The sequence below is a fragment of the Coloeus monedula genome, assembly GCF_965178545.1.
Source record: "Coloeus monedula genome assembly, chromosome: 5".
NCBI lineage: Eukaryota > Metazoa > Chordata > Aves > Passeriformes > Corvidae > Coloeus > Coloeus monedula.
Window position 1 is genome coordinate 45235659 of NC_138785.1, and position 288358 is coordinate 45524016.

Genomic DNA, 288358 nt, shown 5'->3' on the forward strand with positions numbered 1-288358 from the left:
CTCTGAATAATGGAGTATAGCAGCAGGGAACTTAAATATTGTAACTATGAACAATAAATACAAGAAATTAATGCAAAGATTGCAATAGAAGGATTCTTGAGTACAATGAGAATATAAAGAGACATTCTAATTTGTACAAAAACCATCCCAACTCTGTATACAATCTCTTCTATAAATACAACCAGATAAGATGAAATGCTTATTTGCAAATAATAGTTATTAAAAAGTGTGCTTTATTGGGTTTTTCATTCGTTCTCTTGCCAGGTGTAGTTTGCAGGAAATCTGTAAAGACAAATTTCCATAATTAGATATCTTAATTTCTCCAGAAGTTATGTTTTAAATACAAGTAACAACAGATGCAGGACATACTTGATTTCCACAGAAAGTGTTATTAGAACACTAAGCACTGTAACAAATCCATTTGCAGTTACCAAGTGTGTAACAATAACGTAAATTGTTTAAAAAACGAAGTGTACCTATAGCGGAGCATGAAATTGGCTGTGCATTGCTATTGCCTGTTGAAGTTTTTCCTCTTTGGCTCGTCTGCAGTGGCAGAGCTATGAAACAAGACACACAAGACTGAATTCTAAATGCAATTTTTTATAATGCATACAGCAGTTTCTCCTTAATGATTTAGCTACTTTACAGGCTATTTAAAAAAAGAAAACCCGCCTGGCCTACCTCCCTTCCAAGCTTCGGGCTGAGAAACAGTCTATATTGATAACATTATTCCATCCAAAAGTGCTTACAAGAGGATTGTTTCCAATGTTATAAAATGCATTTATTGGACATCTTTAAAGAAAGGCAGACTACTCGGCAAGTTTTGTCACAGCATGAGCAAGAATGGTGGGTTTTGAACCTCAGTTACTTATTTGATGATAGCCATCAACAGAATTTGTTTAAGAAGTTTCATAAATAAACACTGTTTTAATGTAGGAAGGTTGTTTAATGCAACATGTCAGTTTATGTCAACATTCCAAATTTGAAATTTAGCATGTGGCTATCTTCCCCTGTATCTATCCAAGATAGAGAAGAAACTGGCACAAAAATATCTGCAACAACACATGAATAAGGTCTAACATAGGAGACCTTTGCACTCCTGTCTTAAAAATATGTGCCTTTAGCATACAGATTATAGTCTAAATAGACCGAAGCCATTTAAGGATATTTTTTCCTTCTGTCAAAGCTCACTAAAGCACTGTTCTGAATTACAGGACTGCTCAAACTCTTAAAAAAAAAGGCCTAACTTATTCCCTGTGTGTTGTACATGTCTTGGATTAGAACTATTTGTATATTACATACCGTTCTCTTTTCCATGAAACTACTAAGAAAGTCATCTATCTCTGTTTTGCCTTCCAAGAAGTCTTCTGCAATAGTGTCAGACTCCTCTTCGGCTTCATGAGCAGCTACTTTAAGTCTGGCCTGCAGAGCACTTGGACTGCAACTCTAAAAAAATAAGAAGCCCAACGTAATATTAATCTGTCCATTAAAACTTACATTTCCAAGAAGATAAATGACTATATAAATATGGAACGTGTGTATAGAGCACTATTTACTACGTAAAAGCCTAAGTAACCAGATGAAGCTCCATCTCCAAGAAACAGCATAGCTTGTTAAACTAGAAAAGCTTCAGTGTGAGAGAAGTGTTGCTAGTTTAGGTCTTGATACACAGTCATTCACACAAATGAATAAAGTTTTTCAACTTTTACCCTACACTGTAGAAAACATCCAGCCTGGAAATCTGACAAGTTCTCAAGTGCATGATTTCTGAGTAGAACTAACATTTCAAGTGTCTTCAATAAATAGGATCTACTTTTGAAAATCAGTTGTGAACCTGAAAAGTATAAAAAGGTAAAAAAGCACTTACTGTTCAGCTTTTAAATACCCTTGAAATGATTGTGGAGAAGAAGACAGGAAAGCAAAAGGCACCTACTGAAGAAGCAGATGGGCTGCTAATCTAAACCAGTATACTAATTTTTCTGTTCTTACAAACCTCAAACCTTCCTTCTGTTTATTGCATACAATGTCATTAATTTTTCTCTAATATGTCTGGGCAGTTAATCAGGACATGATTCACATCCAGTAGGAGTCTGTACAGAGCCAGAACTGCAAAATTAAGGTATTTATAGATTTTAGATGCTTGGCCTAACCTTCATCTACTCTATGAAAAATATTTTACTTATGTACTGTAAAATGTAATCAGAATGTAATCAAAAATTTCCTGTTAAATTAATCTTGTCCAAAATATGGAGAGTTTGCTCTAATAAAAGATGACTAAAATTCACTCATGGTACAAGTAAAAATACTGGAAAATTGAAGGAAAGAGAGCAGGAGATACCACATAGTGCACAGCAAACATCAATACATGAAGCTATAGCATATATGGGAAAAAAAGCAGAAAAATTCAGCCGCTACTCCTCAACTCTCAGCCTCCTATCCATCATTAAATTGAATCAGCAAATCTAACTTAGAAAAAAGAATACAGCAGTGGGATATTATGTCCTGTTCTTAAGTGGTTTCTTCCAAAAATAGAAGGTTTATCAATGTCAACTACCTCTGCCCACTTTAAAGTCTAAGGAGGCATTCGAGTCCGACTGTTCTGATTTTCAAGTGAGGAAACCTCTAATACATGTAGATCATCTATGAAATCATTTGGTTTGCTGTCATGAAACTTTTTGGGGGTTTTTTTTGTTATTTTGTGGGCATTCTGAAATTCAGGTGCTATGCATGCTAATTTAATAGACTGTTGCATTCTCAGGTGATGAGTCTTGCAAATTATGAAGATTTTAGTGCAGAAAGTGGTTTATTATAAGTTACATCTTCTAATAAATACCCTGGTAAACATACCAAGAAATTATTCTCCCCCAATACTTTCTGAAGTAATAGCTTTACCCTATTTGTGCTGTAGAATGTGCAAGGTTTGACAGTACATACAACATATTGCCCGAAGTAAGTATGCCCAGTGAAGTGCAGAATTTATGTTTCTGAAGTTACTGAGCACTTTCATCTGGTACAGTTTTACAAGCTCATTATGTTAAATGAGTAGCATTAATTGAACAAGTCTTCTTTAAAAATTATCCTATTCTTAAAACTGGTTTGGACCAGATTGTACTAAACAGCTCTAGATGAACATCACTCTTTTCTTCCAACTTTGCTTCTATTGTAACAGTAAAAAAAACAACAACCCAGCCAAAAAAATCCATTGTTTTGCTTTCAACTTTTTGGTACATCATCACACTTTTTTCATACTGCATGAAATACTTATATCTACTTCATATTAAATCAGTTTAACCAAAAGAATATTCTTAATGGTTAAAGATGCAAATCAAAAGTTCAGATTTACCGAAATATTCTTAAAGGTTGACATATAGGAATTATACCTCACTAAGTTCATGCTGTCTTTGCATCTTTTTTTCAAAGGCTGCTTTCATTTGCGTGAGTTGCTCATACTGGAAGGAAGAAGAAAAAGAACACTGTCACCTTGAAAAAGCCCTAGATATTACCACTAATATATCTGAAGATGACTTTATTGTTCACTTACTTTATCCAACACCGTCTGTCTTTTTGCCTCGAGACTAGGCTCCAGCAACAAGTTTTTTTCTGGAAAATAAAATCACCATTACTACTTTTTTTTAAAGGATTTAGTTCACAGAACACAGTCACACATGTTAACATTTTGACAGCTTACTTGCCAACTCTTCAATGCTTTTCACTAACTCATCTCTATCAGTAATGACTTGCTTCAGTTGTGGAAGAGTCACAAACTGTTCCAGTAACACCTCCTCTTGCTCATTCATACTGGTCAGCTGTGATATACTGTATTCAAACAGAAAGAAAGTAGATTTAAATCTAACAGAAAACACCACATGTAAAATAATTAATTTCTACCAAAGTTTAAGGGGTTTTTTTTGACTTTACGAATACGACACTTGACCACAACTTATTTCTCCCATTTCTCCTGGACTGTGGGCTCTACTATGTGCAGCAGCGAATTTAAAAAGCAGCATGTTAGAAAGTATCTCCCATTTCAAGCCTTACTTCCCATAATGCTACTATAGTGGGTTGACTGTGTCCAGCTGCCAGATGCCCACCCAGCTGCTCTCCCAGTCCCCCTCCTCAAAAGGCTATGGAGGAAAATTTCAGGGGTTGAGATAAAAACAGTGAGGTCACTTACCAATTACAATCACACACAAAACACACTTGGAAAAATTTAACTGAATTTATTGTCAATTACAGTAAGAGTTGGATGGTGAGCAAGAAAGGCAAAAACTACAACCCTTTGCTCAGTTTTTCCTCAGGCTCAAGTTCATTCCTTCATTCCCAACACTACCTCCCCCTGCCTCCTGCTCCTTGGGGCAAGGGGGAATTGCAGGTCTAGCAGTCAGTCCCTAACAGTTCATCTCTGCTTCTCCTTCCTTCTCACTTTACCCCTGCTCCACAGATTGCAATCAGTTCCGGGCAGGAGAGACTACTCCAGTCTGGGTAATACCTGGCTGCAGTTTCCTTCAGGATGTATCTGCCTGCTCCAGTATGGGGTCTTTCCTGGACTGCAGTGTGGATAACTGCTCCAGCAACATCAGCAACATCCTCTCACAGCTACAGGGTACATTTTTAAAATACCTGTTCTACTGTGGTCTTTTCCAAAACTTCTGTGGGCTGCAGAAAAGTAACTGCTCTGGCACTTGGAGCACCTCCTTCTCCCCCTTCTTCTCTGACCTTGGTATTTGCAGATTATCACGCTTTTCCATTCCTCCCCTCAATCCTCACTGCCTCTGCTCTTTCTAAGATGTTTTCAGAGGCAGTACCTGCTTCACTAACAGACAGCTATCCTGCAGTGTGTTTGCTGCCAAACCAGCTGTGCCTGGCACAGGGGCAGCTCCCGACGCTTTCTCACAGAGGCCACTCAAAAAGCCCCCCAGCTACCAAAACCTCACCACGTATACAAACAGAACTATTCAGAACAGCTTCAATATCATTGTCATTCAACTCAGCTACCAACAGAAGAATTACGGCATTTCAATCCAGTCTTCATGAAAGGACCAGGCCTGATTAAAATGTTTTGTTTAAACAAATTACACTTCCCTGCAAAAATCTTAACTTGCTGTTATGTAATAAGGATGCTGCTAGAATTACAGCTCAGTCCAGCTAAACTAAACAGGCTCTTTGGAAGGTGTCAAAAGAAAAGAAAAAAACCACCCCAGTTGAGAGGACAGAGTTTTCAATTGCTTAACTATGACACCACCAGAAAGATGTGAGATCTGAAGGAGTTAATAGTGAATTGTAACCTATTCTACCCCACATAACTGACCTAGGAAGCTGTCTCATTAGATCCGAGCAAGCTGCTGGGAATAATACCTAATACAGTTTGTTTGAATAATGACAAGGTGATGAAAGTATTTGTGTAGTATGTGTAAAAAGTATTTAGATGTAGCAGTGATTTGCATTGGCACAGCTGGCACACTTACCACCTGGATTTGTCTCACCCAGGCCCCCCTGAACATGCTGAGCTGCCCACAAAACAGTTCACCGTTTACCTTGCACTACGGTCCTTTGGAGTTTAAGAGAATGTACTTTGTGAACCAGCCTCAAGTTGTCCTATTTTCTCCTTCAAAAGTTAAGCTCATTGAATTACTAGAAACTAAGCCCCTGGCAAGGCCTCAGAAAACAGCAAAACACCGATAGCTAGAAAACAAAAAAAATAAATACTCTTTTTCCTGGTGTTGAATCAAGTACTGTTCCCGCCAACAAAACCCTAAACCAGCACATTTGTATACAAGGCTGGATTATTTTCTGACTCCAATATTTTGGTATATGGTAGTTCCCCTGTTCATCATTTCTACAAAACCCTTTCAGTGATGTGTACAGACTTCTGACAAAAATCAGATACAGACCAGCAATAATTGCCTTTTAGTAACTATGTAAAGTTCAGCTACCTTCTGAAAATTTACCTTAGTTCTGAGAGCTCTGGAAAGGTATCAGGGACATCAGGCATCTTGTATGTAAATCCGTTCTGGCCAACCTGAATCAAAGTTTAGAAATGCTTAGTAAGCTTTTGAAGAGCAATTTCTTTATATTTAACTCGACTAATCAAGAACTGAAGATGAATATTTGCCAGCAACAAGAAAAGCAGGAAAAGCAGTAAGAAGCAGTAGCACTTGTCTCTGAACAGAAGACAACTCAACCAATGCAACAAAATGCTTGAAGATGTTTGGGGTGGCATGTCGTAAAAGACGAGTCAGTTTTGGAGGAAAATAATTCTGTTCTGCCATGTCCTTCATTTGAAAACAGCTGGATGACTGAGGAAATACACAGGAATCGTAAAACTCAAGGAAGTGAGAACACAGAAGGAGATTGACATTTTGATCTCTTTCATGTGGTTTTTAAAACTATAATCCCTCAGAAAAGAAATGTTTTAGACAAGGAAAAAACAGTTGTCTACATAGAATGTAGAAAACTTAAACTCTACAAAGCCAGAAAAGTGCCTTCCAAGCCTAAGAAAACTTGTTTCTATAAACATGATTTGATTAAAGACTAAACATTTAGATACAAAGTTTTATTAAAAATAGAATTCCTTCCAGAGTTCATCAGCAATAGGGAGCTTGAATATAAACATGCAAGATAAAACTCTACATATAAAGGCTTGAGATTGCACATTGCCCTCACCTAATAGGCTCTGAGCAGGAAAGAGAGAAAAAAACATTTTCTGTGGTTGGAGATACAGCTACAGCTGCACTACGAGGGAGTGCAGCTCCAAGACAAAACCCCCTAAGAATCAAAGATCTTTAGCATAACACTAGTTTCACTGAAACTCAGACAAACTTGTTGCTCTTGACTTCAAGTTCTAAAAAACTTTTCATCAAAGCCAAAATGACAGTTATGTTTTCCTAGCACCAGCAAAACAGTGAAGTGCAGTCACTCACGTGCTTCCTTGAGTTTTACAGCAATGCCCTATGTGTCCTCAAGGGAACTTATACCCAGTGTCTGACAGCTTAAGCAGCAAAACTCAGCACACAGACCTGAAGCACCGCTTCTGCTGTCGGAACAGGCAGTGGCAGATCAGCAATCAAGCCATAGGAGGGAGCAGCAGGCTTGTCTGTAGTGTAGCTTGAAGAAACTGATTCAGAAACAGGCATGGCTGCCATTGTTCTGCTTGTTTCTTGAGGTGGATATGGAGGGAGAAATGGAAACCCCTGAGGAGCAAAAGGAGGCATTCCAGCTGGTTTGTTGAAAAGGCTGAAAATAAACAAAACCACGACCATGAGCAACCAACTGCTTAAAGCACGTTTCTTATCATTTGAGTTATAATTACCAGACCCCATATAAGACGTAAGAATGAATCTTCAAATGACCATAAACTAACTTTGTATTTTCTGTTCTCATTTACTTCCAACATAGTCTTTCTGTCTTATACTGCAATATAGTATAGAACTCCATTAATCCACACTCTTGTAGAGCAGCCAAATACACACTTACACTCTTAATTATGAGAAAACTACTTCTCAAAAATTTATGAGAGCATAATTTTAAATTGCTTCCATCCTAAAGTTGTGAGAAAAGCATCTATGTCATATATTAGTTCTTATTTACGGTATAGCATTTAACAGCTTGGGCAACACACATGTAATTATTTCTAAATAACATGAATGATTCTTTTTAAATTCACAACCACAGCTGCATCTAAACTGTGTATCACTGTAAACCATGAGAACTACCATTGTCCTGATGCAGTTCGAACACCTCAGGTCACTTTTGTGTATTTAATACAATTCTTTAAATCACACAATTTCTGCTGCATATGGTGCAACAGAAACTGCCCTAAGCCTGGGAGATTACGAACACAATATGAAAAACCACAGCTGCTCAGATCATGAGGTACGGCAAATTCCAGATTTCATATGAAAATGTAAAAGTTTCTTTTTCAAGAAAACAGATATAAAGTTACATCAGGCATGTTGATACAGTAAGTCTGATGAAATCTAGTGTCCCTTCTCAAAACAATCAGGTCATCAAGCATGCACATGAAATTTTGCAAGGACAGGGAATCTAATTCTTCCAATATATCCATTACATTACTCCTGTCCCTGCACTCCTTATAATTGGTTTAGTCTCTTAAAAAAATTAATAGACATAGTTCCGTTTATTATGTTTATAGATAACTTACTATGGAAATGATGTTGAGCTAGGAGCTAGAACTGGAGGATTCTTCCAAAACTCATCCAGTAAACTTTGAATAATTTTTCCAAGATCTGAATGCATTGTAAACTGGTAAAAACACAAAACAAAACCCAATGAAGAAGAAAAATTATGTGTGGAATCCAAGAGTTCCAAAATGTGCTGAACTTCATTGTTTATTATACCCATGTGACAGTGCTGAAAAGCTATTTCAGACATACCAGTTAATGCTAATTGTGTATATACAGGCTCCAAATAAAGTGATAAAGCCACCAGAATTGAACAGAAACTAAAATTCTTTTGTATGTTCCATTATCAGTGGAGAATCAATGAAGTACCACATTTCTATTGAACAACCGAAAAACCCCACTTTAGTTACCACGTTACATTTGTGAAAATAAGAGAAGAGGAAAAAAAAAAATATATATGAAGACAAAGGCATTAACTGCATTCTGACAGAGTCAGAACCTCGATTCACTCCAAAAAACTAGCACATTCTTGTTGACAAAAAGAACAGCATATTAAAATCCTGAATATTTGAGCTAAAACCTTGATGCCATTCTAATAGGATTAGGCCAGAAAGAACTACGTTACAAAACCATCTTAAAGCATCCCTCTCCTTTATTTGGAATACACTGGAAAGTAGTTGGAGGAACTGTGCAATTAATAATAATAACAACAACAAAAAAGTGTTGGTAACTTTCTAAGCCTTCATAACTTAAAACAGTTTTAGATATATGGAATAGTCAAGTCAGTAATGATATCAGTAAGAGTAACTAGGAGTATACTGAACACTTCTGAATTTCTGTTTTCAGGCCCCCTAAATACAGTTTCAAAGAGATTAGGATCTATACTAATCTTTTTTACCAGGAGGATTAACAATAATCTAGTGTGACATTTATTAAAATTGCTATTAACAGTAGATCTGTGTGAAGCTACAAATTATACATACATTACTTATTAATGGACCGGTCACATACACTCCCTGCTTGTCCATTAAATGATGTCTCACAGGTGGGAAAACACTGATGACTGGCTTTTCCTGAGGAAATTGAGGTGGAAGCAAACTGCAAATACAAGAATAATTATTACTACCGTGACATCCCATGATAAAGTTTGCATAAGAAGGCTTCTTATGAAAAGAAAAAGTACTTCAATTACATAAACTTTCCTATGAGAACAGTTATGGAGAAGTTCACAATGAATGAAGCACACAAAAGCATTATTCAGTTACAAAATTAGAAGTCCAACAGACTGGAATACCAGACTTCCACAAAACTGAAGAGAGCATTTACTGGGTAAAATTGTAGTACAACAAAGGAGCAATTATCACAGAATATTCTGAGTTGAAAGGGACCCACAAGGATCACTGAGTCCAGCTCTTAAGTGCATGGCCCATACAGGCACCATGCACTTAAGAGCACCATGCTCTGACCGACTGAGGTACAACAAAGAAGCTGTAGCATAACAAGAACATTTTTCACTACAAATGTTATTACTACAAATACAGTGCAGCATAACCTGTAAGAATATCAGGCCAACTCAGCAGGCCAAAGTAATAAAAGACTTGCAAACAGAATACTATCAATATTTGCCAGACCAAAAGCATCCCCGCAAAGGAAATTCACAGGAAATATTCCAATAAATCACTGAAGTTATAATCCAGACGCTTCACCAGGGTAAGAGTCTGGAGTTACAGCAGACCAGTAAGTTACCAATCCAGTTTATTTTCAGTGGTAGGGAATCAAAGTTATCAGAAACCCTCAAGCATTTTCCCCTAGCTACCTTCAACTGAAATCACACAGCTATCTTAGGAACTGAGCACAGCAAAATATGATTTTGCTCTCAGGTGAACATCTGTATCTTGTACAGAACCAGTTTCACTCAGATCACTATAACCACTAATACAAATCCAGGTTATGGTTCCTGAAATTAATTATGTGCGGGGAGCCATTTATATTCTATTACTGCTTTTTTTTCTTTTAGAACAATTTCAATTTTCAAGATGTGCATAGACACAGCTCACTCTACTTACATGTTAATATTAATTGTCAAGTTGTTTACAGTGAATGGCAGTCGATACTCCACATCTTTCTGGATTTCTGCAATGCTGTCAAAGAAGAAATTGTTAGCATCCATTTCATGGTCAACATAACAGCTAAAAGTCTAAAAGAAACAAGCATGACCTCAGACATTTGTACACAGTTAGGTTTTGAAAAGCCCTGTAAGAACAAAATTGAAAATGCTGGAATAAGTTAACAGTCTTCAGTATTCTATATTGAATATTAAGATTAAAGCACAAAAATAGTAGATTTAACTTTTAAACCTCATACATGGTCACAAGCAAAGGAACTATAGTAGAAGAAATCACACTACTCACTCTTCTGACAACAATCTCTATCTTTTATCTTTCTCCCCTTACTGGCTTAATTTGACACATCAGTGTTTTTAATATTCTTAATTTTATCTGATTAAACATTTACTTTGCCAAGGCATTATATGAGGTTCACAACTAAGTATTGCTCTGCAACACTGCCTTCAGACCAATATGTAGCACGTTTATTAGACTAGGCATTCTTCCTTAATACTTTAGCCTAGTATTTAACAGTAGTTTTCACTATGTGCACCAAGCTCAATGCACTTGCACAAGTACTCTCAAGAATTATCTGGAGGAGAGCTACTTGCAACAATGTAAAGCTCCAATGACACTCAAGACCCAGACCCCCTGAAAGTACCAATGCACCTTACAAGATCTGGTAAGGCCGAATCCAAATTTGTTTTTTCTGCAAGAGGTTAAATTACTGCGAAAAACCTTGAAATTAGCTGCATTAATAGGGAGTTGATTTCAATACTCAAAGCATTCTACAATTTCTATGCACAGGAAGACTGTTTTGAAAGACAGCATCCCAGAGAATGTGGAGGAGGTGGAGAAGACTTAGAAGCAGAATTTCTAGACAGGACGAACATATCTAAGCTGAGAGTAAGAGAGATAGAAGGGCAGAAAATTAGCTTCATCTTGTAATGCCTGAATCAAAGCAAACTGTAAAAGCAGACTAATTGCTCTTCCATGTATTTTTCCTGCTTGTACCTGGTTAATAATATTCTTCTCTGTCACCTAAGGCTCACTTAATACAAGGAAGGGAACACAGCTCCAGTGGCAAATAATGGCAGATGGTGTTCCCAGAAAGCATCTTTTGATCCAACTTCAGAAATGCTCCTCCATCCACTGCCAGAGTGTACTCCATACACTCCATAGAAGTCCTTTCTCAAAAAACCCAAAACACATTACCTGCAAAGATGTGTTAAGAGTAGTGCTAGGAGTGTTTTGTGTTCTTCCAAAGCACTACTGGGGCATAGAATTTAAAACTACATCTTTAAGAGCTTGGGGAACAAAAGGGAGTAAGACACTAACTTGGCTATGAACCTTGCTTTCTGCAGCCTGATCTTATTCCTCTCATAGAGAACTCGGTATGTGCTCTTTCCCTGTGAAATCACATGCTTTTTGAAGAAAATATCAAATATCTTCAGCACAGAATTCAAATCAAGGGTTCTACTCTGTTATACCACACACCAGTATCTGCACCTTCTCATTCTTAACTGAAGGATTCTCCCTGGAATCTCTCACGCACATTCCTGCCCTGTAATCATCTGTCAGACTTTTCATTAGCCTCCTGCAAAATCCTTTTGAGAAGGGTATATAATTATGCTCCACTCATGTGCACAACCTATGGAAACAGGGAGGAAGACCAAGAAAGCCAGAACCTCACTGAACTGTTCAAATTGTTATAACTCTGCCTAGGAAAAACCTTCAACTAATAACCTTAGTTGCCCCTTCCCCAAGTGGGATGAGTACACTGGAAAAATGATGCATTCTTAACTTTGTCTAGAACAACAGCAAATATAAGAAAACTCTTTTTCAAATACAAAGGTTTTATTTCAAGCTCCAAACCTGCGAGGGACTGTGTTAAGGAAAGCTAGCTGGTTTACTGAAATTAAGACCACACATGCCTGAGTTTTTATGACCTAAGACAACACAAACCAAACTTGACTAACTTAGTTAACTACACCATACCAAGAACTTTGAGCATTTTGGTGAGGAGCAACAAGGATACTCATAAATGAATGATGTTCAGGCAGCTACCATGTCCCTACCCCCCACCTCAATTCCTGGCTACAGCATCCATTCCCTCTCTGCCTGTGCTTGAGATGGTGCCTGCACAAACAGTAGCAAACCAGTTCAGCAAGCAGACTGACAAAAACTGATCACCTTTTTGGGGAACTTAATTCAGGATGAGCTCATCTCACTGCCAGATTAAAAAAAAGCGGTATAAACAAAAAGCCAAGTAAGGCCAGCCCAACAAAAACTTGTAAGTTAACTAAGCTCCTGCATGTCCACAGGGGCAGTTCCTTAGAAAAGTGAACTGTCTCAAAAATATTTGTGAAATTGGCTCTGAAGAGACTTAAGTTTATACAAGCAAGAATACTTCAAATACTGTCATATTTATGCCTCCTGTGTGGTAATTCAAAAACTGATCTACACTTACTGAACTTGGAAATGTAGTATCTTCTGCACTCCTAGAGACAGTCTGATGTGACAGGAAACATTCTCTGTCCTTTTCCTGAATTATTTTGGAGGCATCTACCATTCCAGTTCTACAGAAATCCTAGGAAGATGCATGTCTGTAGAATGCTTACTTCACTGTAAATATAACTTCAAATGTATGAAATGCACACCTCCTTTTAAAATGTAAGGAGTTTTAAAAGACTAGGCAAAACAGGGCAGCATACTGCCAAGACGGAGAACCTCAGGACAAAGTAAAGCATTTTGCTTTAAAAATTGTGGATGTTGAACAGGAATAAAAACAACTGGCCTTTTCTGACCATCTAAACAAAACCAGTTCTTAAAGGGCAGCCAATTTTTAGCAAGTAGCACTCAAGACCAGAAAAAATAGTTTGTAAAGTCAGCAGGATTGCTGCGCCACTACTGGCAGGCCACTGTGAGACACAACTCCTTGTTGCTCTGTGTTTTAGTCTCAACTTTTAATGAATTACACTATTACAAGCAGCTTCCAGAGAGGTTTTATCCCAACACGTAGTCGCATCTCTTTGAAGGCATTACAACCCATTAGCAGGCTTTCCGGTGAAATCAGGCACGGCGACCTGCGCCCGATCACCCGGCCAGGCGACACCAAAGCCAGCGGGGACGCCTCCCCGACAGCCTATTTGACTTTCAGTTTCCAAATTCTTCTTCCCAGACGGGGGCCCACATCCCACTGTCCTCCGGCGAGGACCCCGCGGCACCGCATTCCCGCCCTGCGGGACCCTTCGGCCCCGGGACAGCGCGGGGTTGGGCCGGTCCGGGCTGCAGCGCCGCCGGCTCGGGTGCCCTGTTTACCCACACGGCCGCGAGGACACAGCCAGGCCTCAGGGGCAGGGGACGGGGCGCAGCCGGGTCCCCGTGTGTGCGCACAGGGACACACGACACCCTCCCGACACAGCGCGGCCCCACCGCGGCCCCGGGACGGGCGGCACAGTGCGGCCCTCCCGCCCCCGCCCCCGCGCCCGCCGCGGCCACTCACGAGGCGTGCGCGGCGCGCAGGGACTCGACCTGGCGCTGCCGCTGCTGCTGGAGGCCGGTGCGCGCGGGCGGCGCGGCGGGGGCGGCGCCGCCCTTGGCGAGCGGGAACAGCCAGTTCATCGCGCGCGCGGCGGCACCGGAGGGGCGCGAGGGCACCCGCGGCACCGCGCGCACCTAACCGAGCGCCCGCGCGCGCCTGCGCGCGACGGCGGCCCCGCCACCGCCCCTGCCCCGCCCCGGAGCCGCCGCCGGCGGGGCCGCGTCAGCGCCGCGCGCCCGCGACCCGAGGGGCGGAGGGGCGGGGCGGAGGGAGCGGCGGCGCGGCCGGCGATTGGCCAGGCGGGAGGGGGGAAAGGCCGCGGCGCGCGGCGATGATGTAATGGCTTTGTGCGCGCGGCGGCGGCGCCGGGGGCAGCAGTGCTTCCTGCGGCTCGCGGGGGCCGCGCGGGGCCTCCCAGACCCGCCGCGGCCCGGCCGGAGCGCGAGGGGTGAGCGGGGCGGGGCCGCGGGGAGCGGGCGGGGGCACCGGCACGGAGCCCTTCCGAACCCCCGGGCTCTGCAGCTCCTCCGGGCGCTCCCGGGGCCTTTTACGCGCGCGGGGACCCGGCCGATCGTGTGTCGGTGTCCGCGCGCCGCTCGCTGGTTTAGCGCGGCCCTTGGGAGCTGGAGGAGCTGCTCCCGCCTCGGGAGGCCGGCGGCGGTGCCCCTGGGTTTGGCGTAACGCTGGTTTGCCGCTTCGTTCCCTGCTGCACGCAGCCCAGGGATCCGCAGGAACGCGCCCTTCCGAGCCGCGGGGCAGGAGCGCCCGGGGACCCGGGTGTCTCCGGTATCTGTCACTCGTGCGCCTCGCCGGCGTGCCGCCCTTGTGCGAGAAACAGTCGCTAACGAAACTGTAGGGTTTTAGTTTCTGGTGGTACTCTGAGCTCATGGAGCCGGAATTCTTGTGGTTTTCTTGGCTATGTTGCCCTGCTTTTATGAAATCTACAAGGATAAAACGTGGTTGTGGTGCTTAAGCCTTTTTTTTCAGATACCCGAAGAGTAAAAACTTAAACTTTCATGCTTTTCTTTCTTTCTCTCTTAGGCTAAAAAAATAAACAGCTGAAGTCCTCTTTATGAAACCGATCCTTAGTCAAGTATAACTTTTGATATATGGTCTCTAAAGCCCCCCACTATGCCAGCAGCTACTGTAGACCATAGCCAAAGAATCTGTGAAGTTTGGGCTTGTAACTTGGATGAAGAGATGAAGAAAATTCGTCAAGTTATACGGAAGTATAACTATGTAGCTATGGTAAGTGGATGCTTGATGTCTGTCTAGCAAATTACTGCAAAAATCGTGACTTCAGTTGAAGTCAGTGAACTTGTTCGTCCTTTTAGATTGAAAGCATAAGGAAGTCTTAATGATGAATTAATGCTGTATGAACATCTGGATCCTAATCTTTTTTACCTGTTTAAAAGTTGAGTTTACACACAGTACTCTTCAGCTATGAAGTGGTTAGATAATATGTTTTATTGCAGATGAGTAGTGTAAATCTAAATGGTTGTCATGTGTTCAAGTTATAATTCTGCTCTTGCAGGACACAGAATTTCCAGGAGTAGTTGCAAGGCCTATTGGAGAATTCAGAAGCAACGCAGACTATCAGTACCAACTCTTACGCTGCAATGTCGACTTGCTAAAAATAATTCAGCTCGGACTGACGTTTATGAATGAGCAAGGCGAATACCCTCCAGGAACTTCAACTTGGCAATTTAATTTTAAATTTAACTTGACGTAAGTGTTCAATTTCTGTGCTGCTAAACATATGTTTCTGGTCTACTGAAAATGTTTAAATACAATAGCAACTTTGTTATCTATCTGATGGGAATATTGGAATACCATAAATACTCACATAAGGAAAACTTTTATTGGCCAAATATGCTTTCTTTCCTCATTTCTGTGTAGTCTGTCTTGCTGTTGGTAATTTGGTCAAAAATGCTAAGCAGTTTTTAAAAAAAATTGTGAAAGGCATTTTTACTTAGTGCAAGAGTCAGCTCTGTGTTTTCATGTTTGGGGTTTCAGTGTGCTTGAGCCTTAACAGTTTAACTCTTCCTAGTTGTTATAGAAATTACATATTGTTTCTTTACATATTTTAAATGGAAAATACCAACACTTGAAGAAAAAAAAAAGTAAAGTTACCGAAGTGATTAAAAAAGTATGTCAAACGTTACAATTCTGGATTATTTTGTCTCCAGTGTTGGTTAAAAAGCAAGCTGATTTTGACTATATTGGAATAATACCATGAACTTTATTTCATAATGTGATTTTTATCAGTGATAAAACTTTTTAACCATAAACCTCACTTTTTTAGGGGGATTAAACACTTACCTGGTCTCTAATTATATCTTTAGCTGCTGGTTGACAAAGTTACTAGTATCTTGATTTTAATTTTTTTTCCCCTGAAGTAACCATAATTGGTCTGATAGATTTTCATATGTTGAGTATTGAGTATCAGTGCAAACACTTCTCACACACATAAGTGTGTTCAAGCCTTGGGGTTTTTGGCAGTTGTGTTACAAGTTGATAACTGGACAACTTTATATGCATGAGTTGAAACCACAGCCTACAAAGGAGGTTTAGAGAACAGACCTTTGTTTTTTCTGCAGATAAAATGACTCGTTTTCAGAGTAGTTGGGGTTGTTAAGAGGAAAACTGCTGCTCCCTCCCTCTCTGTGCTCTTTTAAACAAGCAGTGCTGTGGATTGTCACAAAAGAGATTGGTCTGAGCAATGACATGCTCTGTCTAGTCTTGTGTAAATTGTCTCTTGAAAGAAAGTAAGTGCAGATTTAATGTTTTGGTATCTCTGATCTTACCTGGCCATATGAATGCTGAGTGGAAGTTACCCATTTTCTTAAATAGAAGAATATATTAATCCTACTAATTATGGGAGAAAGAGGAGTGAATTAATAACTTCCAAACTGTGATCTATAAAGAAGAGTCTGTGCTACACTTTATTTATTTTCTGAGCTTCAAAGGTCTATTTAATATCAAACAACTTAAACCAAAAGTAGTTTTCCATCCATTTGTGCCAGATGCTGTAGAGATAAGGCAGCTTAGTAAAGCAAGATACAGGTAATCACCAAATTACCTTGTTACTAGTTGATGGATGGGGCGGGGGTGATTATACAGAAATATAAGCTTGGTAAGTATTGTGTGAAAAATGAATATTTTTTTTTTTTTTACATGGATGGACAACTTACTTATTTTTGTCTGTTTCTAAACATCCTTTTGGGAAGTGGCACTGTGCCAAGGGTTCTCCTCCTAAAGCAAAACAGCTGTTGGTTGTTCCTAGAAGGTAAATTTTTGTGTGTGTGGTTCCAGCCAGGTCTTGTTTTTAGTGTGCTTTTGAAGAGCATAAATATTTCTCTAATCACACTATGCACCTGATAAGTGCAGAGCAGCAACTAGAATGAAACCACCTTTTTGTTAAATGGTGTGTTAGTTTTGGATGGGTTCTTTATGGAGATAGACAGGTGTTGAGAAGCTGATGGCCTCAAAGCTGGAGAAGTAATGAGCAGCTGTGGGGGGAGGGAGGGAAAAAGATATAACACATCTTGAGGATGTATCTCTATGTTCTAAAGAATGACGACTTGCTATTAGGAATAGGGAATATAGGTCTATGAATGTAATAGTCAAGTTTGATATATTGGTTGTCTTGTCTGGGGTTTTTTATGTTTGTTTGTTTTTTGTTTTGATTATTTTTATTAAAATTTAGGACTGTACACTGAAGAGACTTTGTGGAGTAGCATGTTGTGGATAGCAAAATGAATGTCATTTTCTAAGTAGATTTATGCTTGAATTATTTTATTTTTCTTTATTTAACCATTCTGTGTTTTTGTAATGATGATACAGATGAAACTTTAGGGGGATGATAAACTCCAAAACATGAATTTCAGCAGGAAATCCTTAAGACATCACAAAAAAAAAAAAAGTTGGTGTTAAAGGGAATAAACACAGAGGAAGGAGGGGATCAAACAAATCATAGAGAAATATTTATTTCATCCTGTTAAATTTGAGGTCCAAAATAGGTTTTTAAAGTTGAAACAGGTTGTTTAGAAAGAAAAAGTTAGGTTACCTGAATTCTAAGGATTGACTAGATGGAGGAAGTACTCCATTTCTAATTTTATTGAGAAAGAAATTTTGATGAACGTATGTCTAAACATTTATGTAAGCTGAAATCACAAAAAGCTTTTGGGAAATGTTATCCACAGGACTAACTCAGTACTGGGATCTGGAGTGTGTTGTTCATAGTTCTGTAATGTAATGTGTTAGTGCTTCAGCTGTTACATTTAATTTGTCACAATTCATTTAATTAATACAGATATTTTACCCAATAAGTTCCATAGATCCACTTTAGTCTGTAGGTTGCAAAAGAGTAGTTATAGGTAACTGGAAGGAGGAGGAGGAACTAATTTTTTAATGAAGGTGGTAAGAAGGGAGGTGTTTGGAATGGTGAAATGATAATGAAAGTTTTAAAAAAAAACTTTGAAAAATGGTTGGTTTTGTAATTAACCTGGAACAAAGTCAAATTGCTCCTGCTCTGTGCTAATGAAGTCTGTGGAACGAATAACAAAAAAGAAATGTTACCTCATTGAAGCTTGTAGATCTTGGAAATTTACTTTTCCTCTCTGTTTTTAGAGAAGATATGTATGCTCAGGACTCTATTGAACTGTTGACGACATCTGGTATCCAGTTTAAAAAGCATGAAGAAGAAGGAATTGAGACACAATACTTTGCAGAACTGCTTATGACATCAGGAGTTGTATTGTGTGAAGGAGTCAAGTGGCTTTCCTTTCATAGGTAAATTCTGCATGTTAAGTATTTGAGGTTTCAACCTCAGATTGGTGATTGAATTCTAGAGCTTGGATTTCACTTGTCCTGAGTTTAAGTGCTGTGTATGTAGCCTGTATCTTCGTCAGTAAAACTTAAAAAGTATTTCTGCTGTAATACCTCTAACACCATTTTTTTATTGGAAGAATAGAGGAGACAGGGGTTTTTACTAGTGTTTTTAGCTTTGGTGTTTACACAGTGACCAGAAAACTGAAGCTGAAAAACACGAAACTGTTAAGCCAGCAGGTGGCACTGTACACGTGCAAGTAATAACAGAAACAATGCTAAAAGCAAACTATTCCTAAGCAATCCTTGAGGAAATATTGTTTGTTTCATGAAAGAGAATTATCAGTGAAGAGTTTTTTAATGCACTTTTAAATTTGTTGTAAATCTCCTGCTAATCTGGGCAGATGAAAATTACTCAGTTTGGAAGAAGATCCCTGATAATCCTTATGCATATATTTTTCTGCTTATTCCATCAATGGAATCAATCTCTCAAGTAGAAATAAGAAATGTGAGTGCTAAATCTCTATGAATCTGCCATGATATGAAAGATTTTTGAGTGTTAATACGATTTAACACTTTAAAACATATGCAGTAGTCATTGTTTAGCCAACTATATGCCAGAACTTTTGCAAGCAACAGTGGCTTTAAAGGCTTATTGCTATGTAATGCCCTTGACTTGATGTCTTAAATGCTGGCTTCTAAGGAAGTCAGCAAGGTAAAGCGAATAAACAAGGCTGTAAGCAAACTAGTGTCAGCTAGAACACGCTTATCTTTTATGTTGTGTTGGTGGGTGGTATGTAAATAATGAAATTATAAAAAAATTCTTCATCTGTAAGTATTGGTAGTTAGAGAAGACAAAATCACATGGAATTAGAGAAGTATTTATGCAATAAATGATCAGAAAAATAAGAATTGTTTTGGCAAGGAGTGTGTAACAGTAAGTAGAAGGGTGCATATAAAGTTGTTGCAGAAATCATGGTTTTGATTTGCTTTGTAGAAGGAAGTGTTAGGCTGAGTTTCCAAAGGAGAGAGGTTTAAATGAAAAGGTAGTAAACAAAGAGGGATCCTCTGAGCACAGTTGTCACTTCCATCTTCCACTTACAGCTGTTTCAACTCACAATATGACTCTAATCCTACTCTTGCTATCTTGCTTCTACAGTAACACCTTGGGGAAGAATACTGTAACAAGAATGCCATAAACTTGGTCAAAATAACTACAAAAGCCAAATTAGTAAAATAAGGTTTTTTCAGCTTCTTAAACACAGTATTAGAGCTCTTATGTGTATATTTGTGATTTACACTTGACTACAGTAATATAACTTGGGTGGCTCAAGAGGAGGGGAGGCAGGTTATACATGTAACTGGTGCCTCAGCAGAGAATGCCATGTAGAAACAGCTTCAGCCTCAAACTGGTGTTTTTCCAATATTGCCTGATGACTAAGCACCCTGTATAAGGTATACCTGAGCAATTTCTACGCTAGGAATTCTTTTTAGAGCGTAATTATACTTAGTGTGTGTGATTCCTGACTAATAGGCTGGTTGAAGTGTAGTGCAAGCCATGTGCAGTAATGCCATTTTTCACTGGTGCGACTTATGAAGGGTTTTTGAAATGGCTTTATTGATAGAAGTCCAGTTTCATCTGTGCTAAAATGAGTTTCTGCTGTGGATTTCACTGAAAGTGGCTTTAGAAATCCTCTTAGGACAGCTGTTCAGCAAATGTTCATCAAACACAATTGTGAGTGTTTAAAAGCTTCTGTGCTTTTCCAGACCTTGTTGATATTATACTGAGCACAAAACCCTGGAGTAAGTGGGTTAAGTTCTGAGGAAACCAAAATTGCACAAAGTTATAGAAGAGTATGGGTCATATAAAATGTGCCACAAAGAATAGTGAACAGCTGTTTCTAAATACATCTTTGATTGTGATTATGTTCTGTCAGTGGGAACTTAAGCAGCAGGGCAGTCAGTTGAAAATTTGTTCCATTTAGGCTCTCCACGCAGTAGGTCTTTGACTACTGATGAAGTTGGGCTTGGTAGTTGCTGACTCTGCTATTGCCTCTTTCCTTAAAATGCTTAAATTACCACTAACTCTTACAATTTGAGTCCCATAGTAAGTGGGCAGAAGGAATTACTCCTTTCTCAGAGTGTGATGTTATGGTTTGGTTTTCATTTTCCAGTCTTTGATTTCCTTGAACTTTTATGCAGTTTATTTCTAAGCTCTTCACTTCTCAAATAGTTCTCTTTGCGTGCTTTTTATCTCCGCATTTGATGTAGCTGCCTTGGCATCCTGACATGTTGGCAAATCTGTGTGGACCTGCAGTTCTGTCAGATAGGAGTGAAGAAATATTTTTACTGTCACCAGTTCTTGTGTATTGCAATTTCATAGACAACTTCATCAAATCTTGTGTGTGTGCATGTTAAAATGCATTTGAGTCAATGAGAGAGGAGGGGGAAGCCCTGAATTTATGATTTGTATCACAGTTAAAAGAGCTGTGAGTGCTTGTCACTCTAGCAGGGTAGGAAGGAACAGCTCAAATGCTGATTTTGTGGATGTTCAGCTGACTGCTCTGCTGAAGCTTTGAGTGTCCACTTGTGTACAGCCTCCTTTGTCTACCTATGGAGGGTCTGTGAAAACATGCTTTTTTGAAAACAAAAACCCAGATGCTGGAAAATTCCAAGCTAATGTGTTTCAATGATCATTTGTGTCTAACTGATTTTAGTAAGATTTAATCTGTTGGCTCTTTTCTGTTAGTGTTATAAAATGAACTAAAGCTTTCTCAGCTCTTGCAAGTTTTCATTTATTTCAGGGGCTTGGTGCTTGTGTAGAATTCATTGTTAATTTGCTATCTGAATTGTTTCTTGATAGTAAGGGAAAGAAACAGAGGCATGTTTCATCTTTACTCTTGTATTGTTGCCTAGAGCTGTCCATATTCAGTGAAAAAACAAAACAAATGTCTGTAAGAGTGCTTGTGTTGTATAGCTCTACAGATTGTGTCTCACTTTGCTGAGCAATTTCAGATGATTATATTAGAAATGGTGCAAGATTTTTAAGGCAAGGAAGCCTATGTGCTTCAGGGTATAAACCAACCACTAATCACTGTTAGAGGATTAGAATAAAACTTCTTTAATTAGCAGGTAATTACATAATTGCTCACCGTGGACTTTGTTAGCCTTCTCTTAGCACTCAGCAGTGGCCACTCAAAATTTGTTTTACTATCTTAGTCTTGAATTGGAGTGACAGGTTTTATGTCTGTAACCTTGGATCTGCTACAATCTCCAAGTGAAAAAAGTATGTAATTCTCAATCAAAATTTCTATTTGTAATCACCTGCTCCCTCTCAATATGAATAGTAAAAGCATGTTGGCTTTTCTTTTCTTGAAGTACTTCCTTCTTTAAAGAAATTAGTTTCTTCTTTAAAGAAAAAACATTTTTTTTGAAGACAAGTCAAAAAACCTTTTTTTTGAAGAGGAGTAGTACAAACATGGTTTTTTTCACTTTAAAAGTTTTGATATGTCTGTTACATTTGAGCCTTCAGGATGATCAGTGTTGGGAATTCAGTGAGTTAATAAACTCTAGAGGAGTAAGTCTCCTTAATCCTGAACAGTGATTTTTTTGCATCTTTTTGAACAGCCTTTTTTGCTAATGTGGCTTTTTCTTTTCTTGTTCTGTAGAGGGCTTTATGCTGATGCAGACTTTCCCACCACTTCCCTCCCCCTTCAAATGGTCTAATAAAATTAGACTTCCAAGCTACTGTTTTGCCAAGTTTGCTACAGTTTTTAGTTTGTAAGAGTCAACTTGAAATCTTTCTTTATATTTGGCTCCTTTGCTCCCTGGCCAGTGGCTGTTGCTGTGGAGATTGGAGGGTGGCCAGCACAACTTCAAAGCACCAGATGCAGTGCAGCATTTGTTCAACATGAAATTTCTGCTTAGAGCACTGGAAACCCCCATGGGAGATCTGTAATAGTCTATAGCTATTGTATATCTTGTATTAATGGACTTGTAGAAAACAGTCCATTTACTCCCAATATGTTCCAGGTTTTTCTACCCTCTGTCTAGAAATTAATAGTATAAAGATGGCAGAGATAACCTTATTGTATACAAAAGGTTCAAAAAGTAAACTTATTTGCATTGAGTGTGCAAGTTGAATCCTTGAGCCTACATCAGAAGTCACTGCTCTTCTTCATGGATTCTGAATATCTGCAGGAGCAGTGGTATAGTGCTCTTAACTGATTTGTCTTTTCTATTGCTTATCTCACAATTAAAGATCCTTGTCAGTATTTACCAAATTGCAAAATTCTTGGTTTTGGGCCTGATCCTTGTGTAATCGAGAATGAACACAAAGTCTTAAACTGGAAATTCGGAGTGTGTAGTGGCCACCTGCTCACTTGAATCATCTCTCAGCTCTATGCTAAGGTTCCTTAAATAGAAGAACTGATCGAGCCTTTAGTAGAGGCAGCCTTGCTGTGTGTTTTCATCTTCTTTGTTAGTACAGGCATTTTTTAAATTGTATGTCAGTAAAATCTAGGAACTGATTTGATTCAATGAAAACTTAATAACATGGAAGGGAAAGTATCACTCCTCTGTTTAGTGCATACGTGCATGAGCAGTGCTGCAAGTACAAGGGATCAGAACAGATGAGATTCATGATCAAGTCACGAATAATCTGGTTTGTAATCACTGCCATCCTAGGGAAAAGCATAACTAGTCATCACTGCTTTTTGTTTTGATGTTCAGTCCTGCTTTAATACCTGACATCTGTCTTTCCTGTACTTAACCTTCTTGTTTCCTCTCATAACTCTTTGTAAAAGTACGCTGTTTCCCTCATTCTTATTTCCTCTTCATTCAGTTGAGCTATGGAGGAGGAAGCCTTTCCAAACTCTTCTCTCTACCATGTACCCACTACAATACCTCAGTTTCTTCTAACAAATAAGTACTGCTCAGTTATCTTGCTGCCGCCTGCAGACTTACATGAACACACAAAAAATTTTCCAGCTTACTCTCTCATGGCCTCCAGAAAGAGTAATAGTCTACAAGCTATTAAAGTTTTTAGTTGTCTCTGTGCTGATTTAATTGGAAAAGTTGAAAGACACATCCTCTTCTTTGTTGCTGAGGGTTAAACTTTCCTCCAGGCATAAACATGCATTGGCTCTAGAAACTCATTAATCTTTTGGATTTCAAGAACTGTAGAAGTCTCTCTCTTTCTCAGTTTGTAGTGAGAAACTCCAGTCTATGTGAAAGAAACCAGCTTAGGAGTCTTTCTGATGGAAGTTCTTGTTATCAGATGAAGACTTGGCAGCCCTGCGTTATTTCGAGTTTTAGAGAAACTCCTGTAGGATCTTTTTGCGTCTTCACTTGGCCTTATTCAAACTAAATTAATATGTTTTCTCTGGAGTCTGCAATGGGGCCATTTCCATTGAAGTTTAGTTTTTTTCATAAAAGCTGGTCTTAATGGCACTGAATTCAAGCAGAATATCCTGTCAATGTGCAATGAAGTTTTGATATTAGAAGTGAGAAGGATGCTTGTAAATTACTTGCTTATTTGTTTTTGTTATTAATTTGCAGCGGCTATGACTTTGGCTATCTAATCAAAATCCTGACAAACTCCAATTTACCTGAGGAAGAGCTGGACTTCTTTGAGATACTGCGGTTGTTTTTCCCTGTCATCTATGATGTAAAATATCTCATGAAGAGTTGCAAAAATCTGAAGGTAAGTAATCTGTTAATGGTTTGGAACAAATTTAGAGACAGAGTACCTCATGCTTAAAAATACTTTCTCTATTTTTATTGTCTGGTTTTGCTTTGATGGTACATATTAAGCATTGCTGTCTCAAGCTTTACATATTTAATATTAAAGGCATTGTTAGAAGCAGGCAGGACAACAAACCAATTTTTATAATTCCTTACCAGTTAAAAATATCATGTTGGAACTGTATTTACATTACTTTAATGATAGATGATAAACCCATGTTTGGAATTAATTCTTCATTTCCTTAGCCATGAGAATTGATGGGTCTCATATACTCTTATTTCCTCATTGTGCAGTCCACTAAAGGACTTCAGATACCTAGGCAAAGGTATTTGCAAGGAGATGATGTGTAAGTGTCTTGGGAAGAGAAATGAAGTGAAGAATGTTTCAGATGGCCCCATAAGCAAAGATAAACAACAGCATATGTTCAGGGGCAACATGTGACTTCTAGGAAAAAAAAAAAGAAATAGAAACCGGTGTCTCATGTCAGGCCAGTGGGGCTGCTAATTGGCTTACTCTTTTAGTCATAAAGTTTGGATACCTTATTGGACTGGAGAATGAGTGAGAACTGGAGCTAAGTGTATGAAGGGGGAGACAGCAAGCGAAAGAAATATACTAAAGGCAGTGTTAACAGCTTTACTTGCCAAAGAGCTGTTAATAGTGTGGAGTGCTGCTGGAGTGAGGTGCATCACTCATCTGAGGCAATTGATGATTTGTTGGTTTTACGGAAAGTAATTTAACTCTAGGCTTTCTTAATGAAAACCTGCAGGAAGAAGAGAACACTCACCTTAGTAAAACCAAATCCTAACTAAGGAATGGCTTTCCACTTCATCGTGCTGAACTACTGATCTGTGTGCTGTTATTAGTCCTCTGTTTTTTTCTGAGATGAACTAGCAGAGTGTGTCACTTTGAGCAGTAGCCTGCTTTTGTGGGAAGTAAATCGTGTGAATCCTTTGTTAATCAAATTAATGTTGAAAATGTAGATGACCCTTCCAATTAGTAAGAAAAATGTACTTATTTGTGTTCATATACAGTTGTTATTGGTATAATCATCTGGGCAATTGGCTGTGTATTAGAGGACATCTTAAAAATACTTCTTCTCCACAGAGGCCAGGAGCAAAAATTAAATGCTCCTAAACTTTAGGAAGCTTAAATTGGGGGTGGGGGAGCCCTTCTCAAAATGTCCTCACTTTCTCCCTCCCAGTGAAGCGAAGTAGAGCATCTGGTGCCTATCTGGTGACACAACGCAAGAACAGAATGTATGTTCCAAATTGAGTGACATAGAAAAAGTGACAAATTGATGTTCCATGTCACCATTCAGAGGTGACATTGCCAGTGGGCTTGGGAAAGAGGGTATTGTAGTTTCTGACATAATTAAGGCATAGTTGTGTGTAACCTGCATTGTTTAGAGACCCTAAGATTTTTTTGGAAGACAAGAAGAACCTTCACAGGTCTTATTTTGGCAAGCCATAAGAACAAGGGTGATTTTTTTTTTTTTCAGAGCTGAATATGTAGGTCAGCTTTCCTGCAGTAAATTTTGATCCACTCACCTAACCTGCAGACTGATAGTGACAACAGGGGAAGGGAAATGGACTATCTTACCCCTCCATACTTACCAGTGATGAAATTATGGTGGACTTGAACTGTACTGAGAGAAGCTGCCTGAAACAAATTACTAAACATTCAGTGTTGTAACTCTAAAAATGCATATGCTGTCTCCTAATGTGTGTCACTTTCAATCTTTATTAAATTGCAGTGAACTGAACAGCTGTGCAGGTGTCTTTTATTGACTTGTCTAAGTTATTTTTTGTATGATAGTCACTGATCTGCTGTAGGTCCACCACTCTCTGCCCCTACACACCCAAGAAAGATTCTTGGCATTGGAAAGAGAAATAGGCTTCAGAATTGGAAACTGTTTGATGCCTTTTTTGTGGAGTTAAGTACACTGTGAATGTGCAGTATGTTATTATGACTTTACTGGTATGCAGATTGAGAGTTGAGATATTAATGTACTATAGGTTAAACTCTTGCTTATTGTCTAAAAATCTTTTTATGTAGACAATTCTAAACCTTTTGATAGTAGTGGCAATCCTAAGTAATGTAGATTGGTAGACCTTGTTGGAAACTTGATTTTAATTTTAATTTGTACAGAACAATAAGCTCTGGGACTGCCGTGAAGTGAGAGTTTGAAGTAGATTTGCTGTTGACCGTGGCTGTGTGATTCTGTAAATTATTCTGTGGCCTTTTTCTTGGAAGGTTGATACTCTGAAAATTTGGAAAGAATTCATCCTTCTCCGAGAGAGAAGCATACCTATCTGGAGTGCAAAAGGCTTACCTGAAAGAGAATCTCAATAACCTATTTTTTTTCTTTTCTGTCCAGCCAGGACAGGGTGAGTTTTTGCAGTAGCCAGGATGGGGCATAGCTAGGACATGGAGGTCCTTCTGTGACATCTCACATCATTTTCTGGGTATGGGGGTAGCGCTGGCTTCTGGGTTAGGGTAGTGTGGTAGAGGGAGTGATCAGGTATTGTCAGGGGTTTCTGTGGGTGAGCAATAATGTTTATTTTCTTGCACACTCTATCATTAGTATTGTTGCTATTTCTGTTTGTTTTCTTATCTCGCTGCTGTTTTCCAGTAAATTGTTCATATCTCAACCCATGATCTTCCCTTTTTGTGCCTCCAGTTCTCTCCAGTCTGCCACAGGAGAGGGGCAGGGAGAGGGGGGGAGTAAGTGAGCGGCACAGTGTAGTTTGAAGTGGTTTCAGTGGGAACACTAAATTCGAGAATACCATTCCTAAACCATGACAGCCTTACTTGGCACCCAGTGTGGGGCATGAAGGGTTGAGATCTGACCAGAGAAGGTTGGAAACAAATTTCATCTGAGCATTAGATCTATTGGATTCAGAGCCAGTGGTTGCAATGTTGCTTGGTCTGTTTGTGTGAGTGTGCTACCTAACCCTGTATATGTTTCTATATATGTACTATGTGCCCATCAGGGTGCTCTTTTTCAGATCAAGATTGCTTTGTTGATGTATTGTGGGTTATTAGTTTATGACATGATAACATCAAGGGCAATGATGTTATGTTGGGATGTGTATTCAGTGCTATTCTCCTACCCTTACCTTGGGTGCTACCTCTGGGAGTCCATTACTAATTTTATCTAGTCTTAGAGGAGGACAGGAGAGGATAGCTTTCCCCAGCTTTTCACTACCTTTTTCTCCTTCAGGCCTGTTAGAATAACTTTTGAGAATTTGGAATTTCCTTTGGATGTTACGGAAAACATGCTCTTGTTGCTATGTCAGCTGTGTCTCTTCAATGTGGTCTAAACCATGTACTGACCATGTCTATTTAGGACACCATGTCTATTTAGGACAGAGATTTCTAGGAAGGTCAATCAGAGATCTGTCCTGAGGGAGGATAGTCATGAGTAGCATGGAATGTGGAATAAAATGGGCCATTTTTTGGGAAAATTCTCTCCTCCAATGGTTTGAGAGTATGACTACAGGACCCTGATAAAGTGACAGAATATTTGCAAGAAGAATGCCATGGCAACTCCATAAAGAATCAACTTGTTCAAGTGTGCTGGCCTCTAGCTGCTCTTTACTGGACATAGTTCAATGCTAGACAGGGAGGAGGAGGAAAGCAAATCAACAGGCACTGTGACCACTCAAACTTCAGCTGAACTAGAAGAACAATTTGTGCTGGTAACAGTCACACCTACACAGAAAAAGAAATTCAGGACCAAATCAGTTTGCATAGTGAGGGATAAATAGGAAGTCAAACTCTCACAACAGGAGGAAGAGGCAGGGCCAGAGATAGTCACTCAATTCTTATCCCTGGGTGAGCTAAGTGAAAAGATTTCAGCCGCCAGTCATGAAAGTTCCTGGTGAGCTGGCTGCTCTGACACTGGAATATCATGGCCCATGATATGAAACTAGATGGTAGTGAAGCCAAGCAACTGGTCTCCCTATCCTGGTGGGGATTTGGGAAGAGGACAGAAGCTCTCAGCATCTGGAGGAGACTTCTGTCAAGTGTGAGAGAAAGGTATTCTCTCATGGATGATCTAGTGGTGTGCCCAAGCAGGTGCAATGGCATGGAGAAAGATATCCCGTACCTGAGAGAATTAGTTGTGCTGGAGGTGATCTGTAAGGATTCAAATAAGGAGTCCCCTGTAGATCCAGATAAGGTCCATTGTACACAATCCATGTGGCAGAAGTTTGTACGGAGCACTCCGTTGTCATTCGCCAACTCATTGGCATTGATGTCAATGAAAGAAGAAAAAGCAGTGCTTCAGGTGACTATCTGCCGCCAGTAATATGAAGATCATCTCTTTTCCCCCTTACCAACCTGCTCCTTGGCTGTGGAAAGACAGATTCAAAAGACTTGAGCAAACTGGAGAGATGTCCCATGCCCCGCCAGTATGGACCAGAGTATCTGCTATTGGGAGCAAGTGCCCTCCTGCTCAAGAGAGAGGGGTACACATCACAAGGTAACCTGTGGTTTTACCTGCGTGACCACGGAGAGGACATGAGGAAGTGGGATGAAAAACCCACCTCTGCCCTAGCAGCATGGGTACATGAGTTGAGAGGAAGAACAGCCACCACAGGAAATTCTTCAAGGATAAATGCTGCTCCAGTTTCCAGTGGGCAAGTCCTGAGAATTAGAAGGGCTGATGTTAGTTCTGATCCTCTCAAAGAGACCTCCAGTTCATATTGACAAGTAACCCACATGTACTATGACCACAACCAGTGAGGTGGAGAAAAGAGACAACTGGATCTATTGGACTGTGTGCATCCGATAGCCTGGTGCATCAGACTCGGGAGATTATATAAGGCTTTAGTTGATGCCAGCACCAAATATACCCTGGTGGCATCGAGATAGTAAGGGCAGAATCCGTTTCTATTTCTGGGGTAACAGGTGGATCCCAACAGCTGACTGTACTGGAAGCTGAAGTGAGCCTGACTGGGAGTGGTGGTGACAAAAATGCCCCATTGTGACTGGGCCAGATGCTCTGTGCATCCTTGGCATAGATTACCTCAGGACCCAGAAGGGCATTGTTGGGCTTTTGGGATAGCAGCTGTGGAGACAGAGGAAATTAAGCAGCTGAATACCTTGCCTAGTTTCTCAGAGGACTCTTCTGCTTTGGGACTGCTGAGGGTCAAAAAACAACAGGTACCAATCACACAGTGATGCACAGCAGTGCACCGTCAACAATTCTGCACTGACCGGGACTCCGTGACCTCCATCCATGAGATAATTCGTGAACTGGAGAGCCGAGGAGTGGTCAGCAAGACTCGCTCACCCTTTAATAATCCTATATGGCCTATTGAGAGTGGACTATCATTGCCTGAATAAAGTCACATCACCAGTAAGTGCCACTGTGCCGGATATGCTGAAACTTCAGTATGAACTGGAGTCGAAGGCAGCAAAGTGATACCACCATTGATATTGCTAATGCATTTTTTCCCATTCCTTTGGCAGCAGAGTGCAGGCCCCAGTTTGCTTTCACCTGGAGAAGCATCCAGTACACCTGGGTCTGACTGGCCCAGGAGTGAAAACAAAGCCCCCACCATTTGTCATGGACCAATCCAGACTGCACTGGAAAAGAGCAAGGCTCCAAGAACACTTGAAGTACATCGATGACATCGTTGTATGGGGGAACATGGTAGAGGAGGTTTTTGATAAAGGGGAGAAAATAAACCAGATCGTTGTGAAGGCTGGTTTTGCCATAAAGCAAAGTCAGGTCAAGGGATCTGCCCAGGAAATTCAGTTTTTAGGAGGAAAATGGTGAGATGGATGTCATTAGATTCCAGTGGATATGGTCAACATAGCAGGTAGATCCCCACCAACCAGCAAGAAAGAAACACAGGCTTTCCTAGGTGCTGTGGGTTTTTGGTGAATGCATATTTCAGATTACCGTCAGATTATAAATCCTCTGTATCAAGTGACCCAGGAGAAGAATGATTTCAAGTTGGGTCCTGAACAACAACAAGCTTTTGAACAAATTAAATGGGAGATTGTTCATCCAGTAGCCCTTAGGCCAGTCTGGTGTTTCACACTGGACAAGGTATGAAATACGTGCTTTACACTGCAGCTGAGGAGAATGGTCCTCCCTGGAGCCTCTGGCAGAAGGGACCTGGAGAAACTTGAGGCTGACCTCTGGGTTCTGGGGTTGGGGATACCAAGGATTGGAGGCCTGCTACACCCCAATTGAAAAAGAAATCCTGGTATCTTACGGAGGCGTTTGAGCTGCCGCAGAAGCGATTGGCACCAAAGCGCAGCTCCTTTTGTCACCCCAGCTACCAGTGCTGGTCTGGATGTTCAAAGGGAAAGTCCCTTCCACGCATCATGCGACTGATATCATGTGCAGTAAGTGGATTGCGCTGATTTCAAAAATAGCCTCATAGACACCTGGGCCAGAGAGCATGGTACGGAGTAGGTGTATCATATTTCCTATCATGCACCAGCCTCTGGGAAAATTAAATGGTACAGTGGACTGTTAAAAACATTGAAAGCAATGGGTGGTGGAACTTTCTAACAGTGGACTCTACATTAAGCAGAGGCCACCTGGTTAGTTAACACCCAAGGTTCCACCAGTTGAGCTGGCCTTGCCCAATCAAAACCTCCACATACCACAGAAGGGGATAAATCTCCATTGTGCATATGAGCAACATGTTAGGGAGGACAGTTTGGATTAGTCCTGCCTCAAGCAAAGGCAAACCCATCCATGAGATTGTTTTTACTCAAGGACCTGGGTGCACATTCCCCACAGAGGGATGGGGAAATGTGATATGTACCTCAAAGGGATTTGATTTTTAGGTAAGAACAGTTTGTAATGTTGCATTGTATAATATTGGTTGCTGAATGCCACTGCCACTGTATGCCATAACTGCTGTGGCCAGTGAGTACGGAGTGGTCCAGATACACTGCTTCTGAGCTTCTGATGCAGTTTGCAATGAGCTGACAGCACACCAGCCCTCCTACCCTGGAAGGCATCTAGGATAGATAAAACCCACAATAACGGACTAAATTAACAGGCGTCTCAGAGGGAAGGCCATTGACTATGGAAATTACACCTGTGTTTGTGTGCACGTATATGTGTATATAGTTGGAAGTTATAAGATTTGAACATGACATAGATAATATAGAACAGGGGATGGACAATGTCCTGGTTCCAGCCAGGACAGGGTGAATTTTTGTAGTAGCCAGGATGGGGCATGGCTAGGACCTGGAGATGCTTCTGTGACACCTCACATCATTTTCTGGGTATGGGGGAAGGGCTGGCTTCCAGGTCAGGGTAGTGAGGTGGCAGGAGTGATCAGGTATTGTTGGGTGTTTTTCTGCTGCTCAAGACAGACTAAAACTAGCTATAGCAGTACTAGGTTTTCATGTTAGTTTGTAGGTGTTACTTGGGAATGTAATTATTGAAGCTTCTATCTTTTTAAACAAAAACCTGGACCCAAATCTGTTGCTGTAAGATTCACAGGAATTTTCATAATGTATGATCTGATTTTCAGTTTGGACTCCTTTATAGCTCTGTGAGTTTTAATTTTGACTGTTATGCTTTTGCCTCTTATTGCTTCCCTTCCTGTACTTGAAACAGGTTAAGAGTGCAAGGGAAGGTGAACTCTAGGCATACTTTATTTAAAAGCATTGCTTCTGTGCAACATTTTTGCCTTGCAAAGCTTATGGCTGCGCTAAGGATTCTATCTTTTTTTTTTTTTCTTTTTAATCTTTCTAGATCTTTAAGAATGTGCATGTGCTTTAGTCTTGCTAGTAGCTTTATAGCTTAATGAATTAAAAAAGGCATTTTTTTACTATCATGTGCTCACAGCATTAAAAGATTGTGGTTACAGTATTACATGTCTGTCCTTCTCCTGATCAGTGTTACCTATGTAAAACCAAACCAAATTCTGACAGCTTTGCTCTCACACGTAGAAGCAATTACTATTTTGGAGAGGACACTAAAGTGATGTTTATTTAGTCACTTTGCAGTTAAGGGGATAGTTTTTCACATAAGCTTATTGAGAAGAAAATTTCTTTCAAAACTGGAGAAATTTACCTTTTAGAGAAGATGGATTTGCGGCTTTGGTGTGTTCTCTACAGGTTCATAGTCTGTCCTTTTAAAGCATTGTGTCAACAGTCATCTTGAAGGAATTGTTAAGTAATGACATCTGGTTACTGGAAAAGCTGGAACATAAGGAGTACTAGTTTTTGGTTGCAGATTCTGCTTTATTTAGTCAATACTGACACAGAATATTGATACTGTTTGATACCGAAGGTTTTATTCTCCCGGTATGCATTTATCTAGTATAATGACTGTTTCAACTACTGTGCAGATACTAAAATATGCCTGTATAGCCTGTGTAAAAGACTTTCCCAAATATAGCTGTTTAGTTTTCTAATTTAAATTTTTTCAGCATTCAACAAAAATGTTTTCTTTTTCAGGGTGGATTACAAGAAGTGGCTGAGCAGTTAGAGCTGGAAAGGATAGGACCACAGCATCAGGCAGGATCCGATTCTTTACTCACAGGAATGGCCTTTTTCAAAATGAGAGAAGTAAGTGAATATACTGTTTTTATTGCCATGATAGTAATGTGCTGTGATAGTCTCATGGAATTGCTGATTCTGGTAAGTCTCTGGTATTTTAAGGAGGTCTCTGAGGGGTCTCAGGGGTCAATCTTTTCTTCACAAAAATAAGACCATCTGTATTTTCACCCAAGTAAGTGTGAACCAGCCTTACTGATTCCCTGCTTTGCTGCTTTGAGTGAGTATTTCTTCCCAATTCCAGCCTAGGCCCGACTTTTGGATTTTTTTGTGAAGTTTTGGGGTGTTTTTTTCTTCACCTGTTTTGCAGAGTGCCTTTTTTTAGGTGGCTGCTGCAGTGAGTTAAGAACTGCTGAAGCCAGACTCTTTTCTGGGCGACTGTACTCAAGCCAATGGGTTTTTTTTGGGTTTTTTTGAGCTTTTGCTCAGTGTAATATCTAGCTGATATGTACTGCTGCTTGTGGCAGGCTGGGAGGTGGAGAAGGAGTGTTAACTAACCACTTCTAGCTAAACTTTCAGGCTAGAGGTATATGAAATAATGACTTACAGGCTGCTTTGGAGATTTTCCATGCATTTGTTTTTCCTCACCATTGAGTGAAACACAGTTTAACTAAGGTTCTAAAAGATTATATACTGGTCAGTTAATTCAAAGTTTACAGCAAGTACAGTCAGGTCTTACAAGTTTCATATTTCCTTGCTACTTGTCTGCATACAACAGGAAAATATTAGGATATTTTGCATTAGCAGAACAATCAAATGTCAAACAGGCCTTTTCTGGAAAGCAGTTGCACTGAACAAATGCTAGTGCATCAGAGCATGGCATTCTTCCAGCCATTCAGTGTCATTTACCATGTCAAAATAGATGACAATATCAAACCTTATCTTTTAATCATGGTAAGTACTATCTGCTGAAGTCCACCTTCTGGAATCCAGCCTTTTGTATGAAGGAGCAAATGGCCACAAGATTGTGACAAATATTAGTGACACAGCAGGTGAATAATAAAGAATGATGGTTTAAGCTGGTTTGCTCATCCTAACACTCTGTTCTGCCTCTGCTGGAACTGTTACAGTTGTCAAGCAGGTCATGGGCTACAGATGCAATAAAAAGGATTACAATTCTGGTATGACCCAAACCCAGACAGCTACCTGCTGTCTGCCCTGTATTGTTAAACTTTCACTCTTGAATTTGAAGCAAAATCCAAAGCAAAGAAAGGGAATCATATGATAATCATGCTTAAGATACAGCCTTTCTAGCTAGTTTTCTAGAGTAAAGGTTCAATCAAACCTATGATAGTTTTTTTAATGAGATGCAGTTTGTGTTAAGTGGCAAACTGGTTGAATTTACTTAATAAAAGCTTTTACCAGAAGTAGAAATCACTGAGGGTTTTTCAGTGCAATGCACTTGCGTAATTAAGTCAACAGACATGGACTGAGAATGATTTTTTTTTTTTCCTCAGTACTTATAAATACTCTGCAAATACAGCACTTCTAAATAAGAACACAGTAGTAAGCAGAGAGAAATACATTTAATGTAGATTTTTAAAGCCTTTTCAGCAGAATTCAGTGTTTAAAAATATATTTCTGAGTAAAAAGACTTTATGGTGCTTTTAGAGGTGCAGCATCTTGTTACTAATTGCTGTGAAGGAGATGGAACTTGGTTGCTGGGTCTTGGAGTGCCAGCCAAAAAAGTTACTGATCCTCTTCTTTCCATCAGGAATACTTAAATAACAATACTACAGGAGTAGAGTTGTTGTTTTGGGCTTTTCCTACCTGTTTTATTTCATTAAGAATTGCTGGGGACTGTAAAACTTTTAATTAAAGTTTCTGTTTCCTAGAGTACAGAACTTTCCATCCTGACTGTGCTGCTAAAAGCAAAGCTTGAAGGGAGAAGTTTTGAGCTGTGTGGTATATACAGGCTTCCATGTTTAGATGGTGTATTGCACCCATTTTGTTCCTGCATACTTCTGCTTGTCTTAGATTTCTGATATTGGTGATGACTCAGAATGTGGACCACTGGGGTGTCCAGGATTGCTGTGAAGGTTTTAGGGGAAACAATGTTCGTTTGCGTGTGTCTTCTTAGTTTTGGAAGACAATTTGTGATTTTGTGCTTGAAAACCTAAGTCTGAAAGGCTGAGTATCAGAATATCATAGTGTTTGTCTTCCACTGAAAGGTTCCATTTGCAATTTAGACTTGTAATGTGTAAATGCAGTCTTGGTACAAAATTTTGCTGTTCCTCATTAAATGACATCCTGCTCTGTGAGGAGCTGAAAATGCGTCTTTCTGCATTTCTCTAAACTCTATAATGGGTTTTATGGTCATCTTCCCTACCCCCAAACCTATATAATATAAATCAGGACATATCTCTATTTCAAGACAGAGTGTGGTGAAAACTTCACACTGAGGAGAGGTAAGGGAACGGGCACTAATGATGGAAGATAAGCATATGCCTGTTGTAAGAAGCACCACAGAAATCAGGTGGAGAAATACATTTGTTGCACTTGCATATGAGTGATGACTAATAATACAAAATTGTGAAAACATTGCATTTGGCCATTTAATTGGGAGAGGTGCACAGGAAGACTAATTGTATTTCTTGACAGATTTAAATAATTGTGTCAAATAGCACATTGGGATAATGTGTTGAGATTGTGTGTTATTACACTAATTATATCATTTTTTGCACCTTGGGATTTGATATCTTATTTTAAAAGAAAGTAATTTTAAAGCCTTTCTAAAGTTCTGTTGAAACCAAACCTTTTCTTTTGCAATAATTCATGTCTCTCTTTTAACTTTTTAGATGTTCTTTGAAGATCACATTGACGATGCCAAATACTGTGGCCACTTATACGGTCTTGGTTCGGGGTCATCTTATGTACAAAATGGCACAGGAAACGCTTATGAAGAAGAAGCCAACAAACAGTCATGACATGAAATGAAAGGCTGTCTTTTTGACCTCCACATGCTTGTATATAGGTTTTATCTCTGGTTGAACCCCTTGGACAATTAAGGCTTGCCCCCCCCCCTCCCCCCTTTCTCAGCACACTTTCTTTTCTGCCTTTCTATGTACTAAACTTGACTGTTCCTATCACAGGTTTTGATCTTAATATTGATACATACAATTTTCTGGGTTACATTTTGGCCTCTTAAAAAGCCTGTTTGTAAAGAAGCATGTATAGGATCAGTGTGGCAGAGAGAAGGGGAAAGTTGAATCATAATGAGTATTCTGGTAAACCTACCTACATTGTTATTCCAGTTGTCTTTCCCGTCCCTTCTCTAAATTAATTGGCTCTGATTATAACTAACTTCCCCCTTTATGTCTGTTCCTTCCAGTATGCAGGCGTTTTAGCTATTCAAGATTGTGGACCATCAAATTTGCACTTTAGAGAGCGACTCTGACTCAGATCCTCTGTTTTATTTGAAGTTTGTTTTGGTTTTTTCTTTTGCCCTCAGCTAGAAAGCAATCACCTGCCAAGTTCAGCAGCTTCAAGCTGTATTTCTTTGGTATCTCAACCCACACAACGGGACTTATTTGCTGCATAATCTCCATTTATTCAAGCAAAACAAACTACTGAAATCATAGTAATTGCTCTTACTTTCCTAGTGCTCGGTCATCTTCCAACACATCCTGCACATGTCAACTGCTGGTTGGCCTGCTGCTTTAAAACCGCTCTGTGATGGGGGAAAGAGGCTTGAAAAAACAGCTTTACACCCTTCAGGAAAAGAACAGCTATGAGTTTAGCCTTTTTGCCATTAAGCTGAGAGTTGAAGGATATTGGAAAAGTGGGAGTCTTGTAATGGCACACTTCCCTTGATTAACCTCGTGGCTTTTATTCTAGTAATGTACACCTCAGATATTTTTTATGGAAGTCATATTTATTATGTACTTGATTTCATGATTTTTGTAAGTCAGTTTAGTTGAAGATAAACCCCAAAGATCTGATAAAATAGTATTTAATTGAATTATTGAATTTGAAGGACAATTGAATCATGCTTTTTTGTAGTTGTTACAAAGACAGATGTTACAGATATTTGTTGTAAGACAACAAAATATAAATAACTTACAGCTAATAAAGTTACCTGAGGAGTGTAATGCTAGTTTATTTTTGAGTATATCTTACAATATATTTTAGATATATTGTTTTAAAGGACCCTAAAGTATGTTCTTAACTCTGCATAGCATATATACAGAGCAGTTGTGCAGGAAGGATTTTTGGTATTGAATAGCTAAATACTAGCCTGAAATGATGGAATGCGTGACATTGTGTGTCTGTGCGTGTGCGCGCGTACGTGTGTTTGACACGGAAATCAATGGCAGGAAAATCTCCAAATGTTCACCAATTACTCTGTTTTATCTTGTACTTAAAAGCAAAAAATCAAACACCTTTTTCTCATTGAATTATGATGATGTAACTGGGCGGTCCTTTTTAAACAAGTAATTTGCATAACAGAGGGTATTTGTTTTTAAAGCTTTTGTAAATAAAGGCCTAAGAAATGTTTTCTTACATAACAACAGACTGGTGGTTTTGTTGCAAAATTTTTCCTGGGATGTGATTATTTAGTCAGTTCAGCTCTGTTTTGTTAGGCATGATAGTTCTCTTCTACGTGCTTTTAAAGGGATCTTAACTTGGTGCTCCCTGACTGATTCCACATTCAGAGCAGAATTGTGTTCATGTGTTTCCAGTCATTTAATTCTTAACTGTCCTGAATTGCAAGAGTGGTGATTGCAATTTACTTCTGAGGCGTCCTAATCCCATTAGTAATTTTATATCATTATGCATTAGATGATGGTGACTTGTTTTAACTTCAGTTGTCTTTAGCTTTAAGGCAGTGATAGTGAAAGCAGGATGAATTCTTACTGTGGCCTCCAGGGAAGGTCTGCATACACATGTAATGAAGAACCCCTGAAGTTTGATGCATTTGCTTTAAAGTAGTAGCTTTGCCTAAAGCATGTGGATACAGCAATCTCGTTAACTTGAGCAGAATGACTCTTCGAAGGACTTTAATGGGTTTTCGTTTTGAAGTAACTTTTTAATCGAGGATCAAAGGAAGTTTTTAGAGCCTTCTGAATGTGTGCCTACAGTAAAAGTTCCAGTGCCGATGGGGATGTGCTTTTGAAGTGACTGCTGAACATCCCGTATACTGTGCTGTGTTTTTCTTTTCTTTGCTTCCTGTCATAGAATCATAGAATGGTTTGGGTTGGAAGGAACCTTAAAGATCATCTAGCTCCAACCCCCCTGCCATGGACAGGGACACCTTCCCACTAGACCAGTTTGTTCCTCTAGACCAGTGTTTGACTTCAAAGAATTCTACTCTTGAGTTTTTTTCCAGTAACAAAAGCTTTTCTCAAAAGCCACTGGTCAGCATGAAACAGATTATGCTTTATTCTGTGAGAGAACTCTTGGTCTGATCACTGTGGTATGTTGAGAGTTGATTGCAGCTTGGGAGACATCTGTGCATCATTCATTTTCTTAGCAAAATTAGGTTTAGTTTCCATTAAGGAGTGATTTAAATTGTGAATTGTAGAGATTATGAAAGAAGTAATTTCTTATGTGTAGGGCCATTATGTGTAAACTTCAGAGCCTGAAATCTGTTTCCAAAGTGGCCAGCTTTAATTGCTTTTGCAAAAATTTATCTGCAGGCACAGTTCCAGCTGTCTAGGCATGCACCTTTTTGTTCAGAGACAAGAATTCTCTTTCTAGCCTCTGCTTCTCCCAGTCCATTTAAAATACATGGTTGTTGAGTAGTTTGTCAGAAGAAATGCAGTATCAAAACCTGTTATATTTGATCTTTCTATTTTTAATCCACTTGTATTTTTGGCTTCTGGAGTCAGATGAGTGTTCCAGGAACCTTATGTTCTCTGTCACTATTTTTTTTAATGTATATAATTTTTATTTTAAGCATTTAGTTCCTTTCCTCATTGAAAATAGGCAAGAAGCATCCTTGAGGTGGAGGAAAATAGGTCTGGAACACATTGAGATTATTTAAGGCTTTTTCCCATATGAATTTGTTGATGACCTGTAACCTCTGACATTCAAGAAATTTCTCTTACCTTATCTGACTGGTTACTCCATGCTCAAGAATGGTTCATTCCCTTATTCAGAAAATCCAAGGAAAGTAGCAGGAAGCCTGCAGTCTTGAACAAGGTGCTTCTGATTCAACTCAAAACACAGGAAGGTAGAAGCAGGACATATGAAATTGTCTGAAGTGAAGTCTGTGCAAGGGTTGGTTTAAAAAAAGCAAGGTCCATCTGAAGTTGATTTCAGTGAGGGACAAGAAAAGCTTGTACAGGGACATCAGGAGGAATGTGACACTACTGCTAAATGGGGGCAGGAGACTTACTTATAAAGGACATGGAAAAGGCCAAGGTGTACTCAATGCCTTCTTTGCTTTGGTTTTTACTCTTGGGGACCTGCCCTTAGGAATCCCAGGTCCCTAGATGCCTAGCAAAGCTGGAATAAGGAAGAGTTATCCTTGGTGGAGGAAGATCAGATTAGGAATGTGAAAACAAACTGGACATAAAGAAGTTCTGTTTTAAACTCCCAATTGGTTTTTCAACCTTGAACTAACTAATAACTCACTTTAATGTGCGTTGAAAGAAAACACTTCTGTACTGAAGCAGTTTTTAGAACTTCCCTGGTAATTTAATATTCACATGTCAAAGATTTAGGGTGGTGTGGGTTCATTGCAGTTTATTAACCTGTAAAATAATTAACTGAAATTTTAAATAAAACAGACTTCCCAAGATTTTTATTTACCACCACCCTGTCAGTGATGGCAAAGAAAGCCAAAAGCCTCCAGTAGAATTGTGGGTATTTGTCTAACTAAATTGTTGAGTTTGAACAAAATCTCAAAAAGAATAAATCCCAATTTTTACATAGAGTAAAATCAGTTCTCTCTGTGTACTTTTCTATTCCTACCATGAAGTTATTTTTCTGGTACATCTGATGTTTAGTACACCTTGGTTGGTTCATGGGAGATTGTTTTATTTCCCTCTTGAATGAGGGTGCTTATTTGGTGTTTGTTTCCCTCTTGCACCACCCTCACACAGGTAGTGAAATGAGGATGATTCTCCTGCATTATTTTAGCAGTCTTGGGTTGGGAATAAATCTGCCCATTGATGCCAACTGTGACAATCTGATTTCTGCAGAGGCTGGTGGTGTCCTGCCAGCACAGATGAGATATTTTCTGCCTCTTGAAGTAGAATTGTCTTGCCCAAGTGTGCTCTATCCTGTGCTCGTAAGACACTTGCCTCAGTTAACTGTGTTGGATAATGTGAGGGAGAGCTGGAGAAAGGGGATGGGAAGCCTTTTCCTGTCTCTGTGTATCAGGTAGAAGTTTGCAACAGATGAACTTTTTTAAGCTGCATTACAGAAAATGTGCTTTATCTTTTGTAGGGCAGCAAAGCAGAGCTGGGGTTGCATTGGCAATACCCTTTCTTTACTTTTCATCCTATAGTAGCTGAGCTTGGCAAGCACCTTGTTTCCTTCATTCCTGTCCCTCTGCATGCTCTGGAGAGTAGCTGTAGTATCTATGATAGCGTTTCATATGAAGCTACTGATTTTTACTGTTCTATCTGTTCGAAATACCAGCCAGTTAACTCTCTTGATGTGATGGAGAAAATAACTGGGAACAAGTTCCTGTTGTTCAGGCTGTAACAGTTGGTGTGTGTTGTCTATTTTTGCCTTTATAACAGGAGCTCTTTCTTAAGTGAACTAAGAATTCTTCTATTTTCAGAAAAAAAAAAAAAAAGGAAAGTGACTTCATAAAGTGATGACTGTCAGGAAGTGTTGGGTGTGTTCCAGTTATGCCAATCAGTTAAACTGTGAGCATGCAGAGGGGGAGAAAGGGGAGATGGCTCATGGCACACTCTTTCAACTGCTGCACTCAAACTATTGGGACCATCTGCTTGAGATTACACTGATCTAGGATGAAGGGTGTGATCAATGCCTCAAATACTGGATTTCAGGATGACTGAGTTACTATATTTCAGTGATGAGTGACAACTTGGAGAAATGAAGGAATTACCTATCTAGAATCAACTTTGGGAGGGAGAAGAATAAAGAGAACGTAGGTGCTGATTGTACATTTCACATTAAACAGTTTTAATCTGGAATTCTCTGGAAGGGAAGAGAGAAAGAAAGATGATGAAAAATTTAAAGAGGGAACAATTAAAAAACTGCTGAGGGAATAGGGAAGGCTTTCCATAGGTTATGTTAGATGTCACTTGCTCAGAGTTTCATCCCAGAAGGCTGCTGCTTTTCCCATCCTACTACAAGGTCACTGATCAGCAGCTGCTAGATGCAAGTGAAGTAGCAATAGAGACATGCCACCACCCCCACTGCCTAGCAGCACATTCTTTTTTTAATCTTGTTTTGGATGAGGATGTTTGTGTATGGTTCAATACCAATATTTATGGAAGGGTTTTAAAAACAGGATGAGCTTGGACCATATAGTGCAGGTTATGTCTGAACTGGAACAGGTAAAAGCTGCTTTCATCTTTATGTAACTTTGGCAGTTTTAGAAGTCCCTGAGCAGACAGTCTCGCTCCTCTCTGCACTGGAGGTGGATCCAGCACTTTCTGAAAGACTCTTAGGAAGGGGAAAGTCAGGCAGCTCTGAAGAATCTGGCATGGCAGGGAGTGGAGAGCCCTCATGAAGCAAAGCTGCTGTGGGTGACAATACTGGTTAGTAACTACCTTTCTTTCACCTTCTCACTTCTATAAAGTATAGGGGGTTTAAGACACACTGCCCACCCACCCCTTTTTTGGGGGACAAAATTCCACCTTTTTGACCATCAACAGTACTCAAAGGAGTGCAGCTCTGTTTGCTCTGCCAGCACAAAAGCATGGAATGTTTTGCCCATGAATGATGATAAAAGAATTGGTTCCTTCTCAACCTCTTTCAGTGTCAGTGTGTTGTGAGGTGCACCCTGGAGAAGGGAAATACACCTATAAAAGTCCAAGACTCTGCTGCAGGGATGAGGGGGGACCTTTACAGCAACTATGGTGTTAATGAAGCCCTAGGAGAGATGTTCTGCTCTTCAGGTACACCACCAGTAAAACTGATGGTAGTGTGTCAATGACTACCACGTACATGACATGCTGAACATGAAGCATTTATTTATGTGAGCAATACATTAACAACTGGCAAAGTTATACACTAAATTTATGTAGAAATATATTTCCCCCCACCCCTCCACACACCAGTCAACTGAATCAGGGGAAGAACGCTCAGTCCAAATAATGATGAAAACCAGCTACAGCATTCCATGCACTAAAACAAACTTGTTTCCTTTCTGGAGTGTCCCTCACAAGAGATACTCAATAACCATTTAATACTGTGCAATGTGCTCTAGGATGACCCTGTTCGAGCAGGGACCAGATAACCCCAGTGGTAGTCCCTTCCAAACTTAGCCACTCTGTGATTCTGTTTCATTCATTACCTGCCCAGTCATAGTCTACTAAAGAACTTTCAGTCTGTAACCTAAACTGGACAGTGGTTTTTTCTCTCCAGTTAAAGAATTAAAGTGCCTAACAGCAGCTGTGTCTTAACTTCTTAACTGCTCACCAAGATTGTGTTCCATTTTCTTAACAAAAATAGTTCTCTGTGAAGACTGAGCACTCCATCACTGGTATATCAACTGACATAGAGTATGTGTGTACTATTTCTGGTGATGTTTTGGGTTTGTTCTAACCAACAAATAAAAGAAACTTGTTGCACATGTAGGAGCTATGGTTAATATGAATGTTTACATATATACAAAATAAATTTAACTCTGTTGTCATTTGGGACTCAGGCCCTTCTGAGGAGTCTGCAGAACTTGTCCAGTTTCCACTAAAGCTTGAAAAGCAGTCATACCTCTAGACAAGTATCAGGGATAGTATTTTCTTTTTAGCAAAAAAGTAGATTAGTAACTGTACAGTAGGTAAAAAGCACTTGTTAAAAAAAATACAGAAATTACACAAAAGGCTGTAGTAAAGTGCCTAGCAAGAATATAAAGGACAGGAGAATCAGTGTAAGCAGACAAACAACCTTGCATCCTTGCTACCTTGACTTCTTCACAAATTCTCCTGCATGCATTGTAACACTGACAATGGTCAGTATGTCAGAGAATTTTCACTTTGTTATAGAAAGTATTAGAGAGTTTAAAGCCAAGAATATAGTCATACCATCAGAAATTATACTTTGGAGCATGATTAGCTCACTTTTGTCCATACTCTACACAGAGAACTGCCAGGAAGCCTCAAAGCCTGCCTGACAGTGCTCTTCATGGAGACACAGCTCATGCCCATCCAGGGAGCAGATGTAGCTACAGCCCTCTGGCTCAGACCTGCTCAATGTTTACCTCTGAGCTACCATCCTTTCTTTCCCTTTCTCCTCCCTTCATCAGTGTCTGTTTCCCATGCCTCCATCAGTTTTCTGTGAGGGGGACAGCCTCTGGCTGCAGCAAAGCTGCAGATTATTTAGGGCTATTGTGCTTTCCAAGTGTGACTTCTGAGACATGGAGAAGTCAGGCATTTCTTGATCCCTTATCTCTGTCCTTTCTCTACACTAATCCCCAGCCTTACTGAGAGATCTCAGAGCCCTGGACACAGAGAGGCTGACATCTGTATTAGAGAGATCCATTTCCATGACGTGTTTTGCTGGGGAAGAAATCTTTTGTCTTTACATAAAAATATGGAGCAAGATACACTGAAGCTGAATTTCAACTTTCTACTCAGTATTTTTAAATGCATGCTCCATGACAAACCACCCTGTGACTAACTGCATAAAAAACAAGACTCTACAGATAGAGAACCTGAAGTGTTAAAAAATATATTTTCCCTCTCCCCCTTATCCCTTGACAAGTTCGCCTTTAAACAAACACGAATACGAGGTAAGCTGACAGAACAACACTGAATAAAGAGCTGCAAAAAATCTTTTGGTAACTAGATCTCTGCAGGCATCATGTAAACTGTATGCTACCTTCATGCTAGTTTAAAAAAGGTGTCCTACATCAAGGGATCCACACTCCGGCACTTCTGGCAATAAACAGATGTTTTCAGGCTGGTAAAATTTTGAGATTTAAAAAAAATAAAATAAATACATTTTCCCTTACTAGAGGAAAAAACAAAGCCACATTTTGCTACACCAGCAAGAATTAAAGTTGCAAACCCAAGAAAGACAAATTTTAAAGTTACCTGCTGGCAGAAAAGTTAATTATAGCATCTTCTGCTTTCAGAATTATATCATTTAGTCCTGCTGCCAGTTTCCTGAACAAATGACTGGCATCTTTACACTGTAAACCAAACTACTAAATAACTCAGGTTTGACAACAGAAGCACTTTTTGAACTGAATTCAGCATAGTCTGAGAGGTTTTCACTTTTTTTTGGACTATTTTTATCTAGCCCCCTAGAAAGCATAACTAAGTTCCTCCTAAAGTTGTTTTCAGAATAGAAATTTGCATTTAAATGTAAACACTGATACCATAAATGTAGTGTATACAAAAGGCACAAGACAATTAGATTTGTGTTGCTGGAACTTCCTTGACTTTAAGAGCCAAAAATGCCTCTTTTATTCTGGTAAGTAAACTCTAATCCTAAGAAAGCTACCAGGTCCTAACTTAATTGAATGGGATTTCCTATGTACAGCAGCTTGGCTTTTTGGTATTGCAATCAAAAGTCCATTGTCCTGTAAATGCAAATATCACAAACTATAACAGTAAGTCTCCTTGACTGTATATGGTATTCATTAAGTTATGCAATAAGAAAGGCAGTGTCTTGAAGAAAAAGTGAAAAAAGAAATCTGAGACAAATATCAATTAATAAGAAATTAGTAAGTGGCCCTCAGTAACTAACACAGTTGGTAAAAAGCCTTTTAGATCAAAGTTCAGGGCCAACATTTGCTTCCCAAAGGGGTTAAGAGCTCCAAATGGGACAATAAAATTCCCATTTCATAGGACTATTCTGTGCAGCTCCCATCAAAATCCCCATACGTTTAGTTTACGTATTTCCCATCTGAACACAGGCTTTTTATCGCATCACTGAGCAGTGACCCACTGTAGCATTCAATTAACCAAAGGATTTTTTTCCCTCTCAGCAACTTTTCAAACTATTGGTAGTACATATCTGAGGGAAAACAGAGCTCTTACAATAATGTTTTCCAAAAAATGGTCCAAAAACAGTCAGACACTTCACTTAGGTCTTCTCATCTTCAAAAATTGCCTATCAAGGGCTCGAAAGAAAATACAGTGCACCAAGCCACTAAACTATTCCTAATCAACACTGGCTGTTCTCCCAATCCATAAAGCCAGTAGTGCAAAAATTTGATTTTAAAGTCAACTACTTGCAATAACTTCAATTAAAAGGTGAATTTTCAAAACCAAGCCAAGAACATGAACTTATAGTAAGGAGATCACATTTTTCTTGTGCTGAATATCAAAGTAAAACCAGCCATTGAATTTTTACAATTGTAAACACAGACTCTTCTTTTTTTCTACTTTCTAGTACTCAGTCATCCTTCACCATTCAAACCCAGTAATTTTAAGTTGAAACATCCTTTATATGGTTCAGAAGTAGTATGTTTAGTTTCGTGTTTCAAGCAGTGACATGGAGACAGCTAATCATCTGTCAGTTTGTTTTCTGAGCACATCCATAGAGGAGCAGACAGGAGCAGCTGGCCAACAGGGCTGATATTTGGAAGAATGCATCTTCCTTCCAACAACAGCTTGTTCTTAAACTGGAACAGAACATTAATCACAAAACACAGTATTATAATCAAAGAATACTTAAAAATTATGTTATTGTAACACATCTCATCAACTTGAAGGGGAAGGTGACCAACAGCAGAATAAAACTTCCACCCTGAAGAGGAACCCAGTAAGACTGTTCACAGTTATGTTATTAATCTACTTCAGGATGACAGTGATAAGTACTGACTACACAGCAAGCAGGCCACCAGTTTATAAAATGACATGAGCTATTTTTAAAATACTTCCAGGTACCAACATAATTAAAAAATAATTCTCTATTTCATTAGTGTAAACCACATCTGGCACTTTCAGTAATTTGTCCTCTGCTGAAATATGAAGGATTATAGGATACAGGATATTGAACAGATCTTTCATTGGGACAGAAATTCAAATTCTAACACATTGGCAGGGACTGCAGGCTGTATTTTTCATATCTAAGATGAAATTACATGGTTTTGTTGTGGCGACTTCAGCAGCTCTACTATAAGTATTCTATTCAATCCCTAGGAATAAATATAACTCAAATATTGTCACTAAAGAAATGAAGTTAAATGCAAAGTAGCTAAAAGAAGTTTTTGTATAAGGGCTCTTATTCCAGCCCCCATTCCAGTATGTCACATATATGTAGACAGTAATCTATCTTTTTTGTTAATTCTCCAGAAAGTTTTAACTGCCATAAAGAAATATCTCAGATCTAAGGGTACAACCAATCTGGTGCTTATGCTCATGCCAAAGAATTACCAGTCCTTACTACCCTTCTGAAAGTGTATGACTCCACCTGAGGCAAAACCAGCTTCCAGGACCCCCTTCCTGTGGCTCTTACTTTTTGGAACATAACCGCCTCTGAAAGTAATCTCTCTTTAAAAAGCCATGTTTCAAAATGGAGGCTTACAAAAAGAAAAAACAACACCAAACAAAGCCCCCAACCCCCAGGGAGTGAAGTAATCACACTGCAAACACAAATCTTTCTCAGACTGGACTAAAAGAAAAAAATCAACTTAAAAAGACCACAAGATGTTTATCAAGCTAAACAGCTGGGAAAACCCACCCACTTTTAACATCTTTAAAACAGTCACAGACCATGTCTGGTAATCAGAGCAATCTGAATGACAGAGTTCCAATACAATGTACACACTCTTGAAAGAAAGATTAAAATTTAAAAACTATTGCTTAAGTAAATAAAGTGTTAGTAAGTTGCAATTAATGATATTTCTGTAACAATCCAAAAATCTGTTGCTTTAAAGTCTGTCTCCAATGTTTTATGCTTGATTAGTGATGACATGTAAGATATTAAACTAACTGAAGGTAAGTAATTTAGTCTTTTCCAGAAGCTGTTGTTTTGTTGAAAGAACTGATGGATTAAACAAGGCAGAAATGCAGCATTTTACATTTTGAACAAAGGGTTAGAAATGAGGGGTTTATATTCTATTAAAATAACATACACAGAGCAGTGAGAACTGAAGACACCGTCTGAGTTGCCTTCGCTCATCTCTTTAACTCTGTTCATCTGACACCCACATTTTCAACACCTCTTACACTTCATACCATCAAGTTTGCAGATGTACCTATATCTGGAACTGTGTCTTCATCACTGAACACAAAACCAGAATATAAGGGCCAAGAGGTTTTTAAATTTCTTTTGTGAACCAAACTGAACTTTTGGGAACTTTCTGGTACAAGCTATGGGCCCATCTGTCGGTATCTGCACACCTGCTAGTTTTACAATCTGCCTTGACAGTGCAGTACCATTCCTAATGGGTCTAGTAACAATCACTGCAGTTCCCTGATGACTTTCCATGCCTTTCACTTCCTCCATGAGGGACCATGAGCAACCTCACAGCTACGACAGCATGTCCAAGAGTCGTATCACACATAAATGAAGGACATCCACTTGAGACACTTTTTTGGGATGACTGAAAAGGTGCTTCCAACAGCAGAGAAAAAAATGACCTTGCTGGAACAACTCCTCCATACCAATTACTTGGTATGCAGATATTCTTAGGGTTGGAGTCAAAATTTTTATACAGTTTTAAATATGAAATAGTTTAATTCTGTAAGCTTCGGTGGAGTTAGCAATATTCAAGTACTAGAGTAAATATGATGATTGTGTTCATTCTCCACAACACAGGGTAAAGGTCAACTCCTGCTATGTACCTAACAGAATTTACTAGCTGCTTCTCAAACACACTTTTTGAGAAATCTGTGTTGCAAGATATTAATGCAAGAGATCAAGAAAATCTCAGCTGTTTTTGACAACAGGTGATTAAATGCTCAGGAAGTCATATGGGCACCTTTTGTCTTCAGTAGGCAGCACGTTTTTACTATTAAACAGGATGCAGTTCAGTACCCAACTCAGAGCAAGACACTGATAGCTTATATATTAGACTAAATCCTTTTTGCTTCATCATTTGCTAGACTTTCATCTGTTTTAGCAGACAAAGCTACGACCTTTGCATTCAGTATTAAGAACCAGCCTAATTTTCAAACTTAGCACTACAAATATTGGCTGAACAGCTTGAATACTCACAATCTCAGTATCTTTCAAAAGAAAGGGAATAATAAAATAACAATAATAATAATAATATATTGGACTATTACCTAAATGAGTATAAAGATCAAACTAATTTACAAACATGACACATCAAGAAATAGGAGGTTTAGTTTAAAACTATGAATTCATGTACTTGCTACAACACGTGGTAAAAAAATTAACTGAAGGAACAAAAACAGGAAGTGTTTTAATAGTTTTCTTTTGTGCTTTCTTCAATGGTAAGGAATCAGTGAATAAAATATTAAGTACCGAGAATATTACCATACCTTTCCTTATATATTCAGATGTTTCCTTTAAGGGAAATTAGGTTTCATTTTCCATGGTTAATGCAGGATTGCTCATACCTTAAAAGACAAAAAATAGTATTTCCACAGGAAAAGGTCTCATGTCAATTTCAGCAAATAATACAACCTTGAATTAACAATCATTTTAATGTCACTACACTATTATCAAGTCTATTCCTGTCCTGTGTCTATTACACAGCTTTTCACTAGCTGCAAATAGGTGTTACTTCTTTTGTAAGCAATTTGTTGTCAAAAGTGCTATCAAGCCTAGCTTAAAAAAATAATTAGCACCTACTGGTTTCAGTGTTCTCAGTATTCCTTGGTCAGGTTTGGGAAAGGCACAGCAGCTTGATACATGGAACTTCCCACAAGCATGTATTTAAAATAAGCTTCATGAATTTCGGTTCATGAATACCAACCACGTGACCATGGTCATTGTTACACTATATCCTCCAAAACTAGTTTATACAACATAAATCATTGCAGCATAAGTCAACTCCTTACCAACTTTGCCCTTTTCAGCCTTTGCAGTAGTTTCTGACCAAGATGGTGTATCCGTAAGTAGGTGGCTCTGGGAATCACGCAATGGCTTTGCAGGAAACAGATGGTTCTCACTGTAGTGCCGATAAAAAGAACATTACTGAACTGCAGTAATTTTTCATCATCTTACCACACATTACAAACAGTATGTCATACGCAGTAATTTCCTTACCTCACCTTGCCTCTTGTCTGATGAATCACTACTTTTTTATCATTCCATACATTACACTGTAGTTGTCACAAATGCAAGCACAATCTAAAAAGCAACTCCCTAGCATAGGGATTTTTAATTTGACAGCTATTGTGTATTAATAGATGTACTTCAGCTCCAAATGCACTCTTGACATGATACACAGTGGAGAGAACATCTCCAGAATCTCTTTCCTAATGTAAGCTACGGAATGCTGGGGTAAGATAAAACATCAGTAAGCAGCTAGCTGAAATATCGTATGTCTTTTATGAACAAAAGATTGTCAATATGATTCCATTATCATTTCTTAGCCACACATTCAAGTCTACTATACTTATCACAGTTTTCATTACATAAATGTTTCGAAAAAGATGCAGTATGACTTTATTTAAAGGAGCATATGCATATTTTTCACACTTTAAAGACGTCATGTCCATTAAGGATAAGAATTAATAAAATATGTTCTATTATCAGCAGAAAGAACACTGAATATTCAGCTTCCTGTGCTCTGGTACAGGTGCCATTAGGGATTCCCTTATATGAAGCAGGTTTCACCAGACAAGAAGAAGCAGGGGTCCCCCAAAAGCCATGCAAGGTAATGCATTTGTATCGCAGGCAGACTGACTAACCATCTCCGATGTATGCAGAACAGAATGCTGCTGATACTGATTGTTAGGCAGGTGTGGAAAATTCAGTTCCTGGGATGCCACTGAACTGAGACAAAGCACATCGGGAGAAAAACCCACCCCATCTCATTTCCATAAATTTATATATAAATCTGAGGATTACCTGATTTACAGCTTAACTGTTTAAAATCAGAGTTGGATTTATTAAAAGGATACTCTTCATTTCCCTACCACTTTTATTATATATCATTTTGTTTATGTGTGCACAGGAAAAATAAAATCAACTATTTGAAATGAGTAACAAAAAGCAGATTACTTTTTGGATGACGAATTAAGTCCACCAGGTGTGGAAGCTTGCTCAGGATCCTGACTAACAAGGCAAGTTGGAAAGGAGCAACCATCCCCTAAACTGAAAAATTCAGAATTAGTGTCATACATACAAAAAACTCTCAACTTTGAAGAACTTTTTTTATTAAAGTATTATTACATCTTATTTCAAAAAACGAACCATCCCCCAAAACTCTCTGGATCCTGATTATTCAACAGTTTAAACAAATGAAGCATTAGGAACAGTATACCTCGAAAACACAGGCAGCAACCAGTATTTCTTCTCATCACCAAACACCTGCCTTAGGTTTTTGCTGAAGCCCAAGCTAAAGCCATTCTTATCTGTTCTGTGACGAAATATGGGAGCTCTGAATACCTCTGAAAAGAAAAAGATTATTTAGACCTCTTTGCAAGTTTGCATGTTTCAGTCTCCCACCAGTATTTAGGCAATTGCCCTGCAGGTACCGTCATCCAAGAAGAAAGGCTGTACCACCCAAACGACTGAGAGAGAGTGAGTGCACTCTTAGAAGACAAAGTCAGTGCTACACAGGCACTGTGCATATGGAGCAAGTCCAGTGGCTGAGGAAGGGTGCAAGTCTCCTTTACTCTCCTCCCTCATCAAGGCAAGAATAGTGAGGAACTCACTTTTCAAGAAGGCATGGTATGTTTATATGAAGATCTCAGCATGTGACTATACCACAGAGTGTGTTCAATAAAGAAAAACCTAAATGAAGGGTTTATTCCAGAAAAAGTAATGGAAAAGAAGAAAAAGTTAACCCACTTTAGTAGTAAGACTAGCTTTTAACACCCTGGGGTATGAAAATACTATGTGTTTTTTTACCACTGCATAAAGAAATGTCTTTGCTTGTAAACTCAGATTATTCCCCCTGGATATCCAACCTAAATTTCTGGAGAAGAGAGCTAAATATAGCTTCAAGTGTTGCAAAGTGCCTGAAGCACAATATTCATTCACTTTCCACCAAGTGACTGATAGCCATTTAATTGCCCTAACTGGCTATACATAGCAGGCAAGCTGTGTCCTGATGTCCTGACAGCACAGCTCCCACAAACCATGTCAGAACCATGCTGAGACTGTCCTTCTGCAGTCAAACCTTAGCTAGGAACTGCTGGAAATGATCTTCCACATGCAGTATGTATTACTTACAATGGGTTTTAAAGAAGGGGGAAGGGAAAACGGGGGCACCCTTTTAGATGCCCATGTTAGGCTAGGAAAAGAACTCCAAGGATGATTTAAGCACAGTCACACTTAAAGCTATCATGGCTTCATTACCAAAACTGCATTTTTAAGGCTTAATGTATTGAGCAATTTCCCAAAGTAAAATGGGAAGTGACACCCAGATCTTCCCGAGTAACTTAAGTATGCAGGAAACATGTTATATTACCAGTATGGGATTCCATTTGTTTTGAAAACATGAAATGTTGTATTAGAAGTGTAATATATTATGGATCCCTCTGAAAAAAATTTTTTGCACTAAAATTATGAGTTTATAAACAGAACACTAATTCATTTCCATTCAAATAAGCATCTTTAATAAAACTTTTCTTTACTTACACCTAGATAGAAATTAATGCCAGTAAAAAATTGTTCAAAGTCAATGATTTGTTAGAATACTGAAGAAACTCAAAAATCCTAGAGGAAATCTTAAAGTAAACAAACTTTCTTCCATTGATACAGATATCTATTCTCAAAGTTTTCCATTAATCACCGAAATCATAACTAATCATCATTAGCAAGTCCAAAGAGAACTGGAAAATACAGGTCAATTCACTGGCCTACTTTAATTCAGCTTACGCCAACAGGAAAGCACTTAAGAGATTTAGAAATTTTAATGACTAGATTCCAAATTGGCATTTTTACAGTCCAGCATACAGTAGAGAAGAGGCACTTCAATCTTCTACACTTTCTTTTATTTATTAAGATTTGTCATCAGACACGTGTGCACTCAAGTGGAGGGAAATCGTGCTCTAGCACTGCTCTTTGATGCAGTTGTATTTGCTCTGCCACATAGCAGAGGCACAGCACACCTCTGAGGTTTTTAAAATTAATTCATAACACAGAGGCCTTTCTATGCATCTGTGGGAGACAGTTCTCACAATTGTGAAACTGCCTTTGGGATCTCCATTGTTCACTTACTACTAAATACAGAAGCACTGCCTGTTCCTCTGTCACAAGTCAGCTCTGACAGAACTTTGGTTCTGCAGGGGACAAGGGTGGGAACAAAGAGCTGGAGCCACCGCCCTGACTGAGACACCATACAGGAGGACTCTGACCTGGGGCTGGGAATGCCGAATGAGAATCACGTGTGTGAGCATGCAGTAATCCATCTAACATTTATTAGAAATTTATCTCGATTTTATTTTCATTTTTTTAGTTTATCCGGTTTCTGTTAACGAACTGTGGGTGGAAAGCAGTGAGAGGAAGAACGTACGTTCGTTAATAACTTGGCCCTTTGGGGCAAGAGAGAAAGAGTCAGAATTTCCAGGGAGCAGCAGAACTCTAGAGTCTTCTAACCAAGGTCCAAGGAACCTGTAAAGAATTGCCCACTTCTTCCATTACCCCCATGCATCTAAGATACATTTATTATTTATTTTTTGCTGTCAAACACAGAAGCATTAAATCTACTTACCTAATGTAGATTTATTCTTGCTGACAAGCCAACAGTGATACCCAAAGAGAGAAGACAAACTGACAGAAAACATAGCTGCAGCAAAGAATAAAAACATGATGTGGAACTTGGCCTGAGTATCAGGAAGGCCATTCTAAAAATTAAAAAAAATATGCCATTAGAATTGGGGAAATAGCTGTTTGATTATTAATAATCTTCTATTCAGCCAAATCAAATTCAGCACACAGACAAATACACCACACAACAAGAATATAAATAAATGGATTATACACCTTCTATGTACAGAGAGCCATGCAATTAGGTTCATGACAGCATCTAGGTTAAAGAAACAGATCCTTTCTTGGGAAACTTTAAATACTGAAAGCAAGAACCTGAAATTTAGATCTGAACTTTGAAGTGTCTTTTAGAGAGGAATAATTTGTCTTTACAAAAATTGTGTAATTTAATTAGCCTTTTCAAAATAATGAAGCAGTAAGTGAAATTTCATTAAAATATGGTAAAGAGAAAAACATGAAGGCTATGATTTATTAAATATGTTGTACTTTTGTACATGATATTAGGAGATACTAGTTTACAATGTAATGCCTTGGAATCACAGAATGCCTTGGCTTGAAAGGGACCTTAAAGATCATCTAGTTCCCAACCCCCCCCACCATGGGCAGGGACGCCTTCTACTAGACCAGGTTGCTCAAAGTCCTATCCAACCTGGTCCAGAACACTTACAGGAATAGGGAAGTGGTAACTTCTCTGAGCAACCCCTTCGAATGCCTCACCAGCAAAGAATTTCTTCCTAATACCTAATCATTACCTGCCCTCTTTCAGCTTAAAGCCATTTTCCCTTGTACTATCTAAAAATGTCCATCTCTAGCTTTTTTGTAGGCCCCCTTAGACTTCTTGTACATCAGTAACTTCACACACTCAAAGACAGTATGTAGTTTGGGGTACTTACTGTCCAAAACTTGATAAAGTACTGCAAATCTGTTGCAGCAATGAAAAGGCAATACAGTAGCGAGTAAGCCAAGAAGAGAAGAAAAAATTTGTAATTGGAGAATCCTACACAGTTGTTCACCCTGATAAAAACAACAACAAAAAAACCCTCATAATAATGAAATGTCATGAATTTTTTCTTTGCTTTCATCTATTTTAAATTAAACTTATTTACTCTAAAAATGTTTATACCAGCATGCAAATCAAGTTTTGCTTCCTATCTCTGCTGCCTCAAGCTACTGGAATGGATTTAGCTTCAATTCTCAAATTAGTGTAGTAACCCAAACCAAAACACCACCACAAAAAAGCCCGAAGAACTTTACCAGGTAACACCGCTTTCAACAGCTTACTGAAATGAAATTTTCACATATGGTACGAAATTTGTTCTCCACACATCTGATGTGAATGTGATTGCAGTTAGCTGTATTTTTAGTTTGCAGGTAAGTATCCATATCATACCATTAGGGCACACTGCATGTCAGCTGGGACAGTAACAAGCCAAGAACTGAAACTTGACTGAATTTTGCGAGAATAAAAGCCATCTCATTTAATCCAGATCCTCCTTTATTAATCATACTATATACTTAAAACTTCTCATACTACAAAACTTCTTAGTAAGATTCTCAAATATAAGAGCATTCATAGGAGATTCCGAAAAATACCCATATTTACATAAAATAATGAGAGAAATGCTACTCTTGAACAGAAAACATTCCATATCAGTGAAAAAATGACAGGAAATAAGACGTTAGATACACATCTAAATGTTAAAATAAATCTCATCATTTTCACTTATGGGCTTTAAGATCACCTGTCTCCCATTTGTACAGATTTTATACATGATAATGAGCAACTAGTATACACTATGATGATGAGGGTGCATTTAGTACCACAAGCTTCACATTAGAGACAACATATTAAGTATTACGAATTTTAGAGCTCTATTAAACATATATTACACCCACCAAATGAAAAAATATTGGAGTACTCCTCATGGGCAGTTTATTGGTAAACTGCTTCCTCTTTTATTTGGTTGCATTTGCGAAGCTAACCAAAGTTATCTTTGCACTAACTTTGACAGAGCTCTTCATGTGAGTTTAAAAAAACCTAACTGATACTGCTGTCAGAAAGATCAGCCAATTAACAGAAGACTACATCCATAAAGATACTTGTATATTGATAAATAATTCCCAGAAAAAAAAGAAAAACAAGAAAAAAAAGAATGTGTGGTGAGGCTCAACTTTAGTTTCCAGAAGCGCAGGACAAGCTACCGCAACTATTCTCTTCTTTAGGGAGATGGTGATGCTAATGGCAGGAGACATGCTAATCAGATAAGGGTAAAATCTTAAAATAGCAAAGAAATTTTCACTGTACATTACTGTTACCCATTCTCAGGGTGTGTATTGAGTTGGGTCACTTTGTTTTAAGTTTTGTTTAGACAAAACATAACACCCTGGCTGAATATTAAACTTAGCATTGTCATTTAAACATGGAGCAATAGCTAAGCATTTGTTTAACTACAGTTAACAGCTCACAACAGATTGCTCTAACTAAAGAAAAAAAAGATATATTTGTAAGGTCATCGTTATTCTTATTGAAAAGTAAATACAAAATTCTCCACGGTGAAGTGGGTTTTTTCATTAAATATGTCGAAGTAAGCAATTCCATGATAGACTGCAAGCAATTCAGGTTCAAGTTTTCTATGATAATCCTACTATCCTTTCATGATACTTAATTTTTGGACTGTTCTTACTTAAGCCACTGTTTGATGTGAGAAAAGAAATACCAAGTGAAATGTTATTCCCCGAAGATGAAGTTTCTTGAATCAAAGATTTATTTCTAACTGTTCTTTTGCACTATGGCATGTGGTACACATGTCAAAATGAACTTGCATAAATTATTATGCTCCCTTCAATTTTGACAAGGCCCCACATTGCAGAGGTCTTACTGGAAAAGAATAGTTCAGCAGAAGATTGAAGAGAAAGTAAGCACCAAGGTTTTGTAATTGTACTGTTTGAGCATGTAGCACCAAATCTTAAGCCCCAAGAATGGTGGTTAGATTTGAAGTGTAACGTTTCTGAGAAAGAGTAAAACTGATAAATATACCAACAACTGACTAAATAATGGTATGTTATTGCAGTGAAACATTCATACAACCAGAACAGTCCAGAATAACAATTTGGATTACAGCTAACATTTTAAACGCTTCATTTTCAAGCACAAAAAGAATATATATTATTACTGTCTGAAGGGTTAGTCTACTGAAAATGCCAGGCAAAGAAATAATTTACAAGGCACTGAAGGTGATGCAACTCAGTTAACAAAAAGCATCACAGAATCCAGGAGATGCTAAGTATTTGGATTACTCAAAAGATAAAGGAGAGATGTTTCAAATTATTCCTAAGGTGCTCCTAAATGCACCTTGTTAGTACTAAGAGCGTTTTATACAAATGGTATTTTTGGTGATGTCTCAAGCCACTGGATTCCCACCTGCAGCTCCATCTGTATACAGTGAGTAGCACTAGAAATCACTAATGCATCACTTAAACCTTTTAGAGTAGTTAGTGGGCAGTTAGCATTAAATATTTCCGTTTATCACAGCACTTCCATTAGCGCAGGAGTGACAGCCAAAATAAAGCCTCCCAGAGAGCAGAAGACAGCTGACTTGGGGCTAGGACATGAGAACATCTTATTACCTCTGCCTTCCAAATGCTTCATCTTACTTTCCATAGGTTATTTTTACCCATCCTTTATCCAGAAATCCTTCTCCTAGCAGAACATTAAATTATAGATAACTCTCATTGCTGTTTCCCTGCTCTTCCTAAGCATCATGTGAGCTCTTTTCCCCTTCCTTCCTCCCCAACTTGTTCCCACCAAAAAATCCCAACATGAAAAGCAAAGCAGAACCTAACGATGTTCAGAGGGGCTAAAACCCATCCATTATACTGAATTGCACCCTTACTTTTGCTGGCAAGACAGCCATATATTTCCCTAAGAACCTTTGAATATGTGTCTCTACAGAAAACTATAAAGCTTGTTTAGCACCTCTGCAGTATTTCAAGACTCTTTCATCTCTTCCACATAGCTCTTTTTTTTAGGGTGAGCAAGAAACTGTGAACATCTGCTCAAACTAGGAAAAAACGCACAATACCTCTTTTTCTAGTGCATTTCTGTTACTTGGAGTACAAAAGGAACATCTATCAATCAAGAAGCATTACACATTTTTCAATTATCTTCTCCATTTGTATTTTTGGTTTTTGCACCCATTGCTTTTCATTAGATGAAAAGCAATGAACAATGTAAATACTCTCAAACTGGGTATGTTTATGTTATTAGATTGAGTATAAACATGTACAGTAAGCAAATGCTACTGAGAGGGAAACAGTTTGTTTTTCTAGGAGCGAAATAACACTTCACTATCCCTTTACACAAAACCTAAGTGCTGCTTATGATTTCTTATTTGATATAATGGATTTTTTCTGAAATTGAAGCTTACATGAAGAACATTTTCATGTAAATGTCTTAAGACAGAAAAACTCAAAAAAATCCCAAAGAGACCATAAAGCTTATAAGGAGTGTTTATAATACTGAATATAAATAGTCATGTTGAGACTTTTCACTGATATTTTGCCAAGAATAGCCTGGCAGCTGTTTTTCTTAGAGCTTTTGATAAGGCAGCTATTAGAAAGCTGAAAAAACCACCTTTTTTGTTACAAGAAATTTGTTTCACATTCAATGGTTTTACCTGTTTGCTTTGTTGTGGGTCTGTTTGTTGCTGTTCGTGGTTTTTTTTTAAGCACACTACTAAGAGTGAACATCATCAATTTTCACATGCTGATTATCTCTACAGCAAAAAAAGCTCTATCCTACATGGGGAACTATTTCTTTCAATTGTATCTACCATGTAGATGCAAAATAAGACAGGATTTCTAAAATCAAATTGCATTATGGCAGATACTGTCGTCAGGACAAAGAGAAACAAGGGGAGCCCAGCACCCCTGCCTGCCCCAGGACAGAGCCCCCTCTGTCCTCGAATTTGATGTAAGAAAGTGTCAAAACAACTGCTTAGAACCATCTACCATTCAGTTTGTCCAACACAGAAGATTCTTCTTTTCTGATCATTTTATATGGTGAAGAACTGCCACTCAATCCTCTAAACTTGGACCTTACTAAGCAATTATCTTTAATTATTTCTGTGAGATACACCTGCCAAACTGACATAAAATAATTATACATCCTGTCTATCCACTGGTTCCAAGAGCTGCTAAGAAAAGAGAGGAGAACAAAACCACTGTGCGGGCTGACACAGCAGCAAAAGGAGGGAGGGTGGAAAAGAGAGGGGAGAGAGAACGAAGGAAAACAAAGAATAGGTTTTATGGGAATAAAACTAAAAATGCTAACTTGGTGTTTCCAGCAAGCCCACTCCAGCTGTTCTGGGAGCTTCAGTAAAAGGAACTATGCACAGCCTTGCCCTTTCATTTTAAACCCCCGGTAGCATTTCATCCTTCAATGCAACTAAGACACAGTAATACTCCAATGCTATGAAGAAAAGACGCAATTCTTAAAAGAAGTTCTCACTGATCAGAAGTGTACTTCATCCATACTTGTAAAAACATAAAGAGGTATCTAACTCAAAGGTCCAAGGAAAATGATATTTAAATTTCTTTTCATATGTCACAACTAGGAAAAGAGGAAGTACAGTAAACAACTCCAACAATTCTGCAAGACCAGTAACCTCCCACACACATCTAACTCTAGGAAAACTGAAGCATCATCTTCATGGCAGGCCCCACAAAGTGTATTTTACCAATCCAGAATGTAAGAAAAGAAAACCAATAGTACACTCACCAAGGGCAGTGATGATCCATTTTCAAAATGCATCTTTAAAAAGCCCCAGCAGAATTCCAAGCATCGCAAAAGACAGAAGAAAGGATAATAGTCAAAAGCACAGTTACACGCCAGATTTAAATTATTTACAAACAGATTAAAAAATGACCCATATTTACTGTGTATTATATAATCTGTTTAATAAACACATCTATTTAAATTGACATAATACAGCTTACCTACAAGGGAACTGGAGAAACTGCAGATAAGCCAAACTCAAAGCATTTGGTATGTCAAGAACTTAGTGATTTAAGAAAATGCAATTTATAGGACTTGGTCAACTTTAGCATTTGGTCCTCAATCTGAATAGGTTTTTCAGCTACTGTTTTATCTTCTGGCAGAGCCTTAGAAACTGGGCTAATTCAATTACTATGTACTTGGTCATACAACTAAATATATTTCCAAGAACATGGTCTGTTTTTATAGAAATATATACATCTTTCTATGCATATAGACAAGGATTTAAGAGCTTACCTTGTATGAAAAATCCCAAACACTTTTGCAACTAATCACTCTCCATTAATAAAATGTTCACAAGAATATCAGATATGATTGAAACAAGCAAATTTTGGTAAGGTAAGGACAAAATAAACATATTCTACAAAATATGTTAACTAATTGCATTCTGAAAATTTCACTCACATTTTGTAGGATAACAAGTCACCCTTTTTCTACACTAGAAACACACATGACTATGTTCCTATCTGACACTGAAACCACCATTCCATACAACACAACCAAGATGCTCTTCCTGCCTCAAACCTGCTTCTCTTTCAGTGCCTCTGCTGCTTTGCTGGACAAAACAGAATGTCTTCTCTACCTCACAATTGTGTTGGAAGGTTTGGTCAGCTGAAGAGTATCTGGAACAGCCTTAAAGCTAAGAATAAATGACCCTCTGAAGAAGTATCTTCTCTCAAAGTTAGAAATTTAAAGCACTGGGGGCCAGAGTGAAGAAACACATCCGAGCTAATTGGAGAAAGGGCAGAGAGAACAGCCAAAAGAAAGATTAAATTAGAAAGCAATCAGACTTCTGGAGAGTATGAACTTCCTTTTGAGTCAGACAAACAAAAACTTAAGTTTTATGGCTTCAGTTAGAAATGGGAGAATGCTTGGCTGTTTCTTTCTCTAAACAAAAGTAACCTGCAAGCTATCCGGTAAAAAAATAGGATATTAAGTTTATTACCTCAGGTAATATGTGACATCATGATTACATTGAGATGGGTGGTGATGTTTATTCAGATTCTAACAAAAGTAGCAAATTTTTATTTACCAAGTATTTTTGGTTACATTCTTAAGGAAAATTCTTCATTAATATTTATAATTTTTAACCATTATGTAAAGAATGCATAAGACCATGTAATCCATGCTGGCATCAAGGAAGTCATCAAATGAATTAGACTAAGTTATAGACTTCCTCAGAAATAAGTAAATGAAAACTAAATCTCAAAAAAAGAAACCCTAAGGGTGAAAAAGTGTATCTGCCAAAGTATTAAGCCTGGAAAATCTACTCATAAAAAAATAAAAGCTTCCGTGCCAAGAAAGGAAAATTGATTAAGTCAGAAAACCACTTATTTTAAAAATATTCTTACTTGTCGCATACTGAACAGTGATGGCAACGATCTGGTTTTACAAGATGGCATCTGTCACAGTATCTGATTGCTAAAGAAAAAGTTCCAAGATTAGATTTCAATGTACAGTTACACATTTTGATTTCTGAAGTCTGTGCAAAAGTAAATATCAGCTCAGCCCAGCAGAACCCCCAGGAAAACATATCAGCATGATCAGAAGCAGATGCAAATACCAAAGCATTCTTCAACTACTTGCAATGCTGAATCTATCAGAGTGAACCCAAAAAGCTCAGTTTTTGCAATCTCTGCTAATCATACTAATCAGGTTTTTTTTTTCCCCAAGCCCTTCAGCTCTGCAAAACAACCAATCAACCAACAAAACCCACAAAACCCTCACTAGACTGGAAAAACTGTAAAGACTGTTCAACAATATAGCTATTTTAAGCTATTATTCTAACAGCTTTAACTTATTATGTGAGATTATCTCTTGGATTTGCTTAGGTAGCCAGCATTCAAAAACTGACAATATGACTAGGGTTAGATTAACTCTTCGTTTGGAAGACCTTTTGCTCTTGCAACTGAACAACCAACAAGTAAAACAGTAACAACTTCTTACTGTGATCTATCTAGCTATACATGATATGCAGATAGAAATTCTAGTTTTATTATTATTTTTTTAACTTATGGTAAAAGAAATCTATGCAGTTCATGACTGCTACAGCCTCTTCTGCAGCTTGTTAGTATTACAAGCTATTTGTTGGTATCAATTTGAAAACAACCAGCAAGGCATTGTCAATCCACTTTAAAATCCTGAATTCATGCTGCAATTTACTTCCCAACAATCTTTAGACACTGAATAAATGTAGCTGCACAAAGCTAAATTAAAAATAAGTTCTTGAGTCATTTTGCTACTTTATGAAGTATGAAAAACTCTTCTTCCCTTCAATCCAAACCCTTGAAAACTTTTAAAAATTTGTTTAGGTAGTACATCAAGACACCTGCCTTTTTTAGTCTCCTGAACACCTACCTACCTCCAGACATTGTCCGTGTATAGATAGGAAGATCCTTGGCTGCCCGTCTTAAGACTTCTTGCTGGGATTCACCTCTAGGCTCCCTCTCTAGGGACTCCTTGTCTGAATATGATAGATGAAACTGGAATGATTTTTAAAATCAAAGAAATATTAGCAAATTCCAAGTTAAATACATAACTGTAGATGTGTAAAGAGGAGTAAGTATTCATTATATAAAGATGGATTAGCAACATGTACAGGGTATTACAGCAAATAACTCAGTGTTCCCACAACAACTGATTTATTTTACGGCAACTGAAGGCAGAATTACAAATACTTCTGATTTGGTACTGATGCAATGCTGACTGCTTCCAGAGGTATTAAGCAACATTCTTCAAGAGAAGGATCAAGAGCTTATCATTCCCCTGAAAGGCCAGTTAATTTTCTTCTGTAATGGCCAGATATTGACTAGTGAATATAACCGAGGGGTGTCAGTGTTTAACTGAAAGAAAATACACTACTAGTAACAGCAGAAAAGACAGCTTTATTTCTCTTCTGGTGTCTGGCATTTTCCCTTTTATCTTTTGTCACTGCTGTTCTCTTCATACAGGTGTTAGGATGTATTTTTACTTTAGAAAATGGCCAAAAGAAGGAAGAGATGGGTGTCCTGTATGGCAAAATAACCATATCTTGATTATCTTCCTGAGTAAAATGCCAGCTTCTGTCACTGCCCAAAACAGTAACAAACATGGTTCTAGCAAGTGCTGAAAAGGTAAAAGTTACTTAAAGAGATGCTTAGTATACATGAAGAAGTACAAATTTCTTAAAACTCTAAAGTCCTCTGCAACACAACAACATACCCAGTTTTGTCACTGTAGCTTCTAGAAACATGCAGAAGTCTTTGGTATCTCCATCAGAGAAAGACAATACAAAATCACCTTTGAAAAGAAGTCCACATTTGGAAGGAAGAGCTGTCTCTAACCTGTGCCAGAAACAGAAGCCCTCTGCACAGCATTTACGTTTTACAGGAAGGCTAGTCATTACAATAATATTGATTTTTTTTCTAAAAGAAATCGATGCATGTAAAAATAAAAAAGCAGACAGAAACATGCAGTTAGAAGCCTATTCTCACTTCCACAGAGAAGGCACCACTCCACCCTTCCTGACAAAGCTCAGAGTCTTCCGGCTGAAGCTGGATATTCACTGTTTAGCCTGAGTTTCTCAGGTCACCATTCTTTTTCTCTTGCAAGAACACACTCTTACCAACATCTGAGTTAATTTATATTGGGATACATATGATTTCTCACTGCAGAAACTTAGTTCAGATTACTTTTATTTTAAACGCTTGTTTGATGTAAACAGAGCTACTGTTCCATCTTTTTTTACTGTTCCTCAGAGTAGTCCTATATCTAAACCCTTCATTCCTGGGAAACCATTTTCACTCCCATCTTCATGCAGTGCTTGTATAAAGCTGTTATGCACAAGTACAGAATGGCACACTCTACAGTAAAGTCCCTCAAAATCTACTTCACGTGTAAAAGTTTGAAATAAGCTTAAAAAGAAAGCTGTGTGGTTTGCACCAGCTGCAGTATCCATGAAAACAAAATGCAAAAGTTTTAACTGTTTTTCAGTCTTCAAACGAGTAATTGCTAGTTCAGTTCACTTGAACATAGATCTTTTTCTATTTACAGACTTCATCTATAAAATGGAAGCCAAGCAGTAATTTAACATTACAAAATACCTTAATTAAATTTTTAAAATACTGCTCTAGTAAAATAGGAAAAACACATGGAACAACGAAGATGTCACTCACTGCCAGCAACACTGTGTAAATTCAAAGAACACAGGAACACCAGACATTGCTTTCTATTACTCAACTTCAATACTTTTCCTACCCCATTTGAAGTTCTCCAGTAGCATTATATGATGGCTTTGGAACTGTACTATAATCAGCAGGATTTTTCAAAATGCTTCTATTGGCATCAGCCCAATGATTTGAAAGACCTTCTAATTATCACTACAGTCACCATATACATACATACATTTTGCTATGTAATTACCAAATGAAATAGGCTTTTAATTTATTTTGCAGGCTGTAGTAAAGACTGCAGTGTGAACTCCAGTGAAGATGGCAATTAGAGTTTGAATTATCTACTTGCTTTCACAATTACGTATCTTAATGGTGAATGAAAACTATTCGGAAAGAACCTCTGCACAACAGACAGCAGAAATCACAAGCTATTCATTTTAGGTTGACATGGTACTCAGAGCAGCTAGAGTTGATTCCATGCCAAAGTAGTGTTTACTTTGTGGGTATTTCCAACTACAGAGCAGCCATAGCATGATTCCTTCCGACCTCAGAGGTTGTGTGACACTGCACCTACTGAGGACTCAGTACGAAGACAGAATGGAAGAGGCCAAAAAGTTGTGCTAGCTGTAAACAGCTGCATGGGCAGAATTTCCACCAAGGCCATTGATGGAAAACCTCTGCAGACCTCTTTTTTTCATGTGGCTGTTCTTCACTAGCTCCCTTCATGCTTAGCCAGCTGTGGCTTCCCACCATCAACTTAACTAACGTGCACTCCCACCATCATCCACAAGTCCCTTCATACCAAAACAGATGGGGAAGAAGCTTTAATTCAGAGGACAACAGACAGATGCTGACAGGAAATATAAGTCTTAAACACAGGGAAATAAATTTTTGCCCACACAGAAGTCTGATATTCCCATGGCAAAGATTTAGGCTGCTAGTTCAAATAACTCATGTTTTTCAAGTGGACAGGAATTTTTCTCATTTTAAAATATCTATTAAAAAAACCCTTTAAAACTTAGAGAAAGTGTTATTTTTTTTTTGTCTTGGTCACTCCACTGATTGCAATCTGATTCCTACTAAGAAGCTGTAACTGCCATGTATTCTTCTACACAGTGTAAAAACTACATGAGATCAGAGACTGAATTATTCAACCACTACAGAATCAGGCATTTGGCTAAGCTATTTCATAAACAAAAGTTAAGTTTATCTTACTTCTTTTGAAGGATTCATTGGTAGCGTAAAGATTGTTTTCCAATATGACCAGACGAACAGCATGAAAAATATGTGGTAAGCAACCAGGCACACAACTAAAATCAGAAGGGAACAGAATTAATACAAACAGAGCAGTGATACTGGAGTAGTTACAAACAGTGCCTGTAAGCATCACAGATAGTTCTCTAACAGATGTAAATACAGAGGCTCTGGAAAAGCTCTGCAACAAAAATACTGCACTGCAACTTTACATAAGACAAATACAAACTGTGTGGGGAAAGTCATGATACAGTCTACATAGACTACAAAAGTTTGAGGAAAATGATTAATAGCCTATTAAAGCCCCATAATTATTTAGCGAACAGTCTGCTTTACACATTTGATAAATCCTAACTAACTGATGCATCTCTGCCTTTTAGCTTTAAAAACCATGCAGGGAGACTGCTAGCCATGCAAACCCCCACTTTGCCTCCCCCCAGCAAAAGCCCCTACCCCCAAAGGAAGTAAAGGCACCTAAACAATGACAAGGGTGAAGGGAGCCTTGGGGTGAACATGCACATGATACCTGAGCAGTAACCATATCCAGTTAATTTGTTTTCCTAGACTTTAGGAGGGAGGAAGTTGGGTCATTTTTAAAACCTGCAGTCCTTTAAATTCAGATGTCCATTCACTACTTTATATTCTTCACAGCCAGTCAACATTTATTCTTGTTATTTTTAATATATGAGAACTAACATTTGCCATGCTGAGTTGTTTTACTAGAGTACAGAAGGCAACAGTAACTTTTCCAAAGAGTCTGCCGTAGGTTGATAGGTATTTCCATTTAAAAGCTCTCACTCTAGTGAACAATTCACTACAGTAAATATCATAAACTCATATCCCCTGATTAACTTACTCTAATGACAAGAAAAGAGTATTCTTTTACAAATTTGTAAGATCATCAAAAAACATCATAATGGGAAACCTATGTACTTTCATTACACTGTCCAAAATATTGCCCTTGTATGGTTAGCTCCTGGGGTCTTTCTATATGTAATATAATTCAGTGCTAGAGAATTCTTTATAACACACGCATGACGATGCACATAAATGCAGGAACAGTTGTCCAGTATGTTCTTACTTTTGGCAATTTTGCCTCAGAAGTAATACTGAATAAATATTTTTGGTGTTGAGGTTTGTTCATTCAAAAAGCAGCAACGTTGCAAATATTTACTCTTACTCATGAAGCAGTTAAAAATAACAAACAAAAGCTAACAATCTGAGGAGCGACTCTGTACAAAGCTTTTGGAATGATAGGGGCAAAGAGTCATACGCCATGTCTATAAATTGAAAGAAAAATCTCATCAGCATAAATAAGTGATAGAACTGGACTCCACACAAAGCACAATACTCTAAATCACCATCTTGTTATTGCACAAGCATCTGGACAGGAACACTCCACACTTTTATCAGAACATTTCTATTAACTCTAAAAAAACTTGATTTACTCAAACAAAATCAGTATTTTTTCAAACAACAGTGTATTCATGGCATATAGTGAGAGCAAAGTAGGAAAAGTCACCTCAGTTCTGTATATGATGCACTTACTGATCTGCATTAAGTATTTTATTGTTGCAAAAAAACCCCAGTAACTGATTGACAAGAAAATTGTTCATATATTAAAAAAACCCCAAAAACTAATGCCTAAAGACATTATCCAAAGTTTTTCCTTTGAAGTGTGAACAAGACTTGAGCTCATCTTGTTTGATCTTGAACCTCAGTTCTGCAGCCTGGCCCAGGTCCTGACTGGTCACTCCTCCCAGGTTATCTACCCACCAGTTTCCCTGCACTGTGATGGAGACCCCGGGCTACACAGCTGCTCCACTGGGCCTGTGGGTGTTGAAAGTCCAACCTAAGAACTTTGTTTCCCTTGAGACAGTTAAAGAAGAGCTGTCTGCTGCTCCCTGGCAGAAATCCTTCTATTTTGCACGTTTTCTGAAAAAAACCCCAGAACTAACCAACTAAAAAAACCGTAACTCAACCAAACAAAACAAATCCCAACCCAAATGGTGTATCACTTGCTTGAAGGCAACCCATTTACAGCTAGCTGGCACAGCTACAGTTGCCTGGAAATCTGAGGCAACCTGTAGTACGGCTGAGCCCCATTTGTCCAGTTTTCACTCCTGAAAATTCTTAGGGCAGAAGTACAGCCAGGGTAAGTTTCTTATGACTGGCTGAAGCCCACCAAGTGAGTGAAAATAAGGAAATTTAACGTTCCCCAATACATTTTGCTGATAATTTTAAAGTGGTTTGTGAGTAATGCCTATCAACTCACTTTTTTTCCCTCTCACAGACTATGGAGCAACAAGAAACAAAATCGAAGTCTGCAGATAACACTTACACACTCATATGGGGGATGAGATCACTGAACTGAAGGTTTTCAAGCAGATGTTTCTTAATTGACAAACAAGTTTTCTAAGTGAGGGAGTTGCCAATGGTTTAATAAAATCTGCTGGAATTACACAAACATAAAAAGCTCTTCCTCCAGAAGCTTTGCAGCCCCACACTTTACACTTCCATGTTGTGCTGTAGTATTAAAATTGCATCTGGACAATCTAAATGTGCTACAGCCTCAGGGAAGGAACTGTAGCGACTGCTTACTAGGCAGTTTTATTATATTCTGACGAGGCTACATATCTGAAGGATTCTGTTGCTTTAAATACATTAAAAAGAAATGCAGGATAAAATCACCTCCCATTTAAGTATGTTGCATCTGCACAAATACACGGCTCATCTCTAGAAGTCCTGCATTTACAACAGCTTTCTGCATTATGAATAAATCTTTTAAAAACCACAATATAAAGATTGTTTTAGTTGACACATCGGAAAGCCAGTGAGAAGAGTAAAAAAATTCTAATTTTTCTCATCTCTATCTGTAATGGCTAAAGCAGTATTCAGGAATACCAGGATAATAAAAGGAGCTGAGGAACAGAACAAATACAAATCCAACAGCTCTAAGTTAGTGTTTCTCAATTCTACTGGTAAACTACTGTTCTACTCTTATATATGAATTACATCTATAAACATCTAATAAAAATCTTACCTTTTTCTCCAATATTTGTCATTGTCACTGAAAAAAAGAAAAAAGGGAATAATAAAAATTAAAGTTTAAATAGAAAATAATGTAACTCAGTATTTAAAATTGTTTTTTCAATCAAAGATGGAAGAGTAATCATCAAACAATACACGTTTAAGGTCACACACGATCAAGCTTTTATGCTGCCTACATTTATCACAAGAATAGGTACACAGTATCAATTGCTTATAAGGTTTTTTGGCTCCTCTTCCCAGGCTCATTTCCTGAGAAGTAGGATCTCCATCTATCTGAAGCTGCCAAAGTTTAATCCAAGAAAAGCCATCTCTAAAGAGCAGTTATTTCTTTTAACTGTGGTTGTACAGGTTTCACTCTTTATGTTCTGTTCTTGAAGAGGAGGTATCAGACTCCAGAACTGGTTTTGCCAGCAATACTTGGTGATACCTTAGATTTCCAAAGCATAAAATCTGGAAGTAGACTAAAGTTGCATTTCCTTTAAGAAATTGCCTGTTGATTACAAGATTTGGGGATAAGAGAGTGAGAAAGGGCAAGTATGTCAGGCATGGAGGGGAGCACACAGATCCCTGACTGCATTTTCCACTCTTGGTCACATTATTTAAAAGTAGCCATCCCACAACAGGTATCTCAGAGAGATCAGTAACTCCCAAGTGATCAAAATCTCTTTTCACCCAAACCACTCCACCATAGATTTATCCATCCCAGTTAAGCATTCTACAAGCTGTGATACACTGGTGCCTACAATAGGAGAGTAGATACATAGAACTCTCATCCACTCTTGTTTTCCTAATAAAAATGATTGCACAAGGCTGGTCTTCAAGCAGCAGGCACAAGGTGACTCCTATGGAAAAGCCCAACAGCCATGCCATCTGACTGATGGATTAAACTTAGGCTTGGTGATTGAGTTGAAGTCAGTATTTAAATATCTTCCACATTGCAAGGGTGTACCACAGGACCAGTGCTGCTCAACACCTTAACTAATCCTCTGGAAGAGTGAACACTTATCAAGTTTGCAGGTGACACCACCCTGGGGACAGCAGCTGGTATGTACAGGACTTCCATCCACAGGGATGACGACAGGCTGGGGGAATGAACCAATGGGGCCCTTATGAAATTCAGTGAGGGCAAAGTCCTGCATCCGTAAAGAAGCCACCCCCTGCAGTGACACAGCCTGGGGACTGCTGGCCTGGAACAGCTCTCTGGAAGAAGCCATGGAGTTGCTGGTGGGCAGCAGAAAGGGCCACCAGCCATATGGGCTCCATCAACAGGGGCATTGCTGGTCAGTCAAAGGAAGGGTTTATCCCCCTCTCAGCAGCATTCATCAGACCACATCCAGAACACTGCAGAGCTTTGAGCCCTCCAGTACAACAAAGAGACAAGTCCAGCAGGGAGTGATGAAGCTGGCAGGGACTCATCCTCTAAAGAGAGGCTGCACAGCCAGGGCTTGTCAGCCTTGAGAAGACATAGTTTTGGGAGGGCCTCACAGGACCTCTGGGGAGGCACTGAGGAGCTGGGCTCTTCATACTGGTGCAGGGTGGGATGATGAGAGCCAGTAGGTGTAAGTTGAAATGAAAGGATCAGAATCGATACAAGGAAAAACACTTCCACCATGAGAATCATCCACCAATGGAGGAAGCTGTCCAGACATGCTGCACAGCCTCCACCACTGAAGTTTTTCAAGACTCAAGCCTGGTGTGACCTCACACCTTGCCCTGCTTTGATTAGGAGGTTGGGCTAGATGAGCTGAGGTCCTCTCAAACATGAATTATTTCACAATTCTGTAATTATAAAATACGTCTATTAAAATGGAGGTTTGACTACAGCTCTACCAAAACAAGCACCTACCTTACCTGAGGGAAAACAGTAAGCAACCATGTTTATAAAGCTCCTCAAAAAAATCAGAAAGACACCACAGAAGTTGCATAAGCCACTAAAAAGTAAACTATATTATGCCCTCAGTTTTCTGAAATCTTTAGAATTTGATGAGCTGAATATCCATCTAGAATATCCAACTGCTAGAGAAGTGGAGGGAACATATATACACATTTGACTCTGAGGAGCAGACATGCTCCCCTACAGTAATGTACAAGAACTGTAAAATTGTAAGAAAATAGTCACCCACCAGGTGATTGTTTACGAAACAAAAGATATCTTCAGAGCTGATGTGTAATTTAAAAGTGACGGAGTTCTCAGATTAAGACAAATTAGCTACTATTCATATTCTGATTTTCTTTCTCCACTTGGAATGGTCAGCAAAGTGTGCAAAAATTTTGCCAGTCTTCTTGAAATAACTACTCTCTGCTAATTAAAAAGTCACAGCCAAGCATATATTGCAGAATCACCAGTTTCAAAACAAAATCTACTTCACCAGCTTTCACAATGATTTGTGGTATTTTTCTCTCCTTACAAGGAAATGGCATAGAACATTGCTGTGAAAGCAATTGTAATCTTTTTTCTACCCCTTATCTTTGGATAAAATGCATTTACTAATGTGTCTGAGACTTCTAAATTTTCCACAATGCCTATAACTAAAGGACAGACAAATCCAAATGTAGTAATTTCTACCAGACAGCAAACCTAAAGCTTTTCAAAATTTCTGTCCACCTCCAGAAAGAAATGCACTCCTCAGAGTCTACCTCTGGTCAGAGGACTGTCTTCTCAGCTTTTCCAGTATCTAGCTTGGGAGTCAAATGCTCCTGACAGTCAGGACCACGAAGGCTAAAGCATAAGTGCCCAGACATGTCCAGTTAATCCCAGGAGGGTGAGAACATGTTTTTGGGGTTTTATTATATATATCTTGTCATTTTAATTTCTTTTACCAAGGAATATAGACCAAAAGTTATTTCATACACTCCTGAGTTGCAACCACTGTAAGAGACTAAAGCAGAGGGAGGTGGACAAGGCTGAAAAGAGACGCCAGTACTTTCAATTTTACCATCATTTTTCTTCACACATATTGCAACTGGTGTTTACAAGGAGCCTGGCTGCGCTGCCCAGCAAGCACTCCCGCACACAGTGACACAAAGGAACATGCAAGATATCCAATAAACCTCATGAAGCGAAGTACCAGTCCTTCTGCTTACACCTTTTTAAATCACCTCTGACAAAGGCTCCCTGGAGGAGGTATAGTGTGTGGGAAAGTAATGGACAAGCATCTACACTACAATACAACAGCACCAGAGAGGAAATGAAGGTGTGGGGGGCTTTTTTGGTTGGTTGGGATTTTTTTTTGTTTGGTTGCTGCCTTTTTTTTTTTTTTGGGGGGGGGGGTGGGGGTGGGGGAAGTGTTTGTTTTGCACCAACGTGGCAGAACTGACCAACAGGAAAAAAAATGGCTCTTACAAATCAAACTCTCTCTTAAGATTTCTCCTAAAGATTTAAACTTTCTCTATTTGTTGAAGGGCCACAATACAAAGACTTCTTAAGGTAACTACAAGACATTTACCCTAAGATCACACTAAAATCATATTATTTAAGAGAATGGAAAATAATTTTCTAATATGAAAAACCCCTCTAATTTTTGATTTGAGCAAGGAAATGTTTGCTATTTTCCCTGCCTTCTGAATAGCACATGATATGTTTATTTAAACCAAATTTTTTATTCTTCAGTAGATTCAGTGATACAACTTTACTATATTATTCAATAGTACTTGATCTATGCCAAGCCTACAGGGCATGTATTAATTCTGCCCCTAAACTGTGATGAATTAAAAGACTATAGTCTTTTCTGAATAATTTTTATCAGTATTTCTGGCAGTTTTCTCATTTCTCTTTCAAGGGGTTACACTCACTGTGGTGAAAACTAGGTCAGACTGTGTGTTCTGTCATTAATAAATATCAGCTGAAATGCTGCAAATACACTTACTGATAGTCAAATAGCACAGAAATAATAAGGGCAAAAAGCATTTATGTCTATGATGACTAAAATAAACACAAAGGACATGGCAATCCCAACTGCTAAGCAATTTCTGGGAGCAAATGGTAAATCCCTTTGGGACCAAAATGGAATGATATTCCTGTACATTCAGAGATGGAAATAATTATAAAAACATGACCAGTCTTCAGGAAATCATTAAAAAGTTACAGCTTTGTTTGCCTGAGATACTGCAGGGGCCAATTTCATTAAGAGTCACCCTTCCACTGCTAAAGCATCAGGATGCCATTTACAGTTCAGTACTAGCAGACTGTCACATCATTAGAGCCTCTCTGGCTCATTACACAGCCTGCAGATGGTGCTCATCAGAATTAGGGACCAGGCTGGGACAGACGCAGGGTTTCAGCCAATGTAGATGCCAATTTCCTGAGCCAGAAACATTGCTCCCTGCTTGCCCCAAGCCACAGGCAGCCAGAAACAGGAACAGCACATTCAATAGTCAATGCCACTAAGCAGCCTGCTATGCAGAGAACAACTGCAATGATGACAGAATGCTATGTTTCAAAAGATTGTAAAAAGTCCAGGATGGTTTCCATCACCAAATTAGTCTGCTAGGAAGAGAAGCTGCATCACTAGGCACCTTGCACACTGGGTCAGACCAAGTGGATTTCCCACTTCTTCAGCTTCCACTCATTTTCTCTAGAAATCCTTATTCTCACTCACCCATGTAAAAACTAGGTAGACATCCATCTCCACATAGTTAAGACACATGGTAAGACACATTGCTATCACAAACCCTAAAAGATTTTGAAAGATAAAATTCCTATCAAAATGTGCATTGGTTTTGTAAGGTTACATTTTGCTTGACTTCTAAACCCAAGGCTTCTGAACTGTAAACATAATGGCTAGATTTACAAAAAAGGAAAAAAAAAGAAAATGGAAGAAAACAATTAATTTTTTAAAGCTGTGATGAAAGTGGATATACAAACTTTTGCTTTCATATTTTATGTATATTTTTAAAATATTTAAATCTTTGGGATGGGAAAGCAAGATACATCTGATTCAGAGACACTGCAGCCACATCTATAAATAGCTGGTTCTCTCAAACTTTGATGAAGTTTAACATCTTGGATCTGATTCACAAAACTAAGTACATATTTTATCTTCATAGTATATTTGAAGCTGTAAAACACGGATCTATAGATGCAGTTTAACCCAGCTCTGTGCACACATAAAAGTGTTTTATAGTTGTGACAAGTGTTCTGTCACTGCCTGCAATAGTCCTTTAGTAAAAGTATCAGTGCTTGCAATAAAATCCTACCTCTCTGCTAGACAGATCAGTGATTTGCATTGATTCAGAGTGACAAGGTGCCACCAGTGCTTTGCTTCAGAACAAAAGTAATGGAAATATTTCTGGGATGTTTAATGTTAGCATAGGTAGTCATCAATTACCCCCTACATTTGCATTTGATGGTATTTGCAAATGTTTCAGAAGATTCATTTTAACCCTGTGCCCATCAAAGTGCATCACTGTCCACCTGCCCAGCAGGAAGCTGCTATTTGGATCCTTTGTAGATAAGGTCACAAAACCACTGTTTTTGTATAGGGTATGACCAAGAATTTACTTAAACTTTCTTCTTTACAAACTTCCCATTTACCTTCCAAGTCACATAGACAGACTGAAGAATGAAAACTCCTTCTACCAAAGTTGTAGAGCCAGACACTTTTCAGCAAAGAGTACACCCTGACAAAAACATCTCCTAAAGTTGTGTATCAAGCAGTGTTAAACCTTTACCTGAAAACATAATCTTGTCTAGTAACTGTAGCTTCACCACAGACCTTACATTTTCAACTTCAAGTCACGGTTTAATTTCAAGGCACAAATCCTACACGTATACACTGGGCACTACATGGAGAGATAACCAGCCATGCTTAACACAGACTTCAACTCTGTTTCAGAATTGTAGAATGGCAGCTGCCTCTGGAAGTCTGAGAAAGCATCTGAACGAAATTTGGGAAATGCACAGGAGCACTGCTGGCTCAGAAGCCAATTCTACTTCAGTCACCAGTTTTGAAACTTTTCTAAAAGTAACCATAGATCTCAGAAGAGGGGGAAAAAAAAAAGGCAGTATTTCCAAAATATGAAATAAAAATGCAAACGTTCTTTGACCAAAGTACTTTTGTACCTTAGCAGCTAATGTGCAGACAGGGTATTTAACCAGTTCTTTGACAACAGCCAACTGCAATGTTACAATGTACTTCTATAGCCAAACCTAAGCTCTAGATGGTTACACGACATAAACTGCAAGTACCATAAATCCTGTAATCCATCTGGAGAACATACTGAGCAAAGAGCTCAAATCCAGATGACCAAATCCTGGGTCGAACTCCTTATTTCTAGTTTCCCTGCCCCCCCACCCCCCCCCATCAGCTTCTATCGCCGTACTTTCTGCCACTTCTGATGCCCTGATGACACTATGCCAAGCCTACAGGGCATGTATTACTTCTGCCTCTAAACTGTGATAAATTAAGCAGCTTTATATTCTGTTATAATTCCAGTCCACTGATGGTTCACAGGGTCAAAAACCTCAATTCAGCACTAACCAATCTGATCTTCCAGCAAAAATCTTTCATGATCATTAACATCTTTAGCAACTGGATGTCATTCCATGCTGTCTGTTCCATTCTGAATGTAGCTGTGGAGAGATACCAGTCACACATTCTACAAAAAATACCAAAGATGTGACTTATGAGCATTCCTGACAGTACTCTGAATGTCATCTTGTACCCCCTCTTCAGCTATGCTGAAGTAATTTATTCTTTTCTAAATCAGGCAAATCACTCACCAGGTGGCAATATTTCCTCCCTTTCCCTTCACTGGAGTAGTCACAAAATGCTTATTGCTCATTTGTTCCACAGTAAATCTATTTTCCTTCTTCAAAATTACAAATTCAAGCTGCATTTTCTGACAGGATTCCCTCAGCAAGAGCACTATCCTTTGAATTAAAATTAGTGACATATAAAAATGGATCAAAACTGAACATAAAATCCATTTTCTATTGGATACAGGATATCTACAGGATAACCCTTTCATCAGCTAAGCTGTTATTTTTACTAAAAACATCTGTCACAACACTGTCAAGTTTTTACGTTTTCTTTCTAATATGCACCTCCAAATCATGAACTGGTAGGAAAACAAAACAAAAGGATTTCAGTATCCACATTTGTCAAGAACATTTCTGACAAACAGCTGTCAGAAACTGCAAGTAACTACTGGTTCTGCCTTACCTAAATCATGGAGTGGATAACTCCTCCAAGCTCCTTATGGTTCTGCTAACCTGAATTAGAGAGGTAACTAAGAAGGGAAATATAAGAATAATTTTTTTTTCTTTGCATATGAAGTATGCAAAGATTTTAATAAACACTGAATGTTCGTTTTCAGGTTTTCATAAACACTGAATCCAATGTGCATTTTCTAAGTATAGACACATGGATACAGGTGCTGGGGTAAAGTATTTCATTTGTACTTTATGCTACTGTTGTTCCGTGTGTCTTAGGTTGAAATTTCAGTAGCTTGAGCTATCAAAGTTCACTGTACTCACTGTGTGTCGCCTGGATTTCCCCATCTTTTTTAGAAAAAGGGCAACAAATCTGTACCCCTCAGGTTCTCACGCACACACTCAAGTTTTTAAGGGAGGGAATACTTAAAGGCCCAATAATTTTAAACAAGAAGGAAGCTATTCAGAAAAAAGAAGTACTACTGCTAGACAGGGGTTGTGAGATGACGATACTGGCAAAATCAAGAGAATGGCACTGGACTAGGGGTAAGCAATTTTTAGTTGGGTGTTTTAAGACCAACTCAAATACACATTTAATTCCAGTATTCATTCTATATCCAGTAGAAAGAACTGTTTGCTAGCGTTCAACACCTTTCCCCTTGTTAAAGGCTAAAGCTGCATGAGCACTTACCTGAATCCCCGAATAAAAGAGACAGAACTCTAGACATGGCAATACCAGCGTTAAAAACAGTGCATTCATTTTTCTATTTCTAAAACCATTTTTTGTTTCTAAAATGCTACTCAATACTGTAGCTACTCAGCTTTTGGTATATAAGGAATCAGCTTAGTAGATTTCTTTAAAAAAAAAAAATTGTCTCTCCTATAATGCTCAGACGAAATCACAAAAAACCCCCCCAGCAAATAAACCCCAACAAAAAAAACCCCACAAACCCATTCAAAATACTATGTGAAACACTTTCTCATTACTAGAGGCTCAAATAGACCACTTACATTACAACAGTGCAAAGTCCTTGCTAAGTCCTATTGCACAATGGTTAACACTGTTCCCTGTATGTTGTCAGCCTCAACGACAGAAAGCTGCAGAAGAAACCCCGGCTATATACGTCCTCTTTAGCATTCAGTGCTGCAGGAATAAAAGATGCACTGAATAGACAGGCTGGCTTCAAAGCAATGAAATGCTTACAGTCTATTCCTGCCGTTGGCTTTCATTCCCAGAGTTGTTAGTTATTCCTTCTGTTGTTTACACTAAATATTCATTAGTAAGACAAGACATAAGCTTATTGTATTTTAGTATGCCAAAAATGAGGGAAAACACCCAGATATAGATAAAAGATGGAATTAGTGGACGTCGTGGATGACTATTATGCTGAATTTAAAAACTGGTGAGCCAGCTCCCACTGGAAGGTGTGGGGGTGGGTGGGAAACAAAACAAACAAATAAAAACATCACCCTTGAAATTCCATAGAAAGGAATTCAGTAAAAGATGCTTTAGCTGAGCCCTAGGATTCCACTTCCTCCCCCTCCCATTGCAGGCCTTTTGCTTTGAGGAGCTCTTAAGGAACACTGAACCCCAGTTTATAGTTCGAAGCAAGTTTCAAGCATGTCATTTCCTTAAGAGGTACCTGCTTTCAGGTAAGCTAAAATCCCATCTTCCTCTGTTATACAGTTATGCAGAATAAAAAATATAGTCGATCACTGAAAGAGTAGGGCTCAAAACAAGCCTACTGTACCTACCACAAGGCTGCATACATTAGGACATTAACTACAGAGTGGCTTTTCCCTGGAAGATCCCTGCCCTCCTCGTGTCAGCTTACAGCTCTCCTTTCCAGGCTTGCTCAGTCAACTCCCAGAACCCTGCAGATAATTTACTTCCTTGTGCTGGAGGCAGACACTTCACTCCTCCTCACATGAGGGCACAGCCACTTCATTGAAGAGTGATGTTTAAAACTAACAGATCTGAATGCTGTTAGTGAGGAAAAGAAAAATGCAAAAAGCCTAACCTCCAGTACAGGAACTACACCAAGTCTTGACACTGCCCTCAAAAAACAGAGGAGGTAGGCTTGGCAATCACTTTTTGCTTAATCTCTCAACTATTCAGCCAAGCACCTGTAGGACAAAAATCCTATCAGTTTTCTGTATACAATTCTAAAAAAATCAAAAATAAGGTACTAGACTGCTGAGATTTTCACCCTGAACAGCTGAAGAGTAAGTACAGCTAACTTATATTCCTCTGCGCCTTATTATGACATTGTTACAGAAACATCAGTATGCCACACATTAGCCTCTAAAATTCAGATTCAATGGTTTCATACAAAATACACCATAACAGAAACCAAAATCAGGAAAAAATCCTCCAAATCAAGGGAGGCTGATGAGCTGGTCATTTAATAAATCCTTCTGGCTCGGCTACTCTAATTCACACAACGATTCATATCACACCCGGTCTCCGGTATGTAATGAACGATCCGCCTGACGCTAAGGATCAGGTGCCAAGGTGAGCGGTCAGGATGATTCCAATGTAATGCAGGCTGCCGATGACAAAGAAGAGATCAAGAAGTTGTGACAGCCGGGCATTTTCTAGACGACTGAAGAGTGGCACAGCGAGACTCGCGGATTTCCTGCTACCTATTCCTGCTTCCACTCGGCCCCCAAACAGCTCTGAACGTGTGTGTGTGTGCGCCCAGCCACCTGCACGCTCGGTCCCGCTTCCAGTGTCCGGGGCTGGGACCGGCCACACTCTGCGCACTCCACGGAGGGAAACTCACGCCTCTGAAAAACCCTGTGCGCCCGGCTCCCTCCTCGCGTGGAAGTGGAAACCAGGCGTCCCCGTTTTGCGGGGGAGATCCGGTACCGCGGATGTCCCTCGCCCGCCCAGGGGGCCGGGGCGCGGAGGGGCCCGGTCCAGCCCAGCCCAACCCAGCCCCGGCCCCGGTCCGGGCGTGGCGACGGCGGCAGCAGCAGAGCCGGGGGCGGCCCCGGCGCCGACAAACAACAGAGCCGCCCGTGCCCGTGCCCGTGCCCGTGCCCGTGCCCGTGCCCGTCCCGCCCGGCTGCGCTCCCCCGGCAGGAGCGGCGGCGCCCACCCGCGTCCCCCGCCGCCGCGGCAGCACTCACGCAGGCAGAGCTGGGTGACATAGGCGTAGTAGGACCAGCAGAGGATGCTGGAGATGAAGAGCACCGGCACCCAGTAGAGCAGCCGCTGGCAGCGCCGCCGCACGCCACCCCAAGCGCCCGGCGCCCCGGCTGCCGGCGGCGGTGCCGCCATCTTCCCGCACCGCATCCCGGCCGCCCGCTCCGGGGGCCCGGGCCCCGGCCGCGCTCCCCGCCGGAGCCCGCCTCGGCCCCACCCTCCCGGCACGGCCGCTCCTCCCACCGCCCGCCCGCCGCTCCCCCCGGACTGGGCAGGGCAGGGCGGTGGGGGAAGAGGCGTCCGAGAGCCCCTAGCGTCTTCTCGGGGACCCGCCGGCTCTGCCGGGCGCGGGGCACGGCCGCGAAGTTCGGGCCCGAGCGGCGGAGCGGCCCCTCTGGCGCAAGTCGCGGCTCCGGCCTCGGGCGGCCGCCACGTGCCGGGGCGCTGGGGCGGGGAGCGCCCGGTGCTCGACGCTGCATCCCCGGCTCACCCGCCTCTGAAACGGCGGTGGCGACGCTTAACACCGCCCTGCAAGTGCTTTAAAACACCCGGTGACAAAAAGCGCTGCCTCGTTTGCAAATAAGATTCGGAGTACCATGAACAACAAGTGTTGCGGGCGGCGGTGCCTTGGCGGGCAAGAGGCGGTGGGAGGCCACGGTGGCCAGGCGTGGCTGGCTTGTGGCTTTTGGTGGCCGTTCGTGCAGGGGAAGGTGGCAGAGGGTTATGCTGACTCACCCTTCCCCGAAAGACTTTACGTTATACTCATCATAACGAAACGCTTGTGAAGATCACAGTAAACCCAGCCTGCGTTACAGTATGTGCACCCAAATCGTTGCTGAATTACCATTGCGAAATCGGAAATGTCGAGCACGGCCTGTAGTATTTCTGCAATCTGCTAGAATCTCTCAGAGCATCGGTGGTGCAGTAGGTGGGAAGGAGCTGGTTGATTAAAATGGGTTTGGACTTTGAAATAAACCTTGTCTAATATCTCACGCAGGAGAGTAGGCATGAAGATAAGTAATCCCTACCTGGAAGGCATACAATTGGCATTGATTGAGAAAAAGGCTGCAAGAGAGGAAAATAATATTGGAGAAAAGGCAGAACCAATCGTAGGTGTGCTGGCAGGTTCCAGACTAGGAAATGGAGCAGCTATAGTATGTTTGTTGAAGAGACACAAAAAAAGAAGTTGACCATATGGCTGCAGTGTTTTTATGTGATACAAAATCATGCACCCCTTTTTTTTTGTAAGATCAAGCTGTGACCAACACAGGATGATGTATCAAGAGGAATAAGATATATCCCATGGCAGTAAATCGTCTTTGCCTATTCAGGAAAAAGACTCATATGTCATTCTGAAGGGCTCAGCAAAACCATCTCCTCAATGTATGGTTATTACAGTAGAGAAATGAATGAAATAGGCCCCCAAAGGATTGGAACATAGTAATTTCAGAAAAGATTCTGCATAATGGGGAATTATGTATTATACTTTAAAAGGTAAAGATACAGTGAACGGTGCTGAAAAACTAGATTTGATATTCCTGCGTACTGTATTTCTCGAAACAAGAGTAAAGGGACCAAAACCAACATGATGTAGACAATAAAAGCATTTTATTTTACCTTAATTAATTGTGGAAGTCATTGCTGAGGCCAGCATTTTAATAGAACATTTAAAGGATTTGACTTTACTATGTTTTAATGAAAACATCTGTGATTATTCAACACAGATTTTAAAAGCATAAGGAATAAAATTACCACTGCCTGAAGGTATATAAATAAACTGCTCTACAGGCAAAAGTTAAAAGAAATGAAGGCAATTTAATTCATTTGATGGCTTTTCACACTTATTTGGAAATATGTGACAGTGACCTCTCTCAGGTACCACGGACAGTGCATCTATTGTGTTCTGTGTTTCCAGGGAGACATGTTTGTACCATGCGAAATTTGCAACTGCATGCTGTGTATGTATGGATGAAGTAAGTTTTGCATCCTCTTAGGGTCTATGAAAAGATTTCTCCTGTAAACCATTTTAAAATGCTCTGTGTGAGACAGGGCTTATTAACAACACATGCCAGGGAAAACTTTGTAATATAGTAATTTATTCTTTGGAATCATAGTTATTATAAAATATTATGCATATAGAGAGGTGGCAGTTTGCCAGGTGTGGGAATAAAAAGATGATGTATTACAAAGACCTTAAATTTTATCCTACAATTTCTGTTCAGAAGCTTTTCATTATCCCTTCATGAAAGTGGGCTTTCTACCTTTTCCATGGTCACTACCACCCTCTGCTCACTGCTCAGCTTTCACAGTAATCAGAATTCTCTTATTTCATAAGCTAGTAATTACATGAATAATTACTATAACGCATGCTTTACTGTAGCTCCAAAATCATGGTCATTCTGGTTCAAAATTAGTGAAATAAACAGGCAAACTTCACTTTAATTTAGATGGAACAAAAAAGCTTGCCCTGACTAATACTCAATTACCTTGGAGCATCCTTTGGTCAGAGAACTGTAAAGAATCCCTCTCTCCTGTCCTTGTGTCTTCTCCCCATGGACATGGGCTCTCTAGCTCTCCTTCATGTCCATAGTTATTTTCTATTTCTTCCATGACTTAACACTCTCCAGCTGGGTCACAAGAGACCCTTTCTTCTGTGCCTTTCCTCCTCTTCTTCCCTCTGTGGTATGACCTGCAGAAATTTTAGGTAACAGCAGAAAAACTCAAGAGCAAGCATATTCAAAGGAGCATTGTGTTATGGCAGAAGTAAATCCTGGGATAACCTAAACCATTAGGTATTAATGGACAGGTTTCCCAAATCAGTGTACTTGGGCTGTCTCTCGACAGTGAGAGAGATTACTTGGGGCACAGTTTATTGCTGTTTGTATGAAATGTTCATAAGAAAAAGATAGAGGAAATGAAGGTAATTTTCTCACCAGGAGCTGGGCTGAAGGAAGATGGGGTTTGAGGAGGCAGCTTGAGTGTTTGGCAAATCGAAACGAAACGTTCTTGTCTTAAGCGGTTCCACTCCGTCTTTCCCCTCAGGCAAGGTATATGCAAGTTATTGCTGGTAGGTTTTTAAAAATGTGTCTGTCCTGGCATACATTTGGGTATTTCTAACATGACCACTTCTGACTATTCTCTGTACCCAGTTGTGCAAAGGGATGTTAAAGGGAGGGGTTGCCACCCATAGCTCTGGGGCTGGGCATCCTCCTCCCTGCTGGAGCCCAGCATGGAGACCTGGTGTCTCTGTCCCAGGGCTCACACAAGTACCAACAGCCAAGTCCCTTTCTCCTCTTTGGCTGACAGGGCTGAGGGTCACTAGTGAAAACACACGCACCTCTCTCCCCCCTCTACCCTCACGAGCACATGCATTGTTGCAGATCCCCAAGTACAGGTGTGGCTTCCCTGGTTGTCTGATACCCCTGCAGATCCCAGACCTTCTTACCTGCTCCATGGTCCCCAAATCACCAGCTGTCCAGCTTGGTGCTCATTGCATTTTGACAAGGTTCTTGTGCAGCTGGTCTTCTGAAACAAGCATCCTCCTGCTCCACATATCTTTGCCAAGCACTCTGGCTGACGGGGGCTGTCCCTGCTGTTGCCTCTGTGAGTGTTCTTCGGGTGCATTGTACATCTGTATGTCTGGCTTCCTCCCTTTGTCGTCCCACTTGGTCCTTCATCAGATTACATTAACAAAGCAGGCGCTCTCTCCTTCCACATGCTCTGACAGGTAGATTCCAGCTGCATTCAGATACAGAATGGGGAGTGGAAACTGTGCCTCTTTCTGAAGGAAGGCATCTTGACACCCTTAGCATGCAGTCCTAATTAAAAACTACTCCTTTGCAAGTCTGGGAGGGTCTGCTCTTCTCTGCAAACAATCTGATGCGGTGGAATACTTCCTCCCCCACTACGTCCCATGTATCCAGTGGAGTGGCAAGAGGAGGAGGGAGGGTAGGACAGGAAAACACGTATTTGCTTTCACACAAGTGCAATACACAGAGCAGCAGCTAGAAGCAGGAAGACACACAGGCAGACTGACAGGCACACAGCACTCATTAGGTGAACCAGCCAGCTCTGCAGGGATGCTCTTGGGCCTTCCTGACAGTGACTGTGCTGCTTGCTTCTCTCCAGAATGTTTGGGTGTTGGACCACACTTACCACACACAGGAAAAGAAATCTCTCTGCAACATCTCTGGCATATCACCTAGAAAATGTATGTTGCATCCCAGCTGGAGTTAGGGACCATCTGTGTGTAATTCGTGGCTCCCAACTACATGAAAACAAGTAGTTAAGTAGCCTTCCTAGTCTCATAGCTGTTAAATGCATTTTAATTGAAGGGCTGGCCCAGATGTATTCAACTTCTTGCTCTCCCTCTCATCCTGGCTTGGTACTTAATTATTTGCAACTGTTTGGATACCCAAACCTAACTGTTGTCATTTGATTTTTTTTCTTTAATTTTTGTGGCAATTTGTCTGGTTCTCCACAGGAGGCACATTTAACTCTTCTCCAATTCCTTCCTCAAATTTCTTGATTCCTACCTCTGTATTGATACAATACTGTATTTGTCAGAGTCTGCCTTCAAGGAAGTTTTTTCAAACCTTATTTGGGCTTATTATCCACCCACTCTTCTGTCCCTTTCAGCAGTAATTTTTTCCTGGCATTGTTTTTTTCCCAGACGCATTCATCTGGGAATTTTCATTCCCTTGCTGCTTTTCCCTTTGTCACATAAGGTGGGAAACATGGGAAAAAGCTAAACCAGTTCCAATCAGTACTAGTTCTTGTGCAATGGAGATCTGTACAGTGCCCTAAGGTGGGAAACATGGGAAAAAGCTAAACCAGTTCCAGTCAGCACTAGTTCTTGTGCAATGGAGACCTGTACAGTGCCCTAAGGCAAGTCTCTGCTTAGGCAAAAATCAAAACCCCTAGAGTAGAAAACCCTTCAAGAGCTGTATATGAGAAACCTTATTCCATGCTGTGTGCACCATTCCAGTGCTTTCTGCCCTTTGGAGTAGAAGTTACATGATTTAATGATTGATTCCAAAAGCAGACATCTAAATTTAAAATTATCAATCTGATAACTTCCCCCCCCGCCCCCCCAGATGGCATAATTTAAACTTACTTTTACAGCTAATGCCCTGAAATGCCTTGACAGACTTGAGCCACTCCATGCCTTGGTTATACATCTAGGTTTGGCAGTTGTCCAGGGATGAAATACCTGCCTATGTTAGTGCTTTTTGTTGCTGGGGATCCTCATAGTATGTCTGCACAAAATGTAGCAACAGCCACATTTTCTTTCTTTCCACTTCCCATGGAAATGTTTTAACTGCCACTCTGTAAGCCAGTTTGGTAATTTGTCCTCTGTCTTCATGAAATGATACAAAAAGGCCGCAGGGTTCACAGCACCACAAAAAGTAAATGCTTCAGCAGGCTCTTAGGGCGTCTGCCCAAAACAGCACAGATATGGATACAAAGATGCTGCTAGCAAGGATTTTCTTGCTATTTTCTAAGTCCGTGAGAGACTTTTCTCTCTCACAGAAGAAGTAGCAGAGTTATGTAAACAATGAAACACCTGCAGCCTTTAAAAGTCTTGTTTATGGTATAGTAGAAAAATATTTCGATAATGGATGTTTTAGGATTTTAGCCAATCACCCCCAAGGGGTGGCTGGTCCTTTGTCCAATTAGACTATGAAGAAAAAAGTCTATAAAAGAGTTTGTAAAATGGTTAAGTAAATCAATCTTGCTGCACAATTCCTGCCTGCTGGATCTTCTCTCCTCCTCCTCCCTACGGCTGTGGGACACGGTGATAGGGCCTAGGACTGTGGTAATACACAGACTTCTGGATTCCTGTCTCTGCTCCTATACTGGGTTTTGTCACATGGTTTCCAAGTGCAAGGGCATTTTTTGTAAAGCCTAGGTAACTAACTTCAGACTCAGTATTTTATTGCAGAGATTTGAATAACTGAAAGTTTATTTTTACAGGGTCATACTCTTTCAAATCTAGGTTGTAGCTTCTGAATAGGGTTAGAGTTAAAAAATCCCAGGTGTAATATATTGCTTTTTCTATGAATATTTATATGTACAAAATTATGTATTTTAATAAAAAAATTTCAGGTGGGTACTAGTATTTTTATGTAATGCTACTACCTAATTATAATATTCATCTGTGGGAGGAATTTGTAAGTCAAACTAGTGGTGAAAATTAACAGTACCCATTCAAGATTAAAGCACATCCTCATGTATTAAATTTTAAGAAAAAAAATGCAATATATCCAAGGGCATTATCTGCTGACAGGTTCAGGGTGCCAAATGCCTTCATGGATTCTCAGATATAGGGAAAAATATTGTACGTTCAGACCTCACACAAATTAGAAAATATTCATATAAATTTTGGCTTGATTTTAAGGGTATTTCAAACTTGGTATTGCTACAAATTAGTTCCAGATTCATTTTTGAACAGTGAGTTTTTGGTCTGATTCTTTTCCTTCTGCAAGTATTCTACAGTTCTTTTACTAGAAACTGTCTTGAAAATATCCTCAGTGGGACAAGAGAGCAAGACACATCATTAGGTAATGATCATTGTATCACACTGTCAAATCAAAATGAAAAATTACTGTATAATTTTTTCCCCTTTATTTCAATGCATTTGTATCCTGATATTTAGGTGGAGAAGAAGAGATCGAATAACTACAGAAACCAGGCAGTGTGACTAACAAAATGCTGAAAGTCGCTGTTCAGTAGTTTTTTTTTTTCCTTCAGGTTGATAACATTCTATGTCATACAAAGCAAGAATCTACAGTGGAAGGAGTTTGTATCCACTTACTGCTAAAATGTGCAAGGAGGGAAACTGCCACTGTGATCTTAAACATCAGCAGATTATCAGGGAGCAGCCTGCTCTCCAGGACATTCTACGAGGAACTAGGAGCTCATCACAGCTCAGACAAAAGTTGGTTAGTATCACAAGGCTACCCAAAGCTGAAGGTTTGCTAGTTCTCATTTTATCCCAGCTGGTCTAGGCATCTGTGGGCAGTTCCTAAGCATCCTCTGAATATTTACTTTTATCATTACTGTTTTCCCAACTTACAGAGGAGAACAAGAGCTGGTTTTAAGCAAAGCCTTAATTTGTGCAACTTTTTACATAATGTAGTTGCAGCATACACATTTTCTGTGCTGCCAGGAATTTTGCAGATTTTGAATAAGGTTTTATTGAGCCCAGTGACTGTTGCTTATCCGAGGGGTGCCTCTACAGCAGATGGCATGTGCCATTACCCTGCCTTGTTTTCACCTGTCCTTGCATTTTCAGGTCTTTTATGCAGAATTCTGTGGCTGAAAAGCAAAGCTATCTAAAGAGATGACTAAAAGAAGGAAACAAGTTATTTTTTTGTGATGGTGAGATGCTCTAATTCAAAGTGCTTATACATTCATGTTACCAAAAAAAAAAGAAAATTATTTTGACAAAAGAATCTTAATTATATACACTGCAAAGAATATTAGTTTCAAGTGCATTTATTTTGAAATAAACAAGAATATTATATGTATATATTCATATTTATATTAAATAACATTATTAAACATGAAGAAAAAATAGTCTTAAAAACTAATGTGACACTTTCACATTCTATTTTATATTAAGTAACTATAGATAGGAAATATATAGAAAAATGCTAAAATTGCCTCAAGCCAGCCATAAAAGCAAAGTGCACTATTGCCTAGGGCAGTGGAAGAGCAAAATGGTGATGGTACTGCTGCTTCCTCCAAGGGGAGGATCACTGTGAGTGGGAAGTCATGAATGAAAAGGACAGGAACCCCTTCAGTGACTCCCAACGTTTTCTTCCCTTTTTTTTGTCCTTCATCTCTGAAGTAGTAAACTGGGTTTTGCATATGCTGACAAGAAGCAGTGAGACAGTTCTGCGTACCGAGACGATACATTGAATACAGTTGATTCCCTAAATGATTACACAGGGATTGCACCTTATCTGTGTTCTGCTGTGTCAATTCAAGAACCTTTATCTCAATTCATTTTTTTCTTGTTGTCAGTAGTTTAAGGACACCAAGGTGGAAATTTTGAATTTATTTATCATGAAATATTGACTGAACTATCATCCTTTGATAGTTTTCTGAACTGGCTTGGGTTTTGGGTTTTTTTTTCAGATAAAAGCCACACTTAGCACATATTTTTTCTACAGTTCCCAGTGTGGAATTTCTTAAAAAAAGCTTCCTTCTCATTTTGATTTAATTTTTCTGTGAGAGATAAATCTGAATATAAATTAAGCATTTCTAAACTTAGGTGCACTGTTACACAGATACCATACATCTATTCACATTACATATAAGATGGTAACTGAACAACATGTGCACTGAATAAATTTTTTAAAAGTTTTCTTTCATGTATTTGGAATAGTAAGATATTTAAAAGCATTATTTTAGTTCTGTTTTGATTGTCTGACTACTAAATATTTGTGTTTCTGATGACAATTTTTTGACATTAGTTTAAGTGTGTGTGTATTCAGCTAAAACTACTTCAAGGCACAGTCTGTTCCTAAACAGATACAGATTTATTCAATGTCCAGTGAACCTTTTCAAGAAGGGTGTAAAAAATACGTGTTATTGTTTGTGTGGATTTAATTCCTACTACCTAACAATAATCTTAATAGGGAGTAAGGAAAAATGCTGTTGCTGAATATCAAACAAGTAATACTCAAGTAATATTACTTAGTGTTGTTCTGTACTGCCGCATGCATTCACGTTTTGTTGGTTTTCTGTTTGACACAAACACAAGCTATTTATCTAGTTTTCAGATACTGCATTCCGGAGTAGCAAATTAGACAACTATAACTTCTACTCAGTGCCACTTCATATAAAAGTGCACTATTCACAAGAAACACATGAATTTGTACTCTACCAGAAACATATCAGTGTATGGCAATAAAATTTATAATAAATATTACAAAGTGTGTGTTACATGAATTTGAACATTTTGACTTTTCTTTGACATACTGCTTGTAAGACATCTTAAAATCTGTACTATTTTTTAAAGGATAAATTCATAAACATAATAATAAGACTTGGAGAATTTGAACATTATAGTCCATACAGTACTTTTCTTAGGTAAATACCTATCATTCACATTATCATTGTAACAGCTTTACTCTCTTTGTAAAATAACAGCTTCTAAGAGTTTAATTTGTCCATTCAACTCATATATAATGCTATGATGCTTGAAGTAGTCTCATTTTCAGTTTAGCACAAACTTTAAATAGTGCTCTTCTGAAAGCAAATTCACAGTCTAAGCTGATGCAGGCAGTTTCTCTTCGCTGCCAAACATCTTCCTGCCCAGGTGTAAGACTTATTTTTGTTTTCTTTTAAATGACAAATTTATCTCAAAATAATAAAAAATAATATTCAAAAGGTGTTCTTACAAAAAAAGGCTTCTGCCACTCATGTGGCATAGTTAGTTCATCAATTAAATAAAATATATACTGAAAAGCAGTTTTAGGAGTTGATGATCACTACACTAAATGGAAAAGAAGTTCTGTGTTTTGTACTGCAGCTGGAAGATTCACAATTCACCTGGGTTAATTTGTTCTTCATTAAGAATTCATGGGAATAAATAATTCTAGCCAGTGCAGATAATCCTGATTTCTTCCTTTATCTCAGCATATCTCGTCTCCGAAATTGCTTCCATAGATCTCTGAGATGTTCACTGGTTACAGTCATCACACAAGAGTAATATTCTTTCCAACCATACTTTGGAGTCTCCTGTGAAAAACATGTAATTGGAAAAAAGATATCATTCACTAAATTCCTTAATTCTACCTTAAATTTTTTTCAGACTCATACACACTAGATAGATGTTTGAATATTAAAATAACGAGAGATCAAATTTACTTCAGTAAAATGAGGGTCATAAATCCATACAAAGGTTAAGTATTCAAAAGGCATCCTCACCTCACAGCACACAGTTAGCATTCAACAAATAGCCTATTTATATTAAAAGATGCAAGAAAGTATTTCTTCTTTATTCAGGTATGTCCAGCTCCCTCTCTAGTTTTGCTCCTTGTTTCTTTGTATTGACACTGTACTAAAAAGTTCACCTATGACACCAAACAAAAAGCATAGAAAATTATTGATGTTCATTAAGCTGAGGTACCAGCAAAAGCCAAATACCATATAGGCAGATGACATGAAAACTTCTTTATACTAGATTACCTTAATCCTAAAGTGCATTGTAGTTCAGCAACATGAATAATTGTCAATTGAATGGAGAGGAAATTTGGCCAAGGGCTGGCCTGGGAGATTCACTGCTCTATGCTCCATACTATCTGTAGTTGTCACTGGATCTCATTAATTCTTCCTCTGTTCCTAACTCCACAAGTCTATTTTCATAGTAAGTGTAGAAAGATGGAGAGATACTAAGAATTAGAATAACTGGGGAAAGAAGCCACTTTGCTCCTAGTTTATATGCTGAGCATATGTCACATGGTGTGGAACATCCCTTGGGCCACTTGGGGTCCTGGCTGTGTCCCCTCTCAACTCCATATGCACACCCAGCCTCCTCACAGGTGGGGTGGGGTGAAAAGCTGAAAAGTCCTTGACTCTGTGTAAGTCCTGCTCATAACAACCAGTACATCAGTGTGTCATCAACAGTATTCTCATCCTATATTTAAAACACAGCACTGTAGCAGGTACTAGGAAGAAAATTAACTTGCTCTTTGCTAAAACCAGGACACATGGTGAGAGACTGTCCAATATATTGTTTTGGTTGAACTGAGTGAAGGTGTTAAAGAGATTGCCACACTGCAGTACATTAAAACCCACCATTAGACAGTGAAGCCTACATCTATTTATTCTTATCCCTCATCTTGTTTAATTAGAAAGCATAGAATTTTACAGAGAAGTTGTAAATATGCAGAAAACAATCTAATCCACAGTAGTATATGATACAGATGTTAAATGAAATATTAGAAATATTAGATGAATGCATAATTTACTTGAGATTTATAGTCAATCTCATGAAAAAATGCATTACTTGCAAATTGCACTGCATTATTTAACAAAAGCATATTGTTTATTAACCTGTGCTTTAAGATATGAATTTATTATTTTATGAAACAAGTTCAGAGGAATGTTCATGAAAGTCATTAAAAGAAATGCTGAAATACACTGACTGTTCATCTACTTATTTCTAATGTACTTATTTCTAATGTATGCACTGTTGTACCTACTCTCAGTGCACCAAATCCACAGAAGGGACAGTCTGTCCACTCATTCTGCAGTGCTTTTGCCTTTCACTGGAACAATCTCCTCCCACTGTATCCAGGTATGTTTTTAAGTTTCTTGTCAGGTTTAGGATCAAAAGTGCAAGTTCTGCAATTTCCAGTTACTTTTGTAAGATGAGTCAGGAAGGTGTGCCTAATCACACACTTCTCACCTCTCTGCTTTAGAGAAGAGGTAAGCAAAAGTCTCTTCAAACAGTAAGCAACAGCCACTTTTGTTTTTTTTAAAGCTATCTTTTACAATAGATGTATTCAATTGCTGTGTACTAGGAAAGTATATAAATTTAAAGCTTTAAAAAGATTAGCTACATGACAAATTTAATCTCACTTGACAGAATGAAGTGTTTACAAAAGACAGCAGTGTATATGGCTGGAAATGAGGTTCTGAATCCATGCTTCAGTTTTTCATGTCTTTTTCAAAAGAAATTTCCTTCCTCAGTCAGTCTCAAGGTACTCTTTTCAGCTATTAACCATTACCTCCTAAAAGCTTCTAATGAGAAATTTTGAAACTTCACAATATTCAGACCATCTAGAAATCAGTTATTTTAATACAAAAAATCTTAAGATGCTCAGAAAATTACTAGTACATAGAAATTAATTTCTAGATTTACATTTGTGATGTAATAGTTACTTTCAATACTTCAGTAGTCAATAAAACCACAGTTATGGCCTAAGTATCTATTACAGTTACTGAGCACACAAATAGTTTAGCGAACAGTACTTTAAATGGACTGTAATCCCTTTGTAAGTTGGTCTCTAGCATCCCTTTTTGGAAATTAACTTTGAAAGGGCTTTGTTAGAAACTTCCTAGATAATCCTTCCACACGACATTCAAAGCAGAGCTTTGCTCCATGCTCTGTTAGGCAGTTCTCTACAAACATGTTTTTCAGTTCTCCCTGCAATGCGTGCAAAGGAGTACCTGCCAATTCGAGTCAGGCTGTGCGCCCTGCAGGGGCCACACACAGCTTGTACAGTTATTCCCCAAGGAGAAATTTTCATTATTTATTATACAGGTACAACATTCTTTACACTGTGGAATAATGGCATTAGTGCATTTTGGAGATACGTGACATACAGCACAATGTGCTGTTTACCACTTTTCAGAGTGCAGATTCAAAGCAGGGTATAATCTGTGGTAAGCGTGCCAAGTATCTTAATCTCCTTCACCAGAGTTCTACATTTACCATAGAAAAGCACAATGTTTCAAAGCACAATGAACTGTACATTTATATTTGGAAAAATTAATAGTAGTTGACCTGAACCTAACTTTGGGATGAAGCTGCAGCTGATTTTTGTATTTCATGTACATTTATGTGCTTCTTTGGACATCTGACTAAAATTTAATTACCCATTGAAATTGTTCAATTTCAAATCAAATTATTCCATTTTTATTATCTTTTCAATTTACACACTAAATAGAAAATAATGATTTTTAGAATTATATAAATCCACTTTCACTCCACGATGTATGGCAAAGACAGAACTATCTCTGTTCTGCTCCACACTATTTTCACCAAATCACTTCACATGCCTTCGCTAAAGTTTCTGTTTCCATTAACTGGCACTTGCAATGAACCTTGGTAGAAGCTTACAACAAATCTGAAGAAATATTATGAGTTATGCAATGTTTTGCACAAAATGGAACTCTTAACAACTGGTTCTGTCACTGTAATGCCTGGGCTTGATCTCAGAGGTCTTTCCTGACCTTAACAATTCTGTGATCCTGACTCGTGTTAAGAGACAAGAAGCACTTGCTCAAGGGAAGAGCAGTAGCGAACTAATGTGTCAGCAGGGAAGAGGGAATTTTATACATACAAGGCTTACATTGTATTCTTCAGTGCACAAGCAACAGCTATTTGTTACAGACCTACTCAAGCAAGCTTGTGTACAAGAGTAATTTTGGTACTAGCATCCAGGAGCTCCAGGTGGGAAGCACAACAGGATAAATAACCAGCAGCCTCTACATTAACTCAGTGAGGCTGCCTGTAGCCAAGTCCATGCCCTGACATCTAACCTGGTTTCCTGTCTCCAAATGGGTAGTGTAGACATACTATAATTCAATTTTTTTTTGGAAAATGACTTTATACAGAATGAAACATCACCCTTTATAAATCTCCATGGTACATTTTTTCCCAGTTTACATCATCTCAGTATATGAATTAATTAATTTAGTGCCTGAATTTAGATCTGACAAGGTGGAGATTGATGTATATACACTTGATGCTTTTACCACGGTCTCTCTTTTTGTCACCAAGATAATTCTATTGATTAGGTACTGGATTCCTTTGTGTCACTGCATTTTCTTGTACTTGGTCACATACCCTTCACTGAAATGATTAGGGAAGCATCATGACTGTGTAGCATTTTGCCAGTTTCCTGCAAGAGCTGTTCCACATCTTGGAAAGTTTACAGTTTAAACAATGCAACTATAATGTGGGTTCTGACAAAAAGACAAAGTACTCCTAATGATTGTTTTTAAAATTACACGAGAAAAGAAGAAAGGAAGCTTTGAAAGTCAGAAGATTAAGCTAAAGCCATGACTTTCCTCTCACGTGACTAGTGACTTGGATTACTAAAATGTTGTTTAAACTACTTTATTAGTCATTTACACTTCCCATTAGTAAGGTGGAGAAACCAGACGCTTTGTTAAGATCAAATTTCCTGTTCTGTCCCTCACATATTAGTACAATGCTTCAGTATTAGGTTTATAATACTAAAAAGGAAGCATAATTTTAGAAGTGTTAATAGTTAATCAAAATAATAAAGACATAATCCTATGGGTGCTAAATGTTACACATACAGGAGGAAGAGCATATGCAGATCAAACAGAACTCATCTTTCTAGTAGGACAAACCAGCTGTGTACCCCTGGCCATGCCCCAAACCATCTCTACTGCTGAATTTCAAAGGACCAGCCTGCTCAAAAGATGTGACACTTCACTGGAAAAAAAAAAAAAAGGTCTGAGAAGTTCCAAAGAACATGGTTTGTGCTAGATGACATGCTGTGACACAGGAAGATGTCAATACTTCAGATACATTCCCTCTCCCTTGCCTATCTTGCGCAGGTGTCTACAAAAGAAAACACTAGTGGGACTGGAGAGCTGATGGGCTACCAGTCTGGGTAAAGAGACCCCATCTCTAATCCTTACAGACTCAGATTTTACACTGCTGATGGAAGCCAGATATCCCCCGAGATGAAGAGGTTCCAAGGTGCTTCGCTTTGCTTTCCTGACATGCTATTTCAGAGTTAGGAAGGAAGGGTTAATCAGATACAAGTGCTCAGAGAGGCATATGACAGAACAGAGGAGGACTCAGAAGGCCAATATGACAATGTATGGAGCCATCTGAAGATGGTTATTGAACAAAAAAATCTCAGCTTAATATTGTGCCTCAGAATTAAAAACAGCAGGGGAATGACAGTCAAACCCTCCTGGATCAGGAGCATGAGATGTGCTGTACCCCTCACAGGGTCACTCAGAGCAGACCACTGGCCATGGGGCCTTGTTTGTCATGGCGTACATCTCTTTGCTCCTCCCCTCTGTAAAAAATACATCTGGGAGCCAACAGCCTTCATAGCAACTCCTGCAAAGTCTTTACATGGAAACAGGAAAAACCCTTGAATTGCAAAGGAACAAACTCTTGCTTCATGTAAGAGGAGAAATGTCTACTAACACAGTGTCTGCTGTGTCCACTGTGTGACAGTTTCACAATATGGCTACAGAATACGTGCACCTCAGTATTTACCAAAACCCACAGTACAACTGAATTGCACAAATGGACATTCATGTAGTGAATATGTGAAAACAGCCATGGTGATCACGTGTGGACACAGTGCTGATTTTTCAAAATTGCTGGTACAGCATTAATTTAACCAATAATACATTATTGCTTTCAAGAATGTAACAGTATAAATCAAAATAGAATCCAGTCACTAAAAGTCAGAAAAATCTGCCTCTACAATCTTCCTTGGTAACTACTTATTAGCTATAAGTACCTGAGAAATTACTTAAGAAGGGGTAACAGGACAGACAGAAAACAGCAACAAAAACTATGAAAGAATACTTTTCCTAATTCCAAACACAGTACAAAATCGCAGCTGGCTTACAAAACAGTGACAGTGTGAGTCAGTTATTACCAGCTCCAGGATAAAATTCTACTGCTTCAGTCAATCACACAATGTGATGCCTTGAGCTACTACATTGCTTGCAGTCATATAACCTATTCCTGAGTTTTGGAACAGGAAACAAAGCAGTGACAGCTCAACACTCAGCCATTCCTGCAGGCATGCCAGCACACTCAGACTGGTGGCTAACACATACCGTCATTTATCTGCTATAGAGCTCCTTCCTCACGCAGGATTTGAAAGTAGTATACCTCTGTATAGGTTTGTAGCCCTGTGGAGCAGAAGTGCGCAGATGCAGACAACATGTGGAGGCAGCCAGGGGTAAGCGTAAGACAACGGTATCATGAAAATACAAAAAAATGGCTTTAATTGACAAATAGCTAGGAGATACAGTACAGTATGTGTTATGCAAAATGTTTACCATTTAGTCATTAAGTTCCAAGTCTTTCAGTTTAAAAATAGAATTTGTAAAGGAAAGGGAATCTTATATATTTTTAAATTTGGGGAAAAGAAAGGGAAATAATTATTTTAACTAAACAGTAAGCAAAACTAAAGCTTTTCATGTCTGAATATTTTTAATAAATTTTTGGCAATATTCTGACTGACCACTTGATGGCAGCTTAACATATGAGATTATTTCAAACTACTAAGACAAAAACAAGGTTTCAAGTTAAGCTACTAAACTGCAGAAAAAGAGAAATTTCATTTGGTAAAGTCTTTTCCAAAAACGTATCTAAAATCTGTATTAAAATGAACATTTATCATCTTCTTATAAGAGGTAGTACCTGACCCTCCTGAAGTTTGTAAGTTCAAAGCTAAGCTTTTAAATAGGACAAACCTGGTACATACTGACTGATGTTTCAGAACTGCATTTTCATTGCACTTGTGTAACTCTTTGCTCTTAAATAGGTTTACTTTAGTCTGGCTATATAACCACAAAATGCCCTTTTCTAAAATACAGGGTCCCAGTACCAAGTTCTAATGCCCTCAAGATTCTGGGCAAACATTTTAGTGAAACAACTTTTAAAAAGGTTGAATTGCTAAGTCCAAGACGTAAAATCGTACTTCAAATCATAGGCCTAATTGAAATTTTTATTTTGGGATGTTTTTGGAAAGATAATCAGACACTACATTAATTGTCAGACATTAATTGTGGGACACTTAACATTAAAATCAGGCATTTGTACTTCATAAACGGGTTCAGATTTCTCATGGCCAAGATTTCTATGTTGCTACAAAATACTGAATAAGCCAAAGCTGTTACGATCTTTTATCTGTATAATGGAACTGACTGAATCTTTGAATATGGATTCAAAATACAGTTATTGATAAAGAAAAGATTATTGATAAGTTATTGATAAAGAAAAGGTTAGTGATTTGTTAGTTTTGATTTAGCGCAAGATGACATTTGAGCCCTCCACATTGTAGGAGCAAGAGGGCAAAGTTTTACTTGTTTTGGACACACTAAATACTCTGTAACTTTTAATGTACAAACAATAGGAAGCAATTAATGACAGTTTCCACCATCTGGAAAAAAGGTTCTTAGGCATTTTCTACTTTTCATTCTAAACCAAGACTGCAGTGGGTGGGAGATGTTTTTATTAAGGCAAAATTTTTACAGATTTTTTTTTTTTTTTTTTTTTTTATGAAAGCAAATTTTTGCAGAATTTTTACTATTATCCACTTGTGGAAAAACTTGGTGTGACACTTAGGAAAACTTAGTGGAAATTTTAATTCCTCAGTTTAATACTGTAATTGTCTTGGAATACTACTGATTAGCGAAGAGAATGCATTTAACTGAATTACAGGACCAAATCACAATTATCTCCTATGTAATTCAGGAGATTTCTAGTATTTTACTTAAATCAGAATTATAATTTATGAAAGACTATTATTCTTCTGAATATTGGCTATTCTTTATAGTTTTTTTGCAGGCCACTGGAATATTTTATAGTGGCCCAGGCAAAAGCAAGATACACACAGAAGACTGAATAGTGCTGGATGATATAGATTTTTAAGAATTATATGTGATTTCTGTCATGCATTTTGTGAAATAGAAACATGTAATACAATTACAAGAATTACTTAGTAAGCAGACTGTTTTCTGGTTAAATTCACATACACTGCACATTTACAATTAGTAAACAATTAAAACATATAGCTGAACAGCTTGAAACAATTGTGAAACAATCATCATTACCACACCATAATAAAAGGAATTGAGGACCAACGAGGAAATAAGTTTTTTACAAATGGAGTGGTTGTTATCCACGTTTTATGTTTGATCATAATATTACAGAAATAACAAGTAAACTATTAGACTCAACACCACTTCACAGAAAGTTCTAAAATTACATTTGGGAAGCTAACTAAAATTAACTAAAATTACAGAAATAACATATTGAAATGTGACTTTAGGAACCATAATACAGTTTAAGATTTATGTCTAAGCAGTAAAGCAATAAGGTTGTTAGTTAGAACACCATTTTACATTTAGTTAAAAATGTTATCACCTGTCATATGAAGAAAAAAAATGACTGCAAGTAATTTCTTGCCCTCTAGCTTATTATACTTGAATATATTAGGTACAGGGTTTAATTATTAAAATCACCTCTGGACTAGAACATAGCATTGTTCAACACCACTTCACTAATTCTTTATTTGAAAATTAAAACTACCTTCTGCTGCAACTCTTTCCAACTTGGTATTTTATATAATGTTTTAGAAGAGCATTTAGAGTTGACCTTTAACTAAACTTCCCGAGCTTGAGAGAGACAAATTCTCTTTTCTCTGAAAGCAATACAGAGATAATTGCGGCCCTTGTTAAAATTCTTAATGCTAATCTATGAATCACACAATACAGAAGGAATGACAGTGTACAGGGATTTCTCATCTCCTATTTGGTTTGCCCACTATAAAGGTACATCATGTCCTCTAAGTATTGCTTTCTAACAAAAAAAAAAAAAAAAATCAAGAATTTACGAAGGATTTTATCTTACAGGTTGCTTCAGTGTTTCTATAAAATGTATGTCTTTAAACATATGCACTGCTGGTTTGAAATCTACAGATGCTAAAGTAGTGGTAAGTAGCAAAGTCAACTAAGATAAGTATAAAAATTAGAATCCTTACCCTAAACCCTCGATTGAGTCTGTCTTTCATAATGCCAATAAATTCTTTGTAACTCAACTGGTCATCTCTGTCGACATCAAAAATCTTGAACACTGTGTTCACCAAATGTGCTGAAAGCTTCACACCTGTGGCTACATACACAGCACGCTTGAATTCATCTGCATAAGGAGAGCACCAGAAAAAAAATTAAAGAAGTTAATTTAATGGTACTTTGTGAACAGCCTATTATGAAATACAAGTAAACTTTTAACCTGAGTTTTCACATTTAAATACTCAAAAAAACAAGAAGTGAAAATTAGGACTGAATTTCACAGTTCTAAACTAAGTAGTTCTTAACTGATATAAAATGACACTGCTTAATTGGTGCCAATTGTTTTCCACAGAAGATAACAATCCATATATTATACTATGTGCAATAATAAAATTAGAAAAACATATTATAATTAAACCTATGCCACATATATGGCATTTACTTATTTGACACAACATTGAACCCAAGAAATAGAGCAGGAGAAAATGACACAATCCCTTGGTAAGGGCACATGAGGTAGGACCATCCTGGTGTTACTCGGTCACACCCATGAAGAGGCTACTTGAGGAGATCATGCAAGTGGCGACTTTGCATATTGCTCACCTTGTACTCCCCAAGCATCACAACTGTTTTATTAAGGGTTTTAGTAGGTCTTACATGCCTAGTTCTTTCAGTACCCACTTACTGATTTGTTAAAAATCTGTCTGATCTGTCTTTGGACCTTGTGACACTGTTTTCTTCTACAGCCTTTGTAGAAGGCCAAGTTTCAGATGCTCACTGTGTAAAGAAACGCTTTTGTTTGCTTTAATCTGATCTCTCACTGGTGTCATCAAGTGCCTCTTAACTCCTGCATTGTAGGATTTGATGGACAACTATTCTGCATTCAGCTTGTCCCCCACTTACATGACTTTGCACAGTATCTCTCATGATATGACCAAGCCTTCTCCTCTGAAAGCTGGAGTCCTAGCATTTTTAGCCTTTTACTGGAAATATTAAAACTAGGAAATACAAAACATATTTGCATTTTTGTCAACAGTTCTATATGGACATCAATGTATTTTTGTAAAAATACAGATATTTACCTTGACCTATGGAACGACTTGCAAAATTATACATTTGCATTGCAATTGTAAAGTCTTCTAGATTGTTCAAGAATTGAAAAAATGATCTAAATTCTTCAAATGTGATACCCTAAAAAGCAGGAGAACAATATGCACTGTAAGAATTACCAGTAGTAACAACAACTGAACAAACAAACCTTGCAATTATATATTTCTACTTCATTTAAGAACAGATACCACACCCATTAAAAAAAAAAAAGGGGGATTTGTAGTAAAAGTCAGTAAAGCAGAGAACTGGAGTTTCTTGAGGAATGCAGTATGTCCTTCCTCTGTGCGACTGCAACAAGACTGCAATTCTCATCAGAGCAAATCAAAAATACTGTTCCATTGCTGAGGGCAATTTTTAAGAATTCCAGGATTATTACAATACAGTAGTCAATATTAAGAATAAAAAATGTAGGTTTGGAAGAACACTGGAGTGTGTTTACTACTGAAAACCTGCAAACCACTATGTGAGTGTGTCTGCTCATATAAATACATTGAATGAATCCATAAATGTGTTATGATCTACCTTAAGCCTGTATTATTATTTTGCATATCCAGATTTAGACACCCAAGTCTCTTCAGCTGATACTCCAAGTATCAAGTACTGGAAGGTTTGTTCAGCTTTTAAAAAAATCTATTGCATTTTGACCAGACTTTAGAGTATCTTCTGTGAAAGTTTCACTGAAAGTTTATTGTTAAAAGAGTTTACTTTATCTTCATTCCTTGTGATATTTTTTCTGCTCTTCTCTTGTCTTAATTAGAGATCCAAAGATCTGATAAACTATCTCTAAATCAATTTTGAAAGAGACCTGAAAATGAGACTTTGAATTAAGCCAGGACCATTACCTATATCAAATTCCCATTGGTCTCAGCCATTCTGAACATGGAATGGCATTCTTTGTCAAACCTTGATTTCCCTAGACTCATTTAACTATAATTCCTGGCTATTTTTCTGTTTGCTTTTATCCTTTTATCCTGTTTAAGTACTTGTCTCTGAAAATATACTTGAAGGCAATAATAAGACCTGTGAGCCTTTCTGTTCAAACTAAAACATTGATCTATGTCTGTCCTCAAACATATACATAGTCTTTATGGTATGTTGGAACACAGAAAACATACAAATGTAAGTTTGTGCCAGAGGAGAAGATGGCAGAGGTTGGATGCAAACCAATATGAAACAGCAAGGACTGTGGAAAATGTGGACAGCAGCGTAATACTGTTATAATAGAAGAATTTAATAGGTCTCCACACACTTGAGATGTAAACCCCTGCTTAAATGATCCTACATAAGTGCTAGCTAAGATTTATAAACTCTTTGGTGAGCTTGGCCTATCTCCATCATGAACTGCTTTTCTCAACAAGCAGATCCTTCACAATTGGGAGGAAACTTTCATACATGCAAGTAGAACAACCTCCTTATTTAAATTTTTATCCTAAAAACTTAGTATTTTTGTTTCATTGCATTTGACACTAATAGTTTATATGTCCAAGTTCTAGTTCTCGCACTGTGTTTAGACTGAAAACTCTATCGGACTGGAATAATTCTGTCATGCATTTGCGAAATTCCCAGATCAGTGAAACTTTGTGGCAAAATAGCCATCGTAAAAAACATCCACTGAAGTCTTGAGCTGACATTTTCAGGTTCACAAATCCTTCATGTGCACCTATTTGTCCGTAAAAATTCTTACACAAAATAAGTGTAAGAGGTCAGGCTACTGCAAAAATCGCGTTTGCGTGCATGACTTTTGCTTTTCCTAATAAACTGTCTCTTTCTCATCCCTCAAGTTTCTGGCTTTTACCCTTCCAATTCTCTCTCTGATCCTGCTGGTGGGGGAGTGAGTGAACGGCTTTGTGGGGCTTGGTCAATGGCTGGGGTTAAACCACGACAAAAAAAAGAAGCTAACTTTTTTATTTATGTGGACAGATTAGATTTTACTACATCAAAGAAAATTCAGATTAATGTACCAATGCTGCTAAAAATGCACTTTCTTCAGAGCTGATATCCATAGCAATTCATGATGCCAGCTTAAATGAATCACTGCTTGGCATCTAGTTAGTAAAAGGAGGAAGACATCCTGTGAGCAGGCAGCATGCCAGCTGAACATTTTAATGTAACTAAAATATTACAAAAGATCATCATGTTGCTTTAGGGGCTTCTTCGTACAGTGCCGTGAAAGATTAACATCGCCAGCTGTGAGAGTAGGGGCTTATTACTTTATAAACTCAACTAATTTTTCTTCTAAATGGAATCCTCTGCTTAGTATTAGTATTGCAGCATATCACTGTCATGGAGTAGAGAGCACATTTTAAAATTTTCCAATTATAGTGTTATGGCAAGTGTAAAAAACGTGACAACATTTGAACAACATATGAACAACACCTCCATGGCAGTAAGAGGCAAAGTCTCATTCTCAAAAGCCTGTGGCCAGCATTAAGAGATGTCACAGGGATTTACTTTTTCCACTTTACTGACAGGACATTTACCAAGCCAATGATACAAGGTTATGAAGAACAGCAATGTCTTCTTTCACTTAATGGAGGTATAGCATATGGCATACAGATACATGGCACCGGTCCAGTGCCAGGACATTCCCAGAACACAGCATAAAAGTATATTTGTAAACAAGTGACAAAGCTTTCTACATGTAAGTTTTCCTTCACTGATGGTCCCACCAGAGACCAAGAAGAGGAAATTACAGTGGAATACTTGCTATGACATTGGAAGACCTAGAGATGAACTTCAAAGAATACTTTCTTGTGTTCAAAAAAAAAGTCTGTATTTATATTAACTTCACCTTTGACATTCAAAGTATTTCTCTATACCTACAACTGTCATTATTTTTCAGTTTCTCAGGTGATACTTACATGTGGATACTAAAAAGCTAGATGCAGAGGAATTTTCCAGCTTTCTGCAGCATCCTGGGAAGTTTTCCTTCCTCACGCAAGCTAGCAGAAAACAGTTTGAGTTTTTGTAAACCAAGACTGTATCTAAAACCTGCTAACTTGTTTTCTAGTTTTTGTTATGGTACATTGGAAGGTTGTTTTAAAATGGGTGTTGTGGAGTCTCAGCCAATCATTCTGAGGGTGGTTGATCAAGGGACCAATAATGTCATGCCACTCTGGCGACCTAAGGTATATAACCGGATTTATAATTAATTAAATGCCCCACTTTCTCCTGAACTTGAATCCTGTGTCATTCTTGCCATCCTCGGTACAACAGCTACACTTACATCATTGTTTTTATGCAAGACCCAAAGTGAGTGGCTTTGTTTTTTTAGATTTCCATCTGGAACCATGCAGTTATAGCAGTTCTGTTGCACTGTCTTGGCTCTGAATATTGAAAGCTGCACAGACCTTTTATGGCAGTTTGATCTGAGCACCTCAGCAGCTAGACCAGGAACTTGGAAAGGGTGACTGAGCAGGAACTCTGATCCCAATCTTACTTCTTCATCTTACACCTAATCTGGTCAAAGAGACAGCCCTGCTTTCCCAGCTATATTTAACTCTCAGTGGCCCTAACTGCTGTAAAACCACAGGAAGAACCAGATAATCCAAATATCTGAACACAAAACTGTTGATTTTTTGGAGTGTGCTTCTATCAGGTCAGTTGACTGATCTTACTTACTGTGAAGACTGAAATGACAATGTCATTTCTCAAATAAAGAAACCCCAAACAAACTGTTCAAACTGATTTATTACTTTTCTTTGCAAGCTCTGCTGTAAATGTTATTAAAGGATATAGCTATTGAAAGAGTTAGAGTTCTAGGCCAGATTAATCTGATTTCCTTCTGTAAACACAAACAGAAGAAGTATATCCAAAACATCCTTTGTTTGAAGGGCTGCTTTTAAAGTTATCCTCTAGATTATCATTGATGCATAGTTGCTACTACATTTCTCTCAGATACACTTCTGACAACATATTTGTTGTTAAACAAATCAAGAACTATCTACCTCATGACCTTTACTGTTTATAGTATATCTGTCTCTTCAGTCATTAAAAAACCCACACTTCCAACAATAATTACAATCGATCTACTATTAAGACTATGAAACAATGAGATAAAATGTGATGTTATTTCTGAAGAGATGCTACTCCAGTGGCAGTGCAAAGAAGGAGAGGAGAGGAGAGGAGAGGAGAGGAGAGGAGAGGAGAGGAGAGGAGAGGAGAGGAGAGGAGAGGAGAGGAGGAGGAGAGGAGGAGGAGAGGAGGAGGAGAGGAGGAGGAGAGGAGGAGGAGAGGAGGAGGAGAGGAGGAGGAGAGGAGGAGGAGAGGAGGAGGAGAGGAGGAGGAGAGGAGGAGGAGAGGAGGAGGAGAGGAGGAGGAGAGGAGGAGGAGAGGAGGAGGAGAGGAGGAGGAGAGGAGGAGAGGAGAGGAGGAGAGGAGGAGAGGAGGAGAGGAGAGGAGAAAGGGTTTTTTTAATAATTCAATGCTAGAATATTGTTCTTTTTAACGTCTTATGGTTTTTGCAATTTAACCTGTATTTTTATCTTCTATCTGAACTTCAACAATATTACTAGGTAAATCCTATGGAACATAATTCTATGCTATTTATTCTTCTACTTTTTATTCAGCAAGTAATCTGAAAAACCAGGGACACAGTTTATGATCAGAATAAAATCCTGGTGCTAAGTAATTCAGTCCAAGAAAGCTATGTTTTCATCTTAATGACACGGGGACTGCATGCTGTGGTCCACTGCTAAACAATTACCTTTTCTTCAGGAATACTGCAGCGCATGTTCTCCAGGTAACTTGATGTATTTTCCACATTTGTATACCTCAAGAGAATATGGGCAAAGTCTTCCTCACTGATGGTGTTCATCCCATTAGAGTAGGAAAGGAATTCTATCTCTAGTACCTCAGTTTGCAGGTTATCCATAAATCTAAAGCACAAACACAAACATGAAGAAATTGTCATACTTTATATTTCTACTATTCATGTCCTTAAAAGACTCATAGAATATGAGCCAAAAAATGTTACACAAATTAGTTCTCTTTTTGCAGCACTGATGGTAAATTTGGTAAATCCCTTATCTATATTGACATATTATCTAGTCAATATAACAATCTTAACACAATAATGAAATGTGTCAGTATGGATTAAAATTATTTGACAGTTACATTTCTAATCTAATTCTAGTTTGTGTTTGCCCAGTTTTCTTCTTCAGTGGGCCACGGATCTTTATTTGTATATGCTAAACTCAAAATTCCATCATGGTACTACATTTATTCCCAGAATTTATTCCCCATGTAGTTAGAGTTTGCAATTTAAGCTCATCTTTGTAAGAAGCCGAATATGATGAGTGCTTGCAGTCTTTCAATCTAACCCTTTTTTAAAAATACTTCACTGTTCTTATGACATTTCTATAAACTCTTCCCAACTTAACAACCCACTTAGTATATTCTGGACACCAAATATAAAAACAGCTACCTGTAAAAAGGAAATGTAACTTCCCTGATTCTGTGTGATGTCCTAGTCCTCCAACCAAGGGTGAAATTAGCTCCCTGGTCACAGTAGTGCACTGGGAGCTCAAGTTCAGCTGATTGTCAACTACAACCCGTAGCATTCTAACTAGATGCCGTTTGAAAAACTACCTTCTTTGCTGCTTCCTACTTTGAACTTACATCATGATTTCACTTAATGATACTGTTGTTTATATTATGTATAATACTGAATACTTTTCAGGACTCTTCATTTAAGCCAAATTATTTTGCAAACTTCTGACTGATTGGAATACACAGCTAAGTGATAATGATAAAGACAATAGGTATTGGGAGTATTTACTGAGGAAGCAATAACTAAACGTATCTCTTTCAATTATACAGAAGCATACAGTTTAATGGTTCTGTTTTTATGGCACTCCCCCTGTATTTTAAAATTCTGTATTTACTGGCACAATAACTAAGCTAATAGCCAAATGTTTTTTAAAGCACTGACAAACAGTCATAAAAGATACAGATAATTCAAAATCAAGAAAGAAGTTCCTACCTACCAATGAGGACAGGGCTGGGGCATAACCTTTCCACCCCAAACTAACTAAACACACAAGTGCTAACAAAATTTGCAAAAGCAGCAGCATTGGAAGAGGACTTTTTACTGTCGGGCCACTTACTGTTTTATTTTGCTCTTTGTGTATGTAACGCACACAAAGGGAATATAAACTATATAAACATACCTGCACAACCTATGTGTATAGTAATATAATACATATTAATTAGAACAGCTATACAAATATTTTTGAAAAGGAATTAATAAAGTTGAGACTGACCTATAAAAATCTTCGAAGTTCAGTTCAGCTTTTCCTTTCTTGCCAAAAAAGTGTACAAGCAGTGTAGTATCAGACAGTGAACTTGAAATATCATCAGCACGCTTAAATATTAGAATAAAAAAAGTTAAAGGCCACAATTGGATCAGATACAGAAGTATAATCTGAGAATGCCTATCATCATAATAGACTCTTCTATTAAAAGTTTGTGGTTTATGTTCATAGTTGTAAAAAAAGATTTTAGTGTTAAAATCCATTACATTAATTTTAGCATGCATTTTTCACACAAAAATAGCACTAGCTGTTAATTGCATTTAGTAGAAAATAGTTAAACCAACAAAATGATGTAATGGAAGCTGCAATGAAGGGGGAAAAGGCATGAAAAATAAAATAGAAATTTGTGAGAAAAAAAAATCCTTGTCAGTTAAGGTAAACCATAAACATAACTCCCTTTGTACACAATATCCTTTCCCTTCTACTATGAAGCTACAAAGAAATTAAAGGACATCAGTTCATATAATCTTATATTTCAAAAAGTAAGTATGGGATTGTGTTCCAAAACCACATTAGTTAAGTGTACTTTACATGATTCTTTTCTGTAAGTGGCAGATAACTACAGTTTAAATGTTATTGCCCAAACACATTTAAAACACCAGAATTGTGAAAGATTTTGAAATAATGAAGCAATATTTGGATTACTTCTCTCAAGAATGTTCCTCATCTACTGGGTTGTGGTCTCTGCACAGGACTGGAATCTCTGAATATGCATTAATACTTTTTCCTTAAAAAATAACAAAAGACTTTGAAGGCCAGAATTAGAAGAGAAAGCCAACTAATTTTGACCATTTGTAATAGCAAAAGTTGCAAACAGGAGTCCAAACAGAAGTAACTATTGTCTGTGTATAGTGACTGCATAACATTCCACTCTTTTTACTACATATCCATTGCCCTTAACTATTCTGTATATGCATTGATTTCACTTCTTTTAAAAAGAAGCTCTTGATTCACTGAAGAATTAGAAGAATAATTCAGTAATATAAGGCTCTTGAATAAGCCACGGCAGTCCAACATGACACTGTCCTCCTGGCATTAACATGCTTCTGCTAACATTGAAATTTAAAAAGTAATATATTTTAGTCTTCTTACTGTACCTGCTTAGGGATTACCCCCTGTCTGAGCTCTCATTTTTCTTACAAAGACAAGACCTTATGAAAAGCAAAGAGTAGGAGAGCAGTCTCTGCTCTTCCTAGGCAAGCTACCACCCATTAGGATGTTTGCCTGCTGACTCTAGTGTTGCAGTACAAAACAAGGCACAGTACAGAAACCTAGCAAATATTTGGGAGATGTAACTACTAATTTATCAACATAATGATAGATTATAAACCTGTGGGATCTACCATAAGTATAGAAAACTGTTTATACAGCTCTGTAAATATCTACATGTATAAACCCGCAAGCCACACTCAGAGTCCTTTAAATCTGACTCTGCTTCTTCACTGAAGAGGCTATAAATTTGTAACAGATAGAGAAACTCTAAGTGAAGAAACCAGGAAAAAATTTTGAACAATATGCAATAGTTCAACATTATGATAAACTGTGTACCATGTAAAAGCATTTCATATCTACATTCTCTAAAATATATTATATTATTTTCAAATTAACATACTGATTCGTGAAAAATGTAAAATGCAATATTCATCAAGAGTATTTGTGTATCAACAACAAGGGAAAACACAAGGCAGTAACAACACAAATGCCTTTCTTTCAACATCCAATCTAAAGAAATGAGAGAGACTTTCCTGTTCTTTAGTATAATCAGTTTAGGACTCTCAAGATTGTATTTCATGTACTCTAGCTTCCTCTTTATTCTCATATTCTTCTCCAGGGAGAAGTAAGATGACATAGTGTATATAGAGGTAGAGATATTTCATGCCCTTCAATTAAGACAGCTCTGCTCTTCAAGTGAGCAAACTAATTCAGAAAAGTAATCACTATTTGTCTTTTAATATTGTTATCCTCCTCTACAGGACACAATATACTGAAACGCAGATACCCTGATTTCTTATGTCTTTTAAGCAATTAAATCCCTAAGCACATTCATACAATTTCCCTCAAGTACACTGAAAAGATATCAAATGTTAAATTACAGCCTTTCATCTTGCAAAAACATTTCAAAACCTTAGACTTAGGTTGCATTCACCCATATCTAAAGAACCGTTTTAAAAAAAAACACAATCTGTAAGTCTTTTCACAATTCCCACTTGGTTGGCCTCACTAAATGAAAAAACCCTAAACAAAAACCTTACTACAGAAACTCAACCCAATATGCTTCTCTGCAGAACTGCAGGCAACTGAAAATGATTCCCATGCTCCTTCTGCACTGATAGCATTAAATAAATTCTCTCTCTCATGCGGTAAAGGATAAAACCAGAAGCCTTAATCATTTAATGCTATAATTTATTTTTCATAACAAAATTAATTTTATTTATTATTTATTTTAGATCAGTGAAAATTAAATGACCTCACCTATTTCCATGTATACAAATATAAGCCTCAATTTTGATCTAATATATTCAAACAAGAATAAAATCCTGCTCATTTCTCTTTACCTTTACACTAACTGGAATACAAATGCAAGTGAAGAGACAAACTGAAGACAAGTGTTTCAATCACCTTATTGCCTTGCTGCATAATGGCAACAGCTTTTCTTTTCAATTTTCTAACCTGAAGTGCACAAACTCTATTTATTTTGTATTGTGCAAAATTAATTTCAAGTTCTTGATTAACAAGGGTTGACTAAAAGTAGGTAATACTTATGAGCATTGATTCCACTTTTATCAACATGTTCCAATTATGATTTGATTTAGTAAGAGCTTTCTTACTGCTAATTCTTGATTTTTCCAACAGTGATAACTAACCTACTGATTTCCAGTTTCACTTAGTAATTTAAGAATAAACCCAAAAACTGAATTTAGTGATAACTGCCATATTCCAACAGTCCAACAGGACAGTGTAATGGCTAAATTAGTAAGAACAGAAACAGTATTATACACTGTCTGAGAAAGAAACTAGTAGTGATAAGTAACTTTTCTCTTCAAAGAGACCTTTTGATTCCCATAGCAACAAACCTTATTTACTCTCCTTTTCAACTTACATATAGGCTTCTCAAAAGCCTATAAAACAGCACAGACCCCAGTGTCACCTTGCTTTATGCCACTTTCTTACTACAAATAGCTATAGTATTATTCAGATGCAAGAGTACCTGGGAGAGATAAGAATAGGGATGAAAGCCAGCTGGCCCAAACCAAGCAAGATAAAAATAATTATGGTGAGAAGTGGGAAATTGAGAGGAGAAAATACAGAACATGACTCTTCTTCATGAAATGATTTAAAAGTGAGCAGACAGACTTTTTATACACTTTACAGAGAATTTAAATCGCTGCTGAGTATAGCTGCTATTAAGCTTCCATTACATTGTAGTTACAGATATTAGTCGGAGGCATCAGATATTAGAAAACCTCTCTCTCTTCAAATTAAACACATGTAGAGAGATTACCAAACTTAAGTCCATCTATATTTGGGACTGAATTCATGCCAGCTAACAGTACACTAAGATGATATTTCATTCAGAAAACTCAAATGCCCCAAGCTTCTTAAATAATCAATGAAACGAGAAGCCTTCTCTCCCCTCTATGTCTCCTTACCTGACTAGACAAGAGCACTGATATTCTGGGTTTTAAAATTCAGTGGAATAAAATAGGATTAATAACTGGATTAACAATTCAGAAGCTCATCAATGTAGAAGCAAGGGAAGATAGGCTGGGTGTACTGCTTTATTGCAAGATTACTATGTATATGTTATTACTATTGCTGTAAATATTGTTATAAAACTCAGTTCTGCAACACTACATTTTGTTTTGTTCAAGGGCAAATGAACACAAGCTCAGAGAAATACAGAAAATGTCTATTTAATACCTGGGAAATGTAGGTTCTACCTTAAGAGAAAAATCAAATACCTTATTTCGTTTTTTTAATTTTTAATTAAAATTTTTAAAAATTAATTTTTAATTAAAATTTAAAAAACCTAAAACTGAAGGCTATGACTGCATTTATAAACACAACCATGAGTAAGAAGATTAACACTAAAGAAGAAAAAGCCCTATGAAAATTAAGGAACAACAGACTGGTATAAAGAGACTAGGAGTAAATTTAGCCTGTAAATTAGAAATAAGTCCATCAAAGTCCTCAGGTTATTCAATAGCTTCTGCAGAGGAACAGCAGGGACAAAACACTAATTAATTTTAATATGAAGCACACATTGCTTACAAACCAAGGAAAAAGACTGTTTTACTCTGGAGGCCAGTTTTGGTTCCTTGTTCTTTTCTCATTATGATCCTGCTTAGGAAACATGGAACTCTGAGACCAGAGTGGGCAGTTGCTGTATGTCCTTTAATGCCACAACCAGCAGAGCAATCACTCTCAGTGTATGGAGCACAGAAAAGCCTAAATGACCTAGTTTTCTGACCCTCTGAAATGATCAATACAAAGAAATGTATGACTCAATTATCTAGAAGCAGATCATGAAACATTAATTATTAGAACTTAAAGAACTATGGAAATTAATTTGACAGCTCAGTGGTATTTCTAGACTTCCATAACGGTCGTGTAATATTAAAAAAGACTGACCAATGTTTTGGTTACCTTAAAACATTCCTGTTTTTCTCCAATAATTAAAACAATCTTTGCATTATACTTTTTGTGAAGATAGGCTCTGATAATATACATAAAAAGCACATCAGGAATATAAAGATTAAAAGATAAAGGGCTACAACTCTCATTCAAGTTGTCATATCACTGGACCAAGCCTAAATGACAAAGGTTTCCTGGATTACTTCTCTTACTGTGAAATGCCATCACTATTAGTGTTAGAAAATGCTTCCTATAGTGAGGACTGAAGAGGACTGCATCTCCCACATCTTTCAGAAGGTAACTTTGGTTTTTCTTGAAATTGACAACCTTCAATTATTGCACTGCACAGAACCAAATGCATCTGATCTGAGAACTTTCAGGTTTAAAACAAGAGTAATTAAAAGGAAAAGAAGAAACAAGGTTCATAAAACAGGAAAACAATCAGAACAGAATAAATAAAATACCAGTCTGTTTATGGACCAGAGAGGTTATTTTATACCTCTGCAAGGTCTGAAAAGAGGGCTTGGCTTGTGCTACGTCTCAAAGTATCCCAATAGCTTCTGGGGACAAGGTCCTCTCCTTCTGTTTTAAGAACCTGCAGTTTCAAGAAGCACAATTGTTTGAAAAGCAAAGAACAACAGAACAACCATTTATAGACTTTAAAATCTTTTCTAACTGATCTTTAAAAGCAGGGCTTGGTTCTCTTGCTTCTAAACAGTGAAATTTTAACCAGTTACATGACACTTTGTCAATGAAAGGAACGCTGGTCTATTACAGGTATTTGCTTAATGCTCTTGGCTGCACCAAAAGTATCACCACACTCCACCTTCCGAAACAAAATCAATTTGCGAAAGTGTAAAGTGAAAATATTTACTAAAAGTACATATCAAAATAACCATTTAAACTCAGCATTTTGACACTGTTATTTCTATCAATTCTGTTTTGCCCAAAAAAAAAGTAATTTATATACTTATGCAATTAATTTTTTCATTTGTCAAAGCATAAATATCACCATACAATTAGTTACATAAATTTAATTTCATCTAATGTTTATGATGACATCATTGCACCAAAAAAAAAGGCAGAAAACAAGTCTAGGAAGTTCAACTTCAACTGTAACATACTTATCAGGAAAACAACATGCACGTCTGATGATCAAATTTACCTTGTCATGTGAATGAACACTTCATTCTTTCATGCATACAATTCTGTAATTATCTATTTTAAGTATTCACTGAATTTGTTTTCTTACTGGAGTTACTTTAGTGACTTGAATTAGTACTTCTGGCACACACATTTTATTTTCATTACATGCATCACATCATAGTTACCACGTTCTGGTTGGCATTTGGCCAGTGAAAGTACTCATGCAGTCCATGCCAAAGCAGTCTTAGACACAAATGCAATATGCACCAGAACATGACTTGAAAGAATTAACCTATGCAAGTGAAAATACCTAAAATATTTAACACATTTTAAAAACATCACCATATGCTTTCTATGCCCTGTGGACCTCAACACTTCTAAAAAAATTAGAACTGATTTGTAAGATGAAGTGAGAAGGGCCTCATGCATAAACAGCATGTTGGACTATCCCAGACATTTTAGGGTTGCATCTCCTTGGCCTTGGAAGCTGGGTATCTTCAACTCCTCAGGACATCAAGGGAAACAAAAGGCTGTTACACTTCTTATTTCAGTAGGAGAAATAGAACTCCAAAGCATCATATTTCGGGAAAGAGGGATTTTTTAATTCCTATACACCTGAGTTTCCTTTGCATGGAGATCTCCATTCAGATAGTAGGAAGGCAAAAAATATGGCACACACCTGGGCATTATCTTGATAAAGTGCTTGAACATGGCTGGAGTCCAGAAGATTTTTTCACTAAAGCTGAAAATTACATGAGTAGAATACCTAACTAGTTTGGTTTCAGTTTGAAATAGGAGGCAGCATATGAATATGGCAATCACTGTCCAGCAAGTTTTGCTGCAGTAAAGCCTGATCTGAAATCTATTGAATCTTAAGGCCTTGCATATTCTACTACATTTTTCTCACAACATTGCAGCATGCAAATCGTGTCAATTGCACATTTTAATTCAACAGACTTCCTTCCTGCATATTGCTCAAATTATAGATGCCAACTTCACAAGAAATACATCTGTGCATTTTTGTGAATAATTATATAAAGAAACAAATTTTAAAATTGGAATTTCACTAGTCATCTAATTCTCCTGGATTCCATCCCCTCACTTTGAGTATCACAATAATGCCACAACTAGATTAATTCTTTGATTTAAACATCAAATCAGTCTGTTTTTTAAAAACTGTTTTACTTCTGCCATGATCCAGAGATTAATCAGGTCATGATGAAGACATTAAAAACCTCAGAACATCTCTTGCTGCTTCTCTTTCCCACCCCTTGAAAATGACTGAAAAGAAGTTTACTGTCACCTAAGTAATACAGGGTCTATTTTCTGTAAAATCCTTTCCTAGTTCAGCACTGAAAGTTCTTATGTATTTGTTCTGTAAGTGAAGCATAAAAATAGGAAACCTCTCTTCAGGTTTCTTTTTTGGGGGGAATGAAGAGGTGAAGGATGCATTTGACTAATTATTCACACTATACACACGGAAACAAAGAGATGGATCAAATGACTCATGCAGGATGACTTAATTTACACACATTAATTAAAAATATGTCTATAATTTATTGAAATGTATTTTGTACTTTCCCTTAAAAATACCGTTTCCTCCATTTTATATAAATAGAGAGCAATCTTTCCTCCTGATAGGCTTGCATGTTCAAAAGGCATGCAACAATCTTTTATGCAAATCAAGATTCCTCACAATTTTACTCATTAACAGAAATAATTTACTTGATTAAAAAGATAAATACAATAAATGTTCTCATAGTGTATTATTTCATCTCGATGGTGAAGACTGCATCAATTGAAAATAATCAGAGTACATACACTGTTAGTAGAAGTATGATATCCATAAAGTTGAAGACGCTGCATGGGCCAAGCCAAGTATCACATGTCAGAATGAAGACAAAAGAAGGGGAAAAAAAAGACAATAGAATTGGTTAAGACAAGCAAACCTTTACTTTATATATTATTAGTCTTTTTGTTTGTTTTCAAAATGACAGTGAACAAAAAAATGGTTTCTTTTCAATCTTACTCTTAAAATTTTCAAAAGAGAAGTACAGATTTTTAGAGATTACCCTCACGACTTACATGCCATTTTGCAATCTTTAAATTTCCGAAAGCTCTTCCTTTAGATGTAAGTTTCCTTTGTTCAAAATAAACTGTCTATGAGAGATTCAACCACTGATCTACAGTTTGGAAAAGCTGAGCAGGATAGGTCTCTCTGGGTGGGAGGGAAGAAAAAAAATCCTTTTTTTTCCTCAGGGAAGGTTTAAAAAGTATTAGTTCTTGAAAATCATTCTTCCTGTGGTTTCAGGGACAAAGAACTGAGACCAAGCATTGATGTTGGCAAAAGTATAATGGACACCATGGAAGTTCTGCTTATATGTCAAAATGTTTCTTATAATAAGGAGTTTTTTCCATAAATATGCAAATTGCAAATGAACATGGGGTTTTTTTCTGCTGTGGGCTTGACAAAGATTTGTCCCTGATACTTACTTTTCCAACAGTAAAATATGTATCTGCTACTGCTGCCATCCTTCAGAAAAACCACCAGAGACTCATTTATTTCTGACTTACCTTTCTTATGCTCACATGAAATGCAAATTTGTCATTATGTGAGTACCCAATATTCTGTAAAAATCTCTTCAGATTATTGTATTTTTCATTGGTCATAAGCATAATTGAGTAAGAAATTATATTTGAATATAAAATCTAAGTTCAGTTGTAACATTTCACACTTGATTTTAAAACTACTGTGTTGATAACAAGCAGCAGGATCAGTAGTCTACATAAACAGCTTCAGTTAGTTCTGAAAGCAAGTGTATAGCTAGGTCTTCCCACTGAGACCTCTCACTGTTATAGACAGTAACACCGGGTCATTACTACTCACTTTTCCCCAGCTTTCTAAACTCCAAGAGGAATCAATGCTACTATCATAACATGTACTACAGTATTTAAACACTATTTTTTCCTTTATATAAACCACTTACTCTTTTTTTTTCCCCAGTAACTGCAGTTCAGGCTAAATATTGCTTTGTTCTGCATATAAAGTTATGCATATTATTTTAACCATATGAATTTAGTGTTTAAAAAAAGTGATCAGTGAAATATATACACACATAATTTTGTCCTACATCAAAAAAAGCAAACAAACTACCAGATGCAACTTTTCTGATTTTACTTACCAGCATTGCACGTTTTTTTTCATCTCCTCTCTTTTCTCTCTTCTCATTTTTTTTCCTGAAGATCTCTTGGAGCTAAAAAACAAACCATTTTGTTCATATTTAGTGTTCAGCCTGTTTTCACATGCATAACAATATCCTTCATCATAAGGAACATTAAAAACAGTATTAAAATGCAGTTCTTTACTGAAATATCAGAGTTTCAATGAGGCTTTATTGCTCATACTTATGCCTTTATGTTCCTTCTGTGACTTAAACCATGACACAGAAAGGGAAAAAGGAAATGTTTTCTTTCCACAAAGTAAGGGTAACAGTTCTACTTGGGAGCACAATATTAAGAACGTCCTATTTACCCAATCTGGCCAATATAAAAAAGGGAAGTTCCACCCTTTTTCACCACCTCAAGGCACATCCTTTCTTGTCAGGTTCTAATTAGTAGTGGTTATGTAGTCAGCAGGATCAATCTTTTCTTCATATTAGTTTCCAACCTGATCAGTTCTTACTCCTGCTGGCACGAGGGAGGGGTAGAAACACCTGGTGGGGGTGAAACATTCCCCTTCAGCAGCAACAAACTACTACTCAAGAGTAATTTATCAAGTACCCTTTCTTTTCAAGTCTGTTCAAAGAATACCTTCAGGTCTTGTAAAATACCCCTCTCACAACTATCTCAACATGAAGAGCTTTAAACATGACTTCTGAGCAAACCTCAAATACAAGCTTTCAAACATACAGATTCTTAAGCATACTTATTTTTGTAATGTCTTCAGAGTAAGAACTGGATTGTACTTATCTTTCTTTGCAAGTTCCTGTTTTATTTAGATATTTTTATTTATAGTAATATCAATTAATGTTTCCAAACCATTAGAAAAAGGTATCACAGTGTTTTGTAAGAGAGAGCAGTATTAACTATGATACCATCTAGATCTCTACCAGAACTTCAGCTTTTAAAAAACTGAATGTGAAAATATTGTACTGTCACGTGTAGCATTTATTATCCTCTAAGTGGGCTGGAAAAGGAATAAACCCTGATCTGAGAAATTTGCCCTATCTAGAATATGGTATTTTCAGAAGCAAACACCTTGGCATACAGACACAATTGTGGCAGTCCTTTCAAAGGCCCAATTTTACCTACCAGAAGTCTGGTAAAACCTGATACTGTAATGGCATGTACACAGAGCTCCACAAGGACTGGAATGTGAAACAATAAAGTGTGTATGATAAATTTTGGAAGGAAATTTTCCAAACTAAATTTCAGGATATCTTTATTTCAGTGAAGGCAGATGACTAAGACAAAGGGATCAGTAAGCTTTAATGCAGGGGTATGACAACCCTGAAATGAAAGAATTCAGTGGTTAGTGATAAAGCAGCAAAGACATTTATAAAAAACATTTTATGAATTTCCAAAATTGACTACCGAGTTCTGGAATTTCCTGTAAGGCAAATACAGACCAGAATATTTTGTGAGTCACAATACCTATTTTTGAGTATGGGATCAATTTACCGACCTTGGTATATTTTTTCTAATTTTTTTGCAAACCTACAGGCACAAGTTACTGTAACTTATGCCGACATGGAAAGAGTCATGATAGGATACAGCACTACACAGTTTGCAACCCAGAACAATGCAAAGAAAAAAGTTACATGAACAGAGAGACACAGAAACAAAATCCCTTGTGAAAAGTGAAGTGACAACCCATCAAGCAGGAGAGAAGAGTAGCAGTAATTGAAAAACTAAAAAAGAGCAGTAAAAAGCAAGGCATCCTTGGATTTATTTCCCTTGCCACAGAGGCAAAAGGAGTAGGATTCTGTTGCATGCATCATGAAAGCACTTGCTAAACTTCTGGAAATGGATCTTTTGTTCAGAAAGAGTGCTATAGGATACCAGTGAGTAAAAAAGTGAATGCAAAAAGGATCTAGGAGTACTTTCATAGGAACATTGTTTGAAACAGGATAATGAGTTTGACTGCTGAAGGCAGCAAAAACAAGATCTCCAGTAACAAGGCAACACAATCCTTCTGTTCCCTGACCTCACCCCTGTGACATAAGCAAAGAGGAAAGCACAAACACCGTGGAATTCATTTACAAAAACAATACAGCTGTAATTAGAAAAATTAAGTATTTCTCAACTCTTCACTACACATATGTTTTCCTCAAGAATCACATAACACGTGATCCCTAAACAAAGCTCTTTAAAGTCTCTTTATTTGCAAAACTGAATAGTACTTAATACCAATTTTGTGATAGCTGCCTGTAATTAATGGATAAATACTTTGCAGATGTTGGGGTAGTTCAAATGGCAACTTTTGAACAGTCTCCTGCTTCCAGGCACACAGGATATGATACATCATATTCAGGCAAGGTGAGTAAAGATGCCAAATGTATGTTCTGGGGCCAGTTCTATCACAGCTGCAGTATCACTGAATCAACTTCTATTTTCATATTTACTTTTATTACACAAAAATCTATCTACCTATCTATTTTAGTTCTTTTCACTTCAGATCTAACATTCTGACTGCTCTAATTTTTGAAGGATCACTGACACCTAATAAAGCAGAGTTGCACTCAAGTTTAATCTATACAAATTTGTTAAATACAATCACAGGTGGAGGACAGTATATCTAATGTTTGAAAATTTTATTTTCTTTCTTTTATCCACCAAGTCTGCTAACAGAAGAAGAAGGAGAAACTTTAGCTAGAGATCATGACAGAGAACAAATACATAGCAGGACATGAAGAAGACTATAAAAGCATGCTTAGAAAGAAAGATGCAATATCCATAGTTAAATATTGTCCTTGCTTCCCATTTTACATGCTTATTTTATTTCATTTTTAGCATCAGTTTCTGAAAGACAAAGCCTCTTGCTTCAATTTCCTCCCATTTAGCTGTAGTAATGGAAGCCCTTTTTTTCTTTTAAGAACAAACTTGTCAGTCTATTCCACCACATTCTGTTTAACTGAATCATGAAAGGTACTTGCTTTTTTTTCTCCTTCCCCTATTTTCCTTTTGCTAATTAATCCAATGTTTGCTCCTCCAACTGGAGGAGATGCTTATTAAGAATTAGCACATACAAGGATGTGTACATTCAATAAAAGAATACAAAAAAATGACCAGCATGCCACAATTTGCAAGTGGTGTCACTTTCCAAAATAAATTTGGAATTTAAGCAGACACCTGTTCTGCTTAAGCCATGTCACCAGAAAAAGGCCCTAGACCTCAGATCTCACTTCTCTGAAGGAGAACTGAGGGAAGTTCAGTATATAGAGGAGAGTTTCTTCCATACTTCTATTTTCTTAAGGTTAGCATAGTTTATTTGAATCAATTAAGAAACCACACACAGGAAATAAGGCAGTCTTTATTTTAAATAAATTGGGCTCTGACACTTAATTAAATACATTCCAAGTGTGTTTCCTTCTTTGTATTTTGTTCCATCTTTTTCAGTAAGGCACTGGGCTTTTTCTCGTGTACTTACTGTATTTATTTATAAGCTCAACTACACAAAAACATATGAAGATAAAATGTATGTCTTTTACACAAATATCTTTTTTTTAACATCTGATTCAATTCTTGTAACTGTTTTATTATATTGTCTGTTCAGTAGAAAATGAAGGTCTTGCGTAGTCTTCAGAAAGCTTGTCTACACCACTAACCACAACATTTTAAATGTTAATTTCTAAAGAAATGTCAGAACCTATGTTCACAACTATAACTGAGTGCTTCAGTATAATCCCAGACAGCTGCTGCCTATTGACACTAACAATTTCTAGATCCCTGGTTTATGGTGCACTTTTTTTAACATAAAGCCACATAGTCACTGTACACTCAGAAGCCCTAACTTTGAGTGGTCAATTTTCTGCCTTTCTCTTTTTTTTTAAATGATCAAACACTGACATCACTTAGAATGGCATTAATTATTCTTCCCATTTCTTTTGAAATCAGAAAATAAATTAAATGAATATAAATCGCAAATAGCCCTCTTAGTGCAAAGATCATTTTCCTGAACTTGGTGGATCCTACTACCTGAAAACTTATGAAGTATTCAAATTTTAAGATGCAATTATCAGATTTATCATGATAAAAAGGAATATATAGTGGGTGATTTAAGATTTTCAAAGATTTTCCCTCAAGTGCCAAATTATTCTTCATTTTCAAATCTCAACATGTGAATTTCTCTTTCAAAGTCTGGGCTTTTAACTGTTTAAATTTCTAACCCCCCAAAATAAACTCCTCTTAAATAATTAATAAGATGAATTTACAGAACTGCTGTTTCCAAGCCATCAACAGAGTAAAGCTCTAATTTGAAAAATACTGTCATTCAAATTAGTAGTGTAACAAAACCTTGGATACAACCAAACCACTGCCAAGACATCTACTTCTAGATATCCTGCCAACTGCTCCAAAGCCTGTGGAAATCATTCAGGTCAAAGTCAATTTCACTTTTGAGAATATTCTCCTTAAAGAGAACTCACTGAACCCCAGCTTAGCAAATTGCTTCAGCATATGGATTTATGGGCTGAACTAGATATATGCACGGTATGTTTTATTTCATTACAAATCTTGTCCAAAACAGATGATAGTGTCACATTATGTCAGTCAATTATTTTCAGGTCACTTGTGATTATCAGGAGAATGAATGGCAAAGTGAGGTGGTCTCCCAGCAAAAGATTCTTTTACAAGTCCTTTCATCATTAGAGTAATTAAATAACTCTCCTAGCCATGAAAACACTTCTATTACTTTAACAGCCTAAGTGTCTGTGACTACAGTAGCAATTAAAAAGATCTGGAATAAAAATTAGAATAAAGCTTCAAAAATAATTACACACAACACTCCTGTGTACTCTAAGAAGGAGCTTCTGTTTTCAGTTTATATTATAATAACTATTTATTTTAAATGAGGCAAATAAACAACTACATTCAGTGAAGAATAGCTAGCAATGTAGATAGTATTCTCATGACTACTGACATCATCACATTAATTTCAAGATTACATCAAAAACTGCAAATATACATACCACTAAGAATTCCTTTTTGTCCACCATTTCATTGCCATCAGTATCGAACATGTTGAAAGCAATTCTAAAACCTGCATGCGGCTCTGCCAAAAAAACGCCAAACATTCAGTTATTTATTTCCTTGGAAAGAAAGCAAGTGCAATACTCTAAGAAATTATTTGGTGTCCCTGCATAAAAGCCAGACCCCCAACTAATTTAAGTAAGGGTATTTGTGTACACAGTAAATGCAAATCATAACATCTGTAAAACAGTATAACCCATGTTATTCAAACAGAAGGCATGCTCACAAAAGTAGAAACAGAACATGAAATATCCAAGAATAATATCTCATAAAAGAGTGTTAGTTAATAGTAGAGTCCATTTTATGTTACAAACACAGATATGAAGAAAAGAAATTTTCTAAGAAAACATAGTGTTCTAAAAGACACTTTAAAAGATTTTGAAAAAGAGGATGCAACTTCTGGTCAAAATAAATGTCATGCTGAAAGACACCCAGCATTTTCTTGTTTACATCCTTAGAGCCATTGAAATTTGAAATCAGATTAAAATTTTAAATTATTTCTGAAACATGGCAACTTTGAAGGTAACTTTAAGTAAAGCCTTTAGGCAACATTTTGGGGATACCCAGTGGTTTGCAGTATGAATGAATTATGGCCAAAAGTTCATTCTGATAACAAAGAAATAATAGACAAATGTCCATTGATCCCATAGTGGAACATACTAAGTGTTCAGAGTCAAGTTCCAGCTCTGATTCATAAAAGGAATCCAGTTCATGTCCAAAAAAAAACCCCACTAATGAAACCAATAGAAATTGTTTCATTACATACAAGTGAAAGACAAGTAAAATCCTTTGCTTCTTCCCAGAAAGCTCCTCTTAAAACATAAAAGTCTGCATCAGGCTTATTTTACTCCGAGTTATTCTACTTCAGTTTTATGGGTGATAGAAGAATAATTACTCAATTTTGTTAGTGTTTTCTGACACAAATACTTTGTATTTTACCACTGACTCTTTGATGTTAGCCATTATCCACTAATTGGTGAAACAAATCAGTAACAATGTGTATATTTCTCTTCTCCCTATATCAATTGTCCCTTATGAACTTCAGCAAATTTAGCTACAAATTTTGTAGGGATTTCAAACAAGAAAATAAATTTAAGCTCTTGACTGGGGTTTAGCTGGAGCGCATGGAACAGCTTCCTCAACAGTCACTAAAAGGTATTCTAGATAATAATGAATTTAAATAAAGCATTTATTTAAAGCATATATTAAAGCATTTATTTACACAAGATTCCAGAAGGGCAAAAGAGGTTCAGATGGATGGTGTAGTTTTCTATATGCAGGGAGGGGAAGTGTAATTTAACACACAACACATTCAGAGCTTTGAAACTCTAAGGAATCTTTTAGACTTTCTCTCCAAAAATACTTACTTGTTAAAATACATAAGAGGAATAAATATTCTGTGTAAGATATTACACCTGAAGACAAAAAAAAAAAAGGTTATGCCATGTTAGTTTCACCTTATCTTCACATCCTAAACTTGAAAACATTAAATCCATATATAAGGAGAATTTTTGTACATGTGCATATGCATATTAATACTTGTATGCATGTAACTATTCAACCTGGTCAATAAGTTATTTGTCTACAATATTAATCTATGGTTTGGGGCTTTATTGGGGGGTTTGTATTTTAGTATTTCAGGGAAGGAGTACATTAAACATGGCAAATAAAACAACAGTCAATGGAGCACGGCTCATTAAACAAAATCTGGCTAGACTCTTAAAAGCTAATATAAATGATTTATTCAATTTTCTTTCCAAAAACCCCACCATTAATTCATGATAGTACTCTTTAACAGTATGAAAACATTTACTTTGAGAACATTAATAGGGCTTCCTCCTGATACACACCATTTGAACACAGTTCTTGACTTTAATATGTGCTTTGTAAATGCATGTGTTATATTACCTTAAAACTTTATCTCATGTTTTTTTGCAAGATTACAAAAGGGAACCACACTGTGGAATGGCACTGCCTTTTCTCTTCAGAAATTATTAAGGCAAAATTTAAATTGGAGCTGAAGTCAGTACCCAAATAGTATGTCTGGTACCATAAGTTGTACTTGTGCTTTCTAGCTCTGGAGCAAGGGGTAAAGAGACAACCTTGCAGAATGTCCAGAGCAGCAATGAAGAGAAGTGTCTCACAGTTCAGTAAGAACTGAAAACAATGGCTTGCAGCTCTCCCAAAAGCCCTTAGCTCCAACAATCTTTGAGGCTCAACTAGGAAAACTTGTTCCTGATTTCTAACAAATTGGTTTTGTCTGTCCTCCAAAACAAGGAGTGTTAAGTCAGTCCACAATATTAGATTATTTCAAAAGCATGGAAAAAAAAAGTATTTAGATGCCTGAGAGTAAAGATGTCTATCAGCTAGGATTTTCAAAAGTTGCTGGCTGTCTCCTTGATTTCAGTCCAAGTCAGGTGCAAAAGTTTTTCCAAAAACAGCCACATCTTTGGATGTTTAAATATCTTTTAAAATCTGACTTAACTGAATATGTGACAAACTATGTAAACAGTCATCTGATTTTTTTTGCACTGAGAAACCTGAACAATTAAAACTCAAAACATTGTATCATTCATGTGGATTTTACTTCCATATCCCATCTTTTGATCCAAGAGCAAATTTAAATCTTCAGAACCAGGATTTTATTACTGCTAGTAGATCTACTTAGGAAAGTTACTAAGAATTTTTTAATACCACCTACTCTTTTCCTCAATTTACACATTACTGAAGATTAGCAATGTTTAAATACAGGCATTTAAGTAACACGTGCTCTGTGCTTTATCTTCTTGATTTTATACAGCAGCTTGCAGAAATTAAGTTTTCAAAGGCCTGCTTGAATCTGTTTGGACAAGCATCTATCAAGAAATCAGATACCTCAAAGGTTCTCATTCAGTGATGGAAAACATTCTTTACTAGCCAGTCAATAAATGTAAATATATATTTTTGGTTTCTTGATGGCACCTTCTTTGTTGTAAAACAGGAAGAAAGTGCAGTTGTCAAGTAGTCCATCACAGGTATGAAGAACGCAATATAAACGGCCTTGAAAGCCTTCTCTCCTTTTGTTTGTACTGGCATATTGTAGTTGCAGACAGATAGTTCTGGTTGATTGCTCTGAGTGTTATGGGAGAGAGGCTCTGAAATGATGATTGAAGGGAAAGAAAAACTTACACTAAGATCAGAAAGAAGAGCAGGAGGGCACTCAAGGGTAAAACATAATAAAAACTTAAGGTCAATGGGATAAATCTGAGTGCCTCAGCTGAATTACATAAATCCATGGCAAAATAAATGGACATAGGCTTTTGCTACTTGCTTCATATGTGCATGTTTTAAAAAAAATGAGTAAGAAACAAAAAAACAAAGACTAAATTATAACTAAGGAGACCTGAATTCTATTTCCATTTCTTTCACCAGTTTAAGTAATCAGTCATAAGACCCATCATATTTACTAGTATTATCTATAAAACTGGACAACAGAACTCACTTTTTCATAAAACATGCTGAAAAGATATCCAAGTGCTAAAGCCAATTACTAATTTTACCATCTTATTTTAGGACAGTTTGAGTCCTATCAATTCTATCAACTTCTGTAGAACTTCACTGGCAGAAAACTGGAGTAAGATACGCATGACTGCGCATTTTGCAGACATTTTATTACAGACTTAATAAGCAACACCTAGATACATTTTTTTAATCTGATAATGTATGGATTTAACAGATTCTGAAGCTGAATTTTTATGCAATTAATATTTCAAAAGTCAACTCTTCTGCCTATATAGAAACTAGCCTAGAGCAAAGAAGTACATTGAAATACAATGCAAAGATGTGGCAATTTCTGCCTCTCTGGAGTTCTGGCTGCCTCCATGCACTAAAGAGCCTCCTTTGAGAGTAGGTCCATACTACTTACCCCTTTAATAAATTTGAGCTGCATTTGAATTATATTAATCAATTACATGCACACATTTGATTGGAATTCTGTTGCTTGCATGCTTATTTTAAACATCCATAAAGCATCTTTCTTTTATCACAAGTATTTGTGCCTGCTTTTAAAAATACTTCAAATGTGCCACCAGACCTTTGCCATTTTGAATATAAGCAAAGAAATATGCAGATTATTTATTATAAATAGCTTTTAAATGTCTGTAAAGCCATCCTTGTTTTATTTCCCTATGTTTTTTTGTTTTGAAGCAATAAAGCTTATTAAGAAAGAAAAAAATACAACAGACGAGAGACCAGGAGTGATTCTCCACTTACCAACAGTGTGAGTTTTAAATGCTATCAAAGCCCTCATCTGCAGAGTTTCAAGGAATATATATAACATTTCTGAAACTCTCCTTGTGTTGTGTACAAAATGCTTATTCAGTGATCAAAGATACCACTACCGTATTTAAAAATAATCACATTATTGAACCTATTGGAAAGAAGTAAAGAGATATTGTTTCTTTACTGGAATATTCTGTCTATAGTCCAGAGATCATTCATGGCAACAAACTGAACCTGAAATATTCAAACATCAGCTTAACAAACTCAGAGTCCCCAATCACTTACAGAGGCTAGTTGTAAGATGGCATCATTAAAACACTGTAGACACTACATGGAACTTTTCCATGCTGTAAAATGCAGAAAGCAACAGCAAGCCCTTTTTTTATTTTTGAAAATGTGACTCAGATTAAAGTACATCATCACAAAAAAAAATAGAGATAATTTGGTTCAGGAAAATAAATTCTCCTCAATCACCTTTCTCATTAAGATTACGGAAAAGTTTGGATGATCCTTTCCAAACTGGTGGTGTCTCCATAAGGATCTGATTCAGTTCCTAAAAAATAAGGTTTAAAAAATGTAAAAGCATATATTTCAGTATTTAATGAAATAGTTAACAGATTATGATTAAATTCTAGGATATCAATATAAAAGACAAGGAACTGCATGCAAATCTACCAGTTAATTTAACTTCAGTTACCACAATGATTTTGGAAGTACTCAAGCACTCCATAAATTTTTGCACACATGATTATTGCAAGAATTACTCATCTGAATGAATACTAAGTAGTTGCTGAGCTGGAGAGAGACATGCAATGTATTTGTGGCTGAAATACCTCACCGGTGCTCATATTGACTGAAGCCAAGGATAAGTCCCCCTGGATTTCAGTAAGGTTTTCATACAAAATTCAAGCAACTGCTCTTTTAAAACACTTGACCTGAACTAAAGCAAACTTCATCCATGAATACAAATATGAAATACAGCGAAACAGACAGAGTTCTTTTGCAGTTATACAAATGTAAAAAAAAAAAAGTAAGAGGCACTTAAACACCACAAAAGGGAGAGAGTGGCTTAAGTACTTCAGGCAGTTTTGGAAACACCTTGACACTAAGAAATGTAGTCAGATATGGACTGAGGGAGAAACTGACAGATGCTTGAGAAAGTCAGTAAATCCAACAAAACAGGCACAGCTGCTAAAGTATCTGAGATTCTGGGTTCAGCTGAGTCTGAAGTGACAAAAATAAAGGAACTAAACTCTCCTGCACCTCTACATTTGAATCACAAACGAAATCAATTAACAAAATGTATGGTTGTAAGACCACACAGGAATTACCGCCCACCTGCTTTGAAAGGGATCGCCACTTTTTAGCATCTGCAACAAAAGAAGAAGTTATGAATGCACAGAATTTAGTTATGCCAATGTGGTGTCATAAAAATTGGACTGCAGCTATACTGTGTTTTCTAGGCAAAGAATTATTTGCCTCAGTTCATGATTGTAATTGTCTTTATATTATTAAAAAAACATTTCACTTAATACATACCTGAAGTCCTAACTTTAAAGAACCAATTCAGATGTATAGTTTTTAATCCAACTCTGCTTCAATGCAGGAAAAGACTTTCAACCTCCAAAATACATCCTTAGAACATTTAACAGGAAATAGAGGGCATTCATGCTAACCCATGGTATCAATATTCTGAATTTATTATTTAGTAGCAGTAGTATTAAAATGGAGATTGTAAGGAGACCTGGATTATGACCCTTGCTTCACTGACTACTCATACTTTTTAAAACAAATACAGAAAAAAAGCTCTTGAAACTACACCAAGTGCTAAGACACCCTTCATCCCTTCCTACTAACTCAGATTTGTGCTTCCTTTTCCAGCCTCTGTCAGGCTCAATTCTTTGTTAGTTATAATTGAACAAGAGCTGCTCATAATCATTCAAGAATTCAAAACTTGAGGTTTGTGATCACCCTCTCAAGACAAATATTTGTACAGATTCAATATTAAGATAAGGCACTGTTAATATCAGAATTCACAAAGGTCCAGACAGTAGCATTTTATGTGGTCAAATCCGTAACTTTTTGTGGGTAAAGGCTTCTTTTTATAGAACAATGTGTAATCAGAAATCCTTCTCTCATAATGAACTCCATGCTCCCTTAAATAATTAAAACAATACTGAAGCTACTCACTATGGTCTTTCATTAATTCATGGTCGGAAAATGACTGAAATTTTAATTTTACATCTTGGTAAAAGTTCACAACAAGACAGTTGACAGATCGCACTCTAATTATGGTGGAGTTATATCAAACAATGTCATAACATAAGCTAACGGATTTTCATAAGCTTTTCAGTTTAATTTTTTAAATAAAATCCCCTAAAACAACCTCATTTGCCATATAAACTGATATATATTTAGGCCTATCATAAAGAAGTTGGAGAACAAATATATCTAATTTTCCAATCAGATAATTTGCCAGTCTCATATATTATATACATATTTTCTTTCTAGGCAAGTCAGTGAAGCTTTATGTGCATATATATATATATATATATATATATACACAATTCTTGCAGCTCAGTATTAGGCTAAATTAACTATAGTTAGCACTGAGGCAAACAAAATATACTTCCTCTTCTCTTACTTTGCTTTCTAAACATATAAACACATACTCAGATTATAAAACGTATAAGAATGACTCTTAAAAATAATATATGTTCTCAAATGAAAGCCTGCACCATAAAGGCAGAAGCAAGTTAATTATAGCATTTATTTTATATCTTTTTGTAATAACTGCCTGGAGTAAAAAGTTACATTTTATAAAAGAAAACATACCCTTACCATATTAGTTAGCATTTAATCAAAAAAGGAAGTGAACACCCTCTTGACTTTTGTAGGGTTTACATGATTTCCAAAGTAAATCAATCACAATAGATGCATTCACTCCATCACAAATCTCACTCAGGTCTAGTATTATTAGCTTTTCTATAAAGCAGACATAAAGAGCTTCTATTATTATGCTTCAAAGGGTATTTTTGCTTTTTGACAAAACTCAAGACCTTTCTAGTCTTCATTCATAAAAACCCCAGGTATATGTTCATTTTTATTATGCAAAATATAGGTGGTCTAGTATGTCAGCCTGAATGGACCTGATTATATACAACTTGCAAGTTATTTATAAAATTACCTCAAAAATAAAAAATAAAATGTTTAAAATGTATTAATAGAAAAATTCCTTCCTTAAATATACTACCTTCAACAGAGCAAGACAGACAATTGACTTGCCCAAGGAGACAAAGTGGTACTTTGGCAATGCTGCAGTACAAAGTTTAAAATTACCATAGTCAGAGATGAGAAGCTGGAAGTTGTAATCTGTGCTGTTACTATTTCAGCTATTACTTCCTATTTATCAGCCTTCTGTCCCAATGTCCCAGTCAGTAAGACCCGCACTGGAATGAAGTCATCCACTTAGTTATAATCCTTTAAAATAATTATGTAATCTCTGATACCAGTCTAAAAACCTAAAAGACATCCAGGTTAGTTTTGCTTTTGGTCTCAGAGGTGAACTGGATGAACAGAAAAGATTTTAATAGAAACAAGGTTTGCTACACTGAACTCAGAAGGGTGCCTGACTGTTCAACTCCAGATCTCCTTTGCCATGAGATAAACAAAATGTACTTATGAGCTTGTTTTTAAAATCTGAATACTTGCTTTGTGAGAGGAGGAAGCAGAAATTTCATTAGCATGGAAAAATTTTAATAGCAAACTACACATATAGTGTGGTCTAGCCAATCAAACTGTCATAAAATGGAGTTAAACCAAAATGTTTTAATGATGTCCAGTATATACAGCACAAATGCTTCACGACCATACACAGTGAAACCCAACTCCACAGAAACAAAAAAGGGAAGAACTGAAGGTCTGAGCAGATATAAAGCACTGATGTGTATTTGTATTAACTTGTGTGATAAGCAATCTGCTTCCTCTCTTTTAACTGCAAAGCAAAAAAAAAAAAAAAAAAAAAAGATTTGCTTTCTAGTACAAGTTTCAAAGTTTTGCAAGTTTTCACCATCTAAGCCCTATCTTCTGCCTTCACTGTTACAGTGAGATTATATCTTTATTCAAATGTTACAGAAGTTTTGATCACTGATGTGCCATGGCTGAATTCTTTCCTCTTGTTTCATTACTGTTAAGAGAACAAAGGGGAAAAAATCCAACATCTGCACTGAACTTTAAGCTTCTTCTGCCTGCTTTAGCACTGCTTTTGACTGCTCTCTATAGTAACTTTGTGGTGTAGACTTAAGAAAGGAAAACCTAAGGTGAGTGATTCTACATATAACACCGGAGCAAAGATACTCCCATTCCCCAGAAGTCGTGTACTGCTATCAATGAACCGCAAACCTGAGGGCCAGGAAATCAAACTAGAGCAGAAAGGGATCACCTTACTGTTTAGTCACTCTTTGACACTTAAAGCAAAGATTTTACAATAAATGACCTAATAAAAGTTGATAGTTATTTTTTTTTATTAATTAACACATAGTACTAACACTGGCAATGTTTAAGTGTAGAAAGCTGATCCCCTGGGGGACTGAAACTCTTACTCAAAGCATGTTTTTAGAAAGCCATTATATAGTTACATATGTTATCTTAAGTTTTTTTGAGAATGCATATGTTGCCTGCTTACAGAGAAACTATACAGAAGAGGAAGCAAGAGTTTTACAGCAATACAGGCCTGCTCAGAAAGAAACTGTGTCAGTGCAATGGCACAAATTAACTTGCCATCTTTCATAACTGTTGAGCTGTTTGCAACCTTTAAGACAAGAATGTTGAACTAGCATACAGATGTTTACAATCTAGGAACAATCAGGATACTGATGGTATGCATTTGAACACAATTAAAAATTCTGGAAGATGCTTTTTACTACAATCAGAAACAGAAGTAGGAATCAAAAGCAAATAGGAAAATAACATGCACCACAGACGTTTTCCTTAGCAGTTTTAGCATTATAAAATTCCTGCTTACATTTGGGTTCATCACTTGTAACAGCCTGAATGAAGTCATATGGAGTCATGTATAGCTGTCCTTCATATTCTAGACTGGCAAACCTACGAAACCGTTGCTCCCGCGGAGTTGCGTAAAGGTGTAAATCTTCAAGGTCTGATCTGTTTTCTGTAACCTGCAAAGATAAAAGGACATGTTTTAATCTATGAAAAAGGTTATGATTTACAATTGCCATAAAGGAATTAGCTATAAAAGTGCTAATTCATAAAGTCAAACACATCCTAATATTTTTGTGTGTAAGAGCTGAAACTACAATTGGGATTTCACTTCTATCATTTTCAGTCTTCTACAACTTTAGCAACAAATCTTTGTGCATTGAACTTGGTAGTACTACCCAACCTCAGGAAAAAAAAATTTATAAAAGAGAACTTCAGTTCCTGAATCATAGAAGGGGCAACTTTAACTCAAGGAAGTCTTCATAACTTCAGCAGGCAGACTTCAAACAACTCTGCGAAAACTATTTCATTTTTCTGATATTTCCAGAAGAGAACAGAGTAATACTTCTTCTATATTGCTTCTTAATATAGAGTGCAGCTGTTGATAGTAATAGGCAAAAGACCTCCATAATATACTCCAGCATAAAGCTACCATATTTGAGGGAACTGAAGAAGAGACGAGCATAATTGCAATTCCCCAGAGTTACAAAACTATAATATGGCATTAAGTTCACATACCATGAGAGTTTATGTCAGGAGTTCCTAGTATGTTTCCCATCCAGCCGATTTACACATAAACTTGGTAATACAAAACTCTAAATGTTCTAAATTCTCACATCTTTCTGTTACACCGTCAAACCTTTAACAGAAAATATGCTACTGCTATCTGAAAACTCTTTTTAGCCCATAATGAGGCAAGCTCCTCTGTGGAATCATTATCTTGAAGAAAATGTAAGTATCAACATTTTTTCAGAGACAAAAAAACCAAATCCCAACTGCTTCCTAGAAGGAAGAGCAATCATACAGGTAACTTCTCCCATTACATTAAAATAGGAATGCAGCATCTTATAAATGAAATATCCCAACTTGCTCAGTATTCCTGTCATTTCATACAGTATTCCTAAAATTCTTCATCTATCTAAGGAACACATTAAGTCAATTAATACTATGTTTTCTTTTAAAAAAATAACTAAGAAAACAGACAAATGCACTTTTTCAGAGGCATCTAAACCCAAACATAAGTTGGAAGATGTTTGCAGTGGCTGTCCACTGAGACAACTGTCCTCAAATACAAACAGAAACTGCTTTTCCAAAACCCTTCTAAGAATAGATTACAGATTTCAGCAATTAGAAGCAAATTTATATTGAGCAGTCAAAGATCTGGGCTCACTTTTCTTCAGCTTTTCAAACATCCTTAAAAAAAAAAAACATTGGTGAGACTGATGCAGTCAAACAAAATTTTATGGCCTCAGTTGTAACTAGATTAAATTAGATTTGTCTTATAGAAGCATCAAAAATGAATGTGCCTAGAAGAGATAAAACACTTACTACGTGGAAAAAAAAGGATGATGTTTTACAGGGGAGTCTTACTACTTAACACCTTATCTAGGACATTTTAGCCAGCCTTCTATAAGGACAAAACAGGATTGACTGTGTATTTCTCTTTCTGGACCGTCTCTAGTACTTTCAAAATCATTGCTCCATGTGTTTATGTGTGAAAATGTTTCAACAGATGAACCTCTCATAGAAAGATTAAGAGAAAGGCTTATACTACAATTTAGTTTTCAGTAGACTGCTCTACAAATATTCTGCACTTCTGCCTGAGAAGCAGCTCTAAACCATGGCTTCATGTTTTTTTATAATCTTCAAATGATTACCAAATTAAATATGGGGAGAAAAAAATAAAGTCCAACAGCCAGACCTGCAAAGTCATCTTAAAGTGACAGAAGCTAAATTCTTTTCTAACATACTCACATGCAAGCCAAAATATTTCTGTCCTATCTCACTGTTTGAATATTTTGGTCTTACTGATCCTTCTGCAGTCCAGTGGCATTCAAGCTATGCCTTCATGTGGGAAGTACACAACTCAGTTGTTTTGACAGAGCTTGTAGTGACACAACTGATTATCCCTGTATTTGAAGTTTTATAATCTTTTTTTTGATACATGTTATTTTATCACTACTACAAACATGCTCGTGAATACATTCAGGTGGTAAACACAAGTAATAAAGCAATATTTCTGCAAAGTCAATTTTCAGAAAAGAAACAGCTTCAAGGCCATATTACACACACCATATGTATAATCAATTGTAATCAGTCAAAATCAATCATAAGCAATCATGGAAATCTCTAGATAATGTATCTCTCAAATATCATTTTAATTTTGATCACTGTCAGTATTTAGAGAGCATGTTGAGATTCTTTGCTCTCTCAAGGAATTCTCACTGTCTCAGGTACTACCGCTTAATATTTCGCTTGAGACACTCAGAAAAGCATTTGCTAAATTCTCAGACACATATTTCAACACCTTAAGGACTCTATGCTCCTACAAGTATAAAATAACATACTGCAAACATGGAATTTTAAAGACATGCTTAAAATTGATGCATGTCAGTACTCAGGTCTGCAAAGCCTTAATTTCTGCCTAATTTTTCAATCTAGTTTTCCTCTGACTATATAGCAATGCCAATATTTCATGCTCTGGCTCAAAATCATTGTAACCTGACAGGAACACAGCCTGCCCCCATAAAGAGGAGTACCTCCCTAAAGGCCCAATACCTGCATGCCCTTGCTCTGGTGCTTTATGTTACTTTTCCAAGAATCAAACTGGATAAAGGAACCAGTCTGACTGAGAACTTTTCTTCTGGTGGTGTTATTTTTAAGTCAGATAGATGCCTGGACCTACGCCCAAAAAAACCAGTTATTTGTTTCAAAACCTAGGCCGCAGGAACTTACAGATTATGGAAAAGAAAATACCACCTGCTCCAGCAGCAAGCTCCACCTGCTTCAAGTGAGCGAAAACTGTGAACTTAAGCATAATTTTATTCCAAGGAGTAAAAGCACCACTTTATTTTGAACTTGGCGGTTTTATCTGAAATAATTAAAACAACTTATTTCTGCTACTGATCCAATATGAATTTAAATACATGTAACCAAGGCTTAACATGTATTTGATCACTGGTCCATACACAAAATGTCCAAGTAAAAGCAAAGTTTGGCTGCAGAAGACTCCAGGCACACAATTAGCAAACTGACAAATAAAACCATCTTTGGAAATAACATTATTTTTTTTGTCCAAATTTCTTGTCAGAGCTTTACTGCTTCTATTATGCCTAATAATTTATGCAACATACAAACATTTTCTCTTGTATAAAAGCTGCAATTACTGGGAACTAACAAATATTCTAATCTAAAACCAGGACATTCTAAAATATTACCTCAATTTGCACTTCAGGCATTCATTTAAGAAATTCACCTCAACACATAACAATGAAACACCTTCTGTTTTCCCCAACATTTGCAAATGATAATGCAGTGAGGCAGGTGTGAAAATCTTAGTGATAACACCAATTGCTCTTGATTGATTTATTTCATATTTATGCCCATCTTGGGCAGTCTTACTGTATCAATGGGCATATCTCCAGTGATGAAAGGCTGAGAGAGTTGGAATTGTTCAGCCTGGAGAAGACTCCAGGGAGACTTTAGAGCATCCTTCCAGGACCTACAAGGGGCCTGCAAGAGAGCTGGAGAGGAACTTTTTACATGGGCATGTAGAGATGGGACAAGGGGAATGGCTTTAAACTGAAAGAGGGTAGAGTAAGATTAGATGCTAGGAAGAAATTCTTTACTGTGAAGAAAAGAATGGTGGTCAGACCCTGGCACACGTTTCCCAGAGAAGCTGTGGATGCCCTGGAAGTGTTCCAGGCCAGGTTGGATGGAGCTTTGAGCAACCTGGTCTAGTGGAAGGTGTCCCTGTTCATGGCAGGGGGGTTGGGAACTAGATGATCTTCAAGGTCCCTTCCAAACCAAACCATTCCATGATTCTTTGAACAAGAGACAGAAAATAGATGTTTAGTACCTCAGGGAAGGCACTATTGGTGAAGAAGTGAACAGGATTCAATAGGTTTCCAATGTCTATTTGAAGTTTCAAGAGCTTATCCAGACTAAATCTCTCTGTGATTACCAACTATTTTCAAAAACTTTCATGAAAGTACATCTTTCTGACAAACAAATGAAGGTAGATCTTTTTATGCTACATTTTTACTAATCCTCTTGGCAATCATGCCTACTAATTAGTGTGATCTTGCATCACATTACAATTCTCTGTCTTTTAAAAAACAGACACGGCCATTTCCTTCACACAGAAAGTCACAAATCTCCCAAGAACAGTCATACCTTAATTTTAGGCATAGCTGCTTATCTCTGGTTTACCTGCACACACACACTGACCTGCTTTATTAGTAGAAATACAGGGGAAAAAAGTCCAAAGCTAAAACCAAGAATCTAGCTGGTAGGTAAACTTTCCATCCTTCCAACTTCACAACTCAAGAAGTAAATAAAAAGATGCAAGACTGAAGCTTGCAAGAGTTCACAAACAATAAATTATCTTTTCCCTATTCTCAAAAATTTTTAAGTGTTAACAGTTATAATCAAACAACTTATGGTTATCATGCTTCTGCCCTTCCTCCCTCAAACTCTGGTAGGTACCTTATTGCTCCATATTTCACCCCATCCTCCTGCACCATCCTCTTCTAGAAGGACTGCAGAGAGCACACAGCACCTTTTTCAGGTGTTTAAATCAGCTGAAGAGAAAAAATTATCTTGGCCTATTTTCCTGCTGTTCCCTAACACAGAACTGCATACACACATACCTAATTCTCCCATGGAGGACATTTCAAAGCTCTTTCTAAAATGGATTAAATAGATTAAACACTTATACACACACCACAATCAGGCAAAGGAAACAGAGGGAAACATTTTTTATTGAAACAAGGCAAGTAAAAACTAAATTGAAGACCAAATAGTAATTTGGCAGGTACTTCATTGAAGGGAGAGTATCATTCTTGAATCGTCTGTGCTGTCATTGTCAATCTATGCTACAAACATATTACAATAGCCTAAAATATCTGGGAAAGGCCTCAGAAGCTTCAAACTTATTACCCAAATGAAAATATGATGATAACACTTTCTCACTAACATGTTTCAACGACTTAATATAATTACTAAAAACTCTTTTCCGCAAGTATTGTATTTAAAGAGGGCCACATAAAACCCTACTTGTAATAACACCACCACATGTGCCACAAAACAGTAGTCCTTTAGATGAAGGTTTTTGTTATGGACAATCGACATTTTTAAGTCAATCAACTTTGAAAGCATTCCTTGCAGAACCTCTTCAGAGTGACATTGCTCAGTATTTTCTCTCTCTATTCACAGCAAAAACTTGAGTGAAGAAAATCTAGGCTATTTATCAAGCAAATTCAAAGTTAAAAACCCATTCCCATTTTGGGTTCATCTTTCATGTACCGTGTCTATCAATAGAGAGAAGTCAAAATGCCCTGAAAATCTGATTTTCTTGATGCCTTAGGACTTCCTAGGCATCATTCTCACCAAAGGTCTCCATGTACTCCTTGAAGTTCCTTGAAGCACAGGCTAATCTCCATTTCTGGTCCCGTGTTCCATGTTCACCTTACTGGCTGTCTTACCTCAGAAACATTTCCTTTCAAAATTTGGTATAACATGAATTAACCTGCATGTCCTTCCAGTGAAACCCATGCAATAACTTTACATTGTCATAACAGAATGCAAGGCCTAACACAGGACATGAGCCCACAGTGACATCAAAATATCTAAAATTTTGCCGTAGTTATGACTCTGAACTATCTGCAAATATAAAAAAATGGCAGATACGGCTCAAATTCACTGGGAGTAAAGTGCAGAAGATAAAACAGCACCTCATTACTCTTTTTATTAAAAAACACAAAAGAAATGTTCTTTGTCAAGTCTTTTTATTAAAAAACATGAAAGAAATGTTCTTTGTCAAGTGTGAGTCTTGTGTAACATTAGATCAGTAATTAGTAAGTTTTATTCCATGACAAAATATCTAGTTTTCCCACAGAGATAAGCTTAAATGCCAGATACAGGATTTTTGGAAATTAAAAATTTGATGCCTACAAGCTCATAAAGCTCTGCAGAAGTAATCTAGTAGAATCCATTATCAAAACCCAGAATAATACTCCAACTCCCAGATTCTGAGAATATCCACAAAAAATGAAAAATGTTTTACAGAACAAATAGTTTAAAATATACATTCTGTGTGTGCATGTGAGGCAAAAAGCTCCAGCACTATCACATAAAATCTCACAACTTTGCTGTGTTCCAAGTCAAATCAGTGTTCTCTTGCTTTTTCCAACTGAGATAAAGGACAGTCTATTTTAGTTAAAGAAGCCAACGTTTACTACTGAAGGTACATTTTGCTTGCAGTCAAAAATATGTTTGCTACAGTAGTTTAATCTTTAATTTATTTCAAGTGAATAACTTTCTTTGAATTTTTGCTTGCAAAGTAATCTGTCTTCCATCAATGAGAATCTGTGCAAATTATTAAAATACAAAGGTTTTCAAAGCAATGCTGTTCCTAACTTCCTTCGTTTATATTTGACTTCAGGCTTATTTAATACGCTCCCATGTAGATAAAAGTAGCACAATTCTATTTTCATGCTGGGTGGCCAAAAGGTTAACCGTCAGGTTCCCAGTGTGGGAAAATCCCAAAGTAGACAAAATTGTTTTGATGCTTACTGAAGTTGTATTTCTAGCAGACTACTTAGATGTAGCACAGCTAACAATTCTGTTAGTTGATCCCACTTCACTGAGATAAGGACATTATTATATTAAAGTATTTACAAGCATAGGAAGCTGGAATGTGTTTAAAATGCTGTAAAGAGGGCCACATTCAGGTATAACTCTGTTACAGGAAATCCTTGGGGTAACTAATGTATCAGTCCTTGCATTAGTTTCACAGGAGAGCCACTTCGCCTATAGCAGTTCTTCAAGACGCTTTAGTCAGTATGTATATCCAGCTCCGGATGTTCATATGCTTCACTGCATGCAACACTAAAACACAGCAGTAGCGGATCTGTCCGTCCCAAACATGTGCCATCCTTTTTTAACATTATGAAGAACACAGAATTAATGATGAAAGGTAAACCTTCCTTTTCCTTCCGCATGGCTCTCACTACACCTGGCTGGCAAGCAGTATCCTTCTCAGGATTACGCTGGTAAGGAACTTCACATATGACCAGCCAAAGAGCAAACCATCTTCCTACATTTGGCAACTGACCTATGACATGAAACGCACAATACTTATGAAATAGCATTTGCTGCAAGTGCCTTTTGGAAAAGTGATGCTTATGCATCTTTTGGAACAGCATCCTCTTTGAGCAGGCAGGAGAGTCTCCTCCCGAGGGGAGCGTCCCTTACTTTTTGGAGGTAAAGTCGCGTTCCTCATTTCACAGAGATGGAAACACATGACATAATGCACTTAGAAATGTGCTGCAACAAAAACACTTGAACCATTGAGTATTTTCACAAAGTGGGAGTTTGACAGTACTGCTGAGCTACTAGGAAAAAACCCTTTGGAAACATCTGAGGTATGTAGCTTCTTCCTCCTGGAAATGAATGTGCCTTCAAGAAATGTGATAAAGTACACATTCTGTGTCTGTCTCTCCCTGCCCCTCTTTAAATTCCTAAATCATCTCTGAAGGAAGTGATTCTCAGAGACTATCCCAAAAAAATAAATAGTGGTCTGGAGTTCACTACCTTTACCTAATGACAACATAATTACATAAAAGATCTCTTCAGAGTACAAAGAGGCATCATTGGTATTTCCAAGACCATTTTAGTAAGTTTTACTAATGACACTGAACTTCTGGAAGTAAGGAACTTCAAGTATTATCTCCTCTGAGGAACTCTGTCACTCTGTCAAAGTAACAGTTCTTTCAAAGAGATTCCTGCTCTGCACAACCATCTCCTAGACTTTAAAGGAGCTGTCTGCTAGTGGAGCTGTCCCAGTCTTCACCAAAATCTACAGACACAAAACTAGCAGCTCTGAGTGCAGAATTTTACTTTGGTTCTGATATGTTCTGTGGCAGCACCCCTGGAATTAAAACTGCTGGTTTATTATAGTGTCCAAGATTTCACTCCAAGTAATCATTATAAAGCCCTCGGGTCCAGAGTTATTTTCAGAAAGCATCTGGGAAAAGGTAATCCTGTAGGGAGCTTAGCTTCATGCTGCTTCTGCAAAAAATCTTACTCTCCATCAGAACACCTCAAATGTTATACTTGGTCAAGCAAATGTACTTTTGCACTGATCACATGATCTTTGTCTGATCAAATAGTCTGCCACACCACACACCCCATGCTGGTGACACATTTCAGAGCTTACTTGACTTTTACCAAAGAGCATTTTCTTACTCATCTGTACATAAACTCACAAATCTGTTCCTCATCAGGTTTCATACTGTAACGATTTCATAGAACATGGAGACAGACAAGCAGACCATTTTGACACACTGTTTCTCTGCAAGTCTCAAATACTTTTTTTTCCCAGTTACTCTCAAAAGATGTGCCTCATTTCTGAACCGGTCAAAAAGGTGTCCCATCAACACCTGTGTCATCATCACTATTAGTCCTGGAATCTAAAAGCCCTCTTAAAATCTCTTGGCTCATAAAACCTAGAAGACAAAGTAGTAGGACAAATCAGGACAAAGCAACCAACTATCAAGATATATATGATAACTTTATATACTTAAATATTCTCTCACTACTGCCAAGCATTATTTCAATTCAGTGACAGAATCTGAAGTCAGCTGTAGGGATATGAAGTGGGACTAGCACAATCCTCAAAATACTCTCACAGGCCATATAAACATTATCTGGAAACAGGTGACCTGCCAGAAAAAAACCCTGTTCTTTGATAGTCAAAAGGTAAACTAGGTTAACCCCTGTTTTTCAGTGCTTGGGGGTATCAGAAAACTATTCTACTGTCCACTGGAGCTGCCTGGATGAAACAAGAAGGCCACTTCACTTATTACACTTTTACAAAAATTCCTCCAAAGAAGTAAGAAGGACGTATAACTAGTACTAGGTATTGTACTGATTTTGGCTGGCATAGTTAACTTTCTTCAGAGCAGCTGGTATGGTGCTATGCTTTGGATTTGTGACCAAAAGTATTGATAACACAGAGATGTTTCAGCTATTGCTGAGCAGTGCTGGCACAGCGTCACGTCTCATCCTGCTTCTCACATTGTCCCATCAGTGAGTCATCTGGAGGTGCACAAGAAGCTGGGAGGGAACGCAGCTGGGACAGCTGACCCCAACTTACCAAAGGAAGATTCCATACCACACAATAATTGTGCTTGGTAATAAAAGCTTTGGGGAAGAAAGAGGAAATAGACACACACATTCAGTGTATTTGCCTTCCCAAGTCACCGTTACATGTAATGGAGCCTTAGGAATGGCTGAACACCTGCCTGCCCACAGGAAGCAGTGAATCAATTCCTTGTTTTGCTTTATTTGAATGACTTATTTTCCTTTGCTTGTGTGGCTTTTGCTCTGCTTGTTAAACTGTCTCTATTTCAACCCACAAGTTTTCTCACTTTTGCACTTCCAAGTCTCTTTCCCATCCCACTGCTGGAAGATGAGGGAGTGGCTGTGTGGTACAAGTGTGGTGCCTGCTGGCAAAGGTTAACCACAATGCTACAGGTGAGACAGCCATAACTACCCTGAATACTCCTGAAATCTCTGAATAGCTGAATACTTTACACTGTGATACTGTTTTCAGTTATAAACACACTAAGTCTAAACCTTTAAAAATGAAATTATCCATCATCAATGTTTCAGAATGGATTTTTTTTTTAAATTAACACAAAAACTATGGGAGGAGATAGATTCCCCCCCCCCCCCCCCAACATCTACAAAAAATTTAAGACTCTCTGTCAAGTCTATGTTTATACAAGTCCATACATTACAGCTGTCTACATTTTAAAGGAAAGGATTTCAGGTTTTGCAAGGGCTGGTGCCTTTACAGTCAGTACTGGGGTCTTTTTTAGTGGTTATTCTGTCCCCCAGGGATGAGGCAAGAAACATTCAGTGTAATTGCTCCTACCAGCTGCTGTAGATCTCTTTACTAAGATACTGACAGCAGAGACACCACTTCCTGCTTCCAATGATCTCAGTAAACAGCATTAGGGAAAAACATGCTGCTAGAGGAAAGGCTAAGGAAGAAGGACACAAATGAAAATATTCGGATGAAGTAGAAGCCTGTGGCTTGGACGGAGGGAGGAAAAAGAAAATGCATTATTTGCTTTGGTGGAATGAAAAGCAGCCTGTCACTGGAAAGGAAATGAGGAATTAGGGAAATAGGAAAGTGGGGTAAGGGTAAACCTAAAAAACCCCAGAAAACAGTGCCAGACTTTGTGCATCAGGAATAAAGAAACAACCAAAAGCAGCTGGAGAGGATCCTGAGATACTTGAGCCTCATCATTCTTTGCTGGTCAGTACCTGATAAAACTGTAAAAATATCCTACAAAAACATGCATCACAGTTCCATCAAACTCATCTATACAGAAGCTGCAGGTTATGATTCTCCAATGATTACTCTTAACACACTCTGCAGTAGATCCAAGAGCTCCAACCTTGATCCTAGTAAGACTGACATCTTTATGACTTTTCATGACAGAATTTTCTACTTTCAAAGTTATCAGACATTTTAAACTGTTAAAATCTATTAAAGTTGAAAACTCAGCACTCAAAATTAGGAATTAAAAAAGTTACTGCCACTCAGGCAACACTAATTCAGCCTTCTAATAAAGGATGTTACAATACAGTACCATTGCAGAATACCATGAATACCATTCAATGCAATTTGAACACAATATTTGCAACTTTTTTTCCATCTCTGGAAATGTTTTAGAAATCTGTAGTGAAAGAGTTGGTGCTCATCACAGGTCTAGAGAGCAATTACAAATGGATCACAGATAGAGCTCATGGTCAAACTATTCTTGCTGGTTCCCCATCTAGCTCTGGTTTCAAACTACGGTCTTTCCCCACAAGCCATTGGGCAGGACAAGAGTCAATAATAGAAAAAGCACATGAACCCTCTACCTCAGACCAAAAATTCCACAGCTATTTGATCCTCATTTGTAGGGGCCTTCAACTGAAAGGATATTTTTTCAGGAATCCTGAGCACACACACATGCAATTTCAAATCAGTTACATCAATCATTCAAAAATAAAAACCTGGAACATAAAACTAATATTCTCAGATGTCAGTCTGGATTTGGTCCACACAATCTGAACAGACATATTTCAAGTTAATCTTTCAAATTTTCTGCTATGCAAATAGAAAACCAAATTAGAGCCCTTTTCCACACAGAAGAAAGTTGTTTGGCTTCAAGACAGTGTTTGTCTTCAAAAAATAGTTATACACAGGTATTACATTTTATAATTGTTTTTAGTTTTACATTAATTGAAGTATAAACTTAGTCTTTAATTTTCAACCTCAATGCTTTTATAGTGATGCACATGAAAATTCATAATCATACATCCAAGTAAATTCATTGACTTTTCAAAGGTGCAGCAGCAATACTTCCCTTTAAAGAAAACGGACAATTAAGACTGGATAAGTAAAACAGCGTAAACTTCTGTCAAATCAAAACACTATGAAAAACTGAAACAGTTTGTCTTCAGTCCTCTGTGCCACAGTAACATATTCCAGACACAAGACCATGAATAATCAAAAATACTAGATTCAATTTGCCTTCACCAAGGATGCTGCCAACAGAATCTGCCTTTCAGCTAATGATGCAGGGCAAAAGGGCTAACAACATTCATACTTAAGGACTAGGCCTCCACTGCAAAAATGTTGATCCTGTTCTCAAAGACAGTATAAAATAAACTTGGTACAGACAAAGTAGGCCATTTGCACCACTGATTTCCAGTCTTAGCAGATGCCACTCTGACAAACTGCCTAATCACAGCTCTTGACATTTTTAAATGAAAAAAACCCCAATGCTATCATTACCATATGTTACATATGCTGTGGTGCAGGAGTTCATCCCTATCACAGCAAACTTCATTTTCCAGGTTAACGACAACTGTTCCTTGCTACCCCTGGTTACTCAACCGGTGTTTTCACTGAATTAGTCCAACCGAACCGTTATTTGTCTCAATACTGTCACTTCTGACGAAGTTCAGTGTAAACCTTTCACTCTACAGGAAATTTCATATTAGAAAGATAATTGTCCTGAGTATAAACCGAAACTCAGGGTTTGCGCTGCCCGGAGCTGTTCCATTTGCAAACCAGCGTCTTCTATTAAAGAAGGATTCGACTAGGACAGCACCACAGGCGAAACGCAGAGTTCCCACTGCGACGCGCAGCCGAGGTGCGCCCGTGCCCGCGGCCGCGCTCCGGGGACAGCCCGTCTCTCCAGACGGGTGACAGCTCCCGCTGGGGCCCTGCCTCGCCTCCCGGCCCGGGGCTGGCTCCACGCAGGGTCACCTCTGCGCCCTCCCGGAGAGCCGCCCCTGGCAGAGCCGGTTCCCTGCGAAGAGGCGCGCACACACCTACCGTCACCGTCTCCTTGGCAGCGGCCGCCACGGGGATGGGGAGCAGCGCCCTGGCCCCGCCCGGCTCGGCGGCTGCCGGCTCCCGGGAGGGCTCCCGCCGCCGCTCGGACAGCCGGTACCCCGCGAACCCGGCGAGAGCCGCCCCCGCCGCCGCCCAGCCCAGCTCCCGCCGCCACCGCCGCGGCCCCGCCGCCCCGGCCCCGCCGCCGCCGCCCCACAGCCGCCGGGCCGGCGGAGCGCCGGGCGCGGGCCCCAGGCGGCGGCGCCACCGCAGGAGGGAGCGCAGGGCGGCCATGGCCCCGCTCCGCCCCAGCGCCCGGCGCACCGAGCCCCCGGTGCCGGCAGAAGCCTCGCGAGAAGCGGGGAAGGGGTGGGGAACCGAGCGGGCCCTGCAGTTCCCGCCCCGCCCCGCGCCGCCGCCGGCCCGCCCGCGGGCGCCGCTCCCGGCCCTCGGGACCGGCAGCGGCAGGCAACGGGACGTGCTGTGCCGGCGGCGCGGCGCGGCCAAGGTAGCGGAGATGCGAGGTGGCCAGACCAAACACGAGGAACCGGCACGGACCTGGGTCCGCGCAGTTCGTGCCAGAGTGCCTGGCAGGGTGATGCGTGGGAACTGCCGTGAGCGGGGCAGAGCCGTGCGTGGGCCTCGCTGCAGTTCTGCGCGCACGGAGGGTGCCGCGCGTGTTCAGCATCGTGCTCCAGAGCCTTACCCCGTCAGTGCATGACCTTGTTCCCGGGGGTGTGTGCCGCACGATGCCGTGATGTCCTTGCCGTGTCAGCAGCCTCTCCTCCGATAAATATTCTTGGCGACAGGTAGCCTCCTTAGCATAACCAAGTACTAGTTAAAAGACCAGTTGTGAAAGATGAGCATGGTCTTTTGTCCCTGCTTGGTGCTGATGGGCAATACATCGTGTCAGGCATTTCACGTTAGGGCATTCTTGCGTGGTATAACCTGCATCACCATCTACATTACCTTGAAACTTTACATAAACTGCATACAAACATTTCCAGACACGGCACACCTTAGGGCATTTTGTGCAGTGGTACAGTCTCAGTCTTTTTCTTCTTTACATGAGTACCTTTTCCCCAAGTTTCAGCCAGTTATCATTGCCATCCCCCCACCCCCCCAAATCTCTAATGACTTTTTATATTACAATGAACAAGATTTCAGCAAATACACAAATGATAAATTGTTTTAATGCCTTTTAAGACATTCTCATGCATTTTCAGTTCCTAAGAAACATTTCAGTGGTTATGATATGTGTCAAGAAAGAAGTGTGGTTATGTTTGTCAATTGACAGTCTGTCAGATCATGCAACTGCAAACGTGGCCAAGGTTGAGTTACCTCAGAGCTATTGCAGAAAGGCAGGTATCTGGGCTGAATGACAGATTTCCTGCATTTCTTTCAATATTTTAGAATACTGTAAGCCAATTAATTTCTCAAGTAATTCCCTTGACTTCATTACTCCCATCTGTCAAAAACTATTTTTGTCATTTTTTTATATCTACTGCTTTATTTTATAAATATATTACATGTATGGCTCCCAGGCAAAATCCTTGTCTGCAAATCTGAGTTACATCTCTCTACTGAGTGACTAAAGGCCAATATGGAGACCGGTATTTAGGAGTCAAGGCAATAATAGTTTCTGATGCTTAGCATGACTGAAACACGAGTACTTGCAAGTACATGACTAAGCATCCAGTCTGGAAAATTTTGCAGAATGTGGCTCTTGGATCTTACCAGTTCTAGCTGCTTCATTAGGAGACATCATTCACCAATACAATTACCTTTTTCAAATAGTCTACCTTTTCGGTTTGACTGGAAGAGAAACTACTTTTGGTCAGGGTGGTGTCCCAAAATAAACATGTTAAGAGCTCATCAGTCACCTGAACTGTAGTCATGAGCCATGAGTTATCTCCCTGTTCACACTGTTTTCCTGAAATTAGTTAGCCACGATTTACTGACTTTTCAATAACACTTTTAGGCTAAAATCTCTTTCACTTCAAAAATCCAATTCACCTCTGTAACTACTTACACCCAGCTAATTTTAGGCAGAACTCCCCTGGTGAGGTGTTTGCTTAGAAACAAGAGCAAAATTTATTTGTGCAGCAAGTCAAAAACCATTAGCTGTCTGAACATCTTGTATGCACAGATTCAGAAAGCATGTAATTTGAATAAATAAAGGTTGTTTTAATGCAATGATTCACTTACAGGACTGATAAAAAAGCTGCCAAATGACGCATTTGAATATTGATATGTGGATTCTCACTGGATGTGGCCATGTAAATGTGTGCTCACTGCAATAGCTTCTCTGTCTCATTCTCCAAATATAGGGGTTTATTCATGTGTGTCCACAAAAACATGGACAGTAAAATCATGAATCTTAAAAAGCCCTGTGAATTTCTGTCTTCAATTAAAGAAATAAAACAAAGCATGAAGGTGTGAGAAATATAGAACCTCCTTCCCATAGAAAAAAAAATTCATCATTGCTCTTCCCTCATCTGAGTATTCTTAAATAGTTAAATATAAATACACATGTATGTATACATGCATACATGCCTGCTACTGTATCTGTTCAGAAGAGAAAGCTGCCAATGTTTTTAAAATCTGCATGTATTGCATTGTAAAGGCTTTACATCATCAGATTATAGCCTAATTTGTATATGGAGCCTTGGAAAAGTTCTTTTCTTTCTAGTAAATTCTGCACAAGAATACACCATTTTTCACTCAGACTTGCAGCACTCAGAAAGGCACTCATTGTAACTTGTGCATGTTCCTCTTGCCTTCCTGAAAGCAACAAACCATATTTTTGTGTCCAAATCTAGGAAGAATGTGGAACTGGCCATGATACACAGGTATCTCCAGGTGGACATAACCCTTCAGGTGCTAGTCAGTGGTTTTTGTTCCACAAAGTGTTTGCTTTCTCATGTATTCATGAACCATTCCTTTCCAATATTTTATTATATAATTAAAAATTTATGGCTGGCACATTACTGTTGTAAGGGAGTTCTAAAGTTAACAAAGGTGCAATAAATTGCAGGGCCTAAAGTTTTATAGCTAACAGGAGTTTTATGGATATATAGATTGATCTGTCTCTCCATATATATACAGACTACCTATGAAAGATTGCAGTCCATTACATTCTCCACTCCCTTGGTAGCCACTAGGTTTTGCTTATGACATGCTATTCTTAGGAAATATACAGTAACTATATTGTGTACAGAAGTCCTAACTACTTGCTATGGAAATAAAAACTTGACCACATATGTATTTGTTCAATGACACTGAAAGTGCTGTCTCTAGGAAGTATATGTAGAATTGATTAGATTGTACTGTATACTTTAAGTTGAATTATGTACTCTTGTAAAAACACTCTTCAAAATTATTTAACTTCCCATAGTATAGTTTCAGAAGGTGCAAAAAAATCTTTAGTGTTATCTTTTCCTGTCACATGACTAGTGCAAACACACACAAAAAATCTTATCTTTTTGTTTCTTTTCTGGTACTTTATAAAACAGCATAACCGGTTTAGTTCCCAGACATTAAAGACTCCACTCGGAAAAGATCGGTGTTATATAGTCCACTCTACTTTAAATGTTTCCATTATATAACAGGAAAGATTTAGCCATAAGGGTCTTTCAGTGTGTGATGGCTGAAGATTATTTTTTTCTTCAGAATAACCCCAACCCTTCTCCACGGGAGAGAGTGATGTTATCTGAACCGAAGATATCTCTACCATTGGTAGGACTTGAGGGTACTGCTTGAACCCAGGAACAGTATCTGTATGGGAGCACCTTTAGGCTTAGAAAAATATACCTCCTCCATTTAACTGTACCATCCTGGTGCATGTCCTGCAACTTAACAGCTGTGATGAACAGTTTGATCTTGACCTGCCAGTCATGTCAATAAAAACACTTGATGTTTGTTTCAAACGTTTTTGGTGTATTTGAGTAATCAGTGAACAGGCTATTTGAGAAATAGGTGCCATATAGATTATTTAACTTTGATCTATTTCTTTGATTTAGCACTACAATTAAGTAGATTTGCTTCAAAGAGAAAGCTCATTGGTTGATGTTTTACACTGATGTGATAATGTTTACACAGATGTGCTTTGAAATCTCGATTATGGTGGATTTTTGGGTCCCACCACATGACAGGCTCCTGTTATCTGAAAGGTAAAATAATATAACATCTATCTGTAACTGCCTTCAGAACAGGTCTGCTTGTGCTCGCCTCTGAGGTGATTTATCTGATCATTGTATTTAGCATCAATTTTTTCAGTTTTAAATCCCTCCACAGTAAATCACTTGCTTTAAAGCAGCCTTTTTATAATTCAGGTGCACACAGGGGCAGTACTTAGGACTGCAATGATGAAAAGGTGTCACATTACCTGCTTTAAAGCACCTGCCAATTAATTAGCCCTATACTCTCCATAGCAAATAAAGGTAAGCAGTCAAATCCATTTGATCTCTCAGATTTAGACTGTGACTGAAAAGACCATGAAGCAAGACGGGAGAACTAATCTCTCATGATTCTCTGCACCTTTTTTGTTTAAATGAAATCTTAAACCACCAACTGATTCACTTGAACTTTTGAAAGAATTAACTATGAAAGATCTTTACATATTATACTCTAATACCATGTTTTAACATTGGCAAAGAATTGCATATCTTAGATGCTAAGATAGGTCATGCCATTTAAGCCCTAAAATTCATTAGACTTTACAGAAAATGCAGGAAAGATGGCAAAAGTCAAGCTCTTAGATTTAATGTAGAGTTGTTTTACCATTTGTGATAATGACTGAATATATGTTCTACCAAAATATATTTTCATGTGTGAACCATTCTACTCTGGGAATGAAGAAAGTGCATATGCTCATTTGGAACAGGACAACAAAGTCCCAAATTGATTCAAAACACTGTAGAAATACAGCAGGGATCTTTCAGTAGATGATATTGCTAATTTATGATGCTTACAGATCTTGGCTACGAGCCTAATGAAAAACCCCAAAGAAGATGGATTAGATGAGCCAACTCTGAATCTTTCTTTCTTCTTCTCTGCAAGTTTTGAAAATATTTACCTCAAATGATGGGGCTGCCCATTTATGTTTATAAGACCTCCTGTCAATACCCAAATACTATAGATCAGTTTCGTGTCACATTAATGATAAATTAAATGCGAGGGAGAATTTGCAGAGGGGAAAGCACCTCCCTGACTATGCCAATTTCTTTAGAAATTCCCCTCCTTGTAGTCGAAGCGATAAAAGCGAAGCGTAATGCATGTACATTTTATTAGCGTTTTAGAAACAGGGAGTAAAACTGTCAGATCTTTGGGTTTTTTCTTTCATGTGTGTCTGGGCAGGTCTAACCCTCAGGTAACGCCCTTTCTCCTTCTTCCCTCCTGCCTCTCCTTGCACCTGTCCATGTAATGCTCCGACAGCTCCCGCCCGTCCCCCGCTGCCCGCTCCGCTCCGCTCCGCGCAGGGGCCGCGCCCGCGCCCCCGCCCCCGCCGCGCGTGTGCGCGCCCGGCTGCGAGCGGGGGGCGCGCCCGGAGCCCCCTCCCCGCCGTCACCGCAGATCAGAGGAAGGTGCGAGCAGAGGGGGAGCCGGTTTACAATTTCAAACGCGGCCTCCCCGCAGCGGCTTCATTAGCATATGTCAGGGGACCGCCGTATATATATACACACACGCGGGGCTGATGAACAGCACCTCGCCGCCTGGCTCACACCGGCTCGGATCAGCACGGCACGGCTCGGTTCCGCTCCGCTCGGCCCCGCCGGCTCCCCATGCTTGGGGCTCCGCCGCGCACCCCCACATGCCCACCGGGAGAGGCCGGCAGCCGCTCTCCGCCGCCGCCGCGCCCTAGCCCGCTCGCCCCGCGCCCGCATGGCTCCGCTGGCCGAGGTGGGCGGCTTCCTGGGCGGCCTGGACGGCCTGGGGCAGCCCGTGGGTACCCACTTCTTGCTGCCGCCCGCCGGGGAGCGCCCGGCGCTGCTCGGGGACCGCCGCGCCCCGGCGGAGCGGGGGGACCGCCGCGCCCCGGCGGCGGCGGCAGCGGCGGACCTGGCGCACTTGCAGGGCATCCTGCGGCGGCGGCAGCTGTACTGCCGCACCGGCTTCCACCTGCAGATCCTGCCCGACGGCAGCGTGCGCGGCACCCGCCAGGACCACAGCCTCTTCGGTAGGCGGCTGCGGCACGGCCCCCGTGTGTGCGCGCTCCCAACGCGTGTGCGGGTGTGGGGGTTTGTGTGTGTAAGCGCTTCTCTGTGTACCTGGGCGGGAGCAGTCGTGCTCTTGGGAGGGAGGTGGGATGCTGGTGATGCTGAGGCAGGTGAATGAGCCCTCAGAACCGAAAGGCTTCATCCTCCAGCGTTAGACCTTGGGGTCTGCACCAGGGCAGGGTAGGGAGGGAGGGCTGTGCATCCCAGGTGAGTCAGGAGATAGGCGTTGCTCAGCCTGTCCTGGGGGTCTGTAAGCACATGCATACACTGATAGGTTTAGTGGGAATGGTCGAGAGTCAGACTGATTCTTTTTGTATTCGCTATTGGTGTCGGAGCTTCTTGAGTCTCTGTGAAACACTAAGGGTCAGAAACTTGGGCATGCTGATCCTTAGGCTGCATTAGACTGCTTTGCTTCACAGGATATAAAGCTGGACCAGAGGAGCCTAAAATGCCTCTTTGATCAAATGCTTAAAATGCTTCACAGCCAGCTTTCTCTGTCAATAAACCCAAAGGAGGTGCAGACAGCCCCAAAATGTAAATGTTTCCTGTGATATGAGAGTAAATCCTAGATAGTAGCTGTAGAAGCTGGAGATCCGAACAAACCTGCTGTTGTCAACTACATGTGAGTTTTGGTGTGTATTGATTTAGCAGTTGTAAAAAGGTGGTTAAAGAGCCTCCTATCATCCTCCCCATAGTCAAAACATTCTGCTGGAATGGCTCTTAATTGCTTTTATAACATATGGATGTTTTAAGAAGTAGAAGAGCAGTAGTCAGACAGTTCTTCTCAGAAGGAAGATTTCCTACAGCATGTAAACATGAAATAAATCCTTGCTTTAAGAGGAAAATCAAGTTAACTGTAGATCTAACATTTACTGGGCTTTTTAGAATTGTACTACCTTTACTCTACCACAACTCTTGGCAGGTTTGTCTGATGTGGTTTCTTCGTGGGTTGTATCACCTGCTTATTATGCTTTTGGAAAAGGGTGGCTTTGAAAATGATATCAGAAAGACAAAATACCTCCAACTCTTTTATGGGACTCTGTGCTTTATGAACTGGAAAACTAGGATGATTTATGTGTAATACAGTTTTTAATGCTTACTCTTTGTAAAGGATTTATTTTCTTTGCTGTTTGTTAATACAACTAAGAAACCTGCCAAATCTCAATTAAAATTGAAAACGTTCTAAATTAGTGTAAAGTCCAGATAGTCCATCTGTCTGAGAGTGAAAATTGTCCTGAAATCATAAATAGTAAGCAGACAAAAAGTCATAATCAGCTGCACTATTTAAAACTACTTACCTTAGATTCAGGGTTTTTTTTAATGTTTTGTGGTTTTGCTACTGAACAGCAATATCTTAGATATGATTCTGGCACTTCTTTTCGAGGCTTTGTTTACATTGTTAACAACTTCCAAAAAGCCAGTTCACACGTTCCCTTTCTTTCATGTTTTGTGAGTGCTGTAATCTGTGCGTATCAATTGGTTAAGTACGTTGGCTTAGCTTTGCCAAATTCACTCTTCAAATGGTACCTCATCTCTCAAACAATTTATTAATATATATTACATTTTTGGGCAAATGCAATATAAATAATATTATGTTATAATCCAAACAGTAGCAAAAAAAAGCAGCATATTTCATGCACTTTAAAAGCCTGCAGTAAAGACAGCAAGTTGTGTCAAGAGGTGTGGGCTAGATAAGATGTCTGGCAAATACTTTTCTTTTTCTGTGGGTAGATTCTGTTATATAAAATTCCCATCTGTACTTTGATTTCCATTCAAATGACCTAATAATGGATGTGGTTTTTTTAAGATAACTCTGTAGAAGTAGTAAAGTATATTTTCAGGTAATTCAAACATATCTTCCAGTATTTGAGTAGGCAGTTTAGCAAATAGTGTACAATCATTAAAGACTGCAACAGCAGAGTAGTGATGGCTTTAGCCTCAGTGCTGAATAAAATCCTTTCACATTCAACATTTAAAAAAAAAGTCTGTTAAATGATGTAGGATTCATGTTCCTATGTGAGGCTTCTCAGACTGCTTTCCTGTGAACATTGTGTACATTTTCACATAGTATTTGACATTTCAGAGAAACTAGGCCACATTTACTATAATATGTACATTTTCTACTTGTTTTCAACTGAGTTTTTCGATGCTATGTGTTGTATGGTTACAAAATTAATTAAAGCAATATTTGTTTTTTCAGGTATCCTTGAATTCATCAGTGTGGCAGTGGGACTGGTCAGTATTAGAGGTGTGGACAGTGGCCTTTACCTTGGAATGAATGAGAAGGGAGAACTCTATGGCTCTGTAAGTACCACTTTCATATCAGCTCGTACATCTTTAGGTTTTGATTTGCTTCCTAACACTATGCAAACCCTTCAAGAAGTTCATCTCAGCTTTCAAAACACTAACATCTTTTCCTGTTGAAATATGTGATGTATTTTTGAAGTACACAGTACAGGCTTAGATACTTCAACAAAATAGAATTGATTTTTACAATGCTATTGGGGTAATACCAGCCCTACTCTTCTTTCAAGCTTTAAAACATCTTGAGATAAAATATTCTGTTTCTCCACATTGTTGTTGTGGTCGTGTGAATGTGGTTGTGGTCATTCCAGTTTAAAATGTGAGATATGGAAATACCTTCCTGCTCTGTTATGTTGCATCTGAAGTTGATAGAGTCCCTCTACCAACTCGCATTTCTAGAACAGTAGATACCCCAAGACAGAACTCTACATAATATAATTCCTGTAAGTCAGAATTACAGAATATACTCCTGTATGTCAGGTCTACATACTCTTCTTGGGTTTGGTTTGTTGACATTTAAATGAACAGTAAGGCTACACAAAGCCTAAAGTATTTTGTTTATTTATATCATATCTTTTCATGTCTTCAAATATCTAGTGACAGCTTAACTTATTTTTCTTTTCTCTTTCCTTCTGTAGGAGAAACTAACTTCTGAGTGCATCTTCAGGGAACAATTTGAGGAAAACTGGTACAACACTTACTCATCCAATGTGTACAAACACGGAGATTCAGGGCGGAGGTACTTTGTAGCACTTAACAAAGACGGTACTCCCAGAGATGGGGCAAGATCCAAAAGACACCAGAAATTCACACATTTCTTGCCCCGGCCTGTGGATCCTGAAAGAGTTCCAGAACTGTACAAAGATGTGTTAGGATACAGCTGAGGAAAGAGGCAGCTTTGGCAAAAAAGCAAACTGGAGCTGTTGGCCATGCTTTCATGGCGATGCCAGCATGAGGAACCCGCAGAGGTCAGGATGCTGGATGTGAAGAACCTACTTGGTGACAGGCAAGCCTCTGTTTTCTAACCACTGGATTTAGGAGACAAAGCCTTAAAGCTGAGCATGGACCAGCCTCCTCAACACTTGCTGCATGGTTTGGTAGCCAATCACCAGGGGGAAGTGGGACTTCTTAAAGCATAGTGAACTCGTGGCAATTCTGTCTGGATGACCTGTGGCCTGTAGATTAGCAAGGAACCATCTACATCATATGGATGAGATTATGGCTGGAAGAAATCGAAAGAAATGGACTGTAAAATAGTTATAAATCCTGAGAACTGTATGTGAAGTTTTACTGGCTCCACTTTAGTGATGGACATTAGATGTTGATACATCGTAATCAAAGCTGGAACTTTTCTTCAGGATGGACCTATTTATACATCTCTAGATAGCATATATTTATTTTATATATTTATTTATTAAAGAGTTTATTTTTTACTGGAATATGAAGAGAATACAAGTTCCTAACCCCAATGAGAAATCATTTACAGTGCCAATATTTACCCTGAGTAGTGTCATGATACAAAAATGACATTACCTTGCAATGCATCCAAAACCTGAACATTCATGTTTCATTGTTTATCAGTTACAGATAAGTTTATATTTTGTGTGCATACCATTGCCTTGTAACTGTCCTTATTTGGAAAAGAATGTTTAATTTTTTTTACTTATGAGGTGCCTTGCAGATTGTATTAAATTCAAATGCACATTTAAAAAAGGAATTAAAAGTAACTTCACTTTCTTTGGTTTGCTGTTATTTTTAAACTGAGAGTCTCTTAGCACACTATGTGCAACATTTCAAACCTGCAACAATTGTGAAGAATGTATTGCAGTTACCTTGACAGAGAAAGTAATATTAACTCGTGAAATCTTGATTCAAATCACAACATGCTTGATGGTTTTTGGCCAAAGGATTCGTACTGTCTTTACTAACACACAAATAACTATTCTCTGTAAATTTTTCATGTAGTAGTCTCATCACTATAAAAGATGTTTTAATTATATTCCCTATCAATATGGTTAAGGGGAAACAAGTTCAGAGTACAAGGTTTCAGATACTGCTGAATGAAAAGCTTCTGTGAGCAAGGGCTGTTTTTCCACTGGGTACAGAGAAGCCCAAGATGACACCTTTCTTACTTTAGTTCCTCATTTAGGCAGTATTTTCAGCATAAGATGTTCTGTGAAAACTGTCAGAACAAAGATGAGCTGTCTCTGTGCTAGTTACAGCCACAAAACAGGTAGATTGTACTAATTTAATTCAGAACTGTCAGTTATGATGCACAAACTCATCTGAATATTAACTGATGGGGAAGTCTGCTCTGCAAGAATACGAAGTGTTAATGACAGATTTATAATTTAGACCTAAATCTGCTGAAGCTTGCTGTCACATGATTGCCACCTGCATGGACAACGCTGCCCTAGGAAAACTGCAGGGAAGCCAGTTCAGGCGAGGGCACCAGAGGTGTACCAGAGGTGGTCTCATGTTTCAGATGCCAATGCTCCCAGTGGGCTCCAGCTCAAGATAACTCATTTGCATTCAGTTTTATGCAATTGTATATGGTTCAAGTACTGCACAGGCATCATTTATATAAAATCAAGGTATCAATGAAGAGCGTTTCCCAGTATATAGCACGCTTGCTAGAAGCTTCGCTGCATCAGAACTTCTTCCAATCTATAGTGAAGTGGATGAGCATAGGTTACTGATGGACTGTTGACAAAATCATTTTACTTTCTGCCAAATAGAAATGAAATAGAGATACACAAAAGCATGTTTCAGCACTTTGTGGCTACCAATATGTAACTTACTGAGATAAAAGATTTCATTTAAATTTTCTGAAACATGAGGAGTGGAAGATCTACAGTGCACTGAAAACATCTTAGTAAAATAACATTGTAATGCACTCCAGTTTACCATAAAATAATGATTTTATGGGTGACACTGAGTCCCATTACTGATAGATCAATAGCTGAAGACAAAAGTATATGCTTTAACTAGAAAAATTCTTCCTCTACATCTTAAAAAGTAGTTTATTCCATATAAATTGTGTAAAAAGAAGTACCTGCTGCTTAGGATATAATTCCCATGCATTTCTGGCAAGCACACTCAGTGTTTAAACCACAGCAGAAAGAATTCTCTCTCTTTGGATTACGTTGAAGATGTCAAGGGCTGTAATCAATCCTGCTATTATCATTGTGCATTTTTTTTCATAGGTGTGATGCAGTCAATAACAGTAACTGAGGGTATCCCTAAATGGTGAATAATCATCTGAAACTTCTGGATCCAAACACATACCCAATATCTAAGTGAAGAAGAAGAAGAGTGATATGTGCTCGCGCCATTTCCATTTTAGATATATGCAAATAAACCTTGAACAAAATGTAATGGAGCAGGTACAGTGGTGATGAATGACTGTACAAAACCTCCAGAGCCCTGAAAAACTGTCACAGACTCTCTTTTATTTCTGGTGTATTGCTATTTTGCAATACACTGAAGAAAGATATCTAGGTTCCTTATTTCATTTTCCTTGCAGCATTTATTTGCTCTCTGTTACATCCTGTCCATCATGATTTTCAGGTGCAGTTAATGTTCTTCTAGTTTGAGAATGGTGGATACAAAAGCAGCACCTCAAAAGAGCAATTTTTATATGTTGTTAAACTAATAGCTCTAGTTGTCAGAGGTTGGGGGGTTTTTTGTGTGGGATATGCCCAGCCACTGCCCTGGAGGGATCTCTGCTGAGATAAAAGATTTTGCAGTCGCCCAACAGGACTCCCTGGGGGTCATGGCGAGGAAAGGCAGACCCACAATCCTTTGGGAGACCCTATGCAGATCGTTCTGTAACCCATTGGTCTGTCCCAGACCCTCTGTAACCCATTGGTCCCCTTGCTGATCCCCTGTATCCCTATAAAGGCAAGCTCCCTCGAACCCCTTGAGAGAGAGGTTGTCCGTGGCTCTTCCCTTTGCCGGAGGACGCCCACAATAAAGCTCCTTTCGTGTGGAACCGGCCACACGGGCCTTCTTGTCTCTCTCTCCGGTCTGGTTTGGCCTAGAGGCTGCCCTGCAGAGCTGAGCTGAAACCATGAGCTGATAATCACTAAAGAGCTGATAGCTTCTGCAAGGGCTCCTCTGCCAGCAGCTGAGAGGAAGACACCGGACCCCGGGCAGGCGATTCCTTTCGGGACCATCTCCCCGGACCGGTCATCTCTTCCTGGGTCGCAGCCATGGACCCCCACCAGCTGTAATATTTTTGTGTGTGGTTTGCACTCCCACTTCAAAAAGCCCAACAGGATAGAAAGAGAGGTTTGTTCTGTTTAACCAGTAGAATAGATGATGTAGTTTAACTCATTATATTTTCATAACTGTATAAATTTGAAAGGTGTGGGCTGCTCTAATACTATGAAGGGAGTAATCTGAAAGAAGTGACAATGTTCAAGGTTCAGAGGAAATCTCTGAAGGCAGAGAAAATGCCACATCTTGAAATAAATTCCTGTGTGATTGACTGCCATATTTCTGCCTTTCCTCATTTATTTTTTTTCCCAGGGAAGAACCATTCAAGACAGTTAATTCAGTTTGTGTAGCAGTTGCAGCTCCGCTCTCTGCTTCCCATGGATTCTCCCAATAGCTGTGAAATTTGGCCTGTCGATCTCAGAGCTGGCTGGAAACTGAGTGCTCCATGCCAGTTCTGTATTTCTTCACATATTTTGGTTTTTGCTGCTGTTTTCCAAGTTGTGTTGGAAATAGCATACTGGCCATAAAAAAGATTTTCTGAAATCCAAGAGGAACCTTGACTTCTGAGCATATTTGAAGTGAAATTGTTACTTTCATTAATCTTTGTGCACTTGATCAGGATCCAGAAAGTAGAATTCTTAACAGTCTTCTGTGGAAGCTTTTCAGCCATAATACCAGATATAGGAGAACACAAATTCCTCTGGAAATGGGTATATTGTAATAAACAAGCTGATATAATCAGAAAAAGTGGACAGCTAGTCTATAAGGTACACTGTCCTTTCATTGGTCTGAGCTATTTGTGTTTGCATGAAGCAGTTTGGTCCTGTCCCTATCTCCAAGTTTTCTATCATAAGCTTATTGATGTTATCTTTCATACTCAGGTCTGACAGCCAGCTTACTGCTTCTGTCTGAAAATTGAAATCCCTGGTATGGCCACGCTCTCTGGTAGCACTTCAGGGTTGGGCAGATTTTACTTTCTGACGATGACACGGGAGAGTCATTTAACAAGTACACTTTCATCATAGCTTTCATTTCCAGCTACCTTCATTTATTGACGTGCTTTTTTTGCTCTTTTTTTCATAGGCATCTGTTCTAGCTTCAGTAACCCTGTGAAGTTTAATTAGGCCTTTACCAGCAGCTCTAAGAACAATGGGTGTAATTTAGTTATTCTCTGCTTATGTGATCTTAATAGTACCACTGTGCCACAGCTCTAGTTATACCATTGCAAATCATTAGGTTTGTCTTACTACTTTTTCCATACAGCAAAGAAGTAAACAGAGACAAGGCAATTTTATAAACCATAAATACATCTTTGCTATTGCCTTAATGTACTGGGCCAAGCCTGAGTCAGATACTGAGAACATGGTGGCAGGATGCTTAAGTTTTGCTCATATTGATCCATACTGCATGGAGATGCTATTAGTAAGGAGACCTTTTGGAGATCTTTACTGCATTTTCTCCTTTCACTTTTAATGTGAGAAAAACTATTGAATTCACCACTGTTCCAATCTCTGCAATTACTTGGTAGGTCTTTTTATAGTGGATCCATCTGAAGACTCAAGTTACGTGAACATAGCAACAACTGCATGAGATAAGACACTACCACACTGGGAGAGACCACTTCTCTGGGAGGAGAATAAGATAGATGTACATTCTAGGGATTCTCCTCTATCAATTCTCCTTTGGGCTATTTCCTTTTATGAGGAAGAAAAGAGAAATAAACATTTCAAAATGTTGAAAAATATGATGGTGGAATTCTTCACTTCCTGGACATCTGCATAAACATACAGTTTATCAGACATTTCTCTTAAAACAATTTCCTTTGCAGTAGTATGTTCAGCAACTGTGGTGGAATTGTTGCTGTTAGTGTAATGGCATATAACAACTTCAGAATTTATTGCCATGTACTGAGACAATGCTAATCTGGGAAATTTGGTTTGTGGCATTTATTTTAAGTCAGTTTTTGATACAAAGCTTTGCATAAGTTTTGACAATCCTTTACGATTTCTTAACATTCAGAGATTAATGGGCAGAAAACCAGAAAGTTGTAAAAGCTCCTCAGGTGGGGCATACTTAACCATGACATCTTTATCAAGTTGTGCACAAACAGGAAGAAAAAAAGTACCCAAACAGGGAAGAGGTCAAACAGTTACTTCTATTGCCGGTTGGAGAGAGATTAAGTTTCAAACAGAAATTGGTTGGCAGCTTGCCAAAATAGCTGTTTAATCTGCAACATGATCAGACACTAGAACCATTCTGGAAGTGCAGGAAAAAGAGAAAATACTGAATTAAAGCAGTGGTGACAATAGCTATCTGTATTTTGAACACATCCAAAAATGCTATTGCTGTTATTCTCTTATTATAGCAAGTCTCTCATACATGCAATTTATGGGCAAAGGAGTAAAAGTGTTAGAAAGGCAGTCTTTTGACAGTGAGCTTAGTAAAACTCTTCCTGTGGTAAGGTCCTGGTTTATATATTTTGTCTAATTACAGAAAAATTGAATCATGTTTTATTCTCACTTAAAATATCACAAACTATTTATTACTTTCATGGGTATCTTCAAGTCAGGATAGTTACCTTATTTACAAATAGAACCCATTTAAATCACATTAGTTAAGTCACATTTGACTCCCAAATATAAACTTTTAAATATATATATCTACTCTATCATATATTTATGAACTATGCTTTTCAAATTAGTTACAAGTGTTTCCGTTGTTCTCAGTGACTGACAGAGAGGGGGACATGTTTGTTTCTTTATTATTCCTGTAAGATCTTCCATCCATCTCTAATTCCAGTGGCTATAAAGTGCAATAGACATGAACATGGGTCTCAGGTTGGGTAAGTTCTTACCCTCTGTAATTCAGTGTAGTGATCTGGATATCTGGATTTTTTCTTATTGATCTCTTTACAATTCATCCAAAGGAATCCCTACTCTTGCTTTATAAACTTATACCTCTTTGTACAAAGAGTAGATTTTTGCTATGAGAAGTTTGCTTTGCCTAAACTTTCCTCAGCGATCTAGAATCCAGTACTTAACAGTCACCAAATGGTTGGTAAATGCTCTTAATTCTATGCTATTATCTTTATGTATAAAGCAGAAACTGCAAACACTGAACTCTGTGTGGCATAGTACCTAGTTACTCACAATTTTTCTTTTAGTTCATGGTGCCATGGGTATCTTTTCCAAAATCACAATGTCTCCTGAAGTGAGTTTTGTGCTTGTGAATGCTAAACACTGTAACGTGCAGTATGAAGTTGTCTCATATGGTATGAAGTTCTCATCTGATAGACATTTTTCATGACTGTATTCAAGTACCATTGCAAGCACCACATTATATTTGATTTATTACAAAGAATTGTGCTCAAGATATCCACATTCGCATAGTGGTTGTGGTTTTGTGGCTTATAACCTCAGTTAACTTCTCAAGTTGACTGTAATGAGGAATTAAATTCTTTTATCTAGGAATGTGTCTGCTAATCTTAACTATGTAAAGTGCTCTCCATTCTGTCATGGTGCTGGGCCAACAGCTACAGTAAGGAATATGTAGACGTTGATGTAGTTTTTCTTCATGGCATATACACCTTAAAAAGCTCAAGTTATTTAATTCTAGGTTATTAGCAGTGTTTGCCTTAACCTGTTCTATTTGCTCTCACCTTCTTTAGGTCACTCTTTAGGATGAATTTCCTATCCCTGAGCATCTCTGAGAACAGATGTCTTGCAGCTCAGCAATGCTTTTTCAAAGACTGTCTCAAGTGAGCAAAAGTAAAGCATCTCATATCCAGGTACTGTGTGTGTATTTTTGATATTTTTTCTTGCTGCCTCGGGCTATTGGTGCATTCAGTATCAAACCCCAAACCCTTCTTGGCTGTGCAGTGTAGTAGCCCTTGCTACCTTTGCATATTTAGGCAGCCCCTTGACAGTGTTTCAAATGAAAAGGTGGCGGATGATGAATGACACACAGCACTCTCATATGTTTTCATACTAAAAAGAAAGTACTATTGTTTCAAAACAGCGAAACACTTTTATCTCATGAAGAAACTTCAATAGCTCTATGAAAGATTTGATTGCTTAGAAAGTTGGTGAGTGTGCCCATATGTTTTTGTACGATTCTTTTATGATGCTGGCCAGTGATGATGAAATTAGCATGTTTTGATCTATATACAAGTTGTTCATAAAGAACTTGAAAGGAGTAGTTAGGAAAATCCAAGTGCTGAAACATTTAAGATATACTTTCTGGTCTCACTTTTGTGTGATTGTCAGCCAGGGACTATCATGATTAAGGTAGCTTGCCAATTGCCTGCCATAGATACAATATTTATTGCTGTAGAGGGGATTTCCTATCAGAGATCTGAAGACAGACTTTTATATATTGTTTCTCCTAGGTAACTTATTCAAATCAGCAGAAGAAATCTGATATTAAGGTAAAAATAATCAAAAGAAATGTATTTTTGGTCTTTGGGCTTATTTGAACTTTTTTTTTTTTGTTAAGGTTTTCCTTCACATGGCTGGAAAAAGGTGAAGGAAATTGGCTTGTGTTCTGCTTTTCTATATAAAATTCATAACTGTTTAATGATATTAAAATGAATGTATTTTGCTACTGACTTATGAGGTATAAGATTTATTTTTTCATGCTATTAGAAAGTAAATAGAGTTTTGCAGGAAATTAATCTCTTAAGTTTGTTGGAAATATATGGGAATACTCATCTAATCAGATCATAGCTGGCTAACATTTGTGCTTCTCTTTTCCTAAGACAGAAATAGACAGTGTTTTAAAGTACTAAGAATGACAGGATGGGGTTAACATATTGTGAACTATTCCCAGTCCCATGTCCCTACTATTTGCAGAAACTGTGCTCCCCAAGCAGTTGAATCCCTCCAAAGGTTAATCCATCAGTCATCAATTTTTATTCTGTATACATAACCTCCTGTTTCCTTTCATAAACACATTCACCTTCATGAGCAAATCAGGTCTTCCTAATTACCCATTTTTACATCTTTTTAGAAACTATAGCCTTAATTCCTTGTTCAGCCAGCATCTCCTGTTTCATTGGAGAGACCTGGACTTTTCTGATGAAGGTTATGCTCCTGTTGCTTGTACTGTTTAGTGTTTACTGTCAGAGGCAGCTCTGGATTTTGAACCACTGTCCCCCCTGCTTTTACCTCTTCTTACTCCAAAAGAAGGTATTGCCTTGCCTCTCAAGGCATGCCAAATCCCTCACCCAGTGTGGCTACCTTTGCCTGCAGCGCTAACGCTGTTCCTGTGTGAGGAGATGCAGCTGAGGCAGGTGAAGGAGCAAGGCTGGGACACGCAGAGTGCCTGAGTACAAGGCATGTGCTGAGGGGGTGAGGGCAGCAGAGCTGTGCGTGCAGGGAGAGGAGGCAAAGGCAGCCGGAGATAAAACTGCTTCCCCAGCGTTTAGCCCTTGGTTATATAGCTGGGAAGCAGGATCAGAAACTGTCTGGTCTGACACAGATCTCATTGGCTGTCTATCCTTAAAAGGCAGATGAATTTTTTTCTTTGAAGAGCGTTCAGTAGAATGTTCACTTTCCATATTCTCTGAGCTACAGCACCCAAGGCCTCTTGTGGTACAGGTTTTCATAGTCCTGTATTTTATTTGCCAACTAAATAGTGAAAAAGGTGATTACTGGCAAACATAGTGGTGTTTTTCTCACACTTTACAAACTATATGGGAACACAAGTCTATTTGATAGGGAATGTTGATCAAACTATAATTTCATAGTAATGGAGTTCTTTTGTCATAAATGTCTGATTATACAGAAACATTAAGACTTTGTACTGTACATTCAGTTCTGGTCTGCTATATTCACTCATAGATAAAACAAACTATCAGCGTTATTAATCTCTGTAGTTTTTCATGTCCACAATTTATACTTAAAATTTCCTAAATCCCTTTGATGTCTCTGTAGTGCATTAAAGTTTTTCTAATATTAAAAAAAAAGTTTCCATAAATTATTATTTTAGTTTGAAGCATGAATATATTAGTAAACACGAATGTGAGAATATTGTGTTTCATCTCTGAGTTGTTATCTGATTGTGTCCAATGAGAAGACAAATTTTGTTGGAAGGTATTTCACCAGGAAGGCATGAAAAGACACACACTGCAGAGCCATTAGCAAGAGCTTCAGCTTCACTGGGAACTTTAGCCACCTATGATGCCTCATAGCAAACTCATAAAACATGATCTGCAATGTCTTTTTCCTTTAATCATCATCGTCATCGTCATCATCGTCATCATCATCATCATCGTCATCCTACCTTTCATCCTTTTAAAGACCTCAGTTTAAAAGTTAAATTTCTGCTTGCTGGATTAAAGCTGTCATGGTAGAAAAAGTAGGGTTCCTAGCCACATAGATCAGAATGAACAGGAAAAGATTGGAAAAACCAATTTTTTTCATATACTATAATTCTTTGCCTGTGTGCTTTCTTTCTATGTTTGGGGCACTTGCATCATCTCATCACATTATGCACAGTCTTACTGCTCCCAAAGGGCCAATAATAATGTCAATTTGCTGCTTTCTAATTTCCTGGAATTGAGTACCTTGCAAATAAAGTGAAGCAGAAAATTAAATTAAGAGGATCCAATATTTTTGATGAAGTCTGAAAAGAAAAGTGATGGGCAAAAAGTCATGCCGTTTTAAATACAGCAAAAGACCAAGAGAGGGCACAAGAGATATTTCTGTCAGAGACACAAACTTGTGGGCAAATCTGTGATATGCTTATACTGGTAGACAACACTAGTAATTAAAAAAAAAGGAAAACATGCTGATTTCACACAGATGGGAAAAACCAATCAGCTCAGACAGGGTGCAAAAATAACAAGTAGCCTGAGGCAGGGCTTTGTAACACATCTGCTGTAATTCTGTACTGCTCAGAACTCCACCTTTCACAGAAATGCTTTCCCAGCCTTCAGGGTAAATGCCAGTAAAGGACATGGCATTTTGATAGCATGCCTTTCTAGAGGAATAGATGGAATTCTAAATAACCAGAGATTCTTAAAATGCTTGTCACATCAGACATTATTTGAAAAATAGAAGTCCCTCAAGGAATATTGTGAGACAAAAGCAGTCCACTTTAGCACACTGCCTGGGACTTCTGTACATGGAAGGACAGTACAACAGTAAGGAGGGTGTTTTCTCTTATCAGGGAGCTGCAGTATTAGTCCTGTAACCTTGAAAAGTACAATCAAAAGGAACAGTACATCAGTAACCATGTTGGTATCATATATACTGCAAAGAGAGCAATAAATACCATTTTTTAACTGGAATTTATTTTTTCCCAGTAAAAGTGCTGCTGCTATTAGCACAACTGATGATAAAGAAATTCTGAAGAAGAGCTAGGGTAGTTCTTCCATTTTCCTCCAGCAAGACTGAAACTCTATGGACAGAAAGTAAAAAAGTATAGATCTGCATGGATGGAGTGACTAAAATGCTGAACAGACTTTGTAGGTGGAAATTGAATTTGTGTGTTTTGGTAGTAGAATTTATTCCCAGACAAAAAAAAAAAAAAAAAAAAAAAAAAAAAAGAAAAAGAAAAAGAGAAAAGGCAGCATGGGGCACTTGAGAACAATTATAACCTGAAGAGAAGCATACATATAGCATGAATAATTTTTGTTCCTGGTTTTCCCTATGAACAATGCTACCAGGTTGAATGAGAGGGTCTGCCCGTCAATCTCGATATCCTACATAGTCCAGTGCTAGATGTGCAGGACAGAAGATGGGACCAGGACAAGCATATAATGACATTTTCCCAGTACAACTCTTTCATCCTCCAACTTCTTGCTCTACTGCACTATTGTTCATACCAAATATTTTGTTGTTACCTTTCTTAGATTTTGTGTCTCTTAACACAGAAATTTTTTTTCTATTTTAATACTCCTTCTTCCTCCTTGATAGATGTATCAAGGGAGGAAGGGAGTATAAAGAAATTAGGAAAGAAAAGAAATTCTCAGATATGCTTTCTGTTCTAGAAAATTAAGATTTTCTGAAAAGTAAGATAGCAAGTCTTTGCTCTATGGATTCAGATTTTAATGTAGTAAAGGGGCAGCATAGATATCTGTGATACAAGAGGAATAACTCATCATTCTTGGCATTGTAAAGGCTCTTTACAGCAACTTATCAAAGCAGTTTCAAACTTTTGTTTTGAGCTGACTTGATTCTTAGCTGTCCTAACGATCAAGAAAATATAAAGGTTGTTCAAAATCATAATTCCTCTGATTACACTGATTTTTGAAACACAGATTTCTTGAAAAGATCCCAGGATTTAAAGATGACAGTAAATAATATTTTATTTATTAAACGTATAACTTTTTGGCAAGAAGAATAATGTCTTGATTCAGTTATCAACACTTAGCATTTAATTTTAAGATACACTTCCAGATGTAAGATTTGAACATTCCAAAATGTATACATACATGTACAGTTTATCATGTAACATAAGATCAACTGCTTTTCTTGGGGAATATAAAAAACATATGTATAAAAGAATAAAACACTTGTTTTGAATGTAACACTGCCATCTAATGAAGTAACTGTAAATTACATGAAAAGATTTCATGGTTTTGTCACCTGTTTTTGGAGGTATAATACAGGATACAACTTCATTATTAATAGCATCTATAATAATAAGAGAATAGTACCTTTATAAATTAGTTATTTATTAATAAAACATAAACAATAATGGTTATTAATATTAATATTTAATATCAATAATTGTTATAATATTTAAAAATTAGAATTAACTGATTATATGGCAAGGAGCTGGAAAAAACCTCTCATCATACAGATGATATTTAAATAAAACTGTGAAATAAATAAATACAATGAATAAAGTTTTCTCTGAAGATAGGAAGTAAAAACCCCAAATTAAGTGAAACTTAATTTCACATGTCAGAATAGATTTATTTTCTGGGTGATATATAATCCTAAACATGGTATTTACAGTGCCACGGGTTGTTTTTAGCAACTAATTCACATAAGGTCCTAAATGAATTTTGGGGATGAAGATACAGGGAGAAGAGTCACCTGGGCTGCGTTTGCAGATATGCAGTGTAGTTCTTGAATGAACTTGAAAAGTCACTAAGGGAAAATCCTGCCTTACATCTCTCTGCATAAAATGACTCAAACACAGCAGCACTGCTTTGTGGATGCTGAAGCAGGATAAGGGGATCCCCTGAGGGTTCACAGTGCTTCATTTTCTGGGACTGTTGGAGGCCAGCTGGGATCCAGCCCTGTTTGGATTTCCCCTGTAGTGGCAATTCTGGGGATCTTAGAAATCTTCTAAGTAGCTTGGTGTCAGCTCTGGGTGTAGGGCTGAGTGTCTTAGCATGGAAATACCACACGTGAATCCTCTCTGCACTGTGCTGTGGACTTATGGCAAGCGGGCTTTCAGTCTCAGTTTAATTTCTAGTTATGAACTCAGTTAAAAATAATCCTTTTCTTGCTCCACTTCCAGCAGTGGCAATGCTAATTGGAAACAAGCTTGTTTATTGTCATGTTTGTTTAACAAACTCCACAGAAGAACACCTAGAGATATCAAAGCACTACAGAGAGATAAACAACATTGCTGATGTGTCTATTAATTCACCATGGTGTGTTTTACTGCAGAGTACCACCATCAGTATTGATTTTACAGTCTCAGTTGATAATATGCTAACATAGCCAGGTCATAATATGGTCATATAGCATAATATTTTATGGTAACGTGACTATGTCATAATAATAAAGACAGTTGATACTTTGATAGCGTTTGTGAGGTCATCCTGCAGCTGAAACTTGACATAAACAAAAGGGGAAGGGGCATATACACTAGCAGGTAGTATAGTCTCACCAATCACCAAGTCTGAGATCTGGCTTTTCAGTGAATGAGACCATCTTGTTGATTTTATGGAACATGAGGATCTTCACACAAGGAAGATCAAAGGGCTGCATTACGTTTCAATACATAAGTTTATGGGACAGATGGAATCCACTCAGAGAGACCCATGACACTCAGGGCCAGATTATCAAAACTTTCAGACACTAAAACCTATTAGTGTGTTCAAACCTTTATTCCAACACTGTCAGCACTTTTAAGCTCTATTTAAAGCATCAGTCTACAATTTAACTACTGCCAAAGTTCAAATGGAGGTTAAAAGGATGGGCTAAACGAGGTGCCAAGTCAAAAGAAATTTTGGGTTGCCTTTTCTTTGTTTCCACACAGGTATTGTCAAATTTTCGGATATAATTTTGTTTAGCAAGGGAGAAATGAATGTTCTCGTGAAGCACACCAAAATATCTTTGGTGAGGTAATAAATAGTAAAATGCTGCACGTCCTTGCCTCTGAGATGTTGGAGCATGAAAAAACTGTTGCTATATTGCTGTTGAAAACATTTCAGGATTTTCTATCAAATAAATACCAAATAGGAAGAAAGGAGAGGTGAACTCACCATCTTAATAGCAGTCTGTTAGATTTCTTAAACTCCATATTTGCTCATGTTTTGCTTGATAATGGATTCTAGTGCCCTGGTAAACTCATCTTGTTTCACGGGGACTCTAACTAGGATTCCTGCTTTGTGTCTGAAAGTGTCAGACTCCATGCTCTGGAGTTACCTTTCAGTGGGTTTTAACTCTGAACTTGAAGTTCCTCGATCACAGTGACAGGTCTTATAAGCAGATGGTTTTGCTCTGCTACCCTTTCAAAGGAGTAAGATCTTGTATTGTAGCTCCTTTAAATAAGGACCCTTTTCCATCTGCCCAATGTTGTGCAGACTGTGATTTTACGGAGAAAAGACACGAAGCTGAAGTTGGCTGTTTTGCTGTATCTAGCATAAGAATATACAAATCTAGATCATGTAATAACAACTACATGGGTGTTCAGCGTCAGATTCCTCATCACTTTTGAACACCCTTAAAGTCCTGTTTAGAGACCATCCTCCTCTGCTCTTCGTTCAAATGGCTTATTTTATGGAACAGTCAGCCTTTCTCAAATTGCTATTGAGGAACCTTCTGTATTTAGGGCTTTCTGTGAATTGCTTCTTGACCCATATGAAGCGAGGAAAATTCATCATTAGGGTATTAATTTCTTAATTTATTCCCTTCTGGGGTTTGGATTTGAGAATTATGTTACCTTAAATGATAGCCAGCATTTCATCTAATTGAAGTGTCATATGAATTAGTAAGAGTTGAAGAACTCTCACTGAATAGTTTTGTAGATAATTTTTTTTTACATGGAGGGAAAGATGAAAAAAATACAAATAACCTTCACATTCAAGCCAAGTAGAGTTCCTGGTATTAGATGGGATCTCCTATTTTTAAATACGAAGAATTTCTACCAATGCTTCCAACAAAATCACAGCTCCTGCTGCTGCTTCATTGGTGTGATCATTCTTTAGTATAATTTAGGTGTCGGGAAAGGCATAGTTTGCACAGCTACAGTTGTACTTAGTTGAGTCTGCCCTTTCTGCCTCAACCCTGCTTACTGCTGTAAGAAGTAGAGCTATCTCCCATATGCAATATCCCATGTTATTCCAGTACAGTGATAGATTTTGAATTCATTTGGAACTTTCCAAGCAGTAATGGAAGACACTAGAAAGTGTTTTCTACATGGAATAGTGAAGGAAGCAGAAAGTGACATCAACTTAAAACGACATATTAGCTGCACTTGCTGCACAAGTTTTCACAGATGAGCAAACAGCTTCTATTGACAATGGCAATTAGCCTGTGTGGATTATCTTAAAGGTGGCTGAGGACCTAATATTATGAACCTCAATTTTAGTATTAATTACAACAGGAGAAAAACTGTCAAATATTATTCTTTTTGAAGGACTGGAGAATACTGGAATGTAAGAACTGCTGCAACATGGGCCCTTGTTCATTCCTTTGCGACATTAAGCATAAGCCCCCTGCACTTCAGCTTGTACAATCAGAGCTTATGGACAGCCAAAGAAGACCCAGTAGATACCTGGGCTCAGCTTTGGCTGGATGGTCTTTAATCATATCATTGCAGCCTCTGAAAAGCAGGGAGAATGATTAGACCGCTCGTGATTTTTTGCAGCATATACCTGGTCAGATATAACCATGTGATTATACAAACATTTGCTAGACACAGAAAACAGTTCCACAAAGCCTGTGTAATTTTTTTTCCCATAAGTTTGTAGCCATAAATAATCCTTTCCAGTATTATTAATCTGTCAGGCTAGATGGGTCTCCAATACAAATAAAATAGTAATTTGATATATTTTGACAAGAAGGCAGAATGTGGTTTCTATTTTAAAACTGTGCTTTAACATCTCTCTGATTGCATCATTCTATTACAATCCTCTCCTATTTTAAGCAAGTAATTTGCAAATGAAAAGGAAAGGGTTAAAAACTGTCAAGCAGGTGTGTTGGTTAGCAAAGGCTTTAGCTTACTTCTTGGCCCTCACACAGTGCAGGTGTTGAACATCAGCATTTTCAACCTGTTTGATATCTAGGCTTTTGTGTTTGTCATCTGGGGACTTTTACATTAAATCTGTAGGAAAACCCCCCATTGCTTTGTTGTTTTGTCTGAATAGGATAAAACAGAATTTATTTCTCACTGGTCTTAAGTTTAAAAAGACTAGCACAGCTATGTCTGTCAATCTAAGAAGTGGAGGGTTTTTTTAACTTGACAGTTTATGTTATTGTAGATCACTCCCTATACAACAGCCACTAAGAGGTAAAGAACAGCAAGCTGACAATTAATGAAATCTGCAATTACTGATAAGTAAGCAGAAAAATGTGTCAAAAAATGCATTCATTTAACGTCTACATCATGTATTAGCTTATAAATCTGACAGATGTGCTGGAAAAATGAACATTTTGGCTTTATGATAGAAATTCACTTCTAATTGAATTGTGTGTGTGATGTTAAAGAATAAATAATGAAAGATGTAAAAAGCTCATGTAACTTTAAAATCTGTTACATGTGGAAAAGACTTTTTATATGTCTTCATATGCAGATCTAAGTGCCTTCAATGTCAATAGAATCTGCACAGTAATTTCTTTTTCCCATCCAAGTAACTCTTAAGACATACAAAACCTACCACTGTTCTAGCTTCTGTAAAGTGATGAACAAAGTATAATTATAAAACTTGTAACTGAATACTTATGCTTAATCAGCAACTGGTTTAGTCCCTTCCTCTTAAGAGTGTGAAACTAATTTTGAATAGCTGATTTCTCATGCGGTTGTTGTTCATGACTGACTTTGTTTTGCATGGAGACCATTCAGAATAGAAACTTAGAGTAAGTTTAAGACGTGTTTACTTTCCTGGAAATTGCTTAAACTAGTCTGATAATTAAAATTGTTAAAAAGAAACTACAACCTTCCACTTGTTCCCAGAGTTCTACAAAAATTTTCCAATTTGTGTTGCAGTTATTGGCTTGCTGTGGAAATGGTTTTCAGGACAGCATCCTTGTATTCCTGGATGACATAGCAGTATGAAAAGAGAGGAACTAGTTCACTTTTTCTCAGATACTAGGAATAAAGATGTCAATCTGCCTCCATGAAAATCAAGGAGTCCTCTTTTTCTGAGTGATTTCCAGGTAGCTGATGAATTTTGAACTTAGACATACATCAAAACCTTTCAAAGTGTTAAGCAGTATTTACACCTATATATACACAGTGTATATATGTATATATATAAAATTGTATTACATACACACATCTGTATTTTAGCAGCAAGAAGAAAAGAGTGATATTTTGCTGCCATTAATTCTATTTGTAAACACCCAGATACATTCCCCTTCTTAAACCTCAAATAATGCTTGTAGTAATATAGAACAAGGTTTTGGGAGTGAGTTCACACAACTGGTTTTGACTCCTTTTTAACTCATCAAATGCTGTTTCAAATGTATGCAAAGATAATGTACGGATCCTTTTCACAATAATAGACAAGAAATTCATGGTGTCAGTGTGTTTCTAAGCTATTACTGCAAAACACAAAAAAATATTCTTATGTGAGGTCACATTCTATAATTTCCTCTCTGTGTCACTGAACCAAATTGAAAATTATGTCATACATCTTACTGGAAATCTATAAAGCAGTGCATTTGCTGCTTGAAAATGAATTATATAGTCTTGACAAATCATCACACCAAAAGTTACTTCGTATGTGGAAGATTTTATCAACTGTGTCATAATGTCAAAGCACTTAGAGGGGTTAAACTTGACTTTCTGTCATTTTATTGGGATGTTTACTGCATTATCTCATCATGCCAATACTTTGCTTGGACATGGAGAGAGGAAATTTTATTTATGATTCAGTTCCCTTAAGTCTTTTTAGCAGTTACTGTAGTTCTGTGTTTCCATAACACACTTCACAGTTTAAGTGAAGATGCATTTTATCATATCAGTGACACTGAAAGGATCACTCTTTAAAACAAAGAAATTATCTTGATACATCAGCGCCTGCCTAGAACCCATCCAGATGTCAGTGCTACTTCATTATTCATTTTGGTAATGGTAACCAGCCGGCAGTTTAATGCCTGACATAGGAGTCCATTTGCGAATCATCCCTCTCCTCAGGTAATCAGGCAAGTTGAGCAATTGTTCTATGTTAGCAAACTCATTTATTGCCCTGTGAAACCTAAACTGAAAGTTGCAAATGCTGTGTTTTGAATCACTTTCATGTCTGAACATGACTGACACAGAATGACTTCATTAACTTTCAGTGAAGTGCATTAGAAAAAAATTTAAGACTGAGTTCAGGTGCCAAAAGGGGTGTACTCTTTATTGTTAGAATAGACCTGGTTTTTGCATTGACAGACATAAATATTTCTATTTTATTAGATTGTTAATTTGCTAAAAAAATTTCTAAAAATATGTTGACTACTTTTGGTCTTGAACATTTAGGAATACTTTCTGAATTGCTGAAGTTGAAAACAGCTAAGAAGAAAGAGATTGTGGATTTAAAGACTGGAGAAAATTCAGTATTTGAAAATAATAGGAAATTCAGGATTGAAGAATAGCAGAAAGTAAAACTTGTGTAGTTTCTAAAATGGTCTGAAGGTTGCTAATTCAATCCTTGCTTATCCACGTAGGAAGAAAAATATTAAGGTACAAAAATAATAATTTTAAAACATTTCTTCAAAAAGCACATCTCAAAGAATGGAAACATTTCACTTACAAAGACTGTCAGAGGTATTCAAATGTATGGTTGTCATACCCTAATTCTCAGAATCTATTTTCTTCCTTTCCACTTCTCCCAGCAATATCCTAAAATCAGTCATTACCTCTAAAACAACTTTATTCAAAATTCATACCAATTCATATCACAAGTGCTGAAGAAAAAATATTAAAGAAAAGCAGATTAGTTTTAGTTACTGCGCCTAAAAGAGAAGGTGGCTGCTGCAGTTTGTTCTCAAGATGCCTGTAAAACATATATGTTTTCAAAAAACAGGGAATATAATACAGTTTGTACAAGTACACAAGATGGTGCATAAACCAGCTGTGAGTAACTACAAATGAGACCCTCTACCCTTCCCTCCTCTTCTTTGAAGATACATATTGTCCATCCTCACATCTTCAATATGTTGTGTGATCTGGTAGATTGTAATCTAGCTTCTGTTTTTTGATATGCCATCAAAGGTGGTTAATCTGGTTTTGATGAGTATTGTATTGAACATAAGCTAATAAAGGGACACTTGACATGGCCACGTTATAGATTGCATAGAAGAAAGATAATGAAATTGAACCAAAAGCAATTTCTTTTTAACAGATCTAATAGTGAGAACATATGTAAAAAGTGTTGGCCTTTATATGTGTGTATTAAATGGGAAACCTGTTTTCTTACTTTGCAGAAGATGGTCAGTATTCCTTTTTTGACAGCTGCCATGGTGCTATGAAAGTCACTGGGTTTGCATGGCCCAGTTTTGGTAGTGCGGGTACTGCAGGGGTGGCTTCTGTGAGAAGCTGGTGACAGCTGATCCCTGTCAGGCTGGGCCCATTAGAAATGGTGGCAACACCTTTGTGGTAACATATTTAAGAAGAAGAAGAAAAAAATAATGTTTTGTGCAGTTGTAGTTGTGGCCAGAGAAAAGTGGGGTGATAACGTGAGAGGAACAGCTCTGCAGACACCAAGGTCAGGGACGAAAAAGGGAGAGGAGGTGCCAGAGCTGGATTCCCCTGCATTCCATGGTGCAAACCATGATGAAGCAGCTGCCTCCTGCAGCCCATGGAGGTCCACGGGGACGCAGAGATCCACCTGCAGCCTGTGGAGGAAACCCACACCAGAGCAGGTGGATGCCTGTGAGGAGGCTGTGACCCCATGGGAGACCCATGGAGAGAGGACCCCACACTGGAGCAGCCTGTCCTTGAAGGACTGCACCCTGTGGGAAAGTGACCCACGCTGCAGCAGTTTTGGGAGGACTGTTGCCCATGGGATGGACTCATGCTGGAGAAGTTCATGGAAGGACCCCATGCTGGAGCAGGGGAAGGACTCCTCCCCCTGAGAGTGTGAGAAACAATGTGTGAGGAACTGACCACAACCCCCATTCCCTGTCTCCCTGCACTTCTAGGGGAGGGGATAGAGCTGGGAAGGAGGAAGGGGTGGGGGTAAGGTGTTGTGAAGGTTTTACTTTACTTCTCATTAGTCTGCTCTGATTTTGTTAGTAAGAAATTCAACTAATATCTCTAATTCTAGCTTGTTTCGCCCATGATGGTATTTGGTGAGTGAGCTCTCCTGTTTCTTATCTCAACTCATGAACCCTTTGTTATGTTTTCTATCCTCTGTAGAGCTGAGGAAGTGAGTGATAGAGAGGCTTTGGTAGGTGCCTGCCATCCAGCCAGCATCAATCCGCTACAAATGAGATATGGCTACCAATCATACAAGAGGAGCTAATTAATTAAAAGAAGGAAAGAAATTAAGATGTAGAGGAAAGCTACACAGTAACTAAAGGTTTAATGAAGAGAAAGCAGCAAATAGGATTTGTTTTAAAATTCCCCCAAACAAATTATTTTGATTCAGCTTGCTAAAGCAAGAATGTACCTGGTTTTTCCAAACCCAAGGATGAGAAAGAATTTTCTGCCCTCCTGAGAAAGTACCGTTTTTGTGGACATTGTGATGCCTGAAATGGCCACCTAAAAACAGAGACTAGACAAGAATAAGGGAATCAAGGTAGGTATTTATTTGAAGGGCCTTCAAAGGTACAGTCTGGGGAGCCAGATGCTACTGCCAGAATGGACCCCAAGATGGATGACAGGTCATGAGTTCTTCACACTTTTATAAGTTTGGTTCATTTGCATATCAGGGTTAATTCTCCAATTAAAACTTCAGTTAATGATGTAATATCCCCAAGCTTCCCCCCCCCTTTAGAGGCTTTTGGTTTATACTTTTGGGGTCTAGGCCAGTCTGAGTGTCCTTGAAGAGCAGGCCTGGAGAGGCTTTGTTATGTCTACCTAGCACGAGAGAGCAGAAATTAACAGGCTACAAGAAACTTCAGAGTTACACACTAGGCAGTACAGGATTTGAAAAATATGAAAGTTAAAACCTAAGGCATCAATTGATATCAAATCTGCAACCTATTAGATCATCTGCTTAAGCTAAGTTTTACTTAGTTCAGGTGTAGAAATATCATTCCATTTTGTCTAATTGGCCAGAGCATGCAAATAAATTAGGGTTTAGGTATTTGACATTTGCTGCAGCATAACAAATATCCAGCTGGACTTACACAGCACACAGGCACGTGACACCTGGTCCGTAATAAAGTCTCTTAGGAGAAATACACCCATTCACACTTTCTAAGGAATCAGTCTGACAGAAGGAACTTAAATGCTTCAACCGTCTGTGTCACAGGGTAGCAACATTTCTGATTCTGTTGATGGAAACCTAAACCTGGACTCACATTTACACTGAACTCCAACATTGAAACAGCTATTGGGTTGTCTGAATCAACAGGTACCTCAGCAAAAAAGGAGGACAACTGGCTTAGGGAAAAATTCTTCACGGTGAGAGTGGTGAGGCACTGGAACTGAGGTTGCCCAGAGAAGTTGTCAATGTCCTATCCCTGGAAGTGTTCAAGGCAAGGTTGGATGGGGCTCTGAACAACCTGGTCCAGTGGAAGGTATCCCTGCCCACAGCAGGGGGTTGGAAATAAATGATCTTCAAGGTCCTTCCAACCCGGGCCATTCTATGATTCTGTGATTTTTTGAGATGAAGAGTTTATCCCCTTTAAGTAGCAGTGCATCACTCATGTTATTGACACAGGAAAGCTGGTTCTCATTAGAGAATAGATACTCTGTTTTTTCTTATTTTAAGCATGAATGAAGCTCAACTTTATATTCAGAGGGAATCCAATTTTGATTAATTATGAAGAATGTAGTGAAATAATTAGGTTTTTGGAGAGCGAGGTGTTGTCTTGACATCGTTCAAATAGCTGTGCTTGGATTTTCAGTATGTGGTTTATATTGTTTTTGTCTTGGTCCAAGAGCTACTTCAATGCCAGTAAACAAGTGGTTCAGATGGATTGAAAAGTTTTCTGCAGATTTTCCTGTGTGTATTCTGTTATTCCTTATAAAGATGATAGTGGCAAAGCATTTGAAAGCCAAGAAAATGCTCAGAAAGTTTATCTGGATTCCATTGGACTGAGAAGATCAAAGAGCAAATGGTAAGCGAACAGAGGGTAAAGAGGATTTGATAGAGTTTCAGCTATCTAAGAATGCTGGTGCGCAGCAGGTTTCTCAGTATCTTATGGTCTGATGTCTTTTGCAACCCCTTCGTCACACATCACGGAGAAAAGAAGCACATGCAACATGTAATTTCAATATGAATGAAGCAGTAACAGACAACTTCAGCTATACATGACTGTTCTGAACCAGTTTTTTGTGGAATAATATTATTTTTGATATGCATAAGTTTTAAATGTGTAAGTAAACAGTTTTTGCTTACAATGCTAATATTTATTTCAATACTTTAAAAAAAAATTCCCTTTGCTCTCCTTATAAAAAGTTCACAAATGCTTCTTTATTCTAGCATGACATTTGAAATAGTAGATCTAAAATTTTAAAAGTCAGGAACGAAGGACAGACAGGAATGAACATTTCCCTCTCAGCCTTATTTCATCCCCTTGTGCATATGCGTTATGATACAATCTTTAATTACACAGTCACACACAGTTTTTCTCCCAGGAGACCTCTGGCTTATAGAGTGAGTAATAGTTATCCAACATTTCTTTTTATCTTGTTCAGTATGTGGTTTAGCCTCAGGCCTTATTTATGCTACATCATCCAAAATCTTGACTGACTGCAGAATTATTAATTTCTTTTCCTGGGAATTTCTTCGGTTCTCTTATCACATCAGCTAATTGCTTAATGGCTGCTCCTAAACCTATCTTTATTTTCCCTTTGAAAATGTATTATCAGTGTCCCATTTTTGCGACTATGGAATTGAAGCACAAAGAGATTAAAGCCAAGTTTACTGTGTCCATTTTTGTTTGCCAAAAATGAGACATGAAGAATTATTCTTTTAAGAATATCTGAGTTTTTGAAAACAATATGTACATAATTGCAGTGCTCACTAACTTTGTTTGCAACTTATCACAAATACCAGGTGTCATTGGGATTTTTCATTGGGTGTCTAATTGCATCATGTATAACCTTAGTGGATTCAACTTAATTAGTGCTGTTCCTTTTCCTGAAATCTCTTCTCTTTTAATTCATACTTTCCTATAATTTCTGAAAGAAATTAGGTTTTCCCTGTGTTCCTTCTCTATGTGTCTTTCCCAGAACCCTGGCTCTTTTGCATCTTTCTGAACTCCAGATATTTGTGTTTTCTGGAGCCTCTTCTATGGCTCCCATATTTCCCTAACTCTGCAGCTCCTTCTTCTCTTTTCTCTGTCTGCTGACTTGCAAGCTGTATCTCCACACTTGCCACTCTTCTGCATTCAAAATAGGTAGTGTCTTCTTCTCTTGCACTGTGTGGGGGCCAGATGAAAGGTACTTGAGGATAGGAGAAATGGACATTTTGCTTTCAGCTCCAGGGTCCTGTGTCACAGAATTTAGCTATCAGCTGGAGCAAGCATGCAGAAGTCCTATTACAGCCTTGCATCTCTTGGCAACAATGTGCTCAGTGCAGGTGGAATCATGGAAAGCTTGGCTGACCCGGTGTAAACATCAGTCTTGGAAAGGCTTATAATTCAACCACAATAAAGGCAATTTTTCAGAGACAGAAAATAGTGCATGTCACACCGTGGACACTGCCTAAACAACTTTTAGATTTCTGCTCTTGATAATACAAGCATGGAGATTTTCAGTGGAAGATTTTTTTAAGTGCCAAAATATCATTCTCAGAAAAGGCTGTGCTGTTGCAACTGAAAGCTTCTCCAAACAGTTCATCCTAAGAAAGACAACTGAAAGTCTGACAAGAGATATAAAGTAGCTTCAAAATCCCAACATAACAGTGAACAATACCTCAGATGACAGTTTGATGAGACTAGTAGACTATAAAAATAATCTTTTTCCCATTACATATGCTCAGTCCTGCTCATTGCAGCCAGTATGTGTTAACCAGTTATGGAACTTCACAGTCAAAGAATTCAAGAAACTTTTGTAGAATAAAGTAAAAAAAAATGTTTCTAAGGCTACATTTCATTGACATAACATCTTGGATCCATAATACTGTTATGTCAAACAAGCAATAATTTCATTATTATCATTACAATGAACTTTTTTTTCTCATCCCCTTGTACTGATCATTATAAATTTTTCTCTTCTGTCAGGCTTTCACATTCAAGATCCAGTTTGGCATCAAAAGACCCTCTCCATCTCCTTGCAATTGCTATTGACTCTGGTGTTCTTGAGTTTTTCTTTTCCTCCCTGTCTGAGTCTTTGTAGAACCTGGAGAGATATCTGGTTTTTGGCCACTTTTGACCCCTCAATATACAATAGTGTTATTCTATGCTTACCATGTGGTTATAAGAAACTGGTAAATAATAGTTTGCAAGTGAGACTTTCTGTTCAAGTATTTATTCACACTGATTTACAGGGGCTAAAATTATAATGCATTGTATTTTGGAGTGATCGGTACACATTTGGAAGGCATAAGTCTTCCTGATTTTATTGTGCAAAAGGAGTTCACATTCAAAATAAATAAAATAACATTTAGTTGAAAATAAACTTCCATAAAGAAATAAACTATCTGAAAATGCAGCAAAAATATAAATACTTATAAAGAATTTGAGAATAATATGATAAAAAATGCATTTTTGGAGATCGCTAATAAGCTTTTTTTTATATTACAGGTTAATGATAAGACCAAATTTGATGCAAAAAATAAACAATGCTCATTAGCAGGCATGGTTTAAACCATCTTGATATCATCAGTTAACTTTTTATATAGGTGGGGAAGCATGCCAAGATGAGGGTGCAAGTAACACTTCCAAACAAGTAGAGGCACAAAGGAATTTGAGATGATATCCCTAATGAAACCCAGAGCTGCACCACTGTGAGAAAATTAAAGCTTGGGCCAAGAATCAAAGAGAAACTCAAAATGCTTCAGAAGGCTTTTTATAGTCTAGGATCAAGGAGGTTTCAGCTTTTAGTGTGGAAAGGGCTAATAATGATCTGCTAATCTATGTGCAGCATTTATATTGTTTTCCTTGTAATTTCTAACAGTCTATCAAAGCCTCCAAGTAAGGGTTTGCATGTTGGGAATCAGATGTGGCTATAGGTCCAGTGCCATTGGCTTATGAGATGTTCAGCAGGATGTGGAATGCTTTTAGGACTGTCTAAAGGTTAAAGACTTTAAATGCTGCTACTCACTTCAGTCACATTCTGGGAACAGAGGGTAGACACAGAGCAGAACAGAAGCACCTGGAGTGTATTTGCCCTAAACTAAGTCTCCAGCAAGCAGCTAAATAGACACCAGATCTGTAGAATTTTTCACTTTGTCCTAAACTTTTAAATAAACTTCCAGAACAGCCAAGATGACAGAATTCAGATAACTTTGAAATACTTTTTTTTTAAATTTGTGCTTATCAGAATAATAAAAGTTTCTGGTTCTCACACCTTTTAAACTTCTTGATGCATTTCAGTCCAATAGATACTCGTTAGATCCTTAAAAATGCAACTTCCTCTAAAGTAGGTAAAGTTTTGACCCAAATGAAACCAATATTTTTCTGTTTATTTCTGTGTTACAGGTCTCTGCCTCCAGTTTTCAGTTTTAACAGTAACCCTCAAAGCTTTTAATTTTCTGAAGAATCTCTGATGGTAGATTATAAGCACTCAAAGATCTGAAGGAAAACATAGAGGAAAAATCTATGAGAAGTGGGAAACACAGTTATTTGGATTATCAATCAGTGAGATACATAGGACCCATTACAGTAAGTTTTCATTGCTAGTTTTCAGCCCACACAGAGTAAGCATCTATAGTTTTGTAATGTAAATTCTGAAGGTAGAGGCCTAATGTATTTAACTTTCTGTTGTTTCTAACTAATGGTTTTTGTGGTTGATCACTTCAAAGTATTCTTGGTTGCCATTTTGTAATACATGCTGAAAATCCTTGCTATTTCTTTTTGGCACTTCAATGAGATTTACATATCCATGGAAAATGATGACATAAAAAAATAAAGCATCCTCCAATATGTTTGGAAGCCTTCATTGCTACATAAATGATTGCAAACTTAACATAGGTATGTGTTTGTGAGTAAATACCATTGAGTGTACTGAAAGACCCTAGTATCTTTCAAACTATTTTGAATCTGGGTTAGAGGTGTAAAAGATCTATGAATTTTCATGAAAGCAGGTTACTAGGCAGAAGACAGAGAGGCTATAAAAATTCCCTTCCTACAGAAAAAGAAAATGTAATCTATAATGTTCCTAGATATTAAAAAAGTCACATTGGAAGTGGAAATGAGGGACAGAGTTGAGGAGGGAGGGAGAAAAGTAGAAAGCGAATGAAAAAGTAAGAGAAGCTCTGAACATCCTATTTTCTTGAGAATTAACTTATTAGGCACCAGAAAATCTAGTAGTTTTGACTGAGGACTGGATTCTCTACTTTTTAAAACGGCACAAATATTCTTTTTTCAGACCATGAAGTGGGATATGCTCTCCATGTGGCTTGTCTGCTTTCTCATAATGGTTGAGCTCACATTTATTTTAATTCGTTTTAAATGTCTATCAATCATGAAACACAAATTCACTGGAAACATTGAGACAGATCTATGAATTTCTAATTCTTTTCACACTTGTCAAGTCATTCCATCTTAACCTGGCTTGTCAATTATTTACTTTCAGATTTTACGGCCATATTTAGAGACAGATTGTAGAACTCATCAAGTGAAATGTGGCCTGTGCTTAGGTCTATCGGAGATTACCACTGACTTCAAAGCAGGAATTTGCCCATATTGTTCCCATTCACATTCTGGAATGTCATGTTTACTGGATGAAATACCACGTGTATTGGCTTTGATTTTCTATTCAACTCACAAATGGTAGGACATGTTCTGTTAGCAGAAGAATTCCTATCCAAGTAAGGCCAAATAACCTGCTGTGGCAGTTGAACTATTAGAAGAGAGAACACAAAATTTTTCTATTAGAAAAAAATTAAGCCACATGAACTATTTTTTAATCAAAACAATAATTGGTTTCACTAGGCAAGCTACTTTCAAAATTCTGTTACTGTGGGCTACACAGGTAAGAAGGCACCTGAATAATTTAATGTTTTGTTGATGTATCAGGTTGGCATGGTGAAAGTGCTCTTCTTCAATTAAGTAATTAAATGCTACCTAAGAATTTTATGAATATTGATGTGATTTGCAGTGGGATACAGGGACTCTCTAGTACTGTAACAACCTGGGACCAATTTCTTGTTGGCTTGATAGAGTGATGTGGCAGTGGTAGACAACCACCTCCTACAAAACAGAGCCTAAGCTCAGGTCTACGCTCATGTCCCAGCTGAAAATGGGACCAGAAGCACAGATACCAAAGGAATGAAATTTCTGAGAAAACTCCCTGGAGACAGAAGAAAACCATGCTATCATTGCTGAATTGAGAACAAATGAACATAGAATGATACTCCCTAAAGAGTATTTGAAATTTAGTCCAATCTCCCACTTACTAGGTTTTGCAGAAATTTGAGGAAGAAAAGATAGGTTTAAAGATTTGATTTTCCTAAAATGTGTTTTCTATTAAATGCTTTCAAAATGGTTTATTACACATACTGTTTGAGGCACTAAAAAAAGTTGATGCCACATAGTGGGAAGTATGGGGAATTTCATCACATAAATAATGAGTCAAGGTAAGGGCAAGAAAGACATCAGTCATGATCACTTTAGTGATGATCTATCCAATTTGAAGCAATAGAAAAGTCCCCTAAATACCTCTGAATACCAGAAAAGGAGAAAAATTGAATCGCAGACTTGATTTATAACTAAAAGTTAAACCTGTTGTATTCATGTATAAAACACTTTCTGTATTAGGATAATTAATTATCATGAAAAAATAAAGAGAAAAAAGTGTTATCATGTCAGGTTCTATTAATAAAAGGAAGAATATGTGCTCAGTTTGCTACAGAAAAGACAAGCCATTCATTTGGCATTGTGCTACTTCTATGTTTCTGTGGTAAGGAAGAGGCCAACTAATTGTCCTTCTTTTTGTCCCCCAGCATGTTTTTGGTGCAAAAGGAATTATCACCAAAATAAAGGAATTACTGTCAAAAGTACATGTTAGGTAACAGTCTGGCCCATAGCAATCTTTAGCAGAAGCAGGAGTTTAATGAAACGAGCAGTTTTTGTCACATTTTAGAAGTGTTTGCTACATGAATAGGAAATACCACTGTGCTTAAGAGTAAATCAAGTATTATTTTGAAGGATGAGTTTGCAGATCCTTGAAACAAAGAAGCACGAGCAGCTTGCGCTTGGTACTGAAACTCCTCAGGGTCCAAGGATACTCTAAAATGCAGCTGTTGTGGCACAGGCACAGAACTGCTGCAAGAAGCTGGTAGGTTTAGAGCCTGTGCCTCACCTTCCCTCCTGTGCAGTATCTTTATTTCTGCCTCCTGCCTTCTCCTCAACATATGCTAAAGAGAGCAGGCAACAAGTAGTGCACATAGCCGAATGCCTAAGGTTTTGGGTTTATCAATTATAATACCAGAATAATTCCATGGGGATCAGAGATAATCTCTGGTATTACTCTCACTGTGAGTAGGTAGACACTCAGAGCTGTTAAGTAATTGGCTGTATAAGCATTATATGCTGATGATTAAATGTAAAAGTGCCTTAACCTTGATATACAGGATACCCTCCACAGCATAAATGAAATTTCATAAAAGACTATAAAACACTGTATTGCATGTAGTTATTTAATATTTAGGGGGAAAAAGAAAACAACAGGAAAAATTGCACTCTACTCTGAGGTGGAATAGCACTAATAATTTTCCCGATACTTTTTCTTATACCCATGCAAAAAATTCCAAATTGTATTTGGCACCTTCTTCCCATCCCTCCACAGAGCAACCTTATTGAAAGAGTTTATCCAGAAGAAAGAAATTCTAATTTAAAATTAATAATTTTTTGTTTGATTCCCTATATACCCTGTATGTTTAAAGAATGATATTTCATTCTTTAAACACATTCAATAGTAAAAAAAATCGAAATTGTATATAAACTCTTTCTTCAGACTTAATTTAGAGCTGCTAATAGGACTAGGTTCTGATGGTTTTAGTCAGTAAAAATGAAATAAATTTCAAATGAAGTTGTAGCTTAAGGAACTGAGAAGTAGAAACTACCAGTTGAACACAAGCTTTTGCACTAAGTGCTGGCATACCTCGTGTTCAACTCCTTCTTGTTTCCTGTTGCACAAAGTATAATGTCATGAAAGGAAAATGAAAGAGGAATAGTGTTTTGGCAAGGTAAAATCATAACGCTAGTAACTACAGATGAGCTGTAATTTATTTCTTAAAAATGTGTCTTTTCAAAGGACACCTACTTCTTGTTTTATAATTCCAAGAACAGGCATACATACCCCCAAAATAGGGATTAGCATACTATATGTATGTGAATATGATTTCTTCCTTGTGAAACACATTTCCCAAAAAAGATTTTATTGTAAGATGTTCTACGGTATGCTCTGAAAAAATACTACTGACTATTAAACTACATGTTTAGTAAATATATTTCCCCTTGGAGCCATACAAGTCAAATTCTTAGGGGTCAGATGCACATCCAAATTTGTCTTTGAAAAAAGTTCCCTCTCCATTCTTGCCCCACAATGATCTATTGAGTATTAATCAGGAATTGTGTAAATGTATCAGTTTTAGGGCAAACGTTGCCATCATTCTGGAAAAGGAATTGTGTCAGATATATGAATGTACTTAGGAATATAACTGCCCTTGGAAACAGTAGAAGTAAATGATGTAATGACTTTTTGGTGCCTTTGATACCTTTACCTGTTGAGGTATATTTATATGTTGTACTTACCTTAACATTGTTGATCTTGGTTGGCTGTTGATTTGTTTTAATGAAAAAGACACTGCAGCAAATGGGAATGTTCTTGACACAGTAAGGAGTCTTCTGCCTTTTGTAAGAAGATGTTTACATGGTCTTTGATATATAGTGACAATCACTACTGCAAACAGCAGCGCAAATGGCAGGATACAGGATTTCCTGAGCTGGTCAACTAGCAGGGCTCTGGGGCCAAGTATGGCAAATATTGCAGTTGTTTTCCCTTCTACTTCTGACAACTGAAAAAATAAATTTTCAAGTTTGAGGTCTTGAATTGTTATATTATTTTTCCAATTTTTTTTCTGAGGGAAGGATAATCAAGCTTGTTTGGAATGTCATAATGAAAACTTCAGAGAAACTAAGCATGTAAAAAGCCAGGAAAGCCTTGGAAATGCTTTCTACCTAAAACTTTTCCACTGAAACAGATGAATCAGTAGGCCCCATAATTGAAATAACTTCTTGCCCTCTAGAGAGAGGGTTATTCCTACAGGTCAAAACAGGGGTTACTGGTAGGTCAGCTGAGATAGCCATTACTGCAGCTATCTGCACAGTGTTTAGGCTTTAAGTAAACCAGAGATGTTATAATGTGGAACTGCTGGTTCTTGGTTGGCTTTCCTAAGGTCATTAAGAAAAAGACAGCTTATTAAGCCTGAAATCATTAAGTAAAAACATTAAAACCTGTCTCTAAACAGAAGCTGTATCAGGTTAAGTAAAACTGGTTTTGGTATTCTAGTTAGAGTATGACAAACCTGTTTAGATGCTATTACCATTCAGAGCCATCATTTAACCACTTTCTTGACCTGGTCACTGTTATTTTTTATTTCTGTCATATTCCACTTGATATTTACATTATCATACTATAATCAAGCCAGTGTTGCTTTTCAGGTATGAAACTGATTCACTGAAAGCACAAATATTTGCGTTATGAAAATAAATGGTCACTAAAATCAAAGTAAGATTGGTTGACTAGAACTTCCATCTATGTTGTACAATCTAGTGTGAATGCTCCTAAAACTCAAACATAACACTTTACTTTTTTGTATAAAAAAGTTAAAATCTATTAATTCAATTAATATTTTTGGTACACCCTCCTTCAGTAAAACTATTTGTATATTGTGCTATAAAGGGAACTGAAAACTGGAGAAAATAGTGGGTTTTTTTGTTTTGTTTTCATGCTCAACTCTGAGAAGTAGGCAATGAAATTATTTATTATATGTAACAGCTACAGTTGTGAAGTGTCTTCTTCTAGAAATAATCTGTTGCAAATTTTGAGAACTCAATACATTATTTTTTTATGTGATATGCGTTCACTCCTTAACTTCAGATGAGATGGCTACAGCACACTGCCTTCTGAATTTCATGAATGAAACCACAATTATGCTCCTAACAGGAGCTGCAGAATACCCTAAACTATGCCTGACCTGGACATTTGGAGAAACATAGCTCCAGGATAAATGAAAGCATGCCCCAGCATGTACGAAAATATTCAGCTTGGAAGAAGAATGTGGATCTGTGTGTTTGTTCTGAAGTTTAGCTTACCTCAGTGCTCAATACATTCCCAGCCCTGACAGATCTATGCTCCTCTTATCATGTGTTTTGGCTTTTCTATTTTGATGAGTTATCAGAACTGTATTTTATATTGCCACTGTCAGCTTCAGTTCTCTTGAGCTAACTGATCATTTATTATATATCACAGAAACTGCTACGAAGAAAATACAAAATAACAACCTCCAAGAATCAATAATACTATCAGGACCCTTGAAACACCCCTCTGGTCCCCTGCTATTTTAGGGTTAAACTGCAGAACTGGCTGTATCTTTTTAAGGAACTTGCTGTTCCTGGATGGGGAATGCCTTTCTGACTCTTAACTTGCCCTCTCTTTTCTTAGTCAGATAAACTGATCTGAAACCCAAGCCTACCTAGCTTTCTTGTGAATAAAATTATGATTTTCTTTGGTGTGATCAGTCAAAGATGTGTAGAAGGGTGAATAGATATCCCCACATAGCACTTTCTAGAGCCACATGGGGAAATCCATAGGCAGGCTCTGGTTTGTGTCTGATATGTATCTGAATGTCATTTAAAAAGAATTTCACCAAGGGTATTTCAACAGTTCAGTTATGATCCAGCTTTTCTCCATCTGCAGGATGATAATATTAGGATTAGGAATACCTTGTTATATTCATGAACAAATATAAAAATTAGACAGGAATTTTCATGTGATTAAGGACTCATTTTACTCTACAAACAATGAATGTTGGTTTGAGTTGATGAAGGATCCAACTCAACAGGGAAACTGAGAACTCTGAATGCTAGCATACAGGCAAGAAGTCACCTCACCTGTGAAACTGTATTTCAGCATAAAACATCACAGAAGTATTCTCTCTCTGGTTCACTGTATGCATTGGCTAAGACTAATATATTCCTAAGTATCTTTCAATGAACATCCAGCATATTAGGGAATTTTAAAACATCTTATTAACTTCTCTGATCAAAAATCAAACAAGCCAAGTAACAACCCCCTTGTTCTTAATGTTGCCATCACTAATAACTGACAAAAACCTTAAAGCTGTTATTAGTCATCAGAAAGCTGCACATACTGCTTTAATTTTTGTTACTCTACAGTTTTTAAACTGCTGTATCTGCACCACAAGTACTCATGAAGTTAATTAGGAAAAATAACCTTACATCTGTCAGCTTATATTTTTCTTCTAGGGTTTCAATGGAAAAGCAAGAGCGTTACACATCTGCCTTCCTGCTCCCTTCTCCCACAAAGTGGAAGCAATGCATATTAAAATGTGTATGTTAGGACTATTAGGTGTGATGTAACAAAGTACCCTGTGTATCAAATTACTGGAACAGAAGATTATGCAGCAGTCTCATTTGAGTATCCAAAGACCCAGTCGCATGGAATTAGAGGACTCCTGAAACATAAGTATTTTCCTTAACCTACGTTTCATTTCCTCTCCCTTTAAAACTGGGGTATTTTGTTCCTCAGACTCATAAGATATTGTATAATGAAAATTGGAAACATCGGGAAAAAATTTTGAGGATCTCAGATAAAGTATGCTATATATTTTCAAACTGGCATTAAATAAATTACTGGTAAAGGCAATATAGTATTGCTTTCAAAAATTAAGAACCAGTAATATATTCACAAGAGAGGTATAAATTCCATGAATGTACTTTGATGGTGTTGCTTTGACAGATAATTTTTCTGAAGTTATAAAAAGACCCGAAACGGGTTAAACTCATCTCTAGTAAAATTCTTGGAAATTAGTAGTTTGTTTATAAATATAGGGCCACATTCCGTCTTGATGCAAACCCTGTACAAATATTTTGAAGTCATTGAGATTGTTTAGATACAAGTTAAAACTCTGAGTAGTTTTTTGCGTAGAGTTATCAGTGGTGAGAGCTTGATGCTGCTCATGAGCTGTGGAAATGCTACACCTGGAGGACATACCGAAAATTGCAATGCTTTTTAATGAAGTAGCTGACACCTTGTGGAAAAATCTCAGTACAATTCTCAAGCTTCTCTTGAGTTAATGATATCTTTGTAATGATTAAACTATTTATATATATTTTAACCTATTTATTTAATAAAAATATTAACTGCAGCCATGAAACTCTTCTCCAAAAGAAAAAGAACTTTTGAGGATTCTACTCAGCCTCTGGTGAAAGGAAACTGGGTGAAACTTATGAGATAGAGACAGTAGAAATGATGTTTGATTGAAGAGAAACTATGTATATGTCTATTTTATTGTACTGTTACACAGAGTATTTACTAAGTTGAAGCATTTTCCATTTTTAAAACTGAATGATATGTCCCTGATTTAATGCTACTTGCTGCCCTTCAGCAACTATCAAATAAAATGATGCACCTGACAGCTCTTCAATGTAGGTTTTTATCGTTTTTTCTTCTTTTTCTTTACATCTCGAGTTCTTTTACTCAGAGTTTGAATTGAGACACAGGAGATCGAGGATTCTTGTTCAGACTTAGTTGTTTATTATATCTTATCAGTAATACAGCTGCACGGAGTGTGCCTCTTTGTTGGAAGGGTGGAAAATGGCCGTGGGTTTTAATTTTCTAATCTGCAGTGACTAGAGAGATGATAGTCATTTAAGGGTGTGAAAATGGTATGTGAATACCAGTAGAATAACAGAGTAGCATGAATCATTTTACTAACAAAGAAAATGAATCTAAACCTTTTGACTTGGTTCATGATGTACAAATGACATTCCTTCTGAAATGGAATAACAGTTCTTACCTGGCTTCTGCTGTATAAGTCCTAGTCATTTCCTGGTGGAATGAAAGAGCTGCCTAGGAAATGGAATAATACCAATTAACCTTCACTTTCTTTTTCTGCAAAAGCTCCCATGGATTTTAGTAAGAGAAATAGAGTGGCATGGTTTTTAAAGATTATATGTAAAAATTAGCAAGCCAAAGGAAATGAAAGGGAAGTTAAATATTACACATAGAAACCAGTGTTTTGAACAGAACTAGGCAGAGAACATTAGTAAAAATGACCATAAGGTTTAGGAACAGAGAAAATGCAGAATAAATTTGTTTGAATGAGATTTAGACTTCGTTTCTGATTGTAGACAATTAACTTAGGAGCTTCTGGTATGTTTATGTTCATGAATATTTCTCTGTGACAGGAAAACAAAGTTGTAATGTAAAATCCATAGAAATACCATTAGCTGCTAAAAGAAAAGACAGCTTTTCTTTTTATTGCAGCATAAATTTTGCAATCTCTTTAGTACATTTGACCATATTCCAATATTCTTTGCCAATGTATTAAAAGCTCAGGCTCACAAGGACAGCAGCATTACCCTCCACCGCCTTTTATGTAGCATCTAAATCAGAAGTCAGAAAAAGTTATTTGGACTCTGCTCAGTGATGAACACTGCTTGTGTAGAAGTATATTTGTAACTACTCCCATGATGATGTCTTCATTGTAAATACTGTTTTATAAACCTCAGCCTGCAAACTAAAACTGATAGAGATCAGAATGATCAGAGCATATCCTGTGCAGTAGGCAATAATCAGTACAAACACAGCACCATATGGCCTACTATGAAGAAAATTAACTTAATCCTAGCCAGACTCAGTACACTCCCCAGCCAAGTCTCATGAAAAAATTCAGCCATAGAAGGGCTCAATTTTCCACATAAATATTGTCTTGCATAATTAGATAGCTGCTAATCAACCACTAAATACTTCTCATAGTCATGTCCTTTTGAAAGAGAGGAAAAATACTTGGATTGTTTGTATATCTCTGGAGAATTATTTCAAATCCATGGCTGGTTTTGTATTTGTAGAGTGGAAGCTGAGAATGAAAGGTAGAATTTGAAGTAACAGGTGATTTTGGCTTAATTAGAAACTCTTGTATCTTGACTGATGACAAATTATGTGTCAGACAGTAATTTTATTTTATATTTGAGTTTAGTGACAGAACCATTAATTCAAATGAAAGGCAAATCTCTCAGGTGCTGGAAAAAGGTTTGTCTGTTTCTGTAAATCTGAAGTATTCTGTAATTTGTTATCCAGAAACTTCTCCAGGTGGATTTTAATACATATTCATGATCATGGTGGGGAGATTTTCTCTGCACAAGTTGTTCTATATGTATCCACACATTTACATTCTTGTTAAGCCGCTGTTAGTGGTGAGTGTTAGAGAGGAAAGTGGATTAGATAGTTCCTCTGGTTTGATTTAGTGTGGCCATATCATTTAAAGGCAGAAATGTGGAAAAGAATCTTCAAATGAATTGGAGATTACATTCTGTCTGTCCTGTATGAATCTGTCTGGAGATTACACACTCTTCTGTTCTGTATGAATCTGTTTCTAGTTATTGTTGTTCAATGAATTGTGTAAACTTGGAGAAGGATAATGGAAAAGTGAGAAAACATATGAGCACATTGACACTACAAAGTGAAAGCAGATAAGCAGAAATATACTGCTGAAACCTGGCTAAAAGTGTTTATCCACGTGATAGTAGCATATATAAAAGTATCTCCAGAATACAGAGAGAATGAGAAATACTGCTACAACCTGAGGGAAAAATTAGTTTCCGATGGCAATAATGGAGTAGAAATACAGTAGATTGTAAACTGTAGTCCTAGGATTAATACATAAACTCTTTAATACTGTCTTGCATTTCCAAAATTATTGCACAAAAAAGAGTAAGAGATCCTAACCTGAAAAGTCTCCAAATCAGCATAGTTGGTTTCTCTGGTAGACTTTCTGGAGCTTAGAAAAATAAACAAAGCAAGATTTCTTTCTTTATGTTATTACTACAATTATAAGGATAATATTATTTTCTTGAGTGTATGTGAGTGAAGGCAATTTTTACATTTTTGCAAGAAGGATTAACATTTTCTTTATGGCAAGTGTTACTTTACATAGGAGAGGTAAGCTATATGTTTTTCTTTCTACCTTTCACCTTTGACTCTGCAAGTATTTCTGTGCAAAAAGCCCAAACAGTGCGGAATGCTCATGTACACTTACTGGTGAAGTTGCTGTGAAGCCAAACAGAGCCCAAATATGCTCAGGGATTTAAAAGAACTTCCACCTGACAGGGCCTCACAGAGATCAAAGAAGGATGGTTAACCTGTTAGAAAATACAGGAGCTTAAGCTAAAGTCCTGGCAGTGCAAAACTGTTGAGATGCACAAAATTTACCTGCCAACATCTGAAATGGAGGTGAGCTTCAAGTTGAGAGGGTTGCAAAAAAACTTATTAAGCTCAAAACTCTTTCACTGACAACTGTAAGTCTCCAGTAGATTTACATATATTTCTTTTAAAAAGGAATGAAGTGTAAAACGTTAGAGCTTAGCCAAATGATTAGCATTTCAGCAGTATTTCTTTTCTTGTAAGCCATTTTTCACAGAAGAGTAATTGGACATACAAGTTGAAGAAGCAAATAAGGTGCATGTTTAGTCCAGAAGATGGTATGTGAGTTAAAAGCCCAGTTTGATAGTAAAATGAATGAAAGAAACAAAGTGGTCAGTCAGCATATGTTGTTTCTTCTTTTCATTGAGCACATGAATGTAGGTTTTCCTACAAAGACTTTCTGCTATAGGTCAAGGTACAGATATTGATGCACACAGTTCTGGATATTTTTGAGCTTTTTATCCTAGAAGAACAAAGTGTATCGCCTGAAGATTGCAAAATACAGAATGATGTTCCTGTGGCTGTGCAAGAGATGAAAGAAATATGCTTTTGCCCATGGGTCTAATCAGGAATATTTTCAAATGACATATTTAGAGATAAAACTAGAAAATGTGGCCAGGATACAATTAGCCAGAAGCCAACATTTCTCTCCTTTTTATTTCTTTCTTGGGCTGAAACATGACATTTTTTTTTTCTGTTAAATGAAGTGATACTATTTCCTTATTTTATTATAACTGAAACCTTCTAAGGATGTAAGAACAGTCTAATTGAAGTGACATTCCTGCATTCCAATGTCCCTGTTTTCCTTGGCTTTAATTTTGTAGAAAAAAATCACAAATATTGCAGGCTAAAATTGTCACTGTCTTTCCAGGGGAGTTATTAATAGGATTATATTCCTATGAGGGCAGATGTTCTAGAAATTAGGGTTTATGGTTTTTAATAAATAAAAAAGTATTTAAAAATATTTTTTCTCAGTAGAAAGAAACAATAGCTGAAAAAAACCTATACTTTGATTTTAAAAATATTCATACTTTCTAGTGGAAATAAACATCCCGAAGTACTTCGTCTTGACCTTTGAATATTCGATGACCATCTTGTCAAATGTTGTTCAATGCCATGTTAGGCTACAAGAATGAATCATGAAAGACTGTTACTTGGAGGTGTGCTTGTAAAGCACAGAAGTTGTGAGTTAAAAATGATGGTGAATAGAAGTAACAGTAACACTATTAAAATTTTGTCTGTCTAAATCCTGTGTTGAAATGGCTGATAATACAAACACACTTTCAGAGTACTTAAAATCTCCATCACATCAAATTGAGTTTCAGTGTGAAGGGTGAAACAATAATCACAGGACATAATGGAAATGTGTTTAGGTGGTGTGTGTAATGGAGCAAATTTTACGGCTGACTTGCTTCCTGATTCATGGCATATTGTCTGTTGTAGAGAGAATCCATTTAATCTGTTTGCATTTCTTGCTATCTATTTGCTTTTTAAAAGAAATACAAACCTGAGTCATGCAGATGCATAGCTTGTCATAGAAGTAACTTTTTCAGCATATTTAGCTACTGCAGAGAAAAAGCTAAAAAGCTGAATGTTTGCAGAGACATCACTGTCCTTTAATTGCTCCTAAATGCCAGAATTGGGTTGACTCCAGCAGCTAGTAGAAAAAATTAAATTTATGTGGGAAATCAGTAAGATTAAAAAGTATGTTGCTAAAATCAGAAAATTAGTCTAGTAGATACCCTAGTTCTGGTCCTTTTGTCAAACAGTGCTCTTGAAGAGTACTGACTGTCCTTGGAAGACTGTGTTTCATCAATGTTTTAGTGGCAAATATGGGCAGATGCTTGCAAAAGAACTAATTCAACTACAGATTTGGTCTAAGTTATGTACTTCTCATCTCATTCGTGTTGTAGTTTACTTTATATTGAGAGCTGATATTTGTGTTTATTTGGACAAAGTTAGTCACTTCTTGATAAATCAAGCCTTTGCAGAACAAGTGCCAAACTATTTTGGTGCTGTTCATGCAAACAGTATATTCTCTGATTACAAGCTAAATTTAAAGCTATGTCCCAATCCTCCCTCCAAAATATTAAAGAAATAACTAAGAAGTAATATACGGTGCAGATAAATAACTTCAGCATATCAAGCTGACAATTTGTTTGGAAAAGTGTCTGTTTTACAAGTGCAAAGTGTTGTATCTCTTTTGGAGAATTCAAATGTTGAAAGACAAGATACAAAATATTAATGAAAAATAAAGAGATACACATCGTCAGTCTCTGTATTAATAAACTGCAGTAATTTCCTGAACTTTACAGCAGCTACTTTTCTGTGTATAATTAGCACTTATTAAATTTCTTGGAATAATTAATGGGTTAGATGAACAGAGCTTTCTTTCAAACATTACAGTTAACAGTGCTGTATTAATTCAAAGATGTTAGAAGCACTCTAGGAAATTACAGGAGTAACACTTGTAGTCATCACCAGTTTAAGTACAAACAGTTTTAAAAACATTTTTTCATATTATTTTGAAATTTTAATCTGAAATTCTGTATCTAAGCACATAAAGAAAGATAATAAATGTTTTATTTGCATTTCCTTGCAAACTGTGAATGTAAGCTCATGGTACTGGTAAATTTTCACTAAAACCACTCTGAAGTGTCTTCAAATGCCAATTAATTAAATAATTTGCTATTTCTCCAAACAGGTGCCTTTTTCTTATTGCTGGCTATGTGCTCGCACCTCAGTCTTTACAGCAGTTTCAAAAGGACACATCTTTGATGTTTGCTGTCAGCATCAATATGAATCAGTTTATTGGAGTCCTGTTCAGAGGATGAATTAGTTTAGCTTGCTGACAGAAAGCCAATTTTCTCAGTTGTTTGTTCTAGTTTTTGATTTATCAGTTTATGAAATTTATCAGTTGATTTCTATCAAATCAGTCAGTTGAGCTGAGACATCCGGAAGCCACACAGTCACTGGTGCAAAGGAATGGGCTGGAGCCCTCAAGTGGAGACAGAAATGAGGAGTAGCAGTGCCCCTTTTGGTGGCCATGAGATTGGCCTTCACCTAGTCTGCATCTGCCCTCTCTGACAGCCAAAACTGCAAGAAGAAAGATTGCTTCTCTCATACCTCACATCACACACTTGCTGTCCCTAATCAGCAGAAGACAAATTTATTTCTCTACATTTCATTCACTAGATTTGGAGTGAAAATAGGGTATGCCAGAGGTGACAGCAGTCTAATTAGTCTGTTTTTCACTCTGTAGATATATGACAGTCAAATGCCAAGAGGAAAGGCTCCATTAGGAGCTGTTTCATCCATTCAGATGGTAGATTACAAAAGAGACACTATCAGGCAGGATTACTGAAAGCCTGTGTTTACTGGAAGTTTTCTCCTAAATTCTGTTAGCAGATTATTAGCTTTCTGTACAGCTGAAGGACAACTTTTCTTCCACCTACCACTCTCATTTATGACTGTGGCTGATCTTGTCAGCTTTGTATTTCTGATATTTTAATGGACTGTACAAAATTCACGATCTGAAATACGTAATGTGGCAATGTGATAAGAAGGATTAGTCAGTGTTAGTTTTAAATGAGTTAAAAGATAAATCCACTAATTGATACAGAAAACCTTCTGAGCACACGTAGGCCAGACATCAGAAGTAAGTAAATCCAACAATAAGCAGTTTGCAAGCTGGAAAAATAGTTTGCAGTTTGCATGGGTAATCAGTTTTTTGGAAAACAACTGGAAGAGGATGGGAAATAGATATCCTGCCAGCAAAACCATTGTACCTCTAACTACACGATCACTGTAGGGTAACACACGAAGGCTCTTCACTGAGACTGTTATTGAAATGTACCACAGAGGACTCTGTAGCAGAGTTTGAGTAACTGCTGCTATCCTAAGGACTTTAATTAACATAACAGATGCAGGAGCTGTTTATCGCTTCACAGAACTGTGAAAGTTTTATAAATTGTATCTCTATTTGCTGGTAAATAAAGCTAATTATCATAAATTCAGAAAGCATCTTTCAAAAGTGCATTCATGATAACCACATTTTATAGCCTTTCTGGCTTGTCAGGATGAACATAATCAAATACTAAATATTGCTAGCAGCAAGCTCTGGACTTAACTATCTAATGACCTGTATCTACCTTCTGTTTCTCATGTGACTGAGGTCAAGATGAGCACACTGCCATTCTGAGCTAATAGCATTACACACCCTGAATTGTACCATCCGCTGCTACAAAACAGGCAAAGCAGTGATGAGCAAGAACTTATGTTCCCCTACAGCTAAAAAATGCATGCAATAACCTTTAAGGACACCTCACCACATTCTCCTGACACGGAAAGATGTTAATATTATATTTAGAATATATTGCATTAAGCATGATATATTTAATTCAGTTTAGTATTTAGGAACCCAACTGATAGTTTATATTTAACCAGAACTTACATCAAAAGTGCCTTTGCACGCTGTGCCCTTTTATTCAGAGCATACACACCTGTATGGGCGGAGATCAAAAGGGTGTAAATTAGATAAAGAGCTTTATACTGTGTGTACCACTCATTTGTATGCTTTGTGTTCCTTGTGATTTCTTTCTGCAGTGTAAGAGCTGTCCCTAGACTTTTGAGAGATGTTTTCAGGTTGATACAGTAATCCCATGGCTGTGCTTGTCTAATGAGTCCTGTGGTCAGGTAAGACTGAGATGGGTGCACATAGATCCTTGCTTTATAGAGAGTTCCTGGTTTTAAAAGCCTCTGAATTTTCTTTAGAAATGCCAGTTTTAATTAACAAGAGAACAAGAATAACTGAGTCTTTCAGTAGAAAGGGACACCCAGATAGACCAGAAACAAAGGTGACTTATCCTTAATTCTCTTCCTGATAACTGTATTTTTGAAAGGTAATGGGTTTCTGCTTCAGTCAGTTGTGTGACATTTATAGTTTCATCAAATGATGTGCAACACTTTTTGCTGCCCAGCAAATACACTTGATCTAGTAAGGCCTGTTTATTGTCTGCTTCTCTCACACTTTGTCTGTACAAATTAAGCAGCAAAGAGGAAAGAGTTCTGGAAAGAACACCAATAGTTTCTGAGCAACCACAATCTACGTTGTGCATGTTTTGGATGTTTTATTTCAGGCTGTGCCTAGTCTGGTCCCCATGTCTCTATGCCAATTAGTGGTTGGAGCTCCCTGACCCGAGTTTATGTTGGCATTAGCAAGATGCACATATCCTAGTTCATTCAAAGTGATCCATTTTATGTGGCCTGAGACAACTCTGGTGTCAATAAAAGCATGTTAACTGAGGAAAATTAGGAGATTTGCATTGAAAGGGCATTAATAATGAAAATCAATATGCAAATATGCCAATGCAGGCTTACTGTCTGTGAATTATAGATTCTCATCTCCTTGAGATCTCATTTATTCACTTTTTATACATATGGCTTGATGTTTTCTTTCCCTTGAGAGTGAAGACAGTTGTTCTTCAGAGTAGAAAAATCTTTGTCTCTTTCTAGAGGGTTCTGCCTGCCTTGTGAAATTTTGTAGAGACTGAAACACATATCTGAGAATATATATTTATATAATTAATAAGAGAATGTGTTTCACAGGGAATTTCTTCCACAGCCCATGTGAATTAGAGGTGATGAGACAGCCCCTTCTTGTAATGGGATAGATCAAAAGAGTATTTGAAACAGGCAAGAGTAATTGTGAAGGCCTTTCCTGCAGCAGTTAAGGGAGATCAAGCCAAAGGGAATGGGCAGGGTTGGGATTTCTCATTAGGTACTAGAAAAAAGAAAAGCAGATGAGTAGTGTTTTGGAAATGTCTGGAAATTACCTGGATATTTTTGTTGAAATACACAAATCAAAATAAAACCATTCAATTTACTGTTATGTTTACACACTTAATGCCATTTAAAAATATTTTGAAGTCTTTATTGTTTATTTCAAGACCTTAAATGAGAAGTTGCAATTTTTCTTCACCTGAGCAAGGAAAGTTTCATTCAGTGAAAAATCTTCCATAAAGGAAAGAAAAAAACCAACCTCAAGCCAGTCTGGAGAGAAGCTCATTGTATTGCCTTATATGTTTTATTCTGGGCACCTGAGCAGGGAACAATGCACCACTTTTCAGTAGAACAAAAGATTCCTTCATTGCCCAAATGCTGAGAAAGGTGACAGCTGCAAAATCGGAGCCTCAGAGGACAGGTAGCTTGCATGAGTCCTAATAGGAAACAGACTATTCATGCAGACTTTAATGTCTAACCATATCTACTTCAAACTGAAGTAAGATTAGCCTCCTTTAAAAACATGTACATGTTTAATGGTAATCCTAGATGATTTTGATTGTGAGAAATCTGATACAAATGCAGAGAAAACAATGTGTCATACATTTGTGTATATGAGAAATTTTAAAGTTCTATTATCTTAAAAATATAAATTATAATTCCCTTTATATGTGAACTTGTGCTTTTTCAATTCAGACTATCTCAAGTAAATTCTATGAAACAAAGGATATTAACAATATGCCAGCACAACTTAATTTCATAGTTGTAGACCTTATATAATTTAAAAATAAGACTTAGGATAAATGTTACTTATTTACTCTCATATTAAATAGAAGCCAGTAACTTTTTTTTTTAAAATCAGAAATATGTAATTAAGCTGTAGCTCTGTTTCAGGCAGGCCTCCTCACTGTTGTAGTGGAAGAAGGTGACATAAAGGGATGGTGAATGCCATCTAGATGCTAAATTGCAAATACCAGGAGTGTTAAAAGTTGAGGGTCTGACATTTGCACTTGCCATTCACCACAGGTGTAGTCAGGTTTGCCATTGTTTTACTTTTCCCATGCCCATGAGACATGCAAACATGGGAAAACTGTAATGATGGTAAGAAAAATAGTGAGGGCTATTCCTGCTCAGTCTTATATTTTTTTTCCCCCAGTAATTACTTTTTTGTAATTTGAAGCTGAAGTTTGAACCTGTTGGAACGATTTCAGGAAAATGCATAGCAACTGATTATGCCAAATTCTGTAAATTCTTAACAATTTCTGTTAAGGTAGTGATTTTATGTTAGATTTACACAGATTTAACTATGAATAGGTTGTGCTTTCTCATTAAAAGCTCTTTTCTTTACTGTTAATCACTTTACTAAAGAGATTTAGAAATTGGGTCCACAAATTTGCATTCCTCTTTTTCATGTTTTCTAAGGTGTACATGCAGAGATTTTTGTGATAGGTGACTACAGTGTTCACAATATCCCTGCCAAACAAATCAAAAGAAGTTGAGATGACCTGTTTTAGTCACCTTCTTGGTTTCTGCCTGTTGGTGTGGGCACATTTTTATATACACTTTCACTTTAGACTGCAATTGCTGCAAAGGCAGTTGTATTCATGTGTATAAAACAGGTGGAAAATGAGAGAGCTATCAGTTTTGCAGCTGTTGTCATGGAGCTGAGCTTCTTGTGTATGAGCAGTGTCCCTACACCTTATGAAAGGGGATTAAACCACAGGTGAAAGAGGGAATGGACAGAGGAGAAGAAATCTTTCAGCAGTCCCAAAGACAGGTAAATCTGTACAATAGATATGAATTGCAGCAGTGTTTTTCAAATGCAAAACATCTAAACACACGTTGTTCCCACTTCACAGGATCACCAGGTTGGAAGAGACATTCAAGATCACCGAGTCCTATGCCCTAACACAACCTCAGCTAAGCCAAGGCACTGAGTGCCACATCCAGTCTTTTTTTATACACATCTAGGGATGGTGACTCCACCACCTCCCCAGGCAGATGATTCCAGTACTTTATCACTCTTTCAGTAAAAAACTTTTCCCTAACATCCAACCTAAATTTCCCTTGGCGCAGCTTGGGACTGTGTCCTCTTGCTCTGTCAAGGTGTTGCCTGGAAAAAGAGACCAACCCCCACCTGAGTACAACCATGTCTCAGGTGGTTCCTCTCACTTCCTCTCACTGTACTATAATTTCTGATGGAAGAAAAATGTAGACTGATGTAGAAAGAATAATAATAGGTGAACAGATGGAAAAGTATGATGGTAGGAAGCATCAGCCTGGAGGCTCTTTTGTGGGGAGTAAGAGTTGTAATGAAATAAAATGAATGTGGGATAGAGGTAAACAGAGTAGGGCAAACAAGGATGAAAAAGTGTGGCGTGAAGTTGAAAAGAAGAGGCTATTAAAGGGGGAAAGGCCAAATAGTTTGGTTGCAAATGCAGATAGTGCTCGGACTGTCATGTAGTCTCAGTTAAACTGTTCCTGTTCATGCTGTTACTCTATTAAACAGACTGAGTCTCAATGGTCTGACAGGATTTTTGTTTTTACTTTATGCTGTTTTCTCAGTTATGAGTGACAGAGGAGTTTTATCTGCAGACATGTCAGCTTAAAAGGGAAGAGGTGTTGACAGGCAGCTCTTTGTGTGCGGTCCCTTTGCTTTGTCGTTCAGTCAGCTATTTGATCTGACAAGGCATGATGTAAGAGTTGCCTATTTTCTAGGTTGTGAAGGTGTTGGTAGACCTATACCTTAAAGGACATTACTATCAAGGTCAGTATTCTGTTAGTAGAAGTGTAGGAAGTTCATAGTAATGGCCAGAGGTTTTGCACGGTCACTGAATTACAGCATTTACAAGGTACTTGAAAGTTGTGTCTGTGGTTTCTATGAAAATAGGGGAAGGAGTGAAAGCTGACTTTCTTCTAGATGTGTTTTCATAGCAGCAAATGTGTGGTACAGTGGTTCTTCAGACTTTAGCCTTTTTTTGTTAATTCCTTAACTATCTTTTTAGAAGCTGTAAGTCTTGTTCTGAGCTAAAAATTGTCATTGTCTTCTATTTTTAGACCCAGACAAGAAATACAGTTGTGGTCTAGTGAAAGAGAAATAATGTACTTGCATAAAATTTAAGGCTTCATAGAACTGGACTGTGGTAACTTTTTCTTTTATGTGCAAAACTCATAACTTTATGAAAAATGACACCATAAAATAGCTATGAGAAAAATGCAATATTATATGAAACTAAGAGGGAGAAGGAGTCTGAAGAGAGAGGCCTTTTAAGGTAATTTCAGCCATTTCCTAATTATGCTAATTATTAATAAAGCTTTACATTTCCTATCACTGGTTACCAGCAATGTTTCACATGCAGGGACAAAAAGGACTAGAAACTCATTGGTACTTCTTTTGTGACCTGTGTTTGTAGCCTTATCATACCTACTGGAAAGTGTCAAAAATGCCTGCCCCATCTTCTATTAATAATAAGTGAATAGCATGAGAGGGCATCCTCTTGACAGCTTGCTGTGTGGTAAATGCTGTAGGTGATGGATCTTTTAAGGAAGAAAGTCAAAGACCATTCTTGGTTTCTAATGGTGTATAATAGCAAATAAGCTTTTGACTTAAGGAGGTAGATACAGAAGGCTAAAGCATCTATCATCTTGAACAAAAGTGCTTATTTTATCCACTTTCCATTTCCTTCAAGATTTTGGGTCACCTTGGATGCTAATCCTTTGATTCCAAATTTTAGGTCAAACCAGATACCAGATGATATTAAATATTCCACCATTAAAAAGAAAAGAAACCAAACCCCAAACCAACAAATCCCTCAGCATTATCTTTGTTCTAATATTTAGCATTCATAGAGAATCCTAGAATGGCCTGGCTTGGAAGGGGCCTTAAAGACCTAGTGGTGCCAACCCTCTGCTGTGAACACGGACACCTTTCACTAGACCAGGTCACTCAGAGCTCCTTCCAACCTGGATATAGTCTGTCTTAATAAATTTCCCAATTTTTTCCCCTATCCTGAAGCTTGAAATAATCCTATTCATCTTCAGAGTGCTTCTCTGAAGCCTCCATTAGACTATGCTCTAATATCTTGGGAACTTTAATATCTAGTAGAGTAGGTAGATCACGGCTTGTCGTGAGAATAGGAGTGATAGCAATTGAAGGTTATGGTCATGTCCTGTCAGTCAATGGCTTTATCACCTTGGTTTGTACTGCTTCACTGGGGCAAGAAGGAGCCTTGTTGTCTCAGGAGAAGGCCAAATCATTTCTCTGGGAACCCTGGGGGATGGAAGTAGGGTTGGAGCCAGTTGCTTAGGGAATTGTGATCATCCTGTATTTTCAAATCTGCGCAGTATTGGTTCTTGTGATTCTTGTCATGATAAATGTATTTCACATAGTCTAATTTAGTTTTTATTGGAAGTCCATCAATTATTTCTGTTACAAGCTTCTTAAGAAACTACTTCTTTACAGTAGCCCTTTCAGAACAGGAATAAAAATTCTACTAAGAAAACATGACTCTGTGGTAACCTTTCTAAGAGGAAGAATGAACCTTCTTCCTTCAATCATAGATTCTTCTGTATTTCCATAATGTGTAATTATTTCACTGAAGAAATAAGAAGAACACTGGTCCTGCATGGTGTTCAATTCCCCACTTAAGTATGTGACCATCATCACATAGAGCTTTTCTCTTGAGGCTTATACAATCAGGAATGTAAGAATTACACAGAGTGTATCATGTACATTGTACTACTTCCTGACAGTCTAGAATATCACAGAGCACAATAGTAGTGCCTCTCTTGGAATGACTGCTGACTTTCTTTTGTCAGACCCACGAAGATAAATCACATAAGCTTCTTAAAGTTGGAATAATAATCTTTGGTGATTAAAACATCTGACGAAAGCTTTAGAAGTTGGCTTGTTGCCACATGCTGATTTCCTGTCATGCCAGGTAATGTTGTTTGACCAGTTACTGGCAAAGTTTCCTTCCCAGGACGTTGCTTTTTCAATTTTTTTTTTTTTTTTTTTTAAGTAGCAAGCCTCAAGCTTCAAATTTAACAAACCTATTAGCTATATTCAACCCTTTCTTGACTGTTAATGCTTACCTGTAATGGTAAATTTAATTTTGAAGTGAACAAAATGCTGATTTGTTGCAATGTTCTTAAAGACAAAGTAATTGTCTCAAAGATTTAAAGCCAGAGTTTTATGGTAAACTTGCCTTTTTGCAATATTTTTCATTGTCTGTGATGAAGCAGTACACAGTTACCAGTATTCTTCTTATTTTTACAGAGTTATCATACCTTGTAAGTCAAAGAATAGAAATTATTATTGATGTTAATGTTGTATAGATAGTGTTGGTGGGTGGTAAAAGGCACGTGTGTTCTCTGTGTTTGGATGCAGTACCACAACTAGGCTCATGGATTTAACTATAAATACATATTTTAACAAATCTGGACATTTTACATCCGTTTCAGGAAAAATAGAAGAAAACAGAGGTTTTGAAATGAAACATGAAATAGAACATCTTTGGAGTAGCCCTTACATTACTTAGTTTGATGTCTGTTTATTTTACCTTATAAGCTTCATTCTGAGCTGTCAGATTTTATTTGACAAAAAAAGTCAAGTTAATGCTTTGAAAGCCTGGGGGGGAAAAGGGGGGATAAAAGGCTGATTTCTGACTAGCATTTAGGATTTTTAAATAAATTAAACTTATCTTTCTGTTAAGATAATAGTTAATAATTTTTGTGTTCAGGAACTTGGAAGGAGAGTTAATGATACTAAGCTTGGTATAAGGTATCAGTTCCATCTAAAGATGGTATCTTTAGATTACCACAGATAGGTTTCGGAGTTATCATATTAGATGAATGAAGCAATTCACAGCTTTCCAAATTCTTTTTGTCGTACTCTTTGTATATGCAGTGAACGTGCATCTGTGTTTACCAGGCTCATGTTTATTATTCTTTCTGCTTGTTGAGGCAAATTTTGTAGGTGCAGAATTAAAAAAGCTTTGGTTTGTAGGCCTTAGTTTTCAACTTTCCTCATATGATTGGTTTTCTGATGCTTGACTCATTTCCTGAACTTTTTTTCTGCTAGTTTATGTTCAGAAAAACAATATTTGAACTTCAGCTTAAGGTGTACATGGTTTCTTTTGTCTATTTGAAACTAGAGTTAAATTATATTTATTTAATAAAGACGAATTCAGTTTTCAATATAATGCTCACCCTGTAATATGAAGCAGTGCTTTTCATGATATGACTCCATTTTAATACAATATCAAAGCTGCTGCTGCTTATTTTTCTTTGGAAGTCCAGCTAGAATTCTGAAAAGCCCACAGACCTTCCAGGTTATGTTTGAAATTCTTCTGAGATGAGAATACTTATTCAGTCAATGGTTAGATTGGTATTATTCCTTGTGTGAGCCACAATTCCTCAAGTGTGGTGCAAAATTATACTCTCCTGTGGTGAAATTATACTGATGCTTGTTTCACATTGTGGAGTCCTACAGTGATAAACATCTCTTCTAAGATAGATAGCACAGTTTTTATATCTCTCCTAATATATTTTTGATGATATTTACATACCTTTAGAGAGTATGCATATCTTGAGTTTTGGATGGTTTTGTTCTGTTTGCACAAGAAGCAGCTGTTCTCTGAACCAGATTCTTGTCCTGGACTTTCACTGAAGCAAAGGGAAAAATAACACTAAAAAATTCTCAATAATGCTGATACTAATATATATTCTAGTTATCTTCTATTGAAAATTTGAACCCTTTCATCCTTGTGCCTATTACATTGTGCTCTTTACTGACCAGGTAATCCAAGATGCTATTGTAGCAACTTCTACACCCTACATGGCAAGACAAGGGCAACAGGGAATCAGAGACTTTGGCTTTTTCACCTGCAAAAAGTAATGAACAGTAATTCCTCTGCTTTAGAGGGGAATCAAATTGTTAGAGTAGTCTAAATTTTGAGTTGGGGTGTTGCATGAAGGATGAGTACCTTACTTTTCTATTAAGTGTGAAAGTAAAAGGGAAGTGGTAGTAGATGATCTACTTGTTTCAAATATATATAAAGCCAGCAGCAATGACAGTGTGCATTAAGGACAGGAGAATTAGGTCAGTTTAATGAAATAAGATAATGTATTATGAAATATATTTTATTTATTTGTCTGTGTAACTGAAATCCTGACAAAATTAGAATGATGCATGCTAATGTAGTCAACTGGATTTTTATCTTTAGGAATCCTCAGATGTCTCATATTTTTGATGTATTTCTATATGTTTCAAATATAAGCATAACATTTTTAGAATTTATTTTTAAGTTATCATTTCAGATTGCACTTTTGAGGAAATCACTTGTTAATTTTTAATAGCTATGGTCTAAGTAAATTTTAACAATGATGACTAAGTGTGTTTCTATAAGCAACAGGACATAGGTGTAAAATAGTAGGATGGAAATGAATTTCAGAGGTCAGAACTTAAGTCAGAGCTGGTGTTAAAGTCTTATGTAGGCATCTACCTATTGAGATGTGGCCTTGGCTGGCACGTTTCACTCTGCTATTGAAATGAATCGTCCTGCTCTTCTCCCTACTGTAAGCCGCACGTGCCCGTCAACCTATGTGCAGTTAGAAGATGTCTGAAACCTTTTTTTTGTTGTTATTGTTTTTGCCAGGTTAATTTTCATCTGAATCAGTGGGGTGACCTGACATGTTTGTTGCCTGGTTGTTTATGTAATGTCACAATGAGAGCAGCAGAGCTATGTGCCCACGGCCATTGCAGAAGGCACTCTGTACCCTTTGGTCACAGATGGAGACAAGACTGCCAAAGCTGAATGAGAAGTAACAGCGAAAGTATTTGCATGACTTTGCTTGATAAGTACATTGAACTGTTCAAAGTAAATTCTTATTCAGTAAACATCAGGTTTCAAACAAAGGATATCCATTAAAGCAACGGCGATTGCCAAGCCTGTGTTTTAAACATGTAGAATCAGTTTATCAGGAGCTTACAGCTGGAGCTCTCTAAGTTCAGGAGAGAGCTTGAAGGAGAAATACTTATCAACTTAGAACTACTAACTGAGCAAATCCTTGAATGTTTAAATTTCCATTTGGAGCTTTGGCCATAGATGTAGTTTTATTTTCAAGGGCATGAAAATTTAACAGCAGATCTGGTGTTTAGCTACAAATGCTAATGGCAATGCTAGCAATACTAATTTGAGTCTGAAAAGGTTTAACAGGGCCCTGGTTAATTGAACTGACTGTTTTGAGCTGCCACTGTTGGAGTGACTTACCATATGCTTCACTGTCACTAATTGTAACTGTGCCAGTCAGACCCATCTGTTTTATGGCACATGCTATAAAATATATAATTTACCAAGTGTAAATCTATTTAATAAACATCATCTTTCAAGTAATTGGGAAAAATACTATAGGTGGCAATTCAACTTCATCATGCTATCCACTTCAGCATTTTAGCTTTTACAGTCTGGCAGACTAGACAAACAAAAGTCTTATGGCATGACCAGAAAAAACAGAATGCATGGAGAATTTGGAAAAAAACCTGAACTCTTCACTCTGGTCACAACAATTTATCTGCTTAATTTCTTTTTTGTCTGTGCTAGCAGTTATGATTAGCCATTTTGGCCATCTTTAGTACTTGATGAATACTTGGCAGCATGTGGCATGGAAAGTATGAAACAGATGAGCCTTAACTGATAAAATGCAAATCTGATTTTTGTAGTACAACTTCTATAAGAAATGATAAGCACTACTCACAAGTGAAGGAAGATCACTATATTGCTATATGTATATATGCTATATATATAGCATTTTCTATATTCCTCTACTGCAAGCCATCAGTAAGCATTTTGATAATATGCAAAATTAAAAGGTCAGGAATTTCTCAGCATTTCTCAGTCTGTTTTAGCTAAATATTTTGTTACTAGATGTATCACAATAAACAACACTGAATGTTAAGAATAATCTGGTGTGGCAAAAAATAAATTTAGAAAGTGAAATCAAGTTATCAAAAGCAGGTAGCTAAGACAATGCTGGAGGGCATGAGGACTTGTGCCACAATAAGGAAGCAAGGAAAAAGAAGTGAAGAGGTTGAGTTTATTGCCTTAAAAGTTCGAACTGAAAGAGGAAGTACAAGGTTGTCAGTGATTAGTCTCTGCTAAAATATTAGCTGAAAGAAATGTGGATGTCAAAATCAGAGAAACATAAATTAGCCTGAGATGCCTGTTAACAGCTATTTGCAGTGTTCATGTAGCATTAAAAGTGGATAGAAAAGTATCTGGATTTAATATTACAGAGCTGTCTACTGTTACAAACTTTTAAGAATAGGTCATCTCTAGGTGAAATATTTCACACAAAATATCTCTGGACTAAGAGCAGTTACAGCTGTCTAGAATAGATCCACAATTCATGAGATCACCTATAGTATTCTTCATTAGTTTTTATATTCCACACATGATCTCTTCAAAAATGCATTTGAACTTAAAATTTGGTGGTTTTAAAATAAAAGATTTAAGACCATTCAATATGGAGAAATGTTTTGGAACTGGCTTTGCTCTGTTTTTCTATAAACTGAATGATAAGCTGGTACTTTTCTTTATCCTGCTCTCTAAGTACATTAAATAAGTGACATGCCAGGAATTAGTGAACCTATTGTGCTGCCATTTCAGTAAATCAAAATTCAGTTAGAATTCATGGCATAAATTAACTGCCTTGTTTCATTGATGAAAAGGAGCTGCTATGACAATGTTTAGCTTCTCTTTCAGGTTTATTATGAAAGCTATAGATATATGCCCTAAGCTGCCATAGCATGTAAATATTTTTTTGTTCTCTTTCTGCCTTTGTGCTTGGGTTGTGTTCTCCATGTTACTTTCTTCTGGGTCTAGGCATTGTCATGGAGGAGGTGTGGCAAAGACATGAGGGATCACTAGTTCCTGGTGGTTTCTGCCTCTGGTAGATGTGTTTAGATTCGATGGAAGGCACAGAGCCGTTGGAGGAGGTGAAGGAAAGAGAGCGAGTTCTGTGTTTATGCCCTTTTAAGTTATTTATTTGTTCTTCATCCTGAGCAGTGACAAATACCCCTCATCTGGGAGTCACTATTCATTCTGTTCTTTGGAATACCCCTGTGGGTAATTTGGATCAGCTGTCCTGGTTATGCTACTTCATGGCTTCTTGTGCACTTCTTCAGAGCATGAGACACTTAAAACTCCTTGACTTGTATAAGCACTACTCGGCAACAACTGAAACATCAATGTGTTATCAATTTTTTTCTCATCCTAAACCTAAAACACAGCCCTTTTCCAGCTACTAGAAAGAAAATTAACTCAATCCCTGCCAAAGACAGGACATGACGAAACAATGTTCTTGAGTTAAAAAACCAGACTTAGCCAACTCTTCATCTGAACGGATGGCCACCTGCTTTTCTGAAATCATCAATGTATTTCTGTTTCCCACAACATGGTGTCAGTAAGTTTCCATCCTTTTATTTCTTTCCTTTCCTTTTTTTGTTGGAGTGATTTCACTGTCACTAATTGTATGGCTTCTCATAAGATAAATTCTACTTATCTGGTTTTGAGGGGTAACGTATTTTTGAAACTGGCCATCAGTTGCTGAGACTCCCACATCTCTAGAAGTGGATTTTGTGTTTTTATTTTTCCATGCAGTATTTGAAAGTGCATTTTGCTCTAGGCAATTGGATCCAATGTAAATGTGCTGCCTTTTCTCTCATGCTGAAACTTTAACATAAACAGGAGATGCAATGTCTAGTAAATTAAGACATCCACAGTTCTCTAGAAGATATGCCACAATTTGCTATAGGAAATATGATAAATTATAACCTAAAGGCCTTTTCTTGGCATGTAAGTAACTAAATTCTGTTAATATAGCCATGGTTCTTTATGAGTAGAATGGAGAAAAGAGCATCGAATATTGTCAGCTGAACAATGATCTCAGTCCAAATTTCAAGCAGATGTTACATTATTTGTCCTATTCATTTTTTTCAAATCCTGTCTGCTAAGAATTGCCTACTTTTGAACTGAGATACTAGGATCAAAAATTGGGAAATTTGGTTTCTAATTTCCACTGTATAGCACTCAGGAAATTAGTATTGCGAGGAACCCTGTGGAGAAGCACTTGGGGTGCTGGTAGATGAAAAACTGGACATGAGCTGGTTGTGTGCATTCACAACCTGGGGAGTGAAGGGTACCCTGGGCTGCATGAAAAGCATGGCCAGCAGGTTGGGAGGGGATTCTCCCTCTCTACTCTGCAGTATTCCTGGAATATTGTGTCTGGTCCTGGAGTCCTGTTGGTGTGGGTCCAGAGGAGGGTAATGAAGATGATCAAAGGGCTGGAGAACATCTCCCATGAAGTCAGGTTGAGAGAGCTGGAGTTGTTCAGCCTGGAGAAGAGAAGCCTTTGGGGAGACCTAATTGTGGCCTTCTAGTACTTAAGGGAGCTCATAAGAAATGATGACCTGTTGCAATAGGACGAGGGGTGATGATTTTAAACTAAAAGAGGGATGACAAGAAGAAGATTTGTATAATGAGAGTGGTGAAGCAGTGGAACAGGTTGTCCAGAGATGATGTTGTATGCTTGGAAAGATTCAATGTCTGCTTGGATTAGGTTTTGAACAACCTGATCTAGTTGAAGATGTCACTGATCATTGCAAGGGGTTTGGACTAAATGACCTTTAAATGCGCCTTCCAACCCAAACCATCCTGTGACTCTATGATTTAACATGTATATGCTTCATATATCACAGGTAACCTAAACTTAATTTGATAAAGCTCTCTGACATATTATGGAGCCTTAAATGCAAATGTTAAAAAATTAATAATAGAGCAACCTGCTTTAATATTTTTCAGTGGAAGACCCAGTTAGAAACAACAGACTATGAAGAGATTATAATGTAACTAATATTATTATCTACACCAGTAAAATAAAATTCAAGTTGGATATCACAGGGAATCTGGCACAAGCAGTAAATCACCTCTTCTGCCTTTAAATCTCTTATTCTGCTTCTTCAAGGGATAAAGTTCCTTCATTTCCTGGGGCAGTGTAGTACTCTAATCTGGCACTTTACCTATCTGCTGTCCCTACATTTATATAGATGCTAAATTCCTTGGCGAAGGGCTGAAGAGCTTTCTTTTTTTTTTTTTTTATATTCATGTAGTCTTCTTGTGTATTATTACTCCTATACACCCGATAGGGTGTCTAAGAACTCGCAGATGTGATGGTAATTCAAAAGGAACAAGAGCATTATGCACGTAGATTCTTCCCACAGGAAGTTACCGATGTTTGGTTGGTAAAATGTAAGTATTAAATAGTTGACATAAGTTTTCAAAAACCCAAAAAATGACACCTTTTCTGAAGTAAGATTAATGTGCTGCAAGAATAAAAGACCTGTTCACAATCTCTGAGAGCCTGCCATGTCACGTGCTGGCATCACAGTGAAATGAAAGAATTTGAACTGCATTCTTTATCAAAGTTTGAGTCTGGCTCTTAAATGCCAACTGTGCAAGAGGCCTCTGTGTGTAGTCATGATTTTTATCCTGTTTCCTTTTAAGTTTCTGTCTGTCAGTGCTGTCTTATATAGTATCTGTTCTCATGCTCTGGATGGTGTTTGCTAACCCACTGAGGCTGATTATAATGCACCTGCCTTTTTGGTTACAGAAGTCACATTAAAAATAGGAGGCAGAAGAGAAAGGTGTCACAATAACTTACTAATATTACTATCTGAATAGTTGCTGCATATTTTTGAGAATTCCTGTTATCCAGTATTACTTGAATAAGAAAAGGAGAAGATGATTTTGCTGGTATGTTTTTTTTTTTAAGAATTCTTAACATCTCTGTTACCTGTCTTATTTTCACCTGTGAAATATTTTGGCCTTTTATGGGGGATTAAGTATCAGTGCAAACAGTGCTCTAATTGATATCATTGATGCTTTAGGGGGACAGACCTAAACTGCACTGCCCAGCCCCAACCTGAACTCATGGATTATGGGCTTGGGCTTCAGCCGTTACCTGAGCAAAGCCATGGGCAGATCTGTGTCTTCTTTTCCTGTGTCCCTGCTGGTCCTGAATGGTTTTTCTGGTCTGATCTTAGCCTGACTTGCCACCTTGCCTATATTTGATGATTACAACCCATGTCGTACTCAGTTCCTGGGACTGTGTTCTGGTAGTGAGGGCACTGTCCTACTTTCTTCAGTGACCTTATCTTGTGGAACAGCTCCATTCTTGCTCTATCTAGCATGGCATACAAAAATGTATCTAATAATTGCATCTTTTTATTCCAGAATGCATAATTACCAAGTAGGAGTGTTGAAAAAACACTCCCTTATCCATCAAGTGTTACATACTCACTCACATGTTATAGATGATATTAAAAGCCCTAAACTGTGGTGGTTTGACTACAAGTCAAGGCTTTATAAAAAAATTATCATAAATTTTCAGTATATTCCCCTATTTTTCCTGTGCCAGCAGGAGTGTGGATAGGCTCTCTTTCTTGCTTCAACCTGTGATGCAGATGAAGCCTACACTTACCTCCCTGAGAACTGACCTGACGGTAATGGGGAGATATAAATTGGTTCCTTAGACCAGTTACCTTACTCTACATATTTTAAAGGTGCTGAGGCAGAAAATATGAGAGTCCAGTCTTCGTTCCATCCTTTTTTATTGTGATGGAGTCCTTATTCTTATGCCATAGGACATATGGTGGATGCCAATTGAAGCAAAACACAGACTGGTAAAGTAGTCTAATAGGGGCAACTGTCACGGGGGTAGAGATGGGCAGAATTCATTAGAAACTGTTTTCTAGAGGATGATACTTGGAATAAGAGATTGCTTTGACTTCTAAGTCAGATTTCATTGCAAATTTCGTTGTCCTAGACTTAGTGCACAATTTTTAAAATAAAGCCTTCTTCCCATGTTTTGTGAATGGGTCAAAGCAGAGATTGCTCAGCAACTTCTTGCTGGGACTTATGGCAGTAAGAGGTTTTGAGAATTTTTCATGTTGGCACAGCAAGTTGGGCACATTACTTGCAGTTGGGTTTGAAATTACAGCCTTTTCACTTAGAGAGGAAATCTTTTAGCATACAGAACCTGCTGAAGTAGTGGATGTGAAATGGATCCTTTCTGTTGCACAATTCCTTCAGAAAGAAATAGTTAAATGTTTCTGCTGCACGGGCTCTGAGGCTCCTGAAAGAGGGCACCTCACTGTGTTTCTATCTGTATCCAACACGGGGTTGAGGCCAGCTGTCCAATCTTTCCATCATCACTGCCATCACTCACATTCTGAGATGAAACAAAACTAGAACAACGAGGAACAAGTATAAAAGGCTTGAACTGCATTTGAGACTTATGTCAAAAATGTTTCAGTCCTCAGGTAATTTGCTCAGTTCTGGCTCTTTTCGTATTTACTTCAAAGCTTCAGTGAAAATGAAAGGATAGAAAATGGCATTTAGGTTTGCAGATAGCTGTAGTCACATTCTTGTGACTTGATGTGGCCTTGTGACAGCCAGACTTGTGTTGAAGGGTGTCTTCCCCTTAAAAGTCTGGACCTGTCTACACATCATGAGGAAATGTCTTGCATCAGGGCTAGTCAAGGACACAACAGACCTACTATGTCCATGGGATTATATCTGTTTTATGGTATACCTCCTTACAGATTAATGCAAATCAGTAAATTAAATCAGTTTACCTAAAGGTAGCACCTGGTCTTATTAGAAAATAGTTTAATTGCACAAACTTAAAATCAACAAAAAATTATGTAACTTGCAGAATGCATTAAATAAAGTCTCATGTTTTCTATGTTGTGTCAGTAATGTCAGTTTGTACACGCAATCTTTTTCTAACACAGTGCAGCCCTGTCTAAGCATGTAATTGATTTTTAAAAGAGTGTTTGAATTGCAATATTCTGACATGAGATCACAATTGTGAAATGCAGGAAAAGACAACCCAAAATCTACATTTCCTACTGAGAATGTGGGGTAACTTGTATCAGGACTTTTACCTTGTTCAGTACAGAGTAGAAATCTGTTTCACTTCATTGGTCTCGTTTTTTGTTTGTCTCTATTTCGTAGTCATTTCAGCAAGAATGGGATACTTATCTGATTCAATGCTACTTTGCTGTATATAAGCTGGTTTATTTAGCTCTCTTGCATAGCTTTCTGGTGCTGCCTGTAGCAGCTAAATGCTACCAAGCGTGTGTTGTGGATGATCCAAATGATTCCTCTGGTCGTCTAAGTGGGCAAAGCATGGGTGAATTTTCATCGAGATGACTAGAGAGATTTGTATGGCATTAGGGGGGCTTCCATGCAAGTTGTGGTATTTGTGATGAAGTTCATAGGTGATAAATATCTGAACAAAATGTCATCTGTGTGAGAAACACAGAGTTTTAAGTATGAGAAAGATACGTAATTGATTTTAAATATTTATATAAGTGTGTGTGTGGAGAGAGAGGGGAAAGAGAAAAACATTGTTATGTTATCATGATTGGTTGGCTTTAACTGATAAAGGTGAAGCTTTTCAAAAGTACATAACCTGAACGGGGGCATTTTCTCAAATGTTTGAAGGAACGTAAAATGACAAATTTTATTAAATGTTACTACATGTCACTGTTTGCCATAAATTGTTTGGGGAATGTCCAAAGCATCAAATGGTGGCCAGACACTGGGCTGTATAAGGCAGCATTTTATATTTTTTAAATCCCATTTTGGTTTAAAAGCTATTTCATGCTCAAGAATGGCTGCCTACACTCTATAAATTAGGTTTAAAAGGCCATTGATAAAAGCTGAAGTATTGCATAAAGCACCAACAATACGTCACCTGATTTATCAGACCAATCAACAGTCAGTAATTTTACTTTAATCAGTAGCTTGAGATGTTAGACGAGCAGGGATTTTCTTCAGAATACAAATTGCATTGTACTTCGTACTGGGGTTGCTGAGTTTTGGTATTTAACCACTACTATTAACTAAAGAGCTTGTTTATTGTTTGATTAGTAGTGCTTACCATCAGAAGCACAGAATGGCTAGAAAACCCCTGCTCAAGGAGTGCAGGTGAAGCTGAATCTAATGACAAAACATGCTGGATTCTGTTTATTTCTTCAAGTCCCCTAACTCTTGAATTCTGCCTAGCCTGCTAGTTCACAGTCAAAATGTTATATTCCTTTCCAGTTTATGAGGATTTTCATGGCTTTTCCTAGGAGAAGTAACAGCAGGGATGAAAACTTCTGTTATTCTCATCTTCCATGTATTCGTGAAGGGACTTTCACATTTTCTCTTTAGCCCTGGCAATACCTATTTCAGGGATTTTTGGTCTCACAGCCTGTGAACTATATCCAAGAGAGTACTTCTTCTTGCCTCTTCCTGTACTGTTAAACTAAAATATTTTTTAGAAAACTAGTTATTTTGTTGTATGCTTATATCAGGTGGCAGATGTTGTACATGCTCTGTGAGCAATATAACTTCCATGCTTCAGAGCAGCACACAAGTCAATTACTCTCTGCCATCTCCAAATTCCAACATTTAGTTGGATGATAATATTCTGACAGAATAAAAAAAGCAGGGCTCCCATTTTTGGGCCGAGTCTGAAGAAAGTAGGAAGTTGAGTGGCATGGTACCTCATACTTTTATTGACTAATTAAAGTTTTGGGCAAAATATCTGCTGATAATGAAGAAAGTCATGATATTGTTGGTGGTGCTAGCTCCAAAGTTTCCCACCCAAGGTAGGACATGTCCGTAGTGTCAGTGACTCCTTGTATATGAAATAGTAAAACTGTTCTTTTTTGCTCTTGATGTAGACAAAATCTGAGTGCTGACTTTATTCTGTCCACAAGCGCAGCTACTGGAATTTTTGCTGTACTTTACTTTCTGTATCCTGTGGCTCTTAACATGTATTCATTCTGTATTAGATTAGGCACCTGGCTGAGTCCTAGAAGTCTGTCTGTTCTGGGTTCCCTTTTGCTATTCTATCACTAGCAAAGGTGTTGAGCTTTCCTCATGCCCCAAATGTCTGTAAATAACATTTTAATCAAGTGGAAATGGGCTTTCACAACAACAGCATCAGGACCCCAGCATACCTAGTTTACTAATTTTAATAAGTCAGGGATTGCAAGCATTTTTTGTATTTCACAGTGAAAAATCAAATACAGAGACTTAATTGGTGCAAACATCTATCTAGCTTCTTAATATGAAATTACACATGTGCATATAAATGGAGAGTTTTCTCTAACAGAATGTAACCATTCTTGCTAACTTTGCCATAACAATGTCTTATTTAGAAACAACATTAATGCCCCTTCTTATCAAGCTGAATAGTAAATAATTGAGTGATGTGAGCCACAGGGGCTGCTTGTCAGGGGAATCACTCGGTTAACATTTGTACGTCAACCTGTGTGCTTTGTATCCATCACTTTGAACAAGTGAACAGGCAAAATGACACTGTCTCACCCTTGGACTGAGGTAGACAGTTTTTTTCTCTTTTACCATCCCTAAGACAAATTAGGAATGTAGGAAAGCTTTCACTCAGAACAAAACAATGATTATAGCAGGTAACAGGACCTCACATTAATCAGTGCTTTCAAAGGAAGGGACTCGACCTGTGCCCTTTGTCTAGGCCTACTGGTAGGTATGGTTTTGTTCCCTGGTTCCTTTCAGTGTCAGGGCATTCTCTTTCTGTGTAATACACTCTCTTGGAGAATGTTTCTCTTTTCAGGCAGTCCTTCTGCATTGATCAAAACCCATCCAGAAAGCCACTGTAGAAATCTGAACTTATAATGATGTTCTTTTATATTTTCTTACAATGAACAATGGGTCTCTCAATACTAATGGCAACAGTACATAGATGGAGGCAGCAGTGCAAAGAGCTGGGGGTAAATAGCCATTATTTGCAAGACTTGCTGTTTCATGTCCTGGAAAAAAAAAAAAAAGAAATCCTGTCTTCTGCAGCCAAATCTTTACTACCTCTTGTTGAAAACATTCAAGGCCTTTGCAAACCAATGCTGAGATGAGGAAAGATAAGCATGGATTAACATTTTTCTTCTTTTTGGAAGAAAACATTAGTGACAATTAGATGGCAAAAGATCTTAGCTCTCCTTCCCTCCTGAATAAGAAGAAAGAGCAAACATTCTGCTTGATAATCTTTTTTTGGTTTGCTGGCCTTGACCTTTAAATCAATTATCCCCCAAAACATCAGACTCAAGAGTAAATGAGTGGAACTGAATGTGGCTCCATAGAATAAAAGACTCCCTCTGCTGCCTGAAATACACATCACCAGATGAAACAGAATGCTTGTTTCTAAAAGGGGCACACAACATAAAGCAAATATGTCACTTCTTTGCCGGTCTGGTTAGTTTTTTTCCCCACCTTTAAAGTCTGTTGGTGGTCTTTTTTGTTTGTTTGGCTGTTTGTTTGGCTGGTTTTTTTTCTTTTTAGTTGGTTTGTTGGTTTGCGATTTTTTTTGTGTGTGGTTTTTTTGTTTTGTTTTTTATAATTCATAAATTTAAACTCTGAGGAATGTAGGGAGTGAAGGAAAAGTTGTTAAGCAAGTGATGTAGTGACATGTTTTATCAAACATCTAGAAATATGACTGCCAATAAGCATCCAGTTTTTGCTTGGTGTTCATGAATACCAGACTGGCTGATACTTAGCTCCAGCTGAATTCAGTTGATACTCACTCAGCAAGGAATAGACTACAGTTTCATAGAGCAAAGGACATTTTACTAGGAAGGCAGAAGCATTATTAGTGATTTCACTGAGGAGTAAAACAGGTGCAACTGCTTAGAAAGTACAACCAAAAAATAGGCTGCTGCAAGGAGGTGTGGAAAACTTTCAGTTCCAGAAAGGGACTGAGAATCGAGCCTTGGAGTGAGACACCCAAACCTCCTTTACTGGTTTTATGTTTAAATTCTGTTTCCATGTGTTAGCTTTTTTTCCTGCACTGGAAGTTATGACAGGTATTCTCGGAACTAGTGTTTCATGGAAGGGGATGATTGATATATTTTGTTGGAATTTAAATTGTAAGTTTACTCATGGAATAACAAATATGACAAACCAATTCTGCCTTTATACCAAGATGAATAGTAAAATGATATTTGGCTCTAATCTTTTTTTGTCTCTGTGCTTTGCCTTTCAAGAGGTACAAAAATCAGTTCTTGAAATGCATAACAAGTTTTAGACAATTTTACTAAAGATGTAAAGAGTACATAAAAGACGATAAATAATAAATCATTTTTCATTAGCTGAATAAAACCTAGTGGGCTGGTTGCTGCAATTGATATGTCAATTATGTACTTCAGGGAGAACGTAAAGGCAGGTGGAGCTTTAAGCAACTGATAGTACTGAAAACTTAAACCTTCTGAAGCTGTTCAAGTGCCACAGTAGAACCTGAGACCAAAGGGAACAGGAAGGGAAACATACAAATGGAAAAACACAGATGGAATTGTTCAAGAAAATCAGCTGATGCAGCTATTCTGGCAGGACAGTCTCCTTCATAAAGCAGGAGCCAGCTAAATGATCAGAATTTCTCAGTGTTTTTAACATTGTCCCTTTCTTCTGAAGATCAAGTGTTCCCAACAAAATTTTTTTTGATGTCTTGTTGCAGGCAAACCCTGCAACAAGAAAGTTGTGAAGTTTCACTGTTTCTAGTTATTACTAATTAATGTAAAATTTAATTATTGAGTTGGGTATTGAAGAAAAAAAGTTTTTATAAACACTTAAGTTGTCACCTTTCCTTCTCCTTTACCAGATTCAGCTTCAAACTCCTTTACCCTTAGCCTCAACTTTGCTAGTTTTTGCAGCACGTAACACTCAGTGTGTCCTAGTTTGTTTGGTGAGGGGACAGACTGGGGCAGGCTGAGGTGTGTATAAGAATTTCTTTTTGCCACTCCTTGCTTCTTGTTTTCCTCCACAGCTTCTTGCTTCTTAAACATTTTCATCTGCTCTGGCATGGGTTGCCTCTGTGCAGCAGTCCCTGGGGGGTGTCTCTGCTCTGGTATGTATGGCCCGTGGGCTGTAATTTCTCAGGCTTCCGTCCTCTTGCATGGAGCAGCTCCTTCCAAGAGCATGTCTCCAGGTGCATCCTTCAAAATATCTTCTTCCACCTGTCTCTCTTGTTTCTCTGCCTCTGTTTTCAGCCTTGCAGTTCTCTAAGCCCTTTTCATCATTTATCTTCTTATATTTGTCCTCTCTTTCTACTCTTATGTCTCCTGACCCTTGTGGCCATCACTTTCATTAATATGTTTGAGCAAAGGCACCGTGTGCTCCCCAACTGGTGTAAGTTTTGGTGAACATTGAGTGGTTTCCACCTGTTTCAGAGCTGTCTAGAGAAGTGAGACCAGTGCTGGTCCTGTCATGGCCTCCTCCCATACAGGGCACCTGGAAGCAGCATCCTGCTGGTTAAACACTGCTAGATATGCCCAGCAGACTCCTTGCCCAGGATTTCCCATACAGACACTTTTTTTTCAGAGTGGAAAAGAAGGAATAAGATTTCATGTACTATTAATAAACCATACCACTACTGTATTTTTCTGTGCTTTTATAGAGAAATAACTTCTCAGATCTGGTAGTTTGTAGTGCTATCTGATATATGAAAACATCTTGAGAAATTGCCTTGCATAGCAATTCAGTTATTTTAAATATATTAATTATAATTATATTAATTATAGGAAGCAAGCATATTTTGACTATTTCGAACTTGCACAATTTGTACCTTTGCAGTCCATTTTCCTGCAAGCAAAAGAAATACAGACTTATTAGAAAGCTAAGATTCAGATGAGATTCTGGAAGTATTATAAAATAATCCTAATTATGAAAACAGTATTTTGAAATTTGGTGATGGCCAAAATAATTTGAAACAGTTCTTGTCTTCTCACTGACTCACTTCCAGACAAAACAGTTCTGTACTAATCTGAATTTGACTCTTCCCCTTCCGTCCTGCCCTCATCCCCACAATGAACTATGGAAAATGACTGTGGTTATTAGTGGGTTAAAACTTGAATGGACATGCTATCCTCAATTTTCCTCAGACACACTCCTAAGTGGCCTCTTAGGAACCTTATCTGCACACTCACCTTTCTCTGAGAAATCAAAATCCCTTCTCATCCCACCTCCTTCTTTGTTGCTTTTGTTGCTACTGTTCTTTCTGCATATCTTTCCATCAATGCTCCTGCTCTTTCTGCCTGCTTCCCGTTTCTTTTGTGTTTGTATTCAGGAGAATTAAAATTACTGCATTCGCATCTAGCATGTGAACTTGTATATCATGGGTGTGAAAGCTATAAACATTTCAGTCCAACAGAAATTTGATTGCCTTCAGCAGTGTTTTGGCTTTTCTATTTGAATTTTTACCAGTATGATTTGGGTTAAACCCCTCAAAAGTAAGAAGGCACTTGAAACTTGCACCATGTGCAGGTAACTGCCTATTCAGATTCTTTATATCTGCAAAGTTCTGCATTTGTATGGCAAAACAGATCTGAAAGCAGGAAGAGGTCATGGACCAATGCAAAGGGGAGGTGACTCTTGAGTGGAGATACATTACCAATCTTGCACAGATCTATTTAGCATTTCTAGTGGCAAGATGGAGACTAGCTGAATTGCTAAATCAACTATTTGATTACTGCCTTATGGGTATATGGATTTAGCATAAGCATACTTAGCAAATTGCTAATTTAACATTTAGCAGGCCATAAGGGGCCACAAGGTAAATAATGTGACAACACTGCAGTTAAGACAGCTGCAAAGCAGGCACAAAGTGAGCAGTTATCCCTGGGTCCGGTTTGGAACTGCCTCACTGGGAATGATGAACAGCCAGCCTGGACAGAGTGAGAAAGTACAAAAAGCCACAGATCATGGTGATCTGAAAGGATTAAAAAGCACCTCGAAGACTGAGAGGTGGCATCAGCAGAAGAGGACCAACACTGAAGACCTCATTGATAACTGAATTTGAGCATCAACTGCTGTTGAGGCATGCATCATTTTCCTGGCTGTCTAACCACACCAAGTGGGATGTCTCTGCAGTCTTGTGCCATGAACGTGAACTTCAAAAGCCAATGGAGGGGTCTCACCTCTTTAGCTTTGCCTCCAATTAAATGACTAAATTTCAGACAAATTAGTTCCCCAGAAAAAGGTTATGCAGGATGTAATAATGAAAACCATTATTCACTTTAGCCTTGAAATCATCCAACTGAATAATAATCCATAGCATTGTACTGGATGATGAATTCATGTCTACAGAGAAAGCTGACTTTCCAATATTCTAATCTTTCAACCTTTTTTTAAAATCTGCAAAATAACAAGGCTTCATGAGAATGCAAATGTGAATGCTATGATCATCTCCATTACATTTATTAAGTAATTTTTTTTTTTTAATGTCAGGGCAAAACAACATAGCATAATTATTGCTTTGATTTTCCTTTGATTTTTCCTGTATGTCTTCAGTGTTGTTTTTGATTTCATAGACATTTACTATAATTTCTCCTTTATGCTTTTGATAAGTTAGTTTTTTTTCAGAAAAATGTTTGACTGTGACTCAGTGCAAAAATCATAAGCTGGGAAAGATAAAAATAAACCACCTTCCTCCACTTCCAGAAATTTCATGGACTACAGGAATTTTTTTCTGATGATCTTGTAGATTTCTCAGCATACAGCTTTGCAAATTCTGACTTTCTGCAGTGAGAGAAAAGAGCAGAGGATGAAGTTCCTTCCATTAACAAACAAACAAACAAAAAAACCCCAAAACTGTGAAGAAAATAGGATCATAACTGGGCTCATGCTGTGAATCAGAATCCAAATGTAAATATTCTTTAGATTACATATGTGTTTGGCTTAAAGATTTTGAAATCAGTTTATCTCATAGTAACTTATCTTTTCCCTGGAGCTGTATTTATACACTTCCACATCCCTGCCTGCGGGCATTGTTTGGGTTTCACATGTGAAATGTAAACCTGTGGAGTCCATCAGATTATCCCTTTAGCTGTGATTTTTCTGAGTGGCTGCAATTAGATGTGTTTTTCTTTGCAGCTTACACTGAGCTGGGAAGAAGCCAACTCAAAATACAATTTTATTCAGAAGCAGTTAATAAAGAACTGTTAGGGGGTCCACTAGATGCTGTTTCCAGTCAGGTTTGGTATCAAGGACAAGTTCTTGGGGGATAAGGCAAGTAAATTTGTGCCTCCAAAGACTTAGTATATCTGACTAAAGAGGTCCTTCTATAGTTATGCAGACTGAAGAGTTTCCCTGGTTTACATGCACTCCTTTGAAATGTCTTTAGTATTCTGGGAAAGACACAGCTTGAGAAGCTTTTTCCTGAAAAGTATATGATAATCTCACAAATTTTTGCTCACATTTATTTTATATTTTAAGACAGAATGGCTAGGGAGAAAATGGCACATCCATAAGTCATCATAGTTTCAGGAGTAAGCCTGTTGTTTGAAGTGTTATTGGATATTAAAGCTATAGATTTTAAGTTTAGGTCACTAAAGCTTAGCTTTTTTTACTTGCTTTTGCATGTTTTGGAAGAAAATATGAATCTGACAGGGTGTCACGTGGCCACTATATCAATTAGCTTTCCATTGCCCTTATGCTTTTATTCAAAGGAATCAGGTTTCTCATTCATAAGAAGAAAAAAAACCCCTCAAGTAGCTGTTTTTAATGAAGACATACTTTTTTTTCCTATACAGACACAAATGTCAAAAAAATGTAGCTATGGTTAGTAAATGCTGTTTCCCCAAAAAACAAAGAATGCCTTATTTACTGAAGTAATAAGGTTATTTTCGTCTCTGGAAATATATTTTTCTTCATAAAAATATTTTTGCTATCTTGTACTGTGGTTGTTTTAGGTGAAAGAACAAGACGAACAGTGTTGAAAATTTGCAGTTTCATTTACGGAAGTAAGTCTGGAAAACTTTCATTCTGGACATAATTTTAAAACCCTAACAGATGCAGTTCTTCTGAGGTCTGTCTTGACCTTTCCCAGGGACACATGATAACCTGATATTACTAAGGGGAATTATTCTGTAGGTATAGTTGGTTCCCAGAAAATCTACATAGTGAAGAACCTGCATGTAAAATCTACAAAATATTTTATGTGAGTACCTCAGCAGATAGCTTTCCAAAGTTGTTTAAATTTTTTTTTTAACTCAAAGCAATCAGTGGCTCTGCTTTGAATTTTCAATAATATTATTAAGAGGACAGCTTAAAAAAAGCCAGCCACAAGTAAATAGAATATGAAACCTAAGAACAAAAACGAGTAGTTTCATATTTGGTAATATATGCGATTTAAAATCTGGAGATCTTATCTGCATTCTAGCTTGCTAGTTGGAACCATCTTATCAGATAGCAGAGTGATGGTAGCAAACGGACCAACCTTTGTGGCGGAACATGCTGTGGGTATGAGATAGTCCTCACCTTAGTGCAGCGTTATGAAATCAAAATTATCTCCAGTGGGTCTTTAAGAAGTTCACTGCTGACTGTAATAATCAGTAATATGAGGCCAGGAGAGCAGATTTAATTCTTTGCTATGGCCACTTCTTAATTTAGTCACCATATCTTTTAATCTTTCTGTCTTTATGACCAAACATGCTACTTTTTGTTCCTGATTAGATTTTTTTTTTCTGCAGTCATTTCTCTTCAAGTTTAGTAACGGCTGTTTTCAGCAGCCCTTAACAAAGCTAGTAAGACTGCACCTACTCCTCATACATTAAAAATATCACTAACATTCCCTGATTTAAAACCAAAATGGGAATCTGTGGAAAGTCTACATTTTCTCCAGTAGGGGGAATCCTTGCTCTATCTTCTGAAGGTTTCAATTTCTCCCAAAGCGCCTTCAAGTTATTTCTTACATTAAGATATGCTGAACTCTGTAGCTCTGCTTCTGAAATCTCTGTTTAGAGTAGTGGTCAGATCACTGATGCTTAGAGTTTAACATTTCAGTGTGTGTGAGAGGAAGACTGACTTCTGTTGATTTGTGCTAGAGCACAGAGTTGTTTTTATTCTCTTCTGTACATTATTGGCTGTTGCATGAAAAGCATAGTCCTTGCACAGAAAAGTCAAACAGTTCAAAGACTGATCAGGAGACTCCTTGCAGAAGTGCCACTTTTTGAAAGAGTCAGCACAGTGAAGAGTTGAGTGGCAACTACTATAAAAGTTCTTTCTTCTGCCAGCTTTTGTATTTAGCCAGCTCTGGCTCCATCGCTTGATCAGTTCAAAATATTCTACAGAAAAGCAACATTCCTATGGGGCTGATTTGCTTAGCCAGTTGGAAAAAAATCGTCATTTTTGAAAAGTACATTTTAAATCACTGTGATGGTGGTAAATCTTAAGAGGGGTGCTAAAACTTAGCTTTGACTAAAGATTTTCACCTTTTAGAAATCTGAAGTCATGGAAAAGAACTGTGGCAAAATCAGCACTTTTGCATAACTTCAAGCTTTGTCCTTTTGTTCCAAATAGTAAAAGATCTTTCACTGTTTCATGAACTGGGAAACCATTACAGAACTAGGAAGCCTTTGCAGTGTACATTGTGTTGTTTTTTTCTGAATTTTGGAAGATATTTGAGGGGTAAAGATGTCTTTGGTGAGAAAAGTTTGACTTTATCAAGTGGGATTGAGTAACAAAAGAAGGAGATAATTATTCCTTTGAAAGGAAAGTGCTGTTTTTTTGGGAGAGTCTTTCATCTTTGTCAAATACGAAGAAATACAAAGATACTCCCTTGCTTTTTCTTTTTCTGTTTTTTTTTTTTTTTCTTTTGTTAGGGACAAGATAAGGAGGAAAAAACAAATGAGAATAAAAATGGAATGTAGTTATTTCTCAGGTGAAAGGAAATTAAGTTATCATTTTTCTGCTGGCAGAACAGGTGGTCAGAACAAATTAATGCTGAGCATAGTGGTTTCTATGGCACTGTCAGGGAAACAACAAAGTAACAATAATACCTCTTTTTAATGGTTGTAGACAGTGTCTCCACATAGCTGTAGTCCCTGTACTTGAGGCTGAAAGGATCAGAGAAGGCTTAGGTTTGACCTAAGCTATGCAATTTCCACTTTGGGAACATCTACCTACAACATCCATAACAGGCTCATTCAAGGACAAAATGTTACCATTTTTAGTATTTTGGTTCAGCTGAAGGTAAAATAGCTGTAGGAGGTACTGAGGAAATGTGTTCTTGGAATCTGAAAGGCTAAAGTGACAGATACCCAGTGGTGCCAATGAAGACTTCAGAACAGTTCTAATAGACAAAAAAGGTATTGCAAAGCTTCAGTGATGTGACATAAAAAAATAATCTTCAGATAAATTCTGAATTTAATAAAGTGCTTTAGGACCAGAGTTGCAAATGTTCAAATGGAGCAGAAGAATTCCACATCAGCAACATCAAGCCTCAAGAATGGGTGGTTCTGTCAACCTCTCTAAATACAGCAACAGTAGCACTCAGGGCCCCATAGCCTTCAGGCAGCATCAGTTCCCAAAACTAAAAATGACATAAAAAATCGAAGTCTTTTGTTCCACCTGCCCCCAGAGTACATGTATTTTCAGACCAAATAGGAAGCAACCCTGCCTATGCTTTTATCCTCAAAGTTATCCTCAAAGAAAAACACAGAACATCAATACAGTAGCATTGTACCAGACAATGATTTAATTAACTGACTCTGTCTTATGGGGAAAACTGGGATATGTGGCTGAGACAACAAATGGGCCAAAGTTTGAAGTAAATTCTTTAGTGGCTTCTGTTTTTTATAGCTCTTTAGCAACTCTGTGTTCGTGTAGCTCACGTGACATCCATACTGTAAGTGAAAAAGAATACCTATGTTTTGGGTTGTTATTTTATTTTCATGTTCCAATAACTGCACTAGTTTTTGTTTAGATATCATAATAGTGGTGGATTAATACAGCAGAATAAAAACAACATATTGAAAAACTAATGATAGCAGTGGATTTTATGTACTTCATTTACCAGAGGATAAAGTGAAAAGCATAGATATTCCCTTTATGTGAAAGATGCATGGTAAAATTCCCAGCCAGAATATCCTTTTTGTAATTATATGAAAATGTAAGTGAAAAAGGTAATTTTTTTACTCAAACCAACCTAACATATAGCTTATGTGATTATAGAAAAAAAGCATATTTGTGTATTGTACTCAAAAGAAGTGAAATGAATTGTGCATGGAAATCAACAGGAAATTACTTTCAAAATTCACACTGAATTCTTGGGGGCTACAGAGAGTGTCTGTGTTAGATCAGATTTTATCTTTACAAGAAATTGCAGGAATATATAAATATTTACTAGTTTACAGTTTATTCAGGAGCTTGCACTTGTGTCTTTTGTCTTGGAAGGACTTTTAAAATGTAGTGCAGAGACCACAATTATAACTGAGGAAGAGTGGAAAAGAACTGACTTAATCCAAAAACAAACTTGACAGCTAACTCTGTCACTAGTTTCCAATGCAGGGTGTTTTACTGTAAGAGATAGAAAGTGTAGATTGAGAAGCCAGAAATGTAATTTATAGAACTAAAATAACTCCCAGATAAATCCACAAAAATGTGTTTCTTAGAATTCTCTTGTTTGCTGAGTTGATAAGGACTGAAGATTTCTGCCTCCTAAGGGAGGACCCAGTTGGGATGTTAGAAAAGCAGTTCCTGGGGACCTTGCTTCCAGCTATCAGATGCTTTTTCATCTTCGTTTTCAGCATGACTTCTGCCATCGTTTGTGTGATTTTTTTTAAATAACAAAATAAAAAAAGGGGCCAGAAGAGGCTGATCTTAGCAGAAGTTGTGACCAGAGGCAGGAAGGAAATGTGAAGACAGAAGGTCTGGCAGCAGGTGGGAGGCATGGGTGGACAGACAGGAGTTTATTGGAAATCTGGAAGTATCTACCAGAGGTGATGGAAGAAAGTAAAGGTGATGGGAAAGTGAAGGCCAAGTACTCTGCACAGAAAAAAGCCACAGTTTGTTTTTTTTTTTTTTTTTTAACATAGGCATCTTTTCTTTCAAAACAGAAGCAGGAAGCTACATGTAAAGAAAACAGTGCTACTGTGAACTCCAAGAGCACCAACAACTGCTTCAGTTAGAGGACTTGTGACACTTATGTCTTCAAGGAAGATATCCAGGCTACTGACAAAACAGCAATACCATTTGAGATAGGGTAATGATGAAATTGTTTGAACACATCTATGATTAAAAGAAAAGCCAAACCAAACTTTAATGACTAAATGGTGGCATAATGATGCTTCAAGAGCTATAAGCTAAATCTTGGCTGCATTATAAGCTATGTGACCTCAGAGTCTTTATGCTTATGTAGAGGAGTCTATATTAATTTTTTAAACTGGTGTCAAAAAAGTATAATTTAAGGAGTCACACTTTCTAGAATACAAAAATGAGAGTTGTGGCAAAATAATTATCTCTTTCTGTACAAATCATTGTAATGTTACTGCTACAATGCTACAATATGTATATTAAATGCATATAGTAGCAAGACACTACTTCTAGTGGAAGAAAAAAAAATGATTTTCACATTTCCATCAAAGCAAATTATATTTTTAGTAATATTTAATTTGACTTTTTATTTTTGTCTTCTGATTTATTTTTTCTTATTTCTCTTCTATTTCCTACAGCATTTTCAGAAAACTGAATGATTGACTACATTAACAGCTTATATCTTCTCTTTTTACTAGCAGTTCTCTCCATCACTCATTAGTCTTTTCAAAGCAAATAGATCTTTGGTGATTTGGTAGTTGGAAATGTGTCCCTCTGTGCCAGTACTGAATCAGTCTCTCCATGTGATGACATGGAGTCTGAATCTGGTTAATGGGATGGTATACAAGTCAGTACTTAATTAATAAAAAATGATGGTGTATAGAGACAATGTACTGATGCAGAGGCACTGTGTGTAGCTCAGGTGAGATGTATGAAACTGACATCTTGCATTCTGTTTGACAAATTCTTGAACTTGCAAACTGAAATATAGGCAGTAATCTATTCTCCCACAGATTTCAGGAACACTTGTCATTTTTCCCTGCTGTTAGAGGTCCCAAATGTTCAAAAGCCTGGACCTAAATGTCTTTGAACTATTTAATCCCCTTTTCATTTTCTACTTCTCTGGTTACTTTGAAAATGGAGATGAGGAATGTTTAGCCAATGGTAAGATTAAATATCAGAATTTTCTCACAGTGTGTTTAATGGAGTCTTAAAAAGACATCTATTGAAGTAATTATGGAAGCACTAGAGGAACTTATTTTAATAGTAGCTTTAATGGACTTTAGTTTCAGCAGCATTCCATAATTTCTTTTCCAGTTTCTGAATATCCTTTTAGAAAGTGGAGTTTACCCTTATGTTTACTGTTGTGCTGTAATGCTTTCTATATATGTACTTTGACTTTCTACAGTCAGGAAGCAACTCTGGGTATTTCTTTATCCACGTGTTTGATTTGCCACTCTGAATCCCGCCCTGCCTGTTGGTGTCAGTCTTCTGGAGAGAAGAACACTCCCTAGCTCTGCAAAAAGGGCAATGTTGCCCAGAGACTTTAACTATTTGTTTAATAGTTTTAGAACTGTTTAAGCTTGAAAGCAGCAACAAATTTCCCTTATTTTAGATCCAGTGACAAGCTACATATTGGTTTTGGCATTATGAAAACAAGCAGCTGCCAGGCAGGATACTCCATGTTGCCTTGACTGATGGCTAGCAATTCTACTGAATAACATTTGAAGTATAGGGGCTTGTTCAGGGCTAATCCCAAGGGAGGTTTCTGGAGTTAAAGATAGCTGAACTTTAGTGTAGGCCATCTCCATAGCAGTCAAACAAAATAACCTCAGTGAAAATACAGTGACTCAAAATCAAAAGCTCATATAAAAAGATAGATTTGAATTGGGAGTGTATTCATGAAGAGAATGAACTGACACATCCTTTGATGTTTGACTGTGCTTACTTTTAATGGCCTCAGTGTAAAACCCAGAGAAGACCTCCCCAGAGTTTCTGAAAGATCAATTTGCTTCTGATATGGGATGAAACCTAGTCTGCTTCTTGCATTTAAATAGGAGGCCTTTCACTGTGTTGCTGTGGGTACATTGAAAGGATTGGTAACATTGAAAAGGAAAACTCCCAAACATGTAGTACTACAGCAAATAGCTCAATTAGTGTGCCTGTGTGACTCTCCACATGCACACAGTAGACGTTTTCATGTATAGAGACATAACCAATACAGCCTTTCAGAATTTGATGATGTTACTTTTCGAAGCATGTATGTACTGCTTTTATGAAATACAAGCCCTAATAAATGGAAAGGTTAATGATCAGGAAAACTATGTTCCCTGGCAGATTACTGATTTCCTGCCTTACTTTCTAGATTAGTTTTTCTTCCTCTATTCTGCAGCTTTTGCAGAAGTGTATGGTAGCTTAGAAATGAGCTGCTAATAGTGCAGTATGGTACTATTCATCAGAGGAACAAATTCCTCTGGACTGGTGACATATTTGCTCTTGATTTGTGTAGACTTATATTCACAATGTTTTTATGCAAAGGGTCATTACACCCACTTGTAAATGAGTTGTGTCTGTATCTGATACTAGATACATATATTTGAATTCAGAGTGTCTGTGATTCATACATGGCTTGGATAAACATCTACATTCCCTTCATTAGTCTTCCTTTTCAACTGTTATTTATGATATTTAAGTCAGCCTGAATGGGTACTTGTTTATCGGTTTATTAATTACAGATCTGACTAAATGAATTTACACTTAGACAACAGGTATTGCAGTTAAAATCTCTTTCTTAGCATGAATGATCTGGATAATACTTTATATAAGTTCAAGTTGCCAACTAGTATCAACAGTCTTGTAAGTAGTGACAGATGTGAACTATTCATTCTAAATTTTATACTCTCTCCTAGACACGATTTTGCATCTAATGGAAAATTTAGAATGACTCACATTTCTTATTCACCAAATATCCTTAAATATTTAGATGTGCCTCAGATGGTATGAGCAAACTAGTATTGAAGTTTTTTCAACTGAGGAAAGGAAATAAGGAAGTTTATTTTTTGCTTTTTAGTGTTAAACTCATTAAGCAGCTGGAAGACCTTAATTGTAATTTCAAACATCAGACATGCTTCCAAAACTGATTTCAATAGCTTGTCTTCATTCTACACTGTTATGTGTTAAGGTGGTGTAATCACATATCAGAGTAGTCACTGATACTGAAAAACATTGTGTCACCACAAATGTCTACTTATATAGCTATGCAGATGATAAAGCAGTACCTGCACAATAATGAAGTGATAATTGTGAAGAGGCATTGTTGCTTTTAAGACAATTCATAACTTTTATGTTGCTTTTTGTAATTCATATCTTTTTGTTACTTGCTGACATGGTGAGTGTGGATGTACAGAAAACTTGTGGCTGTAAAAGATGCAGACCCATGCTTTTAAGACATGTGAACATTGATGGCTACTGCCAGTGTGGTCATCTGTGTTGTGTTCCTGGCAATATCTCATTTTCATTTAGCCCTGGCTTTGTTTTGCCAGACTGAGTTACGATGAAGAAGTGACTCTTGTCTCATTTATCAGTACAGTTTGTAAGTGCAGTGTTGAATGGCCCTGAAAGTCTCTGCTGCTACAGACTTGATCTAATTCACACGGGTGGTTATAATTTTTGGATTAATAATAAAAGATATATGGGAAGATATTAATTTCTACTTTTCAGCCCTTGATAAACAAATATAAAAATATAAATGCAAAATTTTGAGTGAGCTCATCTTAATAAATCTAATTATGCACCAGATACATCTCATGTACATGTTAATAGATTTTATTATCTGGCAGTATTTAAGGCTTTATTCAATGAGGCATAAATGTGACTTTGATTCAAAGAGCTGGCCTATCATGTTAATAAGCAAAATTATGGGCTATGTAAATATAGTCTCTATGCAATATTGACAGTCTTAACAGAGATGCTTTGGTTGAAATTTATCTGGTACTTGAACCAGTAGCTGCATTAAGAGAGGAAAAAAAGAATCCCACAAGAGTGCATTCTTGGTACACAATTCCCCAATTGTTTGGCTACCGGAAAAAACATCTGTTGCTTGGGGTTCACACTGCTTTCTCATGATGGTTTATTTTGTCCTTTACATAATTTTGCTCCATGACTGTGGAGTTGTTTTTTTTTTGTTGTTTGTTTGTGTGTTTTTTTGTTTGTTTTTGATTTTTTTGCATATATTTCTTCTGTTTCTCTGTGACTTAAACTTCTTTGTCTGTATTTCTGATTCTGCCTAATCATTATCCCATTGCTGGATTCATGGATACATGCATAGGAAGGGAAAACAGTGAGGTACTTTTTACATGTTCTCTTAAGCCTGAAATACCATAATCTTTCTTTGACAGTTCAGTTTTATGCTGAGTTGATTACTGAGGAGAAATTTTTCTTTGAAGATTTTTGACTTTATTTGAAACCTGGGAGAGAAACACTACTTTAACCTTATGTACAAAAATAGGAGCCATCCTGTCTAGCCAATAACTCTTGCCTCAAAGGAGATAGCATTACTTTTTAAGAGCTTGCTCTTGACTCTAGTGAATTCAAGAGAAGTCTGTTGTCTTTTACTACTGTCTTTACCTCAGACCACAGATGGTATACTGTACAACTATTTATTCTAAGCCACTTCAAGGGAAGTTTCTGGCTTTTGCAAATCACAATCTTGATGTTGCTTCTCTTCGAGGAGGTTAATTTGAATAGGTTTGTTATATGAGAATTTTAATTTTCATTATCTTGACTCTTCTGGCAAGGTAATCAATGACTATACTCTTTGTATAGACAGTGACAAAATGTAGTACATACTCAGATAAATTAAGATCTTGCACATCATGAAAAATAGCTCAGCCTAAGGTCAAAGTTAGAATAGTCACAGGTTTGCCTTCTAACTTGAGAATCTAGCTCCTCAATTTTTACTTAATTTGTTCAGTTTGAAATGTCTAGGTTTAAAGATCTAAATTCAAAGCTTGCTGAAATAAATGGAAGTTTGTCTCAAGTTTTTAAATGTTTCTTTTCAATTTGATTTACACTGAATTAAAGTTTTGCAGGGTTGCTTCCTATGGTTTTGATTTTACTTGAAGCAAATTTCTTTTGTGGTGCATCTTCAATTCCCTGGAAGCTGGGATGCTTTTTAAAAACTATGGAGTTGGACTCCTGTTCAGTTCCGAATCCTGCTGGAGAGAGAAGTAATGGAATTTTGTTCTGTTGTGTACAAATCTTCACCCGAAACATATTTGCTGCTGACAAGGTTAAAAACTGCTGAAACAGAATTGCTGCCTATTTCTCTTTCTCTTTTTCCCCCCTTATCCTGTCTCATAAAGCAATCAAATCCTGTTTTTGGAGTGTACCTTGACATTCCAAATGTGGCACCTTGCTCTTTGCTGTATCTTCCACCATTACCTCTGTGACATAATCTTCACATTCAAGCACTTAAATGTAAAGGCTGAGAGAAACTGAAAAACTTTGTTCTACTCTGCCTAAAAATTGATAAAAATGCACTGTATGGGATTTGTTCTTCCTTCTATAATTGAGTGGTTTTTGGTGTTTCCTCCAAAGAGAGTGATGAATATGAACTCTAATTCTGTGTTAAAGTTGATGGTTTTGTGGATGGTTTTGGCTCTGCTAGCCTCAGTTTCTGATTTGTAAAATAGCAACATATTCACTTATTTAGGTCTCATCAGTATTTTAATATTTAAGATCTGTGAGAAGATCAGGTGCAATAATAATGATCATTTTGGAAAAAAAATGAGAAGAAAAATGAATTACTGTGATTCAGAGCAGGGAATGCATGGAACAATATGTTGAACCCACAGGCACAAAGTGCAGTAACTTGCTGCTGAGTTCACTTGCATATTCACTGAGGTAGGACAATATGTAATCATGCAAGTGATGCACCTTAGTTCTTGTGGTCTGTCCTATGAGTGTAGGCAGGAAGAAAAAATTCAGGTGTATTGGTGTATTCCAATTTTGCAGCAAAGTGTCTCTTTAGTGTCTTTGTTCTGTATAATCTACTGAGTTACTGTTGAACTACAATTACACTAGGATAGATCCTCAGAACTGGTTTGTCAGTTGCTACAAAAATGCATGCTGGATAGGCAGAGAAATATACTATATCCACAGAGAAATAGTGAAGTTCAGGTATTTGGAATTCTCTCCAAGACTGGGAATGGAATGAACTGTGGAGAGCATGGACCCTTCATTTGTTTCCTTCCAGGAGGAGTGGATTTTGTAAATTCTTCTCTTTCAGTCTAAGTCCTTGCTCTCATCTATTAGGTTTCCTGAGTACAAGATTGCTTACCAGCTTTTAGCTGGAGCTGGACCTGCCTTTCCTACATTCTTAATTTCATCTCTTCTGCCAGAAGGCACGCAGCCTTGCTTTACTCTGTTTTTGTTTTTTTTAAGTTTTTTTGGTTGGTTGGTTGGTTCTGTTTTTTTTTTGTTTTTTTCCTCCAGCGACTGTTTCAACCCCAGTTATCCCTGTAGGGAATCTTCAGTCCTTTTCCCAGCTTCCTCTAGATTTGTCTTTATCTCAGTCTCATTGCTCAGTCACACACCCTATTGCTAAAGCTGTGCCATGGATGACCTTTGCTCTTCCAAGCCCCTTGATTTGTAGGTAATACAAGAACCTTCCAAAACTCCCTCTGTTTCTTTGAAGTACTAAAACCTAGGGAAGGTTAACACCAAGTCAAATGCCACAGACCTGTTTACACGCATTAGATCACTATGACTGGAAAGAATCATGAGTGAGGAAGCATTGATGCACTGGAAGGGCTGGATTAATTACTTGACTGTCATGTTGTTATTTTTTTTTAAAGAGCTTAAAGTGCAAAAACCTATCAGTGATTTACTCCATCACATTTCCTTGTAGGATGTATTTATTACTTTCCTCGCTTTCTTTTAAGATCAAAGCCAGTTAATGCCTTATGTTTTCAGATATATTGGTATGTTCCTCAGCAGTATTTTCCATAGTGTCTAGTGTATCCCTCAAGGTTTGCCTCCCCATCCTTACAGCCCAAGCTTATGTGAATTCTTTGAAATGTGTGACACTCTAGGCCACCTTTGAAAAAATTTTATTGCATGTTTTCTTACATTTGCAAGGGTCATATGCTTGTTATCTTCAAATTTTATTTTTTAAAAGATTTATAGTCACAGCATAGTTGAATTTTTCATTTCTTCTATTATGGTTAACAGTGATAAGCATATAAAATTGCAGTTTCTTCTGATGCAGAGACTGTTGGGTTCTTAACCAACCTTTAATTTTCCGTATTTTTACAAATCTAGTAAGTAACTTCCTGGAATTCTGATGACAAATTAAATTGAAGATAAATCTATTTTCTGACTTTCAGACTTTACATAACAGTAAGGAGCTCCCTTAAGGACACTAAAATGTTTACCGATAAATCAAGATTAATTTCCACTCTATTCTTATTGACTTTATTTTTTTTTTATTATTTTTTTTTCAGAACCAGTGCAGAATTCAATATCATAGACTGAAAATTTTCACAGGATTGATTCATGAGCTGGAGATGCATCACTTATACTGAAATGTCTGAGCTTTGATGAAAGAACTAATTTTCTTCAAATCACTATTTTTTTCTACATAATCCATGCACACTTTTGCTTATAAGACCACTGCTGTTGGTTGATCTAGTTTTTCAGGAAGAAAAAGAATTTTGCATCATGGTATATAGCACTTATACTATACGTCATATCAATATACCTTCTAAATATTGATCAATAAGTACACTAATAATGCACATCTTTATATTTTAATAGCTGCTAACTTTTGGGACTGCCTTTTGGAGAGTGGGTCAACAAACACAAAGAGATTCAGATATTGTTCATTTACAATTCTTTTCTCCAACAGATTTCTCATATATGTGGGTATCTTCCAATACACTTTCCAAAACAATCAGATATATAATTGTAAATGCTCAAATATGGCTTTTTTCTTCCACCTGCCCATCTTTGAGAAGAGCTTACCCACTGTGATTTTATTTTTCCTTTTCCTTTTAATTAAGCAAAGGGTAGATACAATGCTCACATTTTACTGTTAAATGTAACCAGAGAAGGTCTACAATGTAAAGCCCAAATGTTAACAGCTTAAGGAAAGGAATAATGACTGGAAATCTGGGAATGGATAATTCGTCATGAAAAGAAGATATTTTTGCAATTTCTAAAGTAAATGGTTCTACTCTATTTTAGTATGAAGATTAGCTTTTAAGGTATATCATTGCAGTAAACATAATGTAAAATTTTAACTTACTGCTTACTTGAAATTGACTGATTTTTAAAAATTATCTTTAAAAAACTTAACACCTGCCTAAGACTTTTTATTTTGGTATCCTAAGAATGGTTGGACTATTTGAGATATTACTTTTTATAACAAAACATCCACCAAATGCTATTGCACTTTCTAATGATCCATGAAGACCATGAAGAGACTGCTATAAATCACATAGGAAGGAAAAATAATGTCGTTCATATGGATGGAGAAAATAAAGGTTTAAATCCAACTATGTGATGCCCTCGGATGACTCTTCTTGTTCTCAAGAAGATATGCTGCATTTTCTGATTCCTCCTGGTAAAACCTGCTGTTTTGAAAACTCCACCTTGACTGAAATCCTAAAAAATAAATAAATGGAGTTACGTTTTGCCGACTTTTGCCCAGAAGGCTTGTTCAAATACTTGGGGTACAAACATGTCCTTACAGAAGGAAAGGAAAATGCAGAGTTCTTATGGAAACCCCCTGAAGATTTTTTGTTAGCCTTTGCTTTCGCGTTGAGCGTTGAACCAAACCTCAGAAATGGGCTAAGTTTAGAGCTGCTGCTGCTGCTGGCTGACTTCAGCCAGGGAGTAATTTGCTCAGAATCTTTTACATTCAGTGTGCTTTCTCTCTCTCTGTATTCAAGCAAGCCTGTTTCCTGGAGATTTACAGCTCCTGTGCTACTTGAGCTTAGTATGAGCTACCTGGAGTAACAGCTGTATGTGCTTCTCTTGCGGTTTAGCTTCTAACATATGAGTAAAGAGGAAAAATATTACACAGCCAATTTCCTGAAATACTTATATTTATTGTGTATGAGCTACAAATGACTGAATAATTCATTTTGGCTGATAAAAAATAAAAATCTTGTAAAAGGATTTTAATAATATTTAAAGTTATTCTCACTGTGTTTTAGACAGACCAAGACCTCGTATTCATATATTTTCATGTGAAGTTTACTTATTTAATTTCACTGGGACACTTATAAGATCACAAGTCAGCCTGATCAAGGTGCAGAAAGAAGTTTACTGTTCTTGATCCTTCTAATGCATGCCAAAACACTCAACATTTCCTGTAGTTAGTGCAAATGAAAAATAGCTAGGTGCTGGCAAGCAGTGCTTTTAGATACCTCTGGGTTTAAAGCTTTTAAAGACCTTTCCATCTTTAGATTCTGGAATAGGATTTTGGATTCTATGCACAAGTTTTATAACTTATTTATAATTTTATCACTTCTCGGTTTTTTGCATGTCCCAGTAGAAAGTATCACACTAATATTAATCATATCTTTTCTTTCCTTCTGTTGTCTCCACCAGAAATTGCTGAAAAACTTGCTCACAGTATTTAAAGACATTTCAGTTATATAAATATTTAAACATAACAAGCCCCTTTAAAAATACTCTGAAATTGTTTAGAAGTTGTGTTATTTTCAGTTCTGTAATTTGATTCAACTGCCTGTATCTGGAGAAGCAAGTCAGAAGAATGATCTGGATAATACTAGATATAAGAATTGTAAATCAGTCCTTGTACTGGTCCATGCAGCAGAAGGTTGGGGAGGGTGGCACTCTGAGATCAGAGGGGCTGATGTTTGCATGCAGCTTAATGTGTATCTGTGAGAAAAAATGCCAGCAGCTATTTTCTGGAGTTATTTTTACATGAGTAAAGCATGAACAGCACTTGATGGTTTTTACATCTACCATCTGAAGTGTTAAGGCTTTGTTCCTAGGACTTGACCTGAGTAAGAACTTAAATATTGGTCTGAGGTTTTGAATGAGCCAGAGTGCATTTTGTGTGGACACAGCATAATTTAAAGCATTTTTTAAAATTGGAAATTTAGTTGCAGTATCATAGTGAAATAGCCTTGATTACTCAGTGGAGGAAAATGGCTATCATAGATTATGTGACTTAAGCAGCAGATATTAATTTTGTAACAATCGCAATGCCATTCACTGAGCAGGTGAAATACTGACTTATAATACTATTGATAAAACCTTTCTAACTCAAAGTATCATCAGCATGGACTATTCCCCGAAAGGAAGGGTGGTTAAGAGGAGATGAAAATGCATGCGTTGTGCTCAAGCCATGCTAACAGATAAAAAAATATTAATTAGTGCTCACTTAGATGCTGGTGCACTGAATTGAATAACATGCAGTTAATTTCTCCAGTTGGATAGCTGATTTATGCTGGAAACCAGTGCTGGCCTGCCATATTCCTGAAGCACTGGGAGCTGTGCTGCTAGTTGCCTTATGGAGACGATAGTGAATTACTGGGGAAGATAGAACTATGGCTAACTATAACAGTCACTGGCACTTACACTCTTGTAATTTCCATTTTCTCTGCCTCCTGTAAGCAGAGAGATTACAAGAGACTTTGTGAAAAAAGGAATTTACTACACTGGTATTTTACCAAGGTGAGTAAATATTATAAATAAGATTAAATTGTTGAAAGTGAATAAAAACATATCCATGATAATTTGTTGGATAAGCCACAGACCGGAGATAACATGAGAGCAGGTCTTAGTGATATGACAAGATGGAAAGACAGAACCTAGGAGGAAAGGCAAAGCCCAAAACGTGCAGGTGGAAGGCAGGAGGCGCTGGTGTGTGAATCTTGGATGACTGAGCAAAAAGGAGGCCTCTGATATGAAGGAACCACAGGAAGAAACCAAGGTTTTTTTGTTTAAAGCTTGGCTTGAAGGTGGCTGCTTTTTACTTGCTGACCTCACACTGCAAATGAGCAAACCTGTCTAATGACACCACACAATATGGGATTATTCAGCTATATCTTAATTTTCCTATCTCTTGCTTCATCTGCTACTCAAGGTTGCCCATTTATTTTAAAGCCTTAATGTCCTAGATAGGGCTATTACAAACTTTCAAGCTTATCTGAGAGACTAATATGCCCTGCAACACCTTTATTAGACATGATGATGTGTGAGACTGAAAGAACTCAGCAGGAAACAAATTGCATTTCATATGAACATCCAATAGCAGCCAATAAGCTTGGTCCTACCTATTCCATTTTATCAGCCTAAACCTAACTGTATTTTGGTAGAGATGCTAAGCTAACTTAGCTTTTCTGTGATTTTTTTTTTTTTTTTTTAAGATAGAAAAGTTTATTTGCCTTTAAAATTCAATGTGTGTGTTCATTTTGGGGGTCAATGGATCTGAAAGGATTTGCAGATATATTCCTTCTAAATGTGCACTTTGAAATAGAAACAATGTTTTTTTGGTTAGAGTGAAAAAAATTGCATTCCATTTAATTTTAGAATGGATTTTAGATATGCTGTCATGACCATTATGGTAATATGACCTTTCACCAACTGAAACTGTAAACCAGCAAGATTTTGATTCTGTAAAAATAATTCATATTGTAAAGAAAAAATGAAAGATTTGAGCTCATTAGGAGAAAATTAAGAGTGATTGGGTGAGCTGTGGCTGCATGAACATAGTTTGAAAACATCTTTTTCTGTGAGAGAAGTTCTGGATGTCAGTGTTGATGTTTTCAGTGCTTTTTATTTCGTGGTAGCGAACTTAAATAAAATTTCATTACAATCCCCCTTCCCCCTGCCCCAGTTAGATTCACAGTAGGTGACCCTGAGTGGATTTTTTCCCTTGAGGCAGACCTGGTAGATTTTTAAGGATATTTGATTAATGTGGAATTCTTTGCCTTTATTAATGCTGAGTGGACTAAATGAGAATTAGAATGATGATACATTAGTGTTCTTCATTTTCCAGCACTGAGCATGTACAAATAACATTCTAATAGCTCATTCCACAGCTGTAATTTGATATATTTTAATGAGCCTTTGATCTTTGATGTCTGGGGTCTCCATATATTAGAAATAGCTTATAAATACTTATGTGAATGAAAGCCAAAAAATTTCTGCACTGTACTTGCAAAGCCAGAAATGCTGATGTTCTGATCACTTCTGCATCAGCATCTGCAAGTTGCATTTAGCAGAAAACTGATGAGCACACAATTTTTATTGAAGCAAACAGAAGAACTCCAGTTTGGAAAAGAAGTAATAGCTTAGTCACAGTCTATTTTTCTGGGTGGATCTATGTCATTACTGTGCTGAACATGGCACAAATAACAGTTCCATTCATGGAGTTGAAACAATGAGAGACTTGTTAGAACACCTAAGATTTGCATGAGATAATTGTTTTTACTTTAGTATTAATGAGGAATACTTAACATCTTTGAGTCTTAAAAATGACCAAACAAAATCCTGTAGAGTTTTTTTTTTTTAGAGATCTGCCTTGTTCTGCCTTGCTCAATATAAAATGCTTTCCCTCTTTATTCTTTGTCTCTAGTTACCAGAAATTTCTGGCCAATCCCCCTTTCCTGTTGAAGGTGTATTTTGCATTGGTTTGTAATGCACATGAAAAATTTTAGATATTTTTGATTATTGAACCTTAGTTTTTTTTCCCCTTGATTGACCGTCCATAAACCTTGATAGCATGAGATGGAATTTGCAAGAGACTTTAAGCATGTAATAGTCACTGCAGATACAAGAATTATATGAGTTTCCTGACATACATCTCTCATGACTCTTCCATTACACTCATCCTTAACAGATCAAAAATTCATGAAAATAATTACAGAGTTTGTGTTTTCAGTAGGTATTTGGGCATTGTACTTGCCTAAAACAGCACACTTTAAATGACTTTGTGTAACTGCAGGCTTTTTCTTTAGCATTATTTAGAGCTGCAAACTATTTCTAGAGAAAAGTATCAGGCAATCCTACATATTGACCCACAGAGGTTTTCTTCCATGGCATCTACTGTAGCAACCATGAACCCTCCTAGATATCTTAAATGAGTGACATATTCATATGCTGATTATCTTAGTCCTATTTTTTATAGTTTATTTCTATTTTCTTTCCATTTCCTTCAGATTTGCAACCACCCTTTTTAATCATTCTCTTACAGTGATTAAATCACATAGTGAATTGTGACTAAGCTAATTTTAATGTGATTATAATGTAATGCAATTATAATGCTTCCTTTGTATTTTCATAGCTTGTTTAAACAATAAAAGCTATAATTGTATGGTGAAATGAAATGGGTCAGGACATTCACTCTGTAAATCTAATTAACTTCTGAAAGTGCCATACAAATAATGTAAACTGAAGATGCTGTATTATGTCATAGCCATGCAAAAGATAGCTCTTGTTAAACTATTCCATGCTTTCTCAAAAGCTATGTAGTCTGTATCCACGTCATGGTTATATTCTGATGATGTTCTTCAGTAGACTGCTGAGTCTCATACTTCAGAGATCTAGTATTCTTCATTGGATGCATATGCTTTGATTTACTATTTCATTTCATCTTCCTACTCTGGAAGACCTTACAGATAACTATGTCAGCATATTTCTTAGAATGAAGAAAGCCCATTACTGTTCTTTCATATTAAAAGCAAAATGCTTTCTTGCACTCTGTAAATTTCTAAGTCCCGATCCTCACTAACAAAAGGTGCAGTTTATAAACATACTTGCCCACCTTTTGTTTAGCGACATGTGAATTTCCATTTGATCCATATGAGTAAAAGCATGATAGTCATGTTCTTGATGACTGTTCTAGTCTATATATCTAGGAAGGAACAGACATTGTAGGAAAAGGGTGACAGTACTAGTTTTTCAGGAGTTTGTCTGTAACTTCAGTGGGTCACAAAAACCTTTTGATTCATCTGGTGAATGAAGGTGATTTCCCAAGGCATGGGAGCTATTACTTTTTCCTTTTTTTTTTTTTTTAACCTTTGTTCCTGTATTTATTTTATTTGACAATCTCATCTTCCAGGTTTGTTGCCAAAGGCTAGAAGTGTCCTGCCCTCTTCAGTGACAATCTCTATCACTCACTCCTAAAGGTTCTTGTGAGAAAGAATACCAAAAGATCTCATGACTTTTAGCAAACAATGAAGTTACATCTCTAGTGAATTAAGTAGATGCAGGTGGGGATGTCTCTGATAGCTGTTCAGCGGTGAAATGAATCTTATGAGACTATCAGGCAATTGAGCCAATGATGTCTGCAATAAAAAAACATGTACAAATACACTGACTTTTAATTTAGTCATGGCAGAATCCTTTTACATTTCTCCATAAAATGAGAGATTTTAAAAATGATGCATCATGCTGAGTGAATGTCATAAATTTAATAACCCTTTGACTACAATAAACATTTAACCTGATCATATGAGAGCTATGAGTTACTGCCTATGTATCTCAGTTCTTGCTTTAATTCAGATTTCAGTATTTCTCATACAACACTTCAACTAATCCTCTGCATAGCTAGTAATTCTGTATTTCAAAGAAAAGATCAAAATAATTATGCTTATTTCGATGGATTGCATTTAAAATCTTGTTTAGATTTCCGCCTCCACCGAGGTTTGTGCTTTACAGTATTCCATACTTTATGCTTCCTTTTCTCCCTGTCCCTTCATATTGTATCTTTGGTTGTAAGCTCCTCTCACACCATTGCTATACCTAGAAACAATAGCTTCTTGTTCTCTGGAGTAACTACTTTTGAACAGATTTTTAAATACAATCATCTCCACTGGCTATTATTTATAGTTAAAGACAAATCTTAAAAACAAATAAATCAAATAAAATCTGACTTAGTAAAATGAAGATCTTGTTTGTTTGTTTTAAAAAGTATTTTCTTTTCCATTTAATTTTCAAGCCTCCTGACTAAAAATAAAAATGGTCTCATTTTGATCTATGTGTCAAACACGGTATGTTTCTAGGTCTCTGTTTGCCTGAAGTTCCATCTATTTCATTTAAGAGATATATTTCAAAATTTCTGATAATCATCTGAAAGTACTTTCGTAGGAATCAGATTTCTGATACTAGACATCTATATATGGGATGAGACCTGACACTATCTAATGGCTTTTAATGGAACACATGCAAATTCAGGTTAACGTGCCTTTTTCTCTAGGAAGAATGATGAACTGTTGGAGTAATTTGTATAAGATGTGATGGATTTTTTTATCTCTTTGGATGGGTTTGTGAAAGATTTCTTGAGCTATTTTAAACTAGTAGTTAGTTGCTTGAAGAATGATGGCCTGGATCAACCACTAGGTGAATCTTTATATTTATTAATCTGCTGAACAGTCCTGAAAAAGAAGCAGATGACAACACTAGGAAGTCTTATAAAATACTTAATCTTGAAGTGGGATTTTGATCTGTGCTATAACATGGTAGGTGTATGTCAGAGACTTAAATATTATATTTTATGACTTAAACATTTTCTTAAAGGGCTTCTAAAACTGTAATACAAAAGCTGCAGAGAGGACTACTGCACCCTGGATGGGGTCCTGACTGAGGCCTTACCCTGCTCGCTGATGAAGATAAGATAAAGTAACAGCTCAGGGCTGGGGACATTCACTGAGCACAGGCTTAACACCTCCAAGGTGGAGACCACAGCCCCAGGGCTATCAGCTGCCAGGCTCGAGCAGACCCTTGCACCAAAGGGTGGAGGGAGGAGAGGCTTTGGGTATCTGGGAAAAGCCTCTGGTCAGAGGGGCAGTGACTGCCCATCCACCACTGTGCAAAGGAGCCCAGCTGAGGGGTCCTCACCGCGGAGAGGTGGGGGGGAAGCTTATCCACAGCAGAAGGGGTGACATGGCCCATCACAGGGGCCCCCTCAAAGGGGGCCCCAGACCCTGCACCAGAGATGATGCAAAAGACCCCCAGTGTTGCAAGGAACAGTGTCAAGCTGGCCCCTGCAAGGGAGGCACGTGGATGTTCCCACCTGGCCCACAGTGTATATTAATCCACAGAATTCTGCACTCTTGGGCATGTGGCAGTGTGGTGTGGCAACATGTAGCAGTATGGCCACAGTGGCAACAGTGACCCTCACCACCAGCAGAGCGGATGGAGGGGAGCAACGAGACGTTGTTGGGACCCTCGGATGGGTGATGTGCTTCCACCTAACCCCTGTCAACCCTCCCTGTTCCCCCACCCCCCACGCACACTTCTTTCTCTATTTCTTTCTCTTTTTCTTTTCTCTTCCCTTCTCTTTGCCTCTCTACTATTAAATAAAATACATCAATTTTTTGGCATCAAAGTTTAATCTTGTTTGGTTTTAATCTCATTTCTGGGAATATTTTGAACCTTCTTTCTGGTTTATGCACAGAGACTTAGCTTGCTTTGCTTTTCTGGGTTTAAATCGGATCATAACAGTGCAAAGCATCAATTTTCTCTCCAGTTATCAATCCTCCATTAGGTGTGTCATTAGTTCCCAGCACAGCTGTGTTTGATTTAGCATGCATTTTGCTAGTGACCATCTCCTTTATAAAGTCTTTGTAGAGCATCTGATTTGAGCCACTGCCAGATAACAGTGTCTCCACAAGGACACACAGAAATGTCTCCTCTCTTTAGCCTGGGACTGTTAATTACTCTTCCCTCACACCAGAAGTGCCACTTGGTTTGACTTTGAAGCAAATAATTCAGAGAGCAGTAACTAGAAGTGACATTGACAGCTTTTCTATCCCAGGATAACATTTATGATACAATGTATTATAAAATATATTCAGAGTTCTTGGCATATCATGTACAAACTAAGCTGAAGTCAGAGTCCATGCTAAAAAGCTTTGTTCAGAAGTTGGCTTCATGTCAGCGTAGGAACTAAAATAAATTATTCTGAGTTGTAGCAACAGTTTTAGAAGACTAGAAATTAGAACATTTTTCTTAGTGCAAAAATTCATTTAGTAACTCAATTTTCTTAACATTTTAATTTAAACTTTAAAATAACCCTTTGGGCTGAGACTATGTATGAGAAATTTCAGCCCAACAGGGACTTTTTCAAAGCTAAAGGGTAGTGAAAATAGTGCTAAAGATGGAATAGAACATTAACTATGACTTCATACTATAATTAGCTTTCTTAAATGAGACTGCAGCGTTTCTGTTTTGGAAATGTCTTTACACTTTGAAGTTATCTCCCAATTAAGCTGAATTCTCTGCTGCTTCATGTTTGTCTCTGGCTGAACAGCAAATAGGGGATGAGTATCTTGGGTTTTTTTGAGTGAAAGCTGTTGAAATCTCTGCGGTAAATTTTGTTTTTGAAGGAGAACCTTTATAATCTTAAAAATATATGTATACTTATGATTCCAACTGTATTATCTAGTATTTGGTTCTGCTGATTTTACATTTTTCACTGCATTCTGCTAACCAAGTAATTCAGATGTCTCAGTAAAAGTTTAATGTTCTTCTTTATCATGCTTTTAATTTTTATCAGTCTCATAATAAATATAAGGAAAAACTAAGAAACTTTTGAAATATGAATATAAAAGTACGCATTGCAACTTATTTTAATGCAAATATTCATCATAGTTATTATCCAATTTCCTAAAAGAAATATGAAATAAGTAATGTAATAACACTTTAATTTTAATATATTGTTGTACTCAAAATAAGGGGAGTAAAATTAAGCAGAATTGTCATGAATACTTGAGTATTTTCTAATAGCGCAAATAAATAATACAGCCATACAGGATAATGATGAGAACAGAATAAACACTGAAGTTTTAATATAAGAATAATGCATGTTGATTTTATTAGATGTTTTGCTAAAGTATTTAATCAGATTCACATTAAAAAAAATAATTAGTAACATCTGTTATTATCATGCCAAAACCATAAAGCAGGATCAATTTCATCTTAAACATTTATATGAAGTTTCTGTTAGAATCAAGAACTCCATCAGTACATGGAATGAAACTTTAACTCACTATTCACATTTCAAAGAGAAAGAGGACAACAAAAAATGAGTAATCTTGTTGGAAAATGTCTTCTTCAGGCCTTCTATTGTTACATGCTATACCCCCTGCAAGACAAATGGTTGAATCTTTATTTATGTGCCCACAATTTGTATAATCTATATACCTGACAGCACTCTGAACAAGCATATACAAATTCTATAAACAATTTTGCTTCTGGTCACAAAGAAATTTATATCAGATGATAGGACAACTCTTTGAGCACAGAAGTCTCATCTAAGGTAACTTATGTATTTTATAACAATGAATCACAAGAATTTTTTCTACAAGTTTCCAATCACTGTCTTAATAGCGTTTATGCAACATCAGAAAAAGGTGTTTGTTTTCTCTGTCAAAGACTTCATACATAGCTTTAAAGAAACCTGCAGCTATATACGGGAGTAATAACTTTCAATTTTTTTTGTTTGAGAGTTTCCCTGAGCCCTGGTATTGGGAAAAGTACTTGGAGGATGTTTGCACGGATTTCTTAAGCTTTCTGTAGGCTACAGTTATCTCGGTAGGTGGAAAAGCAGGCTGTGTTTGTTCACGCTCAGTACACTCTTACACTAGGTATGTTTTACTAATTTAACATTCTAAGTATTTAATTGTCTTTATAATGGTTCAATCAGCCATATGCCTCAGAGGTTATACTGAGAACTTGTTTGATCCCCAGCCAATGTTTACTTTCAGATTATAATGAGCAGTTAGTAAGTACTCACCATCTGTTCCTGAGAAAAGAGAAATCTTCTTTGTCGTAGTGGACAAGTGGGAAAATGATTCAAAAAGCTGATTATTAGTTCATGTAAGTAGACAATGGGCCAAACTTTGTTAAGAAAAAACTGAGAGAAAGCAAAATTCTTACTACTAGTACAGACCAGCCCTATGCATCAATACACAGAGCACTAACTAACTAGAAAATGGGTGCTGGAGCTTCACCAGGTAGCAACTCTGAATAACTTCTGGGTAACAAATTCAGATTAGATATATGGATTTTTTTTAATGCTATAATGATGATCAAGCAGTGAAATACGTATCCCAGAGAGGCTTGACTATCCAAACTTAATAGTCAAAACTTGATTTGACATGGTTCTGAACAACCTGATTTAACTTGGCTCTGCTCTGAACAGAAGTATTATCAGCTGATGACCAAAGGTCCTGTTCAACTTAAATTGTTCTTTGATTCTATGGTTTAGATACATGATATCATTGCTCCCAATTAGACCAATGTATAAATCCAAACCACTGAAATGGCTGTTTTATTCTGGGGTGAAGGAGGCCCAATACATTATGCAGTCATTTCTGCTCTGGTCTTCACTATTCCTTGAATCTGAAATGTATTGAAAAGAAGTAATGTGGGATTATGTGGTAAAAACTACATTCTTGTTTCATTTTAGCAGTAAGAGAATATTTGTCTTACCTGATGCTAAGTTTGAAAGCTGAGAGTTTAAATTAGAAGTCCAGTCTTCAGAAGGCTCTTGTATTGTCAACAAAATAAAAACTCTGAATAATCTGTCAAATTTCATTTTTGCTATATATATTGAGCATTGTGGGAAATAGTCACACAAGGACTGTATCTTGTATGGAAATAGAGGAGTCTTTATTTGCAGAATGCTTGTAGGAACAGGCAAACTATTGGTCTTTATAAAATGAATGTTTATTAAAAAAATGTAGCATTATGAATTTCAGTTTCAGATTTGTATTGATGGCAAGCCTGTGAAGGACAAAAGTGAGTCTAATAAACTGTCTTTTATGCACCTGATAACTGACATATTTAAGGTGACTCAGCTAAGGCAAGACAGACGCCTATATTTTAATACGAGATCACTTTATAACCAATTTGCCCTGCAGGTAGCAACTTCTTCCAGGAAGTAGCAAAAACATTATCTTTCACTTCTCATGGCATGAGGATGCCATAAACAAACTGTGAATCCTACAGTGCCAGGACCATTTAGACCAAGTCTTTAAATCAGTAAGAAATACCTAGGCACCAGTATATTGTTTAGGGTGTTATTTTCTGCTGTTTGCCGATTATCACCTTGTCTTTAATAGTTTGACTTCATGATATTCATCACTCTGGCATTTATGGTCATTTTCTTCAGTGATCCCTTGGATCTTTCTAAGAGGCTACTCTTTGTGTCAGTATCTTTTCTACTGAATTTAAAAAAGCATGGTCTATATTAATGAATTACAGTTTATAGTGGGCTATTTTAATTTTTTTGATTTATAGCACAGGAAAAATAATATGAACTGTATGTTAGTCTATTGTAAATCTTGAAATATTTTTTTAGTTTGTAATACTGTGAGCTTAAAATGCAGTAATGGTTAAATAGTTTAAGTGACAGCACAATACAACACAACACAACACATCTAATATTTCCTCTTTAAAGAAATTATGTTCCAGATTTATGCTTCTCCAAAGAAAATGGTCCAGCTTAAACCAATTAAGGTTTGTCTTTTTTTATACTGCTAAAACCCAAATTTATTCATCCATAAAAAAAAAAAAAATCCAATTTAAGATATTGGTTGGCTTGCAAACTCCCAGCTAGAGAATGTGAATTGGTTAAGAAAATAGACTTTCTAATTTTCATACAGATTCTTAGCCATTGAAAATCTAATTTGAAAACTCAGTGTTGTCTTTGTACCTCATACAGCACTTGTAATGGGAGATAGAAAATGAGAATTAACTTTGAGGGAATGTGTTGCTATACAAGATATTTTCCTAATAGGATGATTTATGCTCCCATTTTGTAAAATGAGAAAAAACAAATGAAAAAATACTTCTTCTTACCAGAATTACTGTAAAAATATTGCAATTTTCAAAATGTAGCTCAATAATTACTGTTTCAGGTGTATTCTCTCTGTGTACCTCATGCACAGCATTCTGAATTTCAGCTGATTTTTTTGTCAAGAAATTTACTTGCTTCGAGCACAGAAAATTGTTTTTCAATAGGATATTTATTTTACCACAAACTACTTACCTTACACCGTTGGTTTGGTTTGTGTGTCTGTGGAGATAATGTATATGAAACGTACAGTGATACATTGCTCCTAACTGAAAGGGTAAAAAAAATGCCTTAAGAAAATACGCAGCAAGAAATAGCACATGTTTTATGAAGGAAAGATTCTGTCACTGGGAAAGAGGCAGCTCTGGCGAGCATGGTGAAGAGCAGCATCCTCCTCGCCCTCTTGGAGATGCTCACATAGTGAGTGTGTGGCAATGCTGGGTGTCCAATGGAGGGACAGCTGGAAAGGTGGCAGGTTACTGCTGCTAGATGCATGGGAGGCATCTCCCTGGCTTTGCAGGAGTTAAGCAGTAGATAGCGGGAAGGCTTTGGTGCGACTTGCCACAGGAAAGGGAGGCCAGAAGTCCTCACAATTCCCTGTGATAAATCTAAGCATGTAACTGTCTTTACTCCTCTGCAGTTCTCCCACAAAAATGACATTTTTTGCGTTCCTATTACCCTGTGAGACTACCTTCTTGATTTTAATGTAGCAAGAAGGACCAAACTAGCTTCGAACAAACTGCTTGGGATAGCTAAGTATCAATATGCCTGCAGTCACTGTTCTCTGCTGATATTTTTTTCATCCCCTTCTCTGTAGTGATCTAAATGGTAGAAAGGGAGAATATTTTTGATGGATAAAAGGATTTTTTTTGATGCACACATGTACACACATAGATAGCAAAGCAGAACTAGGGAAAATTAATCCTCTATGAGATTTGCCATTAGCTGGCGTAGCAGCAGTTCCTGTTTATCTTCATGAAGTCTGACTTGAGACAAACTACTTTCACAGATTTTGCACCAGAGGATGTCATGACTCTCCAGATACTCGTTGTGATATTTGCATAAGGATGAACCATATTAAGATTAATCTATTTGATGCAAAGAGAAATTCATTACCTTGTGTTTAACATTATGCTTTTTAAAAGTGGCATATAATTATTCACATTGTGTAGCAGAAATACCTTTGAGGAAATGTGTGTCGGCTGTTGAAGAAACATATATGCCTATTCCTCCTAAAGAACATGTTAATTGTTCTTTGGCTTTTCTTTTTTTTTTTTTAATTTTGTAATAGTTGTCATTTAAAAATGCCTCTGCTTATGAAAAATGCATAACATTAGGGAGCAAGTGGCATCTCAGTGAGCCTGTACTCAGAACACCCATTTTTTTTTACTTCAGATGTACTAGAAGAGACCCCAACACATGCCAACACATTAAAATCCAGAGCAGGCTGTGGGAGATTAGATGAAAATATAAAATTTAGATAGAATATATAGAAATATATATATAGAATAGATAAATAATTTAGAAAGATATTGGCATGGTTGTAGGGCTAGTCTGTGCAGTCTGTTTTCTTTAGTGTCTCTGCAGTACACAAAGGCATAATTGAAGAAGGCACAGGGAATAATATCTAAATGTTGTGTCATAATGTCAATATATATTTCCTGGACTTTTAAACTTTGTTTTTCTCAGTTCAGTTCGTTGCTCTGTTTGGTTCCTTGTCTGATTTTCCAATACTATGGGAAAGTGTACGGTAAAATATATTTCTCTTCTTATTTTTTGACTTCTCTTTGTTAATACCTTCATAGAATTGAGCAGTTTACCCTAAAAGTAATGCTTTTTGTGCTCAAATAAAAATGCTGCCCTGTATTTGCATATCTTTTATCTCCTGATTACTTATTTCGGTACATTTTCTATTTTCTCTCTGCTGTTTGAATGAATCTACAATATCCTTGTTTCTTTTAACATCTGTGCTTACATTACTATAATAATCTTAAAATCTTCATCAAGTGACAACTCCAATTTCCAAGGTGATACCTTACGATTTACTAAAGATTTTCAGTTTCCTTGCGTATCTTTTAGTAGTCGGTACTCCTTGCCAAAAGACCATTAAATAGTGGATGTCCTGAACTTCATGAAGTGTGCTTGAAGGACTTTTCTCATGGGAAATGTTTAAGTAAGTAATTGCCAGCTGTGATCTGTAATCCATCATGGGTTTTTTTGAATCTGCTTTAGTGTCATATGAATTTTATGAAGGATAAAAAGAAGTTTGGCAGGCATATATCTAGAAAATATTAGTTAATGGATACTGGAGCTAATAATATAGAACTGGTATGTTTTCCAGTTCTTTGAAAAGACATATTTACATTAATTTTGAATATGATCTACACTTTTATTAATATTTACGTATTTGACAGTATCTATTTTTATTATTTTTTGCTTTTTTTTTTTTTCTTAAAAGAAGCAATATTTTTTAAGGGATGTATCACTTTTTGGCTTTCCATGTGAAAACCACAAGTTCTCTTTTCTGGAAAGACAGTATTCTATGAATAAACCTAGATAAAGATGGAAGTATTTAAAAACAGATAATCTTCTTTCTTCTCCTTTCCTGTAGCTCAGCTTTCTCAATAAGCAGACAGAATTTTTGGTCTACATTTGTTTCATTTGTTTGATAGATATCTAGAAAATGTGACCTGTGCAGACATCTTCAGATTGGGAATATTTTGTAGTTCACTTCTTCCCTTACACTAAACAGTTTCTTTGTCTACTCTTAGGAACATGTAGATGCCAAGGGGATTAAAGTAGTCTGGGGAGAGGAGAGTAGCTGGTATGGTATTTAGCTCCTTGCTGGGTAATATCAAGACAACAAGATATGAGTTTAATATAATAAAAAATAAATTAATACATGAATTAAGCTGGTGTTAGGCTGCTATCTCCAGTGACAGGAATAGCAACTTTTTCAATTTAGGTGTGCTGTTTTGATGAGTTCCAGTCCTCTCTGTGCTTCTGCCTGCTTTTTTTTTTTTTTTTTTTTTCCTAGATACAGTCTCAGGTGTTTCCAATTCATTCCACCTCATGAATTTTGTTTCTCAACCCCTGTAAGGTTATGACTCATCCCCTTTTCCCTTTGTTAGTGCTTTGCAGTTTTCTCTCAATAATTCCTGACAATTTTAGCTAATACTATTGTATGTGACATACGTTTTTCCTTGGAAGACATAAACAGAACTGCTGATTTTAAAATGATCGGGAAAAAAAAAAGGCAAAAATTGCATACAATTTAAATTTATCTTTGATATTTTAAAACTTCTGTATATTTTTTTCACATTTTTCATATTCCCCGCCAACACGAATGTGACTTATTGAACATTTGGGTTGCATACAATGTTAAGTAAACAAAACTTTAGTCCTTACTAACCAGAAAGATTTAATTGTATTTGCCTTAAAATAAACATGCTTTGAACCATTAGGAACATACTGTTAGCCATTAGGATTTCTAAAATCCATGTCTCTATACTGAATTTAATTTTTACAGAGAAATTGTTCATGTTAAACAATGTGGGGCTGAACTGGAAACCATTCATATCATTGTGAAGCAGCAGATCTGTCTGTTTGCTCTTCCCATGCTTGTCCTGACCTCAGCAACCTGTGCTGTTTTGTGAAGAAGTAAACAAGGGAAAATTGCCTTTGACAGTTTACAGTGTCTTCTGAATTTTCCAGAGGAGATTTCAGCCTCCTTTATTTACAGATGCTTTTTCCCTTGCACAGCTTATGCATATGAAGACTATTCAGCCAAAAGAGATCTGCTTATACAGAAATTAAGTTTTAATAAGATGCTGTGCAGGAGAGCCCACTACACAGATCCCATTACAAGATAGGTGCAATAGCTATTTTTACAAGTGCAAATTCTGTCAGCTAGGAAATGTACATATAAACCAACGTAAGGTGATTTCACCGTATGTACAAAACTAGTTAGCTGCTTATTTTCAAATTTCACAACTGACTGCATATGTTCCTTACCTCTTTTTTACATCAATTAAAGAACATAAACTTTTGACTCTGACCATAGAAAAATAAAAAATAAATTCTGAAGGATGAACTTAATCAAAGCACACTTTTATTCATTTGGTTCATCCGTGAGCTGCCTGGCTTAGTCACATCTCCCTCTGCAATGCAGTGTCTTGTTTCTTTTTCAGTTTTTTCATCTCATGAAAGTTATCATGGTCCGCACCTGTCTTGGTTTTAGCTTGCTCTGCATCTCTACTCATTTCCTCCTAGAAGATTAAGCAGCTTGTGGCGGGGAGATGGTTTTTACATTGTTATGGGAGTCCTAAGTGTTTTGGCTACTTTGATTCACTTCTCATTTCTTGTAGCAGAAGAGGTCCCCTTAGTGCAACAATTTAAACCTCACTTTTTTTCTTGTCAGGTCATGAGCTGAGGACTTAAAAGAAATCCATTGAAAGACCTGTGTGAGCTGAGAGCTTAAATAGTTTGCCTTTATTTAGTACTATGCTAGACCACTTACGAATGGCCACATGGTATGGCATGAAGGTGAGACTGTAGAAGGGCCACCACCAAACTCCTCTGGAGAAGCTTAGTGTCTTTTGGGGAAGCAGTATGAGAGGAAACATGACTACAGGCTGGTGACTACGGGAAATGTGACTTAGACACTGTTCTCAAAACTATTTCCGTGTTTTCTTCCAGTAACTACCAATAAGTGCTAATCCTCAGGGAAGTCAACTGTACACCCATGTGAAAAGCTGGGTCCTCAGCTTTTTCACAAATTGTCCAGTGTTCTCTTACAGGGTTTAATAACTGATGATATCTAGGACAGTATATTCCAAAAAGTTTTAACCTTGCTTGTGATAATTTCTTTGATGCTAGTTCTGCAAAGAAAAATCCCGAACTGAAGGCTATTTCTGTGTACCCACCTGAGAGAGTCTTCTTAGAAGATTCTGTATACAGTACAATGAGTATGTAAAGTGTGTGGCTACTTTTTGGTTATTTTTTCCCTTGAGAGAAAGGGAATTTGTTTTTATATGAGACATAAGGAAGTGGGACAAAGGCTAAAAGGGAAACAATAGTACTCATATTTAAAAAAGGAAGAAAAGAAAAGAAAACCTTGGGAACTTTTCAGTGTCACCTCTGTGCTTGGAAAGATCATGGAACAGATTCTGTTCTGTCCTATGAGAGCAAGGAAACATGACAGATATGCTGAGGACAGAATAAAGACATTTCCTCATATAGGTTGAGGAAATTGGGTAGTATTCCTGCAGACCTAGGCCCTAGGGTACATCAGCGTGTCCCGCAGCCATAGGGAGGAGGAGGAGAGAAGATCCAGCAGGCAGGAATTGTGCAGCAAGATTGATTTATTTAATTATTTTAAAAACTCTTTTATAGACTTTTTTTCTTCATAGTCTAATTGGACAAAGGATCAGCCACCCCTTGGGGTGATTGGCTAAAATCCTAAAACATCCATTGTCAAAAAATTTTTCTACTGTACCATAAACAAGACTTTTAAGGGCTGCAGGTGTTTGGTTGTTTACAGAACTCTGCTACCTCTTCTGTGAGAGAGAAAAGTCTCTCACGGACTTAGAAAATAGCAAGAAAATCCTTGCTAGCAGCATTTTTGTATCCACAGGGTAGTATTGAAATTGAGAGCTGACATTAAAGAATGAATAGAAGTTGGCTAAAATGTGTGAGGATTTTTTTGTTTCTGTACAAGCTACATTTATTTGCTTTTAAATAAATTAGTTCCGTAATATTGTTAAATACTCTGTTTTCATGATGCATATCCTAATATTTCTTCCTAAAGTACAATAACAAATAAATAAACAAACACCAGTGCCAAAACATGCCAGTAAGCATGAATTCTTACACAGAAATGGATGGGGGCAAAAATAAATAGTGAAGTAAATGGCCCTCTTGTTTCCTAGATAACTCTCATTTAGGCTGTACTTTTGTGGGAGGAGTATTCTGGCATAAATTTGTAAGTGTAGCTATTGGACTATGAGCAGAAACAATAGGTAAAGGGATTCCTTGCAGAAATTATTGGCTCTTAAGAAAAAACTCTCAGTTAATCTTAGCCACTGTGCTGGAACTTCACAAATAAAATATTTTGATTCGTATGAAAACTTCCTATGGAGTTAGCTAATTCTATCCCCCTCCTTTATTTTAAATAGGCAACTAAATATCTAAATAATGGTACTAACTTTCTTGCCTGCAAACTTTTTTTCTAAAAATGGGGAAGGTGAGAAGCACAGAAGTGAGCCAATAATATTTTTTGCTAGAAATGAACTACTGTTTAGTAATTTGAGCTTTGACTTAAATACCAAGCTAACAGTTTCTCCTTAGTTTGGGCCTTTTGAATTATTATTGTGAAGTCCAATCTGGTGATGTCACCCGTTTTATTTTAATAAAAGGAGAATGAAAACAACTGGATAACAAGAACAGTTTCAAGACAAAACAAGCCACCCTCCTGAGTCTTTAAATGTCCAAACAGATTCTGTGGAACATTTTAGGGCTGACAGAAGGGAGACAGAACCCTCCGGGCATGCTTTGTGGGGAAACTGAGGCAGAAGAGGGTTTAATTTCTTCCCTCCCTCTTTTCATCCCCCCCTCGGTAGCGGAGAGGAATTGTAGGGAAATGGAATTGTATAGGGAAGCCATGGGGTGAAAAACGGATTAGGAGTAAACTGGGGATGGGGTAAACTTAGGAAAGGGTTCATATTGGGTATAGGGTAAAAGGGGGAAGTAGGCTGTGGGTAGGGAAATTGCTGGGATGGATATTGTTTATAATTCTGTGCATAACGGCTGCCTTTGACTGGAATACCTCCAGGCCCAGTAACATTTGCTGCTTGTAAACCCTTCTTTCCTTGCACTATATCAAATTGTACAACTTCCCCATCTCCTACACTTTGCAGGTAATTTTTAGGGTTATTCCTTTTAATGGCAGTTCTATGGATGAATAGATCTTCCCCTGTATCATCTCGTGTTATAAATCCATAGTTGTTTTTGACATTGTACCATTTCACAGTTCCTGTGACTTTCGTGGCTACAACTCCTCCTATCACGTGCTTGCGTGTCTGTCGTGGCTGCTGGTCCCGCGTGGCCGCTGCCTCGCCGACTCCGATGTCTCGGCCGGGCCCCCATGCTGTGGCTGCTCCGGTGCGTGTCTGGGCTCTGCGCGGCCCCGCGTTGCCATCGCCGCTGGCTCCGTGCCCTGTGAGCGGTTCCGCTCCGCAAACTCCACGCTGCTTTGGGTGCGGCCCCGTTCCGGCTCGGCGCTGCGCGGCTTCTCGTGTCGCTGTGGGAACCGCGGCTTCTCCCTCCGCAGGGCTCTCCGAGCCGTGTGCTCAGAGCGGGCTGCCACGCCGATGCCGGTTCCTGGCTGCTCGTGGCCCACGGCACCCGCGGCGCCTGCGGCATCGCTCCCTCACTCGCGGCCGCGTGGCCGGGGACCCCGAGACAGGGATGGGGTCTGCGATAAGGGGCGCGCTCCCGAGGGGGCCGGGCGTATCCAGCACAGGCACCTCCGCTGGCACGGCTGCAGTCATGTGCCACAAGGATGGGGGCCACGCAGCCTCAGCCACGGGATTAGTATGATCCTCTGCTTTAGGGGTAATGGGATGATATAAATGCTCCTCAAGGGCTTCCCTGATTATAAGGTATGCACAGAAAGCTTCTCTTTGATCTCTTACTTTATCCCAGATCTCGTCCCAGAAACACCCCTCACAAGATTCAGGAGGTTCGATATTAAAAAGTAAGTCTCGAGAAATACAGGAGAACCTTTTGAAAAGCCAGATGAAAAAATGTTCTATATCTCCCGGTTGCATTACTTTTTTGTTTTGTTGTTCAAGGATTCCTTTTACTTCTAGATACAATTTTTTCTGTGGCTCAGAGAGCCCCATTTCCCACGATTCTTCCATAGTTCAGAGAGAATATCCAAACCAAGATGAGAAGAGAGAGGTCTAGAGTGGTTATTTTACTCATGAATATTCCTCAGGGATAGGTGTCTTGCCCGCATTCCTCCACCAGTTGTTACAGCGGGGATTACTGCAACACGCATATATCAAACCAGGAGTCCCGTAGAAACGAAGTATATATGGACAGATTCGTGGTAGATGTTTCAGAGATGTTTATTTCTCCAGCCGCATGGCCGGGGCTCAGCTCAGGAACTCCCCGGTCACGGGACCCGAGGGTCCTTGGCCACCCCGGGGAACACAAACCAACCAATGGGGAATGAGGCTGACCAGGGGCAGGGAAACCCCGTGTCTCCCACCCCAGGGCCCCTCTCTCAGGGCTCCATGGCAGGGGACGAGCCCCCAACAGTGATGAATTGGATTATCTGGCTTGACCTAACCTAGAGACAAGTGAAAATCCTGCAACACTGCCTACATTTGCATCAGTCAGGAACACTAATATTTCTTGGTGGCAGTGGTGGAAACGTGTCACAAGTGCTAATTAAAGGATAGGTTAAAGGAATAGGTGTTCTTTCCTACGTGTTGCACAGGCTAATTCTCTAGCAACTAATTTCACTGATGTAACATTCAGTAACTTCATCCTGCACTTCCATTTTCACTGAATAAGTGAATTGCCTGTATTGGTGCTTCACTTTGTAGCTTTAAAATAGAAAATTAAAATTAGATGTAATCCATAAGCAATTTTTTTAAACTGGTTTTAAATTGCAGCTCCTCTGGATATTCAAGCCAAGTTTCTCTTAAGGATCATTCCTAATCCATTTAAGAAAGGATTAAGGCTAAATTTGGACAGTCTGTGTTGCTACAAAGAAAACTTGAAATTTTAGCGAAAGCAGCTTTGACCATATGTCAAGAAAAATTGTCAACAGTCAAGAGAAATTATTTTATTGTACAACCCTAAGTTGTCCTTTTGATTTAACTTTGTAGTATGTGTTATGCTTTTTTACAAAGTCACGAGCAGTTGCATAATGGATAAAATTTTTGTAGGACCACTGTTATGACTGATGTAGAACTACATGAGCTGCAGAGATAACTTTGAGAAGCCAATAGGCAAGCCTTTGGGATCTCGGTATGATTTGTCTATGCATGTGTGCATGTGAATAAGCATGTGTGAGTGCACTCTTTTAAATGTAAGCTAGAATTGGGAGAAAATCTAGAAAATTGTTTTAACTTTATTCTTTGTTTCTCTGATGACAGTCTGTGACATTTGCATATATGCATTACTTGCTGGATAACCTAAAATAAAAGTCCTATACAACTCTTAAACCTGGACATCAAGGAAAGATTGTAAACATGCTCAAAATATTAGTGAAACCACGTCTGCTCAAAACAATTGAACTCTGTAGCTGCTCTGTGGATGCTGCTTAGTACTGTTAGAGGAAACATTCTTGTTTACTTTTTTGAAGTAAGTCAGTTAAAGATATACAGTTTTATTAAGACTTTGATAAATGTAGAGCTGTCTTTAAGGCACGTGAAAACTGCTTGCGATGCAGCTGGATAAGTTTATGAGGATCCTGGAAAATTTTGTACAACAATTTTTTTTTATTATTATGATTATTTATATTATTCTCTTGGCCCTAAGTAATGTATTATGCATAGAAAATGTACTGGTGCTGCAACAACAAATAGATCAACTGAGAGAACACCCTTTGCCTGAGGTATCTTTAAAACTGTGAATGGGAAGTTGGATGATGAATTGGATAGTCTGCTTCAAAGGACAGATATATAGTGTCTGAATATGAAAAAGCATAAGTGCATGAAAGCATGCCCCAACCATATGTAGTGCAGGCTGCTCTCAGTGATAAAACAGTTTACTATCATCTTTGCCACCAATGAAGTATGTAAATTAAGGGTCTGATGTTCTGCCTTATTTATTGGAGTCCGTATATGTCTATATACAGTATAACATTTTGCAGTGTGTACTGCTGAAGAGTAAAAACCCCCCAAATTCATCTTTTTCTGTATTAAAAAGTAAACCCTGCTTCCATCAGTTTATTTTCCCCCCTTATTTTAATGCTTGCCTCTTTTATTTATTTCTGAAATGCACAAAACATATGTATTCTAACCTTAATTAACTTGCAGTTGGAGGACTGAAGTTTCATTAACATAACTATTTAACAGAGACAGAATTCAATATTCCTCAGAAAACAATAGAATTATTTTGGGTAAGGTTCAAATGAAAACAAAAACTTAAGTTTCTGGCTCCTGTTTTATGAATGAAGTTTAAGCTGAATTTTCTACATCTGCTTTCTGACCTGGATTGAGGTAAAAACAACTAAAAGCATGGCTATGAGAGCCAATAAGTGGTCCTCTAACATACCAGTTTATATCATCCCACAGCAAGATTCATGACATGAGAAGGACAAAGCCTGATTTTAAGAACATAGGAGACCTTGCTTGACATTGCATAAACCATGCTTCTTCCACTAATGTTCAACTTTCCTCACAGTACCCCATTTTAGCTTTCTACTCTCCTGTTTGTTTGAGGTGTTTTAATAATCTTTATGAAACTTTTCTTTTTTTTGTCTCTGTTTTAATTTTATTTCTTCCTTTGTCTCTGGGGATTAAAATGTGTGGGTATTGAAACATGCTCTGTGTTCTTCATTTTGTGTGCTTCTCTGCTGTGTCCTGCCCCTTTGCCACACTCCGCTCTTGATGCTCCATCGTTTCATCAGTTTAGACTGAATTCTCTAAGAGCAGTAAGATGGAATTAGAAGTCTTGTTTTTGGCTGCTGTGTGGAAATTCCCTCGAAATCAGCCTAAACTAACAACAGATGATGACTGGCAAATCAGGTGTGGAGAAACCATCTTATAACTTAGGCTGAAAAACCAAAGGGAAAGGGGAGGACGTTTTTTCTCCTCTTGGAAATGTTTAGTACAGTACTTTTTCAGGCCTAATTCCCTAGAAGGTTTGAATGCCCTTAATGCCCTTTAAAAGAACAGTTTGGAGAAAGTAATGATGATCTTTTCCATTCCCTTTTCTAAAAGTTCAGTGGTCAGGATATTTGCTTGGGGTAAAGACGAACATCCAAATCACTTCTGTGAGTTGGGCATAGCTAGGTAAAAGACTGCATTCATGGCCACTATAACCCTTGTAACTCTTGTGATTTCTGGGGAAATATTTAATTTCCAATACACAGCCAAAGGCAGTCTAAGGTATTTTGTGTGCCGTTCTATATAACCACCTCTGTGTTTACTGCAGCTATTAAAGTTATGAAGGCAGAAAGGTGTTTCAGACATGCTCCAAATCAACACCAGGATTTCACAATCTTCTTGGTTGATCTCAACATGGTGACTGACCATGGACATTATTTAATCTTAAATACAGACATTCCTAGAAATATACAGATACCTATCAGAATGGAAGGATCCATAAGACATTGGCTGGAGGAATCACCACAAAATTTAGAATTATTAATTATTTTTGATCAAAGTAAATATGCGTATGTTACACCTAGCTATTGATGGTTTTGTGTGATTATAGAATAGAGATATCATTTGAAGTATGTCTTTAAGAGAACTGGCCACAATACCGATGAGTTTTAGGTATTCTGAGAAGTCCAAGCTTTACCAAAGAAAATGAAAAAAGGTATGTGAAATTCAAAAGTATCACATAGGTAAGCAGAATGTTCTGTTCTAAATGTTCAATATGTTTTCAGGTAACAAACTGTAAACTGTCTACATGAAGAAAAACATTTGACAATTTGGAGTAATAGAACGTTGCCTAATGAATTTCTTGTTCTCTCACAGAAAGGATTTGTATATTTATCTTTGAATACTTCATAAAGGAATGAAAGGAAAGAGAAAGGCAAACCTTGCTTATATATTTATAGGAGGGAATAGCTGTAGATTCAACTGTCTAGATCATGTAAACTAAGAAGGACCAAGAAAACTTCACTTGAAATCCCTGTAAAAAGACAGTGTTTGGAAATATTACTGTCTTCAGTAGTCATAAAATTTATGTGAGGATTCTGAAATGCAAGATGACATTACTTGTGAAAGACCAGTCAAGTACTCTCTTGTAACCACTGGCAGCGGTGAAGCAATTAAAGACTTTTCAGACAGCAATTAATTGTATTAATGAGCAGAGCCTTAAAAGACAGCATTTGTATTTGTAGCTAGCTGAACTTATGATGATGATAGTTGTGAATATTATGCTTAGGAAAGATCTGTAAGTGTACTGGCTGAATATCTGTGGTGAGCAGTGTTCTTTCTGTGACCCACATGTGCTTGTCTCTTGGTCTGAACCCCAGAAAGTCTGATACCAGAACAGGTCTTCTTTTACAGGCTTCTACTCAAAATCCATCTTCATGCCTTATGCCTTCTTCTTTAAATGGATACCTGCTGTGTTCCATCAGTAAGATAAACTTCTTTTCTTTGTACTTTCATGATCCATGTAGGTAAAAATAAATAATTAAAGATAATTTTCTTCTGGAGCTGTTAGTGGAATCAGTCTGCTAATACCTCATTTATGCTTGCAAGTAAGTATCTTTTCATTAAAGTAAATGAAAATGAGTTAGTGAACTCAGGAGTATCTTATTGACTCATCTACTTGTAAGACTTTTATTTAGAAATATTTTCATAAATTGGTGCTACTTGTAATTGTATAAATCAGTGGCAGAGCTCTACACTGACACAAATACAGTGAGTAAAGCGAAATTCTGGGATTTATTTATTTATATATCAAATTTAGAATTTTAGTGCATTTGACTAAATTCTTATTAGCATTCCTGGGAATGGCTTTATAATGATTGCCACATTTCTCTGCAAAGGGAAAGAACAATGTTGCTTCATTTCTTATGTGACAAGAAGGTCTGATAATCACTACCTAAAAACATCTTCCATGATTACAGCAAAGCCATCTTTTCTGCAGAAATGTGTAATTTCTGAAGAAAGAAGATGAAGAAAAAAAAGAAAGTATTCTCTTACTGTTGAGAGCATTGAAGTTCATCTCCTATTTACAGGAGCATTTGAAAATCTTTCAATTTAGTAGGGAGCTTGCTTGATTCAGTAGATATCAAAACCTATCAAGATAGACAGCTTGGCATATCTTCCTAATGTGTGAAAATAATTCATTTGAACCAAAGACTCCCGTTGTGGGACAGGATTCTCTCAGCATCTTAAAAATCGATAAATAAATAAATAATTGAAAAAAATCTCTCAAAGAGTGCTGCACATTTTGATTAGATTGTTAGCATGCATTTTTTAACTCTTTATCCCCATCTATGATTTGTTTGGGGATATTTTTCTTTATTCTTTCCTCTTCATTGATTCAAATGGTCTAGTACTGTTTTCTTATTAATATTTCTGTGTTCTTTTAAAGAAGAAAATAGAAAAAAAAAGTAAAACTACATTCAAAAATACACATGCAGCTTTCAAACTGATTACTAATATATGCTTTTGTTTCCTAGATCTTATAATTCCTTCAGTTAGTGCTAGAAAATATTTTTCTTCCCAAATATTAGAAACTTAGTAACTCTTTGACCTTAATTTCTTTTTGCTGGCCAATGGTGCATGATTGGAGTGTAATCTTTTGTTTACCATCTCTGAGGAGGATTCTGTTCTGTATTTTGTGGCTATCTGCAGGTTCCATCTGTTCTTAACACCAGAAATCAGACACTTTAGCTTTTTCTTGCCTCTCTTAGGCCATCTGGCTCCTTCTGGTCTCCTGTTATACCTTCATCCACAAATTTGGAGGAGTATTTATTCATTCATGTTCCTTACCTTCAGGATTTTCCATTTAAAAAGTTAGGAAAAGCTTGGTACTGCATATAATACAAGCTTCTAGCACGGGAACTGATTTCAAGTAGGTGGATTGAAAATTTGAGCTGTACTAAATCAAGGACTTAACCAGGTTTTGTTTTTGCTGAAAATTTGTGAAACACCTGTATTTGTTGTTTAGTCTGTTCTGCCTGTTACTGTTGGAACAAAGAGAACCCAATACTACTACTAAATCATACTGGAAGTATTCATACATATTGCTAGCTGTCTAATTGTTCTTATCTTTCTAATTTGCCTTTTTTTTTCTCTTTTTTTTTTGGATGAAGACTAGGTCTATGTTCCTGAAGCACTGGAGTTGCTGTTAAACAAACTTGTTTTGTGTGTGTTTTCTGGAAGATGACCTCTTTTTCTAACTCTAACTCTTACATTTTTTGAAATTATAGTGGTAGTGGGTGTTGCAAATACTGTCTTTACTGTATAAATATGCTATTACTGTTGTTAATATTTTTTCCTATTTTCAAACATGAGATGTGGTGTTTTAAGAGTAGTGTTCGTGCTAAAGAGATAGAAATATCATCTAGGTATTTTTCAGCTTCTGATGCAAACCAGACATCAGTAAACATTTCAGAGTAAGATAAAATCATGGCAAAAGCATGTTTTATTAGAAATATTATGCAGACAAAAATAGATGTGCAAGTAATGTTATTTTTTTATAACTATTAATGCTGTAGAATATATTTTATGTACTCAAAGTATAAAATAGAAGAATAAAAGAAGAATAAAATAGGGTTTCAACTTGCAGAAATTATGCATCGAGTTATAGCAGCAGAACCCAGATTCAGTTGCGTTGATCACATCAGGCCAACTTAAGGAGTAGTGGAAGCAGATATTGCTTCATTTCACTGAGCACGGTCTGCACTCATCTTGTTGCTGATTAATCACGTTTTATTTACTCAAACATAGAATTTAATTTCTCTGTTCTGTGAGGTTAAAATAGAATGAAGTTTTCCCAAAAAACATATCTTGATAAAATAATCTTTGGCCAAATATACATCCTAGGAAGAATAGTGAAGTCAGACCAGGCAGGCATCAAGTATTTGTTATTCAGTTCCAATGTTAAGACTAAACCTAGCTGGTTTTCGTGTGTTGCTTTTTTTCTTTCCTTCCCACCGAAACAAAAACTTTTTAATGTTAGTATAATTTAAGCAATATTTACTGAAAAATAGTTCATGTAATTTTGCAATTGGATCATGTTTTTGCAAGGTTGATGTTAATAATCTGAGGCCTACTAGACACGGTGAGCAAAGAATAGTTTTAATTGTCATGCATAAATGTACAATGAGAATGCTTCTATTAATTGAGGAAAGCAAATGTCTGTTTAATAGCAACACTGTTTTTTGCTTATTAGTGCTACTTTCTGTGAACAAATATGAAGATTAAATATGCAATAAATGTAGAATTTTAGAGTGCCTTTGCCCAAAAGCTCAGTATTTTACTAGTTACTCTGAGGACCTGTGCCGATCAGACACTCAGTTCGTCATTGGACGTCAGTGGCTTAGCACCACACAGCTGTGCTGGGAGATGGTAAGGGAAGAGACCTAAGGGAACTAACACTGACCTGGTAAGTGAAGGTAGGAATAATGAAATTGAATTGATTGACTCAGGCTTTGTTTGGAAGTTTCTCTTATGTTGGGGCTAATATCTCTGTTCTGTGCTGGTAAATGTTTCTGTCAAAGAAATAAGCCCTTCATGTGCCTCTGTTCCATTGCTTCCAGCATGCCAGACATTCCTCCCATCCTCTAGACAACTATGAAGTAGTCTTAGTTATACAACCAGCATTTCATGGCAGTGCTTAACTGAACAGGTAGTTTTACCTTTTTGAAGGTCAGCGTTTTATTCATGTCTTTTAATGGGACTTTCAGCAGAAAAAATGCTTGCCATAAGTTGATGTTTGTGCTCAGACATTTGCAAATTTTTAGAGCAATTTTTGCAATGGAAAAGGATCATATTTGTCTCCCACTGGGTGTCTTTTTCCTGTATAACTTTCCTCAGTGGAGTGCCATAGTAACAAGGGTGATGTTCAAATTTCTTTTTTGAACCACGTAGAAATACATATTAATACTGACATTAATATTTAAAAAGCCAACTTCTTTCTCTCCAGGAGGACTTTTATTTTGCAAAGCAAAGTGGCTCTCTGTTGCAGAATTGTTTCTAAATAACATTACAGTTTAAAAATAAAAGTAAAACCTTAAAGCACTTATTACTGGAAGCTTTACCCATAATGAATAATAATCAACTATCTTAAGAGATGGGTTAATATTTTCTCAGGACAAATAGGTCTTTTTTACTTTTTTTTAGAGGTCTCAATAACATATCTGCTCATTAAAATAACATTTTATGTTGAATATACAGGATTAGTTTAATAAAGAGAAAAACAAATTTCAAATAAAAGTTTGCTTTATTAAAACTGTAAGATGTTTTGAAGGCAGAAGCAGGCAAAAAAAAGTTATTAGAAAATGTTTTAATCCTAATAACTTTGTCCTCTTTTAACAGAAAAGCTTAATGCCTCAATGTCACTGACAGGAGAAACAAGCTGTGATAGACAATTCATTATTTTCCTCAAAGTCATTGTACTTTTTAAGGAAATATCTTCATTCTCTTTCTGTTTGGGGATGAAAAATAAACCCCAAAGTATTTTCACAGATCAAATAGTCCTGATTATCTTTGAAAAAAAACAACCCATATACAGAAAATGTGTTTAATTTAAATTCACTATAATTGAAAACAGTTGTCCTGGGGTAACTTTATGATGTGTATCCCCTATCGCTGCTCTATGCCCAGAAATTAATTTTGTGCCTTTCTTTGCCTTTAAACTGAGCCTGAGAGGGGGGAGAGAAAAACGAGGGAACTTTCAAAGCAGTTTGTGGTTTGTTTTCTTGTTTCAAGGACACAAGAGATACAGACTCCTCTGGGGTTCTGGGGCGGCGAGAGGAGCGGGTGGAAGCACCCTGCTTGCTTCCTTTCCAGCCAGCTTTCAGCCAGTTTTTCAGCTCCTTTTTCTCCAGAGAGTTGAACTTTGTTTTCCTGGGACTCTGATTTTTCCCTTCTTCTCTGCTGGACGGTTTCAACATCAGAATACATCGGGAAGAATGTCCACCGAGCCTTGGCCCTGCAGGGGAGCCCACCACCCTGTCCCAGCTCCAAGGAGGGGGAGAGAGAGAGACTATGGAAGGACTCTGAAATTTTCCCAGGTTTCTCTCCACAGCGAGAGGTTTTATTTAGCACTATTACCCTTTTTCTGTGTGTTTGTTAAATAAATAGTTTTTACTTCTTTCACTTTCCTTTGAGGAAAATTCATTTTTTCCCAAACCTGGTGGGGGAGGGCTGGTTGCAACCTGCCTTCTATCAGAGGATATATTTCCAAATTTGTCCAAACTGGCACAAAACTATGAAAGGGAAAGCTAATTTTTTGAGGTTGTGAGCAGTTTTAGCAATGATTTAATCTGGAATTTCAGGTAAATAATGAACTGGGAGCCAGTGAAGACTGCCTTTTAAAGTTTCTTACCTTATTACCCTCTTCTAATCTCTGCTTCTAATCTTCTAATCTGGCTTTATCTTCTCTTCTGCTTTGTACAACTAGTTTCTTCTGCCTGTATTCAGCTGCAAAGTTCACATCCAACCTTCATAGTCTATCCCTTTGCTTTCTTCCTCTTCCATAAAACACCGTCTGTGACAGTGACAAATGTTTGGTGGCTCTGTTCAACGGCTGAAGAGTATACTGGCATCAAACTTCTCAATGAGTCACTAGCTGTGCTTCTCACACTTGTGCTGCAGGGAGCCCAGATTTCAAGGGGTTCATAGGAACAGTAGTGCAAATGTTGGCTCTGGCAGCCTTGCATACTGGAATGAGGATGCTTATTTCTTCTTGTACTGGCTCCTGTGTTATTGCTGCTAAGATGAGCAATAACTGAACGACCATTGCAAGGCAGAACCACTTCTACTGAAGAAAGGAAGTTTCTTTTAACTTTATAGAGTGCTGACACTTGCAGACCTTTCATGTAGATTGTGATACATTTAAATAGTATTATGGTCATGCTTTTAAAGTTTGTATGATTTTGATTTCCCTTGTCACTGTGTGGTCATTATCCTTCTCTTTACTGTGAAACCACACAGCACAAATAATCTTTTTAGTCATGTTTGTGTGGGACAGTGACAAGGAGCAGATGCTTAGGGAAACTGTGAAGAAAAATGGCATTTTGGAATGATCCTACTTCTAGCACATCCTTGCTCTTTCTGGCAATTAGTGAATTAGTAATTTCCTGAGTTAATGGTGACAGGCCAACTGTGATGCATAATCACCTCCTACAGACTTGTACTATAAATCTATGGATCTTTCAGATCTTTCCCATGTTTTTCACATCCTATGTCCTGTCCAGGTGTGTTTTGTAAATTGTGTAGGTAAGATATTGTGGATATTGTGTGGGTAAGAGTACTGCTTTCTTTTGGTTTAAACCAAAGGCACGTTAAGTGCCATTCCTAGCTCTATATGCTTTCTGTATGACCTTGGCAAGTCATTGTGAATATGAGATGCAAAATAGAACTTGAATGGCTTAGTTTTAGACACCATAGGTTTTGACTTTCTGGCTCCTGTGTGTCAGGGTAGTCTAGAGGTATGTGTAATGTTCTTACATTTTCAGGACATGTTCATTTTTCAAACCAGTGAAACAAACAAAAAATCATATAAAAGATGACGAAGTGTCTCCAGCTGTCTAATGGGGGGATTTCATTTAGAAATGTAAATATTATGGCAACAGACTAATAATATGTCTGCAGACTGAAGAGTTTTATGAATCCAGCTCTAGCAAAATGTTCCATATTCCTGGATTTTCTTCCTGACTGGGGATTCCAAATTAACTTCAATGAGCCTGAGACATCTGGTGTCTGATCAGCAACATATGAAAAAATGTTTGAAAAATACAACATTCCTTTAAGTGCAGGTGTAATATTTATGTAGATGTGCCGGTTTGGACAAATTTGGAGGGAAAATATCCTCTGATAGAAGGCAGGTTACAACCATCCCTCCCCCACCAGGTTTGGGAAAAAAAAAAGAAGTTTTCCTTGGAGGAAAGTGAAAGAGATAAAAACTATTTATTTAACAAACACACAGGAAAAGGATAATAATGCTAAATAATAAAACCTCTCACTGCGGAGAGAAACCTGGGAAGATTTCAGAGTCCTTCCGTAGGTGTGGTCTCTCCCCTCCTCCTCGGAGCTGGGTCGTGGTGGGCCCACCTCTGGGGCCTCGGTGGAAAATTCCCCTGATTTATTCTGATGTTGAAACAGTCCAGAAGAGAAGAAGGGGAAAAAACCCCAAAATCCCAGGAAAACAAAGTTCAACTCTCTGTCTCCCTCCAGAGAAAAGGAGCTGAAAACTGGCTGAAGAGCAACAAGGGTGCTTCCTCCGCCCTTGCTGCTGCAGAAGTAGTGGAGTTTGTGTGTGTCCTTGAACAACTGCTTTGAAAAGTTTGCTCAGTTTTTTTCCTCTCCTCACTCTCAGGCTCAGTTTAAAGGCACAGAAAGGCACAAAATTAATTTCTGGGCATAGAGCAGCGATAGGGGATACACATCATAAAGTCACCCCAAGACAGTAGAGTACAGAAGTCAGCTCTAGTGTTAGTTGGGGAATTATGAAAACTTCAATAGTCCACCAAAATATTTACTTCCACTTGTCCTCTACAGACAAACTTAACATTAATATAAAATGAACAGACAGTGGAATGAAACTTGTGTCTTTGATTTGAATTTAGCTTTTATTACTGAAAAAGCATGGGGGTTCTGTTTCTCAGGATCTCCCAGTTACTTTGCTCAGAAATCCTCCAGGCTTTTCAGCACAGCGAACCAGTTGCACAATAGAGCTCATCCCTCTGCACCTTCTTTGACTGCACTCAAACTATCTTCACCTGTAAACTGTCTTTACCTGTTTGCTCCCCCCACCCCTTCCAAATGTTTGTGCTCCCATTTTTGTAGCTAAAGAAGTTTCTTTACTGATGTGGTTCTGCCCAGGCACACCATGCAGTGTAGCCCTTTGGGTACTCCCTGTTTTTTGTAGCTGTAATGATTATCTAAGAGAGATAAATCACTCCCCCTCTTGGGTTTGCATCCAGTTCTGTCTTTCTGTCAGCCATTTTTTACTTTACAATGTAGCAATTAATTGTGTCTGGGAACTAAATATGTTGTGAGGTTGGGACAGCAATATTCTTAGATCTGGATAACTTTTATCGAGCAGGACAGATCTGTCTGTAGATGTTAGGCTTTAGATGCTGCCAGAAGTATTTTTCCTAATAATGTTTTTGTAACCATGTCTAACAGGGAGCAAGTCTTTCATGTGCAAATATCACTCTTATGACAGAGATTTTTTTGTTGCTTCTTTTTTTTTTTTTTTAACCTCGTGAGAATATCATCATCAAAACTATGAGTAAAGGAGTATGAGAAGAAAGGAAATATTTGCTGAAGATGGACTGTGACAATTTCATCACTCTTTTGAGCAGAGGACAATGTTGAAATAATTTCATTTTGATTGTCATTAAAATGTTCTGAACTTCTGCATAAATTCAAAGTTATTTCCCATGTTTCTTTTTCTCTTCTTCATCCCTCCCTCCCTCCCTTTCCTTCCTGGCTTCCCCCACTAGGCTGGGAGGTGGCACTCAGAAACATTTCTGTGGCAGGAAGAGTTTTTGAGTATAGCACAATTCTAGGATTCTGGTAGGAAAACCTGGAAAATCAAAATAAACTAGAAATGTGTAATGCTGTTTGTATGCAATTAATTTTGTTATGGTTAACGCTACATGCTCAATTCTTTCCTTTTAATCCCACATATATCGAAAGAGTAAACAAACAAACAAAATCCCAAACAAACAAAAAAATCTTATGAAAATTTCTGTCTGAGAATGTTGCCCAGATGCAAATTTTCTGGGCTAAATATCAGTAGTTACCTTGGTAGACAGCCAGGAAGGTAACAGTCTTCTGCCTCAATGCAATGTGAGCATGATGTCCAGACAGGCAGCCAATGTTTTAGGGAACCTGCAGATCTAGTGAAGTTAGTGTGTATGCTTATGTATGAATGAAACCCATGTGGACATCTTTTAAATGGGACATATTTATTAGTACAGATATGTTTTTTTTTTAAAATATTGTAACCTGGTAATTGGCTGAATTTCAGTAAGAGTAAAGGCACTTTTTGTTGTTTGTTTTAATAATTTTTTGTTATTTATTTAAATCTGTGTGCCACTTCTTCTCTTCCTCTTTGACTTGAATTTTAGAAAGATGACAGAAAATTTCCAAAGCACTTAGAGAATTTCCTGTTAGACATCATCCACATCTGCCAGACTGCACTTCATAATTACTCTGGAGCATATATGTGTTCAAGACATTTTCTGAATAATTAATATGTGTAATGACTTCTGAGCTACAGGAATGACTGTGCTGGTGACAAAAGGGACAATGTGCTATTAGTTCCTGGAGGTTGTTTTGTGGATGTTGCTGTGATACAACTCCTTTTTCACATTGCTTTTTGTGACAGATGTCTGACTTCACCTTGAAGCAAATTGCAAGTGGAAAGAATAGGTGACTTTTAAAAAGTGGGCCATTTCTGATTGATTTCAAATTTAGAAAGATATGCTTGCTGCAGTTTGGAATTATCCATATTTGTATGTAAGAAAATTCAAGAAACTCATCAACAATGTATTGCAGTGGATATTATTTTTTATTGAAATGGCTTCTCTTAGAAAAAATCAAACCTTTCAAACATTCTTCTGATTTTCTCTTTTCTTAGTAAAACTATGTCCTTCATCATGAGTGTGGCCTCATGTTAAATTACTTAGAGTTTCTGTCTTCAAACTGAAATAACTTGCATAAATTTAATAAATCATGAACAGCCACCATAACAAGCAGGCTAGCGTTGTCTAAAACTTCTCCCTACTGACCCATATACACAGACATACTTTCTTATAAATTACTCATTATAGTTAATTCAGGGAATACTCCTGCAAGCCTCCAATGTGTATATAAAGATTTTGATGGAAAAATGTAAAAGAGAATAGGAGGCTCAATTTTTTTTGTATAATTGAAAGGCATGTGCTGTTTAAAAAGCAATGCAGTTTGTATCAAATGCATTTGTAGGAGTTATGAGCTTGGAGGTGGAAAGAGATTTTACTTTCAATGTTTACTCAGGTTTTTCAAAAGTGTGGCAGAGTTGCTCAGTTGCTGTCAAAAGTTTAGTAAAATTATTGTCCACTGTTATAGTGTTTCTGAAAATTAGACATGCTGCTAATTTGAGTTCATAAGCTTTTAATTCTATGCAGCATATTTGCACACCATCAGTTCAGAAAGCAGCTTTATATTCTGTGTAAAAGAAATGGATATAAATGTCCACAGAGAGGAAATCAGCCACATGATAGAAGATCTTATTGGGTCTTATTTAACTAGTTTCTATTTGGAAAAACATTGAAGATTTAGTAGTATTTGAAGATACTTACCCAAGGTGCAACATACTTCTGTCATGTTCATTCACTTGAGCACGTAGGGGACATTAAGGATTGTGAAGTGAAAGTGCATTTCTTTTCATTAAGCTTTTATGAAGTAACCAGAGCTTAGCTGTTTTAAATTCATAATTATTATCAGTAATTAGGTCTGGAGAAAAATTTAGTTGTATTCCCTTTTTTTCCATGAATGTGTGTGCATATAAACACACATAAGTGCTCTGTAATTTTTTTTCCCCAGGAAGCTTTTAAATTATTTGATCTTATCTGCAAGAAATCAGGATGAGAAGCAGTGAAGATTTTAAAATGTGAAGGTGGGAAATTTCTATACTGTATCATTTTTATGTCCTCTCCTGGCAGTTCTCTTCCTTCTTTCTCTTCCCATCTTTCCTCTACAGCCACTCCTGTTCTCCACCCAGAATGAATATCTGCATATTTGTGGAATTTCTAGTAATAATGTAAACCTGTGGTGTTGCAGAATTACTGAGGGATCAGGGACATGGATCATTGATAGAATTATGGGATCAATAAAAGAACTATACAAGCAATAGGCCTGGAAGCAAAAGGCCTGTGTGTGAGAAAAACTCTCCATGAGAAAATCCCTGTGTGACAGGGCTGGGAACAAAGAGGGAGTTTGAAGATTTGCAGCTGTTCAGATAAGACCGGGAGAGAAGGGAGGTAAACTTTGAATTCTTTTAATCATAACATAACTGTAGAAGCTTGCCAATGTAAGTCCAATTAGGTAGAAGTAGAAATGCACTTTGATAAGTTTTTAGCTACTTGAGTTAACAAGCTGGTATACTATGTAAGTGCCCTTAGATTGCTAATAAATGGAGCTTGCTTTTATCAACCATATTGGTTTGGACTGCATTTCCTCCCCCCGCCGGAGTCCCCAGGTTTCTCTTCTTTTTACAATTCCAACACTGTGGCATTGTATATTTTCAATTCTCTGCAGTTTTACTGCTCAGGATGTAGTTCTGTTTGACCTTTTTGCAATACATGTTTATCAGACACTCTGAACATGGTAAGGCCATATTGGAAAGCAAAATATATAGAACAAAGAAGTGAAATTGTTTTCCTGATGTGATTATATCACCACATTCAAAATCTTCTAGACTATGGTACAAGATTTTTATTGAGGGCACTGATTTACTTTAAAATGTCAGTTCTTATTGGTAAACTGCTTTTGAAACAAATAATACCTCGATTGTGTGTAACATGATGAGAAGCTGTAAAGAAGTAGACTAAGGTCTCAAAATTTACTTATTGCTTTCACTTTATTTTTTCTTCCCTGCTTGAAGATATAATAATAATAATGTATGTGTGTGTCAGTGGATGGACAAAAATAATGTTTAAATTTCTTAAGTTAGTTTTTATATGTATTTGATAGCAATATAAATTTTGTTTCATAGTGTGCTTTTAAATATCGCTACTGAAGTATTGGCTAGGTGGGCATCTTCATTGTCTTTCACATGCCGGACTTCGTGATTTGTAATAATGACTTTCAACTGTTTTATTTGTTTAAAAAAATCTTTCTGGTTCACAGCAATGTGTTCTCTGTTTCCATGCTGGCTAAAATGCCAGTCTTTTATCTGACTGAAATATTTGTTAAATTATGTACTTATTTTGAACCAGTGTCTTCTTTTCTTCCTTAGTTATGAAATGAAAATTAGTAAATTAAATAAGAAGGAAAAAGAACTGGCAAGACACCACAGTATACTTGAGAAGAATGTGTTCGCTTAAGTCTATTGTGTTCAGCTGCAATTGTGTGTGATTTTTGTTTAACTATTAGGAGGCTCAATGGAAACAAATTCTCCCTTGTTGGAAATTAAAACATCCTCCACACTTATACTACAAAAACCTCTATAGTTTCAAGCAATTTCTAAGGACCAGACTCTTTTTTAGACTTGACATCCCTCCATCTGTGCTAATCGTCCTTTAGTCTTGAATTCCCCCCCGACAAGTGGATCTGGATTTAAGTGTAGAGGTAAAACCAACTAAAGTATCACAGGGCTCCTCTGAATTTTTCGTCTCTTGATGACTGTAATTGAGATGTCTATTGTCTGCTTGTCCCTAAGCAGATTCACTCTCAGCAATTTTTAAAATTAGAAAAATAGTAACTGAAGACCACAGAAAGAAATGTTGTTGTTTCAGTGGTTTAGGGATAAAGATTTCACCTAGAGAAACTGACATTAAGGGAGATGCAGTCAGATTGGATTTGTGTTGAAAAATACAAATGCAAAAATGACAAAATGATTATTTCATTCCTGACAGGGAAAGAAGAAAAGACTATGGTCTAGGTTGTTGATGAGGATGATTTTACAATGTAAGTTAATGGAAGTTTTTTGTTTTAGTTTTGGATTTTTGAAAGTCTTTCAGTGTACAGAAATATATATTCTAAATTGTCAGTTATGTAGCAGTCCTCTGGTTTTGCTTCTAAAGAACTGGTGACTTTCACCTTCTACTGAATTTTTTTGTTTTCTTCTCTGAAAGAGCTTATCCAGAAGATGCAAGAGGCAAAAATTATATAAATTTTACAGGGACAATAATACAAAAAGAATTTAGTGAGTTGTGGTATCTATTTATAGAATAGTTAATAAGAAAATTTCACTGTAAGCTTTGAATGGTTGCCTAAAATCTGTTTTTGTTGCTTGGCTTTCCTTCTGTTTTAGGCTTTCTTTTAGAAAAAGAAGGTGTTCCAGCGTTACAATACCATTTAAAATGTTTTTTTAGACGTCGTGTTAGGGAAAAGAAAAATAATTTGTTAAAAGAAATTGCCTGATACATCCAAGAGTCTGATGAAGGAAAATGCTTTCAAGTGTTATTAGTATAACATTTCTAGTCCAGTAGAGGGAGCTGGAATGCTGTTCTACTTTGTGTTTGTACTAGAGATAGTTGTTTATCTAACAGAACTATATTGAATTTCAATATGATTTTTATCTTTAGAACACCAAATTATCTTCATAAGAATTGTCTTTTAGAAAAACTAGACAGACAGAGCTGCCTTTCTTAAACCTTTTTTGTCTTTTCTTTATCAAAGAATCACAGAGTGGGTGAGGTTGGAAGAGACCACAGTGGGTCATCTGGTCCAATCCCCCTGCTCAAGCAGGGTCATCCTATAGCACATGGCACAGGATTGTGTCCAGATGAATATCTCCAGTGTGGGAGACTTCACAATCTCTGTGGGCAATCTGTTCCAGTGCTTGGCACTCACACAATGTGTGAGCTTTTGGGGCTGGCCCTGGGGTTGGTCACACAGTAAAGAAGTTCTTCCTCTTCAGGAGGAACTTCCTGTGCCTCAGTTTCTGCCCATTGCCTCTTGTCCTATTGCTGGGCACCACCTGGAAGACTCTGTCTCCATCCTCTTGATACCCTTCCTTCAGACCCTTATAGACATGGATGAGGTAATTCTCAGCCACCTCTTCCCTGGACAGGCCAGCTCCCTCAGCCTTCCCTCCTTAGTGAGATGTTACAGTCCCTTAACCAACTCTGTTGCCCTCACTGGACCGGCTCCAGGAGCTCCATGTCTCTCTTGTCCTGAGGAGTCTTTAATGTTAGTTTTATTTTGTAATTAATTCTTTTTATCCCTTCATAAGGATTATGAAACAAAACCTGTAAGTATTAGTAGCCTACAAAATTGGTTCCTAATCTATGTACCTAATTCATGAGTGCATGTACACAGTATATCCACAGAAGAAAATATGCTGAGTAGAATGCTCTGAAACAAGTATTAAACCGGGGATACAAATGAATGTTGCGATAGAGGGGAAACCCAGACGCTCAATATGAGTGATCAGCAGGAATCCGATTTATTGATTGTACCAGAACTCCTTATATACTATCAATAATAGGCTTTATGCATATTCATAATGGCGCATTCTAAGTGGTTCACGTCGACTAAGCTGATTCTAAACCCCCTCCTTAGACCCCCTCTCGTGGTCAGCAGTTCTGCCATTTTCCCTGGCCTTCTAACCACAGATGTCCATTGTTTTGCTGCCAAAACCTAACCTTGCTGGCTCTGCAAATAAACCCATAGTTCAGCAGTAAGACTCAATCAATGGTGGTTCAGTTATTGAGCAAGATACATGTGATATTCTGCAACTTCAGTTGTTACTCAGGATGTGTGGTGCATTGTCTTATGAGACCTTGCTCAGCTAGCTGCAAGGGTCTATGTGCCCGTTCTCATGTAGCCAGCTTCTCAGATCAGTAAGCTGCAAAGAATCTGTATATCCCGAATCTATATGTCCCTTTTCACGTAACCAATCCCTCACAATTCCCCCGTTTATATTAGTTTGAGCAAGCAAAACTCCCTGAGTTAGTTGGTCTACACGTTTGGCTAAACAAGAAAATATAATGCGTTCTCCAAGCAATAGCAAAAGTATGATGCCGACCCATCTAAGGCCTTCTTTTATGAGACTTACGGCCCAAACTCCAAGTCCTCCAAAGGTCCCTTGAAACCATCTATCGAAAGGACTGTCCTGAACAGTGAGCTTTTTGGTATGTTCAGTGAGCCATTGAAGCTGAGAGTGGATTGATTTACTGTGATCTGATAAATTAAAGCAGCACATTCCTTCTATGTCTTTGCATCCATGTCCATGTGCTAACAGTAGGAAATCAATGGCTGCACGATTTTGCAGTAAGGCGTGGCGTAAGCTGTCCACGTCTGCAGCAAGCTCACCTATCAGGTGTGAGGTGACATTTGCTTGCTTGCCTGTCCAACATGCCAACCTTCTAAGTTGAGTGAGGGCACATGCTGATGCAGCTCCTGGGACCAAAAGAGAAGCAAAAAAGACAGCAGGAGTTTTCCATAACTGCATATCGTCTCTGCAATTAGGATCTAATGGAAGAGCGCTTCGTCGTGCTCGCTTGTGTGTAATATTTAACAGTTGTTGAATGCTAGGGGCAAACATTGTTAGTTTCCCAAAATAGCACGGTCCTCCCACTGGTTTAGAAGGCACTCCTGGCCATGCCCTGTCCCCACAAATGAGGAAAGTTCCTGAGGGCAGAGCCCTAGCTTCTTGTGGAGGATTATCAACTGGCCATACTGAGCCATTGCAGTACACCGTGATGTTAAAGTACCATGAGGTGGTAGGGCTCAGCCATGTACTGTCTTTGTTTGGCCTTTGGGGGCTGACACTCCTGTCAAAGTGACTGCCTTTAAACATAAGACAATAGGGACTAGGCTGAGAGCCTAAAAGCTCTAATTCTTGTGGCTCAAACATAGATGTATTAAGGCCTAAGGCAATTGCTTGTGCTTGGGCAGCTAGAGGGCTTTTCTTTATTTTCAGACTGGTAGGTCTGTTGTATCTCAAATTTGGGATATTTATTAAGCTCAGTTGTTGTTGTTTGTAGGAGTTTCATTCTGGGTTTTGTTTGGTTTTGTGTCTTGGCAGATTACCTGCATATATAAATTAGCTTACTGTTTGCAAAAATCCTTTAGTAAAGAATTTAGATCTAGTCTTTAGTCTTAACATCAAACAATGCTAAAGACAGAAGTTTTCATTACCAGTACATGTACTCCAGATTGCTTTCTTTCCCCAAAACATTTATGCTTATTATCATAGGCTGTATTTCAATTATAACTAGAAATATGATGAGAAAAGACATTTTTACTCTTAAAATGAGAAATATTTTTGATAGTGTCATGGAGAGTACCTGTCTTAGAATGGATGAGGTTGGAAGGGACCTCTTGAGGTGATCTGGTATGGCCACCTGCTCAGACAGGGTAGCTGGCTATGTCCAGACGCCTTTTGAATGATTCTCAGGATGGACACTCCACATCCTCCCTGGCCAAACAGAATGTGTGAAACAGGATATAAAGGGATGAATAAAAGGTCACCCATGGTATTCTAAGGCTTGTAGCACTAAATAATCTTCCACAGTAGAACCTAATGACACAACAGTTTAGACAGCTTAGTATGGAATTGTAGCTGATGAGGTCACATTGAGAAAAGTGAGTGTTTTGTCACTTAAGTTTTGCATAATTGCATTTAAAAAAATTATGCAATGGAGTGAATTTTTAAGCACTAAAGCAAAAATAAAACCCCAAACCTGCAGAAGTCTAGTATCATATTGAATAAAGAATAAAAAGTGACACTAGAGATTTTTCTCTATGCTGTAGAAGCAATAAATTTGCTTCTTCCATTTTTTTAGCAAGCAAAAAGTCCATGGAAAGTCATGATTTTAAATAAGAGATTTTATTCCCACCTTAAAGTCATAAGAACTGTGCTCATTTTATATTTTTCTTCTTTCTTTTTTCCTTTATTTTCTCAATTGATAGGTTTCTAAAAGATAATCCTCCTAATCAGGATTGAACACATTTTAAAAGTAGAGTTCTTTCCCTCTTGAAGGAGCTTGTGCACTGGCAGGGGGAACTACTTACTTCTAGAGGTGTAAACCTGCCTGCCATTTAGGGGTTATTATTCTCTAACAATTCATATTATGATGCCTTAAGCTTTAAAAATGTGGCAAATTAATATGACACTGTGATAAACTGACAAATCTGGTTTTTAAGTTGCAGGAACCGTTCAGTCTCTTGGTGTTTTGCTGTGATATTATTATGGTGGTAGGTATTTTATAATGGAAAGTTTGATGTTGAGGGTCTTGCAAAGACTACAGGTGGGCATGAAAATAGTCTTTGATTTGTTGTTTTTCAAAGCACTCTTGTTATCTGGGAAATTGGCAGCAATGTTGAGGCAAAACCTTAAAAGTCAGGGTTATCTTTCTTTTATTTCACTACTTCCATTCCAGGGATATTGAGTAATAAATGCAGATATGAATTTAACTTGCAGGGTACCCAGACATTATCCTATTCACTCATTTCTACTGAGGATCTATGCTATGAGGCATGTTGTGACTACTGTCCCTCTGCAGAATTGTGATGCTGGACTTGAAAGTAGGCCAGGTTTCTGATTTTTTGTACAGAGAAATTGAATTGAGCTGAAGCTACAGAATAAAGGGCAAAAAGTGCAGAATCCATTGTGCAACTTTGTGGCACACCTCTCAAATTTAAATTTTGGGAGGAAGGTGAGATCAAAGTAGGAAATCAAACTTGCCTTAGTCTATTCTTTTTTTTGTGAGAATGCTAAGAAGGACTCTACCCTGCTGTTATTCTCCGTTTCCATATGCTTCCATCTACGGAGCCATTTGGAGATTATATATGCAGTTTTACATCTGCTCTGATTAAAAATAAAGTTACCCAGAGCAGAGTGTCCTGTACTCTGATCTAAGTTTTGATTTATAGCCTCTCCCTAACACCTCATAATAATCAATGAAAGTAAGTTAATATTATACAGTACATAAAAGATGTAATTACATAAACAATGCAGTATTATTTTGCAGAACTGTAGACTTAATACAAAAAACACTGGATAATATATTTATTGAAACTCTGAGGACTATTGACAAATGAATCCAAAACCACTGGAAACACGGCCATCAATTCTTCATACCATGATCACTTACGTCAAAAAGCTGTTAGCAATTACAGAATAAATCAAAGAGCAACATTTTCCAGATCAAAAGCAATGAGTCATTGTTTGACCTTTGTTTAGCCTGAATTCAATAATTTATTAGATTTCAAACAATGCAAAACTAGTGATAAAACCATGGAATAAAGGCCTTATGGATCAATTTAAAAAGCACTTGAATGTTGAAAATCTGGATTTAACAAAAGTTCTTAAAATACTGTTTATTGGAGAAGTTGAGTCTTTGAATAAATAATAATTTAGTAATATGAACAGGAAGAAAGGAACCTAAGATTCAAATACAGAATCCGTGTTTTTATAATTCTGTAACAGAGCATATATGCCCAAAATCTTATTATTATGTTTTTCCAAGCAACTGACAGTCTGAGAAATTTATTGCATTTGTACTACAAGAAATAAAGAATTGACTTTTCTTTCTACAATACTGTTTCAGACTGAAGTATAAGCATTTATGTGTCCCCATATACAAAACATCACACAAACACAAATTTCAGTATTACTTTCTGTACGAAATCCACATTTAAATATGCTCCTGATAATATCTTAGAATTTATATTCCATAGCCCTATTGTTATTTGAAGAAATCTTGTAGGCAAAGAAATGCAATTCACCTCCAGCCCTTTCAGACAGGCTATGAGTAAGTGAGCATAGTCCTTGTACATATGTGCCATTGTCCTGGACTTGGTTAAAAAACTTGGGGGGGAGGATGGGTTAATTAAATTAAAACAAAAGAGAAATGCCCAGGTTTGGATTTTTGCTAATGGCTGGTTCTCTGATCACCTCCAGTAGATGAAAGTATTGAATATGTACAGCTGTATGTGGCTTCTTTCCTCAATGTGTTTTCATGGTTTTCTACACTTCAAGTCTGACATTCATGGGAGAGAGGAGGAAATATTCCAATAATCGTAGCACTGTACTCAGCCATGGAGAAAGGCTGATGTGATGCAGGTGAAATTGCTTCAGTCCTTGTGGATAGATTTTGTGCCTGTGTAGTTAAGAATAGAGATACTTTCAATGTTGGGAGATAGAGATATGTGACATAGTATTAAAGAACTTTTCTCAAAGTCTTAAACTTGGGAAAAGCTGGTGCCTCATGGTTCCCAATAACATTGGAAAACTTTTGTTTTCGATTTGGCCAAGTTGTAAATTATTTCAGTATACTACTGGTTAGAAAAAATGCTTGCCTTTCCCTCTTATGGGGAATATTTTATATTGACAGAATGGTTTTTGCAAAAGTTAAGTATATTTATATTTCATGTGGATTTAATCAAGAGGAATTTTTCTATTATGACTTTAAGTTTTAAAAATTAATTATTTAATAATATTCAATTTCTAAAGTGGAAAGGTTATTGCCATTGCTCTGCTTGCAAGAAGAATTATTTACCTTATGAGGAAAAACAGAAAACAAAGGATACTTTAATTTATTTTTATCTACCTGGTTTTGTTGCACTAGAATTTTTCCCCTGGGCTATTTGGCTTTTTTTATTACTGCTGATTTTTATACCTCTGTACCTGCTCCTTTTTTTCACTCATGCCTAAACGGGGGTGGTTTGTGTTTTAAAACACCCTGTAAATATACTACCTAAAACTTCTTCAGATTCATCTATAATACTTCCTGTCAATATCAGGGTGAAAAACATCCCTGGATTGGGTTCTAATTGCAGATAAAGGAGGGTATGAACTTTGCAGGTTGCAATATGGTGGGAAAGGACATGTCTATATTTACAGCAGTTGTTTCAGGTGTTGCATATGTAAAATGTGTTGTTAGCACGTACACTTCCAGTTGCCATAGATTTTAACATCCTTCCATTTTTAAAAAGAGTGTTCAGTTTTGCTTGCTTGCATTTTAATTAATCTTTTCTGGTTTTTATGTGCTTTCTTATTCCATGAAGAGCTAGCACAGCTAGACTGCATAAACAAAGACAAGAAAAAAACCAGTTGATAGAAATCTCTCTTTGATTCTGGATCTATTTATTCCTTGTCCATGGAAAGAAACAAGAAAAGAATTTTTTAACAAATATTTTTATTTGGAGCTTACACAGTTTGCAAGAAAGGCTTCATAACTAGTCTTCCAGAACTCTGTGAAGCCCCTGCTGCTACTTGCTTGTAGAAGTACTGTCAGATATGAAGACCCCGTCTTAGATGTATCCCAAACTCTGCACATGGTGACCTGGTGCTCTGTAAGGCTGGGGCCATTTGAGACTGCTTATTCACCTTTACCTTCAGATGTTTCTCTTTTACATAAAACTCTTTTGTTGCATGTGGCATGACTAGATGCCTTGGAGAATGCTATGGAGAAAGTCTTCCTGTCATCCAGGAGTCTAGAGTTTGGGAAGTGGCAATCAAATAGACACATATATATATAAACCATTGTCATGCATTTTTGTCTTGTGCTTTCACTTAGTATGAGTTAGAAGCAATTATAGATCCAGTCTTTGATATGCTGTTAGGAGCTTTCATGTCCAAAATGTTGCAAGATTTGTTGAAACTTATACCTAAATCTTTGCTCAACTTAAAATCCAACTCCTTGGATTTCAGATCAGGCTCTTCTTTTTTGGCTGTCACTGTTCAAAAACCTTAAGTTGAATAGTTCTTGTGTTGCTTGGGGTATTGAAAGGGAGAAGAAATAAGACCGTGGGAACTGTAATAGTAATATTCATGTAGGCCTGTCACTCTACTTTGTGGCAAACATATAAATTCTATGTAAGAACTTACTTTTCTTTGATAAAGAAGGTTTTTGACCTTTCATGTAATCTTTTATTCTTAAGATACTCAGCTCTGACTTCAAAGGTAAGAGTATCAAGCTATTCTGAATCCTTGTCTTCTCTAAAAAAGCAAAGTGCTTCATGACAGATGTCAACACAGATGGGAAGTTGAGGAAATGAAGTTGTTGGAGCAAACTTGAACCAATTCAGCAGAGAATTGAGGAATTGAGGTCAGGTCAGTGTCTGGTATATACTTTTTCCTTGGATATGGACAATTGTGACTACTTACTTCTTTTGACACTTTTTCTCACACAATGCTTTTTTTTTGGATTTCAGTAGCCTGGCTCATTGTCACAAACCTGGCGCACCTTTTGAAGTGGTGGAAGGACATCTATGACTTTACTACTGGTTATTAGAAAGGGTAGATTAAAACCTTGTATAGAAACAATCTTTGAGGGAGAACATGGGTTTCTTAACATTCTTATTTTTTAAAATTTCTATTTCTGTACATGTTTTCATATTTTGATTTTAGTTAATTCTAGTACTTTGTCTGAAATCCAGTTTGGTTTTAGTCTTAGAATGATGGTTTCTGTAAAAAAATTCTAAAATAAATTATTAGAAATCTCTTTTCAAATAGTGAAACTCCCTGATGGAACCTTGCTGCCATGTAGGCTGCTTAGAGAGGAAGATTTTCAGTTCTGTGCAATTTCAGTGTTATGCTTTCCCTCAAATTAATTTTTTCACTTATATAAGTTCCTCCCTGAAACCTGCTCTAGATATAATGAGTCCAATCCTTAGATGTGAGGGCTGATTTGATGTGTGTTGACTCCAGTGGAAAAGCAAATTGATTTTTTAATGAAGGAAGACTAATATCAAGCTGGCAAGTTGGTTGTACACTATTGAAGTTTTTTGATTCCAAGGAAAACTCTCATTCCTTTTCATCACTCAGCCAAAATTGTGTTTTCTGATCCATAGAAGTTCATGCATCTGTGCACATGATATACAGTCTTCAAATATAATTCTTTTCTGTTTTATTCCTTTTCTGCATTGACATAGGACTGTGCATGCTGCCTTTCTTGCAAGGTGATCATTGCATCTTCTCTCTTCCAGGTAAAGGAGTTATGCTTTTTGTTAGTTCTGAAACAGTGGAGGTACTTTCATTTCCCAATACTGAAATGTCTGGTCAGGCAGACAGGTGCAGGTTCTCTTGCTTTTGTTGCACAGAATATCTACGAATCTGAATCGTGCATTTCTTCCCACTGTCCTCTGGTCCTACACCCTTGCTCTGACACTGTTATTTTGATAGACCACGATGTTCCCCTCCTTATGACACTGAAATAACTGAGAATATTCTCTCTACTCTGAACTTCTTATAAACCCAATGTTGCAGTGCCTGAGTAGCTCCTTTTCTGTTACAAATGGGTTCTGTGCTTGTTTTGCTGCATAAATATTCAGAAAATGCAAGGTGCTTAAATCTGTAAAATATAGCCATGTTTTCCATTAGCAACATTTCTTTTTGGAAGTGTTTTTCATTTGCCTTACTAATTATCTACTAATCCTTCAGAGAGTAGAAAATACTGGAGTCTATTGTGATTTATATTTCCTTTGCTCTACTTTGTTAACTGCTTTTGCCATTAAAATGATGGGATAGAAAAGTACGACCTTTGAGGCTCAGGGCTTCCAAACTTACGCAGGACATTTTGTTTTCCTAAGTGAAATGTAAATACCCACAATTTATCTGCTTTAAATTCATTGCAGTTTGAATTTTCTTACTCCTTTGAGTCCCTTAGGATGTAGTACTTGTATCTATAATTCAGCATTTTAATAAAAAAGGAAAAGGTGGCTGAGGAGAGTGGAAAGAAAGCTGCTTAGCCAGATATCATTCTATATCCCCAAATATCTTTCCTTATTTCAGATGTGTCATTTTGGTCTTAGTTTTTCCCCCACTTAACATTAGTGAGGCTGCTGTGCTCATGGTCCTTCATGACACTCTTGCAGTTCAATATTCTGGTGCTGCATTTTTAATATAATATTAATTAAATTAAACTGAACTTGTTTTGGTATATGTGAGTGGCAGGAAAACATAGCATAGAAGAAAGGATTCACATTGTTAAAGGGAAAAGTGCTCTAGTACAAACAGTGTTATCTTCTGTCAGTCCCTGTAATGGTCCCAACTCCCTCATTCACATGAGCAGCCAGTAGTGTAATTTCAAAAGATGCTCTCTTTTTCCCCTGCCAAAAATCTACCATATTTTTTTTCTAGAGGTATTTTGCTCATCAGACAAATTGATTCATGTTCACTTGCTCACGCAAAGTTACTCCTAAATGAATATGAAACAGGAAACGCCTAGGAAGTCACCATATCTTATGATATCCTCCATCAGTTGCTCAAACCTTCTAACCTGGAAATTTGTTTTCCTTTACCTCACCTGTTACAAGGAATTGATAAAAGATACTCTGTCAAAGTTGTCAAGGTGAGAGGGATTCCAGGTTTAAGCTGCATGAATAAGACTGCTGTTTGGTTTATTTAGTATTTAACATATCTTGTATTTATGAGATTTTATTTAAAATTAGATTGGATGGGATGTTTCTAAGTTTGGGGTCAATTCAGATTTTGAGTTATCACAAATATATTACTGGATCTTGCTGGAATTTGTCGTCAAAAAATGTATAAAATTTTGCAGAGTTTAGGAGGAAAATCAAAACTGAACAGAACAACTTTTCTTTTGAATTGAGAACAATAGGCCTGGAAACCACGAGCTTCTGTTTATTTACTGCAGACAATCTTCTACAACTGTGGAGCTCAATTTTAGTAGTAATATCAACATATATCCACTGATATGGCTGAAGGGTTGATTTCAGTTTTTATATTTTTTGTCTGTCTGACATTTTCCTCAGGCTTTTGCAAAATTGGGTTATACATCTAATGTCTAGCTGTTGGTGTGAGCACCAACATTGTGTCAAGTCTTTCCCCATTGTCCAGAGGAACAATAATTCTGAAACATGATGTGCCTTTACAACACAGAAGGTGGCTTAAGGCTGACAACCAAATAGATCATATAACATCAATATGTGAATGTAGAGAGAAACATGAACAGCTAGAGAAGATACTCTGAACCAACTCCTGCTCATATTTAATAGATGGTGCTTTTAAAATTGCTGTCCTTGGTTTTCAGTATCAATTTCCATATGCCGCCATATAACCTCACTCTTACCACCTCATTACTAAGGACAATATGAGAAAGGAGAGGTGGGATCCTTCTGTTGAGGTATAGCTCTCCATCCAGGAGAAAAATACTTTGTCTATGAAATTTTCCCATATTTGCATATCTTGCATTTATTACCCTGGGACAGCTATGAAGGAGAGAGTTCCATTGAATCTTCCTGAGCTCTTTTTCTGGTTTATAAACAAAATTTTTCATTTCTCATTTTTCATTCCAAAAGTACTTGGAGTACAGGTTAATTTTTCAAATTAACAGATTATAAAATCTGAATATGAAATTTATTATCCAGATATTAATACAACATTTAGTGGTGTTGGAACAAAAATGGATCAAACCCACTCTCTCTGTATGTCCTTTCAGATAACTGAATGCATAAGGACTAAAGAGATGACTGCCTGTTTGAAACTAGATTCATGCAGCTGTTACCCTCATTGCCTATGGAAAGATCATGTGTGAGTGCTTAAAAAATCTGCAGATATAAAGATATCCCCCATTTGCTGCCTCTCCTCCATTGGGTCAGGAATTTAGACTGGTTTGATCTCAGTGGTGTTAATCATTAAGACTAGTTTTCATACCAGTTTGTATGTCTGAGTAAAGATCTCCTTAAGAAGCAGTGGCCCTTTCAGGGAATCAGAAATTGCTTTGGAATTTCAGAAGCATGTTTCAGGATTTCGGGCTTCTTATTCATATTTAATTAGGCCTATCTTGATCTATCTCTCACCCACAACTTTCCCCCCTTGATTTCTCCCTAAAAATGGTGGTGTCTATTGCTTGTCACTTCTCTTCAAACGGCTTACACAACTGATGGGTTTTTTTCCTCTCTAAAAAGAAATTTGTCTGTAAATTTATCTCTGTCCTTTTGTGGGCTAATGAAATCTTTCAAATCCTCTTTAGACTCTTCTCTGTGAGTTTGTTGAAGGCAATAAGCTCAGGATTGAGAACAGAATTTCATTAAGCTCTAGGAACCTGAAGCTATCCTGACTTTATTTAGGTATTTTATTTTCTGTTCTTTTTCTGTTTGTTGTCACAGCCAGGCTGAAGTTGTGAGCTAGGTTTTGGTCTCAAAGGACATATCCACTCCCTTTACCTCCCTCCCCTACAGCTTATGCACAGTTTTAATAACAAAGTAGATTTAGAGATTAAAAAGATCAGCTACTTTATTTTTCTATAGATCACAGGCATGTCATCAAGCTATCCCTGTCTTGTGTCTCATTGAAATGTAAGGCGCCCCTGAGGAAAGTTTCTTGTGTGCTGGCACTCCTAAGAGATGTGGTTATCTGCAGAGGCAAGAGGTATTGGATGATACACTGAAACTTGGCCACTGGCTCGACCTTCCCGTTGTACTGGTCAGCAGAAGTTGCTAGCTATCAAGGTCTGGGAAGAAAATGGACTTCTTTTCCATGAAAAAACTAAGTGCATTTTTGATATTTAAAGTCCTGTGAATGACTACTTTGATGTCTCTACTGCCTTGTGTAACTCCATATCCTCTCTGGCATGGGAAAAGTGTATTGTTTGCTTAGTGAATTACTATTTCCTGTATATTTTCCCCCCACGTGTTTATCTTCAAATGCATGGGAACATAAGCAAAAACCAGAATTTAAAACCAAAATGTGTTTAATGCTGATATAAATTATTTCAATTGAAGGATTAGGTTATCAAACACAGGGATAATTCTGATCTTTAAAATTGGAAGAGACATACTGAGTGCACTTTTTAGCTCCTTTTGTGCAAATTTTGCCTCATAGGATATTGAATTCATAAAGTGGTCATCCTCCCCAATGTTCAGCATATAGTTTTTTTATAGGAATTTTAAAATTGAAACCCATAAGTAATGTAATTATTATCAAGAATATGAATATAAGTTCAGCTAAAATTTCAGTTATTTTAAGTCCAAGAGAGGTATAAGTCCTGTTGTAATACAGCAAACAGTCAGAAAGCTCAGATTAAAATTCTTTGAGGACTAAAAAGAGAAATATACTGTGAGTAGAGATAGAAGTTTAGAGTGAAGTCTTGAGGTTTATCAATTATTAATACAGAGTATGAGCAATGAAAAGTTCATAAAGAAACTATAAACTTTTTTTCTAGCTGGAGATTCCTTGGGGTGAGCTGCTGGTGAGACTCTAAATATTATAGATGCTTGGAATGAGGAATGTGCTATAACACTGAGAAATACCACTGGGACAACAAAAAAATGGCTTGGAAAGGCATTTGTTGTAAGTGCTGTTTCTGATCCAGTGAGTGTTCCTGCTTGGGTCCAGGAGGACACCGAGCGCTGGAGATCACACAAGCTTAAACAAACCACACGTTATTGTCTAGCACTCTGCTTACTTGATTTTTATTTTTCATGTCTCCCTTCTAGACCGCCACAAAATTCCTAACAGACAGAATTGAAAATGAATGTTAAAACTGTGAACCAAATACAGACTGTAGATATGTAGCTTATGTATCATAATAACTTTTCAAGACTTTCTTCCTTATTCATAGAATAAATATTTTCCAAAAGTACAGGATTCAGAAAAGAAATTGAATGTGAGGTACAATCGTTCAATTAATACAATGAGAGAAAATTCTTAATTCAAGTATATGAAATCAGCTTAAGGTGGGATACAGAAAAGAAACAGAACATTATTACCTGAAATGATATTTATTTAAAAAGTTACCTGGAAGGGTTATTCAGTGAGCTGTTTTTCGGCTGTTCATTGTCTTTCCAGACAATAACAGGAAAAAAATTGTATAAATTCTATGAACAAAATTACGATTATGTTCTTCCTTTTTTTTTTCCTCTCTCTAAGACTATAACTTTATATCTCAACCTTGTATACACATGGAAAAATTCTAATGCTTATTACATTAATAAATCTACAAATTCATAGCTTCTCTGCCCTCCTAGTCCTGAAATAAAACAGTTTTTTTACTTTTTTTTTTTTTTTTTTTTTTTTTTTACAATTTTTTTCAGGTATTTTCAGTGGAATTCCAACAGTAGAGTAAACTGAATACTTGGTATAAAAACCTTTCTTGAGAACAGATTTCCATATTGTCAGTGTGTATTGGGAGACCTTGCTTTACTGAGTCTCTTGTTTCTGAAAGTAATTTCGCAAAACAAATACTACTTCTATTTGTCAATTTCCAGGGAGTGCACCATGCATTGGAAGGCTAGGGATTCCTGACTTATGTCAGGTTATACAGAAAATGCTGCAGAGACTGGAAAATGAAAGCAGCAGTATTAATCAAATTGTGAAGCAAAGGGTCATTAAGGAAATAATTTACTGAAATGGGCATCTCTAGTCTATTACCCACAAATTGCTGCCAGGCACTCCACAGCTCTCTGTGTAAAGGCAAATCACTCACACAGAATTTTTAGGAGAAATTAATCTTTAGTTCTTTAACAAAATTAGGTAAACCAAGGAGGCTGTGTTGTTTAAGATGAAAGATATGAAAAATACCAACCTTTCTCTTCGGCCCCAAATTGGATTTTTTCCATATGCAAATGATTTTGTGAAATGTCCCATTTTACAAGACAATCTGTCTACATTTTCACCCAATGTGCTCTTTCTATTGCTTGCAAAGATTAATCTTGCATAGTTTTGGTGTGCTTAGCTATGTTATGACTTTTTTTGTAGGAGAGCATATATTTACATAGATGCAAGGTACATTTTATTTTAGGATATGGTTAGTCTTTCACTTTTGGCCAGCTTTTCAAGCCATATTAATTCCCTCTCTTAAGATGTGAACAAAAAGATTAAATATGGCTTATGCCTTGCTGAATGCCATGAAGAATGCTGTGATCATAGTTCAACTTAATGAAACTAAAATAGGTATAATGTGTTGGATCCTGGTGAGAACTTACTTGAGCCTAGTGTCTGATTTTTAATATGTAGTTGCAAAATGCTTTTTCACATTTTTTGATAGTTACATTATTTTTGCTTTTTCTATCCGAACAGTAAAATGGGAACTCTATTTTGAATATCTTTTAAATAAACTCCCCAGTCAGGGAATTTACATGAATAACTTCACTAACCTGGGAAAAAGAGATGGAGGAAACGACTCAATTTTGTACCCAGCTTTGTATGTAAACAAAAAAACCCCTGTTATACATATGGAGGGCTTGATCCTTTCTTCAAGTATCTAGCAATGGTTGTTTCCAGGTAGGGTAGATAAGGCATGTTCAGATAACTTTTACCAGATGATATTCACTGAGTTTATAGGAAGTTTATCCTGGATCCACAGGTTTTTTAGACTTTTGCACCTCAAGAAATACATATGTGAAGAAAACTCGTAAGTTGTAACAGCAGAGGAAGGAAGAATTTCTGAAATTTCATAGCTTTTTAAAGCACCACTTTTGTCACAGATCATCAAACTTAAGGTTTTCTCAGAAAAATGTATGTGAGCATCATGCAGTGTATACTTGATTAATTAATTCTTTCTGGGTTATGCATATATTCTGTGCTCAAAGCCTATTAATCTTTGGTTAATTTGATGTGATGGGCTTGTTTGACTTGCTCTGAATAAACATATCAGCTGGGTTATGTATATAATAGATATACACACATATACATACACATATACATAGGTACTTGAATCAGCACATTAACTTTCAGCTGATGTACTTAGAGTTATATATAATAGAGCTGAAAAAAATTAACTAAATTTAACATTTAAACACTGAGTGGCATAATTTCATTCTCTGCCAGTTGTCCTTCAATATTTCCTCAAATAACTTAGTAAGTAAAATATACCAACAGCTTGAGGGTAGCTGGATGTGCTGAAATAATGCTCTGTTTATTTTCCTATTTTTTTTCTGCTCATTGTCTCTTTCTCTTACCTCCCTTGCGCTCTGATATATTTTCTTTTAAAATTTTATTATCATTCACTGTTTCATTTGCTATTTCTCAACAGCCTTTCTTAGTAAATCCATTTGTCTCCAAAGTGACTGTGCTTATCCCTTCTCAAACTTATCTCAAAGTCCTTGAATACAACTATTACTCTGTTTTTTCCAAGATGTCCTTCTCAAATTTCTGAATCTGTTTCAACATAGTTCCAGACTTCTCCACTCTAGTGAAAACAATGATACTAAATTCTGTTCTTCCCATAATGCATTTCACCAGGAGTAACATAAGTTTTCAAAAATTTTTTGAGAACCTCTCTGGAACACAGCCTCTGGATTAAAGTCACCACACAGGAATATGATTAAAAACAACAGTGTATCCCTTAATGCTCCTGTAATATCATGGTGGACAGTATACAGCATGTCTTCATTGTTTTGAAAGGATCTGAAGAAATGTAAAAGATATCACATGCCAACCCGGGGTATACAGAGCTGTTAATAACCATCTTTCTTCATTAAGCTAAGCCAGCCAAATTCCATCAGATCTGAAAAAACTGGAAACAGTTTATTTTCCTGTTTCATCTTCAGGTACAGGCATCTAATAAGCGTTTGGCTTGAATCTTGTTGAAGAAAGACAGTTATGAAAGTACACAAAGTTTCCTAACATTTTTTTCCTTCTCTTTTCCTCAGGAAATTCTCCAGCTTCTTGAAGTCCTATTTACTCTTAGTCTGTCTAGGCTAAATCCTTAGGTGAATTAACTTTGCAATCTGGTTTGGTCTCCAAAAGTTAGGAAGAGTAGGATGAATGAGCTATTTTTCCTATAATACCAAGGATTATTGTTGTGCCCCATTAAATAAATCTCTGTACTTACAAAAGCTACTACAGCTTAGCATGTGTTTAATGGTCTCAGACACCTCTGTGATTTTCACTCTTCATTTCAATCAGTTCAGGATCAGGCGTGCTCTGGGAGGAGTGTAATCTGCAAATTTGTACTTCTGCAGTGTGAATTTTAAGCAGACTGCATCCTTTCTATGCTCATCTTTTGCAATATTTTTCTTTGTACGTCTTTTAAAATTACCATTTTGAAATTTTATTATTGGGAGTTGTAAAAATATTAACTTGATCATGTGTAATTTTCTCCAGCCCTCTTCCGATCTTTCATATTTGAGAGGTTTTAAATGGAGCCCCTTGATATTTCTGGCCAGTGAAAATTTGTATGAATAATTTTGTTGGTCTGCAGCTTTTATTATGCCAATATTATCTCCTTTATTATCATTGGGGTGTAGTGGGTTTTTCCTCAGATACTTTCTTGGTTTTGCCTGATTTTCTCAGATCACCTCACGTTTTCCCATCCATATGATAGTGTTTGTGTTTTGCTCATCTCTAGATCCCAGATGAGTTATATATAGCCGTATATCTATCAAGAACAGTAAAATGGTTTTAATTTAAAAAAAGAGGTTTTATTGATGTCAGTAAATATTTACTTCGTTGTAAGGTATAAGAGAATAAAATATCTTTTTTTGGTTTTTTGTGGGTTCTGTTTGTTTTTATTTCCCCCCATCTATGTGACAGTTCCAATAACTGCAAAATAAGGTGTTTAGAGGGAATACCTGTTCTTAGTTGCTTCTGTTGATGATTTCTAACTATATTTTGAACACGTAGATATGGAATAGGCTGTATGGCTGTTTACTTCAAAAACTTGGAGAATCCATTTTCAAATGTCTACTTCTGATTGTCAGTTGCTGCTCCAATGATGTTTAAATTTTTCAGATAATGACTTTGTCATCCCTATCAGGAATGGGAAACTGCAGTTAGGTTGCTCTTAGAGCATTCAAATAGATGATACAGTGCATAGTGTTGTATTTGTGAAGACTAAAGACACAGGCAAAATAAAAACTGCAGAAAAAGGTTCCTCTGGCTATACATCTTATCTATCACATTGAATGCTTATTTATTATGGATATAATGGACTTCTACAATCCTTTTTTTTTCTAAGAAAAATTTCTAAGAAAATTATATTTCTTGCACCAATAATCAGCTCTCAATTAAGACTTTTGTCTTTAAAGCCTTGAAAATTATTTGGTAATGAATTTACTAGCTATACATTTAAATGAGTGAATTGCTTTACACCAATAAATCCATTCCTTTTAATTTTTTTTTTTTAACACAGCATAACTATTAACTTGTTAAAAATAATCACAATCCCTGAAGGATAAGTGAGCGCTTATATGAAAAAAGAAATGTGTTTGATTTCTCCTTGCCTATGCTTAAAACATTCCAGTAAAATTCACTAAGGTTATCTACAGGTCCAAATAAATTTTCACAATATTGAGTCATAATGTCAGTATTTTAAAGACTGTAGAAGGATGTAGGATCCACTGCATGCTTACCTGTTTGAAATAGAAAAATTGTCTTTTCTTCAAGTCTGTATGTTTTCTGGACTTTTGATATGATAATACATTTGCTAGAAAATATTTCCCAGTATTTACACTTAGAGTAGAACCATCATAAGAGTCAAATATAGTCATAAGACTATTGAGGTGTTTCCATGTGCTGCATCTTGGTGTTAATTAACATAAGATACTCATGCATTCAGCAGCCAGTAGTTAAATTCTGTCACCTGCTGAGCTTTGTTTCTTACCAGACCCTGAATAATCTGTGAACTGAATGTGTCTTCAGTACTTCCTGATACTGTATTTTCTAGGACTAATTTTTTTAAAATAACCACTGAAAGATGGATGAATTCTACAATATATCCTTTTGCCTTTTATTTTGCTGTCTGGCAGCAAAAATAAAATCTGACACAATGGTACAAATACTGCCAGTGCTCAAAGGTTAAAAATGGTGAGTAGCTCTCTTGTGAGGCTTATGTACATTCTAGCAAGGGTAGGTCTGCATGCAATTTTTGAGAAACTTGTGCTAAAAATATAAAAGTACATTTAGTAGTTCATTGATTGCTTAAAATAGGGAAACATATTACAGATTCTGCTGATGAATGTGGGTAGCACCTAAAATGTCAGTTATACAGACCATTTCACAGTTCAACTGAATTTACCTTCCTTGAATTAATTTATGGAGAGGGGCACATTTATTTTACTCTCCTGTATTTTGTTTCTTGGTTAGTTAAAAAAAAAAAAGTGCAGTTATTGAGGCTCTTTAAGATGTTACCCAGATAATAGAAGCAAATTGACAAAAAATATCTACATCAAGTCTTAGCCACCAGGTAATTTTTCTCAATTATTTCTTTGGCAAGACAAATATGTTTTTGTATGCAAAACTTGGTGTTGTAGTTAATTATCTCTGTAGATACAGCACATCAATAAGATTTTAATTAAGAAGTTTTCTGGTTATCCCTTTAGCAATCTGTTTTGGAATAGGATTGTAACTGCTAGGTAATGAAGATGCTGTGATATTTCAACTCTAATTTAAAGTCAATTTTCCTGTCCCAATCTTTGGCCTTTGCTCTCAGAAGTTACCATGAGAAAGCTTACCAGAAGTTTTCTAGATGAAATTATTTTCACTTGTCAGTTTTGGTAATGATAAACATAAACTCTTGGAGATTAGATTATAGCAACAGTGCAAGCTAGTGAACTGATAATTCTCACGGAGGAAAAAAAAGCCATAAATTTATTAATGAATAAAAACACTATCAAAATACGCTCAGATTTTTTTTTTTTTTGTGTAAAAGAAAATAAATTCAAGGTGTATTTTTACAATATTTAATATATTATTATGTAGAAATACTAATTGAAATTGACTTTTTAAATTTGCACCAAATCACAAAATAAATATATGGGTAGGATATCAGGTTAAAATTTCAGTAACTTTTATAGTTTTTTATTTTAGTCAGTATTTCCTTATACAAAGAATATATGAGGACTTTACAGTGAAAATAAATGTGTTCTTTCTTTTGGTAATTGGTACTTATGTTCTCTGCACCATACTAAATAGCAGCGAATAGGAATGAAGGCCATCTTTTTCTCAGGGCACTTGGTCTGAGGGGCCCAAATCCATAATGTGCCTCTGCAGCAGAGTCAACAGTGTTAAAACCACCAAGCACATGAATTATATATCCATTTTGAATCTCTGTTTATGTATACCACAGAGGTGGTCTGCAGTGCTCTTATAAATTCTATTATCAGCACTACTAACAATGGATCTTGCAGCTTAAATGCTTGAATTTGTACTTGAAGTTGTGACTTCATTAAGGATATATTAAGATATAGCCCAATTACTTGCCTCTTCTCTTTGACATAATTTTTCAAACTCTGAATGAAAATGCATATCTTCATGTAACTGAACTAATGCTTGGATGGGCCAAAAAACCCAAACCAAAACAAAAAAACCCCCGCTCATGACATATATAGGTTCAGATGATGGCTTTTTATTCTGCTGAAATGTGGTGAATCCAAGCAGAAGTTTTTAAAATCAGTTTCAGTATTGTTCCTTCCATTGTCTGCCTCTCAATCTAATTTGCTTTTTGCTGCCAAAAGCGGTGCTTCTGTGTTTGTTAAGACACTGCTCCCAGGAAGAGCACTCCCCTCTGAAACATTTTTTTAACATATAAACTTTACAAGGCAAGACAGATTTTTACAAGGAGGTCTTCAGCTACTGTAATTTTTTTCTGTAGTTCTGTGGTATCGGATCAATGTAGCAATTATTCAAAGTCAGCACAACACAGACTCATGGCTCTGTGTACATACCTGTGTTGACTTAGGAGTGTATGAGTCCCAGAACAATAAAGTAAAACGAATATATAGCTAAATGAAGTATGTAAAGTGGGTATCTAAAGAGATGGTCCTGCATCCGTCAGGTCACCTTGTGTAAATTCTCACAACTGTATGCAAAGTTTTTCTTCTCAGTTTTTCTCTTTTACTCCAAAGCTTAGTGCAAGAAGAGTGACTTCTAGTCTATAACATATAGCTTTATTTTTTTAATCATGGCTGAGGACGTAAAAATGTTTTGGATTTTATGTCAATAAGCTGGCATTAAATTACCCATGATATTAAATATGCATTTAGGATTTTTTTTTATTATTTAGTTCTTTTGGCCTTTAACTGTTTCAACAGTTACCTCTACTGTGTGGCTCATTTCCTAAGAAAAAGGACAGTTTCAGAGTATTTTCTTATTAAGCATAATGCTACTCTACAAAAATATCTTTTTCTCTGAGTGAAAAAATCTTTACAGTTACTGCAGTGATATCCCATTATTTGTTGCATGAGCAGAAAATCTATTTCTTTGCAATGAATAGATACTTACAGTAATCACCAACAGAAGAAAAACTACTTGGCTTTTAATGGCCACATGATGGAAGTGTTTCTTAATTTCTTATTGTGCATTTTAGTTACTGCCTGATGTTGCTGTACCTCAGAATAAATGTTTCTGTTATTAATGGAAACGCGAACAAAAGTGGACTCAATTCCCCGGACTCAACTTATCTATAGCAGTCTCCTAAAATTATGCATTGAATTCCTTATCATGTGTCTTACACTTTGGAAGAAGTTTATATATCTTGCTCTAATTAACATTGATCTTGTTCCTGATGTACTGAGCTCTCTGTGGAGTTCATAGTCTCTTGAGCTCTGTCCAGGGAATTAGAGGTGAGCATATTCTGATTAAATATTTAATCAAACCCTTAACAATCTATTTTCCCCTAATTCCCTTGCTACAAATGGGAGTACAGTATTGACCTAAAGAAGACAATATAGAAAAGATGTACTGTGAAAGAGAATGATGATGTATTTCCCGATTTTTTTTTCTGGGATGCCAGGACCTAAGGATAGAATTGAGACAGAGGTCTAACTCTTTCATTACAGATTTCCATTCTGTATAAATGTTGTCAGCATAAATGATGGAAGTAACAAATGTATCAGTACCACACATGCAATAATACATATATATGTAAAAAACTCCACTCTTGTTTTGAAGGGTGTGCTGATTTGTGTCTGTATCATGTAGAAACAAATATGCAGAGAGTTAAACATGGGGAAATCAATGGCCTGTCCTGATTCAGCTTGATGGGTGCTGGTTTGGAATGATGACAGATAATATGTTTAGACAAGTAGGGTGTAAATATGTTTGTCAAGTGGGTTTCTGTTATTTACATTAAGAGCCAAAGAGAATGCTTGGAATTAGCATATGGAAATTATTTTTCAATAAATATTTGCTGATTAATTGTACAAAGCCAAAATTTATTTTCACTCACATAAATACAAACATACTGCAGGTCATGCAGGAGTGAAGGAATACTACAGTGATCTATAACTACTTCTTACTGAGGCTAGATGACTTCGCTAATGAGGGTTATGTGTTCCCACTAAAAATTCTCATTTTTGTGGGGAAAGTGAAGTCAGAACCATGGGCAATAGGCTGAGACAAGACTCAAAAATGCTGAGCCTTGTTCATGAACTTTATTGTGCATTGTTTGTAAAAGGGACTCTGCAGCTCACTGGTAGGTGGCCAGAATTTTTAGGCAGTGAGTGGTTATGGGGGTCAGTTAGGTGCTAGGATGTGGATCACAGTAGTATGCTGAACTGGATGATGTCTATCATGCTAAATAATAGGAGGGAAACATTAATGCAAGATGCATTGCATACTGTTTTAAGCCTCCAGCTTGGAGATGAAGGGAGTTAACTCATATTTTTCAGGGAAGGCCCTCCTGCAGGATTTGTACTCCAAGACCCTTTACAGAGCAGGTGATGTGTGTGCATCCTTTCTATTATACATTGTTGTGGATTTTGTCTTCTTTCCTATCTTAGCCTTCATACATTCCTTAGTCTGACAATGTTCAAAGCCAGCCTTTCATAACCATTTGATAACGAGGGTTTAGTTTGTTTTAGAAGGGGAGAAGTTCATGTCTTTTAGTTATTTGCACCAAAGGTGTTCAGTTTTGCACAGGATTACAAGAAGACTGCTGTGTTGAAGAGAATGCTTGGGCCACTAAGTACAGATCTATAGATCTCCTGCATTGTGATCATAGCCACCTGATACTATCACTTGAAGTAGTTTAGCCTCCATTTCAAATCTGATTAGGTTTTTGGTCTAAAAAATTCTTCTGAGTTCCAGCACATCACTCTTCTGATGCTTGCAAAGTATTAAAAGTCTAGCAAAAGTACATTTTGGCAAACTGGTCAAAGCAGAGGAAATGAAAAGTGGATCTCTAGCTGTTAAAGCTTGGAAATCTATAGGAGTGCAGTAATATACTCTCAGTAGCCCAGGTCTTAGGGCTATAGAGTATACCTCATTTGGTATCAAACGCCTCATTTGATCACAGAGGCATTTGTGATCACAGAGCATTTGATTTGAAGCTGATATGAAGCTGCTCAGTGCTACCTTTCCTAAGATGCTGCTGGACATGATGAAAACAAATGTGTAGGTGAGACATGCTGATCTCAAGCTGTCCTGGGTAACCTGCACCAGCTGACCCTGCTTAAGCTGGGAGAGTGGACTAAATGTTCTCAAAATATCCCTTCCAACCAAAATGGTTTTGTGGTCATCCTACTAAAAAAAGACAGGAAAGCAATTTGTCAACATCTGTTTTATTGTGGGATGAATCCTCCTCTAGAGAGACACGCCTAAGAATTCCTGAAAATACTGTATTAGATATCTAGCTCTGAGGCAAATATCCCATGAGAGAAGTGCACTGGCTAAACTTAAATGTTTGAGGGACTCTGGTCTTTCAGATCTTAGCACAGATTTTGTTTTATGAAGGAAGGGGTCTTGCATGTGTTGTCCTAAAGTCAGGATAAATTTGAGCTGCTATTATTTCTGCAGAGTGAAAAACTGTTTCAGTTCTTCTACTGTACTCTTAACTCTGGTTTTTATTTTAAAATATCTTACTGGCTGAGACTTTGTAATATATACTGCAGC

The 288358-nt window shown here is 37.4% G+C and overlaps 5 protein-coding genes across 8 annotated transcripts; 2 read left to right on the plus strand and 3 right to left on the minus strand.

The window, feature by feature from the left end:
* Positions 1-213: 213 nt before the first annotated feature.
* VPS37A (VPS37A subunit of ESCRT-I) lies at positions 214-13971 on the minus strand. 2 transcript variants are annotated; one of them, XM_082282670.1, is made up of 12 exons: positions 13752-13971; positions 10208-10282; positions 9125-9239; positions 8162-8262; positions 7017-7233; positions 5949-6019; positions 3689-3816; positions 3542-3600; positions 3381-3449; positions 1303-1446; positions 477-557; positions 214-282 (listed from the first exon to the last, which is right to left on the minus strand). In XM_082282670.1, the coding sequence occupies exons 1-11, from the start codon at positions 13868-13870 to the stop codon at positions 477-479; spliced, it is 1179 nt and encodes a 392-aa protein (XP_082138796.1). In that variant the 5' UTR covers positions 13871-13971; the 3' UTR covers positions 214-282. The 2 variants fall into 2 exon arrangements, with proteins under 2 accessions (XP_082138796.1, XP_082138797.1); XM_082282671.1 differs by lacking the exon at positions 3381-3449.
* Positions 13972-14129: 158 nt separating this feature from the next.
* CNOT7 (CCR4-NOT transcription complex subunit 7) lies at positions 14130-37421 on the plus strand. The gene is made up of 7 exons (XM_082281374.1): positions 14130-14238; positions 14832-15038; positions 15325-15518; positions 18423-18584; positions 24180-24324; positions 32812-32922; positions 35709-37421. The coding sequence occupies exons 2-7, from the start codon at positions 14922-14924 to the stop codon at positions 35835-35837; spliced, it is 858 nt and encodes a 285-aa protein (XP_082137500.1). The 5' UTR covers positions 14130-14238; positions 14832-14921; the 3' UTR covers positions 35838-37421.
* Positions 37422-48469: 11048 nt separating this feature from the next.
* ZDHHC2 (zDHHC palmitoyltransferase 2) lies at positions 48470-77843 on the minus strand. The gene is made up of 12 exons (XM_082281232.1): positions 77663-77843; positions 67367-67393; positions 64285-64379; positions 61281-61401; positions 60271-60340; positions 58643-58675; positions 53757-53877; positions 52808-52940; positions 50411-50537; positions 50149-50241; positions 48981-49090; positions 48470-48536 (listed from the first exon to the last, which is right to left on the minus strand). The coding sequence occupies exons 1-12, from the start codon at positions 77826-77828 to the stop codon at positions 48496-48498; spliced, it is 1137 nt and encodes a 378-aa protein (XP_082137358.1). The 5' UTR covers positions 77829-77843; the 3' UTR covers positions 48470-48495.
* Positions 77844-85172: 7329 nt separating this feature from the next.
* Positions 85173-139862, minus strand: MICU3 (mitochondrial calcium uptake family member 3; the record flags this gene model as incomplete). Of its 3 annotated transcripts, XM_082282662.1 has the most annotated exons (15): positions 85173-87431; positions 93267-93341; positions 96200-96357; positions 97313-97421; positions 102046-102217; positions 103604-103704; positions 108789-108884; positions 111257-111295; positions 112618-112689; positions 117625-117707; positions 119053-119100; positions 122420-122498; positions 123284-123315; positions 126969-127122; positions 139569-139862. In XM_082282662.1, the coding sequence occupies 14 exons, from the start codon at positions 139860-139862 to the stop codon at positions 93273-93275; spliced, it is 1506 nt and encodes a 501-aa protein (XP_082138788.1). In that variant the 3' UTR covers positions 85173-87431; positions 93267-93272. The 3 variants fall into 3 exon arrangements, with proteins under 3 accessions (XP_082138788.1, XP_082138787.1, XP_082138786.1); XM_082282661.1 differs by lacking the exon at positions 108789-108884; XM_082282660.1 differs by lacking the exons at positions 93267-93341; positions 108789-108884.
* A 5589-nt stretch (positions 139863-145451) lies between these two features.
* FGF20 (fibroblast growth factor 20) lies at positions 145452-148974 on the plus strand (the record flags this gene model as incomplete). The annotated part of the gene is made up of 3 exons (XM_082282425.1): positions 145452-145746; positions 147987-148090; positions 148729-148974. The coding sequence occupies 3 exons, from the start codon at positions 145452-145454 to the stop codon at positions 148972-148974; spliced, it is 645 nt and encodes a 214-aa protein (XP_082138551.1).
* Positions 148975-288358: the final 139384 nt, after the last annotated feature.

Excerpts from the sequence above, each read along its gene's own strand:
- VPS37A (XM_082282670.1), bottom strand. The coding sequence starts at position 13,870 with ATGAACTGGCTGTTCCCGCTCGCCAAGGGCGGCGCCGCCCCCGCCGCG. Across the intron at positions 7,234-8,161 it reads AGCTCAACATCATTTCCATA|CCTTTTCAACAAACCAGCTG; the intron begins GTAAGTTATCTA and ends GTTTATTTTCAG. Across the intron at positions 6,020-7,016 it reads CAGCAGAAGCGGTGCTTCAG|GTTGGCCAGAACGGATTTAC; the intron begins GTCTGTGTGCTG and ends ACTTTGATTCAG.
- CNOT7 (XM_082281374.1), top strand. The coding sequence starts at position 14,922 with ATGCCAGCAGCTACTGTAGACCATAGCCAAAGAATCTGTGAAGTTTGG. Across the intron at positions 15,039-15,324 it reads AGTATAACTATGTAGCTATG|GACACAGAATTTCCAGGAGT; the intron begins GTAAGTGGATGC and ends CTGCTCTTGCAG. Across the intron at positions 15,519-18,422 it reads AATTTTAAATTTAACTTGAC|AGAAGATATGTATGCTCAGG; the intron begins GTAAGTGTTCAA and ends CTCTGTTTTTAG.
- ZDHHC2 (XM_082281232.1), bottom strand. The coding sequence starts at position 77,828 with ATGCGGTGCGGGAAGATGGCGGCACCGCCGCCGGCAGCCGGGGCGCCG. Across the intron at positions 53,878-58,642 it reads ATGGATCATCACTGCCCTTG|GGTGAACAACTGTGTAGGAT; the intron begins GTGAGTGTACTA and ends TGTTTTTATCAG. Across the intron at positions 49,091-50,148 it reads CTTAATTCGTCATCCAAAAA|TGAGAACCATCTGTTTCCTG; the intron begins GTAATCTGCTTT and ends TCGGCACTACAG.